At 49.0% G+C, this 256,249-nt stretch overlaps 1 protein-coding gene across 1 annotated transcript; it reads right to left on the reverse strand.

The window, feature by feature from the left end:
- Nucleotides 1-14,930: 14,930 nt before the first annotated feature.
- ASTN1 (astrotactin 1) lies at nucleotides 14,931-238,853 on the reverse strand. The gene is given in 27 exon segments (XM_030573045.1): nucleotides 14,931-16,607; nucleotides 20,599-20,782; nucleotides 22,396-22,496; nucleotides 24,341-24,476; nucleotides 26,199-26,259; nucleotides 26,261-26,351; nucleotides 28,069-28,202; nucleotides 28,866-29,134; nucleotides 57,296-57,484; nucleotides 57,739-57,843; nucleotides 63,357-63,484; nucleotides 64,406-64,600; nucleotides 66,203-66,369; nucleotides 71,538-71,688; nucleotides 72,542-72,679; nucleotides 85,018-85,092; nucleotides 128,939-129,026; nucleotides 141,078-141,245; nucleotides 141,824-141,973; nucleotides 147,031-147,061; nucleotides 147,063-147,141; nucleotides 147,653-147,722; nucleotides 147,725-147,755; nucleotides 147,757-147,797; nucleotides 149,110-149,503; nucleotides 158,396-158,583; nucleotides 238,278-238,853. Coding segments are annotated over 27 exon segments (3,891 nt in total). The 5' UTR covers nucleotides 238,570-238,853; the 3' UTR covers nucleotides 14,931-16,372.
- Nucleotides 238,854-256,249: the final 17,396 nt, after the last annotated feature.

The following is a 256,249-nucleotide window of genomic DNA, read 5'->3' on the forward strand; positions in this document are numbered from 1 at the left end:
TGGCGATCCCTGAGGCGACTGTTCTAGCTGCCGAATCAGCGGCATCTAGCGAGGCCTGGAGGGAGGTTCGAGCCACTTTTTTCCCCTCCTCAAGGAGAGCCGAGAACTCCTGGCGGGAATCCTGCGGGACTAGTTCGATAAACTTCCCAACCGACTCCCATGTGTTATAATTGTATCTACTCAGGAGGGCTTGCTGATTCACCACTCTGAGCTGGAAGGCCCCCACAGAGTAGATCTTCCTTCCCAACAAGTCCATGCGCCTGGCTTCCCTCGATTTAGGCGCAGGGGCTTGTTGACCATGGCGCTTTCGCTCGTTAACGGATTCAACCACTAACGAACAAGGGGGAGGGTGTACATACAGGTACTCGTACCCCCTGGATGGGACCATATATTTGCGCTCGACCCCTTTGGCTGTAGGTGGAATGGAAGCCGGGGTTTGCCAGATTGTATCCGCTCGAGCCTGTATGGTACGAATAAAGGGGAGGGCAACCCTTGTCGGGGCCTCCGCTGACAGAATGGTGACCACTGGGTCTTCCACCTCAGGAACTTCCTCCACGGGCAAGTTTATATTAAGAGCGACCCGGCGAAGGGGGTCCTGGTGTGAGCGGAGATCAATTGGTGGCGGTCCAGATGTTGACGTCCCCACTACTGCCTCGTCTGGTGATGAAGAGGAGGAGACCCCAGGGACCACTGGGTCCTGAAGCGAGTCGTGGTCCTGTGGGACGTCCTGGGGTGGGTCTTGCACATCCGAGCCCAGCGCTGGGAGATGTTCTGCATCCTCTGGAGGGGGTCTGCTCACTGTGGCCTCTGGCACCCTATGTTCAGAGGGCCTCAAGCGTGGCGGTGGATGTGGGGCACCTTGGCTTTGATGGTAAGCCCAAGGAGTCCAAAAGGACCACTGCTGAGGTCCTGCTGGTTGTCCGAGTCCCCGTACGACGCCGATCCGGCATGAGAGGAGACTAATGGTGGACGAGATGGCCATGGCGGTGCGGAGACCGCGAAGTGATGGTGCCTGCGTCCTCTGGAACCGTCCCTACACGGTGCCGGGGAGCGGTGCCACGACCCTCTACGGTGCCGAGATTGCGACCGGGACCTGCGACCAGCTCAGTGCCGGGAGGTCGACCGGTGCCGGGAGCCGTACTGTCGAGAGCGGCTGCGAGAAGCCCAGTGCCGTGAGTGATGACGGGACCTGGAATGGTGCCGGTAGTGTCCGGTCAGCGACTGGGACCTCGAGCGGTACTGCGAGTACGACCGGTACCGTGACGGGGAGCGGTACCGGGACTGCGAGCGGCCGCGTGATTGAGAATGATGGCGGGACCGTGAGCGTCTACAGGACCTGGATCGGGACCGAGAGTGACGAAGTCCCATGGTACCGGGCGAGGAAGGTCTTACAAGTGCCGGCTTGCCTGTGGATTGGAGGACCCGCACCGATGATGCCGGGGGTCGAGGCAGCTCAGGCTCCATTAGCGCGATCAGGTCCCGTGCCGCGGAGAACGCCTCCGGAGTGGAGGGCATGACAAGCTCAACCGCGGCCCACGCCGGGGAGCTGGTATGCACTGGACTCGACGGCTCGTCTGGGGCCGGAGTCAACGGTGCAGCAGAAGTTGACGTCGCGGCAGATGGCAGTGCCGGGCAGTCCGGTCTGGCTAAGCACTCTGACTGTGGTGCGGGCACGGCCGCCGCAGGAGGCTTGCACTTCTTGCTCATAGGTGACTTCAAGCGGTGCTGGGTAGAAGCCGGTGCCGGAGAAGGCCGGTGACTCGGAGTCTTCCCTGAGGTCTGCTCCGGTGCCGATGAAGCAGCTGATCTCGGTGCCGGTGTCGGTGCTGGTGCCTAGGAGTGGGGAGTCAGCACTGCCTCCATCAGCAGCTGCCTAAGGCGAACGTCCCGCTCTTTTTTGGTTCGGGGCTTAAAGGCCTTACAAATCCAGCACTTGTCTGTCAGATGGGCCTCGCCCAAGCACTTAAGGCAGGCTTCTTGCAGGTCACCAGTGGGCATCGGCCAATGACAGACTGCACACGGCTTGAAGCCTGGTGAGCCGGGCATGGGCCCGGCACCGGGGTGGGGGAAGGGGCTAATCCCCAATCCCGTCAAACTATTTACACTACACAAACTGAACTACTAAATACACTAACTACAATTAAACGAACTATATACAATAAGAAAGATGAGTGAATAGCTAGGGAGGTGGAGGACAGCATGCTGCGCTCCACAGTTCCAACGTCCGACACGGGTGGTAAGAAGGAACTGAGGAGCGGCGGGCCGGCAGGGGTATATAACCGGCGCCATAGCGGCGCCACTCCAGGGGGCGCCCTGCCGGCCCACTGAGTGTTGCTAGGGTAAAAGTCTCCGACGAACGTGCACACGGCGCGCGCACACCTACTGAAATGGATATGAGCAAGCACTCGAAGAAGAATAAATGGATTCTCCCCAGGAGCAAATTAGGCCCCATGATGCTAAGTGCATTAGAAATAGTCTTGTCACAAAATTGAACTTTGGGGCAAGGCCTGTGTTTTATATTATGTCTGTACAATACCTTGAGCCTTTGGCTGCACCTGCAATACAAATATTAAAAGCCATGTTTAGGCCCTCCATCCATAAAGCTTAAAAGCAGTAAAATGAGAAGTTAAGAGGAAAGACCTGTGCGTTCCTTTTCACAGTGCCTCCAGCCCGACTCATTATGCCCTCAATGCACCATAAGGCTTTCATGTCTATCTCTACCGGGTACCAAAAGTACTGTGAAACCCAGTTTATTCACTTTCTCTACATCACTCATGATTTTATATACCCCTATTATATCCCCCCAGCCCCACTTCGTCTCCTCTTTTCCAAGCTGAAAACTCCTAGCCTCTTTAATCTCTCCTCATATGGGACCCATTCCAAACCCCTAATCATTTTAGTTGCCCTCTTCTGAACCTTTTCTAATGCCAGTATATCTTTTTTTGAGATGCAGAGATCACATCTGTATGCAGTATTCAAGGTGTGAGCGTACCATGGATTTATAAGGGCAATAAGATATTTTCCATCTTATTCTCTATCCCTTTTTTTAATAATTCCTAACATCCTGTTTGCTTTTTTGACTGTCGCTGCTCACTGCGTGGTCGTCTTCAGAGAACTATACATGATGACTCCAAGATCTCTTTCCTGATTAGTCGTAGCTAAGTTAGCCCCCATCATATTGTATGTATAGTAGGGGTTATTTTTTCCAATGTGCATTACTTAACATTTATCCACATTCAATTTCATTTGCCATTTTGTTGCCCAATCACTTAGTTTTGTGACAAATGCATAGTGACTTAAGCATCTGCTGAAGGCCAGGAAAAGCACCTCAGCATGCTCTGAATTGTTTTGCTAAATCTGGGCTTGCAAAAATCTGAAATCAGCCTATATGAAATTCAGCAGATTGTGAAAACAATGTACCCTTTTGACGCCCTTGTTAAATCCTGGTATAAAACTAATACTAACAGGCATTTATCCAACGCCAATGAGTGCCTAAATCACACACCGTTAAACTGTGGCGAGGAAGCACACCTGTTGTGTGTGTCTACTGGAGAATGGTACCCCAATCCCACTAGCTTGCACATCTTTCTCATGTAGCACGTGTGGTACAGCCGACACCTCTAAATTATTAGTGTTGCCAGAGCTTTTAAAATCTTTTTTAAAATTTATTTATTTATTTTTGCTATCTTCTTGTTTGACTATGTGCTACAGTCAGCAAGCAAACCCGACCACCTCTTGTGCAGCAGCAGGATGTTTTGGTCTTGCAGTGAGTGCTTCAGCAGGGGCAGGGAGCATGGTTGAAAAGCCATTTTCATTGACTGGCACTTTTTTAAACGACGTGAAAACATTTCTGCTCATTTTGTCAGCCCTTATTTTTGTTTTGTTTTAATGCAAAACCTGAAGTTTGGGTCTAAGGCTCAAAGCCTAAGAGATGTTTGGACACCTAACACCCAGCGATTTCACTTGAGGATCACCCCTTTGGATCTGGGGTTATTTGGCACTATCCTTTGACCTGTTTAGAGCTTTGTGGTTATTAACCAGAACTGCAAGTTCACACTGAGACCCACTCACCATCCTACACACTCATCACCTGTGTTTGCAGTTTTGTTTCATTTGCCCTGGCCTAGCCTAAACTATGGTGCAGCAGTAGCTTTCACTGCCATCTCCAACAGAAACCTTAAAGTCTTATGCACCCCCCATCTTCAGCAAATACTCAAATGCCAAACGTTAAATGATCTCAGCAGCATTATGGTAGAATACCAGCCCACGTGCACTGAGTATGTGACAGGCAGCTGTGCTGAGCTGTCGATAGCATTGATACAGAATAGTGTTCAGGTTTTCTGTTATAGTGCGAGTTTAACGAAGGAAAAGTTATTTAGTTGTTCCCATAAAATAAGAACTAGTGGCCACCAAATGAAATTAATGGGCATCAGGTTTAAAACAAATAAAAGGAAATTCTTCTTCATGCAGCGCAGAGTCAACCTGTGGAAATCCTTTCCTGACAAGGCTGTGAAGGCCAAAACTATAACAGCGTTTAAAAGAGAACTAGAGAAATTCATGGAGGTTAAGTCCATCAATGGCTATTAGCCAGGATGGGTAAGGAATGGTGTCCCTAGTCCTTGTTTGTCAGAGAGTGGAGATGGATGGCAGGAGAGAGATCACTTGATCATTACCTGTTAGGTTCACTCCCTCTGGGGCACCTGGCATGGCCACTGTTGGCAGACAGGATACTGGGCTGGATGGACCTTTGGTATGACATTATGGCTGTTCTTATGTTCTTACATGCATTGCTGAATGAGGACCCGGGTACTGCATTCTGAGGAAGTCTGTGCTCTAGGGTGGAGCGTGATTGGAGGTGAGTCAGTGTAGTTACCCATTATTCCCTTTCCCCCACTGTGGAGCCACTCAATAGAGGGAACCGCTGCAAAGCTATTCTCCACAACATGGTCTCACTTGTAGAGGCATCTGTGAAGCACTGGACCTCAAAGTAGTACCCTGTAACACCCATATTCATCATTTGTATATGGTTGTGATATGTCATACAAAGCATGCCAAATAAGATACTCCTTGTTCGGTCAAGATATGTATATTGTTAGTGTGTATGCTCTTATGAGATTTTGCTATGTGGTTGTTATTGAAATACGTGAGTTTGGGACCTGCCCACTTCTAGCTTTCCAGTGACTAAGGGGGTGACCCACACCCAGGCTGGCATTAAACAGATTCATATCAGTTGGGGAATTGTAAACAAGCGATTTACAATTCTGTAAGACACTGGCACTCAACCTTTCCAGACTACTGTACCCCTTTCAGGAGTCTGATTTGTCTCGCATACCCCCAAGATTCACCTCACTTAAAAACTTATTTGCTTACAAATTCAGACATAAAGTGTCACAGCACATTATTACTGAAAAAAAATTGCTTCCTTTAAAGCCCTGTGTGGATTCAAAATGTGTACCTGCATCCAAGCTGCCAAAAATGGTCCATGGATAGCTGAACGTGTGGATATAGATCATAGAATATCAGGGTTGGATGGGACCTCAGGAGGTCATCTAGTCCAACCCCCTCATCAAACCAGGACCAATCCCTAGACAGATTTTTGCCCCAGATTCCTAAGTAGCCCCCACTCAAGGATTGAACGCACAACCCTAGGGCTTAGCAGGTTAATGCTCAAACCACTGAGCTATCCCTCCCCCAATCTGGGGGTACAAAGTGGATATCTGTGGCTTTGCAGGACTCTGCTTATGTTATCATTTTTACTATTATTATAAGATCATTTGGAATATAACTGTTGTACTTACATTTCAGTGTATAGTGTATAAAGTGGTATAAACAAGTCATAGTATGAAATTTTAGTTTGTCCTTTGTTAGTGCTTTTTCTGTAGCCTGTTGTAAAACTTGGCAAATATCTAGATGCCCTGTGGAAGACCTCTGCATACCCCCAGGGGTACACATACTCTGGTTGAGAACCACTGCTTTAAGAGACAGTTGTGTAACCCTTCTGCCCCTCTGAGTTGGCAGCAACAAGGGCCGGGTTCAGTATCCAGGGGTTCCGTTTCAGTAACACAATGCATAACCGGCTCGAGCCCCCACCCAGTGATCTGGGACACTCACATACCACACCCCCCTGGGCGCCTCTAGGAGGCAATACTTCCCCTCTCGCAAGCACGGAGTCTGAGTGTAGCAAAACCTTTTTAATAAAGGAAGGAATTAATGCGGCATCCCATTGGAGAAACACCACAAACAGGGTTATAACACAAACCATAAACAAAAACCCACCTCCAAGTACTTTTGGCACTGTCCTTTTTCCCCTTAGGGTTTTAAGTCCAATCACCCCAAAGGCCAACAACCCAAAAGTCTCTGGTCAATGCCACCCCAGAGTTCGAGAGTTTATCTGTAGAGGTCCCTCCCCCCAGCCTGGGTAGAAAGGGGCACCTTACGTGGTCCTGGGCCAACTGCCCTGCCTCTCCGTGGGTTCTGCTTCCGCCTTCTCCACGAACTGCTCCGCTTTACCAGCCGCTCCACGCTGCTCCTCCAGCCGTCCTCAGAAACTGCTCCGCTCCACCAGCTGCTCTGCTCCATGAGCTGCTCCGGTTCTCTCTGCAAACTGCTCAGCTCCGCTCGCTCTGTGGGCCGCTCCACCTGTCCCACAGCTACTCCGCTCTGTCAGCCACTCTGCTGCCACCAGCCATCCCCACAAACTGCTCCACTCCACCAGCAGCTCTGTTCCACAGTATAGCTTTGGGCTCCCCACTAGTTAGCACCATACTCAGTGCTCTCAGCTCAGTGATTTTAACTTTTTAGTGATTTTCAGCTCTTAGTGATTCCTGCTCATAGTAGGGGAGCCCCAGTGCTAGTGCACCATTAGCCCAAAGTGATTTCAGCTCAGTAACCTGTATTTAAATTCTTGAGGGAATAAAAAAAATCATCTCTGACATTCCACAGTGGAGAGAGGAGGGGGTACAACTGGTGCTTCTGGCTCCACAAGGAGACTGCCCCACCAGGCACAAATACCTGTCCCCAGCCTCTCTCTATTCTCTGGGTTTTGGAACCCATGTCCCATGTCTAGCCAGTACCGCCCAACTGAGGGTGAGCAATTTGTCACCAAGCAGTCCCACAGCTTGGGAGTCTGGGATAGGGTAGGCGTGCCTATGCAAATACACTCTCTGAAATTCTTTCCACCAGATGTCAGGGTAGAGCTTATCCTGACTCTGCTTACATCTGCACAAGTGTCACATTGCGCAAGCGATTCAGCAAGGCCCACCAGGACATGTCTGGGCCAGTATCTTTCCAGGGAAAATGGCTTGAGAGTATAAAATAGGGGGCCGTGGCATCATGAAATCACCTCTCTCCTCCCCTACTTATGCTGAAGGCAACAAGAATGCTGAGCAGACAAGGCCCTTGAACGGAGGAGATTGGTCCCAGGCTGGGAAAGAAATTCAGCCTGTGTATTAAGAACTGTAATTGGCCTACAACATCCATTGTGGTGAGAAACTATTTGATTCAACTCTTTCTTAGACTAAAAGTTTAGTATTTAGAATTTGTGTTTACTTTTTATTTTCTTATGTAACTAGCACTAACCTTTATACCTACGCTTATAAGCTATTGTTCTATAGTTAATGAACTTATCATACTGTTTTATCCTTACCAGTGAGTTTGTCTAAACTGCTTGGAGCACCTGCTCAGATTACAAAGGCTGGTGCATGTCCACTTTCCTTTGGTGATGTGTCGAACTAATTAATAAGCTTGGTCAATTAATGAGATGGTCTTGAGCAGTGTAAGACGGTGTAGGGGTGCAAGGCTGGGGACTTAAGCGATTTGTTGGTGTTACTATGTATAATTCAGGAGTGGCTTGGAATGCATTTTCAAGTTAGCTGGGTGTGCCTCTGCATGCTGATGTCTGAGTGATAGCAGTGCCTGGAGGGGTTTACTGCTTGTCCCTGACAAAGTAATGTGAAAGACAGCCCAGGCTGCAGAGTTAAGGGGAGACAGTGGTCCCACAGTTCCAGGTTATACCCCAGGGATTCTGTCACAGCATCTCAACCCATTTTCCCTACACTCACTTCATGGCACATGGGCCCCTCTTAGCTGTGGAGGTGCGGGCAAGATTTGTCCCAAGCGAGCTGTTGCCAAGCATGTCTAGGGCTGTTCTAGGAGAAAGGCAGTCCAGCGGTGCCCACCCCCACCTTGGCCAAATGGCTGTGGATGAGTAAAATGAGCGTAGCCATAACTGCTATGACTCAATGGATCTGCTAATTTAAATACTAGCAAAGGGTCCTCTAAGGAAATCTGTCCACCCCCCACTGAAGGAGTAACAATAGCAGCCTCACCCCTGCTTAGCACTACTGACAAACACTGCAAATTCCTCCAATAGGCAAATACATTTCATTTACACTGCAGGGGAGCAGGGATGAATGTATGCAACTGCCCTTTTTGCTTTGTGATTTACAGCTGTTAATACATGATTGCTTACTAATTAGTGATAGTGAGTGTCTTGTGATTAGTCTCTGCTCAGGGCAAGTCTACACTACAAAACTAAATCGCTCTGTTATGTCAACTTACAGCTACTGCAGTAATTAAACTGCTTCTGCATGTCCACCCTATGACCCTTGTATCGGCAGTGCTTACACCAATTTAATTGTCAGGGGCATTGTGGGATAGTATGTGAAAGGCAACAACAGTCGAGTAGTGTAGACCAGGCCTTAGAGAAGCAGTGAATGGCTGGCCATTGGATAGGAATTCCATTGCAGGTTCAATGCAAACTCCTGGCAGACTGAGGTGGTGGATGCATGGTGCTGAGAAAACCCTCAGTCCTGCAGCTAGCAGAAATGCTCTCCTATAATGCAAGGAATTTTACACTTAAAGAGTAGGTCATACCTAAGAGTGCTACTACTGTATTTAACCTACGTATCCTGAAGAGTCTGCTTCACTTGTCCTTTGGGTGATTTTTCCATCACATGCCCCTAAAAGCTTTGCTCTTTTGAAGGTGGTGTTGGGAGGGAGGGGAGAGAGAATATAGGTGAGATGACCTCCTGAGGTCCCTTCCAGTTCTAAGATTATGAGGTATCTGGAACTGGTGGTATGGGCCTACTGTGTGTAAACCTTGCCAAGCGTGGTCCATAGCGGAATAGCATGTGCAATCCAGTGCCAGCTGCATGCTCCCCCACCACCCCCATTTCAAGCACACGGATCATCTCTACTCCCATACGTAATTGTATGGGCCACCTCTCCCCATGGTTTATTGTACAATATCCCTGCGGCAGCAACAGTAATCCCTTACATGGAACATTAGCACAAGGAAGGTATTTTATTTTAATGCAATTGAGCACTTGGAAAAAAGGTGGGACAGCCCCATGGGGTATGATCCTGTGATCATTGCAGTTAATGGGCACTTAGACCCCATTTTTAGACTTCATTGGGATTACCTGAGCTCGCATCTAATCCTGTAAGTGCCTAAACTCACTTGGTGCCTACGTTTTTAGAGTAAAAACTCCCTTGGTGCCTATGTTTCTGCCTCAGAGCATGTGTGCTGCCACCTCATTCTTGGCATTTGGATGCCTGTCTCCCCTCCAGCCACCTGTTAAGCCCCAGACCAATTCTCAAACCAGGAGGGAGAGAGGCAGCCAAATAGCTACCAGGTGTGTGGGGCCCAAGCCACTGCCTACTGGAGCAGATCCCATTCAAACTCTGACTGGTGGCAGTAGGGGTCCTGCCCACCGCATGACTTTTAGCCCAGTGCTATCACATTCAGCTCGGACACAGCCGACCCAGGTTCACTTCTCCCCTCTGCTTATTGGAGAAGGGAGATTTGAACAGGAGTCTCCGGATGATACATAATGAAAGACTGATTAGAGTAGGGGGACTGGCCCCTGCATCTACCACCGCCCAAGTGGGTACTTAAACCACTAGACTACAGCATCATTCTCCTTTGGGCCTGATGACTCCAAGTATTTATCCCAAGGAGCACAACATCAAAAGGAAAGATGGAGGGAGCTCCACATCACAATACCCTATTGCCCATTGGTTAGACCCTCTCCTGAGCAGTAGGATTTGAGCAGGGGTTCCCCTCTCCCTGTGAGGCAGAGGGGTGAGTTGAACCTGGGTCTCCCATGTCTGTGTGCTAAGAACGGGGCTAGAAGTTATAAGGTTGGTGGTACCACCACATCCCACTCCTGCCACCATCTTGTGTGGGGTGAGGCATGTGCCTAACTCATTCTTGCAAGAAACCATAGGTTCCTAAGCCACCTGAGTCCATGTGATGGGTTCCTGGTTGTTGATCACTAGCAGAGACAGGCTCATCCCTGCAGCCCAGATTTGGGCACCAGACTCCAAGAGAGGGGCAGCACTTAGGACACAGCCCACTTGGTGGTGTCTCCCATTGGTTAGTTTAGCCAGCTCCTCACCTTGCCTGCTGGCTTCTGGGGATTGTATGCTAAGGCACCTACCTCTCCCCATTTGTTTTATAGGGAGATAGGCCCCGAGCTCAGGCTTTGTGGATCACAATGTTGTTTTGTTTTTTTTCCAGGCACCTGAAAGTTAGGCATTCAACTCTCAGAGTCTGGTGCCTGAGGCTCTTGGTGAATCCTGGACCACCTGGTTAACACCTTTGTGGTCTAGGTTGGGTACCATTGGTATGGACTGTGGCTGTGGGATAAGTAGTGTTGGCTATTTCCAGAGGAAGAAAACTGACTTCAGACCTTTAAGGAAGGCTAGGTCAGAAGCAATAGTTTGAGCACTTGGTCAAAGCAGGAGAACGCTGGGGCATAACCCTACAATAGCAATGCAAGGAGGCAAGCTAGACCCAGGAAGTGTAACATAGGGCTATTGTAATTATGCATAATGGTCTGTGAAGCAAGGATTTAAATGACTTTCCCTGATGTGTGTAATAAATAGGATGCATTTCCTTATTATAAACCTGACAGTCACCAATGCTAGTTTACAGTTTTCCAGGTTGGGAAATCACACACCCTCCAGAACCATTTGCACACTTGTATCACATGCCCAGGGCAAATTCACAGCTGATGCAAATTGGCAGTGATGTTGACAGAGCTCTAGTGTTTTACACCATCTGAGAGGCTAGTGACCAATTCTTTACCCACACACATACTGTTCCTTTTTCATGCTGTGCCAGGAATTCACCTAGAATTCAACGACTGCCGGGCAAATGGGTAGCTAAATCTGTGTGCGCTGCAGTGACTTTGCCTTGATGGGAGCTATTGGGCTTGCTTTGTTTATTGAGTGGTTAAGGAGTTGCTTAATCTGGCGGACAGCCGGGCTCATGGCAACTTGTGTGAGGCAGGAATGGAGTTCAAAGGCAAGGAAGTTACAGTCTGAACACTTCATCTAGTGCCAAAAGTGACATCAATCGGACCAAAACTATAAACAAACATTCCAATTTGCCAAACCCACAACTTACTAACAGTCTGTTTAATAGTCACTTAAATTTTCATCTGGATTTTTACAGTGTTACAATTATTTTTTTTAAATAATACTGTAATTCCTCATGGTTTTGCCATGTCCCCCTCAACTTTCAATCTACAGTAGTAAAACATCACAGAGTTCTAACAGAACATCAAGAAACAAGAATTGTTGTAATTAAAAAAAGACAGAAAAACAAAAACAGCCCAACCATCTTCATGTTAAATAACTGCACAACAAGTAAAAGATATTAATGCTATTACAGCACTACAGCTACAGCCAAGAAAATAACTCGGAGGTTTGTCTCAAGTGAATCAACCGCCATTAATGCAGGAGGAAAACAAGGAAGGGGGAGAGTGTAGCCACAGACAAAGAAAAGCATTCAGCTGGTTGGCAGCCTGCTCAATGCCATCTTTTAAAGGGTTAATACTTTGTTAATGCCATTTGTCATTTTCTGCACATCGATCATGGCCATTGACAAGACCCAGTTGCATCTAAGAATTTCTCCCATGAGCAAATGTGGTATGTGACTGTGGCCCAGATTCACAAAAGTATTTAGGCACCTAATGCCCAGCGATTTCAAGGGGAGCTAAGCAACTAAGTACTTTTTGTGAATCTGGAACATGGACCTGTTGGGGCCAGACTTCCAGCTGGTTTACAGCAATGGCCCAGCAGCCAGCGGTCTCCATGGAAATCAGTGAGTGATTTGGTCAGCAGGTCATGTGCAATTGCAGTGCAGCTAGACTGCAATGCAGATGCTTGTGTTTGGTGCCAGGACACTCTGATAAACAGCCAGCTCTAGTTTAAAATGTTCCATGTCTTAAAGCATCTGTTGAACTGTTAATTCAGGATTAGCTGCCATAAAGTACAACCAGGGTCATGATCCCTCCAAGGAAACCAGACCCCCTGAGAATAAAGAAACTGGCATTTAAAACCTGTGCGTTAGGGGACCTCAGCAAAAAACAGCACTGAGCCGCAGTCTGTCCTCCTCCTCCAGCTGCTCACGTCAGCTTGTGTTCTCAGTTGTGCAGGGCTGGGAAGAGAGGGACTTGTCACTGGGCTCCAAGGCCACCTTACCTTATCCTGCACCAGCAAGAGGCACTGTTGCAACCCTTGATGCATCTGCCCTGGAAGGGCAATGCATGGCAATGGTGCTAGAGAAATAATGATAGTAAGTGGGTGACACTCCTGCTTCTGTTCAGCACCACAGGCAGGCAGCAGAGTCTAGTGGGTAGGGCCCTGGACTGGGAGTTGAGCAAGCTGGGTTCTACACGTGGCTCTGCCACTGTCTTACTGTGTGCCCTTGGGCAAGCAAGTCAAGTCCCCTCTTGCCCTTTGTCTACTTAGATTGTAAGCGCCCGCTCTGCATGTGTTCAGCACCCAGCAAAACGGGGACTCTGGCTCAGCTGGAGCATCCAAGTGTTAGTGTAATATCAATAAATATGGCCCCATGTGTCCTATCCTGTATTTCAGATAATACTCATGCTGCCCCAGCACCTGGAAGCTGGGCTTACTGTGGTGTTGCAGGGTGGTACGTGATGCTCAGCAAGCAACACTCTACTGTGGGGCCAACCACAGAGGTCTGCTAGGAACCCCAACGCCTCAGTCCTTTTAGTGCTGGAGCGTAGAGGGGACACCAGGACCAGAGATACTCCTATGCTGGCCAGGGCTTGGACTGGCTAACCACATGGCAAAGCCCTAATTGTAGTCACTGTGATAGGACCAGGGGCTTCTTGGGTAGGCAGGGCTGCCTGGTGAGGGGGCTGTGATGCAAGTAGTTCAAAATGCGAAGAGCAGAAGCAATCTGGAAATCGCTGTGAAGCCCAGTCCCAAGTGGGACACCTGCCATGGTAGCTGATTTGTAAGTGCCCAGTGTCTGGCAGATGCAGGGGTTTCTTGGCAGAGTATCTCTCTCTAGGCTGACAAAGCCTCCTACACTGCTGCACCTGGGAAGTGATAAAAAGGGGATGAGGCTGCCAGAAAGGAAAAATCTCTTTTATAAAAATACCATGTGTGCAGCACTGCTTGGTGAGCAACAAACTCACTTCTGGGCCAAAGCCGTATGCGTTCAAGGGTCCTTCAGAGAAGATATTAAGCTAAGGTCTCTTTTGCCCATCCCCCGGGGGCTGCCCATGGTGAAATCCAAAGCTGTGCTGGCATTTGCTGAAACATTAAGAGGATAACCCAGGTGTCTTGGCCAAGATTCCGCCTCACTGAACCTAGCTTAACTATCCATGCTGCGTATGAATTATGGCTGAGTGCGTCAAGGTTACTGCACTCCTGGCAGCGAGCTTATCATTGCTTTGTACAGTGTCTTGAGGTCCCTTGAGTGGGATGCACTGGCCCAGAGAGGCAGGAAGACAAATAACTAAGCATGACTGTGATGCAGGCCAAGGTTAGTTTAACACCTGGGATTCTGCAAGTGGCAATGATTTTATAACAGAAACCAGCCCGCAGGTCTGGGGCAGATGCCACCTTGGAGCTGCTAAAACCTCTCCTGTTTCCCCAGCTGGGCAAGTGCATCATGGGAGGCATTTAAAGCACCAGTGAGTGTCTACTGCTGGGGATAGAAGGGTATAAAACCTCTGTGACAGAGCATGAAAAGTGCAATCTGGGATCCGTATGGATTCCATTGCTTTGTTGCATATTGTAGACTTTCTTTTGCAGGGAGACGCCATTGGCTGCATTTAGTACCTCATTACTCTTCCAAGTAATGGTTTAACTATGGTACTGGCTGCTCTTCTAGTCTCACCAGTCTAAGTCAGCTCTCCTGAGGTCAAGTTTGGCAATATGTTCTAATGCAGAGGGAGTTTTATCTTGCATCTGCCTATCTGAAAAGGGTCAGGAGACCCAACATATCTAATGTGCAGAATTCTCAGGGCATGGTAGTTGCTGATATACAAATACTGTTAGGTAACGCTGTGGGCATTAACTCCACACTAGATACAAAACAAACAGATTTGTATCCTTGGCACTTAGTGGGAGAAAAGAAGGTTGGCAGGAAAGCATAATGTGTAGGCTCAGATGGCTTCTGCCAGCGTTAAAATAATAAAAGGAGATTCTGCTTTGAAAGCTGCTATAAATATTCCATCATGGGGCCCCATGTTCATCTCACAGTTGTTCCAAATCCAAAGTTCTCAGCTGGCAAGGTCAAAGATGTTTCTCTACCTGCCACCTCTGTAGCCTCACCTCACTCTGGGATTGGAAAGTCTTTCTCCCTCTCTGATTAACGCTGGTAATAAAGATCCCTTCTGCCAATGAACTAAGCCCCGTCTCCCTCATGCTAATGGGAGTTTAAAACAGCGAAGCTGTGACTAAGTAGGAGTGAAGATCCTGACTGCCATGGCATGGATTCTTGTGCAGCAAGGGCTGTACAAACACAGCGCTCCTGTCAGTGCCCTCAGGGGTTAGCTCCTCATACCCCAGGTGCCTTCTTTTCCTTTTTCCCTGGGAGTGCTCCACCCCTGCTTTGCCCTGAGGCCACACCCCCACTCCACCCCTTTCCCCAAGGCCCCACCTTCACTCCGCCTCTTCCCACCCCCCAATCACACTCCACTCTCACCCAAGCCCCTCCCTGAGCTGCCAAGCAGGGGCAGGGAACAGCTGTGGCTGGTAGGTGCTGAGCACCCACAGAGTCGATGCCGATGCCTCATGCTGCAGTACCCTCAACGAACATGCTTGTGAGCTGTGGCAAGAAAGAGCAATCTAACTAAGAGCAGCCCTATTCTGGGGGTAGGGAGCACTCTGAAAAGAGCCAGATTAATCCCAAGTGCTCCACTGAAGTCACTTTTCAAATGCTTAACCTTTCATAAAAGAATAAGCCCAAGATGAGGTTTTTAGACAGGATCTCCCAAGGGCTGGACTGCATCTCTTCAGTAGGTAGCTAAGTGTCTGGGAAGCCGCCCGCCCCCAAATGCATTCCACACTCCAGGTGGTGTTTCACTGTCTGCTAAGTGGAGAGGGATCTGAAAATAAGGAGACAACCCCTGCTGCAAAGTGGAAACAATCCCACTGTTCCTTTCACCCTCCCTTCCCCAAATCCTACTGGTCACGCTGGGTGGCACTTTTGAAGCTGATAGTGTGCCATGGGCTGAGGTTTGGTACCAGGGTAAATGCTCCCCAAGCATCTACATGTTAGCCAGAGCTCTGCCCAAACTCATCACTGCTTAGCAGCTGTTACTTTGGCAAAGAAGGACACACATGCAGTGCAGTGAAAAGCACATTGCTACTGCCCTGTTAACCTCACTGACCACCCTGACATGCCATTTGGAGCTGACTACAAAGTGGAAGGACCTTGCAGGATCCCAGCACAGAGCCAAGATCAGGGACTCTGGAGAACGAGCAAGGAATGAAGAGGGTGGGGGTAGGGTGTTACAAGCCCTCCATACCCTGTGTTGGTTCAAAGATTATTGCTGCTGCAGTCCAGAGCTTGTGCTTTACAACTGCAGTGATTTTTCTGTTATCAGATCTAATCTCAGAGCTGGATCCTTATGGGGAAGAGCTGGATCTGACGCTGATGCCCTCTTTCTGCTTTTCCAGACCTGATGTTAATTGAGAGGCTGGGTTTATTAATTCCCTGCCTGGCTTCTGTTGTTCTGATTTTGTTCTCTTTGAGGGTCACGCTGCATGGGGAATGTGGGTGGGAGTCGTAGGCTGGAACCTTTAAAAGTGTGTCTTTCATCCTGGAGTATAAGTTCACCTACAGTCCAAGGAACCTCTTGGTAAAATGAGCAAAACAAACAAAAACTGGGTCTCACGAGACCTCCAACTAGAAGGCTATTGGCTGTGTTGACTTTAATACCGGGTAAGTCCTGCAAAGAGCAGTAGCTTCCCTCCCTGGTTTAAGCTTTGTCTTGGGAGATTTCACTGACCTCCTGCAGATCCATTTATAAAACTCCCACAAATGCTCTTTTCTCCCGCTTGCCTCTTAGGGGCCTGAGAGTGGTTCCTCAACCCCTCAGTTGTCTTTGTCTCCATAGTCATTATAGAGGACGCTTAGCGCTTGCTCTTCACAAGTCTTCTTGAGGTCCCGGCTCAGCTCCGACCAGTTAAGTCCGTACGGCTTGATCTCGCTGTAGCGGCAGGCGAGATACCTGAGCGACGTGCGTTGGAGGCTAATCTTGGGCTCCTGAAGGAGGCTGTTGCACCAGCCGCTGAGGTCCCCAAGCTGAGAGAGAATGAGGCCGGCCTTCCTGAAGAGAGGACAGAGGAGAAGCCAGAGAGGTGGTGGGACAAGAGGTAAGAGGAGGGGTGGGGAAAGGGAGAGAAGGTGTAAAGAGAGAGAAGCAGGGAACATTAAACAGACCATGAAAAGGCCCTGGAGAATGAGGATAACAGTCCTGTGTCCCCCTAAATCTCCATGTCACCTGAATGCAATGTCTCCCTGCCGAAGGGGGCAGGGCGGACCAGCGTCAATGCTGAAGATGAAAAGCGAAGCTGGCACCAAACCCACACCCAGCCACCATGCTTTTGTCCCCATCTCAGCCCCCTAGTCACTCGCAGCTTTTGTTTCTCTGAGGGTGGGGGCTAAAGTTCATGTAGGATGAGAAGGCCACCCCGCTCAATCGAGGGTGGGACCCCAGTGCCCAGAATACAACTGAGTCTATAGGACCACACATGATAAGCCGAGAATGGAGACCAAGACCGAGAGCTCTGGATGGGGGATACTGAGCAGAGAACACAGGACAGTGCCCACCGCTCCATGAAGGAGTCCGGGGAGCTGTGGGTACCACCTAAAAGAGGAAAAGTGCAGCCAGAACCTAGGCAGGACGCTGTGGAGGAACCAGAAGAGGAGCACAATCTGGTGCACTGCAGGTAGGTGTGTGCCAGGATCTCCCACTCTCCAGTAGGAGATCCTGGCTGGCAGGGGGTTGGTGAACCAGGCCAGCCTGCTGTCCCCATTCCAGAGCTGCCAACTACTATCCCTGGTGGGCTAAAAGCCAAGTGGAATCAAGACTGGCCCACCATGGTGCTCTCTTGCAAGGTGGCAGAACATCCCACCACTTGCTCCTTGCAGGCTTTAGATGATTGCTACTGACATGGGTGGTTTTAAGGCAGCTACCTGGAGGTACCAGGGTGCAGAAGCCTGTACCCAATCCCTGACAGGCCCAGACGAGCAAGGTGATGCCTCCTGGGAGGCACTGAGCAATTGGCTAGCAATGCAGGAGCTCAGCACTCCCCAGTATGCTGAGCACCATACAGCATGAGGCCCAGAGTCACTAAGGCCCAGATCCAAAGCCTACAGAAGTTGAGAGACTCCCATTAACTTCAGTGGGCTTTGAACCAGGCACTAACACCCACTGTTGGTCTGCTGGGAGGCCACTTGTCCCTCCTTGCTGGTTCTTCTCTAGAGCAGGTGGTTGGCTAACTGCACTCTGTGCGCCTTCATGGGGCGGGAGGGAATGGCCACGGTTCTAGCCCCAAACTTCTTGCTTACAAACCAGCGTTGCCGAGAAGTGACACAAGCACGTTCTGATAAAGCATGCCCAGGAACAGCATAGGAGTCAGCACCTTCCATCCTGCTGACAGCTCACTCAGGAGTCCAAGTGTCCTGGGTTTGTATCTAAGACACCCAAGGAGTACCAGGAAGTAGTCAAATGACTGGCTAAATGATGTCATCTGCAAATGATTTCTCCTGTCCTCACCAGCCTGCATGCTTCACTCTAGCAGAGGATCAACCAACAGGTCCAGCTTCTGAACTCTGTCATCACCAGAGACCTCTGCAGCTGCCTCAGTGTTCCTTTCCAACAGCATGAGCTGCAAACACTTCATCAGACATTGTCATTTCATGTCAAATGCTTGAACATTTCCAAGGGATGACGTTAACCTGCCTGCATTGTTGCTCTCTCCTCTTTGAAATTCAAACCAACCAAAGATTCAGTGCTGATCACTGCCAGCCCTGGAGACTGAATTTCTCCCCTATCCTGTACACCACGCCATCCTGGTTTACCTCCACCATGACCGAAAGGGGCTGCCTCTGGGGACGACAGGGGAGTTCTCCTCTCCACGTTCCAGTCAGCCCTTGGCCTCTCTGCTGAGAGTGCCCAAGGGGAGGATAATCAGGACCAGTTCTGGTTCTGGCTCTGTGACAAGGTCGCCTGTCTGGGGTTAGTCTAGTTCCCAGCAATCGGCTGCCCCCACAGAAGCCACCACTGGAGCGGAGTGATGTTTGGTCACTACCTCCTGGTGCTCAGTTTCAAGAAAGGAGACAGAGGAAGAGCAGCATGAAACCTGCAGGGATCAGTATGAGTATGTAAAATACCAGCCCTCCCCCAGCAGGGCCTATGCCTAAAGATGGCAATGTACATACTTCTTGGAAGGGCCACTTCTACAAGAACCTGAACCTTGAAAAGAAGCTGCAACCCCTGCCCAGAACACCTACCCACTCAGCTGCCCCCAGGCCTTGGGAACCCCATGCCACATCTTTAAATGTCTTGGGGGGGGGGCTTCTTAGTAGCTGTCTTCACCCCCATACAGCTTTGGGAGAACTGCCAGGTGATGGTGGTGTGGGGGGTGTCTTTGAATCTTTTCTGGCAGGCCAGAATGGCCCAGACCCCACACACCTGGCAGGCACAGAGAGGAAACCGCCCCAGTGCTCATCCAGGATAAGGAAGGCTTAATAGTCTTTTTAGCACTGGGGAGTTAAGGTGGCCTTGGAGGTTCCCTAGCAACTATGCACAAGAGGAGACACCCAGTAATACTTGAATGCAACCATGAGGATTACTGAGTACTGCCTGCCCCTGAAGAGTCTCATGGCTTTTGCAGCAGGACGGAGGTTCTTTCCCAGCTTCTCGGTGCTGTGTCTGTCTGTGGGCTCTGGGTCATTCGGTCCTCACCAGGAAATGTGCTGAGGATATAGGAGGCAGAGGCCCTTCCTGGGAATCTGCTGGAAAGCCACACAAGGACAGAGTGGGACCACTCAGTGCCCCCTGGCAACTAGGGAGGAGGGTGATGAGAAAAGCTTCCCAGGCCTGGGGGAGGCAGTGGGCCAAGCTGATATCCCCCACCCAAAGCCTGGCAGATGCAAGTCCTAGTCCCACTTGAAGACACCTGAAGGTAAGACGTGGGGGAGGCTGGAGCTCAGGGTGAGGGAGAAGGTGGCTGTGTGAGTGCTGTGGTTCCCAGGCCCACCTGCCTCTCCTAGACAAGGGCTGGTGGTTGTAGGTTTGTCTGGGACTTCAAGCTACCCTGATTTTGGCTGGAGTCTGAGCGTTAGTTCACCCATTCCATGATTGTGCCTGAAGGTGAAAAGCTCTGAGTCCTATTGCCTCCTGTCTGAGTTACCCCTTCCCCCTCTTCAGGCTGTCTGCAGACACAGGCTGGGAAATCACTCCGCCAAAGCACAAACTGGAAGATACTGAGACAGTTTCAGCCCAGGGCGATACTGGTTTCTACTGCTCTCACCCAGCATGCAGGACTTCTCAACAGGTGAATGGTTGCCATGGGACAAGGTGACCACAAGCAGATTCACAGATGGCCAGTGAAAGGGTGAGGGCTGGGCAGTTGGGGGATTCAATGTGAATACTTGGAGCTACTGTTCAGAGTACCCAGGAGGGGGCACAGAGAAAGGAGGTTGAGTCTCTATTGAAATGGCAACTAAAGACAGCCTTGCATTCACCTGACCACAGTGTTCTGGTGTCTGATCTCTAGCGGGTGTTCATCGTGGGATAGAAGGGGTCTGGCCCATCCCTGCACTGTCTTCTTTCTCTGAGAATCACTCACTCAAACGTAATCTCCTGGACTCAGTAGTCTCAAGGATTGGACTCTATGGTGCCTGTCAAAGTCCCTCTTCTCATGGGTTTTTTATTAATCTTCCTTCTCTGGTCTCAGGAGATCACATCAACAAGGGTTGAGTTGGCCAGAGAGGGCTGAGATAGTGGATCTCACCCTCTGTTTCTGTATCCTCTACAACCACATCTTGTGCAGCACTAGACCTAATCTGAAGTTCTCCTTCCTGGGGTGGGGCAGTGCAAATGCCACCTACTCTCCCCCACATCCAAGTCCTCCCTGTGGCACAGCAGCAATGCAGTTCGTAACTGCAGTGAGGCCTGGATCTCATTTTGGGCCTGTATGTGCCACAATAATACAATCTGCCAAATCTAACCTTCGTAATGGTAACTAAGTCTCAGGGGTGTGTTGGTCAGGCAGAGCTGCTACGCTAGCTGGCACGGCTATCAGGCTTACCTGGGTCCTAATTCATCTTCACAACGCCAGGTGAACTCCCCGAAGCTCTCGTAGTGCTGATTGTAGTGGTAGAGGACCCGGTGAAGGCTGGGTGAGCCCAGGTCCAGCAGAGTGTTGTAGGCTGTCTGCTGCTCCTTGCCACTGGTGTAGCCATTGAAGAGATTGTAGATCTTGTCTGCTATTTCTGGGTAGGATGGCAGAGAGGGCTGTCAGTGCGTTTGTCAAACAGAAAGGAAATGTAGCCTCAAACCAGGTCAGATATCAAGTAAAGAGCCCTGGGGCAAAATCCTGAACCCACTGGGGTCCAGAGCAAACTCTTACTGATGTCAATAAGGCCAGGATTTCCCCCCAGGTGTCCTGGAATTTACACTGTGTCACCAGGTCATATTCTAGAAGGAGAGATAGTGGAACATACAGGATTAGACCTGTGGTCCCTCTAGTCCAATGGCATGTCTCTGACAGTGGCCAATACCAGCTGCTGTAGAGGAAGGTGCAAGGAATCCTGCAACAGGCAGTTATGAGGTAACCCACGCCCAGGTGAAGATGCCTCCTAAACCCCATCACTAAGGCTGGCTTATGCCCTGAAGCAGGAGGGTTTCTATTCCTGTCGAAGCTTTTTTTGTACCAGCCCTATGGGGACTTTTCTAACACTTCACCATCAGCCTGAACAACCAATGGCAAGGCAAGTTTCCATCCACTCACCCTCCCACCAGCCTCGATCCTAACCTGGAGGGACTCCAGTCACAGTTCCTGCAACCCTTCACACCCTGGTCTTTCTAGTAAATCGGGCTTCCAATTGCTGCTGGCTCTGGTGCTCGGTTTTCGGGCGAGATACTACACTCTGAGAACCGTAAATGGACAATGCTGTCTACTGGGGCAGCGAATTATTGCTGTAGTAATGGGAATGGGGCCGAGATCTGATGCTTGGGAGAGGCCACCTAACTGACAGCCATCGTGTGGGAACCACTTGATTACTGCTGAGTGGGATCTGAACTGGTTTATTCAAAAGAGTAGGGCTGTCACCCCCATCACCAATCATCCCATCCCACACTCAGAACAATGCTTCCCATTATCTCCCATCCAACCAAAATGAGATGTTATTTTTAAACAAACACACTCATTCCACCTGCACAATCTAGATGTATTGACCTGACTCCCACTGCCTCTAACAAGGTTCTGTCCTGGCATGAACAACGGAGAAGCCACCGTGTGTCCTCAGGCAATAATTACATCAAGAGCCTCCAAAGTTCCCATAACCTTTGAGATCAGATGCCTGGAGCCCCAAGAGGGTGCTTCGTTCTCATCACGCTTTATCATCATTATTTACTAATGACGTGCTGTAGGTAGGCGTGGACAAAGATGACGACAAGGGCCCAGAACCTCAGATGTTTAGGTGCCTAGTTCCCATTGAGGATCTGGGCCAAAATTCCTACCCCAAGGGTCTTGCAGTCTGAACCAGACAGATAACTAGGGACAGGCTGGATATGAGAAGCTTCGACCCAGATCCAAACACCACCAGTATTTACAGGGGTATTCAGTTCTGGAGTTTCAGGTGCGCCTGTTACAAAGACGCCAAAAGCAACCAGGGCCCGGATTCCACCCAACTTCAGGGCCATTCACACCTATGGTTTGGCTTGGGCATATCTCTTCAACTAGCCCAACAAAAAAAGAGTGGGGGTTCGCCTGCTCTGTATTCTGCGTAACCATGCTCTGACAATCCACTGCAGTGAAGTCCAGCATGTCAGACCAGGGCTTTGCCGGAGGGGAGGGCACCCGCTTAAGCACTCCCACTGTTACCTTGAGCCTTCACATCATCTACCACTGGGCATGGGGTCTTGACCGTCACATCACTTGACCTGGAGCGTCTCCCCGTGTTATCAACTCCCCAAAGCGTGAACCTGGAGGAGAGGGGAGATGTTATCGCAGCACGGAGACGACAGACAGACTGGGGAATCTGGCGTTCAAACACGCAGGTGTACATGGCAGACCCCCATCAAGAGGAATGTATGCAACTAATTGCCTCGGAGATAAGGCGCTGTCCTACCCTGCATGTCACTTCACTCTGCTTGACACAGATGCCCCAAACTGGCCTGTGCTGCTTTTCAGTGCCGACCCAGTGGAAGGTGAGAGCTCAGTTCAAGAGCTTTGGCATCTCCTTTGCAGCACAGTGACCTCAAGCTTGTGCAGGCAGCTCTCCACTGGGGCTGGTACTTGAGGCACTGACAACCCTGCCAATTCACAAGAGCCCTGATGCATGATGCAGAGCAGAGCCCCGGCCAGCAGCAGGGAAGAGCCAGCTAACAGATGAAGACCCTGCTGTCTCCATCCTGATGCCATCTGAGGTGCTCACTGTGCGTAAACTCCATCTTGGGCCCTGCCTTGGAGGAGGGGACAAGGAAAGAACAGAATTACAGCAGCCTTGGTGCGACCACATCATGAGCCACCTCCATTGCAGCCAGGGCAGCATGCCCAGCCCCAGTCTGGGAGTGGGGCTGTAGGTAGGTCAGGCATCAGTCCAGGAGCTCAGTGAGCGTCTACATCCCATGTGGACTGGAGTCATACTGTGGGCCTGGCAGAAGGTGAGGCTGGACAATACCATCAAGCAGGTGTAAGAAGGGCGGGAGTTCAGGATCTTCCCAGCACTGCCACGCGTGCTCTGCATGGCTGCTGCTGGGCTTCACATCTCTGAATCTATGGATTCACGGAGCATGGCGTTGCCATCAGCAGCTGGGTCATGACTGCAAATGGGAAATAACCCTCCAGTGCAGATGAGGGGGAAACCCACATGCCGCTTTGCCTGGATTCCCCTCTCCACTGACACCCCTGGGGGATAAAAAACTGAGGGGGATGCACCCTTTGCAGCCTGTGTAGGCCCAGCTCCGGGCATACACCAGGGGCTCCTTGCCCCTCACAACCTCTCTGTGTGCCACCCTCCATCCCAATCTATTTCAGAGACTCCTTCATCCATGGGGCTCTGGGTGCCTCTCATTACCTCCTCCCTTACCAGGGTTCCCCATTCTGCCTCTGCCCATGCCAGCTGCTCTGTATGCCCCACATCCCTAATCACACCAATCACCCCCAGCCCATTTGCCAGGGGCTTTGTCTGTCCCTTCCCCCATGCGAAGGGCTGTGTTCCCTCACACTCCCCTTCCTCCACCATTATTCCTTCTGTCTGGAAGAAGAATAATTCAGGGTGTAAGCATGTTAAACCCTAGGGGAGGTAGGCACAGATGAGATGGGGTATCGTTAGGCTGGAAGACATTAACAGGTGCCATCAAACAGTTCTTTGGTCTTCAGACAACTGCAGAGGTGCATGAAGCTGTCGCTGAGCTGAACAGCTGATGGGGCCTCCATCCATTTGTCCCCATTTAGGTTTCCCCATTTTCTCCCAAATCAATAGGCTTCTGTCCCTTGAGGTCTTGAACTTTTTCCGGACTTGATCAAACACAGCATTCAAGAGTTATTGCGTCACTGACAGGAAAATGCTGTCCAGCTGAGTGGATAGCCCTGGCAAGGTTAGCCAACACAGTGGTAATGATAATTTAATATTTGTGCATCGCTCCAGGAGCACATCCAGCATGAACCAATAGGGGGGTGCTTGCCATGCAAAGGGATGGAGAATGAATGCTCCCTTCCTCCATACCCCCAAAAAAGATGAGGAGACAGCTTGGGAGTAGCCAATCAGAAGCAGCAGTGCTACTCACGAGGTCGGGCATAGCCAATTGGAGGCAGCGTCACTCACGTGTAGATGGTGTCAGGCTCCAGGCAGCGAATGATCAAGGAGATGGTGGTGGACAGCTTGTTGGGTACTTGTGCCGGCATCGCACAGGGGGATTTGGCTCCAGAGATGATGTCATCCACCAAACTCAGCACCGTCTCTAGGGAAAGAGGGAAAAAGGAGATTTTAGGCAATTATCTTCCCATGCCCAAGAACCTAAGCAGGGGACAATGGGTGAGGAGAGGCTACAATGGGTCACAAGACCGGCCAACCAAGCCCAACACCTAGTGATGGATCAGACATTTCTTGGAGGGTCAGGAGCAACGAGGAAAGGACCTTGTAACAGGCTGACTATTGGTGATTTGGAGTGGTGCATCGTACACTACCTCCCGTGTGACATTAGCCAACTGGGAGTTATGGAAGGGAAGAAAATGCATTGGTGGGAAGGGGAGGAAAAATGTTTATGTTGCTCTTTTGCCCTGCCTTGACCCTGAGCTGCAGCACATGATCAAGACTCTTAGGCCGGTGACCTCTCTGCTAGGGGGCAAGTGGACGTTCTATGGAGCTTTTTCAGTTGAGGAAAAGCCTTAGTGTCCCCATTGCAGACAGAGAAATACAAATAGCCTCCCAATCACTGAGTCTCCAGCACAAGAAGTGAGGATGGAGACTGGTGTGATTGTGAACGAAGGTCACTTGCCTGTAACCGGATGTTCTTTGAGATGCGTGGTGGGCCCTGTCTGTATTCCACACATGGGTGGGGATGCACCTGAAGCTGCAAATGCTAACAAGTGGTGTCTGTTGGCCCGCAACAGTTCTCCTCGTCCCCCAGACTGAGAGAATAAGAGCCAGTGCAGGTTGACGCCTTTCCGGTTCCTGTTCTTACCACAAATCCAGTAGGATTGGAAGCAGAGGGGAAGGAGGACGGGCAGTGGAATACAGGCAGGGACCACACATTTCAAAGACCCTCCAGTTATGGCTAAGTAATCTCCACTTCTTCTTCAAGTGCTGGTCCCTATGTGTATCCCGCGTGGGCGGTGGACAAGAGTATTCTGTCAGGAGGAGGGTGAGAAGATGCAGGCAAGACAGGTGTGTTGAAGCACTGCAGTTCCCACTGTGGCATCTGCAGTCGAGGCCCGAACTGGTGTGTTCTGTTTTGGGAATGTGTGACTGGAACTCCAGTCTGCCGCTCTGCATGTGTCTGGTAATGGTACTTCCTGCAAGGATGCTGAAGAAGCAGCATGTGCTCTGGTGGAGTGATATGTGCTCATTGGGAGCACACCATGATGCACCCAGGAATCCATTTAGAGAGTCCCTGAGAGGATATAACTCGTCCCAGTGATCTTTGCGCTATAGCAAGAAATAGCCTAGGTGATTTTCTGATAGATTTGGTTCTCTGCAGGTAGAACGCTAAGGCACATCTGAGGTGGAGGGAATGAAGTCTCCTCTCCTCAGCAGAGGCACAGGGTTTCGGGAAAAAAACAGATACATGGAGTTCAGAAATAACCTTGGGGAGGAATTTAGGGTACAGGCTTTCAGACCAATAAGAGATGGATTTCGGAATGCCGCAAGTAAGCGAAAACAGACAGCTATGACCCCAATCCAGCAAAGTATTTAAGCGTGGGCTTAAAGTTCAGCCTGGGCTTAAGTACTTTGCTGGATGGGGGCCCACACCTCACCATTGAAAGCATTCTGCTCCTGATTTCACCCTCTGCTACCAAGCCAATGCTGCAAAAGGCAGAGCTGTGATGAGAGTGTTCCTCATCCAGCCAGGAATGAACTCTAATGGCTGCCAGTGCCACCCCACCCCCAGAGCAAAGGAGGAGCCCGAGCAGAGCCCCGTTCAGGCTGCTGGAGGAGCAGCACCCTCCGTCACTGCCCTCACCAGTCTCCACTTTGGAATGATCCATCCGGTCGGTGATCTTCTCCTGACGGATGAGGTAATCGGACAATCTGCACTCCAATTGGCGTCTCTGAGTGCTCCCATTCCAACACCACCAAGGTACTGCTGGGCTCGTGCACCGTGGAGAGCCGCAGCCTGAGGAAGAGGGAAAACCAAGGTGGGTCAGGCCCTGTGAATAGGCAGCTCCCACCCGTCCCTAATGGTGTCGTTCTTTTCTTCCCAACCCTCTTCAGTGTGGGGCTGGCTCCACTCATTTCTCCCTCTGAGCTCCTGGAGACTCACTGTCCTCATGGGCTGGGTTGTGCTCTGTGCCTCCCAGGAAGCAGAGCTGTGAAGACATGATCCGTAGGGTGGGGGGCAAAGGTGACTGGTGGGAGCCTTGCATGGCTGCCTGCAGCCCAGAATAGCCAGTGCACAGAGCCCAGGGCCAGCTGCTTCCCCTCCTCATCCAGCCCATCCTGCGCCTAAGTTGCTCCTGCACTGGGGAGGAATGTTGGAGCACCAGTCAAGCCTGGTGTAGTTTTCATTTGTGCAAACGTCCCACTGATTACTGAGACCGCTCAGCCCTGCCTGGGGAAGGCAGCTGTTTTCAAGCGAGTGCTACTGTCATGGTATAATTCCCCCTCTGAACCTTAGCGTCCAAAAGATGGGGTACCAGCATGAATTCCTCTAAGCTCAATTACCAGCTTAGTACTTGTAGTGCTGCTTCAACCAGGAATTCCAGTGCCTGGTACACTCTGGTCCCCCCAAAACCTTGCCCAGGGACCCCCAAGACCCAGTCCCTCTGGATCTTAACACAAGGAAAGTAAACCCTTTCCCTCACCGTTGCCTCTCCCAGGCTTCCCCTCCCTGGGTTAACCTGGAAGATCACTGTGATTCAAACTCCTTGAATCTTAAAACAGAGAGGAAAATTGACCTTACTCCCTCCTTCACTCTCCCCCTCCCAGACTCTCCCTGAGAGAGAAAGTAATCCTAACACAGAGAGAAATTAACCTCTCTCTCCCCCTTCCCTCCTTTCTCCCCACCAATTCCCTGATGGATCCAGACCCAGTCCCCTGGGGTCTCACCAGAATAAAAAAACAATCAGGTTCTTAAACAAGAAAAGCTTTTAATTAAAGAAAGAAAAAAACAGTAAAAATTATCTTTGTAAATGTAAGATGGAATATGTTACAGGGTCTTTCGGCTATAGACACTGGGAATACCCTCCCAGCCTAAGTATACAAGTACAAATTAAAATCCTTCCAGCCAAATACACATTTGAACTCCTTCCAGCCAAATCACATTTGCAAATAAAGAAAACAAACATAAGCCTAACTCGCTTTATCTACCTAGTACTTACTATTCTGGACATATAAGAGACTGTATCAGAGAGACTGGAGAGAAACCTGATTGCATGTCTGGTCACTCTCAGAACCCAGAGAGAACAACAACCAAAAACTAACAGCACACACAAAAAACTTCCCTCCCTCAAGATTTGAAAGTATCCTGTCCCCTGATTGGTCCTCTGGTCAGGTGACAGCCAGGCTCACTGATTTTGTTAACCCTTTACAGGCAAAAGAGATATGAAGCACTTTTGTTCTATTAACTCTTACTTATCTGTTTATGACAGCTACTGAAACCTTTATGCCACACTCAATTCCCCCGCACACCAGAAGGTTATCACTAGGGTTCAGGGATCAAGGCCTTCTACAGGGTGGAGCGGGGGAAGCTCAAGCTGCCGCCGCCACCCCAGCTTCCAGCTACATGCTGGTTCTAGGCCTCTGGCTCTGGAACCTTGCACCGGAACCAAAGTCCCCTTCAAGAGGAATAATCTCTGCAGAGGAGGGGTGAAATCAGCATGGGAGAGACGTACACCGGGTGTGGGAGGGGCGCGCAGGTCGGGAGCCCATCGGTGCCAAAAGCACTCGAGTCGCACCGGCACCAGTCTTCAATGACATCTCCACTCCCGGAACACCACAGGGTGCTCATGGTGGCCTCCTGCAACAGCTGAGATAGAGAAGGAGGGTTAGGCCCAGGCAAGCAGGAACGGCACCCAACCCCCACCCTCATCACCCACTGTGCCACTGGCACCTGAAAACCTGTAACTTTCCGCTCCGCCCACAGCCCTGAGTGCACTGTCAGCAGCTGGGAGCTCTGAGACCTCCTGGCAAAGAGGGGACAGAGAGAGATGTCAAAAGGGATGGGGGCCATTCATGGGGCGAGGCAGAGGCGTTCAGCCTTCACCCATCTGCAGCTGGTTTCAAGTGGCAATTGCTGAGCCAGGCCTGGGTCTATTTACTCCCGCACATGCCAAATGGTGGCCGGTGCTCTGACCTGATAAGCTGGATGGCAGTGTGCCAAGTGCCTGGTCACTATGGTGACCTCACGCCACCCTACCAAGGCAGATGCCTATCTTTGGGACGCTCTCTGGCTGTTCCTCACCACGTGCTACACCCCTTTAAGCTGTATCTACATGCTCCACATGGCAAACATCAGGCTGGCTCAATAAAGAGAGGTGGAAAGGACAAGCAGTGATGCTGCCAGCCGGCCACGTCACACAAGGGCTGGCTGTCATTCCAGGCCTGCCAGAGCCATTCACTGCTAATAACCTCAGCTCAGCCAATCACAACTTGCCATACTCTACCCCTCTCTCAGCAACCCACTCCTCACCCTCTGGGTTTGGTTGTTGGTGACCAGCTCGTAGATGGGTGCTGCTTTGGTGACCTCCAGCAGAATTGGCTCGGCTGGCGTGTCTGGGTTCGAAGTCACATGGCAAAGTGGGCATGAGGAGGGGCAGTGGCCTCTGCTCTGGCACTCCATGCGGACCCCAGCTGCCATCCGCTTGGTGCCCGACTCGGACAGGCTGGCGATGTACTCGGGGAAGGTGAGAACCTTGGGGTCCCGCTCTCGCTCCTCAGACTCGTCAGAGGGGGAATTGCCTGTGAAATGAGAGAAAGGGGGGGTGGGTGGGGGGGAAATCAGGCTAACCCATAATGCCCTCATCTGTTCTCCCTCTACAGCCCAGGGCTCTTCCAGTACCATATATGGCCACACTTCACTTCATAATCAGGAAATACTGACTGTTGATTATACCAGGGACCGGGCATCATGACCTCTGAGAGTTCCTTTCTCTGCTCTGTCACTGGCAAGTGATTTAAACGTCTCTGTGCTTCCATTTCTGCACATCCTGGCATCTGGCTGAGGGTTTGCTTCCCTGGCTGCCCTCCATGCCACTCATGTGCAGAGCCCGACTCCCCAGGCGATCTGCAAGTGGACTGAATTCATCTGCAGTGACTGAAATCTCCAATGGAGGGAGCCTTTCTCCTGCAGATGGGGTGGGGGGGGCACAGTGAGTGTAAAGGTTTATTCTGGCTTCCACTTGGACCTGCTTTCACATCCTGAGAACGTCCTTAAAAATCCTCCTTTGGGGTGAAACCTTCCATGCTTGGTCTCAAGCCCAGGAGTAATTCTTGTTAGGTTTAAGGTAAATCCTTTTAGCCCTTTATGGGTAAGAGCAGAGTGAAAAATAAGATTTTTTTTTCAACTTAAAACATTAAAACTTTTTTTTGGAGGGGGGGCACTATAAATTCAAAGCAAGCATTTTATCAGCTCTCATTCCACCCACTAGAGGGCAGTGTAGCACAGAGTCTCCATATCATGCCTTTCACTTTAGGCTTTTATGTAAGACAATTAGGAACACCTGATCCAAAGCCCACTGAATTTAAAGAAAAATAACTTTGTATCAGTCCCCTCCTTTGGAAATTCTGGCATGAACTTCTCTGTACCTCCGTTCCCCCATCTGTAAAATGGGAGATGATGCTGACCAACCTTTGTAAAGCACTTTGGAATCTAGGAGTGGAAAACATCACAAAAGCATTATTATTATTATTATTATTATTAGGCTTGGCAGGGTTCATAGTTTCAAAGATGTTACAGCCAGAAGGAACCACTGTGATCCTACAGGAAGTCAGAGTAAATAACTGACTTCCCAGAATTCATTCATGTTTGAACCAGAGCATCTCTTTTGGGAGGAGGTCTGGGGGAAATCCAACCTTGACTGAAAAATTGCCAGTGATGGAAAAAATCTACCACAACCCTTGGTAAGCTGTTCGAGTGGCTATTACCCTAAAGGGCACCTACTTTTCAGCCTGAATTATTCTAGCTTGAACTTCCAGCCATTGGATCTCATTATACCTTTGTCTTCTAGCCTGAAGAGCCCATGATCAATTTTTTAAATTTTTATCTATTTCAGTTTTCAGAGTTGTGCAAAATTATGAGTTAAGCATTTTTTCTATTTGTATTAATTTAAATGTTCACAGTTGCAAGCAATTATGGAGGGGTTAGATAATAGTTATTTAATGACAGACATTGCGATTCAAAAAGTTACAGCTTTACAATTGTTAAAAAACACAAATTGTCAACATCAAATGTCAAAATATACAAAATAACTATCCTTCAAACAAACTCTAATACTTCCTTTGCCTATCTGTAAATTTCTATCATTGATGGAGATGTTTTTCATCGGTTTGTGTTTATATGGTGAAATCAACATTTACTGAAAAAAATCTAATCCTGCTGAGCCTAATTATTAAGTACTTAACATTGTATGCAAGTCACATTTTTATTAATAGCCAAAAAGGACCACTGCAATAGTTACAAGAATCATCTTATTTTCCTCCCCAAAAGCCTCTCTCCTTGTTCTCTCTCAGAAATCTAGTTGTGACACTTGTTGGAATGGTGGATAAAAATCACTTATTCAAAAATAAATATATAAATGAAAATCAGATATTTTTAACTTTAAATATTTTTTAAAATTGTAAATCAGATATTTAATTTAAATATCTTTTTTAAAAACAAACCTATTTAAAATTAAATTTGAAATTGACAACCTATGTTAAGGTTTAAACTTGTTATAATGTATTAAAACTATTCAAATTAACAAATAATATTAAGCAGTCTGTATTTGCTGCCGAAGTTTAAAGAAAGTCAAATCACTGAACTGGTGGCTGTCACTGGCTAAGCACCTGGAACCAGCTTGCTAAAGGGCTAAACCAGCTTTTGATAGCAGTAGCTTCTTCTGCAGAGAGAATATTTTCTTCATTTCAACTTATTCAACTGGTTCAGTTCAATGACTAATTCAGTCAAAGTTGAGAAACTGACTGGCAGTTGAAAAAATCAGGAAAGCTTGTTTTCTATATCCAAGCAATAACTAAAAACAAAGTACAAGAGAATGAGATCTACTAATTCTAAAATCTTGCAGACCATTCCTTCTCAATCATTAATTCAATCATGATCTGAAGCAGAAGGGAAAGCAGGAAGGTAGTGGAATACAGAGAGAGACCACACATCTTGAGCAGAAGGGAAAGCAGGAAGGTAGTGGAATACAGAGAGAGACCACACATCTTGAAGAACGTCCAATTATAGATAAGTAACCTCATCCTCTTCTTTGCGAGCTGGTCCCTATGTGTAGTCCAAATGTGGGTGACTGGTAAGCAGCTGTTGGGGGTGTGTGTGCAAGGATGCAGTTGACATAGATTACTGTAATGCTGCTGTTCCAAAGGCTGCATTTTCAGAGTGGCTTGAACTTCATGAAGGGATGGATGCAACTCCAAGTTGGCACCTTACAAATGTACACTAGGCAGCCACCAAAGGTATGGGAAATAGAGGAGGATGGTGTCAACGATGGCTTGCAACTCTTGAACGTCCTGTCAAAAGTGACCTTTAGCCGGTGGATGAGGTTGGGTGGCTGACGTTGAGGTGAATGGAGCTGCATACCTTGGTTTTTGCAACGTCTCATAATTACCTGGTGGTTCATATGGTCGCTAGTGGTAGAAAGGTTGTAGAAGAGGCATTGATATATATACCTCTTTATATACAAGCTATTCCGATGGTTAGGAACGATAGAAAATGTGGCAAAAGACCACCTTGGCTTAACCACGAGATCTTGCGTGACCTACAAAATAAAAAGGCGTCATATAAAAAAATGGAAACTAGGTCAGATTACAAGGACGAATATAGGCAAATAACACAGGAATGCAGAGGCAAGATTAGAAAGGCAAAGGCACAAAATGAGCTCAAACTAGCTATGGGAATAAAGGGAAACAAGAAGATTTTTTATCAATATATTAGAAGCAAGAGGAGGACCAAGGACAGGGTAGGCCCACAGCTCAGTGAGGAGGGGGAAACAGTAACGAGAGACTTGGAAATGGCAGAGATGCTTAATGACTTCTTCGTTTCAGTCTTCACTGAGAAGTCTGAAGGAATGTCTAATATAGTGAATGCTTACGGGAAGAGGGTAGGTTTAGAAGATAAAATAAAAAAAAGAGCAAGTAAAAATCACTTAGAAAAGTTAGATGCCTGCAAGTCACCAGGGCCTGATGAAATGCATCCTAGAATACTCAAGGAGTTAATAGAGGAGGTATCTGAGCCTCTAGCTATTATCTTTGGGAAACCATGGGAGACGGGGGAGATTCCAGAAGACTGGAAGGGGGCAAATATAGTGCCCATCTATAAAAAGGGAAATAAAAACAACCCAGGAAACTACAGACCAGTTAGTTTAACTTCTGTGCCAGGGAAGATAATGGAGCAGATAATTAAAGAAATCATCTGCAAACACTTGGAAGGTGGTAAGGTGATAGGGAATAGCCAGCATGGATTTGTAAAGAACAAATCGTGTCAAACTAATCTGATAGCATTCTTTGATAGGATAACGAGCCTTGTGGATAAGGGAGAAGCGGTGGATGTGATATACCTAGACTTTGGTAAGGCATTTGATACAGTCTTGCATGATATTCTTATAGATAAACTAGGAAAGTACAATTTAGATGGGGCTACTATAAGGTGGATGCATAACTGGCTAGATAACCGTACTCAGACAGTAGTTATTAATGGCTCCCAATCCTGCTGGAAAGGTATAACAAGAGGGGTTCCGCAGGGGTCTGTTTTGGGACCGGCTCTGTTCAATATCTTCATCAACGATTTAGATGTTGGCATAGAAAGTACGCTTATTCAGTTTGTGGATGATACCAAACTGGGAGGGATTGCAACTGCTTTGGAGGACAGGGTCAAAATTCAAAATGATCTGGACAAATTGGAGAAAATGGTCTGAGGTAAACAGGATGAAGTTCAATAAAGATAAATGCAAAGTGCTCCACTTAGGAAGGAACAATCAGTTTCACACATACAGAATGGGAAGAGACTGTCTAGGAAGGAGTATGGCAGAAAGAGATCTAGGGGTCATAGTGGACCACAAGCTTAATATGAGTCAACAGTGTGATACTGTTGCAAAAAAAGCAAATGTGATTCTTGGATGCATTAACAGGTGTGTTGTAAACAAGACATGAGAAGTCATTCTTCCGCTTTACTCTGTGCTGGTTAGGCCTCAACTGGAGTATTGTGTCCAGTTCTGGGCACCGCATTTCAAGAAAGATGTGAAGAAACTGGAGAGGGTCCAGAGAAGAGCAACGAGAATGATTAAAGGTCTTGAGAACATGACCTATGAAGGAAGGCTGAAGGAATTGGGTTTGTTTAGTTTGGAAAAGAGAAGACTGAGAGGGGACATGATAGCAGTTTTCAGGTATCTAAAAGGGTGTCATCAGGAGGAGAGAGAAAACTTGTTCACCTTAGCCTCCAATGATAGAACAAGAAGCAATGGGCTTAAACTGCAGCAAGGGAGATTTAGGTTGGACATTAGGAAAAAGTTCCTAACTGTCAGGGTAGTTAAACACTGGAATAGATTGCCTAGGGAAGTTGTGGAATCTCCATCTCTGGAGATATTTAAGAGTAGGTTAGATAAATGTCTATTAGGGATGGTCTAAACAGTATTGGTCCTGCCATGAGGGCAGGGGACTGGACTCGATGACCTCTCGAGGTCCCTTCCAGTCCTAGAGTCTATGATGTTTCTTCTTTGGAGCCAGAGTATAAATTCTATGGAGTGGACGGTTGACCTGGAGTCATAACTAGTGCAAAGACTTGACTGTCTTTTCAATAAAGAGATTAGCTGGGTCAAAGGGTAAATGCTTGATGTTGTTCTGAACCTTGAATCCTGAAGAGAGAAGTCATGAGTCCAGGGCAGAGGCATGGACTGATGCACATTACTTGCATGATTTTCCAGTCTCAGGTGCATGGGGTAGATGCGTGCCCACAGGTGGAACACACATAGGGACTAGCACTCGGACATCAATTCAATTCACTAACTACAGATAATACTTCCTTCCTAATACTTCACTTGGTTTTAAATACAAAATGTATTTTGATAATTACTTTTCTCTTATGTATCCAGCAGACTTAAGGTAGGTTTATTTAACCAATAACAAACTCATTTTAAATGCTGTTTTTGTGCATTTTTAATTGAAATCCAATTTCCAGCCAAATTAATCTTGACACAAATATAAAAGTAAAAAATTATGTAAATAAGCAATGTGCCATTCACCATTTTTCAACATAATAATAAGAATCTGAATGAATAAATGTGTATAGATATAGTGTACTCTCCTGGTTAGTAAAGAGTAATACCACATTTGATTAAAAGGCTGTATTTCATTGTGAATAAACATCTTTTAATGGTTACCAGCTAAAAAGTATAAATGCAAAACAAGATTAAAATTGATTTAAATCAAGGGTTCCTGCTTGTTGATTTAAATCATGATTAAAATTGCTGACTGACATCACTTTGATTTATATGAGACCGCTTTGGTGAGGGGAGCAGAATTGTTTCTTAACGCAGTGTTTTGCAGAGTTCCTATGATATCAAAGTAGCTCGAGACACTCTGAATGGTCTCTGCTTGCTACTAACCAGGTATACCTATACCTACAGTGTTGCAATATATTCAACAGCTAAAACCACCTACAGCAAAGAGACCACTAGGTGGTGCTGTGATGCCATGAATTGTTCCAGCCCTGGGAATAGCATATGACAGCAATAATTTAAAAGACCTATTTAAGATCAATGCGCAGTATAGTTCCTCCAAAATCTCCTGGATCAAACAACAGAGATGAGCTGCAGGCTGATGAGAGGCAATGGGCTCATGCCCTCGGAAGCTGGACAATCTCCACTAACGAGTGAATTAAGTGAAGTGCCTTTCTTTTCAAGGAACGTTTCTATTGAATAACACTGCACGGGGCGAAACAGCCCAATATACCCAGGGGGAAATCTGGAAATGAAACTTCTTGATTGAAAAAAAAAGGCAGCGAGCTTTTCTTGCTGCTGCTGCACTCTGAAAATATGAGGCCAGATTGCCAAAAGACCTCCGCACCCAGCAGCTCCTGCTGTCTGTGTGCGCATGTTCTCTATGTAAGCTGCTGGGTGCTGAGACGCCTGAAAATCCTACCCGGAAGGGAGATGTGTATTAGATGCTGAGCAGACATAGTAAGTGTCCCTCAAGATCAGGTACAGAGAGTCCTAATCTGGAACAGGGGACTGAGAGGAGCATGGGCTCCATCAAAGAGGTGCCCAGACAGCTCTCCCTATCACCCCAAACAGCAAGAATGTGCTGAACTAATGTACCTTCTCCAGCACCCGATCGGGCCCTCCTTCAACTCCTACTGACTTCACGGGTGGGGGTGCGCTTGGATCTGAGGAGACGATTAGGCCCTGATGCCTATTAACTCCTGTTCTTCCTGGCTTTCCCTCCCCTCCACCTCTCCTTCATGCTGGAGCCGGGAGCGAGCTGCAAAAGGATCTAGGCAGGGTTGAGAGTGGGCTAGAGCATTGCAAGGGCAGGTGGCTGCTGTTCTGGGCAATTGCAGGCACTACTAAGCCCACTGTCCTGGTTCCCTACATATACAAGGGGGTGGGTGGGTAGATGAGAAAGAGAGAGAAGGAGAAGAGATGCGACACACGAAAAGGAGAGGAAGAAAGGCTCTCCAGCCTCCTTGGCTTCCACCCAGCAAAGATAGCACCTGTGCCCAGCTTCCTGCAAAGCCAAACAAACCCTGGCAGTGTGCTTCGTAGCAGTGTGCTTCAGGATTGGCAGAGCGCATCTGGCTTCTACCTGCTGAGCATAGGCAGCAGGTTATATATGTTTGCGGTGCCCGGGCACCAGGAATATTCAGGGCTGGGAGCCCTACTCCAGCAATATTTGGAGCTGGGTCTCTCTCCCGGCCCTGCCTGGATCAGGCCCCGGCCCCCGCGGGCCTCCCCCTGCACCGCCGCATCCCTGCCTGGAGCAGGTCCCAGCCCCCGCCTGCCACCCCTCCCCCTGCGTGTCCCCCCCGCCGTGTCCCTGCCTAACAGAAATCAGTGCGCGTCTCTCCCCTGCCTGCTTGGGCTCCCGGCAGAACTGCTGTCTGCTGCCCCAGGGTCCAAGCGCCTGCCAAGCCCTACTGGCAGGGCAGGCTGCCATTACCCTGTGCTTCCGCCCTCGCCCTGAGCCTCCCCAGCGCCCCAAACCCCTCATCCCCAACCAGAGCCCTCATCCCCCCGCACCCTAATCCTCTGCCCCAGCCAGAGCCCTCATCCCCCTGCACCCTAATCCTCTACCCCAGCCCTGAGCCCCCCCGCAGCATGAACCCCTCATCCCCAGCCAGAGCCCTCATCCCCCCGCACCCTAATCCTCTGCCCCAGCCCTGAGCCCCCCGCATCATGAACCCCTCCTCAGCCCCAACCCTCATCCCCCCGCACCCTAATCCTCTGCCCCAGCCCTGAGCCCCCCGCATCATGAACCCCTCATCCTCAGCCCCACAGCCCTCACCCCACACCCCAACCCTCTGCCTTAGCCCTGAGCCCCGTTTTGCATCATGAATCCCTCATCCTCAGCCCTCACCCCTGCACTCCCTATCCCCAAACTCCCTCCCAGAGCATGCACTACCTCCCCCTTCCCACACACGCCTTCTCACCCCAAACTCCCTCCCAGAGCTTGCACCTCCACCCCTTCCTACACCCTCACCCCCAGCCCAGAGCCTGCACCCAAACTCCATCCCAAAGCCTGCACACCTCACCCCCTCCTGCACACCCACCCCTGCCCCAGCCTAGAGCCTGCACCCAACACCCAAACTCCATCCCAGAGCCTGCACCCTGCACCCCTCCTGCACCCTAATCCCCAGCCCAGGACCTGCACCCCAGACACCCCCCCAAACCCCTCCCAGAGCCTTAGGCAGGTGGGGGCGGAGTTGGGGCGGAGGGTTCTGGGCACCACCAAAATTTCTACAAACTTGCCACCCATGCTGCTGAGTGAGAACAAGACACGGAGAGAGATTGAACGAAGTATCCCAGCAGGATTCAAGATGCTCTAATCTCTGTTAGCAGTAGGGAAGAGAGTAGTGCGTGCGGAGGGCTGGCTGGGGAGCAGCTATCTGCTTGTTCTGGGACTGGATCCAGATTTTGTGTACATATATGACTCTGAACAACACCATCAGTGTAGAGAGGGTAGAGACAAGCCAGGCTTGCAACACCCAGAGCGGTGTGAGACAAGAGAGGGTTGGGACCTGACGGCTTCTGCCTACACCTTGGAGGCACCGTATGAATTTAGCACTAAAATCCAGCAAGGTCACTGGCAACAGGAGCTGGGGCTTCTTGGCAGATGTGGGACATAATGGAGGGCGCATAAAGGTCTACAGGAAGAGTCCATCTCCTCCTTTTCCCACTAGCTGGGCTTAGCAATTGGATGCCACAATACCTTTGCCTTACAAACACTCTTCTAGCTCTGTCTAAAAGCTGTTCATCCTGCTGCTGTGCTGGGAAACGTCTGTAATCTATAAACGATGCTCTCTAAAGGCATCTCACCTCTAGCTTCTTGAGCTCTTGGCCTTCCCTTCACTTCAAACAGCCACAGCGCTTCTCTCAATCCTGTCCCTTTGGGATTTTGAATTACTCACCGAGTTGCCCTTCTGCATCTCTTCCTTTCCAAAGGACATAACATCCTAGTCCAGGATAGGCAACCTATGGCATGCCCGCCGAAGGCGGCACACAAGATGATTTTCAGTGCCACTGTCATAAACAGATAGGTAAGGGTTAATGTCTCTTTCACCTGAAACACCTGACCAGAGAACCAATCAGGAAACCGGATTTTTTTAACTTTGGGTGGAGGGAATTGTGTGTCTAAGTCTTTTGTCTGTCTGCCTGCTGTCTCTGAGCTTTGGAGAAGTAGTTCTGTTTTCTAATCTTCTGTTTCTAAGTGTAAGGACAAAGAGATCAGATAGTAAGTTATATGGTTTCTTTTCTTTGGTATTTGCATGAATATAAGTGCTGGAGTGCTTTGATTTGTATTCTTTTTGAATAAGGCTGTTTATTCAATATTCTTTTAAGAAATTGCCCTGTATTGTGTTATCTGAATACAGAGAGATCATTTGTATTTTTTCTTTCTTTTTATATAAAGCTTTCTTTTAAGACCTGTTGGAGTTTTTCTTTACTTCAGGGAAATTGAGTCTGTACTCACCAGGGAATTGGTGGGAGGAAGAAATCAAGGGAGATCTGTGTGTTGGATTGCTAGCCTGACTTGGCATTCCCTCTGGGGAAATAGGAAAGTACTTTTTGTTTTCAGGATTGGGAACAGAGAGGGGGAGTCTCTCTGTGTAGTTCCACAGAGCTTGTGTCTGTGTATCTCTCCAGGAGCACCTGGAGGGGGGAAGGGAAAAAGGATTATTTCCCTTTGTTGTGAGACTCAAGGGATTTGGGTCTTGGGGTCCCCAGGGAAGGTTTTTCAGAGGGACCAGAGTGCCCCAAAACACTCTAATTTTTTGGGTGGTGGCAGCAGGTACCAGGTCCAAGCTGGTAACTAAGCTTGGAGGTTTTCATGCTAACCCCCATTTTTTGGACGCTAAGGTCCAAATCTGGGACTAAGGTTATAACATGAGTGGCAGCTGGTGGGAGATAGACAGAATCCAGAAGCCAGTAGGAATATTATATTTTTCTTTTCTCTGCTAAGGGCTTTTTAGCAGAGAGAAACAGTTTGGTTTTAAAAGGGAACCAGAGAGAATTTTTTTTTCTTTTCTGCTCTCTCTGGCAGTGTGTGCCTTGCATGTTAAGCAAGAAGTCGTTAAGGGCTATCACCAGTCTTTTGTCATGCAATAGCCCTCCCATTAGGAGGCAAGTACCAGCACTCATATGCATGCAAATAAAGTGGTTTTTCTGGTTTCCCTTCATTGAACATTAGCTAGAGAGAGAAAGGGAAAAAAGCACTGTTGCTAGGCAGACTCCAGGAGGGAACAGAGCCTGCAGTTCAGAAGATAAACACCGGAGGGCACCCCAACACAAGAAAACAGGAACCATGTCTACCAGGACAAAAATGGAGGCCGAAGACCAATTCAAAGAAGCTGAACACAGGCGAGAGATGGAAAAAACACAAACAGGAACTAGAAATAAAACAAAAAGAGATGGAGATAAAAGAAAAGGAAGAAAACATGAAACTGGCAGCCTTCCAAAGAGAACAGGCAGCCCAAGAGGCAGCACACAAAAGAAAACTAGAAGAAGATGAGGCGGCCCACCGCCGAGAAATGGAAAAACAACAAAAAGAAATGGAAAAACAACAAAAAGAGAATGAAGAGAAGGAAAAACAGAGAAAACATGAACTGGACTTGGCAAAAGCTGGGCTGCATGTGTCAGCCAACCCTAACAACCCAGCGCCAATTATTGCTCCACAGCACAGAAAATTTCCCACCTACAAGGCAGGTGATGACACCGAGGCCTTCTTGGAAAATTTTGAAAGAGCCTGTCTTGGGTACAGCATCCCCGAAGACCAGTACATGGTAGAATTAAGGCCACACCTCAGTGGACCTTTAGCAGAGGTGGCAGCTGAAATGCCTAAGCGGCAAATGAATGACTATAAACTTTTTCAAACCAAGGCCAGATACAGAATGGGGATAACCCCAGATCATGCCCGTCGGCGCTTCAGAACCCAAAAGTGGAAACCAGAGGTCTCATTTCCCAAACACGCCTACTACATTGCAAAAAACTATGAGGCCTGGCTAACAGGAAACAACATTCAAACCCTGGAAGAACTGAACCTCCTCATACAAATGGAGCAGTTCTTGGATGGTGTTCCTGAAGACATCACACGGTACATACAAGATAGAAATCCCAAAGATATCGCTGAGGCGGGGGAGATTGGAGCCAAATGGATGGAACTGGCAGAAAGCAAGAAAGCTACTGTCAAGGGGAACGATTACCCCAGGGGGCACACAGACCATAAACCCTACAACCGAGGACAGCCAAAGACCCCACATACCACCCAAGTAAAGCCACAGACAACCTACCCTTCCACCTCACCAGTCTCCAGTAACTCACCTCGGCCCAGTGACCCATCAGATGGAAGATGCTTTAAGTGTAATGAACTGGGACATATCAAGGCCAACTGTCCCAAGAACACCATGCGAGTGCAATTCATTACACCACCATCACCCCAAAGATCCCCAGGCCCAGATGCCTCTCAAATACCCTTGGAGCGAAGGGAAAATTTGAGAGTGGGCGGAAAGAAGGTTACTGCGTGGAGAGACACGGGGGCACAAGTGTCAGCTATCCACCAATCCTTCGTTGACCCCAAATTCATCAACCCAAAGGCCAAAGTTACAATTTACCCCTTCATGTCACAAGCTGTAGACTTGCCTACAGCTCAACTGCCTGTCCAGTACAAAGGCTGGTCAGGAATGTGGACTTTTGCAGTCTATGACAATTATCCTATCCCCATGCTACTGGGGGAAGACTTGGCCAACCAGGTGAGGCGGGCCAAGAGAGTGGGAATGGTTACCCGTAGCCAAACCAGGCAAGCTTCCAGATCCATTCCTGTTCCTGAGCCGTCCACAGAGGCCCCGTCTGTGTTACCAGAGACCCAGACAGAGGTAGTGGACCCGGATTCCATGCCTACCACTGAAACAGCCACAGCATCTCCAGTCCCAGGCCCGGAACTGGAACAGCAACCAGCACCAGCAAGTGCAACCACATCTTCAAACTCAACGCCAGAGGGCGCCAGCGAGCCAGAACTGGCAGAAGCAACAGACAGCCATACCAAAAGGCTCAGCCAGAGCCTGAAATACCCTCAGGTGCACAGCGGAGAGCGGTTCACCAGCAACGGAAACAACCCCATCACCTACATCGCTTCCAGAGGGACCAAGCCCAAGTCCACAGTCTGAGGAAGAACTGGTGACCCCAGCCTCAAGGGAACAGTTCCAGGCTGAGCAGAAGCAGATGACAGCCTTCAGAAGCGTGGGGCGGCACGGAGCACCCCACCGCCTCTCAGCTCTTCTAATCGATCCCGGTTGTTATAGACCAAGGACTTTTATACCAAGGAAATTCTTTCTGGTGGACACCGGGAAGAATGCAGCCGCACAAACAGTTGGTGGTTCCAACTAAGTACCGGGGGAAGCTCTTAGCTTAGCCCATGATCATCCCAGTGGCCATGCTGGGGTGAACGAACCAAGGACCGGTTGGGGAAGTCCTTCCACTGGGAGGGGATGGGCAAGGATTGTGCCAAGTATGTCCGGTCTTGTGAGGTATGCCAAAGAGTGGGTAAGCCTCAAGACAGGTCAAGGCCCCCTCTCATGCCACTCCCCATAATTGAGGTCCCATTTCAGCGAGTAGCTGTGGATATTCTGGGCCCTTTTCCAAAAAAGGACGCCAGAGGGAAAGCAGTATCGTACTGACTTTAGTGGACTTTGCTACCCGATGGCCAGAAGCAGTAGCTCTAGGCAACACCAGGGCTAACACTGTGTGCCTGGCCCTAACAGGACATCTTTGCCAGGGTAGGTTGGCCCTCCGACATCCTTACAGATTCAGGGTCTAATTCCTGGCAGGGACCATGGAAAAACTGTGGGAAACTCATGGGGTGAATCACTTGGTTGCCACCCCGTACCACCATCAAAACCAATGGCCTGTGGAAAGGTTCAATGGAACTTTGGGGGCCATGATACGAAAATTCATCAACGAATTCTCCAATAATTGGGACCTAGTGTTGCAGCAGTTGCTGTTTGCCTACAGGGCTGTACCACATCCCAGTTTAGGGTTTTCACCATTTGAACTTGTGTATGGTCACGAGGGTTAAGGGGCCATTACAGTTGGTGAAGCAGCAATGGGAGGGGTTACGCCTTCTCCAGGAACTAACATTCTGGACTTTGTAAGCAACCTACAAAGCACCCTCCGACACTCTTTAGCCCTTGCTAGAGAGAACCTAAAGGATGCTCAAGAAGAGCAAAAGGCCTGGTATGACAGACATGCCAGAGAACGTTCCTTCAAGGGTAGGAGACCAGGTTATGGTTCTTGAAGGCGCAACAGGCCATAAGATGGAAGCATCATGGGAAGGGCCATTCACGGTCCAAGAGCGCCTGGGAGCTGTAAACTACCTCATAGCATTTCCCAATTCCTCACTAAAGCCTAAAGTGTACCATGTTAATTCTCTCAAGCCTTTCTATTCCAGAGACTTACAGGTTTGTCAGTTTACAGTCCAGGAGATGATGCTGAGTGGCCTGACGGTGTCTACTACGACGGGAAAAAAGACGGTGGCGTGGAAGAGGTGAACCTCTCAACCACCCTGGAACGTCTGCAGCGGCAACAAATCAAGGAGCTGTGCACTAGCTTCGCCGCATTGTTCTCAGCCACCCCAGGACGGGACTGAAACGGGCATACCACTCCATTGATACAGGTAATGCTCACCCAATCAAAACCCCACCCTACCGGGTGTCTCCTCATGCCCAAGCTGCTATAGAACGGGAGATCCAGAACATGCTACAGTGGGTAAATCCGCCCATCTACCAGTGCATGGGCATCTCCAGTGGTTCTGGTACCCAAACCAGATGGGGAAATACGCTTTTGCGTGGACTACCGTAAGCTAAATGCTGTAACTCGTCCGGACAAACTATCCAATGCCACGTCCGATGAGCTATGGAGAAGTGGGACGTGCCCAGTTCATCTCTACAATAGACTAACCAAGGGGTACTGGCAAGTACCGCTAGATGAACCTGCCAAGGAGAGGTCAGCAATTCGTCACCCATGCGGGGGTGTAGAATTCAATGTTCCTTCCTTTCGGCCTTCGAAATGCAACCCGCCACCTTCCAGAGGCTGGTAGATGGTCTACTAGCTGGACTGGGAGAATTTGCAGTTGCCTACCTCGATGATGTGGCCATTTTTTCAGACTCCTGGCCCGAACACCTACTACACCTGGAAAAGGTCTTTGAGCGCATCAGGCAGGCAGGACTAACTGTTAAGGCCAAAAAGTGTCAAATAGGCCAAAACAGAGTGACTTACCTGGGGCACCAGGTGGGTCCGAGGAACCATAAACCCCCTACAGGCCAAGGTGGATGCTATCCAAAAGTGGCCTGTCCCAAGGTCAAAGAAACAGGTCCAATCCTTCTTAGGCTTGGCCGATACTACAGGCGATTTGTACCACACTACAGCCAAATCGCTGCCCCATTGACCGACCTGACCAAAAGACCCAGCCAAATGCCGTTAAGTGGACTGATGAGTGTCAAAAAGGCCTTTACCCAGCTTAAGGCAACGCTCATGTCTGACCCTGTACTCAGGGCCCCGGATTTTGACAAGCCATTCCTAGTAACCACAGATGCATCTGAGCGTGGTATAGGAGCAGTGCTCATGCAGGAAGCAACAGATCACAACTTCCATCCTGTCGTGTTTCTCAGCAAGAAACTGTCTGAGAGGGAAAGTCACTGGTCAGTCAGTGAAAAGGAATGCTATGCCATTGTGTACGCCCTGGAAAAGCTACGCCCATATGTTTGGGGACGGCGGTTCCAACTACAAACTGACCATGCTGCACTAAAGTGGCTTCATACTGCCAAGGGAACAACAAGAAACTTCTTCGTTGGAGTTTAGCTCTCCAAGATTTTGATTTTGAAATTCAACACATCACAGGAGCTTCTAACAAAGTTGCTGATGCACTCTCCCGTGAGAGTTTCCCAGAATCCAGTAGTTAAAAAGTGTTCTTAACATGTAAAAGTCTGTTAGTTATATACTTAGTAGTATATGTAAGGTGCATGTGTTGTATTAATCTGTTTATTTTCAGTTCTAGAAGGAAATTGCCGCCAGTGAGCTTCCCCACTGTCTGCAATTTGGGGGGCGTGTCATAAACAGATAGCTAAGGGTTAATGTCTCTTTCACCTGAAACACCTGACCAGAGAACCAATCAGGAAACCGGATTTTTCAACTTTGGGTGGAGGGAATTGTGTGTCTGAGTCTTTTGTCTGTCTGCCTGCTGTCCTCTGAGCTTTGGAGAAGTAGCTTCTACTTTTCTAATCTTCTGTTTCTAAGTGTAAGGACAAAGAGATCAGATAGTAAGTTCTATGGTTTCTTTTCTTGGTATTTGCATGAATATAAGTGCTGGAGTGCTTTGATTTGTATTCTTTTTGAATAAGGCTGTTTATTCAATATTCTTTTAAGCAATTGACCCTGTGTTGTATCATCTTAATACAGAGAGAACATTTGTATTTTTTCTTTCTTTTTATATAAAGCTTTCTTTTAAGACCTGTTGGAGTTTTTCTTACTTCAGGAAATTGAGTCTGTACTCACCAGGGAATTGGTGGGAGGAAGAAATCAAGGGGAGATCTGTGTGTTGGATTGCTAGCCTGATTTGCATTCCCTCTGGGGAAATAGGAAAGTACTTTTGTTTTCAGGATTGGGAACAGAGAGGGGAGTCTCTCTGTGTAGTTTCACAGAGCTTTGTGTCTGTGTATCTCTCCAGGAGCATCTGGGGGGGGGAAGGGAAAAGGATTATTTCCCTTTGTTGTGAGACTCAAGGGATTTGGGTCTTGGGGTCCCCAGGAAGGTTTTTCAGGGGACCAGAGTGCCCCAAAACACTCTAATTTTTTGGGTGGTGGCAGCAGTACCAGGTCCAAGCTGGTAACTAAGCTTGGAGGTTTTCATGCTAAACCCCCATATTTTGGACGCTAAGGTCCAAATCTGGGAATAAGGGTGATAACAGCCACTCACACTGCCCGGTCTGGGGTGCTCTGTATTTTAATTTAATTTTAAATGAAGCTTCTTAAACATTTAAAAAACTTTATTTACTTTACATATAGCAATAGTTTAGTTATATATTATAGAAAGAGACTGTCTAAAAACGTTAAAATGTATTACCGGCACGCAAAACCTTAAATTAGAGTAAATAAATGAAGACTCGGCACACCACTTCTGAAAGGTTGCTGACCCCTGTCCTAGTCAATACCCAAGACCCTAGAGTCCTTGACACATTCTCTTTGCAGTAGCTTCTCAAATTCTGCGATGACCTTCTCCTGATACAATAACCATGGTGGAGCACAGTATTCCACCCATAATTGGGCAGTCAACGGTCCAGATTCACATAGGACTGTCCTGATTTTGAGTAGGCCATCCAGTAACTTTGCTACCAGGACATCAAAAGTGTTCCTGAAACATCTCTAAGGATCTTTTTGACAGCATGGTATTGCAAGGTGATGATGCTGGCTTGCGAGATGGACATATTTTGTAAACTGATGGCCCCAATGCAATAGTAACAGTTACAACAGTGAAGCAGGGTGAATTTGCCCTTGGGGATGATCATGTTATTATTTATTTCCATTTAGAATAATGCAAAAGTTCCCATGCACAGGCTCTGAGCTCCCAGCCCATAACTTACAAACACTAGCTATGCAGGTCAGGAAAGTCTTCTGTTCTACCAGGAAACAAGACCATCATCAACTAGTAACTAAATAAGTGGCAACACAAAATACTGTAAAAGAGTCATTTTCTTCAGTCTGTCAGGTATGATTTTAAGGTATTTCCACCATCAAAACCAACACCAGCCTATCTAGCAGAACTGGAACATAAAGGGGTTTGGGATACAGAGCGTTTGACTCCTAAGCTGATGGTCAGAAACCACCTCAGGTCTGCAGTGCCCAGAAGTTGTTCCCCTCCAATAGCTGTTTGACAGCCTGTGTAAAAGGAATGGCGGTTTCCATCTTTGCAAGCTGAGATGGGGCCAGCCTCAGTTACCTCAGGGACAGCCTTGCCCTCCATGACTGTCACTTGTCACAACAGTTGCATCACACTGGAACAGCAGAGCTCGAGAGCAACTAACCTGTGTGCAGGAGCAGGGGCTTTCACAATGATGGCCCCACAAATATGGGGCTCATTCCTAGGAAAGATCAGGACGGCTGGATGGCAGAGTCTTGTCACCTTCAGAGCAAAAGGCAAGGCCCAGCATTTTGAGACAGCCTTCCCTCAACCTTCCCATCAACAGGAGACAAGAGAGCTCATCACCTCACAGAATGGAGCAGAATTTTCAAAAGAACTCAGCTCCTCTTTGGGCCTCAAAGTAAGTGGTTAGATCTTCAAAAGAACTCATCCCGTTGGATGCTGGGAGCTTCTGAAAATCCACCTGCCAATGGCACAGCGGGAGCTGCCAACTGCTGGGCGCTTTGGACAAGCTCACTCTTATTACGGCCTAGACGAGAGCTGAGCTCATGAAAACCTGGCTCAGCGCTCTGTGAACAGGCCCTGAATTCACAGAGAGAGAGAAGAAATTAAAAAATGGGGAACAAGAGAAGACAGGCTCTCCAGTTCAACCTGGAAGCACTGCAGAGGGTTAGCAGACGTCTCATTCCAGCCTCCTTGCTGGTTGGTTTGGGAATTAGCTCTTTCAACAGTGCACCGTCACTAGTGGTGTGTCGCCCACCATTACTCTCTTGGTCTCCGTCATCCTCACAGTCGGACCCACGTCACTACCAGACTGCGGCATCTGCTTCTGGACACTGCCCTCCAGCTGTGCCTGCTCTGCTGGCTCTCCCTCACTTCTGGGGGACTGGCAGCTTCTGGCTCTATCACTCGCCTCAATGGCTCACTGTAGTCCTCAGTCTAGCCCCTTCCTTCAAGGGCAAACTGCAGTCTGGCTTAGCCATTCTCATCGCTGGCAAACGTGGGGGAAGGGGGAGGGCCCAGGCCTGCCCGCTACTCTGGACCCCACCTCAGGGATCCTCTAGCAGCAGCCATTTACTTCCCTCCTCCAACTCTTCCTTACTACCTACTTCCCTGGGCCACTTCCCCGCAGCCCCAGCACCTTCTCTGCCCCGTTGTGTCAGGGCCCCAGTCTTGCAGTCGTCAGCCTAGAGCTTTCCCAACCACTGTTGACCCAGCCCAACACTGCTCTATTTCAGGTGCTTCTCTAAGACAGGGGTGGGCAAACTATGGCCCGGGAGCTGCATCCGGCTCTTCAGACATTTTAAACTGGCCCTTAAGCTCCCGCTAGGGACCAGGGTCCAGGGCTTTCCCCGCTCTGGTGCTCCAGCCGGGGAGTGGGGTCAGGGGCTTGTCCCACTCTGTGTGTGCTGTGGCTCCACACGGCTCCTGAAAACAGTGGCATGTCCACCCTCTGGCTCCTACACATAGGGGCAACCAGGAGGCTCCGCACACTGCCCCTGCCCCAAGCATTGCCTTTGCAGCTCCAACTGGCTGGGAACCGCTGTCCGGACGCGCCTCCGCATAGGAGCCGGAGGGGGGACATGCCACTGCTTCCGGGAGCTGCTTGAGGTAAGCACCACCTGGAGCCTGTACCTTTGACCCCCTGCTCCAAACCTGATCGTGCTTCCGCCCTCCAAATCCCTCGATCCCAGCCTAGAGCACCCTCCTGCAAGCCCAACCCCTCATCCCCAGCCCCCACCCCAAGCTAGAGCCACATGCCCTGTGCACCCCAACCTCCTGTCCCAGCCTCCTCCAGCACCTTGAACTCCTCATTCTGGCCCTTACACCCTCATCTGGAGCCCTCATCCCCTCCCACACCCCAACCCCCAATTTCATGAGCTTTCATGGCCTACCATACATTTTCCATACCCAGATGTGGCCCTCAGGTCAAAAAGTTTCCCCACCCCTACTTTAAGAGCCAGTTCTTCTCCCTTTGCCCTGCAGGGAGAGACTGCCTTCCTAGCTGCCCTACAGCCTTCTTATAAGACCCAGCCTGGCCCTGATAGGCTGCTTTCAAGCCTCCACTTGATTGGCTCCCAATAAGCCCTTCCATGATTGGCTGGGGCTCTGCTGCAGCTTCTCTGGCTTGCTTTAACCCTTTCCATGTCAGAGTGGGGCACCTGCTCCACTAAAAGCCCATACTCTTGGGGCTGTGGGGGGGTCTGACATGGATGCAGGGGCTTGGTTAGCCTCAGGAGGAGAGAAGTCTTGCATTGCTCGACGGTGATGGTTTTAGAAGCTGCCCTGATTATCTGGCTGCTGTCCCAGCCCCCTGAGCTTAAACACTGCTTCCTCCTAATACACTCAGCGTGCTGGGGGTCCCAAGCAGAGGGACATGGGGAGAAGGCAGGTGATTAATGGAACTTATTATGGACGGTGTCTCTTTGTACAGGCTGGAGTGGCATGGAGAAGGCAGCATGAGCAGTGGCTAGAGCCTCCCAGTCTGGAGAAGGTGGCATCCTTCCCCCTTCTTTCACTTGGCCCAGGAAACTCTTCAGCTCCTCTCCAACCTGTGTTTATCTCACTCTGCAGCAAGGGCCCATGCAAACCCCTATGGCCTAGAGGTGAAATCCTTTCCACAGGACATCACATTTCTTCTCAATGATCCCTAGGTGGAGCTGAGCCCTAACTGCGCCCCTAAGGCTTTTCCTGGCACCCTTGTGCTGCACCTGGGACAATGACCACAAACTAAACAACAACCATGAGGAGCAATCCAGAGAGCCGTGGCCTAGGAGCTGCCTAGTGGGGAAGCAGCCAGGAGAGTGGGGGGATAAATGGTAATAGTAATGAGGCTCTGACTTCACACACAAAGTGCTGAGGCTGCCATGCGCCATCCCCAGCTCCAACAGCGGCAGCAGCCTCTGCCACCGGCACGAACACTTGGTATTAAATTTATAACAGAAACCAATTAAAAGATAACAAGAGAACACAAGAGAACATATGCTCTAGATCGCAAGAATTTAAGTGTTTAAAAAAACCCACGACCTCCGGCTATCACAGGGGAAGTGTCAGTATTGTTTCGAAAGGCCCACAGACTATTTCAAAATGCGTCTCTCCAGCCATTAGCGACTAGCTGTCATCAGCCAGGTGATCAGTACAAATGGGGAGGGTGGGATACATGCAATGACCCAGGAATGCTCCATCTCTGGGTGGGTTGGGACAGGATCTCAAATGAGTATTTTCCTGCATGTGAAGTACATTTGCTCGCTCCCTGCAAACATCAGCAGGTGGCTTGCAGGCCTATGGATCTTTAGAATGATTCCACACCTTTTTTTTCCAGACTAGGCCAGAACTATTTTGCAGCAGGTTTCACAAGGAATACTGGCAAGTCTTTTACTACTTAGCGGACACTGCAAATGGGACCTCTAGTCCATAGGGACCTCGAGAGGTCATCAAGTCCAGTCCCCTGCCCTCATTTGGTCCTGCCATGAGGGCAGGGGACTGGACTCGATGACCTCTCGAGGTCCCTTCCAGTCCTAAAGTCTATAACTCTATGGACTGCATATGTACATAGATCCAATCAGCTCTGCAAATAGCCTCTCAGCTCTCATGTACTTTGCAATGAACTCTCTGGGCAAATAAAAAGGACATGAGACAAACCAAGGCAGAGGCGAGTAAGTCTGCAGGAGTGTAAAAACTTCCAGTCAGGTTGTGCATAGCTCTGCGGGAAAGGTGTGAGGACTCCTAATCCACCTACCATCGCCTTGCATTGGCAAGAAGTGCAATCTGGGTCCTTGCTGGCCCGGCCCAAAAGAACCAGGGACTCTAGTGTAATTGCTCAAACATTTGCACACGCACTCAGCAGGTTCTGCAGTAAGAGAGCGTGGGTCTTTGGCCCCCTCTCGTGCTTGGTCCACATAAGAGGTTAATAGATCAGCTATAACTTCTAGTTAGAAGATGTAAGCCCAGCTCCTCAAAAGTATCTAGGTGCCTAATTCCCATTGATTTCAATGAGAGCTGAGAAACAGCTGAGACATGTTTATCTTGGAATGCAAATCACCAATGCAAAGTTCTAACTGCTGCAGGTTAACTGCATATTTTGCATTTTGCCATGAGTCTGCGGGATCCAGACAGAGAGAGAAACATTTCCCTGGCCAGTGTAACCCACTGGTGAGTGTTTCTGGTCTGCATCTGTATCGATCCACAAAAGACATAAGTTGGTTACAGGCCCTGTTAGGAAGACTTGGTTCTGTAGCTCAAGCTATAGCAGCTCACATATTTTGCTCTGAAAGTCTCCAGGTTTGTCCCTGGTGTGCTGGCCGAGATAGTGGCTGTCATACAGCACTGCCAAGAGTGGCTATGCAGACACGTGTTCAGGATTTAGTAAAGCTGGTGATATTCAAATTCCCAGGCATCTTTCCTGACTATTTGGTTTGCCAGAGTCAGATGGACTGACATGGCAGTGGCTCTCTCTGTGAAACTCCAGCGCACCCAGCAGGAGAAGGCGAATAGGTGGGTAGTTCTTGAACTTCCAGGGCTCCTCCTGGCATCTACTGAGATGTCCCTTTTTTCTCCCACTTGAACAGTATGGATTTTCCCTGCTTTACTATAGCCTGGATTATTCTTTCATGTAACTGGTAGAGGATGTGGGAGGTGCTTCCGATAAAAGAGGGACCCATTAAAAACCTACCTGGCTGGCATGAGAAAGGGAACTTTGATCTGCCGGCCTGTCTCACTGTCATTTGCTTTGAACAGAGAGGCTGACAGATCCTTCCCACTTCAAAGGAAAGCGCCTTCATTTCACTTAGCTGGAGCTACCGGAATGCCCACTCCACAGGGAGCACTCGGCACGGGACAGTCATTTTCTCAGACAGGAAAAGGTAGGATTCATGTGTCATTTCTCTGCCCTCCAGCTGGCAACCACCTCACACTGGAAAATGCTGCTGTGTCCAAACTGTGTGCTGGGCCACACCAGCACCAAGCCTAAGTAAGGCTCCTGAAGTCAATGGAGAGCAGAACATGACCCTACAGACATAAGGATTAAACCGATCCCCCCATCTTAAAATGGAGGAGATGCTCCTGCATCCTTCAGCTTCAGCTGGCGAGGACCTCATGGCAAGAGATGTTGCAGTGCTGTGACACTGAGCTGCCAGGGGTTGATATTACATGGTAGCATCCCAGGGGCACTGAGGACAAGGTCAGCAGGAGGTCAGATCCACAGCTCCACTGATGTCAGTGGGGTCATGCCCATTTACATTAGCTCCTGGGGTTTAGCATGGAATCATGCATCATCATAACTCAGGATGCAGGAATTCCACTTAGGGTGGCAGGGGGATCTTTAAATCACCAATAGCAGTTAGGTGAAGGATGTTCATTGTTCAGGGCTTTGTTTTTGCTATAGCTGGAGATCATATGAAAGCAGTTCTAGTTACAGTAGAACCCCTATTTTACAAACTAACTGAGACTGAGGAGTTCATAAAACTAAAAAGATCATAATAATGAGCATCTCAAAAGGACAGGAGGTTCATTGCCTAAGTTGCAGGACGGTGCACTGCATCGCTATCTTCATGTCTTTCACACCACTGCAAAATGGCTTCCAATGCACTGAAGGCACTGGAATGTGAAGAGACTTGTTCTTCATCTCACGTGATTTGTTTTTCCCTGGCCAAGAAAAAATTATTTGTGTAATTGGTCATTCGTTAAGATTGATGCTTGTGAAATCGAGGCTCTGCTGTGTTGCTATTATTACTTCTCCCTAGGGATTATGTACTTAATTTCTCTCTCTGACCTCTACAGTACAGCTGATCTGGGCAGGAAGCAGCATGAGAGAAGGAAGAGGAAGTAGGAAGAGTTACTCAGGACTGAGTTGTTCAAAGTCAGCATTTGCTCTAGGCACAAAGCCGAGGCCTAAGTCTGATCAGGAACCTTTGGACTCCATCAACACAGACTGCACATTCACCCCAGAGGCCACTTCCCTGGAACTTCAGCCAGCAGTGTGATGCGTACAATTGGCAGTCATTACAAGGGGGGTCAGAGAAGAACCAGTGCCTACGTTAATAAGTCAGTTTGTCTCCATCTTCTACACTCAACAGAACTTACTGTTTAAACATTTTGCCAAGAAATAGGACAGTGCTAACCTCACTCAGAAACCCCTGCAAACAAAACAAGTCTGTTAAACCAAAAAGAAGAAAGGGCATTTCATTTCCCCATTGTGCTGGAAATGGACCACTTTGGGACAGCAATGCAGGAACAGGGTGAAAGCAGCAGCCACAGAGAATGGTTTGTTTCTTGCAATTTTTCAATCAATATCTTGACATTCACCAACTAAAAGCTAAGACAGAAAGTGGCAGGTGTTGGAACAGGAGAGAAGCTGAAAGGAGATATTGTACAGGAAGGAAGGAAGGAAGACTACGAGACCTGCAGAAAGGAAGAGACCATGGTGAAACGGCCCAGACTGGAGGGGAAAAAAGGAGGAAATAGAGAAAAGAAAAGTTGCGGTGCTCAGAGAGATCCTGCCACCGAACTACAGTGGACTTAATACTAAAGAGGGCAGTGTGACATTTCCCTCTGGTGTTATCTGGACCGGTGATCTGCTAGGCCTCTCCAATCCTTGACTCTGGGAGCCAGCCTTACCCTGCTTTCCTGTGAGAACCCCAACTCCTGGGCTGTTCACACACAGCCTCTGTCATGTAAACTGCCCCCAGCTACTTGCAAGCAAATGACACTAGCCAATATCTCTGGTCCCAGACACAACCCTGGGAACCTCCATCTTGCAGTTATGGGCGCTGGATGCTGCAAGCTTAGATAAGTTCATCAGTTTAACAAAGAAATTGATATGCACCAGACTTGTTCTCCCAAGGGGAGTCTCTGACACACTGCAAACCAAATGCACTGCTTCAGGTAGAATAAACAGATTTATTAACTATAAAGGTAGATTTAAGTGATTTTAAGTCACTGCATAACAAGTCATATTTGGTCAAATGAAATAAAAGCAAAACACATTCTAAGCTGATCTTAACACTTTCAATGCCTTACAAATGTAGATGCTTCTCACCACAGACTGGCTTTTCAGCTATGCTCTCCCCTTTGATCAGCGTTTCAGTCACTTGGTTGTGGTGTCTGTAGATGTAGATGGAAGAGAGAGAGCCACCATGGCAAACGTCTCTCCCTTTTATCATGTCCTTTCTTTCCTCTTGGCTTTGCCCTCCGCCTCACTTCAGAGTCAGGTGAGCATTACTTCATCGCAGTCCCAAACTGACCAAAGGAAGAGGGTGACTCCCTCGAGGGTCTAACAGATTCTTTCGTTGCTGCCTAAGCCAGTGTCCACTGTTCCTGTGAGGCTGGGCTGGGTTTGTCCAGTCCATGCCCTGATGAGGTATGAACTGCCTCTCTGTTCTTGGAGAGTTTTTGCATGGGCTTGCTTTAAATCATGAGGATATATTTTCAGGCTCATAACTAAATACCTGAAATTATAACCTAACTGTAACAATTACTATAACATCACTATAACAACCATGCTCAGTGCATCATGAGCCTTCTGAAGACACCCCACATGACAAAATTTGCATTGAATACCACACAATCATTTTATAAAGATGAACATGGGGGTGGAGGGTGTCCCCTGAGATACAGAGTGTCACAGGTGGCTTTGGGAAAACCCGTTTCAATTGTCGTATGAATCCAAGTGATCCATGCAGAGTCAGAGAGAGGTGAATTTCCCAAATCAGACCCATGCATAGAAGCCGAGTTTGCATCATGCCAGGACAGCAAGTCCCATTATTTATTTTAGAGCCAGGAGTTTGAATCTCCAAACTTAAGAGATGAAAACACTCTATTAGATTGTCTAGTTCACTTCTTGCAAGTGCACTGTTGCTCCTTGCAGTACAGGCCAGGCAGATTCCTGCTGGCTGTAAATGGCACTCCCATAACATGTAACATTCACCTGAATGGGACATAGGAATGGCCATACTGGGTCAGACCAATGGTCCATCTAGCCTGGTATCCTGTCTTCTGACAGTGGCCAGTGCCAGGTGCTTCAGAGGGAATGAACAGAACAGGCAGTCATCAAGTGATCCATCCCATGTTGTCCACTCCCAGCTTCTGGCAAAGAGAGGGCAGTGATACCATCGCTGCCCATACCGGCTAATAGCCATTGATGGACCTATCCTCCATGAACGTATCTAGTTCTTTTTTCAACCCTGTTACAGCTGTGGCCTTCAAAACATCTCCTGACAAAGAGTCCCACAGGTTGACTGTGCATTGTGTGAAGTAGTACTTCCTTTTGTTTCTTTTAAACCTGCTGCCTATTAATTTCATTGGGTGACTCCTAGATCTTGTGTTAGGTGGAGTAGTAAATAACATTCCTATACACCTTCTCCACACCAGTCAATATTTCATAGACTTCTATCATATCCCCCCCCCCGCCATTAGTCATCTCTTTTCCAAGCTGAAAAGTCTTTTTTCATCTCTACTCATAAGGAAGCTATGGCCTTCTCTGTACCTTTTCCAGTTCCAATATATCTTTTTTTAAGATGGGGCATCCAGACCTGCACACAGTATTCAAGATGTGGGCATACCAGAGATTTATATAGAGGCAATATGATATTTTCTGTCTTGTTATTTATTCCTTTCCTAATGGGGTTCCTAACATTCCGTTCATTTTTTGACTGCTGCTGCACATTGAGCAGATGTTTTCAGAGAACTATCCACAATGACTCCAAGATCTCTCTCTTTAAGAGCTAATTTAGACCCCATCATTTTGTGCATATAATTGGAATTATGTTTTCCAGCGTCCATTACTTTGCATTTATCAACACTGAATTTTGTCTGCCATTTTGTAGCCCTGTCACCCAGCTTTGAGAGATCCCTTTGTAACTCTTCGTGGTCTTTGAACTTAACTATTTTGAGTAGTTTTGTATCATCTGAAAATTTTGCCACCTCACTATTTACCCCTTTTTCAAGACCATTTATGAACATGTCGAACAGCACTGGTCCCAGTACAGACCCTGAGGGACACCCCTATTTACCTCTCTCCATTCTGAAAACTGGCCATTTGTTCCTATCCTTTGTTTCCTGTCTTTTCATCAGTTATCGATCCATGAGAGACCTTCCCTCTTATCCAGTGACTGCTGACTTTGTTTAAGAGCCTTTGGTGAGGGACCTTTTCAAAGGCTTTCTGAAAGTTTAAGTTCACTATATCCACTGGATCCTCCTTGTCCATGTGTTTGTTGACCCCCTCCAAGAATTCTAACAGATGGGTGAGGCGTGAGTTCCCTTTATAAAAACCCTATTGACTCTTCCCCAACATATCGTATTCATGTGTGTGTCCGATAATTCTGTTCTTTACTGCAGTTTCAACCAATTTGCCTGGTACTGAAATTAGGCTGATTGGCCTGTAATCGCTGGGATCGCCTCTGGAGCCTTTTTAAAGAACTGGTTTCACATTAGCTATCCTCCAGTCATCTGGTACAAAGCTGATTTAAATGACAGGTTACATACCACAGTTGTTAGTTCTGCAATTTCATATTTGAGCTCCTTCAGGACTCCTGTGAGAATACCATCTGGTTCTGGTGACTTACTACTGTTTAATTATCAATTTGTTCCAAAACATCCTCTAATGACACCTCAATCTGGGACAGTTCCTCAGATTTGTCACCTTAAAGGAATGGCTCAGGTTTGGGAATCTCCCTCAGCAAAAAATTGATTTAGTTTCTCCGCAGTGGCCTTATCATCCTTGAGTGCTCCTTTAGCACCTCAATCGTCCAGTGGCCCCAACTGATTGTCTAGTAGGCTTCCTGCTTCTGATGTACTTGACATTTTTTTTTGCTGTTAGTTTGAGAGTCTTTGGCTAGTTGCTCTTCAAATTCTTTTTTGGCTTTCCTAATTATACACTTGACTTGCCAGAGTTTATGCTCCTTTCTACTTTCCTCAATAGGATTTAACTTCCAATTTTTAAAGGATGCCTTTTTGTTTCTAACTGCTTCTTTTACTTCCTTGTTTAGCCACGGTGGCACTTTTTTGGTTCTCTTACTAGGTTTTTTTAATTTGGACAAAATTCCTTCCTACTGCACCTTTGAAAACATCAAGGCAAATCAAAGAAATCCCTTGTATTTTGACCTTAACCACCAGCAGCCACAGCAATCAGTAGAAAACATCAGCATGGACGTGTTTTCCGAAAAGTAAGATTTGATCCACAGAATACCAAGTGATCAGTACTGTATGAGGAGTGACTGCTAAAAGCAAATGCCATGCAGAACTGGATTAAAGCTACCAGAGCTCTGGGAATGTGTGGAGAATCTTGCACAATGTCACAGCTGGTTTTGCTCCCACAGTATTACACTGTTCACTGTGTGAAACAGAATGTCTGACGGAGACAGTTAATGAGAGCAAAAGAAAAATAGACACGTAGATGTCCAATTCCCATTGACTTTCAGTGGCGGGTGGGTGCTGCAGTACCCTTTGCACCATTGGAAATCTTGCCCCCACACTTGCCCCTGTACTTACACACAGCACAGTGGTGTGTGCAGTTACCCTTTCCGCCTCCCTGGTGCATACCCAGAATTTCCTGTTCGCACAGATTCACATTGTATTTTACAGGTTGAAAGCACCTGCCTTACAAAATTTAGCCTAGATTCTCTGTCTCCATGTCAAGCTTCTCTGACCAAGCTGACTAGCTTCGCCAGGGAAGAAGTAGTCCGCTACACATGCCTCCCTCAACTGTCTGATTCCTGATGACTCCTACACAGAGACCAATTCACAATTGGGTATAGCAATAAAAGAAAGCTAAGGTTCTGGGGTGGGAGTGGGGGGACACTGGAGAGGAGGAAACTCCAGACTCAAGACCCAGGTAGAAGACTGCCTATGTGGAAGAGACAAAGGTTAAAGACATACATGAGCTAAGAGTAGAATCAGGCAGGAAGGCTTGGTGGCATGAATGTATTAGCCTTTCATCTCTCTGGCGCTTGGCTTTTTATCGCCCTTAATGACCTCATCCAATCCCTACTGAAGCCAGCAGGAGTCTTTCCATTGAGTTCAGTGGCTGCAAGATTAGGGCTAAACAACAAACAAAATGAGTTGGCGTCTTAGCTTGAGCAGTTTGTTCATATCACAACACCAGCACATGATTGGCTGTAGGAGTCTACGTTGCGGGGATAGAGAACAGCCAGTATAAAGATGGGAACACACTCCTTTGGTGCAGGCACACCTGGCCTTGAAAAGGGCTCCCTTACCTTGACTCCACACAGCTGCGATCTGCGGATACGCTCTCTGGAAGGATGTGTGTGTGTTCTTGATCACTGGCTAGGCCTCTTACCTTTGCTTATGTCTTCGTACTCCAGCCAGAGCTGCCGCTGGACCTGTTTATTGGGATACCAGATGGAGCAGGATTCCTCAAAGCCATAGACTGCCTCCTGGATGTAGTGGTTGCCAAACTGGTCTAGCAGGGCCACAAAATCACCTCGGGAAGTGGCTCCATCGAGAGAGTGGAGGGCGTTGCTGAAAGCTGCAGAGGAACGGACACAGGAAGCAATGAGAAGTAGAAGGCCTGGGTGAATATGAGAAGGGGTGGAGCCAGAGCTCTCAACAAACCCCACCCCAGCAGGGCCTTACTCCCTCTTACGGCCCTGCATGGCCAAATACGGGCTGTGACAATCCAGCCTTTAGTTTTCAAGAAGAATAGGATCAAAACCTCACTCAACCCAAAGGCTATTCTACCACCGTCCTCCCCATCCTGGCTTGCAACCCAGCAGTACTTACACTGGGAGATGGTAAGCTGGTTGAGCCGGACGTGGTACATGACGGAATGCACCTTCCAGTGCTGCAGCAACGGGTATCCAGACACCTCGCTGAAATTCACCATCCCTGAGGGAGACAGGAGAGAGACCCCCTCAGCGCTAGGGAGTGGCAAAGTGCCCAGTGGGCAGTCTGCCCCACACCGGGAGTGTGGTTCAGGGAGGGGAGGGTGTGCAAGACCATCCCCAGCGCACACAGAAGGGAAATGGAGGTGCTGTGTCTTAGGGAGGGAGGCTGGGATGTCCAGAAGAGTTCCGCATGGGCCAAACTCTGCTTTCGCTGAAGTCAGTGGGGCTTTTACCACTGCCATCAATGCGAGCAGAATTAGACCAACACTGAGGCCTTCTGAAAACCCCACTTAAATACTAAACCTCCTCATCCCAGGCTCTTAGCTCGCACGTCAGCCACCAATCACGAAGTGCTTTCCAAAGGCAGGCCAATCCATTCTCCTCACTTTACAGGTGGGGAAGCTGAGCCATAGGGAGGGGAGAGGACTTGTCAAAGGCCACCTACAAGGCAGTAGCAGAGTCCCAATCTAGTGCTCTATCCTCTAGGCCACACTGCTTCCCTTAGCACAAGCCAAGCAATACATTTCCCTTACGAGCAGGTTACGCCATATTTGTATCCTCTCAGGTTGATTGCGCCTTCCTCTGAAGCATCTGGTGCTAGTTGCTGTTGGAGGTGGGATACTGGGCTGAACAGATCACTAGTCTGATGTCGTGCGGCTGTTGCTATGATCTCTTGCATTTTAAAACAGAGTGGTTCACATCCCTGCATTCAGATCGGCGCCTGCTCTTTGAAAGCTCCGAGATGCTGTGACAAGTAGTGACAAATAAATGTGTGTAATGGTCTTAGCCTCCAGTACAGACTGCTTAGCTGACTGCAACAAAGGGACAAGGCAGATTTTCTTCTGACGGCTTTGATACAGGCTAAAGTCCCCAGCTGCAAACAAACTCTCATTTTTCTTACAGGGTATAACAAGCAAGGCAGTGGCTGGGAGTTCAGATCCCAGGGTTTGGCCCAGAGTTTTGAAAGTGGTTTGGAATCCTTTTGGATGGAAGATACTTGATTAGTATTTATGTTGTAATGGGACCTAGTGCCCCCAACTGAGATCAGAGCCTCACTGATTAGGTGTTCCATGGATATATTGTAAGAGACATTACCTGCCCTGAGGAGTTCACAGGGAAAGGACTATGGTCTCTATTTTACAGATCTGGAGCGGAGGCAGAGGGAGACTGAATGAAGTGATAGCATCAGGAATTGAATCCTGCTCTCCCAACTCCCCATCTTAACCATAGGACACCGTCCCTGTTTTCTAGTCACCTGTAAGCATTGTAACTGCAAGTCATTATCATTATCAGTGTTTCCTGTGAGGGGGTACTCACTTCCTGGGCTTCGCAAACCCAGCTTGACGCTAATGCCCAAGGTAGCATCTGGCTTCTGCTGCCTGATCTGCTGTAAAGGGACAGTTCTGCCCAATTAAATCTTGCCTTCGGTGACAGAATGAGCTGGGACTGCACGGGAGGAAACAACTGGGTGGAGTAAGAGTCTAATTATGCTAAAAGATGGTTTGAGGGTCAGCGACTCTCCAGCAATTAAAAATACAACTTTAAAGGAATGTGGTTGAGTTTGTTTCCTCGCTCCATCCCCGGCTTGGCTTCTGAAGATAACAAGGCCTTTTGTGGATTTTTCCTGGAAGGCCAGTCCCAAAGGCATGTCCTGGTGTGTTCATTACTCCACTAATTAGACTTTTTTAATGAGCCATCTCCGAATGCAGCACGTTGGGCATTGCCGTATGTGCTGCCTTTAATGCACCTCGCGGCGTGATTGCCGCCGTGTTCCATGCCAGGAGGAATGGACATGGACGATAAGAAAACCAGTGGGACCCCTTAGGCTGGCAAGTACTAGATGCGGGGAAAAAGAGTGAGGCACTGGTGGCAGGGGTGAGGAGGCGGGGAACCCTTCTCTCGACTTGTTGAAGTGCTGAACCCCAGAGGCTACTAGGAAAGGCAATGGCATTTGGGGGTGCTCAGCAACTCTGAAAATCAAGCCTCACGCCTCTGCTAGATTAATTTCTCCACACAGAGGATAAATATCACCTGGACATTACCCGCCTGTCTTTTCTACATTACCCTGTGACCCCTCCACATCCAAACAGGTGCATAGCGGGCAGGGAAAGATCACGGCAACCCTTTTACATGAGAGGTGAGTTTATAAAACGTTCATTTCTTAGGTATTATTAATGGAGGTGGCTGCACTTCTCAATTGAGAAGGCAAGCTGTAAAACATGGGAAAGGAAAACGGCTGGGCTTTTTAACTCCCGGCTCGGCTGGCAACATCAAAACTCACTCGGAGTGTCCTGACTGTGTTTCATAATGTCCAGTGCTAGGAACGGGGCAGCAGCAATGGAATCAATTAAACAAGAAACATGGCTGCAGGATGATCAGCGCCCCAGCCAGAGACAGCAGGAAATAACAGGATCATGGGAGCTAAGGAAGGGGGTGCCATTTACGCCATGAAAATTATAATTTCCTGGTGGCAACAGAGTCAACTACCATTTAAAAAAAAAAAGAAAAAAAAAGAAAAAAAAAGAAAAAGGAGCTGGAAAATGTTAGCACCAATAGTAACATCTGCAATTACACATGTGCTTCAATGAGGGTCGCTGACTCTAGCTGTCCAAGGTGAGTATCTGTCTCAGTGGACCAAGAAGGAACATTGTTCCCTAATGGTGAAGATCTCCAGCTTTCAGATGGTGCTGCCAGCACAGCCCCTACTACTGGGATGCAGACTCTTTGGTACCGCCAAGACACTCCATTTTCGAGCTGTATGCTCGGGAACACTCATCCGCCAGTGAAACAATTCCATTCCTGCTAACTGCCTCTACAGTTTCATTTAACAGGCGCCGGTAAACAAATGTCAAAACATGAACACACCCTTCATATAAACTCTCACCCATTTCAATCAAGTTGAAAGATGTTCTGCCTTTCAACCAGCTCTTTCTGATCTGCGGCTGGGCTGGGCTGGGCTTCTCAAAGGAAATGCAGGGACCCAAACTCAAATGAGGCAGCTAACTTACTTAGGTGCCCTGGAAAACTCCAGCCATAGCTCTTACCTCCCAGAGGTACAGTGAGATTCCTAACTCTGGATTTCAATCCACCAATTCCTTCCAAATTCCTTGGAGTGCTCCTGGTGGGACTCATGCATGTTCCTTCAGAGCATGGATAACATGTTCAATGGTGCCCCATCCAAAACTGGAGAATAGCTAACTACCAGGGTGAGTGGTGACAGGGAACAAATGCACAATTACCTCTGGATTTGAGGTGCTGCTGCCGGGATATGTTTGGTGGCCTCCAGCTAGCACCTAATGGATGTCTGCACCCACTCAAATAAATATATTAAAACCATATGACCACGCGACATAAAGCAGAGTTGACTCATAAGACAGCACAAACTGGGATAACGTGGGGTATGGAAGGTCAGAACTGAGGGAAGGCAGCAGAGCTGGGGAGGGAGCCCAGAACTGGAAAAACAAAAGGTTCTTCTGGCCAAGGTTTAGGTGGCGTGGCAGGGCTGTGAATGCAGTTCAGGGCTGGAATAGCAGGTAGTGCAGTGGGGCAGGAGCAGGGCCGGCTCCAGCGTTTTTGCCACCCCAAGCAGCAAAAAAAACAACAAAACCATGATCGGCCGCACTTTGGCAGCAGCTCTACTGCTGCCGCTTCATTCTTCGGCGGCAATTCGGCAGCAAGTCCTTCCCTACGAGAGGGACCCGCCACCAAGTTGCCGCCAAAGAGCTGGACGTGCCGCCCCTTTCCGTTGCCTGCCCCAAGCACCTGCTTGCTGCGCTGGTGCCTGGAGCCGGCCCTGGGCAGAAGTGAGAAAGTGCCCACCGGCTGAGCAGTGGCTATGGATTTCTTATAAACGTTGTACTTCCTGAACACCCTTTCTTGGCATGTTGCATTTTCTGGTAGTTTTGAAACAGTGATAGTCAACTTTAAATCTCCAGCAACATATGGGTCACATGACAGTAGGCAGCACTTCATCTGACCATCATTTCTGGTGACTAACGTCATAAACCCAGGGCTGCCAATTTTACACACAAGACTGATCATTAGTTAAGCACCATGTGCCTGGGGAAAGAGATTCTGCTCCAAAAAGACAGGCCTCCACCCTTCCAACTAAAGAAGAATTGCCCTTGGTTATCAGGGCTTATTCTTTATAGGTTGAGGCCAGTAGTGGGTGATATAGTCACCCTACATTCCATGGGTCCAACCAGCATAGGGGACTGATGACAGATGGACCAGTCAATCCATTACACTACCCAAAAAGGATACACTATGTCCTACCACCCACTTGGTTAGCAACCTAGCTCCGTTTATTGCTTATGAAATATGAGATAATAGCACTGAGAGGGTGGTGAACAGGCAAACCAAGGAACAAACTATCCCATGTCATGGGTTCTTCCAAGGCTCTAAACAGCTGTATTGTGCAAGGAGAGTAAAGCCGCATTTTCCAAGCACTAATAAATGGCATTCCTGGGCCTTGAAATTCCTCTTACTTCAGTGCTCACTGTCACTGACAACTTGAATGCGTGGCTCTCCTCTTAAAAGTGGTTATGCAAAACTGGCCTTTCTTACTCAGCACCTCTGTCCCCTCGTGTGTATTTGGATGATGACTGGATCTGCTGACTTCAGTGAAAAATACAAGGTTTTACTGCTTTTTACCATTGTCAGCTGTGAAGAGCCAGCCCAGTTCTGGAGAATGAATTGGATTATTTTCCAGCTTGTGCCTCATCAACAGAATTGTTAACTAAGTTCCAATTACAAAACTGCTTGTGTAATGGCATGGCCTTGGTTACACATGTGTAACCACTCCGGAGCCAGCAGGGCTGAAAAGGAAAGCGCAGTTTGAGGTCAGTGGTGTAAGTGAGGGCAGTACTTGACCTGTGGGGTCTTTATTACTGTGTGGATATACAGATCAGGCAGAATGAGGCTTGACTCAGTGTTGGAGATCTATGGGACTCCCCTTGGGGAAGTGGGCTAGAACTCAAAAGACCTGGGTTCTAGTCCTGGTTTGGCCACCGAGCTCTTGGGCAGTCTGAGGAAAGTCACTTTACCTCTTTGTGACGTAGCTTCCCCAGTGTCTATTTACACTGTAAGCTCTTTGGGGCAATGTGCTTGTTGGGGGCCCTGATCCTGACTGAGACAGTAGGTGACACTTCAGTATGGACAATGGCTAACAAGTGCCTCCTAGCACTCAGGGAGCTATCCTGCCACACCAGCCAGCTGGATGGGGCCTTCGGCTAGTCAGCCAGTGATCATGTGGTGATCCCCCAGAAGGTAGCTGAGGGAAAGGGCATGTGCCAAGGGCACCCACAGGTCAGTAAGAGCAGCCAGGGCATCTGAGGTCTCCCAGGCTTGGGCCTTGTCTGACTTTTGATGGGTCGGCGAGGCCTTTCTTTGCTAAAGCCAGGCAGTGAAAGGGTCCCTCCCTTTGCCCTGTTTTCCAGGCACTAAGAACTCTCTCAGCCTTCTACAAACAGAGTCTGGGAGAAGAGGAGCCAAAGCGTAGCTGGAATCACTCACCAGTCAGAAAGCCTGGGTCGGGCGTGGGCTCAGAGATCTGCTCCTGGCACTGGTTCTCCAGCGGGACAGTGGCCACCACCAGGCCATCTGGAAGCTGCTGCTCCAAGCCCCTGGCGAAGTTGTTCTGCCTGCAAATTCCAGAGAGTTAACACTTGTGTGCGTCTGTAATTAAAGTGGCCAGATCAGCAGCCCTGGAGAACGAGGTCTAGCAATACAGGCACAGGTTTTAAGGCTGGGGGGGCCGTTTGTGCTGATCTAGCCTGCTCTCCCACACAGCACAGACCACAGCATTTCCGTGATCCCCACATCAAACCCCCAACTTCTGGCACGGTTAGAGCTTCTCTTTTACCAAGACACACAATCTTGATTAAAGACCTGACGTGACAGAAATCCACCACCTCCAATAGTTAAAAACATGCACCTTATCCACCTTGAATTTATCTAGCTTCAGGTTCCAGCCACTGGCTCTCATTATGCCTTTGTCTGCTGCATTAAAGGGCCCTCTGCTATCAGAAAGAGAACAAGCATTGCACAATTAGTGGAAGCTCAACCTCCCCATCACACACTGTATGTCAATGCACCTTTGCTTAACCTACTGTCCAGTCTCCTGTGTCTATTTAAACCCTAGCTTCCTGCAAAACACTGGCTGGTGGGTTTGTGATCTTGACCTCAAAGGTATTAGCTGTTAGGTGCCTAAAGACTTCAGAGGACCTGGGCCTTGGCAATTAAGAACTGGATTGTGACCAACAACTCACTGCAACACAGAGGAGCCATCAGATAGGATGGACTTTCAACCACAACTCAACCCGGGCTGCATTTAAAGCAGCAACTGTAAACAGAAAAGATGAACAGCAAAGCAAGCCCACGAGCCCTCAGTTAGCTCTTTTTCCTGTATCCCCCATTTCCTTGGGGAAAACCCTTTCCTGTACAGAAACAAGAGGCTATGGACCTGGGACTGTTACAGACTGTGACTTCCTAGGGGCATGACAGGTTCCAGACAAGCACAGTGATAGCGCCTGCCTGATGAAAGGTGAGGACACGGTATTCACCTGAAGGTCCCTTTCAGCACTTGTCCAGCTGCAACCTCCCTGGAGTGGTTGTTGTACCCATAGAATATTTCCCCAAACAGAGTCTGATTCATGGGCAGCTCCCGGCTCTCCCTGCAGTCACCTCCCTTTGGACAGGACTCTAAGATCAGCTGGCACGACCGCCCATCCACTCCAAGTTTGTAATCCTCAATGCACCTGCCATGGGGGGAAACAAAGCACAAGCCATTACACCTGGGGACTGAGCCAAGACATCCAGTGGTGGAGGAGGGGAGGGACCTCAACGCAAGGAAAGAAGGCCTCTCTCTACAGCCAACTGGAACAACCCCAGTGGAGCATAGGAGTCATTGAGTTATAACCACTAGTGGTGGACAGCTCCCAGAACAGATATAGTTGCCTGATCATCTTCAAAGCATGAATGGAAGACTGTTCACTCCAGTGCCTTGTTCGGTCCGGTTTTAAATGGCTCAGGTGATAGCAATTCCACTGTTCTTATTGACAGACCGTTCCATGACCCGATAGCTCACACTGTCAGGAAAATATTCCTAGTATCCAGCCTGTGCTCCATTTCCTCCCAAGCACTGGGAGCAAGCACAGAGCCGTTCTGTTTGCTTACCAAGAGGTTACAGCACAGACAATCCCAAGGGGAAATACTGTTCTGATGTCATAGCTGGTGGCGTACACTCAAACTCGCACCTGGCTGCCCTTCTGACAAAGGAATATCCAGTGCCCTGAGGACGGCGGAGGGGGTGGGGGGCAATTTCGCTAACGTACATGACCGTCTGGGAAGGAGGAGGCAGGGCGCTCTGGTGCATCTCCACAATGCGGGATCTCTTCCTCGTGTTGTGAAGCTGTCTGTGTAAGAGGTAAGACCCGCTCCCGCCCAACTTGCATGTGCATGCTGTGACGAACTGGGAAAGTTCTTAATGTTTTCTCTAAATACTGTGTTGGTGCCTCAGTGTCCCCATGGCAGTTCTTAAGTATCTGGCAGAGCAAAGGGCCAGTGCACCTAAATGCCTGACACTCTGTCTCTTAGCAACTGATGGCCTGGGCCCCTCCTCTGCAAAAGTGCCAGCTAAAGGTGTTGGAGACAAAGGGATCAGGTGACCTCCTGGCCCGGGAAAGGGGCTGAGCAGAAAGGAGGGGTTAGGGGGGGTTGTTAGTCTGGAGTTGGCTGAGGGCAGACGTGGGGGTCAGGCTCACTGACCCCCAGAATGGACCTGGCCAAGGGGTCCGGTTCGCTGTACCTACAAGCTCTGTTTTAGACCCTGTTCCTGTCATCAAATAAACCTCTGTTTTACTGGCTGGCTAAAAGTCACGTCTGACTGCGAAGTGGGGGTGAAGGACCCGGTGGCTTCCCCAGGACCCCACTGAGGCGGGCTCGCTGTGGGAAGCGCCCGGAGGGGCAAAGGATGCTGAATGCTCTAAGAAGAGACCCAGGAGGTGAAGACGTGTGAGCTTCTTGCCCTGAACAAGTCTGCTCCAAGGGAGAGGAGGCTCCCCAAAGTCCTGACTGGCTTGGTGGGGAGCAGTTCCAGAGCATCACCCGGTGACTCCGTGACACATGCACACACATATATGCATGCACACACATACAAGTGTACACATACATGCAGTTAGGCAACACTAGAAAAGCTGGGTGCCCAAGGGGCTGCATTGCATGGCTATCCCTGACCCAGCTCAAGACACCACACAGTACATTTCTTTCCTGCCCTGGGTGCTAATATGGACATGTAAGGTTCCCCCATATCCCTGCCCAACTGTCTCCTAGATGAGGATGGAATGGGCCAGGTCACTCACCCGCAGAACATGAGGATATTGTACAGAGAGGGATCTTCCAGCAGAGGCACCATCTGCTGGAGACACAGCTGCTCGCAGCCACCATTGAACCCATCCGAACAGTCCACCCCAACGTGGCGGTCATAGCAGCCGGTGCCATCCTTCATAGGGCTGAGACCTGTTGGGCACTGGCATGACAGAATGACAGAGATTAACCAGGTTCTGAATACAGGGACCAAAACGAGATTTTGCTCAGTTGTTAGCATATAGTCAGGAAACGACATCTGAAATCTGCACCTGATGTTCTCACCGACACTGGCTGTATTGCAAGAAGGCAGCATTAAGCTTACAATAACAAACCTGTTTGCAGCTCCCATCTGTGCATCACTTGCTGCCAATTTTCATCAAAAGACTCAGTTGGACGCCACACATTTGGACTGGAACAGTAGGGAGGGGGCGGCAGGTCAGGACTGAGCTGCATTGGCAGAGCTGTGTAGAGCTCTAGGATTAGAATAACAGGGGGGCTGCAGGTCAGGACCAAGCTGCATTGGCAGAGCTGTGTAGAGGCAGGACCAGGATTAGAAGGCTGGGTCAAGGCTGAGGTGCATTGACAGGGCCACATAGGGGCCCAGGACTAGAATAGCGGGGGTAGGGGGCTGCAGGCTCCATTGGCAGAGCCATGTAAAGCTCTAGGATTAGAATAGCAGGGAAGCTGCAGACTGGGACTGAGGTGCATTGGCCAAGCTATGTAGCAGCCTAGCACCGGGGATGCTGCAGGACAGGACTCAGGGGAAGAGTAGCTCCATGTGGGGTAAGAATGAAGGGAGTGGAGGAGCATGGCCTATCACGCATGAGGTGCACAAAACGAACAGGACGCATTGTGGGCTGAGCCATTCCAAGGGTTTGCAGTCTATGCACTGTAGCACTTGGGCTAATGTGACTTCGAGAAGGAGAAAGGGCTTCACCCAATGGAGAGCGCACTTGAAAGTTCTCCCCGAGCACGGAAGCCCCTTAAAGACTCCTTGAAGCAAAGAACAAAGTGCTAGAGGCCTCCCCAGCAGCACCTCCCTACACTTTTCTCCCCTCCCCCTCGCCGGGATTCTGCCAGCAAGGCACAGCAGCCACAGAGTGATGAGCTCACAGCAGGCTACCGCTTCTACATGTTTTTCCCTTCCTCTGACCCTGACTGAAGATCACACAACAGGATGTACATTGTTAGCTGACACTCATTCTGCAATCTCGAAAAAAAATGGCACCCTGCAGGCTTGCTAGACTTCCCTCCTGGCTCAATCCCTCTATCCCACATCCACCTCCCCTTTGCACCAGCTGGAGAGCTGGGATGTGAGGGCACTTCAGGCAGTTTTATGAAGCCATGTCTGGCTGTGCGAACCCAGCTGTTCTGGATGACGGCCAACAGGCAAATGGCACAACTGGGGATACAGCCCAGCACCCATCCGCCCTGCTCTCCGGCTCTGCAGCTGTTCAGCCAGATATGCTCTCAAGTGGTGTGGGGAACTGGATGCACCTGATTGATTTGACTCCTTGGTGACCAGCAAGGTCTGAGAGAAGCAGGTTAGAGAGGTAAGAGTTTTTACTGGTTTTAATTCACTACGGTCAGGTTTTGAATCAACTCGTTCTGAAGCTTGTCCAGTACAATGAAGACGCCTGTTTCTATTTCACACGGCACAACATTCTGAAAGCCCACTTGGCCTACAAGCACCTCTTGCCCCATAGAAACTATTTCCTCTCACCAGAAGTTCAGAATCACGACGCTCTCTACAGCTCCCTGAGAGGATCACCAGAATGTGGGGCAGAGGGGAACAGTCACCTGCGTGGCCACTAGATGACCTCACCATGTCTCTTCCCAGAGCAAAGTGCACTTATCTTCTGCGCAGTCTCTACCCTGCTCACTAGCATCTGTTCTGCATCTTCAGGGTGAAGGATTAAAGCTGAGAATCAGGAGACTCCTTCACTCAAGGAATGAGGCAAATGGATGTGCCCACAGTGTCTCCCGCTACTCTCTCACACCCAGAAAGTCACCACAAATTTGGGCCCTGGTTATCCTGGAAGTTGCATCCCCACCTTTCCTGTGATGAGCAGCCACCAGAGGTTGCTATCTGGCCTGGTTTCTGTGGAGAGGCCGGGTTCTAGGACATTACCATCCTGGCTTGTAGGACAGTCTGTTGAAATGCATCGTTCCTCTGCAGTAGCTGACACTGGCCACTCTGAGAGACATGGCACTGGGCTAGATGGCTCCTGGCCCAATTTAGCATGGCAATATGCCGCAGTATAATGTGTGGCACTCATGCAGAGATGTCATGATGCAGAAAGCACAGGGTTACGATGTTACTATGATAGGACAAGGCCTGATGGGTGGCAACCAAGCAGTGCAACCTGACTTCAAAAGCTAGATATGTCCAGCTTGGCTTCACAATGACTGAGGCGTGAGAGGTCTGGTACTTGCAAGGTGTAAAGGCAAAGGGTCCGATTCTGCCCCTCTCACTTAGATGGAGTTGCAATTTACGCCACAATTGGTCCCACTGATTTCATTGGGTCTGTTTGCAGAATACAGTGTTCCTCACTGGATGTGTGGTAGAATCAGACCCCAAGGAGAGGCAATGTTGCAGAGTGTGGGAAGCCGCTTTGTACAGGTAGCCCTGCCTTTGCACCCCCTGCCCCCAGTCACATACTGTATGAGCTCAACCCCCTACAGCCCCAAAGTTCCCCTTTATGTGTCACTCCTGCCTGGTTCCTTTCAGCCATCTCCAGCCTGGGCTGCTGTGCAGGGTGATTCAAGGGAATGTAACTCTAAGCAGTGAGCAAAGGGGAATGTCAGTAGAATAGCAATGAAGATGGAGCAGTTTGTGGAAGAGGTTCCCAAGGGAAGCAGTGGAAGCACCCACTGCTTGAGTTGTTTAACAAGTGGCTGGCGAGCCATAGGCAACATGCTCCCTGTGAGGTCAATGGGAGCTGCAGGGGCTCAGCACCTCTGAGAATTAAACCCCAGGGGACCTCCCATCTCTGGGATGTTCCCATGCCTCTGCTCGCTGTTTTCTTTGTCTCTTGCTCTTTGCTTTGCTAGCTCTGGCAGCCTCTCGCTCACTCTCTGCCCTGCAAGGGTTATGCTGCTGCTACCAGAAGTTTACACGGTCTTGGGGTGAGGAGAATTCCACCTCCAAAGCCCATTAGCACACCCGTCTCTGGCAGAGAGCGTCTCCTGGAGCACTGCAGGTGCGGCACGACTGGAGAAGAGCGTGAATGATGAGACATGCTCAGCAGCTTCACAGCTGGCCTCCGGAACGGGCAGATGGCTCGTTGGGAGCACACGTACAGAGGGGTGAGGGAACGGGGGAGATGGACGTTGCTGCTGCAACTCAGACAGAAAAATATGCCCCCCCCCCCCCCAGGCATGAAAACACCATATCCAGGCAGTGGGACTCGTGTAAACACAGGGGCAATAAGAACACTGGTGTGCCATGGAGAAAGGGAGGAGATGTGCAGGGCACATGGTAGGAACCCCTAGCCATTTACCCACCCCACTCCCGTCTAGAATTGGCAGCTGGCTACACACCAAGGGCTACACGGTGCAAACACAGAGCTCCTGAAAGGACCAACCTTGAGCTCCACGTACCACCAGCAGATGGAGCAGTTGGTTTCCAACCACGCACACATTGAAGGAAGGTCTCAAGACAGCCACCCACTCAACAGGGACCTTTTCCTTGTGCTATGGACAGAGATGTCCCATGCCTGTCGACAGTGGTGGGGAGGGGCAGAGTGAGGGCAGCTGGCTTCAGCAGTGTTACTGAGCATGCTCAGTCAAGTGAGCATGCTCAGTACAAGCCAAGCAGCAAATGAGGCGGTGTCTGGCTATGGCAGACACTGCAAGGTTTTGCTGCACACTGCCACTCATTGCTCCAATAGGCTCTCATGTAGGGAGTGATTTAAAATGTCTCCGTACCACTACAGCCCATCTCCTTCCATGTGGGAATCAAGGGCTGCAGTGCTTGACTCCCATGAATGATCACTGGGATGCCTAGCTCCACTGGGGATGGCCACCCACCAATCTCAGTCACAAGCCCCCCAGGGCTCTGTCTTTGTGCTCCCATGTGAAACACTCTCACTTCAAGCAGTGGTTCCCCCTGCACTTCCTCTGCTAGAGCCACACAGTGGGAAGGGGATAAATGGATGGCACAGCTCCTTAAGCTCCCATCACAGAAAGCATCTCTCTGTCCCATGCTCTGGCACAGCACCCATTGTCTCTTTCTCCTCCTTGTCCATCTTCTTTCTTTGCTGTCTATTTTTTTTCCTATTTTCCCCTTCTGTCATTTGTCTCCTTGCCTCCCTCCCACTCCCCCATCCCAGTGTGACAGCTTCTCCTCCTGTTCCCCCAGCTGTTCATCGCACGACTCATGGCTCAGTGCCATGAGAGCAGAAATCGGACTGGCTAGGCAGGCTGCTGCCCCAGCCTGCAGTCAGAGACGTGAGCTGCCCCTGCAGCAGAGACCACCAAGGAACAGGCAAGGAAGCTGGGAAGCTCTTGAAGAGCCATCCCGATTCATCTGTAACACCAGAAGCCTCCGTGCAATGGTAGCAAGGTGAATCTGGGATCATGCAATTATTCCTGAATCCCTGTGGTCTTGTGCCCCATTCCTGGACTAATCTTCCCCCACCCCAGCAATGGGACCTGCTCTCTCGGCTGGGAAACGCTGATCTAAATGGTCTGAATCATTGCAACACGTGCAGCAATTGGGACCAGCTGCTTTTCGCAAAGCCAGGCCTGCAGATGCCATCTCCCAACAGCCACGCCCTAAGAATACCAGAATGGCAATATGTGACAAGGGACAATCTGCAGCAGTCGTTACAATGGTGCCAACCGGAAGCTCCTCTTAGCTGAGACCTGGGTTAAGGAAGAGAATGACCAAGTGCCAGGACTCAGAAACATGCCTACACACCTAAGTCTATAGGACTCTGAGACTTCTACAGGGGAAGAAGGGGCGGGAACATCTATGTGTAGAGAGGGCTGATGCTCCCTAGGTAACTTTTATCCTTGTTACTTTGGTGGTGTTAGCAGAACTCATGGCTCAGAGCCTCCTCGGGACTGCCTCATTGTCTTCAGCTGCAGAACTGTGGGTAGGTAGAAGCTGGGAGAAGCTATCAACAAACAAGTTAGATGCTGTTGGTAGAGCTACAGTAAAGCTGCAATGAACCTTCTGAAAAGCAGGACCTTGTTAAGTGATATGTTTGTTTGATTCCTCCCAAGGCATTATGGGAAGCTCTTAGCTGCTCTCTCACACATTTCTTATCACATACAACAGACAAGACAAGCTCTGGGCGATGACCCCCAGGACACACGCACCACACAACCAGAGGAGTCCAATTTGCGGTCCGAGATGCAGTGGAAATTCTTGCTGCAGCCCCCATTGTCCTTGGAGCAGTCTCGAACCGGTCCAAAGGAGTCTAAGAGAACCTCCAGGCTATCAAAGGAGGAGGAAGTCATCAGTTCTTCCCTGCAAGGAGGAGACGAAAGGGACACAATACGAAATTCAGCTCCTAGAGCATAAATAAATTAACTCAATTTCAATCTAAAGTGCTAGTGAGTACATACATATTCACACATCCACCAATACACATTTCCACCTACAGTGGTGCCCAGTTGTGTGGCCCTATTTTTGTACAAAACTGTACTGATCACGAGTGCAAATTAGACTAAACACACACACATTTGTACATGGACAGTGCATGCAGTGCGCACAGTGGTAATAACTGTATGTGCAAATGCTGCCAGATGCCCACTTGATGTTGTGGAAATGTGACTCAGAGGATCCCCACCACTCAGTAGTGAGGACTCTACGTCCGTATGTAGCTGATTAGCTTTAGTCCTATAAGCTGACAATAGTAAGACTCAACAGGTACTTTCTGAATGACTTAATCTACTGGGAACAGCTGAGATGTCTTTGAAGGCCTGGCTCTAAGCAGGCTAAGGACCATGGCATGCAGAAGGTACATGGTGAATGTTGTACTAAACTCTGCCCAGGAAATGTGCACCTGAAGGGCTGCCCAGTGTACACAGTGAGATTTTCACGCAAAGCCCATTGGAGTCAGAGGAGAAACTCTTATGGGACTTCACTGGGCAGTGTGTCAGGCTCTATATCCTGATGTCCCATCTACATCCACCAGAATGAACATCCACCAGAAAGACACCAAATGCCACAGCACAGAAGGACCGTAACAATACACAAGCTGGGGTTAGCTCTATGGTTCCTTCAACTTCAGAGCCTGCCTTGTGAGTGCGATCCTCCTCCCGCAATACTGGAGTGGCCTCTGGACTCCCCATGCCTCCAGCTCCATGAACACACTCACCTGACCTCCACCGCATCCTCCATCACTGTCATGTCCGTTTTGCACTTGGCTGAGGGGTTGATGGCCAGTTCGGCAGGCGGGATCACAAAGCTCTTACTCAGTGGCAGCCACATCCCTTCCCCCAGGGTGTAGGTGAACCTGCCGGACAGGGTTAGATCAGTTCACTAGAGAAGGAAAACAGCGCCCACCTGAGTTCAAGCCCCACAGGGGGACAAGGGGAGGGGCACATGTAGGAAGCAAGGTGTGACTGCCACAGCAACTGGACAGGGAGGATGGAAGAGGGCCCATGCCTCCCGCATCCGCTGGAAGAGAATGGTGGAGAAGTCTCCCGTGAAGAGCCCCTCCATGCCCATGACCAGGTCGTTATACAGCCAAAGCATAGATAGCTCCTGAGCCAGCACATGGGAGGGAAGGAGATGCTGAGGTACTCGGATGGTTCTGGGTGTCTATTCACGGCCCCCATTCCTACAGTATCCAGCACCTCACAATCCTTAATGTATTTGTCCTCAGACCCCCCTCAGGAGCTAGGGAAGTGCTACCATCCCCACTTGGTGGGTGGGGAACTCAGGCACAAGGTTGATTAAGTGACTTGCCCCAGGTCACCTAGGAAGTCTGTGGTTGATCCAGGAATTGAACCCAGGTCTTTGCCCAACCAACTAGATCATCCGTCCTGGCCCCAAAGCCATCCTAGACGCCTTCAGTAAAGTGCTGGCTCTTCATTTTGCTACGGAGTCTGACTGTAGGACCTGCAAAGTGCAGGTGGCAGCATGGCTATAGAGGGAGAAAGGTTCCATGGGGCATGGGATGGGAGAAGGAGAAGACAAATGAGGCCATGGGTAAGAGAGGAAGACTGGCCTTGCACTTTGGGCAATGCATGGGGACACAGAGGATGTGGGACCATTTCTTGGCTCTGCAAGATTTCTTGGGTGACCCTGGTTGAACCATGTAGGCTGGGAGTTAGAGGACACTACTTCTCGCTGAAGCTAGGAGACTGGCTCCTTTGAAAACCCCAGCTTTACTCTCTCTATGTCCCAACTCCCCATTGCTACAATGGGGCTTCTTTTAACTTGGTAGGTGGTAAGTCATGTTTTCGGGGTCTGGTACGGCTGTGTTTGCATAGCACCAGGCACATGGGGGGCCTGGCCTCCCTACACTGCTGAAATGTTGAGAGCAGAGTGGGGGACAGCCAATTGTCCCCAGAGTGAGGGTGGGGAAGGGACCAGTGGCCTGCCACAGCCCTCCTCAGAGCAGGAACACACCAGCTGCAGTGCTCCCTGGAGGAGAGGCGCCACGTCAGTGGGTAGCACATGCAAAGCTATAGCCCTGCCTCCCAGCACAGCAGCCGCTGCTCCTAGGCAGATGAGTCCCTCTCTCTGACAACTTCTGCAGCCAAGGCAGTCAGAGCACAGGTAGGGAAATGAGGGATGCAGCGAGAGGTTATTCATTTATTCATTCACTCGTTTGCAAGCTCTGTGTTTGTCTGAGTGGGTGTCAGAGCAGGACCTTCCAGCGGGCTCCCTGCTCAGAGGCAGTAGAAATGGGCAGGCATGAACAAGGAATATGAACACTGGCCCCACGTGAGCAACACTTTAGTCACTGCGGTGCAAAGGGGAAGAGGTCTCTTTCCTCCCTCCCCCTCCCTGCCAGCACTCAGATGCTGCTTTCATTCACTACAGACATACCAGCCTTCTCCAAAGGAGGCGCTCTCTGACCCTGGGCTAGAAGCTCCGATCCCAGGGTCTAGGCCAAACTCCAACTGATGGGCGTCCTGGGGCAGCTTACCCCATCACTGCCCGCTGTAGGACTCGGCTTGTGACAAAGCTGGCGCTGGCCCTGTCAGAGTGGCATCCTGAGTGGCAATTTGTATGTTTCCCCAGGAGGAGGCAATAGGACTGTGCGCAGCCAATCAGGGGCCCTCATCAGGAGCCACTGAGCTAGTCATGACTCCAGCCACCACAGAGAAATAGCCTCGTCGCTTTCTTTCTTTCTCCATTGACTGATGTTAAAGGTGCTGCATTACCAGGCCTGGAAGCTGACATCCTCTGCTCTTCCCAGGTCAAGTGAAGCCATGGCAGTGCGCCCCACCTCCATCCCATGAACATGACTCCAATCTGCTCTTGCTAGATCAGCCTTTAGGCTGAGCAGCAGGTTCAGCCTGCATAGCCCATTCTGCCCATTGCCTCTCTACTGACACTGCCAGCAAGTGGCTGGGTGGAGTTAGTAGTACCTGGAAAATCAGAGGGTGGTTAACTCACCCACCAGTGGGAGATCATGGGGGAGAGCATCCGAGCTTGCTAGGTAATCAGAATTCAGGGAAGCTGCAGACCCACTGAGAATAAAAGCCAGTCTCCAGCAGGCAGGAGAATCCCACTAGCCAAGAGCAGCTCACTTGCATCAGCAGAGCACAGAGAATGCTGTAACCCCGTTCCCAGCCCCATACAGGGTGAAGCAGGGTAGGGAGAGAAGGGGACACAGCACTGTGAGCAGGAAGAGAAAGTTACTCACCTTGCACTAACTGAGGTTCTTCGAGATGTGTGTCCCTGTGTTGTCCCACAAACTTACACAGGATCGTTTTAGGGGTTAAGACAAAGATGCCACATTTATTATTAATCCGTAACTATTAGCAAATACCTTAATGCTTATACACATACACTCACACACACACACACCAAAATGTTCTGCAGCTGCTGGATAGTTACCAGTCCTGATTGCAGTTTGAGTTCGCAGCTTGGGATCGGAGCTCATGGCAGCTAACTGGCCAGGAAAGCTGAGCACGAGGAGGAGCCGGGTCTCTGTCGGGCGCGCACCAATGCTCCTTGACGTTGGTAGCAGAACGTTACCCAAAGTCTCTCATCTCACCCTTCCCTTTTTATAGGAGTTTAGTTTGGATTCAAAGTTCCTAGGTCTCGCCGTGTCACGCCGCCTCTGGGTTTGCTTGATCACCCGTCAATTGCAGGCGTGACTGTCAGCCTGGGACCTGGCTTTGATCTTCCTTCTGTTGTTTCTTTTTAGGGTGGATGCTTCTTGCTTGAGTTAGGGCTGTTGTCTAGTTCTTCAGCCGTTGGTATTTGAACTTTATCTCATCAGGACGGGCTGGTGCTGGAGGTTCATTCTATCACCCATGCATACCTCATTCACACATCTCAACTAGACTAATAAAATTACAGTATGGCTTGCAAAAATGGGGGCTGCAGCACAAGCCTTGCCTACATTGTAACAAAATAGCAAGTGTAATGAAATGGTGAACAGAAGTTACAATGGTACAGTGACTAACTCTCTCTCTTCAAGGAGAACTTAGTGTTTCCCACTCTGATCTGGGGAAGGATCTGATCCGGGGAAGGATTTGTATAATTGGTGTATGAACCCTCGGTGATAGCAGACCGAGTAATACAGAGGGAGACTTGGTGTCTCTTCCTCTGGCCCAGAGAGGGTTAAGTTGTTCCTCCAGGAGTTAAAAAGGGAAAATTGTTATTTGTAAGTCACTCCTTTAGGAATTGGAGGTTATAGTATTCTGATATTTATCAGCTCAGTTTCCTGTGTTGTACTTGGCTATGGCACACTTGTTAGGGAAAATGTTTAGGAAGACACAGTCTAAAGACATCTTTAGAGAAAAACAGGGAACGCTGTCTTCTGTCCAAGAGCCCACACCCTTTAAACAAGTACTACAGAGGTTTGGACACAGCCCGTGGACGGAAGGGGGGCTGGGAGATGTGTGTACTATTTCAGATGGTGGAGAATGCGGGCAACGATCCCACTACCTCTCACAAGTAGGCTGGCAAGGTATACAATCCTGTACAGGCCTACTCCAACTAAAAGGGATTCAGCAGCAATCTGACTTTTGTGGGATGCATGCAGGGATTTATACTCCTGCTTGGCATCCTGCCAGGAGGAGAATGCCTCCCTGCATGAAAAACTCACTCATATGGAAAAAGAGGCAGACAGATGGAAAGTGGTAGCGACAGGGGTGCAAAGCCAGTTAGACCCTCTCTGGGAGGCACTCAGGGAGGGCAAACAAAAAGAAAAGAAGTTAGAGGAACAGGTCGGGGAAAAGGAAAAAATAGAAAAAGAGAATCAAATATTGCAAGGCGTGGTAAAGAGGTTAACCATAGAACAAAGTAAAGCTCTCCCCGCTAATCACAGCCGATGCGAATCCCTTATCCAGCACCTTAAACAAAGGCTGGGATTCGCAAACCGCCAGATAGCAGCGGTAACGGCAGGACAGCGGGACTTTGATCGCCAGAGTGACGTCCCTGACTGGGAAGATGCCCCGAGGGAATCTAGCGAGGTGTGGGAAAGAGAGATATGGAGCAGCAATCCTGAGCCCCAGGGGCCGGTTGCAGCCATTAACAGAATTACTGTAACAAGAACAGACACAGATGCAGGGACTAGCACAGCTACTACAACCGTCCCCATATCAGCAGCTGATCTCCAAGCCATGGCAAAAATGCTTGGACCCCTTAACTGGGAAAATTTTTCAAATGGACTCTGCATGTGCTGCAATGGCAGGCAGAGAAGATTTAACAGTCCCTGAGCTTAAACGCTCATGACCACCTGTGCAGCACCGAATTACAGGAGTCATTGACTCGGGTAATAAGGGAAAACAGGGAGAACAATACTTTCCTATCCCTGTTTGCAAGCCTAGAGGAACAAATGGGTCGCCGACATCTAATGATACAGGCGGCTAGCATGATGCAGGAACCTAATGAAGACCCTGAAGGGTACCTATCCCGCTGGGGACTTATGCAGGACATGGCAGGCATCACCTGCCCTGAAGATGCCTAAGGAGCCCCTGCAAATAACCCTGACACTGTAGCATACGACACAGATGCCCTGAGGGACTGTGCTGCGACTCTTCTCCCTTACTATGCCAATAAGCTCAGCGTTTGGGCACCTAACCAGCCCGCGAGCATGACTGAGCTCCGAGATCTGATCAAACAAATCACCACTCATTCTGGCCCCACACTCCAAATTAAAAAAAAAAAAAAAAAAAAAAGGGCTCCCTTTGTGGCCGCGCTTGAGCAAATAACTTACTCCAATGAGAGTGGTAATATGGGAATAGGGGGCTCCCGAGGTCGCTACCGCGGACGGGGAAATCATAAGCCACGGGGACAATGTAGAACCAATGTGAATGAAATTGTTTTTAGTTAGTCACTGTACCATTGTAACTTCTGTTCACCATTTCATTACACTTGCCATTTTGCCTACACCTGTGGGTGCTCCACTCTAGGTGACGGTGCGTCCCGGTGCCGTTGATCGGAGATTTTCGGTAGCAGTGCTTGGTTGGGACACGTGCACTCAGTTGGTATCTCCCATCTTGTTGGAATCTTCCTGAGTGTGTGCACCCCACACCCTCCTCAGTTCCTTCTCTACTGTGGAGAATCATACTAGTACTCCAAAGTAGAGGGGAGGAAGGTGAGGAGTGGAGCACCCACAGAGACACACATCTCGAAGAACCTCAGTTACTGCAAGGTGAGTAACTTTCTCTTCTTCTTTGAGTGCTGTCCCTGTGGGAGCTCCACTCTAGGTGAATGTGTAGCAGTACCCACTATGGTTGGTGGGACTTTGGAGATGCGGCAGTGAGTACTGTAGATAGTACTGTATGGCCTACTATTGTGTCTGCCGTGGTATCTTGCATGAGAGCATAGCGTTTTGCAAACTTGTGTTCAGATGACCCCATAGCCACTTTGCAGATGTCAGGAATGGGAACATTGTGTAGGAAGGCAACGGATGTTGACATGGCTTGAGTGGAATGAGTTCTAATGCCTTCGGGCGGTTGAAGATTTTGAGCATGGTAACAGGATCTGATGCAGTCAGAGATCCACTTGGATAGACGTTGTTTAGAGATAGCCGTACCTTTCGATCTTTTGGTAATGGAAACAAAGAGTCGTGGGGACTTATGAAATGGTTTGGTCCTGTCTAAATAAAAGGTGATTGCTCGCCTGACGTCAAGAGTATGCAGGGTTGCCTCTTGCAGAGTCTTGTGAGGTTTGGGATAGAAAGTAGGTAAGTATATAGGTTGGTTGAGGTGGAAGGTCAATACCACCTTAGGAAGAAATTTAGGATGTGGTCTCAAAGTGACTTTGTCTTTGGAGAAGATTGTGTAGGGAGGGTGGGCCATCAGAGCGCTCATTTCACCAACTCTCCCTGCTGATGTTATGGCAACTAAGAAAGCCACCTTCATGGACATATGAAGATGAGAGGAGGTAGCCAAGGCCTCAAATGGAGGTTTCACGAGAGCATGAAGAACAAGGTTAAGATTCCATGCAGCCACTGTTGGGTAAATTTCAGGGTAGAGATTTTGCAAGCCGTGAGAAAGCGTTTTATGGTGGAGTGGGTAAAGAATGAATAACTGTCTAATAGGTCGTGGAAGGTGGTAAGTGCCGCCAGGTGCACTTTGATGGAGCTGAGCGAAAGTCCTTCCTGTTTTAGTTTCAGGAGGTAGTCTAGAATGTTAGGGAGGGTCACGTTATTGAGTGCTAAGTGATTACGTGAGCACCAGGGGGCGAAATGCTTCCACTTCTGCAGGTAGGTTTTACGAGTGGAGTCTTTCCTACTATGCAGGAGGACATATTGGACTTGCTCGGAACAGGCTAGTTCATGGGTTTCGAACCATTGGGAAACATGGTCTGGCCTGTTGGGGAGAGCCCGTGGGTGACAGGAGGATATGCAGAGTAGGTATGGATACCACATCTGTCTTGGCCAAGCCGGGGCAATAAGTATGACCCAGGCCTTGCCGTCCGCAATCTTCCAAAGAACCCTGTGTAACAGAGGCATTGGTGGAAGGCGTACAGGAGAGAGTCATTCCATGGGATGAGGAATGCATCTCCTAGGGATGCAGTCCGAGTCCCGCTCTGGAGCAAACGGAATATTTTCAATTCTGGGTCGTGGCAAAGAGATCTATTGACGAGGTGCCCCAGAGGGAGAAGAGCTGTTGGAGTACTGCGGGGGTGTGCAGTTCCCATTTGCATGTGTCAGGAAGTGCTACTGACGTGCGTCGACAATAGTGTTGTGGCAGGTTGGTTAGGCAGGAAGTGATGATTTGTATTCGATGTTCATATGCACCAATTCCATAGTTGAATGGCTTCCATGCAAGGGAATGTGATCGTGTTCTCTCTTGTCTGTTTAATGTAGTACATGCATGCTATGTTGTCTTTTAAGGCCCAAAGAGATTTTGTTCTTTATGAGGGGAACGAAAGTGAAGGCATGCTTCGCCTCACTGCTCTGAGCTCTAAGAGATTTATGCGTAGGTGCGTCTTGATGCGGACCACGGCCTTGTGCCCCTGTTGCCGACCCCTAGGTGCGATCCCCAACCGATTAGGGAAGCGTCCGTGGTGAGCATGAGGCGTTGGGGAACATTGCTGGAAGGAAATCCCTGTGCAGAGGTTTTCTGGAACTTGTTTACCCAATGCTGGGAAGCTATAACATTGGGAGGGAGGATGTTAGTAGCCCTCCCTAAGGGTGTGTCTGTGGGTTTGAAACTGGAAATGAGCCACCCTGGAGAACTCTATGTGTAGCCTGGCGTGGTGAACACGAAGGTGGTGGCTGCCATGTGACCAAGGAGCTGTAGGCAAGGTCTTGTCCTGTGTCCTGGGACGAATAGAGAGCGTGCATTTGAGCCGCGAGATAGCGAGGAATCTGTGATATGGGAGCGATATCCTGTGATATCCTGCTCTGGATTGAGTTGAGATGAGCTCCGATGAACTCAATCTGTTGTTTAGATGTCAGAGTGGATTTTTGGATGTTTATTTGGAGGCCTAGGCTGTGAAAGAGGGCGATGGCGAAATGGATAGCTTGAATGTTCGCCATAGGAGTTGCCCTTGATAAGGGCAATCGTCCAGATACGGGAACAGCATGACCCCGTGTTTGCAGAGGTGAGCCATGACCACAGCTAGAGTCTTGGGAAAAAACTCTCGGTGCTGTGGTGGGTCCGAAAGTAAGAACTCTGTATTGAAAATGGTCATGACCGATTGTGAATCGTAGGAAGCGTCTGTGAACTGGATGAATTGATATATGAAAGTAAGCATGCTGTAGGTCAAGGGCTTTGAACCAGTCCCCTTGATCCAGTGCAGGGATTATTGTGCCCAGTGTGACCATCTTGAATCTTTGTATCCTCATGAATTTGTTCAGTCGGCATAGATCTAGTATAGGCCTCCATCCTCCGGTATTTTTCTGAGTTAGAAAGTAATGGGAGTAGAAACCTGTCCTTTGATTTTGTGTCGGCACAGGTTCCACTGCACCTAGTTGTAGAAGATGCGCCACTTCTGTGCGAAGTAAGTGGTCATGAGAAGGGGTCCCTGAAGAGGGACAGGGAAGGGTAGAAGGGTAGGAGAAGTAGTCCTTATTCAAAGGGAGATCCTCCACTTTGGTCGCAGTTCTTTGGGGATGCAGATGCAGAGAGCCATGAGAATCTGCGCATAACCACAGCAGTTGCATTTGTACAGGCTGCTGTGTCTGCCTGTCTAGAGCTGCTGTAGGCCGTTCTGGAAATCAGTTGGCCCTCAGTCAGGATTGATTTGAAGTCTGCTCTCATATCCTCTGGAATGTAGGAGGCAAATTCAAAAGTTTAGTGTAATTATCAAAGTCGTAACTGGCGAGGGGAGCAGAATAGTTTGCAATCCTGAATTGTAGTGTAGAGGACATATAAACCTTGCAGCCCAAGACGTCAAGGTGTCTAAGGTCCTTGTCTTGCGGGGTGGGTCGATATTGTGACTGTTTCGTACTCTGTGCAACTGCATCCATGACAAGGGAGTTCGGTGGTGGATGAAAAAAAATAGGAAGTCAGTGTCCTTAGCAGGGACATAGTATTTACATTCAACCTTTTTGCAAGTTGGTACTAAAGATGCTGGGGTTTGCCAGAGAGTGTCAGCTGGCTCCAGGAGTGCTTCATTTATAGGTAGTGCGATTTTTGAGGGTGCAGACGGTTGAAGGATTCTGAGGAGTCTGTGTTGCATCTCCTGAACCTTTTGAAAGGGGATATCTTGACTGAGTGCCACCCTCCTGAAAAGTTCTGAATTGTTTGCAGTCGTCCATGGCCCATGGAGGCAGAGGGCCCTTCCAAGGCTCAATGGAGAGTTAAGGATATGGCATAACTTGCATACTCAGGAGGGGCGTCAGGCCACCTTAGAAGTGGATGGAGCAGGAGGACTGATGCACCAGAAGGAGGATGACTAATAGGAGGATGTTGCCAAGTGTACCACTGAGGCCAAGGCATAGAGTAGGAGAACCCAGGTGTCGCCCATGGGGGGGCAAAGTAGGGAAACTGAGGCTGGTGGCCTTGAGCCGTGACTTGAGGTGGCACAGGTGCCTGTGGAGGAGAAGCAGGAGGAGAGAACTCCGCTTGCTGCCGTAAATCAAGTTCATTGTCAGTGAAAACTAGTTCAGGTGGAGAGAGCGGCGGTTCAAAATATGAGCCCTGTGTACCTAGGAGCGGAGAGTGAGGCTCACTGTGGCACTGAACGGTCACATTGAGCGAGAAACTGTGCTCCTGCTCCCTGGGCTGAGCCGAGCTTGCTCGTCTGCTCTAGCTCATTAGCAGGAGAAGTGCAAGTGACAGTAGTGCTGCAGACTGCTTGGAGGTGCCCTGCAGGGGGTCTGCTACTGGTGCTGGGTGGAAGATAGCCTTGGTGCCAACATTCTTCTCCCTGCAGGGGAGGATTGCGCTGGTGGCATCATGGCCATTTTTGATGCCGAGGAGCATTGCGCTGCCGGCACCACAGACGTTTGCGATGCTGAGGAGAGGCGCAGTGCCCAGGAGAGGCGCGCGCTGCCGGCACCGTTGCCGTTTGCGGTGCCCAGGAGAGGCGCGCGCTGCCAGCACCACGGCTGTTTGCGATGCCCAGGAGAGGTGTGCGCTGCCGGCACCGCAGCCGTTTGCGGTGTCCAGAAGGCGCGCGCTGCCGGCACTGCAAAGTTTGCGGTGCCCAGGAAGTACGCGCTGCCGGCACCGCAGCCATTTGCGGTGCCCGGGAGGTGTGCGCTGCCGGCACAACAGCCGTTTGCGGTGCCGAGGGGACGGGAGCCACAAGGACCTTCCTGACACGGGAGGTCGGGTCCCTGCCTCTGCACTCTGTCAGAGCTGCAGCTGAGGCATTAGAAAAGCTGAGGCACCTGCCGTTGGTGCTGTCAGCACAGAGGGTAGGGATCTCCCGGGAGACCCCCTGCCCTTGTTAAAGTCTCTCCTGTGAGACTGTTCTGCTTCTTGCCTCAGCTCCAAGGAGGGTGAAGCAATGCTGCCCACCAGTTCCGATCTGGCTGGGGAGCGTGTGGGGTGGGTTTTTAACCTTTCCATCTCCGAAAGCCAGCTGTAAGGGATTTTTCCATCATCAGCATTTTGAGCAGCAGAATCCCTGTCGCGACAAGCTCTCTGACTTGAGGCTCAGCAAGGGAGGACACTTCACAGGGACTTGGGTTGTCCCCGAGGCACTTTACACAGTATGAGTGCCCATCTGTCCGAGCATGGATTCCTGACAGAAATTACACCTGTGAATCCTGAAGCTCCTGGCATTATGAATTAGCGATGGCCGAGGAGAGGTCTCAACGGGAGGGAGACCAAGCTGAGGGATTTTTTTTTTAAACTAAGTAACTAACTATGTAGCTACACTAAAGGAAGGGAAACAACATGGACGTAACTAATAATTATTTCTATGTTCTTTGTTACTGTTTTCTATAGAGACCAGGGAAGAGAAGGCAGCACTGCCCCGAGTTCCGTCTTCAGCTGAGGACGGCTGAGAAGGAACTGAGGAGGGTGTGGGTCGCACGCACTCAAGAAGAGTCCAACGAGATGGGAAATACCAACTGAGTGCATGCGTCCCAACCAGGCACTGCTACCGAAAATCTCTGATCAACAGCGCCGAGATGCACCGTCACCTAGAGTGGAGCACCCACAGGGACAGCACTCGAAGAAGAACTGGAGCTTGGTGTGTATACCATGCCTCCCCGATGCCCACGATGGAAACAAACTGCCGCACTCCATGCCTGCTCCCAGAGGCAAGCCAGCAATGCAACAGCAGAGGGAGTTGCCAAGAGCACCGTGCCCCGGATTGATGAATATTCAGGGAGTTCGGAGGCATCATGCTGGGTCCTTGGGGACCTAAGTGCTCAACTAATGAGGTCCCAGCAGTCTTGAGCACCTCTGATTCTGCTGGAGTGCACACACACGATATAACTGCCTTGCACCATCACTGCTGCTCCAAGCACACCGGCCTACAGGCTGGCTCATCAGTACACACCAGCTCAGAGTTTATAAACCTCTCTCCCCCTCTGAAGACATGCATGGGAAAGAAAGGGGGGGGGAGTGAGAGGAGGAGCCGAAAAGGAGAAATAGAGCCAATGGGTTTTTTTGAATTCCAGATGCTTTACAAATTACTGTATTATTATTCCCTTCTCACCAATGGGGAAACTGAGGCACACTGGAGGTAAATGATTTGCCAGCAGTCAGAGTGATTCCATGGCTGAGCTGGAAATAGAACCCAAGTCTCCTGCCACTCAGTCATCAGAAATGCTGCCACTTCCAAGTGCTCAGGACCTTGGCTTTCCACCTCACCCAATGCAGGAAGCTAGGCATTCCCTGCCTTCTTTGCCTCTTCCTCCTTCCTGTCTTCCCTCTCCCAACCCTGGAAGCATTCACTGATTCATTAACTCATTAATGCCTCCAGAAGGGGTTGGAGGGGGGAAGAAGCGAATGAGGCTCTCTCTGAGACCATGCAGAGCCTAGGGGCCTGGTCTGCATTAGGACACAAGCTGAGGTCTTCACCCAGTCCTCAGGCCAAATCCTGAGGCATAAGTGAGGCTCTACTCAACTTCTGTCAGAGCTTTGCCTGAGTAAAGTCTAAACCAGGTAACGGCCTCGAGGTCTGGCCCTTAGTCCGCTGTAAATGAAGAGTGGAAATGACGCGTTCCCATCAAGAGCTCCACATCACACCTCCTGTGGGCAGAGAGGGGAAACTGGGCCAAGAGAGGGGAAACTGGGAAGGTGGGAGATTGTGGGGACAGGAGAAAACACCGGTGCAACCATACAGTGAGGAAGCAGGAGGGAGAATGCACCAAAGCTGCCACCACGCAAAGAGAAGTAGGGAAAGGACAGCAAATGTGGCGGGGAATAGCACAGGACCAGCCATGCAGCTTTGCGCATGCACACACCCCCAGGATCAAAGCCCAGCTGCCTTCACAGCTAGCAGATATGTGCAGGTAGCCGGTAATAACTCGTTTCTTCCATTGTGTTAGTGCTTGTACTGAAGGAGACCCATCAACCGGTTACCCCAGGTCACCACTCAACCCAGACATGGCCAATCAGATCCCTCTGTTCGACACCTACACGAGATGTCCCGTGACCCACGGGAACTGGGAATGTATTTATTGACGGCCGATTGAGGCCCATTGTTCTGTTTGTGCCAGGGGGCACAGGGAGGGGCAGGCTGGCTGGCTGGTGGCAGGGGGCTAAGGTAACTGGGGAGGCTGGCAGGGCAGCCAAGGCTTACCTAAAGATCTTATCAGAAGGCTGCTCTCCCAGCACCAAGTCAAATCCACGCTGGAATATTGTATATGGCCACGGCCTGGAAGGAGAAAAGAAAATGGTTTGTATAGCACTACACGTACCAGGTCTGATCTCACATACACCCGTGAATATCATAAGTGACCCCACTGGAGAGTCACACCGGGTTCATGCTGGTGTGAGACCAGCGTTACACTCTCTATACATCCAGGGATTGCTTCGCTGGTCAGTGGAATGCAGTAATTTCTAGAGCTGCTGTAACACTAGGCAACAATTTAGGACAGAAAGCAGGGCCAGTGTTAGACTTGCTGCAGGGCAGAAACTAAGGAGTGGGCCCCACTCCGCTGAAGCTGAAGCCAGAGCCACCTGGCATCCCTGTGTCCCCATCCCCGAATGTTCCTCTGCACTCCTTAGGGGGGGCATGACTCTCAGATTGAAAACCTCTGCTTTCATGTGATTTATTTCCACTTTTAGTGATTAAATGACTAATATTCCCATTACAGTTACCCACAGTGACTCTGCAGAGATGATGTAACTTAGCTTCATGGCGGGCCCGTGACGTGGGACCCTGTGCCATTGCCTCGCTTGCCACCCCCCCCCACAACACCAGACCTGATAGGAAGTGAAGAAAACTAGCTCAGTTCATTGAATCTGAAGGAGAAATTCAGTGTGGCAGGAGGTAATGACCTAAACAGGGCCTGGGCCAGGACAATGGAGCAAGCACTCTCACTTCCAAATGGTGTCTGGAGATTTCTTGAATCCCTGCCCTTTGTCGCACTGCTCCCTACCACCGTCCTGGGGCATTGGTTTGGCACCAACACTCAAGGAGGGTCCCACCTACTGCATCAGCAACACAGCGTCCTGCAGGATTCTGGGTTTCCTTTGGCTGTATCCCATCCCAGTACTGACCAGTGCTGATCCTGTTCTGATGTTGCAAGCAGCACTGAGCAGGCAAACCCCTGTCCCTGCCTGGAGCCCTGCTGACTTTGTTGAATTACCTTAGCTGCCTTCTTCTTCTTGAATTTTAGCAAGCACTTACGTAAGCTTTAGCACCATGTGGCAAACTCCTGAAGAAACTTACCTCATCATATCCCCTCATAGTGTCTCCTCTGATGTCATACATGGTCGCCCCCCCAGAGGAGAGAAAGCATGTAAGCAATGGAGGAAGGTGCTCCAGTTACAGCATAAGTGGCTTTAATTGAATCTCCTGCTCAGTTTGTCAGACACGTCCGCCAACTGCACTGCGCAGCTTGTTTTCCCAGAGCCTGCAGACGTCTAGGAAAGCTTTGGGGAAAATGGAGCTGTATTCGCCTGTTTTTAGAGAGGCTGGAGGAGTGAACGTTTTTCCCACGAACGCTGTCTATGCAACTATGCAAGAAAGCCAGGTCTGAGTCTGGCCACAGGACTCAAATGCTGGGTCTGTCAAACTCTGGATAAGCCATAAAAGCAACATGAAAATCAGACAGTCCAGTAAAAAATGGTTACTTACCCCACAGTAAGTGTGGTCTTTCCCAATGCTGAGATCCCTTTGTAGGCACACATATGCCTCATGCACGTACAATCAGAATTATATGACTAGCACATGTCCTGCATCTCCTCCTGCTCCCACATAAGGGCATAAAAGGCAGAGTGGCCCTGCCTCAGTACCCTTGTAATTCAAATCCCTGGCAGGAGAGGACTCCGAAAGCAATGACGGAGGGCAGGTCGTGGTAGCCACGCTGAATACACTTCTCACAGAACCACAGTTCCTGTAGGATAAGGAACCATTCTTCTTCCATTATGTGTCAGTGGGGACGAAGCGCGAGCAGCATCCCACTTGGATGGGGGGACTGAGGAGTACCAGCTGCACTGGTCAAACAGAGATGGAGATATTGGTCTCCCAAACCTCACCTCTGACATAGTTGCTAACTCCAAGGTACAGCACTGGACAAAAGTCAGTGGGTTACTCTATGTCGCCACCCTGCAAATTTCTGACATCAGCACATTCCCGAAGCAGAAGACTGATACTAGAGCTCTGGTGGAGTGAGACTTGGTGTTCAGTAGGAGAGCCACATCAATCAGCTGGTAACATAATGAGATGCAATGGACAACACGGTGTAATATCCTCGGTGAATGGATGGCCTGATCTCTAGAATACCTGGCTATGGCTACAAATAGATGGGGAGATAGCTTCAACAGTTTGGTCATGTCAATGTAAAAAAGCAAAGCCCTGGACACATCCGGCGTGTATAGTTTCTTTTCTCCTAGAACCAGCTGTGGTTTCAGGAAAAAGACAGGCCAGCTTAACAATTGCCTCAAATGAAATTCTGCATTTATCTTAAGAATGGACTTCAGGTGAGGTCACTGTACCATCTTGCTCATATGGAATGTCATGGGGGCATTCAGCTCATAAGAATGGCCAGTGACCAGTGCCAGATGCTTCAGAAGGAAAGAACAGAACAGGGCAATTTCAAGTGATCCATCTCCCGTTGTTCAGTACCAGTTTTTGACAGGTGGAGATTTAGGGACTCCCAGGGCATGGAGTTGCATCCATGACCATCCTGGCCAATAGCCATTGATGGACCCATCCTCCTTGAACTTATCTAATTCTTTTTTTAATCCAGTTATAGTCTTGGCTTTCACAACATCCCTGGCACCAAGTTCCACAGGCTGACTCAGTGCTGTGTGAATAAGTGTTTCCTTTTGTTTGTTGTAAACCTGCAGCCTATCAATTTCATTGGGTGACCTCTGGTTCTTGTGTTATGTGAAGAGGTAAATAACACTTCTTTATTCACTTTCTTTATACTGTTCATGATTTTACAGACCTTGACCATATCCCTCTCTTAGTTGTCTCTTTTCCAAGCTGAGCAGTCCCAGTCTTGGACACCTCCATGGATTTTAACAGAGCTGAACACAAAGCCAACCTGTTTTCAGCATAATAAGTAGTTAAGGATCTTCAATATCACGGCTTAAATCAAGTTCAGACCATGCCAGAGAGCCTCTTCCATTTAGAGGAATGCATCCTCCTGGCGGACATTTGCCTGCTGTGAACCAGGATTTCCGGGACCTGTAGGGAACAGCCCTGCTGAACCAGCCAAGAGCAGTGCTTTCAGGTGCTGCAACTCCAGGCTTGGACGGAGCATTGGGCTGTAGTGCTGTGAGATCAGATGGAGGTGGCTGGAAGCTGGAGCGGAGACTGAACCAACATGTGTAACAAGTTTGTCAGACAGAACTCCCTCAGCCAACATAAAGCTACAAGACTGACGATGGCCCTGTCTCCAGATCTTGACGATCACCACTGGAAACAACAGAAAGGCATACAGCAGACCTCTGCTCCACTGAAGAGGGAAAGAATCCAATAACAATCCTGGGTTCTGTCCTGCCCTGGAGCAAAAGTCCTTAGACTTGGTGCTGTCCTTGATGGCAAAACAACTCTATTGTGAGGGGTCCACAATGGCAGGATATCAGTCCTATCACAAATCTGTGCAAGAACTATGCAGGGTTGGTCTGCTCAGGAAATCTGCCAGGTTGTCGCTGACTCCTGGTGAAGGGCCATCGCAGTTATCCCATTCTGATCACACCAGAGTTTGACAGCCTCCATGCAAAGGGGCAAGGAGTCCGGGCTCCCTTATTTGCATATGCAGTGCATGGCTGTCATGTTGGCTGTGACATTATGCATTGTCAAGTTCCAGAGGACAGGCAGGAATGCCACACAGGTAGCATGATGGCTCCGAGCTCCAGGACATTCATACCTACCTCCCTGTCATCTAGGGACTAGGCCCCTTGTGTCTGCAGATGATCCAAATGAGCTCCCCAGCCTGTCCATGACACCTACATGATCAGGGTCTTTGTTGAAGCAAGGACTGAGGAGGACACCCCTCTCCACACTTCTGAGAGATCTAACGTCCAATCCAGCTTTGCAATGACACACGAGGCACTGAAATCTTCTTGTCTATTCATCATCTTGCTGGGGGAACAAACTGACCTGAGCCAGAGTTGGAGGGACTGAAAAGTCTGGCAAGTGGCACTACATGGGTGAATGCCAATACGTTGCCTAATGCTGCAAGTCATACACACTTATACATCACACCTGCTCCACTCCTATGCCTTTGCATGAAAACTTGGAGCATGCACGACACCAAGAGACAGAGCTATTCAAACTTATCTGACCTTCCACACATCAGGTGCATGCACATCTAAAATGGGATCCACACTGATGCATATTTGAAAGAGAACACCAGTTAAAATATGTTGCCATCCATCTTAGTTGGAGAGACACTGTCAGGTCAAAAACCCCAACAGCCCCATGCAATAGTGGGCTGAGTTGACTGAGGCATCAGTATCAAGGGATTTCATAGTTTACAGCTGTGGAATGACTGCACCTGGAATACTGCATCCATTTCTGGGCAGGAAGATATTGACAAGTTGGAAGGAATTCAGAGGACAGCAGGAAAAAATAATAAGGGACAGGAGGGACTGATTAGGAGGAACAATTAAAAAGAGTTAGTCAGGTGTAGCTTGGCTAAATGACAATAAGGGAAAACATGATAGCAGCACACAGATTGAGAGCAGGTGTAACACAAGCATGAAGCAGAATTATTTAGGGTAGCTGAAGCAGCTAAAAGAAGCACACAAAAAGGGAAAATCTAGCCTGAACATAAAGAAATAGGTTCTTTTAGACTCTGAAGTAGTCTCCCAAGGGAAGCAGCAGAACTCTCACTTGGGGTATTAAAAGTGGCTTGATCAAAAATGTGCCACAAAGAGCATTCTGGCCTCGACAGAAAGATGGGCTCAAACTCCCACTTGCTTGGTAAAGAATGTGGCTTGATGCTCAAATGCTCAGGGTGGTGACATGTCACTAATGAAACATGACACCGCCACCAGTACCAAGGACAAGATGGAGTCACTGGCCAACCCACTGCTCCCAGACCTGCAAAACACTATGGATGGTTTCCAATATCACCAACCTGAACAGAGGGTGCACGGTCAACTCATACACTCATAGGTCAGAAGGGACCATTATGATCATCTAGCCTGACCTCCTGCACAATGCAGGCCACAGAATCTCACCCACCCATTCCTGCAACAAACCTCTAACCTATGTCTGAGTTACTGAAGTCCTCAAATTGTGGTTTTAAGACCTCAAGCTGCAGAGAATTCTCCAGCAACTGACCCATGCCCCATGCTGCAGAGAAAGGCGAAAAACCTTCCATCAAATCCAGCCTCTCAGTGCCCCTGCTGTACAAGATGGCTTACTCCATTTGCTGAAGCAGAATGAAGCCATGGAGGGGCTGCAATGCTTGTTTGCTTCACTGATTGTACTCTGAACTCCTGTTGCCAGGTGCTCCATGGATGCCCATCTATCTTCTCCACTTCCCACAAAATAAATCCAGCCTCCGGAACACTTGTCTCACCAGCACTGAAGAGACTCAGCAGCATGGTGGTGTGGTGGTAGATTTCTCATGGTGGTATATCTATCTTTAAGATGCTGGTAGAAGAAGCTTAAGTTGATTTTAGTGGCCTTTGAAGAGATACCAGAGTGGCCACCTGCCTTGCAACACCCCCCTCAGAACACCATCCAGTGAGAGAGGTGAACTCAAACCTGGAGAGAGATATTGATGTCTCTCTGAATGCAGCCCAGGGTGACAAAGGCAGGAAAATATTTTCCAATTGGTGCTAAATTATTGCGATGCAGAAGACAATCCTAGCAATTTTCTTGACAGGTAACTACAGCTCTATTACACAAGCACCTTAATTTCTAATCTGAAGTTATTTTAGCAACAACAAAAAATTTCTGCTTGCAAGATTGTACGTCTGCCTAGTTTCTCTACCAGGCTTCAATATGATTTTTGTCAAGTTGGCAAGAACTGGAGGATGCCATTCATCCCACAGATTGGATTGGCTCGAATAAAGCAAGCTTTAGAACTAAACACGTACATTCTTGCATGTCTCATAGACACCTTGAATATACTGCTGTCTAAAACCCTTTCAATACTCCTGCAGATGCGTTTTATTCTTGTCTCTCAGGAGTGCATCAGATGGCGAACAAAAGGGGAGATACAGCATTGTTCCATACAGACACAGGCAGGGAAATCATTATAAGAATGGCTTTTTTCCCCCCTCAGTGAATTTAGTGTGAGTGAGAGGTGCCGAATCGACAGCCTTGGAGCCTGGACTCCTCTGTTTAGCTACAGACCAGGATCAGACTGGTCAGATGCACTGCAGACTTCCCCATGCTGCACAGCCAATGGACCCTGATGATGGGGAGAACTGGAAGGCTTAGTTTATCATCAGTAAATGCTAGCAAATGTCTATTTCACCATGTCCCTCTTCCTCTCCTCCCTGCAGGGAAGAACTGATTACTTTCTCCTCCTTTGATAGCCTGGAGGTTCTCTTAGACTCCTTTGGACCTGTTTGGGGCTGCTCCAAGGACAACAGGGGCTGCAGCAAGAATTTCCACTGCAGCTTGGACCGCAAATTGGACTCCTCCAGAAATTTGTTTTGTCTGCTGTATGTGACAAGAAATGTGCGGGAGAGCAGCTAAGAGCTTCCCATAATGCCCTCGGAGGAAACCAACACATCACTGAACAAGGTGCTGCTTTTCAGAAGGTTCTGAATAAGCAGGCAAAAAGGCTGCATTACAGCTTTACTGTAGCTCTCCACACACACAAACCAACAAAAAAAATTCCCACCGATAATAATCAAAATTTACAGATAGGAAAGTACTGCTGGAGAACTTATTAGAGTTTGATTTAAGGATATTTACTTTGTATATTTTGATATGTGATGCCGACAACTTGTGTTTTAATGGTTATAAAAGCTTTCACTTCTTGAATCTCAACATCACCTCTCCTTAAATAACTATGGTCTGACATGCCCTACAATTTCTGGCAACTGAGAAAATTGAAATGGGTGCAAAAAGGAAAAGGGCTGCCAAGTGATGTTCTACCCATTCATCTTGTGCAACTGTGAAAATTTTTTTTAAATCAATGAAAACTGAAAAAAGTGCTGAAAATAAACCAATATTATCCATCAAAATTATTTTTTTAAAGAAACAGAATTCTGCCAAGCCTAAGTATGGTCAACTCAAGAAGTACAAAGGTAATTCACTGTCCAGAGGCTCATTGAGTATTTCAGTGCAGAATTTCCCAACCAAGGCTGAATAACGTGGTTGTTCATGTGACACTGGTAAATATTTTTCCAATGCCCATTGTCCAAGTAAGCAATTGTTGGAGTTTCCAGAGGGATCCTGTGGAATGGTGAACAGGGTCCACATGTCTGCAACTGGGAGGGGAGGACAAGGTCCAGGTGATCCTCTCTCACCATTAAGATGGGGCCAATCCTGCAAAAAAAAGTTTTAGCACCCTCTAGTGCAGTTAATAACTTTAAATAACTAGGCGGCCTGGGATTTTTGAAGGAGCCTATGGGGTGAGTGCTCAACTCCCGTGGAATTTGAGTGGGTTATGGGCATCATACCCCCGTAAGCGCCTGTGAAAATGTCAATCATAGTGAATACATTAATCAACAAACCATCCTTATTCTTAATTGCTCTTGGCTTTCCACGCAGCTCGTGCTGTCTCACTTGGCAACACGCCCATCAGCTCCATGCTCCCACAGACTGAGAGGGCTGTCAGGGGACATTCTACCCGCTGACATGGCATTTTATATAAGGGAGGGTCAGGGTTAAGCAAGGGCCAAGCCGGGGGCCAGATTCTCAGCCATGCCAGCATTTGGCACCGCTGAGATCAATGGAGCCACTCCCAGAAGAGTCCACGGCACAACTGAGTGCCAAATGGGCATCCTGCTCCATTACATCACTTGTAAAGCTCCTGGTGATTCAGTGGGGCAGGATCAGGGGGACTGATTACGTGGGCTGCTGTCCCTGCTCCTGCACTTGTCCCTAGTGCAGCTGTGATGCTCTTGGGTATCAAGTGGAGGAGTCCAGAGCAGGTAGTGCCTGCTCTGGGCAGCTTGCGCATTGTGTCTCTCATAGAAGGCTGCTGCTGGACACAGGAGAGCATCAAGTGGTGGCGCTGTGGCCTGGCAGAGGTCTTGGGAGGTGCTGCAGGGAAAACGCCAACTTGAAACATGAGGAGTAGAGGGAGGTGGGGGGGTTAAGGAGGACAGAGAAACCTGGCTTGGGTGCTTAGCAGCAGCTGGAGGGGCACCCCACAGGTTCTAAAGCGGAGTCCTCTTCAATGCTGCCTGGACTATGCCGCCCATGTTCAATAAGGCTCCTTTCTGGCTGGGTTTTGTTTTTCTTTTAGCTTCAGAAATAAGTAATGGAGGGGACTTCAACTCTCTGTGCCTCTCTCACCTCTTCAGTCATTGTCTTTTCCCCCCTGTTGTTTTGCTGCTTTGTTTCGTTCCCTCTTTCTCTCTCTTTTAGCGTCTCACTCTTTCTCTCTTTCATGATTGCTGCCGGCTCCTCGCTGCTATATTTTTGTTGCTCTTGGCAAGTATTTCAGTTGCACGGTCTTTAGAGCTCACAAAAGAAACAAGGGCTGATCAGAAACGGCTCAGTGTCTGATCAAACTGGATTAACTGTGCTTGAAATGACCTCATCTCTCGCTATCAATTACTTCGTTCGGATGCAAACTTGAAAGTGAGGGACTAGCAGGGCTCTGTGAAGCAGACAAAGTATGCCAGCTATTGGGCAAGCCGCTGCTTCAAAGCTCTGCCAATGCACCTCAGTTCTGTCCATCAGCACCCCCTGCAAATCCAGTCTGGACTGCCATTCACGCCTACCTATAGTTACAATGGCTCAAAATCAGGGCTTGGTGGGAATCTCCCAAACCAATTCCACTTGCAAAAAAAATCCTGGTCTCCACCCCTATGCAATGCCTGGTGCCGTAAAAGACGGTTACTCACCTTTGTAACTGTTGTTCTTCAAGATGTGTTGCTCATATCCATTCCAGTTAGGTGTGTGCGCGCCGCGTGCACGTTCGTCGGAGACTTTTTACCCTAGCAACACTCGATGGGTTGGCAGGTCACCCCCTGGAGTGGCGCCGCTATGGCGCCTGATATATACCCCTGCTGGCCCATCCGCTCCTCAGTTCCTTCTTGCCGGCTACTCCGACAGTGGGGAAGGAGGGCGGGTGTGGAATGGATATGAGCAACACATCTCGAAGAACAACAGTTACAAAGGTGAGTAATCATCTTTTCTTCTTCAAGTGCTTGCTCATATCCATTCCAGTTAGGTGATTCCCAAGCCTTACCTAGGCGGTGGGGTCGGAGCGAGACGTTGCGGAATGTAAGACTGCTGAGCTGAAGGCGGCATCGTCTCTAGACTGTTGGACCAATGCGTAGTGCAATGCAAAGGTATGGGTGGAAGACAAGGTGGCCGCGCGGCAGATGTCCTGTATGGGAACATGGGCCAAGAACGCGGCAGATGAAGCCTGAGCCCGAGTAGAGTGGGCAGTGAGATGGCCCACCTGAGCATGAGCCAAGTCATAGCAAGCCTGAATACATGACGTAACCCAAGATGCAATACGTTGGGAGGAGATTGCCATGCCCTTCATACGTTCCGCCACCGCCACGAATAGTTGAGGTGAGCGCCGGAAGGGCTTGGTCCTCTCAATGTAGAAGGTGAGAGCCCTCCGGACATCCAAAGTATGGAGCTGTTGCTCTCGTCGTGATGAATGCGGCTTTGGACAAAAGACTGGCAGAAAGATGTCCTGGTTAACGTGAAAGGTGGAGACGACCTTAGGGAGGAATGCCAGGTGCGGTCGCAGCTGTACCTTGTCCTTATGGAACACAGTATATGGAGGATCCGCAGTCAATGCACAAAGCTCTGAGACTCGTCTAGCCGAGGTGACAGCGACTAGGAAAGCTGTTTTCCAGGACAGGTACAGCAGCGAGTATGTGGCCAAAGGCTCAAAAGGGGGCCCCATGAGCCTGGTTAAGACGAGGTTCAGGTCCCAAGTAGGGGTAGGGTGTTTGACCTGTGGGTATAGCCGCTTCAATGCTTTGAGGAATCTGGAAACTATAGGGTGGGAAAAAATGGAACTGCCAGCTTCCCCCAGATAGAAGGTGGATATAGCTGCAAGATGTACTCGCAGAGAGGAGATCGCCAACCCCTGCTCTTTGAGAGACCACACGCAGTCCAAGAGAGTGGGGACTAATACAGAATGCGGAGAATGGCTGTGCTGGTCACACCAATGGCAGAAGCGCTTCCATTTTGCGAGGTATGTCGAGCGCGTGGAGGGCTTCCTGCTTCCCAACAACACCTGCTGTACTGTGGCGCAACTCCGACTGGTTTAACTAGACAGGAGCCATGCAGTCAGATGAAGGGACTGCAGATCCGGATGGTGCATCCTGCCGAAGTCTTGTGTGATCAGGTCCAGCCAAAGCGGCAGGGGAATTGGGTCTGCCAGGGACAGGTCGAGCAGCATGGTGTACCAGTGCTGCCTCGGCCAAGCCAGAGCGACCAGGATAAGGCGGGCTCTGTCCCTGTGGAGCCTGAGCAGGACTCGGCAGACGAGAGGGAACGGTGGGAATGCGTAACAGAGGTGGCCTGTCCACGGAATCAGGAACGCGTCCGACAGGGAGCCCAGGGAGCGACCCTGTAGGAAGCAGAACACCTGGCATTTCCTGTTCATTCTGGATGCAAACAGGTCTATGTGGGGAAAGCCCCACCTCCGGAAAATCGAATGGAGAACGTCCGGACGGATAGACCATTCGTGTGATAGGAAGGATCTGCTCAGGTGATCTGCGAGAGTGTTCCGTACCCCCAGGAGAAAGGAGGCCACTAGATGTATGGAGTGGGCTATGAAGAAGTCCCACAGCCGTATCGCTTCCTGACACAAAGGGGAGGACCGTGTCCCACCCTGCTTGTTGATGTAATACATGGCCGTTGTGTTGTCCGTGAACACTGCAACACAACAGCCACGTAGATGGCGCTGAAACACTTGGCATGCCAGCCGGACCACTCTCAGCTCTCGTACATTGATGTGGAGCATCAGCTCCCAGGGTGACCAAAGGCCTTGGGTGCGCAGGAGCCCTAGGTGGGCGCCCCAGCCCAGCGAGGACGCGTCCGTTGTTAGGGACAGGGAGGGCTGGGGAGGATGAAACGGCAGGCCCGCACAAACTCGGGATGACATTTTCCACCAGTCGAGGGAGCCTAGAACATCCGGCGGAACTGTCAGAATAATGTCTATGGCGTCCCTGCCCGGCCGATAGACCGAAGCAAGCCAGGTTTGCAGAGGGCGCATTCGCAGCCTGGCATGCCTTGTGACGAAAGTGCATGCAGCCATGTGCCCCAGGAAAGCAAGGCAAGTACGAGCAGAGGTGGTTGGAAAGCTCTGAAGACTTTTGATAAGGGAGACTATGGCCTGAAACTGGTGTAGGGGCAAACTGGCCATTGCAAGGTTGGAGTCCAGCATTGCCCCGATAAATTCTATCCTTTGCATAGGCACCAGGATGGACTTGTCCAAATTGATGATCAAGCCTAGACGCATAAACAGCTCCCTGATGATGGCGACATGGCTGATGACTTGTGCCTCTGAAGCCCCTCGGATAAGCCAGTCGTCGAGGTAAGGGAAGACGTGTATTTGACAACGGCGCAGGGAAGCAGCGATGACGGCCATACACTTCGTGAAGACTCGAGGGGCCGAGGAAAGACCAAAGGGAAGGACAGTAAACTGGTAGTGACCCTGATTTACCACAAAGCGCAGATACCTCCTGTGCGGGGGATAAACTGCAATGTGGAAATATGCATCCTTCATGTCAAGAGCGGCGTACCAATCTCTGGGATCCAGGGAAGGAATGATGGTTCCTAGGGATACCAAGCGGAACTTGAACTTTTTGATGAATTTGTTCAGTCCTCGCAGGTCCAGGATGGGCCGGAGGCCCCCTTTTGTCTTGGGGATTAAAAAATATCGAGAATAAAACCCTTTGCCCCTTAACTCCTCCAGTACCTCCTCTATAGCTCCGATTGAGAGGAGCTTGCAAACCTCCTGAATGAGGAGTTGCTCGTGAGAGGGGTCCCTGAAGAGGGACGAGGAGGGAGGGTGGGGGGGAAGAAATAAACTAAAGACGGTATCCAAGCTCCACCGTATATAGGACCCAATGATCTGAGGTCAACTGGGACCACGCCGGAAGGAACGGGGAAAGGCGGTTGTAAAAGTGAAGAGGATCCAGGGAGGGAATTGGTACACTGCTCTCGGGCGCACCCTCAAAAGTTTGCTTTGGGTCCCGGTGGTGGTTTCGCGGGACCGGAATTGTTGCTCCCTTGAGGTCCAGACTGACGTCTGCGGGTAGTACAACCTTGTCTTCGGGTAAGATCCGGTCTTGGCCGAGGTGGGGGGTAAGGGCGCTGAGGTTGAGAGCGGAAGGATTGTCTCTGAGTCTCGGGTGCATACATTCCCAGCGAACGCATAATAACCCGGTTGTCCTTCAGACTCTGTAGTCTGGGGTCTGTCTTTTGTGAGAATAAACCTTGTCCATCAAATGGCAAGTCTTGTATGGTGTATTGTAGCTCAGGCAGTAGGCCGGACACTTGCAACCAAGATATGCGGCGCATAGCTATGCCGGAGGCGACCATTCTGGCTGCAGAGTCGGCGGCATCTAACGAGGCTTGTAGTGAGGTTCTTGCAACCCTCTTTCCTTCCTCTAAGAGAGCTGTAAACTCCTGACGGAAGTCCTGGGGAACCAACTCGGTAAACTTTCCAACAGCCTCCCAGGTGTTGTAGCTGTAGCGGCTTAAGAGGGCCTGTTGGTTAGCCACATGGACCTGAAGGCCTCCAGCAGAGTATATTTTCCGGCCCAACAAATCCATGCGCCTGGCCTCCCTAGATTTTGGCGCGGGGGCTTGTTGGCCGGGGCGCTCCCATTCGTTGACTGATTGTACCACCAACGAGCAGGGGGCGGGGTGCACATAGAGGTACTTATACCCCTTAGAAGGCACCATGTATTTTCGTTCTACTCCCCTAGCTGTGGGTGGGATGGAAGCCGGGGACTGCCAGATGGTGCCCGCTCTGGCTTGGATTGATCTGATGAAGGGGAGGGCCACCTGGTTGGTGCTTCCACCGATAATATACTAACCACCGGGTCCTCCACCTCTGGAACTTCCTCTACGGGAAGACTGATATTCTGGGCAACAAGCTGCAGAAGATCCTGGTGTGCTCGATCAACTGGCGGGGGCCCCGATGATGATGTGCCCGCTACCGCCTCATCCGGGGAAGAGGAGGATGATAACCCTGGGATGAGTGGGTCCTGTACTGACGCCTCATCCTGGTGGACCTCCGTCTCCAGAACATCATGCTGCTCAGGTGCACGTGTAGAGTCTTCCTCCGTACCAGCGGGGGGAGGCCTGCTGACTGTGGCCTCTGGTGCATGATGCTCCAAGTGGCCGGAGCGTGCTGGGCCCATTGGTTCACCTTGGGCTTGGTGATAGGCCCAAGGTGTCCAAAAAGACCATTGAGGTGGTCCATGGTCCAGGTGGGCCTGCACATCTGAACCCCCGTAGGAGGCGCTGTCCGCATGTGAGGAGGCAGACGGGTGACGCGACGGCCATGGAGGAGCTGAAGTTGATTGGGCCAGATCCCATAGAGCTCGTCTCTGCGCGGTACTGGCGAACGGTACCGGGAATCGTGGCGGTATCGGGAGCGTGACCGGGACCTGCTACCAGCGCGGTGCCGGGAGGTCGACCGGTGCCTTATATCGTCGTGCCGGGATCGGCTGCGAGAAGTACGTCGGTGCCGGGATCTGGACTGGTGCCGAGAGTACCATGACGGTGACCGGGATCTCGAGCGGTGCCGCGAGTACAACCGGTACCGTGGAGAACAGTACCGGGACTGCAAGCGGCCCCAGGATTGGGAATGATGTCGAGGCCGAGAGTGATCGCGGGATCTAGATCAGGACCAACGGTGTTCAGTGGTGTCCGGTGAAGGTGGTCACACCATGGTGGGCTTGCCCATCGACTGAATAACCCGCACAGGCGGTGCCGGGGTTTGAGGCAGTTTGGGCTCTGTTAGAGCAATTAGGTCCTGCGCTGCAGAGAAGGTCTCCGGCGTGGAGTACACAACGAGCTCAACCACAGCACACGGTGGGGAGCTGGTAGGCACCGGACTCAACGGCTCCTGTGAAACCGGAATTAACGGTGCGGAGACAAGCAGTGCCGCGGCAGTTGACGGTGCCGGGCGGTCTGTCTTGGAGATACACTCTGACTGCGGTGTAGCTGTAGGTGCCACAGGAGCCTTGTGCTTCTTGCTCCTCGGGGAGAGGGAGTGGTGCCGGCCGGAGGGTTGGGCCAGTGAAGGGTGGTGACAAGGAGCCTTTATCGGTGCCAAGGCACTTGTTCCCGCTACCGGAGTCAGTGCCGAGGATGGAGGAGTTAAAGCTGCCTCCATCAAAAGTTGTTTCAGGCGAATGTCCCGCTCTCTCTTTGTCTGGGGCTTGAACGCCTTGCAGATTTGGCACTTGTCTGCAAGGTGGGATTCGCCTAGGTACTTTAAACAGGAGTCGTGCAGGTCTCCTGTGGGCATTGGCTGATAACAGGCCACGCAAGGCTTGAAGCCCGGTGAACTGGGCACGGGCCCCGGTACCGGGGGAGGAGAAGGGGCGAGCTCCAGATCCTCTTTAACTATATACACAACTATAAGAACTATTAACTTAAATACTAACTAGAACTACAGAAAAGAACTATATACACGATACTATACAAACGAACGAATCACTAGGGAGGTGGAGATCAGCTAAGCCGTGCTCCACTGTTCCAACGACCGACACAGGCGGTAAGAAGGAACTGAGGAGCGGATAGGCCAGCAGAGGTATATATCAGGCGCCATAGCGGCGCCACTCCAGGGGGCGACCTGCCGACCCACTGAGTGTTGCTAGGGTAAAAAGTCTCTGACGAACGTGCACGCGGCGCGCACACACCTAACTGGAATGGATATGAGCAAGCACTCGAAGAACCTGCTGTCCCACCTCAGTGCACATTTTCTACGCTCAGTTGTTCCAAGGAACGTTTTATTATTTGCAGGCACCTTTACCCTTCATTCTTTAAGTCCTGGCTTCTTCTCTCTCCTACCAGCCCAAGGGTCCGGATGGGGTGAAGGGGTTACAGCATGGACAGGGGAGTGAGTTCAAGGAACATGCTAGTGATAATGAAGCATCTGTTGTAGCTACCTGCAGGGAACCTGGAGGGAAGACTGTGGGTTTCCAGGAGGGGAGGCACCAGGCAGTCAGTCTGTTTGCAGGTGGCTAGGAATATTAAGCTGCAGTTGGATAAGCTCTGTGTTAAGCTCTGCAAATAGCTGGTTTAATAAAGAGCCTCGTCAGTTTACTCAGAATGGAGTCCTCTCAGCTGTCACCCAGTACATGGCAGGCGTAAGAGCTGAACTGTGTACATACCTCCCAACATTTCAAGTGCTAGCATGGGACACCACGCCACTGAGGTTTTACCCATCCACTCCTCTGCAAACAGAGCCAAGGGACAGCTGGGCCAAACCTGAGTGGTGCTGCAACCCCGTGAGCCACGTCACAACACCACTGGATTTGGGGGACTCCATTAAATGGGGGGGGCACAGGCCTATTTCGCCTACCCCCCCTCAGGTGTCTCTGACTGCGCGAAATGTTCCACTACAGCCAGAACAGGGGGGTTGGTGGGGTCAAAGCAGGACAATCCCATGAACCCCGGGACGCTTGGGAGGTCTACGTGTATACATCTACCTCTCCTCTAATTTTCCAATCAGATGCTAAGCACAATGAGTAGTCCAGGTACAAACTATCTCTTCCTCACTCTGTTTGGGCTGAAAAGGAAGATGCCCTATGGGAACCTTCTGAAAGTCATCCACAGAACACACCTTATTTAACTCCCCAAGATGAAGAAAGGATTTGGGGCCTGCTCTCTAGCCTGGAGTAGAAATAGAAGCTCTTTTTTTCCTCTATTTATAAGATGGAGTGCCCCATGCAGCAGAAGAGGCTCCTGCCAAAACTCACATCTCAGAAGCTGCCTTGAGGTTTTGGCACAAATTTCCCTGCTGACATGGGAGCACATGCGGCGAATTAGCACAAGTCAAAAAAAGTGGAATCTCAATTTCATGAAAACATTTCAAAATCAGTGTCCTGCAGTGTTACGATTTCAATATTTTACACAAAACGAAAACGTCCAACAGTTTCAAATCGAAAAATGTCTGAGGGGAAATAAAAAAATCTGTTGGAGTCAAAATGTCAACATTAGCCCAGAGAAGGACAGACAACAGCAGCTATTTTGAGTTGATTTCTCAGCAGGCAGGGGAAAGTGCAATATCCCGGGCCAGGCACATTTAATGAAACATAAACCCACCCCACCGAATCCACATCAAACCAAGAAAAAATACCCTCCAATGCACTACAGAAGTGCTGAGGGAAAAGGAGGAGGACGTGAAGATGGTGATGGGCAGGAAAATGGCTGCTGCTCCTCAGCAGGCTGAGGTAGCAGAGCACACGAGAGCATTCGCTGTGGTTACAGGGAGGTCAGATTTGGCTGCCTGCAGTCACTGTGAAGGAGACAGGGAGAGCTCGCAGCACAGAGTTCATGAGCCCTGTACAGCTACCTATGGAGGAGGTGGAGGTGCCAGAGGGTGCAGCGAGGGTCCAAGGAGCCATCAGCCCTGTCCCCTGTGCCACGTGTATTGAAAAGTCCAGCTGAGAAGCTCCAGTGGCAGAAGCCCCAGCCCCAAATCCCTGTTTCACCCGACTCCAAAGAGCTGATGGTCTACACTGACAACCATTTTCTTGGCTAATTAAAATGAGGGTCGTGGAGGACACAGTAACTCACCAATTCAAACTCATCCTAGTGTGATGTCCCACCCACTGAAATGCAATCTAAGGGACTCCACATGGGCCTAACCCAACATCCACTGAAGTTAACTGAGTCTTTCCATTGGCCCTTGATCTCTGAGTGCTGTACCCTGGGCCAAAGATAATTGGTAAGAAGGAACCAGCACCCAAAGTGCTGAAGCCCCCTCCTTGGTCCAGAGCTTACATCCCCAGCCAGTGGGCAGGCAGGAATGCAGTGTGCTGTGATTTGGGGAGTAGCGGCTGCACCTCAGCTAACACAAGGAAGAGAGAGGAAAGGGCGACATGAGTAAACATTTGAAAGACCAGCTTCAAGTGGGGTTCAATAGATCCACCAATTTCCCACCGGCCCCGCTGGTGCTCACAGCTCCCATTAGATCAGCCTTGTGTTTTCCTTCTAAGGGCCTCGGCCTCTGGTGCTGTTTCTAGCTTGGTTCGACCTTTTACTATCTGTGGTTTGGCTTTCTGCTTCACTTCTTTTTCTCCCCCAACCCCCTGCTATCCTTCCCAGCCAGCTCTTTAGTAAAAATGCTAACGCAGACACTTTCTCCCGGGATGCCCGTGGATCTGAAATGAGGACTTGGGGGGTGGGGGGGATGGAAGGACGAGAGAAGAGGAGGCAGCCGAGCGTTTGGTGCACAGCGGATCTGAAAGTCGGAGAAGCTTTTCATCTGGCTGTCCTTCAATCTCCACAAAGAGCCGAGGCGCGCAGCGAGGGATGGAAAGAGGCAGATTAAAAAAAAAAAGAATTTAAGCAGGGAAAGCGCTGCCCTTGTAACTTCATCCAGATGCCTACATCCCCAGCCCCTCTTCTGTTTGCAGCCTTGCCAGGGCTTCGCTTGGTTTGGAAGTTGTGTGTTGGGATGTTGGAGGAAGCAGGGGGTGAGGGGGAGGGAATGTGGACGGAAGAAAGGAAGGAGGAAAAGGATAGGGAAAGGAAGGGGAAAGGGGAAGGGGAGGTATAATGGAGGGAGGAATCAGGGAGAGGAACACGTGCATCTTGTTATGCCACTTAAGTCATTGAAACTGAGCAGTGGGAGTGTTGCAGATCCTCAGGAGGGCGGGAGAGCGAGGGGCAGGTACTGGGGCCAGGGAGTTTGAAAAGGACGGGCTGATTCTGGGAGATCTGTGGCTTTTCTCCAACCCGTGGCTTCCTGCCTCTCCCATCCCCACTGGCTCAGGTCTGTCCTTAGTCGCACCCCCTCCCGAGCCCCATCCACATCACCCTAGGGAATTCTTCATCCAGGGGAGGAGTCGTCTCCAGAGATGATGCTCAGGCATCTCAGGGTGTTCCCAGCAGGACAAGAGATGGGAAACAGCTTCACTAGCTAATGCCTCCCCCGTACCAAACAGCTGTGCCAGTCCCTCATGCTTACCCCCCCTATGGCTGCTGCTACCGCTGCTCTGGAAGCGGTTTCTAGTTGCTGTCCTGGCTCCCAGGGCCAGCCTGTGATAAATGAGATCTGCACACACAGATCTGCAGAGGGAGGCTGGGCTAGCCCGGGCACAGTGTCAAAGACACACAGCAACGGGGCCCTTCCCAAAAGAGGCATTAGATGCTTCCTGTTGAGGAACGACGGACGTGACTCCTCTGGCCACTCCTGCAACCCCCAGAAGCTCAATCCCTCCAGCGCCTAGTGCACTTCCTCTCCAGAATAACAGGGGAGACCAGGCAAGGCTCAGCAAACTCAGAGATGCCTCCCTTGCCTGCTTCTGCAGCCAGCACCATGTATTATGCCTGCCAGCCTTGTCCAGTACTGGAGCAGATGTTGTCTGCTATGCCTCCTGGCCAGGCACTAAAAGCACAAGCTGTGCCCATCTGCTTTACACAGCTCACACACCAATGACACTTGCCTGCCTCCCAGGCCTGGCTGCTGACATCTGCAGCACCTGTCTGTCTTGCCCAACACCACAGTCCACCTTGCCCACTTGCCTTGCTTAGCACTGGCATACAATGCTCCTGGTCCTGGGGAAGTTCTTCAGTAATTCTGTTTGCTGTAGCCCTCACTCCTTCTGTCCTGCACAGCCACAACAATGACAGCCAGCTGTGTGGCTCAGCCTACCAGAGCACGGATGAGAACTCTCTCTCAATCACGTCTAGTATACAAGTGTCAATCCACCTATTCCCTTTCCAATCAGAGATTTCCAGAGCAAAGTAACAGATATTAATATTAGAGGGAAAAAGTCCAAGCAGCACTCCCTGAGGAGAGAAAGGACAGATGCAGGACGGGAGAGGAGAGGACAATGACAAACAGAATTACTAGGCTGTCACTTTTCCTTCTTGTATGTCCCTCTTCTCCTGTGCTGCCTAGCAAAAGACATTACAGACTGTGGCTGTCACAAGCAATGAGCCAGCCTTATTTTATCAGGGTGCTTGGAGCATCCAGCAGTCAACAAATGTCAGCAGACAAGGACAGAGCCAACTGGTAGCATCATGTGAAAACGTGAGATGACCAGGTAGCCCCTTGCAGAAAGATAGGTTGCCATACCACCAACAGGATATGACTCAAAAATTTTGGATGTAACCAGGCTAACAGGCAAAAGTCTTCAATCCACTGTGGTTTTGTTGACCTTCTGCCCCTGCTGCAGCCCTCAAAACAAATAAACTGTTGACTTTTCTAAAGCTACCAGTGGGGAAGAGATACAAAGCAGCAGAGCTTGCTTGACAGCCAGAGAGAGACACTGTCTCAGTGGAAGGAAGATGGAGTGAGAGCACATCATAACTCAACCTAGGCAAAGCAATAGGTTTGTTACAAATTCATTCCTGGAATATACTCAGGGAGAGCTGAGGAACTGGCCTGTCTTAAAAAAGACAAACACAACTGTAGGTTAGGAGACAGAATCAGTGAATTGAGGTTCCTCTACATTGCAGAAGGGGGAGAGGAAAATAATTCCCTGCCCCGATCCCACAAGAATGCAAGTGTTCCCCAAGTTCCAGGTTCAAAGGTTCATGAGCCAGAACAGGGAAGCTTTGCTGACTGGCTGAAGGCAAACCATTCCATAGGTTAGTCCACTTACTAACAAATCACCAGAATAACATCAGAGTGCGAGATGCCGCCATGTGCCAGAGACCAGAGTAACTTGCCAAATTAAGCTACACATGTGGAAACCTCACTTTGCACTGGTGGAGTGCACCTGCATTAGTGAAGTGATGGTGGTACATATTTATTAGAACACAGACATACCCAAAGCCATTCAGATATTTCAAATCTTACTTCGATCCATGCACGGATGTCACTGCGAAAAGGTACAGAACCCAGCTGCCAGGTGGGACCGCTGACCATTATGTTACAGACCTACATAATAAACAGGAAGATGTGTGAATGTGAACAGTTAATAAATGGGCTAATTAGACCCAGATTTATCTGTGACAGACCTTAGAACTAAATCAAACCACAGTTATTGCATGAAGATGACTTGTCTTGCAAGGAGCAGGACTAATGAAAACTGTGCTTCCCAAACAAAAGTGTTGACATGCAGTGGAAGAACTGAAGTGCATCTAATTAAAAATGCATATCAAGATGTAAGACAGATTGCAAGGATAACAAACAGCAGAAAAAAGATGTGTGCTTAGGCTGAAGAACAAGGCGCAAAAGCAGATGATCAAATGGTTGTGCAGTTTACAGTATCTGCTCAACATGATGAAAAGCTATTCTTTAAAAGAACTTGATCGTGTTAAGGAGATTGGGGCAGCATTAATGGTAGACACTTCACATTGATATGGATCCCAGTGCGGCACCAAAAATGCATGCTACACTTAATATCCCATTGCTACTGAGCAATGAAGTTCAAAGCTGAACTTCATTAGATGGCAAAATTAGATGTGACTATAGACACCAACTTATTGAGTCAATGCTATGGTCATCACAATAAAAAAAAAATCAAACCAGTTAGACATATATAAATCCAAAAGATTAGAATAGGGTCCAAACGCAAGCACTTCCCTATGAGAATGATTGCGGAGGTCAAATCTAGTCTTCAAAACGCAAGCTAATTTTCAGTTTGGGATGCAAGATATGGGATCTAGCAAGCCCCACTAAGTACAGAAAGTTCAAAATTCTGTATCTTAACATCCCTTTTGGTAACTATGTACACCAAAGCACCATGGTCCCAGATCTGCAAGGATCTGTATGGAGCAGAAGCAATTGTTGATGATCAGCTGATTCGGGGTGAAAGTGAGCAACAGCACAATGATAGCCTATATTTCTGCAAAGTGCGTCAAAGAAAAGAGATTAATCTGAAAAGCAACAAATGCCAGATCGGGTTGAATGAGATTAGTAACGTAGGTCAGATATTCAGTGACAAAGGAGCTCTGTTGAACCCAAGAAAAGCGGAGGCAGTTGCACAAATGGACAGACCCAAAAATGCATCCTTGTTTAGAGATTTCAGGGGCATGTTAACATCCCTTAGCAAAATCATCCCCAAATTGTTACATGTAGTTGTGACAGGAGCACTTACTGATTATATGTATTGTGATAGCACCAAGGAGTTCCCGTCACAGACACCACTCTGCTAAGCACTGTACAGATACAGAACAGAAAGCTGGTCCTTGCCTCCAAGAACTCGTCACGCAAGTAAGGCTGCTTGAAGACAGTAGCAATGGCATGATTTGCAAGAGAAGCAAATGGAAGCTTCTGTATGTCAGGTTAACAAGACCCGGAGATCTTAGTCAACACAAGTTCATGTGTTGGCTGTCTTTCTGAAACATGATCCCATAGTAGAACATGCCTCCAAAACCACAACAGAGCGATGCTCCGCTTGAAAAAGAAGCTGTGGGTTGTGAGTTGTTTCACATTTATAACCAGACATTGGATGAGGTAGAAACTGACCATAAAGCAGTAGAAACTGACCATAAAGCACACAATAAACACAAACACACTCAAAGAACTGCAGGAACTACTGAGCAGGGCAGCACCTAGACTTCTGAAACGATCATGAAACTGCAAAAGTACTTATTAAATGTGAAGTTCAGCCCTAGTAACTTCTTAGAAAGGACATGCTTTCAAGAGCCCCTATAAACTATCAGCGGGGTGGCAGTGTTAGTCTGGATCTGTAAAAGCAGCAAAGAGTCCTGTGGCACCTTATAGACTAACAGACATATTGGAGCATGAGCTTTCGTGGGTGAATACGAAGCATCCGACGAAGTGGATATTCACCCACAAAAGCTTATGCTCCAATAAATCTGTTAGTCTTTAAGGTGCCACAGGACTCTTTGTTGCTCCTATAAACTATGAAAGCCAGGAGCTGCAGGAAGAAGAGATGGAATTAAATACCATGCAACTACCAACTTCCAAATAAAATTTGATGAGTTCAAGGAATAAACACAAAATGACACCAGTCTTACAACAGCTTGAGAGAGTAATTCTAGATGAATGGCTGATGGAAAAAGCCCAGATACTTTCAAGCATACATCTTATTGGGACTTAGAGATGAGTGGAGGGATTTTCAAATTCACCTAACTGATTTAGGGATACAAATCCCATTGAAAGACAATGGGAAATGTTGGGATTCTGCACAAAGGGCACAATGCCATAATACCACACAGTATGATGTTGGAAATACTAAGCGTAATCTACCATGTCCATTTAGGTATTGAGAGGTGTAAGACCAGAGCCCAAGAGGTTCTATTGTGACCAGGCACGAATGCTGCCATTGAAGGTATCCAAGTGTGAAATCTGCAAGAAAAGCAAGAAGCAGAACACAAACGAACCACTGAAGCTAGATAAGATTCCTGATGGCCATGGGGCTAGGGATAAGATGGTTACTCACCTTTGTAACTGTTGTTCTTCGAGGTGTGTTGCTCACATCCATTCCAGTTAGGTGTGCACGCCGCGCGTGCATGTTCGTCGGAAACTTTTTACCCTAGCAACTCCAGTGGGCCGGCAGGTCGCCCCCTGGAGTGGCGCCGCCATGGCGCTCAATATATATCCCTGCCGGCCCACCCGCTCCTCAGTTCCTTCTTGCCGGCTACTCCGACAGTGGGGAAGGAGGGCGGGTGTGGAATGGATGTGAGCAACACATCTCGAAGAACAACAGTTACAAAGGTGAGTAACCGTCTTTTCTTCTTCGAGTGATTGCTCACATCCATTCCAGTTAGGTGAATCCCAAGCCATACCCAGGCAGTGGGGTCGGAGTGAGAAGTCGCGGCATGGAGCACTGCAGATCCGAAGGCCGCATCCTTTCTTGACTGCTGGACCAGGGCGTAGTGGGAAGCAAAGGTGTGGACCGATGACCAGTTCGCTGCCCGACAGATTTCCTGGATGGGCACATGGGCAAGGAAAGCCAGCGACGACGCCTGCGCCCTGGTAGAATGCGCAGTCACACGGCCCGTAGGGACGTGGGCCAAGTCATAGCAGGTCCTGATACAGGACGTTACCCATGAGGATAACCTCTGGGAGGAGATAGGAAGCCCCTTCATGCGGTCCGCTACCGCCACGAAAAGCTGGGGGGATTTGCGGAAGGGCCTGGTCCTCTCCACTAGAACGCGAGAGCCCTACGGACATCAAGCGAGTGGAGCTGCTGCTCCCAGCCTGAGGAGTGAGGTTTCGGGAAAAAAAACGGGAGGAATATCTCTTGGCTGATGTGGAAGGACGAGACTACCTTGGGGAGAAAGGCAGGGTGTGGCCTCAGCTGCACCTTATCTTTGTGGAAGACTGTATACGGGGGGTCTACCACAAGAGCCCAGAGTTCCGACACCCGCCTAGCTGAGGTGATAGCTACTAAAAAGGCAGTCTTCCAAGAGAGATAAAGCAGGGAGCAAGTAGCTAACGGCTCAAAGGGGGGTCCCATGAGCCGAGACAACACCAAGTTAAGATCCCAGGTTGGAGTAGGGAGTCGGACGTTAGGGTATAAACGTTCCAGTCCTTTAAGGAATCTAGACACCGTCGGGTGAGAAAAAACAGAGTGACCATCCGCACCCGGGTGAAAGGTGGAGATAGCTGCTAGGTGGACTCACAACGACGATATCGCCAGACCCTGCTGTTTGAGGGACCAAATGTAGTCTAAGATATTGGCCACCGAAACTTCCATAGGGCGGAGATTTCTCTCCACGCACCAACAGGAGAAACGCTTCCACTTGGCCGAATATGTCGCTCTCGTGGAAGGCTTCCTGCTGCCCAAAAGCACCTCCCTCACCGGTGTGGAGCAGCGCAGCTCAGAGCCGGTCAGCCACGCAGGAACCACGTCGCTAGGTGCAGCGACTGCAGGTCCGGGTGACAGAGGGTCCCGCGCTCCTGGGTAATCAGGTCCGGGTGAAGGGGCAGGGGAACTGGGTCGGCTATGGCCAGGTCCAGCAGCATGGGGTACCAATGTTGCCTGGGCCACGCCGGGGCTACCATGATCACGCGAGCCCTGTCCCTGCGCACCTTCAGAAGGACCCTGTGGACCAGTGGGAACGGGGGAAACGCGTAGTACAAGTGGGTCAACCACGGAATAAGGAAGGCATCCGCTATCGACCCGGGCTCCCTGCCCTGAAAGGAGCAGAACGCCTGGCACTTCTTGTTCCCCCCGGACGCGAAGAGGTCCACACGGGGATAACCCCACCTCTGGAAGATGGAGAGGGCGACGTCCGGGCGAAGGGACCACTCGTGCGACAGGAAGGATCTGCTCAAGCGATCCGCCAGCGTGTTCCGTACTCCGGGGAGGAAGGAAGCCGTGAGGTGAATGGAGTGGGCTACACAAAAGTCCCAGAGTCGCATCGCCTCGTGACATAGGGGAGAGGATCTGGTGCAGCCTTGCTTGTTGATATAGTACATGGTCGTCGTGTTGTCGGTAAACACCGCGACACAACGACCTTGAAGCTGATGGCAGAACGTTTGACAAGCAAGGCGGACCGCTCTCAACTCCCGTATGTTGATGTGCAACCCCACCTCCTTCGTAGAAAGGCCAAATGGGAGGACTGCACACTGGAAATGAAGGGGGCCCACCACGAAACGAAGGAAACGTCTGTGGTGTGGCCAAATGGCAATGTGAAAATACGCGTCCTGCATGTCGAGGGCGGCGTACCAGTCTCCCAGATCCAGGGATGGGATAATGGTCCCCAGGGATACCATGCGGAACTTCAACTTCACCAGGTACTTGTTGAGCTCTCGCAAGTCGAGGATAGGCCTGAGTCCTCCCTTGGCCTTGGGGATCAGAAAGTAACGGGAATAAAACCCCTTGCCTTTCTCGTTTTCCGGAACCGCCTCTATAGCTCCTTTGCTGAGGAGCGTCTGTACTTCCTGCCAAAGGAATTGCTCGTGAGAGGGGTCCCTGAAGAGGGACGAGGAAGGGGGGCGGGAAGGAGGAAATGATACAAACTGCAGGCGGTATCCCGTCTGCACCGCGCGTAAGACCCAGCGGTCCGATGTTATTTGGGTCCACGCCAGGAGGAAAAACGAAAGGCGGTTGGAAAACGGGGGGGAGGATCCATGGGGGAAACTGTTACTGCACCCTCGGGCGCACCTTCAAAATGAAGGCTTGGGTCCAGGCGGGGGCTTAGAGGAGCCTTGGTTCTGCCCCCTTGGTTCCCCGAATGCCTGCGCCTTCCATTCCTGCCACGGCGCCTATTAAGGTCCTGCCGTTGGCGGAACTGGGAATATGGCCTGCGCTGCTGTTGTTGCTGTGGCCGGAAGGGTCTGCGTTGCGTTCCCGGTGTGTGCATCCTGAGGGAGCGCATAATGACCCGATTGTCCTTCAGACTCTTAAATCTGGGGTCTGTCTTTTCGGAAAACAGGCCCTGGCCTTCGAATGGGAGGTCCTGGATGGTATGTTGGAGCTCCGGAGGAAAGCCAGAGACCTGTAGCCAGGAGATGCGGCGCATCGTTACCCCCGACGCGAGGGTGCGGGCAGCTGAGTCTGCAGCGTCCAAAGAAGCTTGCAAAGATGTACGTGCAACCTTCTTGCCCTCATCTAAGATGGCTGCAAATTCCTGGCAGGCGTCTTGCGGCAGCAGCTCTTTAAATTTGTCTGCTGCCACCCAGGAGTTGAAAGCGTACCTGCTGAGCAGGGCTTGCTGGTTCGAAACCCTGAGCTGCAGCGCCCCAGCCGAGTATACTTTACGTCCAAGGAGGTCCATTCGCCTGGCCTCCCTGGATTTGGGGGCTGGAGCTTCCTGCCCATGACGCTCTCTGTCATTTACCGATTGTACCACCAGGGAACACGGTGTCGGGTGTATATGGAGGTACTCATAGCCTTTAGAGGGGGCCATGTACTTCCTCTCGACGCCCCTCGCCGTAGGGGGGATGGAGGCCGGTGACTGCCAGATGGTATTGGCGTTGGCCTGGATGGTCCTTATGAAGGGTAGGGCGACCCTGGTGGGAGCATCCGATGAGAGGATGGTAACAATCGGATCCTCTATGTCCGAGACCTCCTCGGCTTGTAGGCTCAGATTCTGAGCTACTCGCCTGAGGAGGTCTTGGTGCGCCCTGAGATCCAGCGGGGGGGGGGGCTACTGGAGGAGGTACCAGCCACCGCTTCATCAGGGGAGGAGGATGAGGAGACCCCCGGCAAGAGAGTGTCTAATGGGGGGTCTCCCTCGGCCCTCGCCTCTGTCTCAGGAGCCAGAGCGGAGTCTTGCTGCTTGGACCCTTCTTCCCCATCCGGGGAGGGAGGGGGGCGAGACAACGAGGCCGCCAGCACCCTGTGCTCCGCCGTCGCAGGCCTAGCAGGAAGCTGCTGGGGCCCCTGGGCTTGATGGTATGCCCAGGGTGTCCAAAACCCCCACTGCTGCGGGCCTTGGTCGTGTTGTGGCGGGTCGTGAAAGAGCGCCGCCTGCCGGTCGGTGCCCAGCGCATACCCGCTGTCCGTTTGTGAGGAGACCGACGGCTGTCTAGAAGGCCACGGCGGGGCCGACCCTGGCTGGTAAGGGTCTGCGCGGGTCGGCAGGGACGATCTTCTCGGTGCCGGGGATCGGTACCGGGAGTCATAGCGGTGCCGGGATCGGGACCGGGACCGGGTTCTGTCTCGGTGCCGGGATCTGGACCGGTACCGGCCGCCGCTTCGGTGCCGGGATCGGGACCGGGACCTGCCACCAGCTCGGTGCCGGGAGGTCGACCGGTGCGGCGAGTGACGGCGGGACTGGCTCCTGGAGTCACGGTGCCAGTATCGCCGGCTGGAGTCCGACCGCGACCGCCTTGAGGTCGACCGGTGCCGCGAGTGCGACCAGTACCGCCGAGGAGAGCGGTGCCGGGACTGCGAGCGGCGATGAGATCTCGACCTGCCGTGACGTCGGGACCTGGACCGCGAGCGCGAGTCCCGAGACGGTGCCGACATCATGGGCTTGCCTCTAGACGCAACCCGCACCGGAGGTACCGGGGGTGGCAGCTGAGTAGGCTCAGTCAAGGCAATGAGGTCTCAACTCCAGATCTCATGGGGGAGCTTGGCGGCACCGGACTCGACGGACCCGCCGGGCCCGGAGTCGACGGTGCCGGCGGCGCCGCGGCCGATGTTGAGGCCAGGCGCTCCAGTCGGGTCTGCCTGGCCAGAGTAGCAGACTTCGACAGTCTTGGTTCTGCCCCCGGTGCCGGAGAAGGTCGGTGCCGGGGAGTCTTTTCGGTGCCGGTGCGATCCGGTGCCGGCGCCAAGATCATGGCCTGCGAAGCCGCCGGGTCAAGTGCAGCCTCCATAAGGAGAGTCCGGAGTCTTTGATCTCTCTCCTTTTTTGTCCTTGGCTTAAAAGCCTTGCAGTTGCGGCACTTGTCCGTTCTGTGCGATTCCCCCAGGCACTTCAGGCACGCGTCGTGGGGGTCGCTGGTAGGCATAGGCTTCTTGCAGGCCGCACACTGCTTGAAGCCCGGCAAACCAGGCATGAGCCCGGTGCCGGGTGCCGGGAAGGGCTAAAGCCCCCGGCAAACAACTATTTACACTTAATTACTACTATCTATACTTAACAATCTAACTAACAACTATAACAATAACGAGAGATAACGAGAGATAACAAGGAGAGCTAGGGACGTGGAGGACAGCTATGCCGCGCTCCACAGTTCCAACGACCGACACGGCGGTAAGAAGGAACTGAGGAGCGGGTGGGCCGGCAGGGATATATATTGAGCGCCATGGCGGCGCCACTCCAGGGGGCGACCTGCCGGCCCACTGGAGTTGCTAGGGTAAAAAGTTTCCGACGAACGTGCACGCGCGGCGCGCACACCTAACTGGAATGGATGTGAGCAATCACTCGAAGAAGAAGGTGCAGATCTATGTGAATTAAACAGGACAGAGTCCCACTCACTAGCAGACTACTCGTCTTTTTTAAAGAATTGAGCTGTTGCACAACACATCGAGTAGGCACATAACACCACACCGTAAAGTGCAATTTGCTCACCATGGGATTCCAGAGCCTTGGAGCACCCATGGAAAAAAAATAGTGGGTGCTGAGCACCCACTAGTGGGCCCCTGCCCCCCCCATGCCTCCCGCCACTGGTGGGCCCCGCTGATCAGCTCCTCGCCCTCCCCGCAAGCGCCTTCTGCCCACCAAGGATCAGCTGTTCAGCAGTGTGCAGGAGGCACTGGGGAGAAGGGAAAGGAGGGAGCAGGAAGTGGCAGAGCAGGGTGATGTCGGAGGGGGACTTCCTTCAGATGCCAGGGAGTGGAAGGGGCAGGACTAGCCCCTTGCAGCTGCTGGGACACTGCTCTGCAGAGTGGTGGTCTGGTGGCTGCCTGAGAGAGCCTGGCTGGGTAGGCGGCTTCTGCTCCCCACCTTGGCTCAGGTGCTGGGGACCAGGGACAAGCAAGTCAGAGACCCCCTCCCCCCCAAGCATGTTTCCAGCTCACTCAGTCACGGTCCCTGGCAACTGAGCTCAGGCAGGGAGCAGAAGCCACCTCCCCAGCCATGGGGGCCAGGTGCAGCAGAAGGACAGAGGAGCAGGTAATGAGGAGCAGGGAGGGCATAGTGGCCCCAGCCTGATTGGGGGTTGTCCACGGGGGACATGTGACCTCCCCTTTTGATTGTGCCCCGCCAGTATTGGGAAGTACCAGTTGACTATGGGGCGCCCTTGGGGGGAGGGGCAGAACAGGGTGGGAAGAGGCAGGGCTGGGGGGAGGCTTGGGGGAAGGAGCGGAGAGGTGTCAGGGCCTGAGAAGGAGCAGGGATCAAGCAACCCGCAGAAATCAGGAAGTCGGTGCCTATGTCCTGATGGGTTCGCTACGCATAACAGACCACTCAGTTATTCTCTTTGATGCGTTAGTTCAAGCACATCATGTCAAACCTTTTGCATGTACAGGGGCAGCAAAAAGCGAAAACAGCAAGACACTTGGCAAATAAAAGCCCTGGGAATTCATCCACAGTTAGCACTATTGCAACACTCCTCACAATACTTCATTAGTATCACCCGTTCGGAGAGTGATGGACAGAAGGCTCTTCTGGGTGTTCCAGGGAGATGGAGCTGAATCTCAGGAACAACTTTTAGTCCGCAATGGGAGGGGCTGATTCTGAGCGCGTTTCAGTTCAGTGCCTCAGAGACAAAAGCTTGGTAGGGAGGATGAAATTTGCCGGCTGGCTCTCAGTAGAATTCTCTCCTCTCAAAGAACAGAGCTCTGAACTGGCTTTGGGATCTCTCCAGCAACAGATTTTTCCTTTCTACCCTTCCTTTTCCCTGCATCATCCATAGTTTTATCCAGTTACCAGATTTCTTCATCTTTTCTTTCCTCTTATGTACAGCAGCACTTAAGGCAAGAAGACGTCAGTGAAATGACAGAAGTAGAATTGAGAATGGGGCTTGAGGTTTCAGTCCTACTTCCAGGCCAGAAGGCAAAAGAAAAAGAGAAAGCAAATGGATGTTTTATACACACGCGTGGCACGTGCCCTGATGGACTGATTGTTGGCTCTTTGCTTCTCATAAGTGGAGCCATCACACGGCTGGTCACTGCTGTTGTGAGAAGAAAGCTGGATGGCAATAGACTTTTACCAATGTGGTGCAGAATCTTGTTAATATATATTCTCATATATAAGTCACTTGGTGTACTGGCATGGAAGACGTCTACCACCAATGTCTAGGTGTTTTTCAGTGGCTCGCAGGGTGAGGCTGGGTGTATGGGAGAGCTCGAGTTTTGACCGATGTGTTAAGGATCAAATTTTAAGAATGGGTCCTTGCCAGAAGGTTGTCTCCTTGGTATAAGTGGATGGGAAGCTTCCACTTTGAGTAATTACAGTGCCTCACCTGGAAGAGTGGCTGACCATGTGCTATTTGCACCACTAGATCTCAGCAAAATCTAAACCAGGGTCATGTACCCAGCAAAGAACAAGCTCCCCCTTAGGAGGGTCTAGAGTGAATCCCTTCCTGTTTTCCACATTAAACACCACATCTCTATTTAGCCACATTCCCTTCCCCGTACTCCTGCAACTGCTCTGCCTTCAGTTTAATTGCTAAATTGGTTTTAAAATGAAAGAATCAGAGACAAGTTTGGAGATAGCTTTGGCAGCCCTCTCCCTGGGCCCTAGTTCAAAGGAATCTCTGCTCAGAGCCAGGGAAGAGAACAGCAGACTTAATACACTCTCTTTGCAATCCTCTGGCATGTAATGGCACAGCAGGGGTTGCTGGGAAACGAAGTCTTTGATGATCTTCTCTTCCCGCTGCGAAGACTAATGACTTTAAAGCAGGAACCCTGTCAAGGATGGGGCTTCCATGGAAAATCTTACAGCAGTGTAATTAGACAAGAGGAGCAAAGGTTTGCTAACTTACCAAAAAAAACAAAAAGCCCCTCCCCTAAAAAATCTCAACTACACTTCTAGGGCAAACAATTATTAAAGAGGGTCTCCGGCAGAGCTGCCAAGGAGAAATTCCTGCAAGTCTGGAGCAGCCAGTGTTTCAGAGCTTTGTGCTCTGCATTTCCAACAGCTCAGTGCAATGTCCTTGCAGACAGGAGAGTGGACTCAGGAAACCAGGCTTCTCTTCCTGGCTCTGCCACTACCCTGCTGACCCTGGGCAAGTCACTTCACCTCTTTGTGTTCTGTTACCCCTCCCACCCTTTATTCACTTCGTCTATTTTGGAAGGTCTGCCAGGCAGGACTGCACGGTGTCTATCACAACAAGGCTACTGGAACACAAATAATTAATAACGTCATGAAAAGTTATTGGTCTCTCTGCTTTAAGCTGCCCCATACTTAAAATGATTTATATTAAATTCAGGACCAATTAAGGGAGATTATAAAGTCTGCCTGGGAATTTACTGCTGCCCTCAGAAGAAGGGAGGGAGGGGAAAAGAGAACCACACTGAAAACTGAACCCTGTCTCTCACTTTCAGAGGTGTCTCATCAGCACATGAGTGCCTGGCATTAGGGTGTGGATTATGCACCTCGGAAGAAAGCTAACTTGAGTCAAACAAGATGAGAAATGGGCCAAACTTTGGAAATGGAAAATTGTAACCCAACTGGAAATTGTTAGATTCAAGCTTCTTCGTGCCCAAAATGAGCCAGTAACAGTCAGCGTCTATCTACCCAACCTGAAGTAATTCAGTTTGCCTCAGGCTATTTCAAACCGAATCCAAGCCAGTTTGCTTCAGTTCTGACTCTGTCATATTCAAATCGCTTGGTTCTGGATTTGTTTGGGAGAACTCTGGGATTCCTGCCTAGCTTTGAGCTCCAGGATCCTTTCACCTGGACCCCACTCAACAGGCCCCTTTGTCACCTGCAGCACCTCTGTTAGAATAAAAAGAAGCAGCATGATGCCGGAAGGGAAGGGAAATCCCAACCAGACAGTTCCAGGAGGAGGGCGTGTGAAGGTAATAGTGTCTCTCCAGGACAGTGACAAGCCACAGTGAGGAAGCGGGAGGAGGGGGGCTAATGGGAGGATAATCACATTTGCAGGTGGAACGACAATGACAAGGTCTGAGCATGGAAAGCGCAATCTGAAGGAGGAGGGGAGGGGAAGGGATGACAGAACACACAGCTTCTTTGGCAGACCCTGCCCAGAGGCTTTGTGAGCAGCTACAGTTCTCTGGGGATTTATCCACGGCTCCAAGGGAGATGGATAAGTAGGTACAATGAGGTGGAAGTGAGCCAAGGGGAATGGACGGTGAAACCTAGCCAGCTGGTAATGACAGGCGGAGCATCTTGTCCCCGCTATACTGCTAATTTGAATCCAATCCAGCTCAGTAACAGTCCAAAGTCGCTCTCCTCAAAGGGCTGCTTGGTGGCCCATGTGGGATTGGTTTGGTGGCCCTAGCCCAATTTCCCAGTCTGTGTGTCACAAACGTCACAGCTGCAACAGATGGTATCAGGCCTTCTCAGTGGCAGCCCCCTTGGAGCAGCACAAAGCAGGAAGTCTCCAGTGGCAGCTGGACAGTGGTGCTCAGTGAGAGGCAGCGGTGGGATTCCTGCCTGATAGGACATCCAGTGCTATGTCTGTCATTACAGGGAGGCTGTAAGGGATGCCGTGTCCCCTCTTAACTGCCAGCCTACCCAGGCATCTTGGCCCAGGCTCCCAGCCCTGGCACTTATCCACAGCCTGCAGCTGTCTGCTGTCTGTCTCTCTCATCAGCACCCAGCTCGGACCGGCAGACTTGGCCCTATCCCACATCCCAATGAGCCAGACCATGGATCAAGAAATCCCTAGGCAGAAGAGACAAGACAGATGGGGGGAGCTCGATGAGGGGGCAAGGCACCTCCAGGTGTGAGGGGGCTGGAGGGGGGAGGAACCCCAATTGGAGAAAGGTGTAAGGAGACACCTCCCAAAGATGTACATTGTGTTAAGGAGACACACACACATCCCATTAGGCAGAGGAGGGAAAAGGAAAAATGGTAGGAGGAAGACAGAGGGATGGGAGAGCTCCCACAGGAAGGAGAGTGAAAACCCAAAGGGAGACAATTCACATGGAGAGAGTCTGATGTTGGGGGGAGCTGCACACAGGAAGAGGGAGAAGAAGAAAGGGGTGGAGAAGAATTGGTAGGGGAAGTAGAAGTGGGTGGCAACCTGGGCAGCAGTGACCATGAGATGGTTGAGTTCAGGATCCTTACAAAAGGAAGAAAGGAGAGTAGCAAAATATAGACCTGGGACTTCAGAAAAGCAGACTGACTCCCTCAGGAAACTGATGGTCAGGATCCCCTGGGAGGCTAATATGAGGGGGAAAGGAGTCCAGAAAAGCTGGCCATATTTTAAAGGAGCCTTATTGAGAGCACTGGAACAAACCATCCCAATGTGCAGAAAGAATAGCAAAATATGGCAGGCGATCAGCTTGGCTTAACAGTGAAATCTTCAGCGAGCTTAAACACAAAAAGGAAGCTTACAGGAAGTGGAAACTTGGTCAGGCTGCAGGGGAGGGGGAACAGCAGGGGAGGGTTCAGGGGCTAGCCTCCCCAGCCAAGAGCTCAGATGCCGGGCAGGACGGTCCCGCGGGCCGTACTTTGCCCACCTATGGTCCACAGTGACCTAGACAAATTGGTGGATTGGGCCAAAAAAAATCTGATGAGGTTCAATAAGGACAAGTGCAGAGTCCTGCACTTAGGATGGAAGAATCCCATGCACTGCTACAGGCTGGGGACTGACTGGCTAAGTATCAGTTCTGCAGAAAAGGACCTGGGGATTACAGTGGATGAGAAGCTGGACATGAGTCAGCAGTGTGCCCTTGTTGCCAAGAAGGTTAACGACATATTGGGCTGCATTAGTAGGAGCACTGCCAGCAAATTGAGAGAAGTGATTATTCCCCTCTATTTGGCACTGGTGAGGCCACATCTGAAGTATTGCGGCCAGTTTTGGGCCCTCCACTACAGAAAGGATGTGGACAAATTGGAGAGAGTCCAGCAGAGGGCAACAAAAATGATCAGGGGGCTGGAGCATAGGACTTACGAGGAGAGGCTGAGGGAACTGGGCTTGTTTAGTCTGCAGAAGAGAAGAGTGAGGGAGGCTTTGGTAGCAGCCTTCAACTACCGGAAGGGGGGTTCCAAAGAGGATGGAGCTATGCTGTTCTCAGCGGTGGCAGATGACAGAACAAGAAGCAATAGTCTCAGGCTGCAGTGGGAGAGGTCTAGGTTGGATATTAGGAAACATTATTTCACTAGAAGGGTGGTGAAGCACTGGAATGGGTTACCTAGGGAGGTGGTGGAATCTCCATCCTTAGAGGTTTTTAAGGCCTGGCTTGACAAAGCCCTGGCTGGGATGATTTAGCTGGTATTGGTCCCGCTTTGAGCGGGGGATTGGACTAGATCGGGGTCCCCAATGCGGTGCCCGTGGGCGGTCCTAGCCAGCGGTCGAGCATCTGCTGAAATGCCAGCCGCCACCACAGTCCTTCTGTGGGGTCCACTGGACTAGATGACCTCCTGAGATCTTTTCCAACTCTAATCTTCTATGATTCTTTGATTCAAAGACAGAGGCGGGCAAACTTTCTGGCCTGAGGACATCAGGTTTCCAAAATTGTATGGAGGGCTGGTTAGGGGAGGTTGTGCCTCCTCAAACAGCCAGGCGTGACCCTGCCAACGTCCCCTATCCGACTGTTCCTGCTTCTCACCCCTTGATGGCCCCCCTGGGATTCCTGCCCCATTCAATCCCCTTGTTCCCTGTCCCCTGACGGCCCCCCCACCAGGACTCCTGCCCCATCCACCCCCCACCCTGCTCCCTGTCCCCTGACTGCCCCTGGTTCCGCTGCCCCTGATCGCCCCCCTGCACCCCATCCAACCCCTCCTCTCATTCCTGACTGGTTCCCTGGGACCTCTGCCCCATCCAATCACCCCCTCTCCTTCCTGACTGCCCTCCTGGAACCCCTACCCCCATTCAGCCTCCCTGTTCCATGCCCTGTGACTGTCTCAACTCCTATCCACACCCTTGCCCCCCGACCATCATCTCGAACTCCCCTGCCCCCTTACCGCACTGCCTGGAGCACCGGTGGCTGCCAGCACTACAACAGCACTGCCCAGAGCACCAGGACAGGCAGCCATGCCACCAAGCAGCACAGAGCACTGGGTTAGGCCGCGGCTCCCCAGGAGCTTGCAGCCCTGCCGCCCAGAGCGTTGCACCGGCAGTGAAGTGAGATGAGGCTGAGGGGGAAAACAGGGGAAGGGCCGAGGGCTCAGGGGCCAGGCAGGAGGGTCATGCGGGCCGCATGTGGCCTGTGGGCCGTAGTTTGCCCACCTCTGTTCTAAGAGAAAATACCCAGTGGGTCAGGGTCAATGCAGGGATTGCAGGGCTGGAGAGAAGAGAGAGGGAGGTGTCAGAGTGGCTGGGCAGCTGGCTGAGCAGTAAGTGGAGGGAAGAGAGAAGTGGGCTCCAATGTCAGCAGACATTCCTGGCGCTGAACTGTTGCCAAGTCCTCTGCCCACTCCAGACGCTTTCACAAGCCATCATTCCCAGCAGATTTCGCTCTCTTTCTGTTTTGATCCCTACTTCCCAGGTTTTTAATCTCTGAATCTGACATTTGCTCTGAGCCTGTGGAATTTTTCAGGGAATCCCCGAGGTCAGAGAGAAACGCTTCTGAAAGGGAATGTAGATTTTTGGGGTGGTGGTGGAGAATTCTTGGCTTTCCATGTTCCCTCTTCAGAAGTCCCTACCAGTTCTTCTAAGACCATGCTTATCCTGGGATTTTTTGCACAAGTACAGCTACCACAGTGCAAGCATCAATGTTCGTGCACTATGCTGGCAAAGATGGGGCTTGCATCAGAACAGGATGTCTACATTAGAACCGTGCATTAATGTAACTATATTACAGTAGCTACACAGGCACAAAATTCTGCCACCATTCTACAAAGGTCCAATTTATAAATGGTTTAATGAAAGGTTCATATAAGATTCCTAGGGTTACCGACATGAGCAGCTTGGATTACAGATGATTAAAAACAGAGCAGAAGAAGGTGTTAAAATGGTGATAAAGCATGGTTATAAACAACCTATTGACCTGTTGGATTCTATAGCCATCTACAGCAGCATTTATCAACCCTTTACACACTACTTATAAATGAAATCTTAATATAATGTGTGACACACTTCCCTAGTCTAGACAAGTCCTATGGCCAGCAATGCAGACCTGTTTCAAACGGCTTGGTTTTCTGCATTGCTCCCTATCCTCTGATGTTCTGAGGCTTCATGAAGAGGCTACTACTAACCACTACTCTTCTCCTTTCATCTTCTTATGGCATGTCACCATGGAAGAGAATAGGCTAAGTCAAGACTAGATACCCTTCTAAAAGAGATACTCTAGCTCAGACAGGAGCTGTGAGCTTGACTCAGGAATTACTGGGTTAGATTCTCTGGCCCTTGTTATGCAGGAGGTCAGACTAGATGATCCTAATGTGTCCTCCTAGTCTTGCATCCATGCATAGGAACAATATGAGAAATATGGCCTAGATGCTTTTAATCATAGAATTGTAGGACTGGAAGGGATCTCGAGAGGTCATCTAGTCCAGTTCCCTACACTCACGGCAGGACTAAGTATTACCTAAACCATCTCGGAGAGGTGTTTGTCTAACCTGCTCTTAATCTCCAATGACGGACATTCCACAACCTATATTAACTAGTCGCTTAACGTTTTACACACAAAGTTTTAAACAGTTTAATACTGTATTCAGCAATGATGATTGTGAAGCTTGGTTAAGGTGGTGGAGTCAGAGGGTGGAAGAGGGAGGGATATTTCCCAGAGAATGCCTTACTGCTAAATGATGATCTAGCATTCAGCTGAGCCCTCAAGGGTAAACGTGTTATTAATGTAGCCTCACACTCTACAAGGCAGCATGAGTGGAAGGAGGGGAGACAGCATGGCAGACATAGATAAACACACACACCCTGTGTGTCGGGGGGAGAGAGAGAGATGCACATTGCCCCTTTAAGTACGCTGACACCACTCTAAATACATTGCCTTTAAAAAAATCAGGAAGTTGAGACAGCAGCTGCGGCCAGCAAGCTCTCTCTATCCTGTCTCTCTCCTCCCACCTCCCCTGCACAGCAAGCAGGAGGCTCCTGGGAACAGCTCCAAGGCAGAGGGCAGGACCAGCACATGGCAACAGGGGGAGGGACAGCTGAACTGCCTGCTGGTAGCCTGCTGGGCAGCTGCCACACAGGGAACTTAGAGCTGTGGGGAGCTGATAGGGGGCTGCCAATCCACCCTGGTTCCAAGCCCCCACCAGCTAGCTCCAATGGACTGCTCTTTCTGCAAGCAGTGGACAAAGCAGGCAGCTGCCAAAAAACGTTATAAGGGAGCATTACGCAACTTTAAACGAGTATGTTCCCTAATTGATCAGCAATGTAACAATGAAACAACGTTAACCGGGATGACTTTAAGTGAGGAGATACTGTACCTAGGCAATTTATGCCAATGCTTAACCACCCTGACAGTTAGGAAGTTTTTCCTAATGTCCAACCTAAACCTCCCTTGCTGCAATTTAAGCCCATTGCTTCTGGTCCTATCCTCAGAGGTTAAGAAGAACAATTTTTCTCCTTCCTACTTGTAACCACCTTTTATGTACTTGGAAACTGTTATGTCCCTCCTCAGTCATCTCATCTCCGGACTAAACAAACCCAGGTTTTTCGGTCTTCCCTTATAGGTCATGTTTTCTAGACCTTTAATCATTTCTGTTGCTCCTCTCTGTACTTTCTCCAATTTGTCCACATCTTTCCTGAAATATGGCACCCAGAACTGGACACAGTACTCCTTTTGAAGCCTAATCTGCGCAGGTAGAGCGGAAGAATTACTTCTTGCTTACAACATTCCTGCTAATACGTCCCAGAATGTTCCCTTTTTTTGCAAAATTGTTACACTGTTGACTCATATTTAATTTGTGATCCACTATGACCCCAGATTCCTTTCTGCAGTACTCCTTCCTAGGCAATCATTTCCCATTTTTGCATGTGTGCAACTGATTGTTCCTTCCTAAGCGGAGTATTTTTGCATTTGTCCTTATTGAATTTCATCTTGTTTTCTTCAGATCATTTCTCTAGTTTGTCCAGATCATCTTGAATTTTAATCCTATCTTCCAAAGTACTTGCAACCCCTCCCAGCTTAGTATCATCCACAAACTTTGTAAGTGTACTCTCTGTGCCATTACCTAAATCACTGATGAAGATATTGAACAAAACCAGACTCAGAAGGGATCCCACTCCATATGTCTTTCCAGCTTGACTGTGAACCTCTGATAACTACTCTCTGGGAATGGTTTTCCAACCAGTTACGCACCCACCTCATAGTAGCTCCATCTAGGTTGTATTTCTCTAGTTTGTTTATGAGAAGGTCATGCAAGGCAGTATCAAAACCCTTACTCAGGTTAAGATATACCTTATCTATCACTTCCCTCTATCCACAAGCCTCGTTACCCTGTCAAAGAAAGCTCTTAGACTGGTTTGACACAATTTGTTCTTGATAAATCCATGTTGACTGTTACTTATCACCCTATTCTCTTTTAGGTATTTTCAAATTGACTGCTTAATTATTTGTTCCATTATCTTTCTGGGTACTGAAGTTAAGCTGACTGGTCTGTAACTCCCTGGATTGTCCTTATTTCCCTTCTTATAGATTGACACTATATTTGCTCTTTTCCAGTCCTCTGGAATCTTTCCAGTCTTCCACGACTTTTCTAAGATAATCACTGATGGCTCAGATAAGAACATAAGAACGGCCATACTGAGTGAGATGAAAGGTCCACCTAGCTCGGTATCCTGTCTGCTGACAGTGGCCAATGCCAGGTGCCCCAGAGGGAATGAACAGGTAATCATCAAGTGATCCATTCTGTCACCCATTTCCAGCTTCTGGCAAACAGAGGCTAGGAACGCCATCCCAGCCTACCCTGGCTAATAGCCATTGATGAGATATCTCCTCAGTTAGCTCCCTGAGCATTCTATGATGTATTTCATCAAGCTCTGGTGACTTAATCTATCTCTATGCAGAATCCATCAAGCATTCTGGGCCCCACACAAAGCCATGCAATTATCTCCCCATGCTGGGGCATTTCAGAATAGCTTCAAAACAGGAAGGCATCGGCGTCTGAAGGTTTGTGCAAATATATGGAAATGCATGCAAATCTGCAATCCTTTAAGGCCAAAAGGATTTGGGAAGGTATGGAGATATGGAGGAGGGAGAGATTCTCAGGCAGCAATGGCAGAAAGGTACGGCAAACAAACACGACCCTGGAGATAGCTGCATGGCATCACGAGCAAACGAAAAAAGCCAGTGTGACCATTGCATGGGGAGGAGATGGCTAATAGTGAGGCACAGTGAAGGCAAGTGCAACTCCCTCTTTCTATTAAAACAGGAGGAAGAGCTAATTCTGCTGCTGAGGAGGGAGTGCTGATCCCACAGGACTACTACTCTTGTCTGGCAAGTGGGGAATCTGGAGTGGGAGGTGTAGATCCCTGGTCAGTAGCTTAACCAGGACCAGCACTGGGCAGGGAGAAAAAATGACCCAGCTGGGAGTCCCCTATTCCAGTGTTTTTCAAAGTTCGGGTCGCGACCCAGTAAGGCACTGGGTCACCTTGCTCAGCACCCAGGGACCCTAGCAGCTCAGGTCAGCACTGCCAACCGGGACGTTTAATGTCCCTTCGGGGGGTGCTGCCCAGCTAAGGCAGACTAGTGCCTACCTATTCAGACACCGCACTGCACCCTGGAAGAGGCCAGCAGCAGGTTCAGCTTCTATACAGTGGGGGCCACGGGGCTCTGCGCGCTGCCCCTGCCCCAAACACGGGCTCCGCACTCCCACTGGCTGGTTCCCAGCCAAAGGGAGCTGAGGGGGGAGTATCTGTGGGCAAGAGCCATGCTGAGCCGCTTGCGCACCACTCCCTAGGAGTTGGACCTGCTGCAGGCTGCTTCCAGGCACAGTGCTGTCCGCGGTGCCAGGACAGGTGGGAAGCCTGCCTCTGCACCTGGTTGCACCACTGACTGGGAGCCACAGGAGGTAAGTCCATGCCCCAATCCCCTGCCCCAGCCCTGAGCCCCCCCAAACTCGGAACCCCTTTCTGCACCCCAAACCCCTCATCCCCGGCCCCACCACAGAGCCTGCACCCCCAGCCCAGATCCCTGACCCCCTCCCGCACCCCAATCCCCTGCCCCAGACCTCCTCCAAACCCAGAGTCCCTCCTGCACCCAAAACCCCTCATCTTCAGCCCCACCCCGGAGCCTGCACCTCCAGCCCAGAACTCTGACCCCCTCCCGCACCCCAACCCCCCTGCCCCAGCCCAGAGCCCCCTCCCACACCCTGAGCCCCTCATTTCCGGACCCACCCCACAGCCCTCACCCCTGCACCCCAACCCTCTGTCCCAGCCCTGAGCCCTCCTCACACTCCGAACTCCTCACCACCAGCTTCGTTGGGTCACAGACATCAACTATTTTCTTCAATGGGGTCCCCAGAAAAAAAGTTTGAAAACCACTGCCCTATTCGTCTCCTCTAAAGGAAAATCCATCTCCCAGCTGGCTACTCAAGACTAGGGGAAGGACACACGTGCAGGGCCGGCTTTAGGCCTATTCCACCAATTCCCCCGAATCGGGCCTCGCACCTAAGAGGGCCCCACGCCCAGTGAGAATCCCTTCCCTGGCTAGAGGCGCCTTTTTAATTTTTACTCACCTGGCGGCACTCTGGGTCTTCAGCGGCACTTCGGCAGCGGGTCCTTCACTTGCTCTAGGTCTTCGGTGGCACTTCGGCGGTGGGTCCTTCAGTGCCACTGAAGACCTGGAGTGAGTGAAGGACCCGCCGCTGAAGTGCCGCCAAAGACTTGGAGCACCGCCCGGTGAGTACAAGCCCCACATGATTTTTTTACATTTTTTTTTAAGTCATCCCTGCTGGGGCCCCATCGAAACTGTTCGAATTGGGCCCCACACCTCCTAAAGCCGGCCCTGCATACGTGCACACACATTTAGCCAGTTAGACTTGCTTGGGGACCTGGACTCCCTTTGGATACATTTCTTCACTTGTCCCCTTTGCTCAGCCGTGTCGCCACAAGGCCACACAATGGCAACACCTCTGACAATAGTTCACACGTTTTTGGGTCTTACATAATGGTGGGTCTCTCTGGTAACAGATTCCAAGGCCAGAAGGAACCATCTGATCTGATCTTGAGTATAGCACAAGCCAGACAACTTCCCAAATAATGCCTAGAGCAGATCTTTAAAAAAAAAATCCAAGCTGGATTTAACGATTGTCAGTGATGGAGAATCCACCCCGACCCTTGGTAAATTGTTCCAATGGTTAATTACTCTGACCGTTAAAAATCTACACTTTATTTCCAGTCTGAATTTGTCTAGCTTCAACTTCCAGCCACTGGATCAGGTTAGACTTTTCTCTGAACCTTCTCTAATTTATCAATGTCCTTCTTGAATTGTGGATACCAGAACTGGACACAGTGTTCCAGCAGCACTCGCACCAGTGCCAATACAGAGGTAAAATAACCTCTGTGATCCTACTCTAGATTCACCTGTTTATGCATCCAAGGATTGCATTAGCCCTTTTGGCCCCAGCTTTGCACTGGGAGCTCATGTTCAGATGATTATCCACCAAGACAGGTTTTGAGAGTCACTGCTTCCCAGGATTCAGTCTCCTATGGGTTCCCAGGGTTCCTGATGAGTATGGCCTACATTCTTTGTTCCCAGATGCATACATTTGCATTTAGCCAATTTACAATGCATATTGTTTAAAGGCCTAACATTTTGTTTGGACAGAAAGAAAAGAACAAGATGTACAGGGCCAGAGCTTCAGCTGTTTGATTGTGATGGAGCTACATTACTGATCCACACCAACTGAGGATCTGGATCTTAGGCTCCAAAACTGGGGAGGGCAGGGGAGTTCCACTGAACATTTAGACACAAATGAACATGTCTGAAAAATTTTGACTTTTCATTGAAACCCGATTTTTTGTTTGGGTGAAAACCAAAACACTTTTGCCATTTAGCCACTAAGATCTGCAGCAAACTGTGTCTGTCCCATTCTTTTCCCCACAACACAGCAATCAGGTGCCTAATTCGACAAATTTTCAGCACACTTAAGCAGCTCTCATAATACACTGGAAATTCTGCTGTCCAGCACTGCTCTGAGATGCCCACATCAGCAACTCTGAAAATCGGGCTCCCGCCGCTCCGATGTAATGCAGTGTAGGCAATCAGCTCCATCTCGCTTTCAGCGTTACCGCTTCACTTTCTTCATGCAGCTCAGCACTGGAAGTTATTTTCCCTCAAATTCATTAGTTTGCATTTTCCCGACCTGCATCTCATTATGTTATTTCTTAGCCATGATTCTAATCTCTCTGGGTCCCTCTATATTCATTATCTCTTCCCCCTGGTGTTCAAAAAACACCTCTTGGTTTCGTAGCACCTGCCAATGGAATAAATGTGCTTTTTCATCCCCTTTTCCAGAGCGCTGGACTTAGGAGGGGAGGATGGTCTCATAGTCATGGCAGTGAAGAGGGATGCTGGAGAGCTGCCTCCCTCGGTAACCCTGGACTACTCCATGACACTGTAACAAACCCATGGTCTCCTAGGACTGCACTGAAATCCCAGTGCTGCTCAGCATGGTTCCCTAGAACTTTGCAGCAGCAAGGACAGAACTTGGAACCTCCAGGTGCACAGGGACCGGCCACTTGAGCTCAAAAGAGAATCTCCACAGTCGGTATCCCTTCTATCTTCTCCCTAGGCTGCAGCCATCCACTAGAGGGCAATGGAGTCACACACATTAAATGTTAGCGCCACCAGTAGAATCGGCCACTGTTAATTAATTGACAGGGCAAATCCCAGAGGGAGGAGATGGAGGTGCTCAGCAACTCTCTGGGTTTGGCCCAAGGCTGGCAGCGCAGAGCCTTCACCTGCTGCTCTGTTCTGATTCCATTTAGCAGAGAACAGTGGTTCCCATACTCCTAAGCAAGATTCCAACGATGCTCACTGGCCTGCCAGGATGATAGGAGGTTAGAGTATAAAGTACACTGCTGTCCTTGGATCAGATTTGTTGTTGATTATTACTGTTGATTGAAAATGTTAATTAAGTCGAGACAGAATCACCACTCTTGCAACAAGCCACTGGACACCACTCCCAAATTCTGTGCATTGCCATTCTCCTGACCCTCTTTTTGAGGTGCGTTCAGTTCCCATGACAGTACTCAAGGGTCTCACAGTTTCATAGACAAAGAATCCACTCATTGCCACAGAAATATTGTCCTGAATCTCAGCAATCATCTAATAAAACATGTTTCTAGCACTTGTGTTTGCCAGCGTAACATTCCAAATGTGAGCAGAGTGCAGAGAGATAGAACGTGGTCGGCAGATAATGGGGTTTAGAAAGGTGTTGACCAATTCTATTAATGTCACTGGGCTGTCTGATTTGATCATTTCAGTGTCAATACTGTTCACTGCCGACTGTTTGTGCAAAAATACCCAGCTAATCTGCTTCTCTCCCAACCCCCAATGGCCTCCCACCCCTTCCTAGATGCCAGCTGTGCCCTAGCCACTTGACAACTTCCACAGTGCAGCTATACGCCAGCAGCACAAAGCTCTGTTGCATGCTGAAAATTAACAGGTGGTATGAAACACACTGGTCAAGATCATCAGCTGGTCTAAACAGGCACCTGCCGAGGACTCAGCCAGTGAATGTAAAACAAAATGAACAGCAGGAGTTCTGTGCAGACTGGGTTATCCATTTTCATACTTAATTAAATATAAACCTCTCACTTTTTTAATTTACTCTATTGCAATATTTTTAGTCTGCTGCACTCCAGAACCCCAAAGCCTTTGCAACAGAGCTTAGATCCAGCTTGCTGCAGACTACACAGACCTTGACATTACTCTTCTCCAAGCCAATTTCCATTCATTCTTTCAGAAAGATGTCATGCGAGAGATACCATAGCAAATGCTTTGCTGAACCCAGATACTCTACACGACGGCCGTTGTGTTCCCACTGTCCACTAATTGTCTGACTCACTCAGAAAAACCCACCATGTTTGCCTGGCAGGTTTTGTCCTTTATAAAGCCCATCCTGCCTATTTCTGATGGTTGTTACCCTGTAAATGCACCTTCCAAGAGTCTGGACCAAAAGAAAGTAACCACGGAACATGCTGACCAAATAAGTCTCTTTATCCACCTCTAGTGGTTGGATCCCATTAAGCAGTGTACGAGTCTACTAATGCTCCCCAAACCTGCTGGTCCTTCACCTCATGCAGTAGAGACTCTTGCTTTTAGATCCAGGGGCACGTGGCTCAATACCACGACCCCCCATCTATGGGGGTTGCTCCAACAGGGAACAGTTCATAAAGTTAGTAGAATGTCTTGCTATTTGTGGTCCATCAAACTTACCCCTGGTTCGTGCCCACTCGTTCCGATGCCAGAGATGCTTGTGCACCGGGTCCTTCATGTAACCCTCATAGCAAAGGCACTCACCTAGGAATGGAGGAAGGTAAAATAAGAGAATTAATTGTACTGGCCACTGCTGGAGACAGACTACTAGACTAGATGGACCAAGGTCTGATCCTATGCTCCCAATCAACCCTGCTAATGGGAGTCTGTGGGCTCCATGAGGGCTCACATCAGGCAAGGTTATTACATCAGGAATCCCACCTCCAGGTGCCCAGAGGCTGAAGTGCACAGATTGTGTAACTGCATTAACTCCGTCCCTTCTGGAGATCTACAGGTAATGCCATGGCAGTGGCAGAGGTGAGCCCTCACACCAAATACTGTCTCCTCGTCTCCTCCCTCCAGACTTTGCTACAACTGTCAGCGGCAGCCTCTGACCCCTGGTCTAAAGGCTGGGAGCTGGTGGTTGTACAAAACCAGCAAATGCTCAGAGTAGAATTCAGAGCACAGCCAGTGACAGGGGCCACCTCACCATCACCTCCCCTGTCCTCAATGGCTTTTGGGGCATTCCCCAGGGCCATAATTAGGGAGCAGCCCTTGCACTTCCTTGAGTATGGCGAGGATAATTCTCACCATTTATTACATGGACTGTGCAAGGGGGGAAGCTCCTTTCTTCACTCTCACTCTCACCCTCCTGCACTGTGAAGCCACGTACGAATAGGCCGAATCTGGATCTTCGTTAGTTAATATTTATAAAGTGCTTTAGGTCCCAGTCCAGCACAGCTCTTAAACACACACTTAACTTTAAGGGTTTCACTGGGAATATTTAAATGCTGAAAGCTAAGGACGTGTATAAATGCTTTGCTAGAGCAGGGTCTTGTAGAAGAAAATGCTAAAAATAATTATATGTGGTATAAACTCAGTGCATCGTCATGCAACAATGTAAATATGGTGAATTTCAGCACCCAAGCATCAGGAAAATTCAAAATTAACGTTCCCAGAGCACAATTATCTTGGTCAAATTACAACAGCATAAGTACCACTGTGGTTTGGATTACTGTTTAGGCCAATGCATTTATACCTTACAAAACATATTCTATGCAGCCATGTTACAGTAGCTGTGGGAATATTTGACCAATACTTTCAAATTTAGGCATCTAAAGTTAGACACCTAAACCCATATTTAGACACCCAAATAAGCAGGCTGACTTAGAAAGGTGTTGAGCATCTACAGCAACCATTGGCTTCCAGGGGATCTGGGGCTGCTCAGTTTCTCTGAAAAACAAGTTACCATTTCCCTGTGGAATGACCTTGCTTTCATTTTAAGTAAAAATGAAGCGTATGAATGGTATCACAGTAAGGCAAAGCGCAGTTAACTTGAAATTCCATATTGCTCATGTGCTTTCCAGTATTTCTTGCCTCTGATCAGACCAGAAGGATTACAAGGACAGGCTCTATCACATGCTATTTCAGCACTCCCGCCTCCTAGATGAAATTCACCCCGTGCAGAAGTCCAGTGTGATGCCCACCATCATGGTTGTACCTGGGGTTTGAACCAGGAACCCCCAGAGCTAAAGCATGAGCTAAAAATAGCCCTGTAGCTAGAAGCTGTAGAAGATCCTATTCTCTGTGGATCAGGTGCAGAAGAGAACACACAAACACCAAACAGTGGGTTACACCAACAAAAGATCTATGCACTAGACCACTTAAGCTCTGAGGGGTGGATGAGTTTCATGCTGGCTGTCATCCCCTTCACATGACAGAACCCAGAATAGCAGAAGCCTCACCAAAAAGAGATCTCTCAGTTTGGGGCAAAGATTTTGCTTGGCTACTCTAGCTCAATCCGTTTGCAGCTTCCTGCTCTTAAAAAGCCAGCTTCCAAATTAACAGATACCCTGCGTGCAACATCACTGGAATAGGTGGGACTGTATAGGGGACAGGGCTGGGCAGCATAGGCTCCAAAGACTATAGTCCGTCAGGACAGCCTCCTGCTCTTAAAGTGCCACACGCCTTTAAAACACAGATAAAAGAACCCTGAATTTTTAAGACCCAACCCCAAGGGGGCCAATGCCTCCCTGCCCAGGAGCTGCATCTGCTGTGACAGATGGTTGTGAACACATGGAACGCTGATTCTGGAGCAAGCACAGACTCCCAGCAGGGAAGCGAGTGGTTATTACAGTAGACGATACAGACTGTGCACAGGTACACACTGGCCAGAGGGAAGAGATTGACCCAGCTTCTGCAATGACTTAAGCCCACGCAGTCCTGCCGGTGTGGTGCTGAGTGGGCAGTAGTGCCGAATGTGCCCTATGGCACAGAGAGGCAGGATCATGTGGCTGAGACACTGTACTGCAACTCAGGACACTGACTCTGCCACAGACTCTCCATGCAACCTTGGAACTGTGAAATGGGAGATCAAGCTTCTTTCTAGGATCTATTTAAACAGCAAGCCTGGTGGGGTCAAGACTGGCTCCCATTATGTGTTTGTACAGCTCCTGGCACAATGGGGCCCTGATCTCGGTTAGGACCTCTAGTCCCCGATAAGACAAAATCATCATAGAAGGAAGGTGACTTCTGCCCACAGATACTCCTGACTACAGCAGCTCAAGTGGACAGGCGAGCAGAATGTGGGCCTGTAGCGAGGCGGTGGGATACCCCACAGCTCCACTGAGGGACGAACCTTCTCTACCACCACCCCGGGCAGAGCCACTGGGTCCTGCGCCCGCCCCTCAGAGGTCATGGCGCAGACCCGGAAGTATAAAAGCTCGCCTGCAGAGCTCAGTCGAGCCCCAGCCACCACAGGGGCCAGACGTCTGCAGCCGCTGCCAGCCGGAGCTCACACCCGGCCAGTCGAGCCTGCCCCATGCTCGCTACCCAGAGGAGGACCAGCCGAGCCTGCCCCACTCCAGCTACCCCGAGGAAGGGCCGAGCCTGCCTCTTGCCAGCTACCCCGAGGGAGAGCTGAGCCTGCCTCTTGCCCGCTAACCCGAGGAGGAGCCGAGCCCACCTCTTGCCAGCTACCCCAAGGAGCAGCTGAGCCTACCATCGGCTACTTACCCAGATGAACCGATGGTGTTTGAGACCGGTGGTGACGCTACGATGACTCAGGTACCCTACGAGGGGGAGTGTGGAAGTAGCTCGGGGGCAGCCGACCCCAGTCTGGCCGCAGCAGGGCCAGAGCCAATGTCAGTGTGTTGCGGCCAGGATCCCCACTGACAGCAGTGAGCTTCTGCCACTGCTAGGGCCCCGGGCTGGGACGCAGTGGAGTGGGAGGGCCTGCGTCCCCCCTGCCACCCACTCCTTGGGTGGCAGACTCCTCATTTTCCCTGGCCTGGAGAGGCCAGGACCTCCTGCTAACTGACTATCGACTCAGCCCCTGCTGAAAGGCCTGAGTCCCAGACCGTTTGTTTGCTGCCCCGCCCTGATCTAGGGCCTGGGCTGCTACCTAACTATTACTGCTCAGCCCTGCCTGAGGGGCTGAGCACTCTGACTTCCTGTTTGCTGCCCTGCCCTGACCTAGGACCGGGCTTAAGACTCCTATTACTGCTCAGCCCTGCCTGAGGGCCTGAGCATTCTGACTCAGTGTTTGGTGCCCCGCCCTGACCTAGGGCCGGGTTTAAGAATACCACCACTGCTCTCCCCTGCCTGAGGGCCTGAGCATTCTGAGCAGTGTTTGTTGCCCGCCCTGACCGAGGACCTGGGCTGGCTTCGGTCTAGTGACTCAGCCCCGCCCTGGGGCCTGAAACCGCCTAACTGAGTGTGCATTGTTCCCTCCGACAGCAGAGCCATCGGCCGGTGAACTAGAGCGAGGCGGTGGGATACCCCACAGCCCCACTGAGGGACGAACCACGGCCAAGCTGCACTACAGGGCCGTTGTTTGGAATGGGTTACTAAGCAGGCTGTGGGTAGCATAGATGATCAGAGATCAACTCTGCAGGTGGCGGGACTGATACTGGAAAATGGAGACCTTCATCTCTACACCACTCCTGGTCAGCTAGTGCCAGAAATCTGCGCTAGCTGATGGCTCTTCAGCTGCCTACATGAAACTAGCTGGTGGTTACAATCCAGTTCCTAGCGTGCCAATACTCAACAGGTTCTACCTGGGCCCCTCTCAGAGAGGCCCAGGCATGGAGACTGCACTGCCATCCACCCTGGCCGGGAACAAGTCACAATGCCGGGGAGCTAATGTTGCCACTGCTCATCTGTTTCATGGCTAAATCGGCAGGGGGATCAGTTTGGCAGCTTGCCCCAGCACTACATCAACTCAGAACTGAAGGAAGAGATGTGGTTGGGTGGAGTGATCCTGGAACAAACCCAGGGCAGATAGCTTACAGTATCTCTGTGTATTCTCTCGGAGATTTTTACAGCAGTACTCATACCGGTCGCACACGCACAGAGCCTGCTTCCCACCCCACTCTGAGTGTATCTTAACAGTACAGGGCTTTGAGGCTGTGCAACCGGTCTCCTCAGTTCCTTCTCTCCAACGGAGGCTACCCCAACTCCAAAGTAGAGGGGAGGAAGGTGAGTAGTGGAGCACCCACAGGGACAGTCATCTCGAAGAATGTCAGTTACTGCACAGGGTGAGTAACCTCCTCTTCTTCTTCCAGTGGTGTCCTGGTGGGTGTTCCACTCCAGGTGACTGAAAAGCAGTGTACCTCAAGGAGGTAGGGACTTCGGATTTGGTAAGAATGCGGTAGATAATACAGCGCCGCCTAATCGTGTATCAGAGAGAGGGCCTTGAGTAAGGGCATAATGCTTAACAAATGCATGTTCAGATGACCAAGTGGCTGCTTTGCAAATGTCAGCCAGAGAAACTTTGCGTAGGTAAGCCACGGAGGTAGTCACAGATCTAGTGGAGTGAGTTCTGATGCTGGCAGGAGAGGTAACTTTCTTTATCTGGTAGCACAGTCGGATACACTCAGAAATCCATCCTGTAGAAAGGGGACTCCAGAGCAGAGGTTGGAGGGACTATCCAGCATAGGAGAGAGTCTTTGACTCTGAAGGGTATGGATAGAGGCTTGTTTAGAGCATGTACATTCGGTTTATAAAAAGTGGCCAACCAAGTTTGGAAGCACCTCATGTATAGTCGTGCATTTTTTACCATGAAAGTGCATGAGGCCATGTGACCTAACAGTTGTAGACAGTCTCGAGCAGTGACCTGAGGACTGTTGCCAAAGTTTCGTGGCCAGTAGCTTTATGGCATTGAAGCAGTCGGGAAGAGATGCTATGAACGTCCGGGAATTGAGGTGAGTTCCTATGAACTCCAGGTGCTGGGTAGGAGATAATGTGGATTTGGTTTCGTTTATTTGTAGGCCAAGGGAGAGGAAGCAAGTGATGGTGAGCTGCGTGAATCGAGGTGCTTCGCCGAGTGTTGTGGCTTTGAGGAGGCAATCTTCAAGGTAAGGAAATATTATGACCCCTTGTCTCCTAAGGTAGGCTGTGACTATGGCTAGGAGCTTGGAAAAAACTTAGGGGGATGGTGGATAGGCTGAAGGGTAGCACCCCATATTGAAAATGTGTTGAGCTGAGGGTAAAATGAAGGAAAAGTCTGTGGGCTGGATGTATAGTCACATGAAAATAGGCACCTTGTAGGTCAAGGGCTGAAAATCAATTGCCCTGCTCCAGCGCTGGGATTATGGCGGTGAGGGTAACCATTTTGAACTTTTGCTTTTTGATAAATGTGTTGAGCCTCCTGAGGTCGACAATCGGTCACCATTCCCCAGTTTTCTTTTCTGTTAAGAAATAATGGGAATAAAACCCTTTTCCTCTGTGTTGTTCGCAGGGCTTTGAGGCTGTGCTCCAGCTCCGCTCCAGCTCCAGGCAAAAACCTGCAGCTCCACTGCTCCAAAGCTGCTCCACGCTCCAGCTCTGGGCTCCACTCCAAAGCCCTGGTTGTTCAGGCACGAGTTCCTCTGGTCCTAATAGAAGGAGGTGTTCTGCTTCTTGGAGGAGCAGTTGCTCGTGAGAGAGGTCCCTGAAGAGGGACGGGGAGGGTAGGTGGGAGGCAAGGATATGAAAGGGATGGAAAAGCCAATTGTGACCTCAATAACCCATTTGTCGGTGGTAATGTTTTGCCATTGGTGGGAGAATGGCCATAGGCAGTGTCCAAAAATAGGGACATGGGATGTAAGCGCTGAAGTGGGAATGTTGTTTTCTATACCTTTGACCAAGGCTTCAAATCTGCTTATTAGTTGGAGGGGGTTGAGATGCTACCGAAGAATTCAGGCGGCGATGCTGGTATCTGGGTCTCTGGCATTTCTGCTGCTGCTGCTGTTGTTGCTCATGTGACCCATGGAATTGCTGGGTGCATGCGGGGTAGCGTGGGTGCTAGCAAGGTTGATATCTATATTGTCACCTTCTGGTCATAGGGGTTTGAATTGAGAGTTGCCCTTGAGTCCTTCATTGAGTGAAGTATGTCATTCATCGTGAAGGCCAAGAGTTTGTCGTCGTTGAAGGGAAGATCTTCAGTGATACTCTGGATCTCTTAAGGACAGGAGGAGGAGGAGAAGAGCCATGAACCTTGGCACATGACAACTGCTGTAGCAGTAGATCTTCCTGCAGTATTGGCTGCATGGAGGGCTGCTTGAAGAATAGTACATAACATGATTTCTCCCTCGGAAACTAGAGATGTAAATTGTTGGCTTTTTTTCTTTTGGAATGTCATCAATAAAGTCCATGAATTCATTGTACCTTCTGTGGTTATATTTTGCCAGAACGGCAGTATAATTAGCACTGCAAAATTTGTAACTTAGAAGATGCATACACTTTATGTCCGAGCAGATCTAATCCCTTACTGTCCTTGTCAGATGGGGTGGAGCGGGGAAACTGGTGCTTGGTCTTTTGGTTGACTGTGTCTACTACCAGCAAGTTTGGCACTGGGTGAGTGAAAAGGAATTCAAAGCCCTTCGAAGGGATGAGGTACTTGCAGTCCGCTCACTTACAAGTTAGTAGGCTTGCAATGGGAGTCTGCCAGTTGGCCTTAGCAGATTCCAAAAGGGCTGCGTTGATCAGTAATGCAATCCTAGAGGAAGAAGAGGGTTGCAGGATGTCCATTAACTCATGCTGCTGTTCAGGAACCTCCTCCAAGCTAATGCTTAACTCACTTGCAACTCTTCTGAAAAGATCTCGAAATTTTGAGAAGTCATCTGAAGATGATGGGGCAGGAAGCAGTAGGGTTTCATCAGGCATAACAAGTGGGTCCACTGGGTTAGAGGCAGGTCATGATGGTGCTGCCTGGACCCTTACATCAGTGGCAGGTTCGTCAGCCAGCAGTGGCAGGCCGGTGTCACACCTTGCTGTGGTGGTATAGCGAGTGTGGTCTCAAGGATAAGATGCCCATGGAGCCCAATATTGCCACTGTGGTGGGAAGGGCATGGGTGGTGTCATCCAGGGATTCACACTCCATGGGGCAGGATCCTGAGAATATGACGACGTCACTTTTCTATGACCTCTATTGATTGGGGACTGAGGATGGGAGATTTGATATGGTGAAAACTCCTCCTGCAGACCAGCTTCCTCATCACCAGAGAAAGGCTGTGCGGACCCTGACTGAGCATTTGGAGCATTAAGCAGGGGTGACTGCAGGATAAGTGACACCAGCAGGTCCCTTAACTGTGTAAACTGCCGTGCTGGAGCTCCTCTGTGAGGTGAGGGCTGTGCAAGAGGAATCTGCTGTGAAGAAAGGTTCCTCTGCCCCAGTGTCTTGAGCATTGTTTCATTTCCAGTCAGCTCAGTGGGAGACAGTGCCAGGAGAGCAAGAATAGTCTGTGGGGGATCAGGCATGTCAACATGTGTCGGCATTGCTTCTGCAGCTACAGGCAGGTTTCACACGGCACTGGAGAAGCCCGGCGCATCAAAACTGCTCAGCCAGGGAAGCGCCGAGAGGGAGGCTGTAGACCTGCCCTGAGAAGTCTTGTCCCACAAAGAACTCTTTGCGGGTGAGAGAGGGTGCTGGTTTTTTTCAGTCTTCTTGTCTTTCCTTGAGGCGGGGGGGCTGTAGCATGTAGCTGAGTCGGCGTCCGGGTCTGAAGCAGACCCTAGAGATTACTGAAGGAGGAGAAGTTTTAATCTCAGCTCCCTGTCCTTGCGTGCCCTGGATTTAAGTTTGCCGCAGTGGGCACATTTTGGGGGGATGTGTGACTTCCCCAAATCTTTTATACATTTTGAATGGCAATCTGAAAGAGGGCTGGCATCATTGCAATTAGAGCAGTGCTCAAAGCCTGGGGAGCCAGGCATGTCGGAAGCGGCTGCCTCTGACAGGAACGAAGGAAAAAAAAAATATTTTTTTGTCGTTTTAGAGAGAAAAGACAGGAAAATGTTATCGAATTACTACTGGTAACAAACTAACTGAGAGGGAAGGTATATGAACGAAGGAAGAGAAAAGTCTCTAACGAGTCTGCTGAGCTCTGTCTCAGGCCGGGGACGGTAGAGAAGGAACTGAGGAGACCGGTCTCGCACGCGTACTATTAAGGTAAACTCAGAGCGGGGGGACAGGCTCTGCGTGTGCGCGACCGGTACAAGTAGTGCTGTAAAAATCTCCAAGCAAAGGCACAGGGATGCACCAACACCTGGAGCAGAGCACCCACAGGGACACCTCTCGAAGAAGAGAGGAGAAAGTGTTCAGCTGCGGTCAATGGGCCCAGTGCCGCTGAAGTCAGCGTAAAGCCGTTTACACTCATCTGGCCCATGACAACTTTCCTGCCAAAATATTCAGGTCAGCGACCAAGGAGATGCAGATCATCTCACGTTACAGATCAAAAACTATAGTCACTCAAGTTACCCCAGTGTAAATCTGCAGCAACTCTGCTGGAGATGGTAGCAATACTCCAGATTTACACCCACATCCGGACCCTGAGATTTGAGTTTGGCCTCTAATTGCTGTAAAATGCTGTTCCATTTCTATTTGACAAGGAAAGGAAGGCATGTAAATCAGATGACACCCAACAGGGAAAACAAACAGAGAAGCATGTTTGGGAATGAACCCAGCCGAGGCACAAGGGGAAAGGAGACACATGCCAGTAATACGATTGGGATTGATCATTGCACTAGAGGGAAAGGCAAGGAACAGAGGCAATTGCAGGGACAGCAGGGAGGCCTGCTTCCCCGAGACAATGTTGGAAGCTACAAAGCCAGGTGAGCTTAGCTTTTTATGGGTAGACATCCAACAGAGTAGTGCTATGAGACAGCATGCGCGCTTGGGCAACACAGCATGCAGTAAGACAGAGGATTTAAAAAAAAGACGATGACCCTGTTGGATATTGATGCTCAGTAACGACAACAGACTCTCAGGCTCATTACTTGCAGGTAAAACGTGATGGGGGGGGGGAATTGATGTTTTCACTGCAATGAAGGTGGAAGGATGGCATCCCTCCCAGAGGAGAGCACTCTTCCAAAACCGGTGGCAAGTATAAACACCTTGGTGCACCTACAGCCTGGGCAACACTTAAAAACTTAGGTCAACACAGCTATGACACTCAGGAGTGTGAAAAATCCACAGCCCAGAGCAATGTAGCGATGCCAGCCTAACCCAAGTGTAGACACAGCTGGGTCGATGGAAGAATGTGTCCATTGACCTAGCTACCATTGCTCAGGGAGGTGAAGTTCCTGCAGCAACGGAACCTCGCCTCTGGTTCCCCACTACAGGGTTACAGCAGCATAGTTCTGGTGCCATATCTGGGCTGCTATAGCCTTCACTGTGTAGACAAGCCCCATCTCCTTGCCAGGATGATACCACTTATTGTCCCTGCTTTATGTCTCTCTGCTGCCTGCTCCTCCTTTGAAGTACATGATTTAAAGTGATGAATTCCAGTTGCAACCCAACACCAATTTCTTCATATGTACCAATTTCAGGCGTATGTGCATCCAGGATTTCAGCTCAAGTCTGTCTATATCTAAGAACTACAGAAATTATTAGGTATTTGCTCTGGACAGAGACCAGTTGTGTCTCACACTAAGTCAGCTTATAAATATCTTTGCAATTTATATCATAAGAAAGTAAGATACTGGGTCAGACCCATGGTCCATCTAGCCTAGTATCCTGTCTTCCGACAGTGGCCAATGCCAGGTGCCCCAGAGGGAATTAACAGAACAGGTAATCATCAAGTGATCCATCCCCTGTCGCCCACTCCCAGCTTCTGGCAAACAGAGGCTAGAGACATGTCCATCACAGTGTGTGGATTACATGAGTTTTTCATGATGCCTGGCATGATGACGCGTGTTATAAATGGGACGGATAGATGGCCGGATATATCCTCAGGTACTGAAATGGGCAGATCTCCGCTGAGTTCACTCCAATTCCAGGAAGTTCAATGGAGCTGACTTCCAGGCAGCGACACTGATTTACGTCAGCGGAGGATCTGGCCCATAAGCTGATAAATCAACAGCAAATCAGTGTGAAGGTGCTGAATGTCAATACATTACATCAAGGAATTAAGGACTGGATTTTGTTCAGGGCTGACCTCCCACTACTCTCATTGGCTTCAGCGGTAAAATTCCCATCAATGGGAGCAGAGTTAGACCAACACCACATGCTTGTGAAGATCTCATCCTAGAAAAGCTCCTCTGGCTCTGGTTACCCTTCCCTCTGTCCTCACTGGGCCAGGTTCCCAGTCCCTGTACTGACAAGGCATGAATGGCCTTGGTAGGTGGATTCAGCCTGAGGGAAGCCAAGCAGAGCTTCTGCAGCTGCCCCTCCTGGGGATCTGTCAGAGGCAGCAGTACAGCCTGCGGATGTGGCCCCTTCAGGAGCCCTGCTAGCAGAGGTGGCTGTGTTGATTCAGTGCCTCCCCTCATCTCCCAGATGCCCCCGGCACATCCGCAGCTGCAGGTTTTCATGTCCCGACATCAGTACACACCAGTCGCTCCCAGTGCCATTGGCAGACATAGAGAGAGGGGGCAGGAACGAGTACCACAACAGCAGAATCACAGACATGAGCCATGAAGCAGCAGCCTGGAGGAGAAGCAAACTCCAGCTCATGCCCACAAACCCACTGTGCAAGGGACAAAGCACCCACCACTAGCACACAACCAGGGCCAGGGCCCTGCTCCCCTTTGGATGCAGTTTAAACGTTCGGTAAGATTGTCTCAGGGACTGCCTTCTCTACCCATGAACCTATACTTAGTCCAGCCCGGCAGGATGGACTAGATGATCTCTTGAGGTCCCTTCCAGCCCTACGTTTCTACGATTAGACTCTTTGGCATCTGCAATGAGTACAGTGTTGGTTCCACACTGCGGGTCTCAGTATAGGCAGCCACAACTGCCCTGGGTTCCCCTGCGCAGCAGTAGTTTGGTCGGTATCCCCATATCCCTGCAGTGGCATTGTGCCTGCTGGCAGACAGTAAATGATGCGTGTTGGTTATTTCACCCCATTTTTGCAGGTGGGACCATTGCACTTCTGCCACGTCCACACCCAAATTCTTCCATGTCCTTCTTTAGATCCCCTGAGATTAGAGCTCTGCGTGACCAAATTACAGCTATAGGTGAAAGGAAATGGAGGAGGGTCAAGGGCAAGCTATAGCCCCTGAGTGACGGTTGCCATTCAATCCTTATCTCACCCTGCTGATCAATGCTGCAGTTCTTACATTTCTCCAGGGGGGGCAGCAAGACAATAGCGAGCAAAGTTTCAAAGTGTTACATGGGGCTTTAGCCATACAGCTGCCATTACGTGGCATGAAAAACTCATTTGGGGAATGCATGGATTTCTCTCAGATTGCAGTTACCCCTGGGCCTGTGCCGTCTCAACGCCTTCTTCACCAGCAATTTGGGGAAGGGGATGGAAAGAAGGGATTCTCTTTCAGTGAATAATCAATTATGGGGAGGAGGAAAAATCAGGGATCTAATTTAAATATGCAAATCACTGAACTCTTTTCTGACCTGGGCCACCCAGACCCAGAAAAATCTCTAGGTCTGTGCTAAAAACGTTAACCACAAAACAAACAGGCTAACTGGACTATGGGGCTGGCACAGGATGCTTATCACACAGGCCACCAGCCTACAAATGGCTGAGTCAGCCCGTGCAGCCAATCTCCGGACCGGCTGGTAAATCCAGGGGGCCCATCCGAACCCGGAGAGATCAGCGAGCAGGAGTCTGTGCTGCTGGTGAGGGAAGTTACCCTGGCGTCCCTGCCGATCCTGCCTACCAGTTTCTGGATCACACTGGTGTTCACACGGGTCAAGAAGTCGTCGGGCACAGAGGTCCAGTGCCCAGGGCCCGCTGGAGTTCTGTTGGGAGAACAGGACGACCTGGGCAGGGTTTAGCCAGTCGCTGGCATCCAGCTGGCTGCCCTCCAGCAGGATAAAGCGGCTCCCTGCAAGAGAAACACAAGTTGGAAGGCCTGGGACACAGAGCTCCCCTCAAACCAGTTTCAGCCCCCAAGCTTCCCACAAGCCAGTTACAGGTATCCCACAGGCCAGTTTAAATCATAACTGGAATAACCCTTCCCCACACAAGCAGCCCTGTGCTCTGGGGATGATGTCCCAGAACAGGGGCCTCCCTGGCCTTGCCCTTCCCCCTGTGGCGGCCCATGATTTCGGACGGGGTTCCCAAAGAGCAGGCTCTCCTCGGCTGTCAGCTTCATGATGAGTCCTGAGGGTTGCCAACCCTCCACGGTTGTCCTGGAGTCTCCAGGAATTAAAGATTAATCTTCAAATTAAAGATCATGTCATATGATGAAATCTCCAGGAATTCAGCCAACCAAAGTTGGCAACCCTAGTCCTGACAAAATGACGTTCGGCAGCACGATGCACTATGCACCCATCGTGACGCCAAGGGTTAGGCTGGGAAGCTCCATACCCAGCCAGATCGGCAATTTCCCTGGCCGACTCCCCCTGCCTGAGGGTCAGAGGGCAGAGCTGTGTGGGTGGAGGCGGGGGGGGGCACGCTCACCGTCGGCAATGAGGTGCTCCGGGACGTGCAGGGTGATCTTGACGATGAGCGGGCAGCTCATGTGGGATGAGCACACCAGGCTGATCACGCAGCTGGTTACACTGATCAAGGTCAGAGTGGTCTTGTTGACGGGACTTCTCGGCGAGCCCACTGGAACAGCACCGAACAAAGAGACCAACGGCAGAGACGTCAGAGCCACCGCAGCAGCCGCTTATGCTGCCGCCTCTAGAACACAATCCAAGGAGCCTCCTAGATCCCCCACTCTCACCTCCTCACCAGTCAGAGCAGAGAATGCCCTGAAGGGTTCATCTTCCCAGGGAAACCCTCTCCTCTCAACCACTCTCACTCCTTCGAGGATCAAAGGGACCACAATCCACAGAGTTTGCATTAGTCCCTGTCTTGTATTGGGTGGTGGGGGAGGGCAGCTTTGCTGATTTTAAAGTGGCTGTGCCCTGAAACTGGTTCCACAAGCAGCAAAGTTCTTGGTTATTAGCCCACACGTCTGTAAACTCAAGTTCCCACGGGTAACGAATGGCGTTCCACGGAGCGTTTAACTCCAGGCTTCCAGGCTTGGAAAGCTGGTCGATCTGTCCCTATCTCAAACATACGCTCAGAAGCAGCAGCCTCTGTCCGCCCTCATGGTGTCAGACATCCTGCAGTTTCTGACCTACTATCTCTCTGACAGTTGGTACAATGCCCTGGCAGGGGAAGAGTCAACTCTGGGCTGCTTGAAAGCTAGCACAATCAAACCTGAAGCTTTAACAGCCTGAGGCTTCACAGTTCTTAGAACCTTTCAGAGCTGTGCGAGCAGTCTTAAAGGCTGCAGGCACAGAGGGCTCAAAAGATGCCGTTTTGCTAAGAGTCACAGGACCCATGTTGCTAGAGGAACCAGCTGGCTTTGCTTCACAAAATAGAATTCTGTCTTAGGCCTGTATAGCACCTCTCACCCCAATATACTTCACAAACTACACCATATACCACTATTTCATCCTTGAAACGCAGCCACTTCTGGGAGGCGGCACAGCAGTAAGTTGGACAACCAGCACACTGCCCTACAGTGAAGGGAGGAGGTGCTTCGGGAGATCGGTCTTTCCCTCCCCCACAAATTCTTCTGGTCCAAATTCTGCTCTCATTCTCATGACCGGAAATCCAGAGCAACTCCAATGAGGTCGTTCAATGGAGCCACTTTGAATTTATACACGTCAAAGAGCAGAATTTAGCCCATTATGTTGTCATGGAGGATTGTTCTTCACTTCGTCAAACAGTGTCTGTATTTTATACTGTCTGTATTTTATTGCACATATAACAGTTCAGGTTCCTTCACAACACTGCTGTGTGCATCAATGCATTCTAAAAGACCACTAAAATGCCTTCATTTTCCAGCAAGTCAGAGATACATGGCCAAGTATTCAGTAAAAAGAAGAGAAACAGAGTACTCAGTTTGTTTTTCTTTCTGGTAATTTTCTTGGATTCAGTTCGCCATGAATAGGCACCACAAGATCATTAACATCCAAGGCTTTTATTCTCTCATCTGAAGGGACTCGCTCACTGAGAAAACTTGTGCTGAGTTCACCTGTCTCAGAAGGTCAAAGACTGAGTCAGCCTCCACGGGCTCTTTATCAAAGGGACCTGTCTCAAATGATTCCTGCTCTGAATTTAACCTGCTGCATCTTTCAATTGCTACAATCCGGTGGTGAATATGGGGAAGCTGAACAGGTACATGCCAGGGTATGGCTTCTATGCCCATCACCAAGGTATCTCATGGAAGTTTCAGTCTAGAACTTTTCCTAGGAGGAAAGAGAAATCAGTCAATTAACGGAGCCTAGACGGGGATTTGCTTGCAATGGAAGTGAAGTCTTAGGCTCATCCAATGAGTGGACTGAAAGGCTGAGTGTTCCCTTCACAAGTTCAGTTGTCCCAAGAAGAAAATAAAAGAAGAGAGAAAAGCCCTGACTTTAAAAACAGTGACATTTGCCTGTGTATTCAGCGAAAGGAAGACAAGGAGAAAATACCCATCAACAAACAGCTCTCTTGCATCCTAGACTTCAGCACATTCTCTCATCAGGAAGTTCTGGAGACCCAAACGGAGTCTCAGCCCAAAACTTGTGAATCCCGCCCATCCCCTTCTTGGCTTGTGAAACAGTCAGAGTAACTGGCACTGGTCCTCACTGAAACCGCCAACGCCCTCACGCAGAAAAGGAATTTTCCCTTCTTCCTTCAACGTGCAGTAGCCCAATCAATGCTGAAAAATCCACCTTGGACACTTCAGTCCTAGTCAACAACTGCCCAACATTAGACCTCCCATTCCTGAGCAAGCTCACAGAGAAGGTAGCAGAAGGTTGACTACTAGGTAATCTAATATTCTAGACCCAGCAAAATCTGGATTCAGGTCAGGACATGGAACTGAAGCCATTTTAGCAGCCCTGATGGAAGATCTCCTGCTGTCAATAGATAGAGGGCAGACATCCACTCTCGTCCTTCTGGGACCTCTCCGCAGCATTTGACATGTGGACCGCGAGATTCTGCTGTCCCGCCTGAGAGGTGTGGCAGGGTCCAGACTAATGTACTAGGATGCTCTGGGTCCTTCCTGTAGGAGGCACCCAGCGGAGACGTGATGGGGAACTGCTCCTTGTGATACTCTGAGCCTGAATCTTGTTAAAACCAGGGGTGTCACACCTGAGCCAGACAGTGAGATTAGTCATCAGAGGCAACTACCTGCAGGTCCTGGGATAGGCTCCATGCCATTCAACAAGGTTTCAGCCAATCCACAAGCAAGGACCCACCCAGGTGACCCCAAGGCAAGGATACAGGCTCCTAAAGGAAGCAGGTTCTCCAGTCTGCTTGATGTCACTGTCTGGCCAGAAGCATTCCCACCGCTGGTAGTTTCAACAGACTGTCCCTGCTTCAGCGATGGCTCCTGCTCTACCCATGCCTGTTTCCATGCCCCTACTCTAGCCCGCATCTGCTCCTGCTTCAGCCAGCCACCTGGAGACTCTGGCATGCCTCCACCACCAGATTCCTCTCTTGTTTAAGTTCCACCAGGAACCTGTTCTGATTTTGGCCTTTACATGCAATCACTAGGTGAACTGGTCAGATGATATGGACGCAAGTGTCGGCAATATGCAGACACACAGCTCTACTTACCCTTCGCCACACACGACCACACCGCTACCACCAATTAGCCCAATGTTTGGATGAGATCAGCTCGTAAGTGAAGAGCAGCTGGCTGAAGGATGCACCCGAGCAAGCCAGAGGTGGGAAGAGGAGAGCAGTATAAAGAGTTCACAGCCATTGTGCGGTCTCCTTTGGTTCAAAGTACACATCTACAATTGGTTAGTTCAGTCCCTAGACTTGGAGTGCTCCTGGATTCCTCGCTGATGCTAAGCAATCACACAGCAGGATCCGTGAGTAATGCTTCCTCCATTTCCAGTTGGCTAGGAGACTCCATCCCATCATGGCAGACAATAACATGCTATTCACACCTTCATTACCTATTGGCATGACTACAGCAGTGTGATATACTTGGGCAGAAGCCTGTGGCACTTTCAGGAAAACTCCACCTAGTAAGACAACCATACCGCATTCCTCAGAAACACAAGCAACACAGAAACCACGAGCACATCAAACCTGGTCCTCTACTCTCTACACTGGTTTCCCAGAAAACAGCAAGTCAAGCTCAAGGTCCCTGTCCTTATCTCCAAGGCAGTCCATGATCTGGACACAGGACAGCTAAATGATTGTCTAAAGCTCAGGGATGCCAACTGTGGTCTACAACTCTATTCCTCAGGCATGCCAGAACTCCCTGCAAGAAGGGCAAAGCATGTCTGTGTAGCAGACAGAAGTGCCTTGGGCACCAGTCTGGGACTGCGGAATGAACATCCCCAGGAACTACGGACCATCACAAAGCTCCCCACTTTCCACTCCAAGTCTTCGACCTGCCTTCTCTACAACAAACACAAAGAAACATGTATAAAAATACCCCAAAAGTAACAATCTCACCAAACCAAGAAGTGTCCACTGCACACCTCTCCCACTGGGGAGGGGATGAGAGAACAAATAACACAGACGACGTTAGTCACATGTTTGCTGCAATCTAAGAACCTATACAATAGAATGAAAGGCTGAGTGCTCATTTTAAAAGTTCAGGTGTCCCAAGGAGAGAACCGCAGGCCAGGCTGTTAGCATCACAGCGAAGGACAAAGGGTGCATTGGGGGGTGGGGAAGAGAATCTACAGTTCCTGAGCGAGAAGCTAATGGTAAGAGAAAACTGGTCCTTCATTTTAGCTAGGGACAACATGGTCGGTTAACAGTTCAGCCTCGTTTTACTTTGACATAGAAAAACATTTGGTTTTTATAATCATTTCTCTTCCTTCTTTTAAGCCAGGCACAGATGTCTCCTCTATGTTTACATACAGCCCATCGCTGGTGAGGTACAGTGTATTTATAGAATCTTTCCATCTGGTTTCCCCTTTGTGCTGTAGACGTTTTCATTAAAATAACAGCAGTAAGACACCGAACAGGCAGGCACAGGGGCTAACAAGCCAAGCTTTGAAGCCCGTTACTCATTAATATACAACAAATCCTGAGAGATGCCAGCAGCAAAATTTGAATGTATTTCATCCTCAGTTGAAAAGATCTCCCAAACAGCTCCATGGGGCCAGCAGACTGGCTGGGGACTAGTAATCAGCACTTCCTGATTTTAGTTTCATTCTCAGTTCTGACCACCATCACACCAATGGAAAATCTATGCCCATAGCCAATGTTTCATGTAGAACCTACAACAGTGCACTTTTGCGGTACACAGCCATTTGAAGAAGCCTGATGAGACAAACAGAATTCGGACGTCCCACAAGAGGATGCCCCCCGAGTCTGGGTTACATATTTGGAAGGAGATGGAACTAGAAGACTATTGGTATAGGGGGTACTGCAACCAGACAGCTGGACTAACAGCCTAATCCTAGCCTCGATGAAGGGTCAGGAAGAGCTTTTGTTACTGATTTAAGTAGGATCAGGGTTTGGCCCTGAGCACTTACCTAACTCTCCATTTCTTCTCATCTTCACATTGGATATAGCCCTGCTATGTGAAAACACCCCTAGACACAACTCAGGTCCAGCCCCTGCAGGAATATCTGCTTTGGATTCTCAACCTCCATTCTCCCCCCGCACCACCCTCCCCCGCCACCACCACCCACCACACACTCTCATACCTCTGCTGCGCCGCCTGCTCCGGGATGGGTCCCGTATAAAACGTTAGTTGGGGGTCGTTGTCAGCCTCTGTCCCAGAATCTCCTTCGGGGTTCAGAAATGCTGAGCCAGCGTAAGCTACAATCTAACAGATTGATAGAATCACTTCCAACAATTGCACGTTTCCCCCCATCAGAGCCACTGCCATCTCTCATTGGTTGTTGTTACCTGCACTGCAGAAGTGCCAGAGATCAGGACCTCTTTGCGCCAGGTGCTGTACAAATGCATACTAGGAGTCAGCTCCTGCCTGAAGAGTCTTACCATGTAAATAGACAAGGGGTGGGAGGGGAAACAGAGGCACAGACACCTGCCCAGGTGACCCAACCTCAGGATCTTTTGAGCTCTGCCCACTGCTATCACCAATGCTGGCTCTTAAGTGGTCAGAGGATGGTCCTCTGCTGTAGATGGACAACGCTCCTATTTGTACTGGTAGACTACTGCTGCCGGAAACTGGAGGACTGTGACTTTGCCTGCATGAGCCGGATGAGGTGGGAAGGCAAAATCCTCGATTCGACAAGGCCTAAGTGCCGCTGGTGAACAGAACTCCCCACTGCCTCCCCAGCCCCAGGGAGTCACAGGTACCGCCGTGCTTTGTTATTGATCCGCTTCCGCTGGCTACTGGAGGTGTGAGACAACAGGGTAGCTTGCTGGTGGTGGAGTCCACGGGGCTGGTAGCGATGATGTTATCACTTGTACTTGTTCATCAAGGACAGCTTGGCATTGTCGCTTCCTGAGCAGGAAGAATTTAAGGCAAAAACTTTCAGAGAAAAGACAAAAAAAGGAGGGAGAGAGAAAGAGAGAGAATTCATTTCTCAGGATCCAATTTCTTTCCCAGCATCTGGGTGAGAGCACTAGCAACACCTCGGATGGTGGCCCAGCCAGCGAAATTGACCAGGGTCCCTAAGGGGGACAAGGGAGCACGGGTTGAAACTGATGTTTCTTCTAGTTCAAAGGTGCATGGGCTGACAAAATTTGTTCACACCAGGCTCTGGAGAGCCCTCTCCGTTCCGACCAGCAGCATGCCACCTACTGCAGCTCCATCAGCCCTGCCAATGCATTGCTACCAGGGTGAGATCTAACAAGCAAGGAGAAACTCCTTGTCTGGCCTGTAGCGTGGAGGAAGGGAAGGAATCACTTGGGAAGAGCCAGGGATGACAAGGAGGAAGGTTAAAGCTCGCCCCATTGAGAAAAACTACCTCTTAGGCTGGGTGTTGGAGAAGTCCCAATTCATTCAGCATCATCTTGATGAGTTCTACAGGGCTCAGGTTGAGATTTTCAAAGCTGCACAAGAGATTTTCACTGCACAACGTGGCAGATTTGAAAATCTCATCCTTGGACTTCCCAGGAATACAGTTTAAATTCCACCTACACAACCTGTAGCCACTTTGCAACCTGATCAGAGGACAGCTATGTTGTCACTAGATCTTGTGATTCAAGAGAAGTTCCATTTGCATCAACGTGGTGTTGACACTGAAGACTACTGATGACAATATAAACATCAAAGTTAACTATCTCATTGATGATCATTTTTGTAAATGGACCCAGTGGTCCTGGAACTGTAGATGGAGCTTGGGGATGAGGACAGAGCTGGGACAGAATACCACCACATTTTCCCCCTTCCATCTGACCCCTTACTGAAATCTCTGTTCAGGGAGAAGGAAAGTGCAGGCACAGAGATTCTTGTGCTGGAATCAAGGCTCTGCATTTCAGGGCCACCTCTTATCTCTCCTATATCACATGCAGTGGAAGACGCGCTGCTAGATCTGGCTGCAAGGAGGCCTCAAGCCGTGACTACATGGGGGAACATTCTCACTGCTGTCCCATGCGTAAGGGAACCCCAAATGAGGTTGCCCCACATGGCTCTGGGATCAAATCAAACTTGCACAGGAAAGTGGTGCAGAGGAGTATTCTGTGTATATGTATTCCACTGTAGCCCAATTCCAGCAATACACACAGGGAGAGGACTCGGTTTCAGTACTCAGCTGAGCCCATGCAAACAGGAACAGCAAAGCACATGGAGGGTAAACCATTCGTCCCCCAACCTGGCGTAAGATCCATGCCAGACTTCTCATTGCAGCCCTGCAGCGAATCCAACGTCCTGGTGACCTGGCTGGCGAAGTCCTCGCCGCCGTTCATGCACTCGCGCTGCAGGTGGTGACGCAGGTCAGTGATGTCGTACTCATAGCCGTCCAGGATGGGGGTCTCGCGGATGCTCAGTGTGCCGCTGGAGTTGTGGCCTTGCACACGGGCGTTGCGCAGGCTCTCCCGTCCGTGACCCCCAATCAGGACCGAGGGGATGTAGTGGATTTCGTTGGCCGCCTCTGCGCTGGCACTCTTCTGGGGCTGCGGCACCCGGCGCCGCTTGCACCAACGCCGGCGGGTGTAGAGGATCATCACTAGGCACAGGATGGAGAGCAGCAGGGCAATCATGCCCCCCTAGAGAAGGGAACAGAAGCAGGGCTCAGAGCCATGGCTGGAGGCAGCAGAAATGCAGCCAGCCTCTGGAAGGCAGAGCTACACGGACAGGGAGATCAGCAGCTTCTGTTCCAGCTGGATGGCCAGTGCTGCAGGGAATGCATTGCCCAGGGGGAGTGGCAAAGGGGATTGGACGACTTTCCCCTCTCGCCCAGTAGACTGACTCCAGGCCAGGCTGAAAGTCACGCCTGCTGCTGACACTATAGTTCGAGGTCTTATACACTTAAAAGGGCAGGTGTAAAAAAAATGTAATCCTCAGCTTTCTTACAAGTCCTGCAACAAGCCCTGCAGCCACCAGAAGCTGTCACGTTTCCAAATGCAGCGTAACAGTACCATAAAAATGCCAAATTCCTTCCCCAGCAGGCAGCCCTGCAACTACAAATATCGGGTGCCGGGCTTGGGACTCTGCCCGATCGGGCCCTAGACGCTGTCCTGCTGCACGTTCCACTCAAGGATGCAGGGATGGGATCACAGGGAAATCCTGCTATGCCGCCCTCCCAAGCAACCTCAGCAGATCGCCTTTTGTTATTAGACCGGGATCTCCAAGCACTTCACAAAGGGAGGGCAAAGCAGATGGGGAAAACTGAGCCTACCTGCACTGGCAGTGCCCATTTAAAACATAGGCCAGTTCCTCAGATGGTCTAATCATCATTGCCCCATTGAATGGAGCTATGACAATATACGCCAGCTGAAGAGCTGCCCTTGGGGCCAAAATCATGCCTGGTATAATCAGGAGCAGAAACCACTGGGAGTTCCCTCCAATCGTAATTGTGCCTTCTTAGGCCAGGACAAAATTGGGCTCTATATTTCCACAGAAACCCCACTGTTCCTGGCACAGGCAATGAAGTCTGAATAATGCATGTGATAATGGAAGCCACTATGGCTTTAGTCTCCTTCAGGCATGCCAGTGTAATGGAAACAGGACTGGAGAAGATGGAAGAGGCAGAGCACCATCAGGAAATCAGTGGTGTGGGATACACCTTCCTAATAAGTAACAATCGTACACAGCAGTTCTATCGTGCAGCTCAGCCAGGCACTTTCCAGAGGTTGGTCTATCCACTGGAGAGCTGAGGAGACGGCAGCAGGAAGAGGTGCAGAAATCTGCCTACGATCACACAGTGAGGCGACAGCAGAAACAGGGATAAAACCCAAGTCTCCTGACACCCGGTCTCCTGCTCTCGCTACTAGGTAATATTTAGCACTGATTGCCTGCTTTCCAGACAGCATTTCAGAAGGGCACAGGCTTGGCCTCATTCTGCTTCACTGAAGCCAACGGTGAGGCAGGCCACCACTGAGCACTTTAGAAAATCCCACTCTATATAACTACTAGGAGTGGGGTACTTTGGTGCCCCAGAATACAGGCCTTGCCCTCCAGAGCTTGCAGTCCTGTGTGACTGTAACAGTAGCTGCCACTCAAGAGCCCTCTTGTGGCCGGGGTATCTCTGCAGCTCACGCCACACAGTCTCTCTCATCCGTTCACAGCACTTCTTAGCACCTGGTTTCTTATTAACACAACATTCCAAAACACAACAATAATCTTCCACCCAGCTTTAAGCTGCACACACTCCCTCCTCCATGAGGTCTTGCCCCTTCTCATTGTCTGGGCAGCTGGAGGAGAGGCAGGGTCTGGCCTGCCGCCTTTGCCTTCTTCCAAAGGAAAAGCAAATCTTTCAGCTGGGGCTTCTTACCCAACCCAACTCTCTTACTCAGGGACCACGGCAGGAGACCCTTGCTCCCTCTCATTTCAGTCTGGAGCTTCCCTTCTAGCTCCGTCATCACTGAAATTCCACCTGACCCTTTTTAGCCCAGGCACCTGGCCCCATCTCCTTAACTGGCTCAAGTGGGAGCACCGGCTCTGGCACAGAGGCGCTGGACCCATGTTAAACACAGGGGCCAGCCACCCTGTGGCATAGACACAGGACGTATGAGTGTAGGAAACATGGGGAGATGGGGGGGACACAGGGCCGACAGCACAAGATCATGATCCTTTCAGATATTAACACATTACACTGCCTGCCATCCCAATGAGACAACCCGCTACTTGAGCTAAAAGGGAACTCCCCTAACTACTCGTAGTAGTAGGTCCCCCCCTTTCTGTAGAGAAGGTCAATGGGAGCAGAGTTGGGACTGGTTAAAGATTTCCTCCTGGCCCCACGGGAATGGACCTTGAATTTCTGTCACTTGCCTTAGCTGTTTGGGTGAAGTAAGGAAACATGGGGCAGTAGAGTGAGCTGGAACCCTGAACTTCTAGGTTCTGCTCCCAGCTCCCTCAGATCAGTGTCTGATCTTGGGCAAACCACTTCACTTCACTGTACTTCCTTTTTCCCCCCGATATGTATAATGTGCTGACTTGGAGTGAATGAATTCCCATGTGAACTGGAAGGTATCTTTTAGACAAAACCATTTGTGGTGGGGAATAATGTGAATGTCTATTTGGGGTCCTTTGCTCTACAGCGCCATAAATTTTTGTGCAGCACCTAGAGCACTGTGTAGGTGCTTTGTAAATGCGAACAAATACATCTAATCTCATTTATCCTCAGAGATGCCAGAGTAATTGTGGAGAGGTAGGGGGGTGTTTTCTTGGCTCATTTGAAATGGAAGGAATTCTTGGCAAAAGAAAATAAAGAAAAGTCTCTGCATCACAACCCTGCATCAGCCAGGAGAGCCTGCGATCATCAAAATACGGAAAGTAGCATATAAATCACAAACCCCAAGAGCCTGGCTCCGTCTCATGGGGAGCGTCCATTCAAATGCAAGAGTAAGTTACTGAAAAAGAACCAAAACTGAAACAGTCCTTACATCATGTTGATGTATTTTAGTATTAACTCATTTGGGATTGTTGTTTTTTTTAAAGAAAACAGAATGTTCATGAAAAGAGTCCAGCTGTTGGCCCAGGGGAGTGAAATCCTGTATTTATAATCCACAGGACTGGTACAGAACAGAGAACTGATAGTGCAAACTCACCAATTCAATGGATCAATCTTAACACTGCCCAGGACAGATAAGACTGCAGTCTGTAGGTGCTGGTTAGACACTTGGCCTCAATTCAGCCAAGCCCTTCCACTTGACTTTATGCATGTGCTGAGTCCAGCCCCCTTCAACAAAACACTTCAGCCCACACTTAGTTCCCATTGACTTCAAGGGAACCTAAAACATACACTTAAAGATAAGTGCAAGCTTTAAATGTTTTGCTGAATCAGGATGGTAGGGCCAAGCGGAGCCAGCTTTGAAGCAGTTACCTGAAAGCGAGGGAAACCAATCTTCTTTATATATTTCTTTTCATGTAGTCTTTGAAAGCAGAGATCAGATTTATTGTTGGCAAATGCCCCTACTGGCAACTTTTTCAGTGCCCATGTGGGGGAGGCGATATTTTTTATTGGACCAATATATCTGTCGGTGAAAGAGATAAGCTTTTGAGCTCTCACTGAGCCCTTCCTCAAGTCATGTTTCCGGCTCGTCTGTGCACTAGCACTTAGAATCTTTGAAGACTGTCCCAGGGGCTCATAGAGAAATTAAGTGTGTGACTTAACAAAAGACTGGATTGCTATTGATATTACAATACAGCCTAGAGGGGCCAACTGAGATCGGGGTCCCATTGCACTGTGTACTGTACGCACAGCAAGTGAAGCTGTGTCTGCATGGGGCAATTTTTACTGGCAGAATTTTACCAGTTTAATCATACTGGCATAACCATAGCGACGCAATCCTGTCGGTAAATCTCCCTGTATAGACAAGGCCTTCAAGCCAGTCCCTGCCCCAAAATGCTTACAGTCTACCCACGTAAGCCAGACAAAGGGTCCATTGCTGCTGCAGCCCACAGATAAAGCTGGAGAGATATGAGCTCAATTTTGCTGACTGTGCCGGTCCTCTAAACCTTGCATGCCAAGAGCAAAAAATAAATAAATGGGATCCAGCTAGCAGCTCCATGTCCATTCTTGGCCATTTTCCCTCTCCTCCTTTTTATGCAATAAGTGATCTTGATAAAATAAAATAATAACCATCATTTGCTCCATTAGGACAAAACATTAAGGGAATTATTGAATGAGCAACAGATGAAGCAGCTGGCAGAGTTCTCTAATGGCCACTATGTGTTAACCCTCTTTCATTCTCAGGATAATGGAGAAGTACTGACCCCTCCCTTCCTTCCAAAAAGAAAAATATCTGTAGATTAAGTAGAGGAGCCGCCACTTAGAGGGCACTGCGGTTAGCTTGGATGTATCAGTCTCTCTGGGTTCCGTTTACTAGCCCCATATAGCCCTCACCATGTCACGTCATCACAAGGGTGGGCAACTGATCCCAGCAGAAGAGGCATGGTACGGTGGTGCTTAAATATGGCATCTGATTCCTGGGTGGTCAGTGTGGTTCTGAGTTACTCATTAACAAAGACATAACCGGGACTCGCATGATGACACTTTTATGCTAAACTGGCCCATAAAGCCTGCGGATCTGACCAACGGAGAATATACTGAGTGGGGGGGAGCACAGAGCTGGCATAATGGATCTATGCCACCCTCTTGCAGGCCCTGGATCTATGCCACCCCCTTGCAGGGAGCATGAGAGAGACAAGGGGGCGTAGCTGTAATCCCACTGCATGCTGGCTCTTCTCAGTTGCTGGAACTGTAATATGTTTAGTTGCATTATATCATTAGGCCACTCACTGTGTTAGAGTTCAAACAGCATGTGGTCCCTGGTAAACAAGGGAAACAAAGCTGGAACTCAAAGTTATGTGGAAGCCTGTTTGTTTATAACTGCCGTTGCAGTTGTTTCCTTAAATTAACATTTTCTCTTCAAGAAAGAGCTAACTTCATCTGACATGACATGAGCAGCCCATTGGGTTCCCTAACTTATGCCTGACAATTGGTAGAATCCTGGCTGGTTCAGAATTCAGGGAGAGAAAGATGGCATAAAGCAACATTTGCTCCTCCCCCACTTCCTGCACCAGTTGGAATTGAGAATCAGAACCCTGCACTCCTTTTCAGGTGGGTACAGGAATCCAGTTCCAGTTCCAACTCCTACCAGTGAATCCAGATTCCATTCCAGGTGGACATGGGAATCTAGTTCTAGTTTCATCTCTTTTCAGTGGCTATATCCAGATAGCAGAACAATGGTTGCTATAGAAATTTCTAAAATACGCAAAGCCTGAAAAGCCACTCAGATGCTGGCAATTTTAAAACACCCAGCCACAGGTCATAAAATCACAGAAGATTAGAGTTGGAAGAGATCTCAGGAGGTCATCTAGTCCAAACCCCTGCTCAAAGAATTCTCACAAGTGGCTCAAAGAAATGGACTCAGCTGCCCAGCACCACCACTCTTTGCAACACAGCTGAATTGAGAGGAAAAACACTCAAAATTCAGTTTTAGCACACCACATTATTCTGGTTCCTGGCACAAGACCCTTCCCTAGGGTGTAAAGATGTTTCCAGGATTAAATTAATTTGGGGGCAGGGACAAGGGGAAAATAAATATTTAATTTCACATGTTGGTGTAATCATCATCATCATCTGGCTTTCTTACTGTTCATTTGGTAATAATAATTTCCTGGGCTCTTACATTCTTCAGTTTTCCACCCCAGAATTTATTACACCCCAAATACAACGATGACCCGTAAGATGATGTAGCCTTAAGTGGTCATTAGTTAATTCAAACCACACCAGCAGGAGAAATGAAATATTTTCAAAACATGCATGGCCACTTCAGACTGGTTTTCCTGCAGAAACCCACCCAATCAAGGTCCAGCGTAGACACAAGGTTCCAAGCATTACATCATCAGAGCAAGCTCTCATTGGCTGATCCTGAGGGCGTGAACACTGTTACTAAGCAACTGCTCATCATTAGCTTTTCAAAACAAACTGTTCTAAGGTTCACTCCATACCGGATTGGGAGGTCCTGTGCCGAGTATGAGAGTCCACGTGACACTAAGCTGAGAGCCCACCAGACTCATTGCACCCGTGACCTAATTCATCCACAGGTGAGAAACTAAGACATTAGTTCCTCACTGTACTCCATCTGGTGACTTTAACAATGGCCTCAGTGTAGAGGATCTGGAATTTCCAGGCCAATTACGGACCAAATGATTCCCACAGAGAATCCCTGCAATGTGCCAGGTACTGATATACACTGTCTGGCTGTTGAACTAAAGTCTAGTTAACCAAAATATCCTGTGAAGGTAAGTCCAATTGCAATACCGAACATACACCAGGTCTGTAGTGTGTATATGTGTACAAATATACATGCATGCACACACATACACCACTCCGGGATCTTCTCATTCTCCAGCACAGAGCTCCCAATCCCAGCAAAAGATTTAAGCACTTAACTTCAAACATGTAAATAGTCCCCCTAACTGCAATGGGACTACCCCCGTGCTTAAAGTTAAGAATGTGCTTCAGTGCCTCTCTGGATCAGAACCTCGGCCTGCAGCCTGCTGCACAGGACATTCATTGAATTACTGAGATGGCAACCCACAGCCTGCTGTGTTCAAAGGCACAGACTGACTCCCCTACTGAGCTGAAGCCCCATTTGGCCCTAGATTTTAGGGATCTCCAAGACCTGTGGACACAAACGGGGCCGTGCTGCACTCCATTCCAGAGAGGCACATGAGGAAAGAGAGCAAAGTGAAGTACAGGGACAAAGCTTGATGGCTAGGAGGCGAGTCACCAGGATCTGGAGTTCCCTCCCATGTGGGGCCAGATCATCAACTGGTTTCAACTCGTTTATCTCCATTAAAGTCCACAACTTGAGTGAAAGGATGGTCCAGTGGAGAGGGCACTGGTCTGGGATTAAGGAGACCTAGGTTGAATCCCCAGATCACCCATATATTTCCTCTGCTACCAGGCTGCCTAGGAAGGCAGTGTAGTAACATGATGTACATTACTAAGGAGCCAGTGTATCCTAGTGGCTACATTGGAGTGGGACTCAAAAGACCTAGCTTCTAATCCCAGGTCTGCCACTGACTGGCTAGCTGACCTCGAGCAAGTCACATCACCGTCCTGTGCCTCAGTTTTCACAACTGACTCCTTTTGTGGAGTGCTTTGAGATTGACCAATGAAAAGTGCTACATAATAGCTAGCTATTACCACCACCTTGAGCAATCACATAATCTACCCTATCAGCTCTCCAGTTGTAAAACTGGGATAAGGATGTCGTGAATTGCTCAGATAGTACAGTGATGAGGGCCACATAAGTAACTAGGTAAACAGACCAGAGTTCCCCTGATGTACATCAGCTGAGGCTCCAGCCCCTGTGTTGGGGATAATTTTCAACAGTTAACACACGGTCTTCTCAGCAAAAATGGACTAAATGTTTCCAGTTTGATTTTGCCGTTCATTAATTTTTCTCCCCTAATCAAGCACAAAAGATGGAGGAGACACTTGGCCTCAGGCTGCAATCTGGAAGAGATATTGACATTCTCATTAGGGTAGGCTTCATTAAACAGCCTGGAGCAAGCATCAGCAGCCCATTGTCTCCAGCTAATTATCTTCTGCTGGCAAAGGAATTGGTACGATTCTTCCCATCGTTAAAAAAATAATCCACCGCACAAACACTGATCTATACTTTTTCTTTTTCCCCTTTGGCTTCCATTGAATTCTCTTTCCTGAGCTTCTGTGGGGAAGAGGACATGAAGGCATCAGAGGGGGTGGGGGACATGCAATCTGCAATGCCCTCAAGGGGCTCGCACTTGTTATATTCTAAGCCCTGTGGACTCACACATGCTAAATCAAAGCCATCAGGCTGTGGTTCCTCTGCTGGTGTCATGAAAGCAGGGGTGACAAAGCACCAGAGGGAGAAAAGTCTAAAGGGAGGGTGGGATTCCATGCTCAGGAAACAGATGTCAGGGACCACAGGCACTGTGGGGAACAAAATGGGAGGACTGTTGCATTTCTCTGATTTATGTAGGGTTTGGCCCACTGGATCAGATCACTGGTCCATACAGACAAGTCTGCTTCATACTTTGTGGTTTCAATCCTGGCTATGGCCAAGCTAAGCCCAGTGGGACTGGTGAGTGATGGCTTTTTGCCTTCTGGTTTCTGGAGCACCAGTGCAGTCCTTGGCACAAGCTAGAGCGGCCCCAGGAGCTAAGCTCATATACACCACCTGCAATGGTTTCCTATGGAGTCATCCAATTGCTTAGCATAGCTGGAGTGCAATGTGCTCTGGCCATACCGCCTCTCCCCTACTCCACCCCCTTCATAGATGGCCACACCCCTACACAGAGGGCTGCAAAGACGGACAGCACAGAGATGCTCACTTGGTCCGCCACCTCCAGGCAATCTCCATTACAACAAGGCTATTCCTTGGGTGGGTGAGTTGGGGGACAGATCCATTGACTTTGCAGCTCTTGCAGGCTCGCAGAGCGGACATGAATGAGCCAGGGAAACACCAGATAGAGCTGGCTAGGAAATTGTTTTCCCGTTCCATGAAGAGTTGAGGTATTGAAAAATGTTCCTCTCCCAAACTGGGATGAAAAGTCAAAACCTCAAAAAATTCTGCCAACTTAAAATCCAAAATATTTCTGGTTCCAGCCCCACTGAAATGTTTTGTTTCAATTTCAACCTTTCTTTCCCCCTTTTCTTTTAAACCTTTGTTTAAGTCTCAGTTTACCAAGCATGTCATTCTACCACATGCCAGGTGGCTGGGGAGTGGCAGCATCTCGATAGTCATTACTGGTAACCAGCACCACAACACACCGCATCCACCCTCCAAGGACAGCTCAGCACACAGGTATTTCATGGGAAGGGGGGAAGGAAATTTTCAAAGGCTCAACATTCCCACTGAAAGTCAATGGAGTTGGGTGCCTGTTGGGTGCCTTCCGCAGAGAATGGCACCAGCCTTTGAAGGCGAACCAGCACGTACCATGACGGAGATGTGGAGTATCCTTAGCTCCTCTTCCGCTGACTCAGTCTGGGGCTCTTCGGTGGGGTCAGCACCAGGCAGGCTGGGGGTGCCATCTTGGTGGTGGATGTGGAAGAGCAACGTGCCATTCTCCAGCCACTGCTGCCTCCAACGCACAAGGGGAATGTCTTCTGTGTTCCCCGAGATCTCTGGAAAAGGAAACAAGGCTGATGCATGAACACGGCTACAGTACAGAAAACTCACTGGAAATCCAGTCTACTTCTTTCTAGGGAATCAGTACAGTGCAAGTGACCTGCTCCTGGCTGAGTGTACGTCAAGCAGGCTGCAGATTGCAGCCATCTCTCTCATCTCAGGATCACCACCGTCTGTTTCACTGCATGCTATCAATGGCAGCTTCCCTCTTCCAAAACTGGGGTGCGCATTAGCTGCCAACTGCAGGTGGATTTACCAAGGGTAACTGCTGAGAAGCCAGTCAGTAACTGCTATCCGGGTCCATGGCAATTACCACATAAGCCCTATGACCTGACCACGGAGAATTGCAAAGGATTTAAGAGTGTGATTAAATCCCTGAACGTCAGTGGGAAGATGCAACAACAACTCATGAAGGGCTCTAAAGGCAAAATCTGGAGGTTTGTGTTACTTTTATTTTAACATAAAATGGGTCCTCCCTCCCCCCCTTTTTAATTAAATTTTGGGTGAACTCAGAACATTATTGTCCACAGAAGGGAGGATCTGATGGGAGGGGACAGACAGGGCACAACATAGGAACAGATTTTTGAAGTATTTGGGAGCTATTGATTTCAATGGGAATTAAGTGTTTAAATAACTTTTAAAACCTGGACCTTAGTCTCTTCCCCTTCTACATCAGTCTGCATGGGGTGGGGGCTCTTGGGTGTGGCGCAAACCAGTGAATGTCAGTCATTTCACCTCTTCCTTCTATCCACATACACCCAGCAAAAATGGCAGCTTATAGCGCAAAGGACATATAGCTCACCTCATTGTGGCAGCTAAAGTAACTGCTGGTCAAGATGCGCACCCCTGCCAATCCCAAGGTAAGTATCAGAGGTGCTCAAACACTCAGCTGTTCTACCTTCTAACAGAGGCTGACAAAGAGGCAAAATGGCCTAATTTTACCCACAGCTAACAGTGACTCTCCTTTACCTCCAAAAGGCTGTGACAGGAGTCAAAGGTTGTGATTTCTATTCCCTTGGGCTGCTCGTGTGTGCTTTACCTGGAGACCGTGCTTTCCGCATGCATGCAGCCATAGCAGGATGGATGAGTTTTAATTATGATTTAAATTAGCAAGCAGGAAACTACGATTAAACTCACTGATTTTAATCTTGTTTTCCATTTGTACTTTGTAATTATTTTCCAAGAGAAAGGTTCTTTTTCATTGGTTGGTAAAATCAACATGTTTTAATGTATCAGAGGGTAGCCATGTTAGTCTGGATCTGTAAAAGCAGCAAAGAATCCTGTGGGATTTTATAGACTAACAGACGTTTTGGAGCATGAGCTTTCGTGGGTGAATACCCACAGTTGCATGTGAGGAAGTGGGTATTCACCCACGAAAGCTCATGCTCCAAAACGTCTGTTAGTCTATAAGGTGCCACAGGATGTTTTAATGGTACAACCAAATATAGCCTTTGCAACCAAATGTGGTGCTTATTTTTGCTAACCAAGGGATACACTACGTCTATACACATTTACTTATGCAGGTACATAGCTTAACATGCATTTCTTATTTACTAGATAATGTTTTACTCAAGATTTGTATTAAGCTGCAGTTGGCTGGAAATCAGAATTCAAATTAAATGTGTACAAACACCAGCATTTTTAAAAAGTTTTATTTAATTATTGAAGAACAATCTTAAATGTGCTGGATACATAAGAAAAAACTATGCATCTCAAAACACATTTTGCATTTAAAAGTAACTGGTTTATTAAACGAAAGTATTAACTGCAATTAATTGACAGACTGTTTCTAGTCACCGGGGGCCAAAGTTTCAAAGGTATCCAGATACTGGTTTCAACAGTGTCTAAGCAGGTTAGTTTCCTAACTCACATAAAAATCAAGGGGAGTTAGGCACCTATATACATTTTCAGTGTCTATATACCATTCAAAATCTGGCCCCGTGTCCCTTCAAGTATTTAGAATTAGTAGCCCTCCTCTTCTCCACATTGTTTTTATTAATAGATTTGAAGAGAAAAACAAGCTTTCCCCTGCTTTTTCACTCCTAGTCGGTTTCTCAACAAAGGACCCGTTCAAATGAAGGAAAGCAGGCTCTCTGCACCTGCTAGCTAAACTGAAATCTAAAGTAATTCAGGCAAAACCTTTCCTCGACAACAGAAACTGAAAGTACTTACATTTGGAAAAATGAAAATACCAGCATTCACTCCATTGCAAAGACTGAAAATAATAGAGCTACTTGATAGTGTGTGTGACATTTATAAAGCTTGAGTTGAAAAAAAAAGTTAAAAGATGTTTTCCACTGATTCTGCATAGAATTTAAAAAGCAGCACCCTTTATCTCATTAAAATTTGAGGAGGGCTCATTGATTCGGCGCTGTTTTAATCATTTAAATGATTTTAATAGAACCTAGTAAGTTTCAGCCTTAATGAAGGTTGTCATGATTTCCAAATTTAAACGGGTAAAATAATGAAAATTTACATTTTAAAAATCCCATTTAAATAAAAACTCGATTTTTTAAATTTTGTTTAAATGAGATTTTTTCCACCCTGAGCCATAGAATTTCCTCTCGTCTCTCTTATCCTGCTTCACACAGAGCCATGCAAGGTAAAATACTCAGGAATGAGAAATTACATGCTAGGAGACTCCTCTCCATTCTGACCCAACAACTTAAGCCAGTGCGTGTCCACGTTATTGACTTGTCTTTCCCATCAAGCACATGTCAGGATTATCCTATGTGCAGGGATATCCTATGTGATCCTGCACTTGGTAAACACCTACCCCCCATAGAAAGAAAATACTTTGCTCCTTTTCAGCAAGGGTTTCCTCATCTGCGGCTGTGTGTCTCCTCCTCACATGTCCTGGGGTCTAAAAGAATAGCTCAAAGAGTTTCTCAAACCTGCTCCCAATTCCACTGCAACCGCCACGTGAAAACAGTGGGGGGGAAATGTACACTAAATTTTTCCAGTTTCTTACAAGGTTCATCCTGGATTTGGTTCCAACTTTTTGGAGTATCCAAATCAGTTTATCTGCTCAGATTAAGAAGGTTTTTAATATGCTATGGACACCACTGATCCATGCCCCACAATTCCTGTCTGGCCTTATCCAAATATTATCTTCCTTCTATTCCTTCATCCACTGCTCTGTGCAACCAGCTGCTAGTCTGGGATGAGTTGAATTCCTAAACCATGCCTCCATGTACCACTGGGAAGGGAAGAGTTGATAACAGGAGTATAGAGTACTAATAAGTATCATGGGCCAGACCCTTTGCTGGTGTTAAATGGGTGGAACTGCACCTGCTCACACCAGCTGAGGATCTGGCCCCACAAAGCCTTACAACAGGATGGCAGAGTCAAGGTGTGGTAGGAAAGCAGTCAAAAAAACCACAGAAAGGGGCAAGTGTAATTTCAAGATCAAAGTTTGAAAGATATTGATGATAGGCCTGCTCCCTGTGTGACTTTCATTAGGCCTTGGAAGTGAAGCAATTAGCACTGGTATTAACTTCTAACACCTATGTTAAAAAATAGCCTGTCTGAGTCAAGGGTTAACAACAGTAGGGAAGACCACTAATTATCCTGTGAAGCATTAGCCTGGTATCAAATGTGATCTGAGTCCTTAACATGTACAGGAACACCAGCCTCTATTCACCCCAGCTTGTCCTATAAACATAATGGCAGCAGCTGATTACTGCCCAGACCATCTGTGAAGGGAGAAACAAGAGGGGAGAGAAAGAAGGCAGGGCAAATGGAGTGGGAAGGGGAGAGAAGAAGAATGAGGAGGAGAGGAGCCAGGAGAAAGGGATGGGGAGAGGAAGATCCAAGCTGAAGTCATAGGAGCCCTTTTGATTTATACCAGCTGAGAATCCGGCTCACCTAGCTCATTATCACTCAGTTACCCTAGCGACCTCCACACACCAAATAAAATGGGATAATATTTAAAGTCTAAAATATGTATGAACAGATCACATTATCCATCGTAATGAGCAGGAGTCGTTCTAGAGAGAAAGCTAGATCCTGAGAAGAGTCCTGAGCTGAGGCTGTAAGTCCCCCAGGGACAATCCTCCTAGCACAGGGGCGGGCATATTTTTTGGCCTGAGGGCCATATCGGGTTTCGTAAATTGTATGGAGGGCCAGTTAGGGATGGGGGGTGGCCCAGCCCCCACCTCCTATCTGTCCCCCACCCCCTAGGACTTCTGCCCCATCCAACCCCCCCTATTCCCTGATGTCTCCTCTGGGACTCCTGCCTCATCCATACACCCCCGCTCCCTATCCCCTGACTGCCCCTGGACCTCCGCCGCCCCATCCAACCCCCTTCCCTCCTGACAAACCCCCTGGGACCTCCGCCCCATCCAACCACCCCTTCTTCCGGCCTCCTGACCCCCCAGAACCCGTGGCTACCCCCTGCTGCCCTATCCAACCCCCCTCCCTCCTGACAGCCCCCACCTCCAGGACTCCTGTCCCAGCCAACCACCCCTTCTTCCTATCCTCTGAATGCCTCCGGAACCCCTGCCTTTGACTGCCCCCCTGCCGACCTATCCAACCCCCCCTTCCGCCTGACTGCCTCCATTCAAGCCTGTTTTCCCCCCCGACCACCATCCACACCCCCACACCCTGACCATCACCCCAAACTCTCCTGCCCTCTGTTCAACCCCCCCCCGCTTCCTGCCCCCTTACCGCGCTGCCTGGAGCACCTTGGACAGGTAGCATTACAGCCGGGCCACGCTGCTGCCACCACCACACAGCACAGAGCACTGGGTCAAGCCAGGCTCTGCAGCTACACTGCCCCAGGAGCTCACAGCCCCGCTGCCCAGAACATTGCGCCGGCGGCGGAGCGAGCAAGCTGAGGCTGCGGGGGAAGGGGGACAGCAGAGGAGCAGCTGGGGGCTAGCCTCCCAGACCAGGCGTTCCGGGACCGGGCAAGACGGTCCTGCGGGCCGAATGTGGCCTGCGGGCCGTAGTTTACTCACCCTTGTCCTAGCATCTGAAGCCACAATGCCCTCACATCAGCTTCTGCTGCACATCCCTATGGCACTGAATGGAGAAGCCACCATACAACACTCTTGGGGCCAGCTGCAGCGGCTGCTGCATGAACAACTCCCATTAACGTCATTGGTTCGTACGAGCAAAGGCTTCGAGATCAGGCCCTTGGGGTTCCTCTATGACCCTGTGCGGAAGCAGTGTTAATGAGGCCTCTCTCGGTGGCTAAGTATTCCTTGGAGCTTGCTATTTTCTTTGGCATTCTTTTCTCCTTCTAGTTTACCCAGCAGTGAGAAGATATTTTTCTGTTGCACTGGCACACTCCTCGTCCTACTGAAGTCAAAGGGAATTTAAACATTGACCACTGTGACAGCAGAATTTGGCCCTAACCCAGGTAGGGGGCTTTCTTTGCGCATGTAACAGCAGCCTTGGAGAGATGGTGAATCTGCAGGGAAGCAGACAGAGAAGTTTTTCTGAACAGTGTTCTCTTCCTTCCCTATTTGAGCCTCCCTAGGAGATGAACAGGATTCCACAAAGTTAAGCCTGCAGCACATAATGGCTGTGAGGAGATTAGGAGCAAGGATTGTGCCATTTTGCCATGTCAGATAAAGCACGTACCTTCAAGGACCTGCCCTACTATGGGACATTAGGAAAAACTTTCTAACTCTAAGGATAGTTAAGCACTGGAACAGATTACCTAGGGAGGCTGTGGAATCCCCACCACTAGAGGTTTTTAAGAGGAGGTGAGACACATCCATCAGGGATGGTCTAGGTATAGTTAATATGACTGTAATGTTTCCACTAGTACTGCTGCAAGCCCTCCCAGGTTTCCAATCTCTGCGACTTGTTCCTTGAGGAATCACATGGTCACCTTTTCTTCTTTTACCAATTGAGGTGCTTTTAAAACAGCACTCATTTTTAAGCAAAAAAATTTAATCTGCAACTGTTTTTCCACCAACATTTTGAAAATCCAAAAAATCCAAAATAAAAAAAATTGCCCATGAGTCCTAATCAATAGATGTCTCAGATCATTCAAAGACAGATCTTGGATAAATGTTGTCATAATGCTAGTCATCGCCATAAATCTCTGTAGATTCATTTTACACTGCACAGGGAGCACTTCAGCTAGGTCTTTTATTTGCATTAGCTCAGAAATCAAAGCTGCCTTAAACTGACCTAACTTTTGAATCAAAAATTTGACTAAGTGCAATGGTCGGTGTCCCTCTCTTGCTCCGTGCCTAAATCTTTTATGTCACTTTAGGGGTCCCATCCCAGACCAAGATATCATTCATTATAACTTCAATGCACTGTAATCCTTCAAAACTCTGTATAATTAATCTTTGAAATACCATACGAGCAGAATACCAAAATGCATTAACTTCTAAATGATGCATGAGGCATCACCAACTAAAAACCTCACTCAGTTAAATTTACTTGTCAAACTGCATGTCCTGGACCTGATACCAAAATATTTTTTGCTTCTGAGATTCTACCTGCCACATATCTGTCACTGAATAATATTCATGTTTTATGCAGCATGCCTCTGTTTATATCATGTGTCAGTGCATATTCATGCTTTGTTTCTTTTTCTTTCTATGACAAGCAGAAAATTAACCCAGTCTGTAAAGTGTAAGGCTTTTTCAAAACATCCAGCTTTTCCATATTACGTTCAATGGTTTCTTTATCTTTTGGTGAAAATGGAATATTTCTTGATGGATTATTGAAATTGCAAGTTGTTGAAGGGGTCAATGAAGCTGTTGGCTGTGATGTTCTCCATCTAAACATCCTGGTCAAGATTTTCAGAAGGGCCCAGTGATTTTGAGTGCCTCAGTTTTGGGTTGACTAACTTCAAACAACATACAAGGGCAAAAGTGCCAAGCTCTTGTCCTTTGAAATCAGCCCCCTTTAAGGTATCTTGAGCTGGCCACCCCAAATCACTAAGCATTTTTTAAAATCTTGGTTAGAGAAGCGAGACTTTTGTAATCTTTTGTAAAACTTTTGTAATGAGGACTGGCTTAACCCCAGGCTCCGCCACCCAAGGGCAAGTCACCTTGTTACACCCACCCTCCAAAAATCAGGTGGATTTTCAAGGTGTCAAACTGGATACCCCCAAAAAATCACTTAAAAAATCTTGGCCTCCCATGCTGGTAACATACCTAGTCTTACTGCAGCTTCCCCGGCCCCGAACACACATGCATCACAGTAATGTCGGTGTCCTGATACAGAGCATTCTGATGGGAATCTACCTTTTCTCAACCCAGTTATGCTCTGAGAAGTCCCTCAACTTTGTCTTTCATTATCCAAAGGAGATCTTAGCCATGGAGAGTTCTCTCCTTCTCTGACTATGTTTCAAAGATCACAGCAGGAAATGTTTTGGCAATTTTTTAAACTAAAATAGACCTGCCCTAAAATCCCCCCCACCGCACCCCAAGCTGGATCCAAATACTTCCAAATTTGAGGGAAATTCTGAGCTGGATCAGAACTTGTTGGCTCAGGCCTTTTGCTAATTTAAAAGAAAAAGACCAACAGAATAGTGAGAGACGGAACTATGAAATGGACCTTTCACTTCACCAATGACCCACTATGCTTTACACTGCAAACCTTCGCAAGGGTATTTCACTTCTCTCGTTCCTATCCTCTCCTTGCCCTCTACATTTTTCTTCTCTATTTTCAGACCTCGGGAGGACTTTCCCCAATCTCCACGTTGCTGCAAGACCCCACCACACAGCAAGATTCTTTAGCCAAGGAGGGATGGCTGGAACCTCCACCAGAGCTCAACAACTCAGACTGCCCACTTGGGATACTGGAGGATGATGCCATGGGCTCCTGCTCTCCCCATCACTAGGATAGAGTATGCTGCCTCTGCATCACCCCAGACACTGCCAGCCAAGGAAATGAGAAATGGAGCCTCTCTTTTGCCTTTAAGACAGCATTTTGCTTTCCATCCCATGCTACCTGTCCCTCTTCCACTCTCAAATCATCTGAAAGGGGTGGGAACACAATGGCCACCGCTGGCTTCCTTTTACACATCAGCCAGAGATTTTCTCAGTGAGGCAAATGGCTATTTATAACCGCCAAAGGCTGACAGTCAAGGTACCGGCCAGCTATCTCAACCATCTGCCAGGCACTTAGCAAGACATCCGAGCAGATAGCAAAGGCTAAGTCAGTCAGGGATGGTGGTGGGATAGGAAGGAGGAGGGAAAATGCATTATAGAGATGAGATGGACTACACTTCAAGGGTAAACTTCAGCCCATTCCTGCAGACTAATTTGTTTAAGTGCTCATTATGATGGGGGCCAAGAGGGCAAGAGAATGAGAGATTATTTTAGCATTCACATCCTTACTGCATGCAGGATGGTTGATTGTTCGTCTACCCACAGGCAAGAATACTCTCTGCGCTAGAAGTTCGCCTTGGGCTTACCGTTTGCCCATGTGTTGGGAAAAAAAACCCTAGATTAGAGAGTAAATATGATGCTGATATCTTCTGCTCCGCACGGAAATAACTAAACAGCATGGGGAGCACATGTTCTATGAAATAACGAGGATCCAGAGGTGCATTTTAGGTACTGTACCAGTGTTTGACACCATCCAACTTCAACACACACTCCTCATTTTCAGCTAGTGGAAACATGCCACTTCTCTATCGAGAAGAGAAGCAGAATGGACAGTTGAGGAGATGTTCACTGGCCATGCTGTGACAAAGCCAGGAAGATACAGTAGCTTGGGACACTGGGATATATTTTATTATTATTATTATTGATCTTATGGTAGAAACCCAGAGTGGATAAAAATCAATGTTTTTAAAAAAAAATTGGATTTTTTTCTATTTAAATTGAATTTTTTTGATAAAATGCTTGAGGAAAAAATCCTATCTAAAGATAGTTTTAATTAAGATACATTATAGCTCAAAGATATCTCATCATGGAATAGGGATTATAAATTCTAATTCTATAGTATGACACAACATATTCATGTAATGTTTAAGAAAAATTTTGTAAATGAATTCCAATCATTCATGGACCCAATCTGATGGGGTTCCACAGGCTTCTGTACAGATTATTTAGGTTAATCTTTCTATCTACCCAATGGGACTCAGTGCTCAGTCTAGAAGATACCATCAGAGATGTTTAGTTTTGCAGTTCTCCAACCGCAGATTTGTGTCTCCAGAGGTAACATGCTTGTTAACAGCAAAAATGTTTTAAATAAATAATAATATATAAAGGTGAGAATAACAGACCTCACTCTACTGTCCCTCTGCAATTTGTGTACACAGAGTCATCCCTTACCTCTCTCTAAAAGTGCAAAGTTCAAAAAGTTCAATAAATAAAAGATTGTTGGGGGCAGAATAGATCGGACAAGGAGAAGAAGTCTGGAGATAAATGTGAGACGCGAGGGACATATGCTTGTTTTGTTAAAATATTATGTTTGCTGTTGTTTTGTTGAAGAAAAAAATCTAGAATACTTAACATTGTTGTTTTAGTGAAATAAAACAATTTAAATGTCTGTCTGGTTATGTTCTCTTCCTAATACAGCCTGGAAAGAAAATCCTCCAAATATTAACGATTAGCCTGTTGAACTGGAGATTGTTCACCTCCCAATGACTTCATAAATATCTGCTTCAATTACCTTTGGTAAATGAAATAACCAAACAGTCATTCATTTTCTGATACAGCTGTAAAACTAATCTAAAAAGTTTTCAAAATAAATCACTGTTTAAAAATGTATAGTGTGTACCTTCTAAAAATGAAACTTACATCTACCTCTGAGTTGTGAAGAATATGTATTAAGGTTGTAACCACCAACAAGAATGCACTTTTATGTAGAAAACCAAGATTAAATAGAGTGTTCCTGACTAGTGATTTAAATCTATTTGATTTACATCAAATCCACCCTGTAGAAGCCCCAGTTAAGACTGGGACCTCATCGTGCCAGGTGCTGCATAAACACAGGGTAAGAATCAGTCCCTGCCCTAACAAACTTGCAATCTAAATAGAAGAGACAGGATGGGTGAGGAAATTGAAGCAAAGAGAGGTGAAGTGAAGTGATCTTCCCCAAGGTTACACAGCAAATCAGTGGCAGAATTGGGGAGGAGAAGCAGGGCTTGTGAACAATAGGTCAGGATCTTCTATTCTCCCTGTCTTATAGTACAAGAAGAAGGGGAAGTTCAGCGGAACGGAAAGGTTCCAAATACAAAGGTGTAAAATTCAAAACTGATAAAAAGGAAATACTTTCCCTGGCCACCCACACAATTAGCTTGTGGAACTCATTGCCACAGGATACCAGTGAGGCCAAGAACTTAGCAGAAATCAATTAGGGATTAGACTTTTATATGGAAAATTAAAATATCCAGAGTTATCATAGTAAATTATTTAAAAATAACCAAAGACTTTGGGAAGAGATATAAATCTTCCTGCTTCAGCACAACAGCTGGCTCCTAAATATTAGGAGTCAGGAGGAATCTTTGCCTAAGGGCAGGTGTGACACTTTTCAGGGTTACGCAAGGCATCCAGGGTGAATCACTACCACCTACTTACAGCATGAAACAGCTTTGTCCATGCCCCCCAGGGAGAGTCTTCCCAACTCAGCCAGCCACTGGCAGCACAAGTGCTCTGCTCTGGGCCCCCTAGGCCCCATTCTCTTCCCCTGCAGGCTAGCAATTCACACACCCCACTCAAGTGCCCAGTCCCTTGTCTTCTGGACACCTGCAAATGTACACCAATCCGCTGCCTCCAGGGAAGCAGTGCAACCCGGGTTTACCTCCATTCAATGCTCTCTTTTGCACAGGCACTTAGATATGTCTACAGTACAATCAAACTGAAGTTTATTTAACAGAGCTTAATATAAAGATTCAAAATAAAGGCAAATAAAAAGGACTTGGAAACATACAGTTACAGGTAAAAGAAAAACAAAAGAACAATCCATTGCCTATACTTATAAACTAGCTACTTTCCTAACTAATGAGGCATTTCTCACCCCACAGTCAGCCCTTGCAGGGCTTGTCCAGTCAAGTCATGAGACACTCCAATTGGCAGAACGTCGCCTCCATAACAGATAACCTTTGTGCCCTCTTTCCTTCCCTGATGCAGTCTCATCTTCATTTTTGTCCAATCAAATCTGTATCTTCCTCAGACTGTGAACAACAGGGCTGGGATGACAGATGTCAATCATGTCAATCATTCCCAAATGTTGATCAAGCCAGTGCTGAGATTCGCTCCACCTCAGGTGACACCTTTCACTTTCAGGAGTTTTGGAACACAAAATTCTCCATGTTACATAAGTCGAAGAATGTTCCCCATACAAACATCCTGCAATGTTGGCACATGAGCCCCCTCAGGGAACTATAGAGAAGCTGGCCAGACACAGGTAGAATATACCTACCTGGGCATGCCTGTGTCATGGCAGGTTATCCCATAACTGCTTGCTACAGGGTTTCTTGCACTTTCTTCTAAGATAGCTAGTGCTGGCCACTGCCAGAGACAAGCTACGGGCCTAGATGGACCCATGCTCTGATCCAGACTGGCAACTCCTATGTCCCTAAGAAAACAGAGCTCCAAATTGGTTTCATTCTGAAGTTGGTAGGAGTGTATTAAAGATAATGGAGAGTGAAAAAGAAAGAGGTGGAGGGGGGAGAAAAGAGGTGGAGGGGGGGAGAAAAGAGTTGACTGTGTGCCTTTATCATTTCTCTCTCTTGGGAAGAACTTATCAAAAGGGCAGAGACCAGCAGTGTTCAAAGATTGATCAGTGTAAAGGACTTTTAGGTCTAACCAGGCTTGTTTCAGATTTACAGGAATTGAACAAAGACATAAATCTGTCATTGCCTCGTGAAAATCGAGGTAATTAAATCTGCAGGTGAACAGAATTGTCAAATTGATGATCTATATAAATCAGCAGAGTCACCGGAGGCACCAAGTTCACTGCAGATGGAAGAAGCTTCCTTGGAGAAGTATCTCCTGCCCACAATCAGCAATGGGAGGCTGCTAACATGTGGAAAGCATCACACTGGGAGAAATCCATTTCACCTTCAAGAATCAGCCCGCCGTTTTGCTCCTCACAGTCCTGATCATAGCAGCGAAGGAAGACACCGCAAACTTCAAGGAGTTTGCAGAAGGAGACAGCTGACGTGTACTCACATGGTTATGGCCTGGTTCCAAGACTCAGGCATCGAGTCCCTTCTCACTACATACTCCGGGGAGAAAGGCAAACCCTGCCTCTTCCCTTAGTGAGAATCCAGGGAACAAAAGAATGGTACTGTCACCTCCTTCTCCTCTCCTGGCTTTCCTTCCTGGAATGGGTGGGTGGAGCACTAAGATCATTCCCTTACACAAAGGCCTCTGCCTTAAGGAAAGAAATTGAGCCACTGATATCACACAGCTCCATGTCACACTAGCAAAGTGGAGAGCAGAATGAGGGACCTCAGAATGATCTGTGCCTTGAAATCAGTCCACCAAACCACACATGCTGAGTCACTTGTTCCTTCCATTGGGCTGTGACTGGACATCGGACCAGCAAACCGGAGTGTTGAGTTTGTAGCCTAAGAAAGACCTATCTCTTCACATCCTGAGATCTCTAACCCTTTGTAAGTCTTAACATCAGCCCAGCATGATAAAGTTGCTAAGCTAGTGACCTCACAGATGCATCTGCCTTGACATCACACAACTATCTGCAGCAGCTGTTGCAGAGATATCACAGAGGCCTGTGCCTTTACATCAGCCCAGCAAACCAGAGAGTCTGATCCAGGAACATCACAGAGACTCCTATCTTGACATAAGCTGAGTTTGGGCCATCTTAAGCCCAAACACTGTGGCAGAGTGGATGTGGTGGGCAAACTATCCATGCCCCAGAAGGCCGCTCCACTGAACTGCAAACCACAGGCTAACTGCACTTGCAAGACCCCAAACCACAGCTGCTGGAGCAGCTGGTCAATAGAAGGTCCCAGAATGTGGTAGCAGACAAGCTGACCACCTCACAAAGATTCCAGGAGTAGAAGGGGAGGGCAGTAGGCCACCGGGCACCCTAGGCCAGAAGACACCTAGAGGAACAGGAATCCCAGCACCTGAGGGAGGAACCATTAGAGAGTGAAGAAGCAGGTGGGTCTGGGGGTAATGCTAAAGGAGGGATATGCATGGAATAGAAGAGAATAATGAAACTTTCCAGCTACAGCATTGAAGTGTTGGCAAACTGCAGGGTGATCTCATTATCTATCTAAACTGTTCCCACTGGAAGTTTTTTTCCTTTGCAATATATCATGGAAACCTTTCCGGTGGTTTTAAGCTGTCTAAAATCTGTTTAGCAGACCAACATTTTGGCTAAATTTAACCTGCTAACATTTCTTTTATATTTTTGGCCTGTGTGTAGAGAGAGACAAAGCTTCTTCTAGGGACTGTTCCAATGCCTAATGATGCCTTACTTCAATGGGCGTAATTACCCATGGCCCAGTCCTCTCCCACAAAACTCCAGTGACTTCAGCAGGATCAGGACTGGGCCCCAGATTGCCCTCTGAGAAAGCGAGCCTCTGAAATTTCCACAGGCAAACTCTGCAGGTGGCTTCTAGGATCACACTTCTGAAGTGCCAAACACAGGCGTAGGTAGACTTTTCAGAGAGTTCTTTATTTGATTTGATCCTCTGCTGACATTTTTTTTAATTTTATTTTAATCTTTTTTATTTTTGGAAACAGGCTTTTGGAAGCCCAAACTCAACCGAGCTTGATCCATTGTAAGAAGGACCGAAAGTAGAGCATAGAGATTTAAAGAAAAACAAAGCAAAGGTTCACAGCTGGTGTCTGGTGAATTCTCCGCAATTTCTCATTATGTCCCAAGTCATCCAAATGGGAGGATATTGTTTTCATGGTTTGTTTGTAGGCAGCTTAAGCTAAAACCAGAAATAACAACCAACAGTAATAATGTCTTATATTTATATAGTGCTTCTCAGCCAGAAGGATCTCAAAGGGCTTTATAAACTTGTATTCAAATGCAAACTCCTGCCAACAGCTGATCTCATCCACACATGGTGATTATATGGCCTTCTTTCCCACTTTGAGGCCTGGTCTACACTATAAAGTCAGGTCAACGTAAACTGCCTTGTGTTGACCTAGTGGTGCACGCATCTACAGTTAAATCTGTCTCCCACCCATGCAAGCGCCCTGTTACAGTGACACAGTAACACCACTTCCCTGAGCAGTGCTGATCCCTGGTCGACATACTGAGCTTGACACAGCGCAAGTATAGACACAGAGTTACTCATGTTTACTCTAACATTCCTTCAGCAGCTGTCCTCACAATGGCAACATTGACTGCTCTATTCACAATTGTGAAAGCCACTTCCCGGGGTCATGGAAACTGGAAGCCCATCCCCATCTCTATAAAGCCCTACGAATTTTTGAAATGTCATTTCCTGATTATCCAGCTGCGCGAGCACACTTAGCAGTTCTCCACTGTTGTGTGCAACTGCCCAACTGACCGTGCTGATGACACGCTCCATCCACACGCTGGCTTGGAGTAGAAAGGAGATATTGGCTATCCTGGGCCTGTGGTGAGAAGAGTCTGTGCGAACACTGCTACGGACCAGCCATAAAAACGTGGACGTACATGAGCAGATTGCTTGGGGGATGCAGGAGAAGGGCTACGATAGCAGCAGTGCCATGGGAAAGCGAAGAACTGCATCAGGCATATCAGAAAGCCAATGTGACAAACAGTCAATCCAGTGCCAAGTGCAGACCTGCCTGCCATACATGGAGGAGACTCCATTACCACTGTAGATATCTCTGAGGAGCCTGTGTCAAAGCCTTGCACAGTGAGGAGGAGGAGAAGGAGAAGGAGGAGGATGGGGGACTTGCAACCAGGGAAGGACCAGCTATGCCACAAGCCAGGACTTGTTTGAGACTCCACCACAGTTCAGTCATTTGAGCCCGGGTGAGCCTGATGCTGGGGAGGAAACCTCGGTAAGCATGTAATAGTATTTCCTGTTACAGTGATATACTGATGGCACCTCCAAAGCAACAGGAAACAGCTATCAACTTGTCATTAATTTACTCGTACTAGAAGAGGTAGGAGTATGACGAGAGGCAGAGTTGTATGCTTTTCATCCCCCTGTACAGTTAGGCAGGGAGGCATGAGGAGCAGTTTGTTTATGTACCCAGGGATTTCCCCTGATGAAACTTCCATGGAGATCCTCTGCAATCCTCTCTTGAAGGTCTCTAGGGATTGCTGCCTTATTTCTTCTTTCACAGTAGGACACTTTCCCACACCAATCCCTAGTAACTTCGACAGGCACCACTGCAGGACACAAGCTACAAGCATACGGACCCAAGGATCTTCGGGACGCCAGCAGGAGCTGTGCACTCTGTGCCCCTCAGGAGTGAGATACCAGCTCAAATCAGCCCTGCCTGTGGAAAATAGTGCCAGCATTCAGTGTCACTTCCCTATACTCATTGTTTCAGGCAGCTGAGCAATTCCCCACTCACTTCCTTCCCCTCCTGATGAGCCGTACTCACCATGGCTGGTGCTATGAGAGGCGCCACAGCAGAAGTGTCAATAAGCATGTCTTGTTTAAAACTCCAGTGGAGCCACGGAAGGGGGTTCTGAATCTTAAGTTTCACTTTCCGGTGTGACTATCCTGACAATGGTGCCTCTGTATTTTATCCACAGCTGCTGCTGGAGCAGCCTTGAGGGGCTCTTCTTCCACGCCTGCAGCAGAACGCCTGAGCCAGAAGAGGAGAAAGAAGAGGACTTGGGATGTTCAGTGAGATCCTGCAAGCTAGTGCTGCATCAGATCATAAATACAGGGCCTGGAGGGTAAACACTGCAGACAGCCTAGAGCGTGGACAGGAGACAGGCCCAGGAGTCCCAGCAGAAAAAAGGAGAGGGAGGTAGACCAGGACATAATGGGGATTCTCCAGCAGCAAACACAGATGCTGCAGATTCTACAGGTTCAACAATCCCAGGTTCGCTTCCCTTTGCCATCCACGGAAGACTCCATTGCAGCACTTCCCTACATCCCCCTCCTCAACATTCCACATGGCATCAGGAGCCACATCTCCACCTCTACCACTCTAATCCAGGTGCCATCAAGGACAACCACAGCTTCACATACACTGACCTGTAAAAGCCATGGTTGCTTTATATATAGGAAGAGTGACGTGAATGTTCTTTCCCCTTGTTAAGTTCTGTTTCATTAATTTATTACATTTTAATGTATTTTTGCACTGGTTTTGTTACTGAATAAAATTATATTATTTGGAAAATAATTCAGCTTTATTAGTTCACAACGTATACTGCAGAGTGCCTAGCAGTTAGTTCTGAAAGCACCCCCTTATTGTACTGTACAGTGACACATAACTCATAGGCTGAGTGACACACACAGTGTAATCATCACAAACGTACTTGAGCACCACAAAATTAATAGGTGCGCTGACAGTGCTGTTCTTGATAGATGTATACCAATCACCACATGATCCCTAACAGGCTCCAAAACTGTAGGGCCAGGCTGAGCACAGTACAACACAATGCATTACTGTGGCTCACTATTAAAGTCCTCTTTCAAAGCCTCACTGATCCATACAGCAACATGTTCAATTCTTCTAATAGCCCTTGTGTCTGGCTGTTTAAACTCAGCAGACAGCTGCTCCATCCCCATCCTGCCAGCAACTTTTCCTCCTTCTGCTTCACAGATATTATGCAGGACACAGCAGCCAGCTGTAACCTTTGGCATTTTTTTCCACTGGGATCCAATCTTGTGAGTAAACAACGTCAGTGTCCCTTCAATCTACCAAAAGCGCATTCAACTGTCATCCTGCACCTGCTGAGCCAACAGCTGAATGTTTACTTACTGCTGTCAAAGCGGTAAGCGTATGGCTTAATAAGCAAGCAGTAGCTTCATCTCCCAGGATCACTAATGGCATGACAACATTGCCAATGGTAATCTACCACTCAGGAAAGGAAGTCCCTGCTCGTAGCTTTCCAAGATACAAGGTCGGGGAGGACCAATTTCTCTTGGTGGAGAGACAAGCTAAATGCAAGGTGGAACAGATTGTTTAGCATACATTTACTTAATTTACTTAATTTATTACATTTTAACCTGAGTACCTTTCCCAGACCTGAAGAAAAGCTCTGTGTGGCTGCAAAGTTGGTCTCTCTCACCAATAGAAGTTGATCCAATAAAATATATTACCTCACTCACCTTGTCTCTCTGATATCCTAGGACCGACATGGATACATCAACACTGCACATTGCTTTAAGATGAGTCTTATCTCTTAAGTGTGCAAGCGTCATGCACCTTCCTGGACCAGTCAAAGTTGAAGTCAGTGAAGTGCTGCGAAATTGACCCTTTGCACTCAGTCATTCCTGCACACTGCATCACGCATCAAAGCAAGCACTCCTGGTGAGTACAAGCAGCACCAAGACAAGAAGCCAAGTATGAACATGCACAAGTGACATAGTTACTGCAGCAGCTTTATACCGATGTAACTTGTGTTGACCAACATTTGTAGTGTAGACATGGCCCAATGTTTCTCAGAGCACAGCAATGGGTTGTCCAGTCCAGAATCCTGTCTCTAACAGGAGCCAGTGTCAGCAATCAGATATAGGCATGATTTGGCATAATCCTCCTACTTGTGCAATGCTATACCACAGGGTGCACATTTCTTCTGCCCCCAGTTGGTGATTGTGTTCCATTAGGTAGTATATGGATAAACAGTCCATCTAATTCAATCCTACCTAGTGCACCCAGAGATGTGATTCTTAGCCACACATCTCTTCTTTTAAAAAAAGAAGAAAAAAAAGAATACACATTGGGTCTGACCCAAAACCCAGTGAAGTCAACAGGAATCACCTCACTGACATCAGCAGACTTTGGAGGAGGGCCTCAGGCCTTTGCCTCTACAGTATCATCAGACAGCAAGTTCCACAGGCTGGGGACACAATCATGGCATTAGGAGCATGTGCAGACAGGAGCTGGTGGCACAGAGCCACATGCTGTCCTCACACAGACAATCCCAAGAGAGAGGATCTCTCTTTTCATGAGTTAGCACCCACGGCATTAAAGGTACATCTTCATCTCGAGGAGGGGGAAATTTTGTTCAACACAGAGCGGTGAGAGCCTGCCACCTGTGAACACTATGGCTTGTATCTGCAAATCTCAGTACAGATTTCCGGACCCTGCATATCCCAACCCCACCAGAATCACAGCTTCCTTTATTATTATTTGTATTGTCAGGGATACAGTGATTTGCCTGAGATTGCACAGGACCTGTTCAGAGACAAGAGCTAACCCCTGATCTCCTGCCTTATCTTCAAGACCATTCTTCTTTTTGGAGCTGTGACCTCCATCTCCAACGAGATCCTAACCCCCATGGCTAAACTAGCAGTAAAGTCTTATGCTACTTTCCAGCAGGAAATCCAGACCCTGCAGCCTTTCATCTCTGGGTGTGAGTCAAGCTCACCACCCCACATCAGCAGCGAGCAAAGGTTTTTGTCACCCTATGGCTGGTTAGCAGCCGGTGTGAAAGGAGTTTGGTGTTCTTAGCCCAGCTCCCTGTGGATAAATGCCACTACCATCTCCCAGGAACTAGCTGCCACCCTTATTAACAGGCTAAGCAAAACAAGGATGGATTGATTTTAATCTATACACTATGTACCCACCAATAGTCTCTGGGTATGCTGGCAATTGCTTATCAGCACCGTAAAAGATCATTAAATGTCAAAGGTCAATTTAAGGCGGAACTCCAACCAGCCCACAGGAGATACACACCCACTTATCAAGGGAAAAACTGAGGGTCAAGTCCTGCTCCCCAGTGAAGTCAAGAACAGCTTTGCCATGGATTTCAATGGGACCCACATCTGGTCCTGAGCAAACAGGTTGGTCACACAGAGTTCTACATCTGGATAACTGCTATGATGGTGCACAAAGGGAAAGGCGATGTCTCAAGTAGCCAGGCCCCAAGCTACACGGGGCTTTCTAGATTCAAAGAAACACCTTGAATTGAACCCGGAAACATACCGGTAGCCAGTACAATCTACAGAGCACAGCTGTTATGTGCTTTGTACATGGAACATCGCTGAACGTACAGGCAGCTACAGTCAAGGCTCCAAGATGTCCAAGCAGACTGTTGCAATCCATTCTAAAGGGTGGCAAAGGCCTGGAGATTGGTGGCTTGGTTTGCATCTCAGACACCTAGGCAGAATAAATTTGCCTTATGCCCGCAGACAGCCTTCTAATTCATGGCTGGTTAACAACTATTACTATTATCTATCTGCAGCATAAACCTCCTTAGCTTTCAGCAGTTTCTCCTCTAACTAGGATTCCAAAATACCTCTGCCCACAGGGAGTGCATTGTAAAGTGCAGCCTATCTACTTCCTCCCTGTCTGAGCATGTGGGGGGGAAGGGGGTGCGGGACACAGCTATTGTTACAGAACCTGAACTCCAAATCTCCATGATTGCAGCTGTTGGGAATTTTTCTTGTAACCACAGCAATGAATAACATTCTGAACTGATGGATATTTGTTTACAACCTGAACTCTCGCTCTCCACCAAGTCTACAGTCTGGGAATTAACATATTAGTGATGAGTGAACTTCTAAAGCTTCACGGATCCAGGGAAGCACTCTGCAGCTCAGACCTTTATCCAAATGATCTAAAAATTCTGCAGACTGTCAAACCAGTCTGCAGACCTTGTGAAAAGAGGATCTCGTGGATCTATAACTTATGCTTCTGGTAATACAGATACCTGAATTCACAAGCCTCAGGAAAGGTTAGGCTAGGTTTTGAGAAAAGAGTCAGGCCAGTTTTTGTTTCATCCAAACAGCCATCCTAGCTTCCACTTCCCTGTCTCAAACTTCCTTCTCTCTCTTGAAATGAAAGCAATTCAAAACACAGGCAGAGAACATCCCCAGAGCAGAAGAGAAAGAAGGAGGGTTAAATCCTCATGCCACACAGAACCAATCTTTCCCATTGCACTGAGGCAAGTGAAGGCTCTAAGCCAGCTGACAAGGAGAACAGGTAACCCAAGGAGCTGAAGCAAGAGTGAATGAAGCTAATACATTTGGATCTCTCAGACACTGCTTATCCCTCATCTTGTCTTATGGTACAAGCTCTGTGTGGCAGTTGGAAACTAACCCTGCAGTGCAGTCACTGGCTTCCTTGACATCTGCAAGACACTGCTTGCCTGTCCTTAAAAAAGGCTGCAAAACTGACTCTTTCAACACCAAAGCTCTCCAAACCTTCCTCCGGTTGTAAATCTTGAGACGAAGGATGATCTTGCAGCGAACCCACAGGACTGGCTGTGAGAGGACCTAGGCTCTGTTGGTGGCTGTGCCACTGCATTCCGACATAACCTTTGGCAAATCACTTTGCCGCTCTGTGTCTCAATTTCCCCATTTATAAATAACAGGGATAATGATCCTTCCTCACAAGGGTACGGCAAGGATCAAGTAAAGCACTTGGTGATCTTTACTTGGAAAATATGATAAAAGGGCAAAATATTACTGATCTCTGTCCACTCAGAACCTTTTGTGTGCATGTTTATACTGGCAGTACATGTGCAAAGAATATTCACCCAATGTACTTTAAGGAGGTACACAAAATTAATGGGAGGGAATACATTAAAATGATGATTTTACAAGGCTTCTTTGAGTAAAATTGGTGAAGGTTGACAAGCGACAGACTGACAGCTCTGGAGCCCACAGCCCTCTATTTATTCACTGATCAGATATTACATGGACTTTCCTTTAAGCCACTCCCAAGGACTGTCTCTAGTGAGAGATAGCACTTTTCCTCCATAAAAATCTCCAGCACTTCACAAACAAGATTGGGGTCATTAGCCCCATTTTACAGATGAGGAAACTGAGGCATAGATAGGCAAAAATGACTTGCCCGAGGTGGTGGCAGGAACAGAATTCAGGTGTCCCAGGTCCCTATGCAGTGCCCTAGCTATGGGGCCACACTACCACCCAATCTAAGAGTGTCCATCTATCTAGTTGTGTCCCGATACTAATGGGCAGGCAAGGGTAGTTTAAGGCAGTATCCTTAGGCCATTATGGACCACAGAGATTCACAAAGTAGGACCTACTAGTAGTAACTGCTGAAGTCCAACATGGAGAATATGAAGCAGGGGGGCGGCTCTGGCATGGCAAGGAGCCAAGAGCATTGTTACAAGCGAATGCAAGCTGCAATCCAGTCCTATTTATCTCAATCCACGCCTGCGTGGTGGAGCCATCTCATTCGGCCAGAGAGAATGACCTCTCTGACCCAGAGAGATGGCTCCACCAAGCAGGGGTGGATTGAGATTAAATAGGACTGGACATTCCTGAGCCTCTCTGGCTGAGAATTCGAACAAGAGAGTCAGCATTGCTGGAATAGGGTTTTGGATTTTGCCCTATCAGGACACCAACCCACTCCACATTCACTCAAACGGGTACCAAATGGTGGTAACTTTTGGCCATTGTCAGTCCAAGCTGGCTTCGTCCCAGTGACCTGGGGAGAAAAAGCACTAAACCCCTTTGCCCATGCCTTGAGCTATCTGGCCACCTGCTCAATGATTCATAATAAATCAACACCCTTGTTTCCGTACCACCTTGCTACCCAGCTGGCTCACTCACATGGCCCTCAGGTGGCGGCAGCAGCACATCTTGCAACCTAAGAATCAAGCGCAGTCCTTGTCCCACAGAGCCACCCGTTGTGTTAGCGGGTGGGGGCTGCGTAGCTGTGTCAGATGGGCACGGTGACCATGAGCCACCCACCAACACAGGGCAGGATGCCTCAGCGTGGGCAGGGAAGGGCACACTGCTGGGGGCACTTCAGTACCATCACACATGCTGCGTACCAGTAAGCTATGCCCCCACCAGATAGGCTCTCCTGCCAGGACTAAGTAGATATCGTGCCCTGCTGTTGCATGGGTGAGCTAAAAGAGGCTCCCTATGGCCTCCAACCCCACAGCACGTCTGCTCAACAGGAGGAGGACTTGATCCTAAATTGAGAGAGGTGCCACTAGAACAGCAGACTAACCAAGGTGCAACAACAGATGGCTGCTAAAGTCTGTTCCCAGCATGCCCTGGGCAATAGGGCTGTGCCAGAAAGAGGCACTGTTTGGGTGATTTGCATTTGCTTGTGCTCAAGTGTTTTCCTCTTGGCATGGGGTCTGTAGGCACATTGGCATACGGGTTTGCCGGCTGTTGGCATCTATTCGCGATCTGTGCTTCGGCTTTCACAATCAACTGACGTGTCCTGTTTTGGGTTGCAGTTCTGTGCAGAGAGCTGGGCGTGGTAAACTCCAGCTCTCCCAGAGACAAGGCCATGCCATGGCATATCTCAAGTTTGGCAGAGCTCAGCCGTGAATCTCCTTGTCCTGGAGCCAAGCTATCAAATGTCCCTGTGTCACATGCCCCATTCCACCTCCGTGCTCTGCAGAGGGAAGCTAATTGGCACTCACACGATGCCATAGTCCTCGGCAGCCCTGCAGGGCTGTCCCATTCTGCCATGCGAGGTGTGTGAGCACAGAGAATGACATCTCCAATCTGCACTGACTCCATGCGACATCATTTGAGCCATCCACCTCTCCGTCTCCCACAGGCAAAGGATCTGCTCAGGCCAAACCTTTCATCATCTCTTCATTAAGTGAGAGAATTCAGTGCTCCTGACAGCAAGGAACTGAGGGCGCTGACTATAGCCAAGAACCGTGGCTTAGTGCTTTGTCAGCTTCCCACGCACCTCTGCCAATGCACCCCACGCAGCTATCACTGTCCTCATTCCCATCATCAGCTCTGCCAATGCACCTCACTTCTCACCTGCAGCATCCTCTGCTAGCCCAACACTATGTCCCCCACCAGCTCATGTTCCTCCACCCTAACCTGCAGCATCTGCTGATCCATCTCCGCCACACCCCAGCTCTGTTGCTCACTTATATTGCAGCCCTGAGCATTAACTTCTGGCCACAGTGAATGGTGGCTTTCTGATGCAGACAAATCGTGCAGCAGATAACGGTCTATGATCCAACACGCTCGTTCTACTGGTCTTTGTAGACTCAACACTAGTTTCTCGTCTAGTGCCTCAATAGGCTGCAGATGAAGGCTCTGCCAAAGAGCCCTAACCCCACATAACCTTCCCCTTGCTTCTGAAACCAAGAGTAATGCCCCACCATCTCTGCCCATGAACAGGGGACAGGGAAGAGACTGTGGGTTGTTTTTGACATGCCTGGCCAATAGCTCAATCTTCTGTCTGTCCCAAGAGCACTCTTTGGCCCTGTCTTCACTGACCATGGAGACTCTTAAGGACTCCAATTGTTTGACACAGCAGTCGTCTGGCTCATCCTTCCAAGAGCTTAATGCAGAAGGATGGACTTCAGCAGGACTCTTTGGGAGCCCACACACAGCCCTCCTTATAGCTGTGAGCCCTCGGACTCCTGGCCCCTGTATCTCACAGCGCTCAATGCTGCTGCTCAGAAGAGAGACTTTACACTTCATTATGAGATGGAATTGGGAGGACTGGCGGAATCGATGCACTGCTGAAATGCTTATGGCCCCCCTTCCATACAGCAAAGAAAGCAAGTAGATCGAACTAGTTCTGCCAGACCTGAACCAACAACCTTATCCCATGCACCGCAGCCAACCATTAGAACCAAGCGCCTTGGGCAGCTGTTATGGATGGAAGTTGGCGTACCGGCCAACCAAGCTCAAAACCATGCCAAGCCATGGTTTGCTGCAGTGCTTTCCTCACTGCATGCAGCCAGATATCACACTGTGATCTTAAAGCTGCTGGACACAGGGAAAACCTGGGGCACTGTCTGAGACACATGCCATCTAAGGAGGACTATCTCAGATCACGGGCAGGAACAGTATCACCTCCATAGCCACCCATGCAACTATTGCAGGGCAAAGGCCTTGTACAAGACTCAGCATCCTGGAGTGACCCCTCACAGCAATAGCGGGACATTGCAGACCTTCTGTCTCAGCATTCCTATCACACTCTTTGGCCTACTCCAGATGTAGCAGTGAGTGAGTCCTCCAGCTAAGCTAATTTAAAGCATTCAGCTCTTTCCACCATAACAGAGTCCCTCTGTCCAAGTCCAAAACCAAAATCAGGAGTCTTCAGCCCCTCTGAGCTCTGCCTTCAGCCCCTTTCCTAACAGATGAGGCCCCCATAGCAAAGGCGAGTCTCACTGTCAACTCCTGGGCTCCAATCAACCTAACCATCTGGGTCAGGCCTATTCTCTTACCAAGAGCCACTGGCAGGCCATAGCCCTCAACCAGTTCCTAGCTGAAGGCCAGCTTCTTGCCTCACACTGGAGCAACCCAGTTGTTCTCCTTCCCAGTTAGCCCTCAGCCACTGGGTTTTCCTCAAGTCCCACATTCTACACAGGTGTAGCGGGGCAGAGTAGATCATTTAGCCCTTTAAGGTAGAGCTTGGCAAACTAGGTAAAGCAATTAGTGCACTGACAGAATTTAGCCCTTTCTCCTCACTGTCTAAGTGCAAACAGATCATGAGTTCCACCAATCTGTCAGCTGCTTGAAATGATGCTCTGACATTCCAGCCCGTGTTTAAACAGGTCACGCAGGGCCTGGCCTGAAGCCTACTGAAGACACTGGTAGTCTTGCTGCTGACTTCAATGAACAATTGATCAAGCATAAGGTGCATTTCTGTCCCCTGGCTGAAGGAGTGTAACTTGTACGATCAGATTTCCAGAGCAAACACTTTGGATTACATCCTCTCCAGAAATATTTCCCAAACATCTGCTTAAAGTTCACTTTCTGAGAACGTTCCTCTCATTCACTAGGATCTCAGCACAAAGGGAGGAGAGCCAGCGTAAATACACAGTCATTCAGATGGATTTGGTTGCCTTTGGGGGTTTGCTCAGCTCTAGCCCAGAGGATCTTTTCAAGGAATGAGCACAGATCATGGAGTAGCTCTGGTTTCCACAGCAGAGATTAGTTCTTAATTTACATTATGCAGTACAGAAGTTCTTCTACAAAGAGTTCTGTATCCCAGAGGTCTCTGGGGCTACCGCACAGGGCCAGGAGGATGTTTCAAAAATTCAGGGGACTCAAAGATCCTGTAAGCAGCTCCATCTGGGGAGAGCCCCTTACAATCTGCCCACACAGGGCAGTTTCTAGGGTCAGTGCTCTAGTAGAACAGTGCTCTTGATGGTAGCCGGACAAGCTGTAACCCTTATAGGTACCATGGTTTTCACACTGCCATTTGATATGTACATGGCACTGAAAGGGCTAATCAGTAAGCCAGCAGGGTGGGCAGGGCGAGGCCTTGAGAGGCTGAGTCAGGGAAGAGGAGACAAAAGAAGAGGGAATGGAAAAGAATCATACTGGGAAATGGAGAAAGAGAGAGAATTAGAGGGAGGAGAAGGCAAGGGAGATGAAGGGGCGAAGGAAAAATTAAGCATGGGGTTTTCTTGTGATGCAGTTATTTCCAGCAAAACTCTGGGGCCAGATCCTCAGCAAGTGTCAACCAGCAACTGCAGTCGAGGCCTGCCCCCAGCCACCGGGAGAAGGGTTTCCAGATGTCATGTGACCTGGTGCCAAACTGCAGCCCTTCCCCTTCCAAATTTGTTGTTGTTTTTTTAACAAGTAGCCCATGATTTGAGGTGCCAAGGGTCACCAAGGAGCCGGGCTCGCCTCCTGTTAATACTAAATGAGACACTAAGTGCCTTTTGGACAGTAATCAAAACCCCCAAGGGGAGTCACACCAGATCCAGATGCTCCTGACTTTTAAAGGGCCAGCTGCCCTTTCTTAAAAGATTTCCTTTCCTATGAATAATATATACCCTAGCAAGGATGCATGTACATCCCCATTACCAAGCATCTATTCTCAGGCACAGATTTATTTTGTTTATTTATTTGTTTTTACAATTTTTACAATTAAAAATTAAATGGACTTCTGCATTGCAGTCTCTGACTTGCGTAACACTTTCTTAATTTTAAAGATTTGGTATGTTTTTAATATAATAGTATGCAATAGAAGCACTGTCTATATTTACCTGTATCTATATCTAGAAACAGATACAGAACTAGATACAGAATGAAGGAAAAAAGTACGTAACCTTCATGTGAAATTTCTGTCTGTATTTATATCATTTGCATCATTCCAGGGAAAAGGGTAGACGTGCTTATTCTGTCAGCCAGTGCTGCAACCTGCTCTCAGTTTTCGTTTCCCGATGGGTCCTAAAGCCAGCTTTGTAATCACTACTGCAACTATGCTGAAAAAAACATGGAAAATCTAAATTATCTAGGCAATAAGTGGGAGCTGCTAGATCTGAGCTCCTACCAGATGACTTGACTGGCATATTGATGTCTCTTATTTTTTACTCCCCTCATTTGTACCTGAAGAGTTCTGAAAATAATGTTTTAAAAAACACATATGAAATAACAGCATTAGAGCAAAGCATGGATAAACACTTTAAATTACTTGTGACTCAGTCCTATCAGAGTGAAACAACCCTCCTGTAACAAGGATCTTCTCCCTAAGACCACGTGCTCCCCATCAACTCCCGTCCTCTCCTCATACCTGAGCCGCCTTCTCCCATGGAGGCCTGATCCTGCAAACACATCTATGTGCGTGTTTAGCGACCCACCACCAACAGAAGACATGTGAGTCACCCCACTGACGTCCGTCACTGCAGGGTGGTCAGGCCTGTAAGCATTCAAGGCCCCGAGTGGTAGCCAACGCCAGAGTCGGGTCATGTGATAGTAGCCAGAAGACAGCATCTTCTGCCTGATGCCTAGTCATGCAGTGAGAGAGACCTACAGGGAGGCTCTGCTGTGGTGGAGCTTGGACAGTGGGGGGCTGGGGCAGCTCCCCAGGATTCAGGTGAGCCCCTAGCAAAGAAGACTGTGGAGAACCCCCCACCAAAGGCAGGAGTTTGAGCCCGGCGCAAGGCCAAAAGACTACTAGGTACAGCTCCGAGAAAGAATGTTGTCCAGAGCCCTGCACCAAGGGCAGAAGGCATGGCTTGAGCCTAGGAGAGCCAACAGAGACTGAACAAAAATAGCAGTGAAGCCGCAGCAGCACAGGTGGCCGCATGGGCTGTACAACCCTGCACAAGGTCCTGGATATAGATTCGAGGGCTAGCCCATGCTGCTGCAACTTCATTACTACTGTTATTTGAGGTAGCTAGATCAAAGCTAGCTTGAGTATGCCTATACATCAGGGGTCGGCAACCTCTGGCAGGCGGCTCGCCAGGGTAAGCACCCTGGCAGGCCAGGCCAGTTTGTTTACCTGTCGCGTCGGCAGGTTCGGCAGACCTCGGCTCCCACTGGCCGCGGTTCGCTGTTCCAGGCCAATGGGGGCGGTGGGAAGTGCCGCAGGCCGAGGGATATACTGGCAGCAGCTTCCCGCCTCCCACATTGGCCTGGGACGGTGAACCACAGCCAGTGGGAGCCGTGGTCTGCCGAACCTGCTGATGCAACAGGTAAACAAACTGGCCCGGCCCGCCAGGGAGCTTACCCTGGCGAGCTGCCTGCCAGAAGTTGCCGACCCCTGCTATACACGCTGCAGTCACACCTCTAGTCACAGTGTAGACACACCCTAAGAAAGAGCAGAGCAATTGCTTACTACGTTCTAATCAAAGGGCCAACATTCACACTTGTACCAGTCTGTGGAAGACAATGAGGCTGCACAGGTGCAAGTGAGGACAGAATTGGTGGTGACGCCGGAAGGAACCCCAGCTTAACTCTCAGATCCCTGAATGAGGGCTAGGAAATCAGCTTTTTCTTGTGAATTCAGCCCATTTGAGCTGGAATCATTGAGAAACAAATACAGAGGCCCATGATGCTATTTTTTTCCAGGGTATAACAGCACCTTAAGAGGGAGGGAGAAATTCAGCCAATAGCTGGGGATGGTGAGCTTGCTGGTGTGGTCACTTGAACCTCCCAGTATATTTCACATGGAACCATCAGATGGTGACAGCTTTTGGTCACTAGCATTCTGGGCAACATCTGAACCAGTTATCTAGGACTGAAAAGCTCTGTAACACTCTTAACTGTATCAATAGCATTTACCCCTGGAAAACAGAGACTTCTTCAAGACATGCTTGAAGTAGATCGTCCATAATGGACATGTTTTGAGAGAAGAACCTTCAAGATTTGCTTGACTATTAACTAGTCTGCCTTAATCTAAGCAACCTGTGGCCTGTTCTGAGGTGAATTCTCCATGCATTTTCTCCTGGAGAAAGTAGTTGTTCCTCCTTTACAACTTGTTGCATTGTGCTGCTAGAGCATGACAACCACATCCTACTCCACAGCTGGCTATTAGAGGTCACTGCTAGGCCAAATTCTGACCCCAACTATACCTGCACAGACCAGCTCAAGTCAACAGCATTGTACGGGAGTAAGAAAGGGCAGCTTGGCTCAAGAGGGTCTGGCTCTACACTATTGTGTATAGTGGGTATGATTACTAATTTGACAGACTAATCAACAATGCCAGATCAGAGAATTTTGGGACCCCTGTGCACTATGGAAATTGCCTTCCCTCCCACCCCCACCATCTTCTTTAAGCAGGACAGGGCATGTGAAATACAACCTGTAAATAGGAGAAAAGATGGTTACTTACCTTTGTAACTGTTGTTCTTCGAGATGTGTTGCTCATATCCATTCCAGTTAGGTGTGTGCGCGCCGCGTGCACGTTCGTCGGAGAAACTTTTACCCTAGCAACCCAGGCGGGTCGGCTGGGCGCCCCCTGGAGTGGCGCCGCTATGGCGCCCAATATATATCTCAGCCGACCCGGCCACCCTTCAGTTCCTTGTTGCCGGCTACTCCGACAGTGGGGAAGGAGGGTGGGTTTGGAATGGATATGAGCAACACATCTCGAAGAACAACAGTTACAAAGGTAAGTTACCATCTTTTCTTCTTCGAGTGATTGCTCATATGCATTCCAGTTAGGTGATTCCCAAGCCTTACCTAGGCGGTGGGGTCGGAGCGAGATGTGGCGGTATTTAAAACTGCTACGCCGAAGGCCGCATCATCTCTTGATTGTCTGACTAGCGCATAGTGTGCGGTGAATGTGTGGACCGATGACCAGGTCGCTGCACGGCATATCTCCTGGATAGGCACGTGCGCCAGGAAGGCTGCCGACGTCGCCTGAGCTCTCGTGGAATGTGCCGTGAGGTGGCTAGAGGGGACACGAGCTAAGTCGTAGCATGCGCAAATGCATGCAGTTACCCAGGAGGAAATCCTCTGAGGGGAGATTGGTTGACCTCTCATCCGTTCTGCGATCGCCACAAACAGCTGAGGGGACTTCCGAAATGGCTTTGTTCGCTCAATGTAAAAAGCAAGTGCTCTACGTACATCTAAGGAGTGTAGCTGCTGCTCCCGCCGAGAAGAGTGTGGCTTCAGGAAGAAGATGGGGAGGAAGATATCCTGGTTGGTATGGAAGGCAGAAACAACCTTAGGGAGGAACACCGGGTGGGGTCGCAGGTGCACTTTGTCCTTATGGAAGACGGTGTAGGGTGGGTCCACTGTGAGAGCTCTCAGCTCTGAGACCCGCCTGGCCGATGTAATGGCCACCAAGAAGGCCGTCTTCCATGACAGGTACATGAGTGAGCAAGTCGCCAGTGGCTTGAATGGCGGGAGCGTGAGCCTGTTCAGGACCAAGTTAAGGTCCCAGGTAGGAGCAGGGTGGCGTACGGGGGGGGGTAGAGACGCTCCAGGCCTTTAACAAACCTGGCGACTAAGGGGTGGGAGAATACGGAGCGGTCACCCTGTCCTGGCCGAAAGGCGGATATGGCCGCTAAGTGTACCTTTAAGTAGGATGTCGCCAGGCTTGGCTGCTTAAGGTACCAGAGGTAGTCTAGGACTGTGGGAATTGGGGTCTGCGTAGGGTTCACCCCTTGAGAAGCGCACCAGCAAGAGAAACGCTTCCACTTGGCCCTGTACGTTGAGCAAGTGGAAGGCTTCCTGCTGTTAAGGAGTATATGTTGGACCGGTGCGGAGCAGCTGAGCTCCACCGTGTTCAGCCATGCAGGAGCCACGCCGTGAGGTGCAGGGCTCGTAGGTCCGGGTGACGAAGCGTGCCATGATCCTGCGTAATCAGGTCTGGGTGGAGAGGAAGGGGAATTGGGGGGTCCACAGATAGGTCCAGCAAGGCAGTGAACCAGTGCTGTCTGGGCCACGCAGGTGCGATCAGGATTAGATGCGCTTTGTCCCTGCGCAGCTTCAACAGGACCTTGTGCACCAGAGGGAACGGAGGGAAGGCATACAGGAGGTGGTGGGTCCATGGCAGGAGAAATGCGTCCGTGATCGACCCAGGAGAGAGACCTTGAAAGGAGCAAAACTCCTGGCACTTCCTGTTGGACTTGGTTGCGAAGAGGTCTATGCGGGGAAATCCCCACCTCTGGAAGATGGAATGGATGACATCCGGTCTGATCGACCATTCGTGGCAGAGGAAGGAACGGCTGAGTCTGTCCGCCAGCGTGTTCTTGACCCCTGGGAGGAAGGATGCCACCAGGTCTATCGACTAGGCTATGCAGAAGTCCCAGAGTCAAATGGCTTCCTGACATAGGGGAGACGAACGGGTTCCCCCCTGTTTGTTGATATAATACATGGCCGTTGTGTTGTCCGTGAGTACGGAAACACAACAGCCGTGTAGGTGTCGTTGAAACGCCTGGCAGGCAAGACGGACTGCCCTTAGCTCCCGGACATTTATGTGGAGTGACAGCTCTTGGGACGACCAGAGGCCCTGGGTACGCAGGTCCCCTAAGTGGGCCCCTCACCCCAGGGATGATGCATCGGTTGTTAGAGTCACCGATGGTTGCTGTGAATGGAACGGCATCCCCGCACATACTAGAGATGGGGTCAGCCACCAGTCGAGGGAGCGGAGAGGGTCGGGGGGGACCGTCACCAATACATCCAGCTGGTCCCTGCTCGGGCGGAATACGGAATGAAGCCACGTTTGGAAGGGCCTCATTCGGAGCCTGGTATGCTTTGTCACGTAAGTGCATGCGGCCATATGCCCTAGAAGTGTGAGGCAGGTGCGAGCCGAGGTGATTGGGGAGGCCTGTAAGCTCCGAATGATCACACCGATCGTCTGGAAGCGAGGTTGAGGTAAGTAGGCCCTGGCCTGAGTAGAGTCCAGGGTCGCGCCTATGAAGTCTAACCTCTGTGTGGGGACCAGGCTGGATTTCTCGGCATTGATAAGCAGGCCTAGCTGGGAGAAGAGGTCCGTAACGGCCTCGACATGTCGTTGCACCTGCGACTGGGAGGACCCTTTCAGGAGCCACTCGTCGAGGTACGGGAAGACGTGGATTTTCTGCCGACGGAGGTGGGCAGCCACAACGGCCATGCACTTGGTAAACACCCTTGGGGCTGTGGAGAGGCCGAAGGGCAGGACTGCGAACTGGAAGTGCTGATGTCTGACCGTGAAGCGGAGGTACTTCCTGTGCGGTGGAAAGATGGCGATATGGAAGTACGCGTCCTTCATGTCGAGGGCGGCATACCAGTCTCCAGGATCCAGGGATGGGATAATGGTTCCCAGGCAGATCATGCGGAACTTCAACTTGAGCATCCACTTGTTGAGTCCCCACAGGTCTAGGATGGGTCTGAGACCTCCCTTGGATTTGGGGATCAGAAAATATCGGGAGTAGAATCCCTTGCCTCTCTCGCCTAGAGGTACTCCCTCTGTAGCTCCCGCCGCAAGGAGGGAACGAACCTCCTGCAGGAGGGTTTGCTCGTGAGAGGGGTCCCTGAAGAGGGACCGGGAAGGGGGGCGGGAAGGGGGTGAGGATGCAAATTGCAGATGGTATCCGTGCTTCACTGTGCGTAGCACCCAACGGTCTGATGTTAATTGGGACCATGCCGGGAGGAAGTGGGAGAGGCAGTTGGAGAAGGTAGGGGAAGGATCCTGTCTTGAGTCTGGTATGCCGTCCCCGGGCGCACCTTCAAAAGCCAGGCTTGGGGCCCGGCTGTGCCTTGGAAGACCCTTGGTTCTGGCCTCCCTGGGAGCTGGATTGGCGTTTGCGTCCCCCCCGGCCATGCCATCTATTGAGGTCCTGCCTCTGACGGGGTGGGAAGTATGGGGGCTGTGCTTGGGGCCTGAAGGGTCTACGCTGGGTGGAAGGTGTATGCATCCCCAGCGAGCGAATGATGACTCGATTGTCCTTCAGGTTTTGTAATTTGGAGTCTGTCTTGTCCGAGAACAACCCTTTCCCGTCAAAGGGTAGGTCCTGGACTGTATATTGTAGTTCCGGGGGTAGTGTGGAGGCTTGAAGCCATGAAATGCACCTCATGGTTATTCCGGATGCCAGGGTTCTGGCTGCCGAGTCAGCCGTGTCGAGGGAGGCCTGAAGGGAGGTCCTGGCCACCTTCTTACCCTCCTCCAGGAACGCGTTAAATTCTGGGCGTGAGTCCTGGGGTAGCAGTTCGGCGAACTTACCCACCTCCGCCCATATGTTGTAGTTATAGCGCCCCAGTATGGCCTGCTGGTTGGCCACACGGAGTTGCAAGGCCCCAGCTGAGTACACCTTGCGACCCATGAGGTCCATCCGCTTAGCCTCCTTGGATTTGGGGGCCGGTGCCTGCTGGCCATGCTGTTCCCTGTCGTTGACCGACTGAGCCACTAGGGAGGAGGGTGGACATACAGGTACTCGTACCCCCGAGAGGGTACCATGTACTTCCTTTCCACTCCCTTAGCTGTCGGCGGGATGGAGGCTGGTGACTGCCACAGGTTCTCGGTGGTAGACTGGATAGTCTTTATGAATGGGAGGGCTACCCGGGTAGGAGCATCGGCTAAGAGGATGCTCACTACCGGGTCCTCAACCTCTGAGACCTCCTCCACCGGGAGATTAATATTAAGGGCCACTCTACGGAGGAGGTCCTGGTGGGCCCTGAGGTCTATAGGTGGAGGTCCCGACGCTGACGACCCAGCCACTGCCTCATCCGGTGAGGAGGAGGAGGAGGATACTCCGGGGATGAGGGTACCCTGTGTGGTCTCTTGTTCTTGGCCTGGTTCCTGCTCGTGTTGCCCCGGGGAGTCTGGAGGCGGCTGTTTGTCCAACTCAACCACGGGGGGGCGGGAAACAGTGGCCTCTGGCACTCGATGCTCTGAGGCGGTGGAACATGCTTGAGGCACGGGGGCACCCTGGGCCTGATGGTAAGCCCAGGGTGTCCAAAAGCCCCACTGTTGGGCACCCGTGTCCTGTGGGTGGGGGTCTTGGAACACTCCCAGCGGTACTTCGGGGTCCTGGTCCCGTTCGTAATAGCTACCCGCCTGGGAGGATGCCGACGTGCCCCTGGATGGCCACGGTGGAGCGGCGAAAGCCGGTGCCGAGGTACCGACCGATCTCACGCCTCTGGATAGTGGTGACCGGTGTCGGTATCAGTGTTGAGAGCGAGACCGGGACCTGCGACCGGCTCGGTGCCGGGAGGTCGACCGGGATCACGAGTGCCGTTGTCTAGATCTGCTCCTGGAGGTGCGGTGCCCACCGCGGTGCCGTGAGCTGGAGCGGTGTCGGGAGTACCGAGTTGACGCTCGGGACGTCGACCGGCACCGGGAGCCTGACCGGTGCTGAGAGTGTGACCGGTACCTGGGTGATCGGTGCCAGGAGCCTGACCGGTGCCGAGGCGATCGGTGCTGGGAGTCCAACCGGTGCCAGGATCGGGATCGACGTTGCAAGCCTGAGTGGCGCCTCGATGCCGAGCGTCCGCGGGACCGCGATCTGGAGCGGTGCCGGTCTGCTACACTGACCGAAGCTGGTCTGGTCAGGGTCGGTTTGCCCATAGGGCATAGTACCCGCACCGGCGGTGCCGGGGGTAAGGGCATCGGTGCCTCGGTGATGGCGATTAGCTCTCTTGCCGCGGCAAACGTCTCTGGGGTAGAGGGTGAAGCGAGCTCTACCACGGTGTGTACCGGGGAGCTGCCAGGTGCCGGACTCGATGGCCCTCGCGGGGTCGGAGTCAACGGTACCGGCTTCGGCGGTGCCGCGGCAGGTATCGGTGCCGGGCGATCCGCCTTCTGCGCAGGATCTGATTGTGGGGCGGCTGGTGGCGAGATGATCTGTGCCTTCGCCGCCTTTGGCCTCAGGGAGAGGGAGCGGCTCTGGGCCGGTTTCGGTGCCGGCTTCTTGGTGGTAGCACACGGTGCCGCGGTGCCCTTGCTCACCGGCTGACTTGCGCTCGGTGCCGAGGGCGAAGGTGTCAGGGCCGCTTCCATGAGGAGCTGTCTTAATCTAATGTCAGGCTCCTTCTTGGTCCTCGGCTTAAAGATCGAGCACTTGGCTGATAAGTGCGACTCCCCGAGGCACTTCAAGCAGGAGTCATGGGGGTCTCCAACTGGCATGGGCTTGTGATAAGCCGAGCACTGCTTGAAGCCCGATGAGCCGGGCATGGGCTCCGGCTCCCGGTGCGGAGGAGGGGGGGGGTACCCCCGATCCCCTCACTACAACGAATAACTACACTAACAACACTAGATAACTGACTAACTAACAACTATATATCTATATATGTACAATAACAACTATAACCACTATATACAACGAAAGCGAAATGAGCTGCTAGGGAGTGTGGAGGTCAGCGAAGCCGCGCTCCACAGTTCCAACGACCGACACGGGCAGTAAGAAGGAACTGAAGGGTGGCCGGGTCGGCTGGGATATATATTGGGCGCCATAGCGGCGCCACTCCAGGGGGCGCCCAGCCGACCCGCCTGGGTTGCTAGGGTAAAAGTTTCTCCGACGAACGTGCACGCAGTGCGCACACACCTAACTGGAATGCATATGAGCAATCACTCGAAGAAGAACATCTCCATTCATTATTAGAGCTAGAGCTTTCTCAGCAGAAATCACAGAAGCACCACAGATACTGAAAAGGTGTTGTGTTCTCATGCCAACTTTTACAGAACAGTACAGTATTTCCAGTATTGCTGATTTGGGCTGGCTGAGGTAAATTTTGGGGTGGGGGAGGGTGTACATGGATTAATCTAGGCCTGCCAATCAACATGCAAAGGGCCAAGAGTAGGCCAAAGTTAAAACACAACTGAAGAACCTACAGCAATGTGTGAAGAGGTAGTTTAGCAGATCACATGTTGTCTATAGCCTCAGCGAGATTACCAGTAGGAGAGGGTGCAGCAGTGCAAAAGAGGTTTAAAATCAGTGAAGATCCTCCATAAAGTAGGACAGGACAGAGGCACTGGATCGGGTTTGGTCTTTATGGGCCCCAGTGGATGTTCTGAAAACCTTAGATGCATTTTATTTATTATGATTTTACCTATATGACATCCTAATGCTGAGTGGCGCTAATGGTTGGCACAAGGTACGTCTGGGATCCAATGGCAATCACAGACCTTGTTAAAACCAGAGAGTGGGCCAAGCTTTCCAGCTCAAAAGGAGTAATCAAGCCCCTTTATGTAGTAAAAACGTGAAGACAACGGTAGTAACTGCCCAACGCAACAGTCCTCATGGCAGGCCAGCGCTAACCCAGGGAGATTAACAGGAATTTTCCTGGCTGCAAACAGGCAGGTCTGAATGTTGGTTACTGGCCGGGTGTCTTGGAGGCAGAGAAAGCCAGCAGAGCCTTGAGTGTGATCCTGAAAGGAACCACAACGACAAGCCTTCTTCGGGACAGCTCAATGGAGTTTCAGACATGAGGATTTCTAAACAAGCAAACTGCCTTGCTCCTACTGTGTACAGGGAAACGGGACTGGGTGTACGTTTTCAGTTAACAGGATTACAGTGAGAATATACCTGATGCGGATTGTGTTCTCTTTTCCTAATGAAAAAAACCCTGCAAGGCCCCAAACTTTGGCTCATCACTTGGTCCTAAGGGGCACTGTTACTAATAACCATACATCAGCAGCGTATTATCGCCTAGGCCAACAAGGCCTAGGTCTAGGGCGGCAAATTTGCTCATGCCCCCTCCCCAACTCCGCCCCTTCCCCAAATCCCCAGCCCGCCTCCTCCCCTAGGTGTGCCGCGCTTCCCTCCTTCCACCTCCCTCCCAGGCTTGCCACACGAAAGTGCTGGGAGGGAGGGAGAACCAAGCAGCGGCGCACTCGGAGGAGGCGGAGCAGAGGTGAGTTGGGGCCGCAGGCTCGTGGAGTAACCTGGGGGGGGTGGGCCCGGGAACTGCTCCCCACCCCAGCTCATCTCCTCTCCACCACTGCCATCTCCCGAATGTGCTGCAACTCCCCTTCTCCCTGCTCCCTCCCAGGCTTGCCGCGCGAAAGCGCTGGAAGGGAGGTAGGGAGAAGCAAGTAGTGGCGCACTCGGGGGATAGCGGAGGTTTGGAAAAATCCTATCCCCTGGCTTGCTAAATTGCCCCAAGCCAAATTTGCAAAGAGAAAACTGAACCCTCAAATTAAAAACAAAAAATAAATGAAATGACAAAAATGTTTTTAAAATTACCAAGAAAACCAGAATTTGCCAGAAAATCAAAATGTTTTTACAAAAATTTCCATTAAAAAGGTCAAATTTCACTAACAAAATTTCAAATGAAAAATTTTGACTGGCTCCAGTTATCAGCCCTTCCCTTCCATCAATCAGCACCCAAAAGATTTTAAAAGGGGCACTAAGGGACAGAAAACTGCCTTATTAGAGGATGTTCCCACCATCCGTGTATCTCCTACAGATGGAACTAACTGAGCTGCATGGCTAATCAATATGCATTAGCTGTGCCGAGGTCACCTCCAATTAGGAGTGCTTTACCAAAGAGGAATAGTAGTATACTACAGCAGCAAAACACTGCTAGCATGGACTCAGTTTATACCAGCAAAACCATTTTTCTGGTATAAGTTATTCTACCTCACGCCCCGCCCTCTGAGCGAAACAAGCTGTACCAGTTAAAGCACAGCTTTGATGTGATAACTGCATCTACGCTACGGACTTCTGTTGGAACAGCATTGTTAGTCAGGGATTACCCCTCTTCATGCCCCTGACCAACCCAGCTGCGCCAGCCAAAGTGTACAGTGGAAACCTGCCCTGAGTTTTGGCAGATCTCAGGACAGGTATTCAAAAGCCAGCACAGAAAACCTAAACGGTTGCGTGTTCTTGTTCTTTATTACAATCATAAGATGGTAGTTTTAATTTTTCTCTCCACAAAACGAAGAAAATTGCCATGCAGTGAGAAATCATCAATAATTTATTCATACTGTTATTAACACTAAGAAGTGTTTTATTGGACTTTGTGTGTTTATACTGTAACTTCCAAGTCAATCTGAAAAGCTGTCAGGAACATATGATGCTTATAATATATTCACCGTGTACATTCACAAGGCAAACAATATCTTTGTGTCAATAAATTATTTCAATAACTTAAATAAGAATTTCAGCACCAAACTCCTACTGCTTAATGACTCTTACACTCTGCCCATCTTATAATTTTTTCATTCTTACCATCTCATTTCTCCCTACATGTCTTTTACTGTTTCCTTTTCTCCTGTGCCTCTGTATTTTAGCTGCTGCTTTATATTCTCTTTTATTAATCCTAATATAGCCCATGCCCACAGTACCTTTCATCCAAAGGCATTTAGGCATCTTTCCCTCAGCAATGCCATGCAGCTGCAGCTGGGGTTGAATGCAGCAACCATTTAACAACGGAGAACAACACTATGCACCTATTTAGGGCAGGAAATTAGGACAAATACTGTATCCAAATAAAACTCTAGGATAGGATAGGGAGAAGGTAATTACTCAAACTGTAATTTGGTCAGGACAGCTGGACACTTGTACAAAAGATTCCATGAGATCTTTGGCAATTACAAGAGGCTACACAAACAGCTTTCTGCATTGCTCTCAAGATGGCACATTATGCTATGCTACAGAATCAATTCAGAAAAGGAAGCAGCGCCACCTACTGAAACACCAATAGCACTTCCTGCAACATCTGGATTTTCCTTGGGCACCTTCCATCAAAGCGCTTCCCTGGGCCATGCTCAACTGCCAAGAGCACAACTGCAGCCCATGCTAGCACAATCCATCATATCAGTAATGTTTCATTTGTTTTCCTCTCCGCTAAAACCCTGCCAAACTTCCTTTCCTTCGCACCCTGACACTTTTCCAGTGAACAGGCAAGTGTATTATTGCACTGGGTTTCTAATGGCACAGTAGCTAACATTCACCCCCTTTTGTTTACCTTTCCCCTATCCCTCCATTGCACTGCTTCTGCGGTCAGTGCGGACAGATGCTGCTGCATAGCCAGCAGGGGGTGAATACATGTAATTATGTGCGTCACGCCAAAAAGAGATTTTCTAAAATTTCCCAGTCAAATGTGCATTTTAAACTGAGTTGAAAAGTGAACTGATGAGTTATGAACAAACAAAAAAAAAATCAGTCCTTTATGGCCAGATTCTTTATCCTTTACTCACACTGAGTAAATACCTTCCTGCCCAACTAATCCCATTGACCCATAGGGTTATCAGCAGCATTAGAACTTTTTAGACTTTGGATTTGATCTGACTTTAAACAGACTGACAAGATCCATTTAATGAATTCATCCCTAAATGTCTCTTTAAATGTTTATGATGAACTCCCTCCTCCAAGAACAGCAGGACTGCACCTGAACTATTATTCAGAGCACAGCAGCAGCTACAGGTGCCACTGTGGTAGACATTGTACATGCACATAGTAAGAGACTGTCCTTGTCCTGAATAGCTGGAGCAGGGCAGTCCGCAGATCCATTACAATGGCTCTCTCGCAGCTCCTTGGAGACAGATACCAGAACTCTCAATCACAGCAGGCTGGGAGCAGCCACTCCTTTGACATCTTCACCAGTTTGAGATACTTCCAACGCTCCTTTGTAGAGTTCAGTGCTTTCAACTCGAATTCACAGATTAAATAGATGAAAATTCCCATGAACTCTTCCTACTGCTGAGCAACTTCAAATTCAATCCCAGTCACCAGAGAATATTATATATAACCATGGCCTCAAAGAGTAAAAAATGACCAGGTGGCCCCTTCACTTCTCCCTTTGTATGTTGCAAATTATCCCCCAGGCCAGGAGGATTCCATGATTCCAAATAAATGTTTACAAATATTTGAGGGGAAAAGAGGGCTTCTACCTTAGAAAGCTTTGGAAATACACTGATTTAGCCATCTAATAATTGAAGCCTCAGCAGTGGGTTTTCTGTTGTTTTGTTTTTCCCCCTTTCTTCTTATTTCTGATCAATGTTACAGACCAGGAAAAGAGAGAGGTCTCCTGAACTGGATATTGCATTCAATGTTGAGTTTTTGAGCTCTCTTGAAATCAAGAGTGCCAGACGTTAAGGGCAGAAACAAGAGAATAATAATGTCTTGCAATTAGGTTTATTTTTTGAATAAAGGCTGCGTTAATTGTTAGCGCAGCTTTGCCCTCTTGAGAGGTGCAGGATGGCTGCGCTCCAATAAGACCCTAATCTCTGAAAAAGCTCCTCACTGAAGTGATTGCAACCTTTAGAGAGAGAAATTCTAAGGGCACTCCTGACAAGGGATCAAAATCATGCCTAGTCAAGGCATTTAATACAAGATTTAGGTCCCAAGAGGGAGTTCTCCTCATTAGAGAAGAACTGAGAAACGAGGCAACTCTAATGAGATGTCTTAGGCTGGGATGAGCTGGAAATGTTTACAACTGCTTGGATTTTAGAGGTTGTAGTCCATATTAAGACTTTACTATAAGAACTCAAAAAATATACATATATTTTGCCCTTGCCTTGACTGGATCCATCCATGCTAATGACTTAACACTATGTTTTGTATATAGACCAGGTCCTTGATGCCATTTGTGGAATAATTTCAAGGCTAAAAGCATATTGTAAACACATGAACATATTCTATTTTAACTGGTAGCTTTCAAGTATCATGTAGCTTAATGTAATTTCTCTGAGTCTATGTGCAGAATTTTGGTCCTTGAGAATAGATCTTTCTTGTAGAAGAGGAAGCACTAAGTGGAGATGGCCACCCGAATTGCATACGACCCAGGACTTCCTCGGACAGTGTGAGGTCACCTAGCTCACTTCTGGGGTTTTTTTAAGCTGTGTTGGAGAACATGGTGAACAGAAAAACAGCGCACAATTGTAGCTATGGTCGATTAATCTCTTCATCTGGAAGAGAACTTCAGTACCTTCCTTGAATCCCGGATGCAAATAATCCATTGACGGGAAGGCAACTCTGGGTACAACTCACCACTCAAAAACCTTGGGCTATAGACTCCAGTCTACCCTTTTCCTTCTTAATCAAACTGCTGTGGTGTTTATTTCCTCTTAATTAATATTGTTTGATAAGATCTATCTATTTTCTCTTCTTCTTTGCCCAGAAACAGAGAAGATTAGATGCTTGCAGTACGTCCTTCCTTGCTAATAAAAGTCACTGCTGAAGTCATGTAAGACATTACTGATATATTGGCCTACTGGAAATAAAGTTATAGTTCTTCAGATATATCTGTTTGCTTTGAGCTTGAGCCGTTTGGTATTATGTTGGAAGTTTGTTCTTCCATTGATCTTGGATGAAACTGTTCCTTGAAGAGCTTCCCTGCTCTTGGAGCTGACATAGCTTTTCTTCACTAACCCTTTCCAATTCTAACATACCACAAGGAAGAGCCAAGATAATAGGTCCTGGAAAATGATAAATTTCTGAGGAGAAATTAAGAAGCTCCTAGATAGGACACATGTGGAACCTCCCTTTCAGCAGGATGTTGCTGCAGGAGACAAATGTTCTGACCAATGTGCTTGGAGAATGAATGACACCATTCCATGTGGCCACTGGCTTCTGAATCCTATCTTCTGACAGAAATAACCTTCTGTGAAGGCCGATATCTATGGCTCCTCCCAAAAGTATGAAAGACTGTGGAGTCATTCGGCTCCTGGTGCTGGTGACGAATCCATGTTATTCTGGAATCTGGGATGCTTGATGGCTGCTTCATGGACCTATTCCAGGAAATTTATTCTGTGGAGAGGTGACCCCTGTGGTAAAAATCTGCAGTGTCCTTCCCTGATGCCTTTTACCTTCTTTCTCAATTTCTTAGGTTGTTGGGGGCAGGGGGAAAAGAGGAAATAACATCTCAGGACTGAGACACTGAGTGTGCCCTGACCTTACAGGCTTTTCCATCCTTATTGGCCAGGAGGAGAGGGGTTGCCATGTCCTGAGATAACAGGATATCTCTGACAAGGGAATCTGCAAGGAGGAGAACCACACCCTGCTGCTGGACTATAGAAACAAGTGAAACACTTGAGAAGTTCATCTTTTCAGATGATCCCTACATGAGCTCCTTGAACTTCAGACACTCCATAAACCACTGCACTCAAGGGAGGGACAGGAGAAGTTTTCACATGAAGCAGCCATTTTGTCTCCGTGAATCCCACTGAGAGCAAGGCAAGGTTCCATAAGGGCAGAGTCACACCTCGACAAAGAAGTTGCTGCTTTGTCACATACGTGTTTGCAAAGCCCAACGAGCTGCAACAACTAACTCATGCTAAAAACATTGCGGGGGGGGATATTGTTTGTAGCTTGAAGTAGATTTGAGTACAACAGGGAACTGTTGTAGCTTCAAAGAAAGCTAGAGAGACTGCAGCATTCACATAAACAAGAGCTATTGGAAAGAAACTTCCCTTTCATCTCTCACCTGGCAGGAATTGTTTTTCAAGTGAGGTAGGGGAAAGAAGAGGGGGGGAAAGGGATATTCCTAGATCACATGAAAGATGCTTTGGACAACCTGACCTTGAGGCCTGGTCCACACTACACAGTTAAATCGATTTAAACAGCGTTAAATCGATTTAACTCTGTACCCGTCCACACTACAAGGCATTTTAAATCGATTTTAAGGGCTCTTAACATCGATTTCTGTACTCCTCCCCAACGAGAGGAGTAACTCTAAAATCGATATTACTATATCGATTTAGGGTTAGTGTGGACAGAAATCGAAGTTATTGGTCTCATTCCTTTAATGTAGCTACCCAGAGCGCTCCGGAAATCGATGGTAACCTAGGACCATGGATGCACACCACCGAATTAATGTGCCCTAGTGTGGACGCATAAAATCGATTTTATAATATCGGTTTTATAAAACCGGTTTTAGTAATTTTGATTTTATGCTGCAGTGTAGACGTAGCCTGAGACAACTTTGTGAGACTATGTCTATACTAGCACTTTTGTCCTTGAGAGGTGTGAAAAAAACACCCCTGACTGAGTTCTCTGCCACTACACAGGAGCTACATATATAGGAGCTATATATATAGTAGCTACACAGGAGATCTTACAGCAGTACAGCTGTGCCGCTGTAAGGTCTATAGTGTAGACATAGCCTGAGAGAGACAGAAAAGGAGATCTGATCTGTGTGACCATGGAAATAATGTTTTCCCATCCTACCTGATTTAATCAGCACTGTTTTGACACAACTGAAAGGAACATAAATGCCTACCATTAATGGAAGGGAGTTGTCATAAACAGATAGCTAAGGGTTGTCTCTTTCACGTATAAAGGTTTAACAAACAGTGACCTGCAAACACCTGACCAGAGGACCAATCAGGAGACAAGATACTTTCAAATCTCGTGGAGGGAAGCCTTTGTTTGTGGGTTTTGGGCTTGGCTTTGTTCTCTCTAGGTCCTGGATGGGGCTAGAGGTGCAACCAGGTTTCTGCCAATCTCCCTGCTACAGTCTCTTATCTATTCAGAATTGTAAGTAAGAAAAGGCGGTCATAGTCTTTTAATTTGTTTTTTTTTCCATTTGCATATGTGTACTTGCTGGAAGTAGCTTAAATTGTGTTTCTGCTGGAGAAAGTTTCTTTCTATTGTTTATAAGTTGAAAGACCCTGTAACAGTTTACCATCTAAATTGCAGAGATAAACCTTTTATTTTTTTCTTTCTTTTTTTATTAAAAGTTTTGCTTTTAAGACCTGTCTGATTTTTTTCTCCTAGTTAAGGCTCAAAGGACTTGAGTCTGTGTACTCACCAGAGAATTGGTGGGAGAAAGGAAAGGGAGGAGGGAAGAAAAGCCTGCTCTCGGCGTTTATCTGTGTATCTCTCTCCGGGGAAGAAGGGAGGGGAACTGGTGAGTCAAGGATTTGAATTACGGTGATGTCCTAGGGTACCCAGGGCGGGAAAGATCTGGGAGGAGGTAAAGAGGGGGAAGGGAATGGTTTATTTCCCTTTGTTGTGAGACTCAAGGAATCTGGGTCTTCGGGGTCCCCAGGGAAGGGTTTGGGGACACTAGAGTCTATCAGGCGCTCTACTTAAGTCCTGATTGGTGGCAGCCTATCAGATCTAAGCTGGTAATTAAGCTTAGGGGAATTCATGCTAGTACCCATATTTTGGACGCTAAGATCCAGATTTGGGAATTATACTATGACAGGAGTAAACACCAAAGTGGTGGTACCAAGAGGGCAGAACTGGGACTAATCAAATTAAAGGTAGATCATCCTGCAGCAGAACCTTGGGACTCACCCACATTACAAGTGTACCTAGAGTTGGGTTCCCAAGCAAGCCTGGATACAATCCACAGCCAACATTTCATCTCCACAACAAATTGCTGTTGTGTGGTGATCAAGTCAGCAAACAACTGTTGTATGTGCATCCCCTAAACTCTTTGCATTTATAGTGTGGATGGGCCCTAAAACTTCATTAGACAGAGCACTGGAATGTCTACAGCAGCTAATAATTCTGCCCTCGCAGAGGATGAACTAGGGAACCTAACAGGGCTCCTTCTCTGTGCTAGTTTCAATTTCTGTGAATTAAGGGCTACTGCTCCCTTCTATGGAAACACAAAAGATCTCCCGGGATTCCTTCCCTTTCTCCTAATGGCCCGGGGCCTTTTAACCATGAATGAGAGAAACCCCCCTACCCCAGCCTGGCCCTGCCAACTATAAGAGAGCAATATTGCCTCTTATTTACACATCCCTCGTACAGCTCCGACAGCTCTACCATTCCCTGTAATGCCTTCCTTCTCCCTTTTAAAAGCCTGCATTTGTCATTCCTTACCTTCCACCTCTTTTTTCTCTCTCCCCTTTTTCTTGTACCCATTATTCCTGCCCCCTGCCCATTCTCCACCTTTCCAGCCCACTGGTCTTTCTCTTTCACTTCCATTTCTGAGAGGTGCCCAGCTAACTTGTGCCTGGCTCCAAACTGAAACTGACGCATCATGTGACCAAGCTGAAGCCCCCCAGCAGATGGCTGGGGCAGGATCCCCTCTTCCTGATGCCCTGGCTGTCAGTTACCTGACAGCAGCTTTCTGCATTTCAGGAGGCAAAGGGACAAGTACAGAGGTGATACAAAGAGTGGTGTAACCTTACAACATACCTGCATCCTTGTGAGACGAAGAACGGGAGTCTGGTATTAAGAAGCTAGACATTAAAGAAAGGCTGGCCTACTTTTCTTACATCCTCTTGGAATTTGTTACCTTTGCTATCCACTTCTCTTCTAGCTCCTAAATCTCTAAGTAACACCAGGCTGGACTCCCGTAAGATTTGATGGGACAAATTCAGAGGTGATCTGTAAGTTAATCAGTAAGAGGCTGTGAGCCTAAATCTAAAGGAGTCTGAAGCATAAGGGTCAAATGCTATTGGAACAGATTCACTGTTGCTAGAAACCTGTCTACAGAACCTGAGCATTCACTCCCTGACCTCTGAAAATCCTCCATTAACAGAAAAGCTAAATGGGGAAAATGAACTGATTACAGATAAGACAGCACAATAAAAGGCACAAATTTGAGGGTATTTTCACACCATCTGTGTGTGTGAAACGGTGGTTTGGACATCCAGAAATTGACTATTCAACCAATCTTTAAATCCTAAACATTCGAAGTTTTTATGAGTCAATGTGAATTACCAAAAAAGGTCGTTTGCTGAAAAACCTGAAACTGCTGTGACTGGGGCTTTTTTTGCTAAGCAAATCATATGAGTGAAAATAGGTCCCTTTATAAATTAAAACTCCAGTTTTCACATTTTTAATCTCACAATGTGAAATTTCATTCGAATGGACCAAAACATGGGAGAGTTAAATCATTTTGCCTATTTCAGTGCAAAACCAGTCATTTCACAAAAAAAGCAAGATGTAAGAAGGTCATGATGTTACCCAAAAACAAAAGTTACTAATATTCTGGAGAAAGTTCATGAACGTTCCCCCCCTCCTTCCAAGGTTTTGATAAGGTTACCCATCAACACGGCCTCTGACCTTCTGCACACCAGTCATATCACCTAGGGGACTTGTCATAAACAGATAGTAGGAGTTAATAGAACAGAAGTACTTTATATCTCTTTTGCCTGTAAAGGGTTAACAAGTTCAGTAAGCCTGGCTGTCACCTGACCAGAGGACCAATTAGAGGACAAGATACTTTCAAATCTTGAGGGAGGGAAGTTTTTGTGTGTGCTGTTAGATTTTGGTTGTTGTTCACTCTGGGGGCTCAGAGGGACCAGACGTCCAACCAGGTTTCTCTCCAATCTCTCCGATACAGGCTCTTATAAGTTCAGAATAGTGAGTACTAAGTAGATAAAGCGAGTTAGGCTTATCTTTGTTTTCTTTATTTGCAAATGTGTATTTGGTTGGAAGGAGTTCAAATGTGTATTTGGCTGTAAGGAGTTCAAATTTATATTTTGCTGAAAGGATTTTAATTTGTACTTGAATACTTAGGCTGGGAGAGTATTCCCAGTCTCTATAGCTGAAAGACCCTGTACCTATTCCATTTTAAATTTGCAAAGATAATTTTAACTGTTTTTCTTTCTTTAATTAAAAGATTTTCTTGTTTAAGAACCTGATTTTTTTTTTATTCTGGTGAGACCCCAGGGGACTGGGTCTGGATTCACCAGCGAATTGGTGGGGAGAAAGGAGGGAAGGGGGAGAGAGAGGCTAATTTCTCTCTGTATTAGGATTACTGTCTCTCTCAGGGAGAATGTGGGAGGGGAAGAGAGAAAGAGGGGGGAAGGTGCACTTTCCTCTCTGTTTTAAGATTCAAGAAGTTTGAATCACAGTGATCTTCCAGGGTAACCCAGGGAGGGGAAGCCTGGGAGATGCAACGGTGAAGGAAAGGGTTTACTTTTCTTGTGTTAAGATCCAGAGGGTCTGGGTCTTGGGGGTCCCCAGGCAAGGGGACCAGAGTGTACCAGACACTGGAATTCCTGGTTGGTGGCAGCGCTACAGGTTCTAAGCTGGTAATTGAGCTTAGAGGAATTCATGCTGGTACCCCATCTTTTGGATGCAAAGGTTCAGATTGGGAAATATACCATGAGGGAACTAGAGAGCCTTTGGTCAGATTTTCAAGGGTTCCAAAAGTGAGCTGCTCCTATTAAAACAAAAAACCCAAGGAAAATCCTCACCCAACCCACTTCCAATTGAGCACAATGACGAGCTGTTGCAGGCTGAGCACATGTGAAAATCTGGCCTCAGTTAAGGATGCTGAGCCCTTCTGAAAACTCTGGCCGCATGGATAAGGGAATCGACATCAGAACCGAGAGCCCTTGCTCTGAAGGAGCAGCTTAGGCTAGAGATTTGGCCTGACTACAGCCATCGGTGTATCTACACTGGACACACCACTGGTTGGAACCAGGGTGCAGCTAAGGTATAAACGTCACTGACTCCCGTTTCCTTCGCTTGCCATGAAATGAGGTTTGGGGTTATTTTTAAAAAGTTTAAGGTTTCCATTTGGTTCTAGACAGACAACCCTGGAGACTGAAACAACTAATACCAATTCAGTCAGGGGTGACATGCACACCTATCCAACAGGACCTGGACTGAGCCCATCCAACAGCTCTCAGAGAGCAGCAGCTTCTAGCCTCTGTTGACGTAGACTGGATTTGAACCAGGGACCTATGGTGGAGAAGTTCCACCATTCAGCACTGGTTCACTGGGTCACCCAGACCCACTAGCTCTTGTACGTATTTACCCCTGGGACAAACACAACAGAGTAGAGCAATGCCTGCTTCCCCACACTGAAGTCACACTTGTGCCATGATGTTCCTCTCCAATTGTCACAGAGAAGGTCAGACTTCAGGCAGAAGCAGCAGATGGACTCTTCTAAACCCAGGCCAATCAGGAGCTTGTATTCATGCAAATGTTCCAAGTAATTAAAGTGAAGAAGACAGACTGTGAGAGTCTCCCTCCTAACAGGTGGGTCAGTGTGAGGAATCTTGAGAGAGATGCCACTGGGTATGACAAAGTGTGACAGCTATAACCTTGGTGCTAAGCATTGTTTAGCAGACGGATGGAATTAATACACTAAGACGCACTAGGAAGGGAAAGACCTATCAGCTTGAACAAAGCAAGCCTGCAAGTCAGCATGCCCAAAGTGCCACCCCATCCTAGTATGCACTTGGCTCCATGGAATACCTGGGATGAACCTTAGTTCAGTTCTTTCAAAGTCATTGGGTCAGATCTTCCATGGTGCTGAGCACCTGCCATTCCCATTGAGGTTAACGGGAGCTGAGGTTGTTCAGTACATCTTAAGATTTGAGGCTCACTGTAGAACACAAAGGGGATCCTAACTGGGCATTGCCGAGAGGCTAAGACAGAGGATGGAAGAGACAAGCTCACACCGCCTCATGAATCTGAAGTAGCCAAGCACAGCCAGCGTCAGACAACAGGCTGGACAAGAGGGCTCCGCCCCTTGGTGTGGCTCAGAGCAGCTAATTCTGATTAAGACCTGAGATTCTCTTGTACATTCAGATATGGAGAGGAGCTGCTAAAGCAGTTGTCTCCAAACTGTGATCCACAGACCACCAATGGCAGCAAAGCACTTGCTAGTGATCTGCAGGGAGCTGAGTGGTCACATGATGCTGGATCCTTCTTTATCTTCAGCTGCTACAGTGCATTGAAAGAAACTAATTATAACTGAAATATTTCCCTAATGTTACTTTTCCATGCAACCAATTGCTGTAGTTATCCAGTGGTACAGAATCACAGAAATGCAGGGCTGGATAGGACCTCAAGAGGTCATCTAGTCCATTCCCCAGCAATGAGGCAGGACCAAGTACACTTAGACCATCCCTAGCAGGCGTTTGTCTAAAAACCTCCAAGGATGGGGATCCTACAACATCCCTAGGTAATCTGTTCCAGTGCTTAACTATCATAAAAATTACAATGTTATTCCTTTCAGAATGGTAGCCATGTTAGTCTGTATCAGCAAAAAGAACAGGAGAACTTGTGGCACCTTAGAGACTAACAAATTTATTTGAGCATAAGCATTCGTGGGCTAAAACCCACTTCATCGGATGCATGCAGTGGAAAATACAGTAGGAAGATATATATACACAGAGGACATGAAAAAATAGATATTGCCATACTCACTATAATGAGAGTAATCAGTTAAGGTGGGCTATAATCAGCAGGAGAAAAAAAACTTTTGTAGTGATAATCAGGATGGCCCATTTCCAACAGTTGCCAAGAAGGTGTGAGTAACAGTGGGGGGAGGGAATTAGCATGGGGAAATAGGTTGTACTTTGTGTAATGACCCATCCACTCCCAGTCTTCGTTCAAGCCTAATTTAATGGTGTCTAGTTTGCAAATTAATTTCAATTCTGCAGTTTCTAGTTGGAGTCTGTTTCTGAAATTTTTTTTTTTTGGAGTATTGCCACTTTCACTATCCTCTTTATGACTGGTAGACTTACGTCCCCACTCAGTCTTCTCTTCTCTAGACTAAACATGCCCAATTCTTTCAATCTTTCTTCATAAATCCTATTTTCTTAGCTTCTTATTTTTTGTGCTCTCCTCTGCACTCTCTCCAGTTCGTCCACATCTTTCTTAAAGTGCAGCAGCCAGAACTGGACACAATACTTCAGCTGAGGCCTCACCAGAGTCAAGCAGAGTGGAGCAATTACCTCCTGTATCTTACAGACGACACTCCTGTATGTTCTGCAGTGGGAGGGGAGATGCCAATGCTCCATGGGCATAAGCCAACCTCTGTCTACTCGGAGTTAGAAGAAAACTTCCCTTAGGGCAAATTACCTATTGCAAGATTCTTTCTCTGAAATGCCAAAGGTGCTGGTCACTGACAGGACACTGCTCTAGGTGGACCAGAGGTCTGAAGCATCCATGGGTCTGATCCAGGATGGCAATCTCTGTGTCCACAAAACAATGTACCTATTAAGATGTGCCCCACGCTACAGATAACTGTGAACCCTCCGTAGCCGAAGCCCCAACAGCCATGTGCTAACACTGTCGATGGTTGGGTTTTTCTGTGTTTTTGTTTGGAGACATCATAACATGAAACATGATCCCCTTCCACTTTCTGGGTCAGCAGTCTCACCTCCTGAGCCCTGCTGTCACTGTCTGGCAACCTGGAAGCTGGTTACTACGGGAACATGCTACTGGAGAAGGAATCAAGTTTAATGTACAGCCTTTCCCTGAGTCAAATAGCAAGAAAGGTTTAGTTTTTGTAAATGACTGAAGGCAGCGGAGGAGGGGAGATTGGTGCGTGAATACCCCTGAGAGCACACTTTGGGAAGAGTTTAGCCTTACAGCGTGGGAGACCTGGGGGACCCACAGACCCTCTGCCTAATGCCCCCTTCCCATTCTAAATTTAATGTAGGGCCATGAGGTTTGCAGTCTTCCGAGAGCTTGGACTAGCACTCCGCTAGCTGTGCCTAGGGTTAGGTGGAGCTAGCAGAGTGAAAACCAGTGCACTTCCTCTGGCTTGCTCTGGGGAAAGACCAGTCTGCCAAGCCTCTTCTCTGTATGGGGGAGTGATGAGACAATGCTTTCTCCCCCTTCCCCTCCTTGGCCACGGCAGGGGACAGCAGCCACAGAAAAGTGGATAGAGAGGGATGGCTGCAGGGATGGGGACTCCAGGAAGACACTCAACATAGCCACCCCAGAATCCTCACGCCAGCTGTTCAAGGTGTTCTGACCGCGGACCATGTGTTCTGAGCTATCGTTTGTGTTGATACAGCAGGGCTGGGCAACCTAGCAACACCTACACCACATAGATCCAAGCTCGTTGATGTCAGTGGGAGTTTTCCCATGGTCTAGCTGGGTCGATCCCTTTCTCTGTTCCGCATCCCTACCTCCCACCCTTATGCTTAATCTCCACTGATGGCGACGTCTCCTCCTGCCCGAGACAGAAGGGCTGGATTAGCCCATGGAGGTGATTTAAACACAAACAGGTGTCAAAACAAGTTCTGCAAAATCCCTCCACTGTATTCCCATGAGCAGCTCCAGAGACTGAAACGCCTCACGCATTCTCCATCTCCCAGCACTGCAGTTAGCAGGTTACTTGCGTGTTTCACTATTCTACCTGCTCAGAGAAAATGGGAGCAGACAGGCAGAGCAGAAGGATCTGCAAGGACTGTCTATACACCCACATACCAAACACACAGCTGGCACATCTAATTTTAGGCCTAGCAGCCTTGGCAATCTCCCAACCCCCTTTAAACCAATAGAAATAGCAAAACTGAGCTCTGACATTGAGCCTCTGACCTTAAGTCATTTCTAATATTGCAGGGATCTCTGAATATTGAGGGTTCAGATTTTCTAAAGAGCGGCTTTCCTTCTGCAGGAACAATTTGTGCCCATAATGTTGCACCCACCCTGAATTTGAGGCCATCTATCGGGATTTATTGTAAGAGGCAAAAGTATTCAGAGTCACACCGAATTTATTTTGCAGGCACAAAATTACTAGCTCAAGCAGCCAACAATTGCACCCACAAATGGCAGGCAGAGCCTTTGCCCAAAATTTAGGCCTGGATGGTTAGAGAGAGATGGTCTGAGCACAGACCTAAAATCTAGGCATCCTTCCATCTGAAATCAGGTTCTGACACCAGTTCATCACTGAAACCTTCTGTGCCACATCTTCTCTAGCTGTAAAATGGGCTTGAAAATGAACCCTTGCCTCACACAGCTGCTGTGAAGATTAGCTAATGTCCAGAAAGTATTTCATTCAAATATGAAACACAGGGTGGAAACAGCAAATACAGTATTATTCTTGCATATTAGATTTGCAAGCACGCGTCAGGGGGTTGGATACAGGACTCATGAGGTGAGACTCTATGGCATGTGTTATGCAGGAGCTCAGACCAGATGAACACACTGCTCCCTTTTGGCCCTAAAAATCTATGAAATATTTCATGGACTCCTATCAATTAGACCCAGAAAAGACCTATTAGTTCATCCTGCTATCCCCCCTGGGGCCAATGCAAGATTGCTCCCTAAGCACATTCTTCACAGCTTTACCTCGTTATCTTTGAAACTATGCAAGCCACAAGGCCCTCCACCTCATCCTCTGGGACACTCCACCATACCATCCATCCTAGCATTTCTCCTCCTCTTCCATTTGCCTTTGCTCCACTCTACCAGAGAGGGCTGCAAAGACAATTGGCAGAGAAGACAAAACCCGTACCAAGGCTGGTGCGATTGGTGGAGCAGAGAGTGTGAGGGGTCAGAGATTAGGCAAGGACTGCATGATGAAGGGCCTTGATAGCAATAGCAAGAAGTCTGCCCTTCCACATCAGATGCAATGTGGAACCAGTGCCAATGATTTGGACAGCAGCACTTTGGATGCACTGGAGGGGGCAAAGTTAGCAACAATAAATGTTGTGGAAGTCTATTAATCTACTTCGGAAGGATAAAGACATGAGCTGACCCTAACAGAATCCAAACTTGAGGCTCAAGAAAACCTAGAAGCCAGGGCTCAAGAAACACACCCACTCACTTCTCATTGCTGAATGAGGTCTCAGGCAGGAATCTGGGTTATTTAAACAAAACAGAAGTGTTGAGTCCATGTGTTCTGAAGAAAGCACTGCGTCAGGTGCTATTCAGGTGACTCATGGCCAGATCCTCAGCTGGTGTAAATGTAGCTGTGCCAATTTACACCAGCTGAGAATCTGGTTCCCTAAGTCTGTACACAAACAGCTTGAAACATGGAGAGACTCAAATTTCCCCACTTCATCTCGGTTGCCTGTGAAGTTTGACAGCCTGCCTGTCACTCTCAGGTCCTGCCTACTCTACAATCAGGGGACCCAGATATGACTGTTCTAGTTCCAGCACAGCTGTCAGGGGTGTACAGCAGATGAGATTTAACCATGCATGTCTCACAGCTTAGGTCTTGGGTAGTCCAAGATCTAAGCTGCTGTGTAGACAGGAGCCACCTTTAACCATTCCGAAGCCATTAGCCACTTTTGGCCTTTGAGGTGTCGCAAGCTGGGCACTGCAAAACGGAGGCACCCAAAAATCACTTGGCACCTGTGAAAATTTAGACTGACAGCTTTTAACGGGGTTCCCCATGCGATTACAGCTGTAACGTAACCAGGGCCTCATTGCCACTGAGATTTACTTCATTTGCCTAGAGCTTCCACAAATTTCAACTATTCCCCTACCCTAAAACTTGCCCACGGTTTGATAACTTGATGCGGGTTAGGCAACTGGCATGCTAAGCCCACTGCCAATAACAAAGCCAATACTGTCTCATTGTTTCCTTGTACTCCCCCCGTCTGTCTGTCTGCCTCCATCTGTTGTCTCTTGTTTTACACTAAGAGTGTCAGATCTTTGGGGCAGGGACAGCATCCACCATACCAGGGCCCTGCTCCTAGGTGCGATGGTAATTCAAGTAATTAATTGTAATAACCAAGTAGCAAGTCAGATACATCTTCTGGCAAGTGACCGGCTGTGTGATTTGTCAAGGACTGATCTACTTATTTCCAACCTGATGCTTAGGCTGCTATGCCATTCCCTCTGGTAGTGATGCCTTTATGTAGAGTCACTCAGCCGGTTTTCAGTCCACGTGACAGTGCCCAGATCAAAGCTTACTTCAATTAATTTCTCTAATAAGATTTTGTGAGCCATTATTTCAGGAGCTTTTCTGTAGTCCAGAATTCCATTAGTCGTGCTCATTTAGTAATTCAATCCATCAAAAAAAAATCAAGTTACTCTGACATAATTCAGCTCTGTCAGTTTCAAGTTACATAAAGATTTCTTCTCAATATTTGTTCCATTATTTTGCTATCATGTAACTACACCTTTTTGCAGGTACAACAAAGTTAGCACAAAAGCTATGCCATGGTCTCGCCGGTAAGGCACTGGGCCAACAGAGAGCTGGGGTCAATTTCATATGTGCCACAGACTCTCTCCCTTTGGGACCTTCGGCATGCCACGTAACATGGGGCTTTCAAAAGCACTCAGCATGACCTTTTGAAGGCAACAGAAGCAGAGTTAGGCCCACATGCCGCACTTTGGAAAAATCCCCCCTTCATTACTGTGTGACACTTCACCATCTGTAAAATGATCCTTCCTTTCTCCCTCCCTCCGTCTGCTTTGTCTATGTAGGCTATAAAAACTCTTTGGGGTAGGGAGAGGCTCTTATCTTAAGTCTATACAGCACCTGGAACAATGTGGACAGGATCCTGGTTGGGGCCTCTAAGTACTATACAAATAATTAAACAGTAATAAAAAAGAGTGACTTTCCACTCAGGCCAGCTTCCTCCAGATGTTGCTCCATGCAGAGGACAACTGCCTTTTGGTCCACTAGGATAAAGTGCTGTCCACAGACCCTTAAACTACGTCTACACTGCAATGTAAGCATAGGGTTCGAACTAGCCCTCTTCTGTCTACACACAAATCTCATTAATCCAGGGCTCACACCCAGGGTCACAGGACCTCGTGGGGTGGCGGGTTTGAGCCTGACTCAAGCCAGGACCCAGGGTGCGAGACCTATTGCTTTGCAGTATAGACACATCCCCAGTAAACTCATGCTCTGGGAGCCCACCAGAAGTATCTCACAATGTCAGAGGCCAACTTTCTTTGTCCTCTGGACATTCAAGTTCCGTGGACAGTCAAGTTTTCCCACACTGAACCATGAACAAAGAGCTAGAGTGGCCACATTTTGGGAGGGTGCTAGGAAGTCTAGGTTATGGTTACAAATGAGTGTAGATGTTCAAGCCCTAAGTTAACAAACCCAAGGTCCACTAAGTGGAGTTCTACTAACCCGGGGCTTACACTGCAGTGTAGACATACTCCTATGTCCCAGTAACGTGCAGGATGCATGTATGCATGAGGCCAAATTCAGATATGGTGTATGTGAATGTAACTCCATCAAATTCAGTGAATAAACAAATCTACAGGAGCATCTGGTCATCTTTTCACAGATCCAGGATGAGTTAAGAAGAGAGTTTCCAATGTAATTCCCATCACATCTGTGGCTTTAGCATTATCCATTGTACTTTTCTACATGTGGTCAATCTTCACACGCTATACAAAACATCCAGGGGCAAAACTCAACCATGGAGTGTTCAACTCCAGAAAAGTCAATAGAAATGCACCAATTTGCACCAGGGCTGAATTTGGCCTGTGGAGTCTAGTTTTAAGTTGATTGCTCCAAGTGCAGTACTATGCCTATATATTAGCATTCAGAGGAAAACAAACTGCTGAACTGGTAGCACAGCTTTCTGGGACAGTGCTGTGCTTCTGGTCCTGCAGAAAGAAATACAGAGTCCCCTAGGAGCACTGGTCCTGAAAGAGGCCTCATGACATGCTCAGGGCTAGAGACTTCATTGTCCTGCACTTTGCACCGTAATCTGCACCTTGCAAAGTCAGTGTAAATCACTCCTGGGTCAGAATGGCAACATCTTAGGGTATGTCTACACTACCCGCCGGATCGGCGGGTAGTAATCAATCTATCAGGGACAGATTTATCATGCCTCGTCTAAACACAATAAAATCAATCCACGAATCGATGCCCATACTCCACCTCAGCAGAAGGAGTAAGCAGCGGTGACGGAGGAGCCACAGCAGTCGACTCACCGTTGTGAAGATGGCCAGGTAAGTCCAACTAAGATACTTCAGCTTCAGTTACGCTATTCGCGTAGCTGAAGTTGCGTATCTTAGATCAATACCCTCCCCCCAGCGTAGACCAGCCCTTAGGGTATGCCTACACTCTGAGCTGGGAGGTGTAATTCCCAGCTCAAGCAGATAACCCTATGCTAGCGCCAATCGTGGCAGCATGCTAGGAAAAGACCGTAGCTTCCACGGCACGAACGGAGAGATGGGCTAGATGCCCTGGGCACATGCCTAGCATCTCTGACAGGACCGTACTCAGGCCAGCCAGCACCTTCCGCTGCTCATGTCACTGCAGCTACACTCTGTCTCTAGCGCACTCACTCAATCAGAGCTAGTGCAGGGACGACTCCTCACGCTGGAAGTCACACCGCAGCTTGACAGGCAGACGTACCCACCATGCACTCAGCTGGCACCATTGTTGGGACACTGCAAGGTGCAGGGCCATGGCGAAGGGGAAACGGCACTGCCTCATGCTGAGCAATGCTGTCTCAGGTTTCCTTGTGCTCCCCCAGTGGTGTGTCTGTACCACCCAATCAGTGCTCTAATCTCAAGGGGACGTGAGAGGAGGGATGGGCGGGGCCCCTTACTATTTTAGGCGCTACCCCAATTCTGACATATTCAAAGGTGCCAGGGGGCAATGTTTCAGCCACCTTTGCTTCTCCCTATGCAACCAGCAGCAGGGCCAGGACCTGCAGGGAGAACAGCAGCAGGTGAAAAGGGGAGCTGTGGCACCAAGAGGGGACAGTCCGAAGAGAAAAGGGGAGACTGCTAGAGTGAGCCAGAGCTGCTCCACGGGGAAGGTTGCCCTCGGCTACTTCACTGGGCCACTTTAAAATGGATCGGGAGTGAGAGAAGGCTGGGCTGGGGAAGCGCCACCTCCCCCCGGCCGTCGACAGAGCGTGCCGAGTTAAAGAAGGTGACAGGGGAGGTAGAGTGGAAGGGGGATGCAAATGTGAGGCGACGTGTGTCACGTCTCGCCGCCTCCCGAAGAAGTGGAGCGCTATGCAGCCTGAAAGGAGACCCGGAGAGTGTAAATGCCTTCGCGTCCTGTCAGGTTGATTAGCAGCAAGGAGCAGGGCCAACGGGTTTGTAAAACGACAGCCTAGCGAGCCAGGCAATCGCGGGGGAGCCGGAGCTGTCCTCCCCAAGCCACTGCACCAAGTGCTTCCCGGAAACTCAATCCCTCCCTTCCAATACGGACTCTCAGTGTGCAGAGAGGAAGGGTGAGGAGAACAGCCCCAGCTGCTGCAATGCGTGGGGGGAAGGAGTGCCACTCCAACGGGAACTACGAGGGAGGGGAGAGGAGACAGGGAACTTCTGCAGCTTCCCAACTAGGCCTTTGGAAAAAGCAGCACTTGCCCTTGGAGAAGTCATCTCAGGTTTTACGGCAAGCCCAGGACACATGGGGCAGGACTTTGCTAGTCAGTGCCATGTACCTACTCATAGAGGCTAAAATTCACCCCAGTGCAGAGGTCAACACAGCAACGAGCCCCATTTCAACCCTATTTTGAGATCTGAAGAGGGACTAAGGTTGTGCCCAGACCTGGTGCTGCCCATGAGGTGAATTTCAGTCTCAGTGAAGGCATGACTGAGAGCACTGACAGCGTGAAGTCTCAGTACCCCGAGCAACACAGCTCCGAGGGACCTGAGACGTAATCGCCGAGAGGATAACAAGAAGTAGCTGCCTCCTCCCCTGCGTTTCACAAGAACAGACCCAAACAAGCAGGTGAACAAGCGGCACCAGCACAAACAGCAACCAGGCAAAATGGGCTCAGACAACAAAGCAGCCACAGGACAAGATGGGAGGGGACTACAGAACGCAAACCACAAAACAGACACTACCTCACAGATCAGGCAGAGAGGGCTGGAACGGATCCCCACTTCTACTGTTTCAGCTGCCATCGGCATCCCCTGCCCAGTGTGGGAGGCCTCCAGAGCAAAGGTGGAGCACATGCCACCAATCTCCTGAGAACTCGAGCAGGGCCCAGGGCATCAGACTCTGGACACTGGCTTTGCAAGTGGCAATTTAACCTTGGAATGGGGAGTTACTCAATGCTGTTTGGGTTGTTTTTCCAGATGCCACTTCCCCAGATGCCATTTTTAGCCCAGGAATACAACCAAACTGCCCCAAAGATCCCTCTGCAACCAACAGTCACCTGTCGTGGAGAGGATATTCCCAACCCTCCTCACATTGCCCAGACCCAAATCCCACTCCAAAAACGGACTGAGCTCACAGTACTGGAGAGAACAATTGGAGTTCTTATTTGTAACAATCAAAGAAACTGCTCAATGCAGAATTCAAACTCTGTTCTGAATCTCAATTCCCCAACAACACCGACTGGTCATACAGGGCAGCCTGCAGTATGTGAAATGAGGAATTGTCTCAGTTGGAGTTCCTAATGGACTGTGTCCCACATCACTTAAGCTACCACAGTTCATGTTAATCACAGCAGTGGTTTTCACTGTGTGGGAATATTTCCACTAGGAACTTGACAGAGATCTTCCAATCCGAGTCCCCTTGTAGGCAGTCTCATCAGGTTGCACCAGTTCAAAGTGGCATCAGATCCTGTCAGACCAACAGATGCAAAACCTGCAGACATATCTCCACTGCTATAGTGATCCCCTCCCACAACATAACTTTCAAGATCCATGGTCCTACACCTGTCTCTCACAACACGAGTTGTACCTCATCCAGTGCGCTAAACGTCCCCATTGCAACTACATGGGGTAAACCAGACAATCACTATGCTCTTAAATGAACTCACACAGGAAAATCCTATACAAAAACACTATCACCTGGTGGTGAACACTTTTCACACAGCGATCACTCTGTGTCTGACCTCTCAGTCCTCCTCCTCAAAGGAAACCTGCACAATACTTTCAAAAGACAAGCCTGGGAGCTTAAACTCATAACTCTGCTAGACACTAAAAATCACAGTCTTAATGAAGACACTGAATGTATGGCTTATTACAACAATCTGTAACCCATTAACTTCTCCTTTTGTCCTAGGACTGCAGAGGTGTTAGTAGGCCACTTTGCTTTGAATGGTCCCTTAAAATGTGTGTTAACTACTTATGCTAAACGATCTGATCTTGTATTTAGCTGTAACACTCTGAGTACCTTTCCCGGACCTGCAGAAGAGTTCTGTGTAGCCTGAAAGCTTGTCTCTTTCACCAACAGAAGTTGGCCCAATAAAAAGATATTACCTCACCCACCTTATCTCTCCAGTATTCTGGGACCAACGTGACTACACCACCATTGCATACCAACCTTCTTGTGATATACACACAGCCTACATTATAGAATTACTTCGGCATAACCATGTCATTCAGGAGTATGAATAATTCACACCCCTGAGCGACGCAGTTATACCGACCTAAGCACTGGTGCAGACAGCACCGTGTCAGCGGGAGAGCTGTCTCCTGTTGGTTGAGCGCATCAGCCCACTGATGCACTTTTTTAAGTGTAGACTTGCCCTGAGTCCAATTTTCACCATTACTGAATGCCCTGTTTCAGGCGTGTGGGGTATAGGAATATGAACAGGAGTACATAAGAGCACGTTTGTGCATGCACACTTGCACATGAGGGCATGTGTATGCATGAGACAGTGGGTCACATTTTCGGCTACTGAAAATCAGTGACCAACTAGCCTGCAGAACCCATGGCCAGACAAACCACTGAGGCCCAGAGCTTCGCAGAATTCCAAAAATGATCAGAGGTTGTGGGTGATATTTTCCAAGGTACCAACGGCCTTGATTTCCAGTGGGAGATGCATGCCTGGTTATCATTTGTGCCTGTCAAAAATTCCCCCGTCGCAGATAATTAGAACATCTAAAGTTATACTGAAGAGGATAAAAACAACATGCCAAGGGAATGTACACCCTCCTGATTTAGGGTGTGAACCTGCCACTTACTGATGGGAGGTAGGAAAGACTTTCCTTTAAGGGCAGTGTGACACTGCTGCTCATATTTTTCATAGTAATATTATGGTAGCGTCATAATCATAATCAGGGGGTAGGCGTGTTAGTCTATACCCACAAAAACAATGAGCAGTCCTGTGGCACCTTAAAGACTAACAGATTTATTTGGGCATAAGCTTTCGTGGAAAAAAACCCATTTCTTCAGATGCATGGAGTGAAAATACATGCTTTAAGGTGCCACCGGACTCCTTATAATCATAATGTATTTTATGCAAGACAGGTCATGTGAGATATCATTGGAAAGGTTACGATTCACTGAATAGGATTATCCTATTTGTATGCATGTATCATATCTGTATCTAAAGTTAGGAATATTGACTATACAACTGTACTACAAAAGTGTGTGCACCTAGGGAATGCCCACCAGACAGAATGCAATCAGGCTAGCTGGGAACAAGTCAATGGACCATTAGAGACAACAATAGGTCTTTGAAGATGCTAATCTCCCACTTTTCTGAGAAGCTTTCCTGGGATGCTATAAACAGCCTCTGACTCATGGCTACTTTGACACTGCAAGGGCATGTGATCAAGTCACCAGGCACTGGACTCCAATGATCGAATACCAGTATTTTTCCACTGGAGTGGGGTGGGGGAGGGAACCACACTGGAAAACAAAGGATTCCCACCATATGTAAAACCTATTTAAGGCAGGGGAGTGATATAATCAGAGTTCGTTCTTCACTGAATCCCCACTCAGGATTACTGCTGAAAACATCTAAGAAACAAAGACAAAGGGGAGGCAAAAGGACTGAACCCAGCTAGAGGGTATCCGGCCTGTGAAAGAAATACCTTGAGTTTTAAGATGCAAGCAAGAGCAGCTTGCCTTCAAGAACCTCTGCAACCTGCCTAAAACAACATTTAGTGTGAGAATTTGCTAGTTATAACCAGGTTCTTTAGTATATTAAGCTTAGCTTGCGTGTTTGTTTCCTTTGCTAGGTAATCTGCTTTGATCTATTTGCTATCCCTTATAATCACTTAAAAATCCATCTTTTGTATATAATAAAATTGTTTTTTTCTAAAACTAGTTCGTGAAATTCATATGGGGGGGGGAAGCTGTGCATGTCTTCCTCCACATTGAGGGAGGGGGTGAATTTCAACGAACTTACACTATATAGTTCTCTGTGCTGTGCAAGACAGTGTAATTTTGGGTTTGCGCTCCAGAGGGGGGTGCGCACTTGAGTATCTGGGCAGATCCTTAGCTGAACCCTTCCCATGCAGGGGCTAGTCAGAAAGCCTGTTCGCATGTTACAACAACTGGTTGTGTGCCTACCTGTGTGTGTGTGCTGGTAAAGTGCAGTCTGAAGCCTGAGGGAGGACTGGACTGCCTTGCCTCACTAGAACAGTGTAAAGGGAAACCAGGTTGGTGGGACAGGCGGGCTCAGTGGTACCCCAGTTCCAAGTGGCACCCCGGGGGAAGCCATCACAGGCAATTTATTCCATAATTGTCCATTACTCTGAAGCATACGGTAGTGGCTACCATCTGGGACAGGAAGTTGGACTAGAACTACCACTGGTCTGGTCTGTGGTAGCAAGTCTTAAATTCCTATGCAGCGTGCACGTGTAATTGTGCAAATGTACTCACGGGAGGGTACATGACAGCACGCATGTTTGTGTGTGCGTGTATTCGTGGATCATGCATTGCAGAGCCCGTGCGCGCATCCAAGAGACACTAGATGTGTACGTGTGGCTGCAGGCATGCACGTTTATTCAGGAGGGAGAGTGTGTCAGTGATGGCTCTGTGTGCTCTTGCCTGAGATAGAGAGAGGGATGGGGACTGCATGACACAAGACCCCGTGAGATGAGAACTCACTCTGTTCTTAACAATGGGAGCTACAGGAAAATAAATGAACGATGAGTCTGCACAGCACCACCCCACCCAAAGCCCCGATCGGCTTAGAAAGAACCTAACCTGCAGCAAGTGGCTAGCCTGGGGAGACAGGGATGTGTGGCACAGCCCCCTTCCTGCCACAGTCAATCAGCATCACTTCTGGTGTGTGTGTGGGGGGGAGGTTTGACATCCCTCACCATTCCCAGTTCGGCAGCAAAGGTACTCTACACCGTGGCAGCATGGAGAGACGCAGGGTGCAGACACGTGGCTGATCCCAGGGCTCATCCTGCAGGAGCAAGAGAGAAAAGGGACAGCATATTCCCCTTCCATCCTACCTCCCCGCATCACTGAGATCTTCAAACGCTCGGGGTATGTGCATGACCGGAGCGCACGGCCCCCCAGGAGCCAGGATCTGTGTGCCACTCAGGAGGACGTCTGCTGGTGAGCGAGGAGTGAAGAGAACAGGCTGGAAAGGAACTCCCGGGCGGTTGCCTGACCACAGTGCCTCAGAGGAGCACCGTGAAGTAGTCCCTCCACACTGGTGCCCCTTGAAGCACCATTTTAAATGGATGGGAGGTCTCTACTCAGAGTTCAGCACTGGAATAGTAGGGAATGCTGCAGGTTAGGGCTGAAACCTGGGCAGAGCTGTGAGAGAGCCTGGGATAGCCATAGCTCTGGGCTGAGGTGCAGCACTAAAAGCTGCACACTGCCACGTAGCCCAAGGAGGCACAGATTCTGCAGCAGCACAGCAGCAAACTACCAGCCACCAGAGAATGGATACATATCGGGGATAATATAAGCAGTAAACACACATAACCCTACTTGCCTGCCCTTATGCCCTCGGGGGCAGAGAAACAGAAACACTTGCTTCTGCAATTCCCCAGCAATAAAACCCTGCTGCTGACTGGCTTTGTCCCACCCTGCAGTTACATGGCCAGGGTAAAGGGAAGCTGCACTGTGAGACTCTTCCAGTGGCACCTGGCCCTGGGGCTGCCAAGCCAGAGCCTGCAATAGAAATCCCTCCATTTCACAGGCACTACATTCACTCCTTTGCCAAAAAAGCTGCAAAGGAAGCCATTGACATACCTAAGGGCTCCACCACAGAACAAGCATCCTTCTGCCCAGCAGGAGAGAAAAATAACAAGAAACCAGCCAGAATACAGCCACCACCACCCAGGGCCTCTTGCCCTCTTCATCCAGCAACCACCATCTCTCACACGAACGATGTGGCATTCAGCAATTTCTGGCTTTGGAGTATTTTCCAATTGCACTTTATCAGTACATTTGAGGCCATATTCTGCTTCTTCGCTAAGGGAGAGGCCGGAGGGGAAGGTTGCGCTTGCTGTTACAGCACAAGATTGATGTTTAGGGGAACTGGGCTTGAGTCTTGGCTTTGCTTCTCAGGCCAGTCACAACCTCCAGCTTTCCCTTAGCTCAGTTTCTGAGTGTCCAACTTGAGATGCCTTAAGAGGGGCTGATTTTCAGAATGTGCTGAGGACCCATACTCTGAAAATCAGGTCCCTTTAGGATCTCTTGCCCTGGGATACCCAAATCACAAGGCCCTTCTGAAAATCTTAGCCTGTTCATCTGTTGCCCATCTGTAAAGGAGGGGCAATAGCCCTTCCTATATCTGGTTTAACCTACTGTAAGCTCTTTGGGGCAGGGACTGCCTCCCATTCTGCGTGCATGTACAGCACCAAACACAATGGGGTCTTGAGCTTGGCGAGGGGCTCTAGGTGCTACTGTAATAGAAACAGTGAAGAAGAATTGCATTGTTAGAGCCTATGGTAGTTCAACTGACCCCATGTAGCTTGTAATCCATCATGTTTAATGTAAATTTTGAATACTGCTACTCTGAATTCACAGCAGCCTAGTAAGGAGCAGGATTTGGGCCACATGGTAGCAGCACTGAGAACAAATTCGAAGGGGTCTTTCATCCGGGAACTTTCAAAGGGGAGGTCTCCTGGGTAGATGTTAAAGTTCCCATAAGAATAGGAAGTTGCATTTGGGTTAACAATGAATCCTAGACGTAAAATCCTAGTGTAGACAAGACCTTAAGCAGCAGCTTCCTCTGACAAGGTCATCCAAAGGGATCCAAAATGTATCTCTGTGTATATGTGCGTGCGTAATGTGTGTGGATTTATTTTCCTGCCTGCTGTCACTTCAACGGATGTTCCGGGGCCAGGTTAATCTGCCCTGTCACCTTCCCACACCGACACTGTGGATCTGCAGACAGCCCCTGTTGTCTCTGTCAGCTGCACTCAGCTCAGCGTTGTGCTGCCAGCAGGGTTTCACCACCCCGTGGTGCCGGGTTCAAAGGGGCCAGGCCCCCAGGTAGGGTGCACAGGCTTGGAGATACAGCTAACGAGGGAGCCCAGTTCGTTAGGGCAGTCAGTCAAAGTCGGGGATAATTAAAATCAGGGGTTAGTGGCACCAAAATGCACAGAGGAGCTGAGAGTCGAGCCGCTGCTAAAGCGTTTCACACCGTGAGGCAAAACAAGACAAAGTTGTTGTCATTAACTTAGGCTGGTGCAGTCCCTTTCTGAGCTGGCTCTGGTGGGTGGTTCGAACCCCCGGCCAAGGATCAGACACTCTGGTTTCCTACCACTGCTTGCCATGCTGGACTCCAAATCTGGGGTTATGAGAAACAGCTTATTGTCGCTTCAATTACTTCATTCCATACAGGCTAAAACCCTACTGTTGTGCAGCGCCCACAAGTGGGCAGAAGGCAGTGATACACACGGTCACACCTCCCGATGCCCCCTTCCGGCAGCATCCCCACAGCCATTCTCTACCCTGTCCCTCGGCACAGCTCGAGTGCTGTTAATCCTTATCACTTCCAGAGCACACTGGTCGGAATCAAGAGGCAAGTGCCCAATGGAGCATACAGCAGTCATCCGGTCTCACAATCTCCGTTACTTTTAGTGACCAGAATGCACTGGGGGTGGTGGGGTGCGTGGCAGGAAGTACCACCCCCAAGTGCACAGCTCCATGGTTCTTGAGGCAGCCTTGCTGGTCTGCATGACCCACAATGAGAAGGTTAGTGCCTGCAACTTCTCAGTCCATCATTAAGCTGATTATCTTAACAGAGTGTTAAAGTCAAAGCCCAGGAGTGACAGCTACAATACTAACCACTTTCAGTGACATTCCAAAGGACAGCTGGGGCAGGACTGGAGTCTGAAGACCCCGAGAACCAACACACATACTGAAGTTCAGCCACCTTCAGCAAAAAAACCACCCCAAACTATTCATACGCACAAGTCTTCAAATCTGCCAACCTTCCAACCTTTCCCACCAGAATATGAACAAAATCACTCTACAAACACTGACTGAATTCAGCCTCTCAGTGACCTGGTGGATCAGGGAAGGAGAAAGTCCATTTTACGGACAGGAAGCTGAAGCACTGAAGATTAGAGGACTTGCTGAAGGTCACAAAGGAAGTCAGCTGCAGAGCTGAGAATAGCTCAAGCATCCTGTCTGCCACTCCTCTACATTTACCATGACAGCACTGAACCGAGTGTAACACCTGCCTCCAAAGGGCAGAAAGCAGGCTGAAGACATAAGATGTTCAGATCTGGTGGCCAGGCAGATGATGCTTTACTCCTACATCTGAGAAATCCTCACTATCACCCTCCTAGCTATATGCAATACAGGGTATCTGGAGCTAAGGATGCTGCCAGGAGATGGGCCCAAACCAAAACCCCGGACCCAAACACACTTGAACTTTGGAAAAGTTCCACAGCCTGCTCCACAGCTGGCATAAACTGGCACCAGTCCATTAATGTCAAAAGAAACTATGCCAGTTTACATCAGTGAAGGACCTGGGTCCCAAGGCCACTCAGAGGTGATGAGTGATTTGGAGGGAGAGCATCTCAATTTCTGGTTGCCCAACTTGAGACGGCTTAGATGAGTCTGGTTTCCAGGAAGCGATAAGCATCCCTGCTCTGAAAATTAGGCCTAATTTCTGCAGGTGTGTCAGCTGGCGGCTGTCAGCTGACTTGGGCTCGGGCTGCGGGGCTGTAAAAGTGTGGTATAGACATTTGGGCTCAGGCTGGAGCCCAGGCTCTGGGATCCGATGAGGGTGGAGGGTGCCAGAAGTCGGGCTCCAGCCTGAGTAAAATGTCTACATTGTAATTTGATAACCCAAGCGCAGCGAGCCTGAGTCAGCAGACACAGGCCAGCCACAGGTGTTAATTGCAGTGTAGACTCCTAGTCCCTTGGCTTAAATGTACAGCCAAACTTAATAGCAATGGGTCCTGAGCTAATCACAATAAAACACATCAGGTTGCAATGGAGAGGGTTGAAGGACTAGTACGCGGGAAGCAGCACAACCAACCTTCACTAAAGTCAACCACGCCTGTAGGCCGCTGAATTATTTAAAGGGATTTAAGACAGCAGGCTCCTGTCTGCCCCTGCACAGGAGGGGTGGTGGCTGCCAGGGAACGAGGAGGGGTAATAAATAAGTGGGGATAAACTCCAGAAATGCCAGACTGGTTCTCCCAAAAAGCCTAACACTGCAACAGCCTTGGTTAGAAATAAAACAAGGCAAGAAGGCAACCAGACGCCAGGGAAGACATTACAGGGATTAATAATGAAGAAGTTTAAATGGGTGGAAGACAAGATTCCCTCTGCAATTTCATGCAAAATTAATTTAATTACAGGGCCCAGGATCCTGAAAACTGATTCTGCTGCAGCCATATTGGGGCGGGCGGGGGGGAAGGCAGAGATGACTACCTTCTCTCTCCTCTCCCAGCCCACCGATGGGGCTAAGCATACGGGAAGCCGGTGGTCTCCAGCCAGAGTCACTGACTAGCAAAGTTAGATGCTATCAAAAGGTTCCCAAACTCACTGACTGAGACGCAGAAGTCGTTTATCTCCTCTCCCTACTCCACCCTCCCCTGGCCGGCACTGGGTGATTGCCCATCCCCACTGCTCCTCCTTCTCCCACTCTGCCCAGTCTCCCCACTGCTACCCCCTACCAGCTGGTGCCACCGTTGGCCTCCTTTCCACCCTCTCCACATAACAGTTCCTTCCCATCCCCTGAACCACTGCTGCCCCCTCCTCCTGCAGCCCCCACTGCCGCTCCCACCTCCACTCCCAACTCCTTTCCCCACTGCTACCCCTTCCCTCTACTCCCAACCCCTTCCTCTCGCACTCCCCAATGGCACCACCACTCCCAACCCCCTCCCCGCCACACCCTTCATACCAGTGCTTCCCCCATTTCAGCCACAGCCCTCAGCTCCCATTCTGGCCCCCTCCATCCCCAGCAGGAGGAGCACCTCCACCCCAGCCACCAACCAGTGGCCAGAATGCATGGCTGCTCCATCTCAACCCTGAGTGCTGCACTTCATTTTTGCACAGAGAGTAGCGCACATCACACTGCCATTATTAATAGTGATTTACTAAGCTACATCCATGTGCTCAGGGCCTGCACAGCCCCTGAGAAGGGCGCAGACACAGCCCAAAGAGCTTCAGTCTAAATACATGTACTGTCTTAGGAGACTGGGGTGCGTGTCCCTGGCAGAGTGCGCTCAGAAAGCAGGGGCATTCCAGCAAGGGCAAATGGAAGTCTCCAAACAGCCCAGCTCAGAATGGGATGAGCCGAACCCCCAGATCCAAAACATCCCCACACTTCGAAGGAGTCAGGATCCAAATCTCTAGGCAGAGGCTGTTCCACACACATCACAGCCCTAGTCTGCTTTCCCCGACCGCACACAAAGAGGGAAATCAATCATTCCAACCCCACTGATCATCAAAGGAGCAAGAGCGCCCCCAGTGCCTCTTCTGCGTTCTTCCACCTAAAGCAGCTTCCAGTGGGGTCTCGCCAACTTGCTTTAGACAACTGGGACTGTGCCCAGGCACTCACAAACACAGAGAGCTGTAACTATGGAGATGCTGGAAATGCAGCTGACGCTGGAGAGCCACGGAAACGACCACGCAGGAAAATGACACTGACGCTGGCTGGGAAGCTCCTTCAGTCATTAAGCTTTCTGGCGAGGCCAGCTGGAAATTCAGCTCCATAAATACTTCCTCTCCCACACCAACAAACAGCCTCCTTGCTGGTTCACCGCCCCCTATATTCCCATGCCTGGATTCCAGTTTCCCAGTGCAATATGGGGTGCCTCACTTCCTACAGGATGCCTAACCCCATGGAGTCTCAACCAAGACTGGGATCTCCAGCTGCTGCTGCATTGCAAAGGCGAGGCCTGGATGAATTGGCGACAGTGGGCACTGAACCTGCAACCTCCTGATCTTAAAGGACAAGCTTCTGTTACCTGAGGGAAAAAAGCCAACTCTGTTGGCCAAAGCTGTGGCAGGCTCTTCAATCTCTACCTGTGGTCCAGCCACCCCTGAGGGGGACAGACCACCACACCCACTAAGAATGGGTTATACAAATAATATATTGCTATGATGAGGTGTGTATTACAATAGCATTTCCATTCACCACACAAGATCAGGGCCCCACTGTGCTATATGCTGTACATACATAGTAAGAGACTCCCTGTGAGTTCCTCAGGACAGAGGTTATGTCTGCACGAGAGCTGGATGTGTCACTTCCACCTCAAGGAGACATACCTGCGCTACCTCGGATTGAGCTAGTGAGCAAAACCAGCAGCAAACAGCAGGAGGAGATAGCTACCGGAGTACATACCTAGGAGCTCAGACAGGCTCATTCGCAGCACGGCCAGCCCCTCCCGCTGTTCGTGCTGCCACAGCTACACTGCACACTAGTTTAATCGGAGCTAGAGCTAGTGTGTGTGTTGATGTACACATAGTCTAAACAGATAAGCCCAACAAAAGTTAGGAAATAAAAAGAACTCTCCCCATTTATCGATGGGAAACTGAGGCACAGACAGACTAACGATTTGCTCATGTTTACAGAAGAAATGTGTCGCACAGCCAGGAACTGAGCACAGGACCCCTTAATCCTAGCCCACAACACTCCTTCAAAACGGTTTTCAAACGCTGCCTAAAACATTTATATTATAGTTTGAAACGTTCACCAAGATTGTGGGTGCCGGAGCTGGCTCCTATCACAGCTCATAATAGCCCAGCTTAGCAGCCTTGCACACTTGGGCTACGTGGTCATCTAGACCGTTCCTGTGATGTACACTTCTAAATGCATCTTTTATTGCACAGACAGCTAGAGGGTGGTAACAGCGCCCAGAATAAATCGGGGGAAGGAACAGCTGTCAACAAGACTGAGTGACACTTTCCCATGCTCTGGCTGCAGAATGGATTTTGACTGAACTGTAACAAACACACCCAACCATTCACTCGCCACTATTATTATTACTTCTATTACAGTGGCTCTGAGGCCCTAACAGAACTCAGACTCCCGCCGAGCTGGGTGCTGGGTGCATACAGTAAGAGAGTGCTTGCCCCCAAAAGCTTCCCACCTACATAGAGAAGAGTTAAAAGAGGGCAAGAAAGGAAATATCATCACCTCCATTTTACAGACAGCAATTCGAGGCACAGAGACTGAGTGCTTGCCCAAGTCAAACAGGGAGTCTGGGGCATAGCTGGGAAATGAACTCAGAGCTTCCAAATCCTAGTCTAATGCAGCAACCACACAGCTATCCTCTTCCTGCAGGGTCTACATCATCCCAGGATGAACAGAACAATAGGGTGGAGCAGCGTCACACGTGTTAATTAAGTGACCTTCAAAGTTCTGTAGGACATAGCAAGTCACGCAGCTCACTCGGTTCTGCAGACTGACCTGGTGTGGTGCACCGAACGCAGGCTAGGAGTCCAGGAGGCTGTTCAGGCATCGCTTTATAGTCTCCACCTCTAACATCATTCATTAACTCACACGGTTAAGCAGTGAGCTAGGTTCTAAATGTCCCTGGTGTCACTGTCAGAGCTGCACTGACTACTTCCACTCACCATATTTATTTATAAGCCTGGATGGGTAGGACCCTCTCACCACACAGCTGAGCATGCACAATTTCTGGCTCTTCTCCGGAATGCTGTGGCCGCCCTCCCAGTTCTTTCTCACAAAAAGGCCCCTCTCTCCTCTGTTAAATATCCAAGACTTTTCTATTCTTTTGTTGCAAACTCATCAGTTTCAAAGGCAGTTTGGCTTTCAAGTTCTTGGGCTTGTTTGAACCTGAAGCTCAAAGCTAACCTCAAGGGCTGTGAATCCAGGCAGATGAGAATCTCACACACACACACACCACCACCACCACCACCAGCTGTCACCTGAACCCCAGCAAATCAACTCTGAAAAATTTCACACACACATCAACTCAGGACAGCCTTCATCTGAAAAACCACAGTCTCCTCCCCAAGATCAAGCTAGTAAACAGAATTATTCTACAAGAGCAATTTATGTTCCAGTAAAATACAGTAAAGCGCATACACATATATATATGTACACACATATGCCCTCTCTCTGCTGGTTCATAACAAGGCTACACAAAATTCAGTTTTTTAATAATTTTGATGGATAATATCAATGTTTATTTTAAGCTTTTTTTTTTAAGATTTACTCAATATTTACCTGTTTTATTTTCCCAGTTGCACAAAATTATCGGGGAGCCAGTCAATTATTTAATGAGAGTAAATGCTGAGATTCAAAAAGTTAAAGCTTTATAAACTCTTTAAACATAAATTGTCAAAATATACAAAGTAAATATCCTGTAATCAACAAATCCTACCTGGTTGTACTACTCAATTGCTAGTCCATTTGTAACAAGCCTAACTCAAAAGTCTAAGTCACTGGATTTTGAGACTGAATTCTCAAGCAGCATTTTTCCTACTTTGCCTATCTGTAAATTTTGGTTATTATTGATGAAAATATTTTCTATCAGTTTGTTTGTCTAGGATGAAATCAACGTTTACCAACATGCACCATAAAAGTCAAATCCTTCCAAGTCTCTTCACAACATACATCCCTCTGGTTTCAATCTGTCAAATTTCTTCAACATTAAATTTTCTAAAACAAAACATAACCCTCCAGATACACCAAAGCTCATTGTTAAGTATAAGGCAGAACACATGGGATCACAAATATTCATGTCAATGGTGTTACCCTCTGACCACTGCCCAAATAGACTTTAAGACCAGAAGGGGCCATCGTGGTCATTTAATCTGACCTCCTGTACATCACACGCCACAGAACCCCACCTACCCACTCCTGTAATAGACCCCAAACCTCTGACTGAGTTACTGAACTCCTCAAATCATGGTTTAAAGACTTCAAGTTACTGAGAATCGACCATTTACTCTAGTTCAAACTAGCAAGTGACTCGTGCTCCATGATGCAGGGGAAGGTGAAAACCTCTCAGGGTCTCTGCCAGTCTGACCAGAGGGGAGAAGGGGGGACACGACTCCTTCCAACTCCAAATATGGCAATCAGTTAGACTGAGGTGGCCAACCTGAGCCTGAGAAGGAGCCAGAATTTACCAATGTCCATTGCCAAAGAGCCACACTAACATGTCAGCAGCCCCCCCGTCAGCTCCTCCCCGCCCCCAGTGTCTCCCACCCACCAGCAGCACCACCCTTCAGCACCTAACCCTCCATCCCTGCACCTCCTGCCTGCCACAATCAGCTGTTTTGTGGTGTGCAGGAAGCTCAGGGCGGGGGAGCAGAATGAGGAGGAACAAGGCATGGCAGACTCAGGGGAAGAGGCCTTGGGGGAAGGAGTGGAGTGGGGCAGAGCCAGGGGTTGAGCAGTGAGCACCCCACAGCACACTGGAAAGCTGGTGCCTGTAACTCCATCCACGGAGTCGGTGCCTACGCAAGGAGCCGCATATTAACCTGTGAAGAGCCACATGTGGCTCCAGAGTCACAGGTTGGCCACCCTTGAGTTAGACCCTGAACATGTGAGCGAGACCCACCAGCCAGACACCTGGGCAAGAATTCACTGTAGTAACTCAGAGACCTCCCCATCTAGTGCCCCATCTCCAGCTGTTAGAGATATTTGCTACTAGCAATTACAGATGGGCCATGCCATTGTAAGCAGTCTCATCACACCATCCTCTCCACAAACTTATCAAGCTTAGTTTTGAAGCCAGGTAGGTTGTTTGCCTCCGCTGCTCCCCTTGGAAGGTTGTTCCAAAACTTCACTCCTCTGATGTTTAGAAACCATACAATTTCAAGCCTAAACTTGTTGATGGCCAGTTTATATCCATTTGTTCTTGTGCCAACACAGGCCCTTAACTTAAATAACTCCTCTCACTCCCTAATGTTTATCCCTCTGATGTATTTATAGAGAGCAATCAATCTCCCCTCAGCCTTCGTCTGGTTAGGCTAAACAAGCCAAGCTCTTTGAGTCTCCTTTCATAAGGAGGTTTTCCATTCCTCTGGTCATCCTACTAGCCCTTCTCTGCACCTGTCCCAGTTTGAATTTATCTTTCTGAAACATGGGGGACTAGACTTGTACACAATACTCCAGATGATGTCTCATCCGTGCCTTGTATAATGGCAATAACTCTTCCCTATCTCTACTGGAAATATCTCGCCTGATGCATCCTAGGATTGAATTAACCTTTTTCATGGCCACACCCACTGGCAGCTCATAGTCATCCTGTGATCAACCAATACACCCAGGTCTTTCTTCTCCTCTGTCACTTCCAAATGATACATCCCCCAGCTTATAGAAGACATTCTTCTTGTTAGTTCCCGTGATAAATGAAGGGGGAGGAGGGTAGCTCCCTTTTATGGATACCCAGCCAGCCAGTTAGCTATGAAGTCCCTCTTGGTGGTTGCTTGCTTTACCAGTAAAGGGTTAAAAAGTCCCACAAGTAAAGGAGTGGGCACCTGCCTAAAAGAGCCAATGTGAAGGCAAAAACTATTTAAATTTGTGAAAAAAGCTTTCCCTTCGGGTTCTGTGTTGTTCTCCAGAGAGAGGGAAACATAGCAAAGTCAGGGCTATGACTGTGCTGTAAAAAGCTTTTTGTCAGGTATGGAAATATCAAATTATACCTAGAACAACCCAAATAATGTAAGCAGATTAGGAAATGTCTAGAAAGACAAGATTAGCTTTATTTCTTTTATTTTCTGTAAGGCTTGTGGACTCCTCTGTGCTAACCCCAGATGCTTTTGTTTGCTTGTAATCTTTAAGCTGAACCCCCAAGAAAGCTATTTTAGGTGCTTAATTTTTGGAATTGCTCTTTTAAAATCTAACAAAAGCCTAAGTTCCAGATGTATTTTCTTTCTTTTTTGTTTTTAATAAAATTTACCCTTTTTAAGAACAGGATTGAATTTTTGGTGTCCTGAGAGGTTTGTGCATACATTGTTTAATTAGCTGGTGGCAACAGCTAATTTCTTTTGTTTCCTTTCTCAGCTCTCCCCCGAGGGGGTGTGTGAAAGGGCTTGAGGGTACCCCACAGAGAGCAATTCCCAAGTGTGCCTTCCTGGGATCCGAAAAAGGGGTTTGCATTTGGATGGTGGTAGCATTTACCAAGCCAAGGACAGAGAAAAGCTGTAACCTTGGCAGTTTACTACCAGCCTGGAGTGGCCAGTATTCATTTTTAAAATCCTTGCGGGCCCCTACCTTCTGTACTTGAAGTGCCAGAGTGGGGAATCAGCCTTGACAGTTCCTAAGTACATGGCCGTGCATTTTTAAATTTCATGCCATTTCTATTACTCCACTTTTCAAGGTTGTCCAGATCTTCTTGTATGATAGTCCGGTCCTCTTCAATACTGGCAATCCCTCCAAACTTTGTGTCATCTGCAAATTTTATTAGCACACTCCCATTTTGTGTGTCAAGGTCCTGAATGAAAATGTTAAATAAGATTGGTCCCCAGACCGATCCCTGAGGAACTCCACTAGTAACCTCCCTCCAGCCTCACAGTTCATCCTTCAGTATGACCCGTTGTGACTCTAATCTAAAGCATAGGATAATGGATTACTCATACAGTGTCCCCTGAAGGTCACCAAACCAAGGTGGGCAGTGAGTTAACACCAAAAGAATGCTGCCCTTGCCCTCCCAAGAGAGGACTGTTATGATCATCCAAGGCACTGATATTAACAGCACAGTACAACAAGAGAGAGGCCATCTGTGAAACACTCATGACCTAAGCCCCTGAAGGCTGTATGGGTCAGAACCAACACCCAGCACAGAGCACAGGAGTAATGTGTTCTCTGCACCAAGCCTAGTTTAATAAACAGGCCAGCTCGGTCTGCACTAGCCACAAAGCCCAGATGGCTTTGAGGGGGATCCCTGTGTGAAGCATGTTGCAGTGACCCCGCCTTGAGGTGACACAGGCATAGCTTACTGCCCTGATGTTCAAATAAGGCTGCAATATCCTTACCAAGCACAGCTAGTATAAAGCACTCCAGGCAACTGCTATACCCCAGGAATCTAGGAACAGCCAGGGAGCCAGCAAGATCCCCAGGATTGTGTAGCTTATAGTTATAGGTATTTGCTAGGTGAGGCACAGGTAGAAGGCCTCAAGACCTGTAAGACAACAGCTTAGCCAAACTAATTAAGGCATAAGGCCCCAAAAGCCTTAGCATAAGTAGTTCACCAAGAGTCACCCTACCGAAGGGTTTCTCAACTTGTGAGTCAGGACCCAAAACTGGGTTGCCAGCATGTTTCAAAGGATTGCATAGCAGCTCCTGTCCCACAGGGCTGGCTGGGCTCACCTCCCTGTTCCAGGCACTGAAACCTCTGGGGTCCCAGCATCACTCAGGTTTGGCCCAGCTGCCATGACGATGGGAGTCCAGGTAGACCAGATTTCAGTGAGTAGAACTGCGACCCCATGAGCCAGGTCACAGCTCCGCTCACACACATTTGGTCCAGTTGTGGGGACAGGGCCTATCCTGAGTGACACTGCAACCCCAGAGGTTGTAACGTCCAGAACGGAGAGCCAAGCCCAGCCAGTCCCACAGCAGAGGAGCTGCAGGAGCCACCTCTGTGGGGTGCGCGTCGGGCAGGACCCCAATCTGGACCCAAGCCACCCCGGAGCCTCCTCCCCCAGACTATTTACTGGGTCGTGACAGGCCATAAACATTTACAAATGGGTCCTGAGCCCAAAAAAGGTGGAGAACCACTGCCCCAGAGCATAAGATAATCAAAGACAGTTGCTACAACAACTAAACTGCTGGTCGGTAATCACAAGATGCTAGTTTATAGCAGCTGACTGACCACAAGAATGCCATGGTAACTAACTGACATATATACCAATAAGCTTGAGGCAAAAGGATTAATAGCCTATGGGAGAAAGCATCCCAACATTGGTAGGGCGAGGACACACAAATAAGGAAAAGGACTGAAACACCAACTGAATAGCGTTAGACATGGTAGCATAAGCGTAACACATTATAAAAGTTACATTCCAGCCTGTGTGCTTAGAGAGAAAGAGATGTAGCTCTTGGAGATGCCAGGATGACAACCACTGGTGATGGTGATGTTGGCAAGGCAGAAGATAACTAACTCGTCAGGTTGTTTTGCTAGGGATGGTGTAAGTATATGGATGCTCAGCCCATTCTGTATCATCTCTACCTGCCTTACTGGGATGGAGTATTTGTGAATTTGCTAACTCTATTAATAAAATTATTATAAATATATTGAGAGTCTTGCAACTGTGCGCATCAGGGCTCCCAACTGAACAGTAATTCTGATAATACTGGGCCTGATTTCTGCATGCAGAATTCATGTCCCCCCCAGATTTCTTTGCTTCCTAGCAGAAAAATGACTTTCTAAAAGGGAAGCAAAGGGAAGCTACAAGACCAGTAACACACCTCTCCCCAGCAGTACAAGCGCATCGTTTCAGGCACCTGGAGTAGCTGATGGAGAGGTAAATCACTGGTTCTTAGCACAGTGACTATCTACTGGTCCACACTGCCTCTAATATTGCCTCTCACTCTGCTTCTTCCCGGCAATCTTCCACCCACACACAAGGGAGATTCAAAAGAGTGATAACTGTACATAGACAGGGTCAGTGTCAAGAGATGATTTTCTTCTTGAGCAAGTACTAGCCGATCCATCCTCTGGAAGAAGTTGGCATCAATCGGGCATTGACAATCCACTCCAACAGCCGCCCCAGCATCTATTGCCCTGTTGACTTTGGTCACCAGACAAGAGAGACATGGATAAAATCACGTGTTCTAACATACAGAGTGTAAAGCACACCAGGGAACACCAGCAACTGACACTCAAGCAGAGATTTGGGGCCTGATCCTCAATTGGTGCAAGTTAGCATACTGACATCAAAGGACCAACAGCCACTTACGTCAGCTGAGATTCTGTCCCTCTGTATCTGTCCCCTCAAGAAACAACTTCACTGCACCTGGGGCAGCCAGCTCTGTCTGGATCAATGTGGTCTCACCAGCAAACAATGCCTCACAGTAAGAAACATCTGACTGTTGTTGGCTTCATCCAAGCCCCATTCATCATATTATTCCCTACCCTGAACAGTTCCAATGACAGGGATTTCAGGATGATTGTGGCAAAAGCCCCCAGGCTTCATATGTCATACGTTGCAGTCATTCCAGTTTTGAGCATGAACCCAGCCTCCAGTGATGCAGCCAACTCCTGTACTGCTTCACTGCTCACAAGATTATCTTCACACTATTGTGCATGTGGTACCAAAGGTTAATATTTCTTCCCCTTCTGATTACTGGTGCAAGACCAGGGCTTGGAGAAGTCCATGGCTCCTAAAGTCCTTCTGTCCTCCGAAGTGTTCCTAACCCTAGAGTCCATGACATACTTGACCTTAAAATCACATCAATCTGATTACCATCTTCCTTCCCCACCCACTTCAACATGATCTTAGCAGCCAGCCTCTAAGAGTTCAGCATGTTTGAAAGCTTGGATGGGGTCAGCCACCCCTGGGTCTAGAAGTGCATTTTTGGCACTTGGCAGAAGATAGAATAAGGCATGTAGCAGAGCTCAGGCTAGTGTCATGTTCAATCCTGGTACATTACAAGAAGAGCTGTCAATATTCCAGTAGGAGAGAGTGAAAGCTCATGTAAACACAACCCAATAAGTCACATTACCAGGGAGATACCACTCTTCCCACATCACACTCATGACCCCGAATAGAAATGTTTCAAGTGAAGAATGGTGCCATCACCATTTAGCTGCCCAGTCTACTCAACCAAGGCGAGATTTACTAATCCTAACCCATGATTCAGAAAGGTCTCAATTTTAAGGCCTGAAGACACCACTGTGATCATCCAGTGGAACCTCATGCATACACAGGCCATTGAGTTTCACCCAGTTCTTGCTGTTAACTCCTGAGCACAAATCTACAGTAGATAGACCCTTGCAAACACTATCTTCTCAGGCCCTTTTCTGCCACTTACTGATACCCTAGAAGGGAACTGGTGGGAATGGAGGGTAGCCTACCCCCAAGAAACTTAGGCCAGAATGTTCAAAAGTAGGCCTTGATTTTGAGGGACACCATTTTGGGGTAATTAATTTGAGACAGCTGAAAGGAGGCTGATTTTCCAAGGGCCGAGCCTTGACACTCCCCTATGAAGCCACCAGGAGGCAACATTGCCATTACTCAATAATGGGTGTGGGGATGATTTATTGAGCACTGCTGACGTGCTCAGCACTGTACAGACACAGCAGAAAACACAGAGCTTATAGTCTAAAACAAACACAGGGCAGCATAGAGCAGTGTCTATGAAGCAACCCATGCCTGGATGGGCCAAACTGCTGGAGGGGCCGGAATTACATTAGGATGATCTCCTCCTTCCAGACAAGAGGCATTGCAGCATGGAAGAGGAAACTACATCAAGAAAAAGCTTCTTCTGGCCTCTGCCTTCAAGGCCCTTCACCATTGAGCCCCATCCCAACTTTCAAATCTAAGGCCAGCGCCTCACCGCATCGCACCATTGCCTTCTAACCCAACGCTCAACATCTGGGGATCTGATTTCTTAGGGCAACGCTGACCCCTCCCTCCCAAATCACTCTGCCAATGCCAGCCTCAACTGCCCACTCGCTTGATTTCCTCACAGGCGCCCCCACGCTTTCTCTCATGCCTCCCACCACACATGGGAACGAATGCCCTGCAGGCCACAGTTCGCAAAGCCTCCCCCTTACTCTCTTCAATCCCTCCTTAAAACCTACCTCTGCCTGGATGCCTTGGCAAGGCCAGTGACTACCTGTGGCTATTGAGACCCCTGGGAGTCCTGTCATAGGCAGACGCACCTCTCTCTTCTGTTACTTTGCTCTCCCAGCCCTGTTCAATCATCTGCCATCTATTGTCAGAATTGGAGTTTGCAAGTTCTTTTGGGCAGTGACTGCATATCCAGAGCCTTGTCCAGCAGGGCCCTGATCCCTGACGGGAGTCCTTCAGGCCTACAGTAAACAAACACCAAGGCAGAATGGCTACACATCAACCTATTTGTGTGGCTCCTGTTTTCACAAAGGCTCCTAGGTCCTGGAACTGAAGTGGTTTCCATCAAATACAGGGTTTACAGTTTGGTTCGGTGGCTCTCAGCACCTCCACTATATAAATTGTTCCAGAGCCCCTGCAGAGGCTTGGCATATGCACTAAACACCCTGCAGGACTACGGTCGATTTCAAGATTCCTCCAGACACACACACACACCCTCCCAGGATAGAGAATGGCAGATCCCGATGAACCTGCGTGTCGGTATGTGTGAACAGGAAGCCAGAGGAGGAGCCATAAGGTGCTGACAACAACTGCCCATAGCAATTACCCGTGACGTAACCCCACTGAAGCCCACTGAGTTACACCAAGGGTGGACATGGCCTCATGTGATTTCTTGCCCAGCTAGCACAGGCGGTGGCTGCTGCTGCAAGTTGCCATAGCAACCCCAGTAGGCCTTTCTGCAGCCAGCAGCAGCATTGCACTGAGATGCCCAGTGCACAGCCGCTGGTTTATGTGCTTGGGCCGTGCGCACAGAATCCTGCATGGGAGATGCCAGCCTATAGGAAAGGCTTTTGGGTGTTGAAACGGGGGTGGGGTGACCACATTCCCATTTGACATCCCACTCTCCCAGGCTTCCTTTGAGGCACCGTGCATCCAGGATTTCCAGCACAATGCACTGGGCATGCTCACCGTGTGCATGACACAGATCCAGCCTCCCCTAGCCCCTGGCACACACATTCCATGGCTCCAAAAGCATCACCTGCATAGTAACGCATCTTTACAAAGGCACCATTGAGCAACCTCAGCTGCCTAATACTGTATTCAGAAACATTATACAAAGCAGGAATTACCCCGGCGCTTCCATTTCAGCACCAGATGGGCCAGAACCCCACTGAGTGCTGTGGGGCCACACTGCGTCCCCACATATCAGGTATCTCCCCAGACCTCAAGGATTAGGGACTGCCAGTCAAATTCATCCCAATCCCATCATCAAAGAATACTGCAACCAGTGTCAAATCTACAGGAATGTATTCTTCTGCCCACCAACCCCTCCCACCCATTCCCTTCCCCCTACATGGCTTCAGCAGCTGGGCTGGAGGGAGGAGTTCTGCATGCAAGAAATGAATCTCCTGGGAGTGGTGAGAAAGATTGTAATGAGAAGGACACAGCCAAGCTGGATCAATATACTAATCCTGCAGGCAGCATGTGTGTGGCCATATTTTTTCTGGACTGGGGAAGGCTATTAATGAGGATAGAGAACTGTGGAGTGGCAGATAAAGCATATGAAAAAATGTATGTCCATGCACCTCTGTTTTGGAAGATGATAGATACATGGGGGAGAGGCGACACACGCCATGCTGTAGCATTGTTGGACAAGTGAACTTGGCATAAGGAAGGGGAACTGTGGGTGGCTGCTTGGACACAGGCGTCAGAAAGATGATGCCGCTGTTTTGCAGACTAGGTGTATTTTGCATGCAGGAGGCAAGGTGCAAGTGGAAACATGTGATGAAGCTGATGCTGAAGTTTGATGGATGGGTGAGTTTTGCAGGCAGGAGGCCAGAGGCATGTTGATGTTTGGAGTCTGATGCCTGTAACGAAGATGATACCATAGTTGTACTGGGTGGGCGAGTTTTACATGCAGGAAGTGATGGGAGTAGGGCATTCTGGAGGGGTTTCATAAAGCGAATGAAACAGATTACATGGACAAGCAAATTTGGCCTGGCATGCAGGAAGCAAAGTGTAAGTGGTTGTATTAGCATGGCAGGAAACACATATAGGACACACAAAGCCAAGGCCTAAGTCATATCTTCCACCAGCATAAATCAGGAGTAAATCCATTTGAGTCAATGGAGAGACAGGTTATACACCAGTGTATAAACAAGACCAGCATTAGGCCCCTGGAAATCAACAGATATTGACAGATGAATTCCGCTTATAGTAGGTAAAGCGCATAGAACTCTTCGGCCAGAGCATGGACATGAACTAGAGAGCATGCAGCTGTGTGGGTGGATATGGGAGTCTTGCATGAGGGCTGCACATGTGCATACATGGTATTTGGGTGCAAAGAAGACACAGAGAAAAAAGCCTTGATGGGAAATGAGGTGCCTGTGGATATTTTTCCACCATGTTACAAGAGGAATAAATCTGGTTAGTTGAATATATAATAGAAACCACTATGACCTGAATGTAGCTACCTGGAGGAAGAGGAGTGCTATTCAGAGGGCACACTGGCCTGCATGGTACAATGTGGAGGAGCAGCAGTGTGGGTGAAGCTTTTGGCTGAACTAATATGTATGACACATGCAAGAGGTCACATGGATGTGGCCATCCAGGGGTGCAGGCTGGATGCATGGCTGCATGCCAGAAGGGATGTCCATGTGAGGCTGCAAGATGCATGGCTGCTGGATACAAGAGGATATGCATGTGGCTATGGGGCTGCAGCCTGCCGGCCAGGGGTGCATGGCTGTTTTATGCAGGATAGACCATGCATGTGGCCCTCTGAGGGCACAGGATACATGTGAGCTACGCATGTGGCTCTTTGGGGGTGCAGCCTGCTGTCCAGACCAGGTGCATGGCTGCTGCATGCAGGAGGGACCATGCATGTGGCCATGTGGGGGTGCCTGGCTGCTGTGTGCAGGAGGGGCCATACATGTGGCCCTCTGGGGGTGTGGGGTGCATGGCTACTGCATACAACAGGGGCCCTGCCTGTCACTATCTGGGGGTGCAGAGAGTGCATGGCTGCTGCATGCAGGAGGGGCCCTGCCTGTCACTATCTGGGGGTGCAGAGAGTGCAAGGCTGCTGCAAGCAGGAGGGGCCCTGCCTGTCACTATCTGGGGGTGCAGAGAGTGCATGGCTGCTGCATGCAGGAGGGGCCCTGCCTGTCACTATCTGGGGGTGCAGAGAGTGCATGGCTGCTGCATGCAGGAGGGGCCCTGCCTGTCACTATCTGGGGGGCTGCTGGCAGCCCCAGGACTCACCCAGCACAAAGAAGGGCAGCTCCGTGTTCTCCAGATCATCCACCACCACCATCTCCCCGGGGAAGTCGTTGCGCACGGAGAAGAGCAGCTTGGGCTCCGAGGCCGAGGGGCTGTGCATGATGCTCAGGTCGTTCTCCCGCAAGAAGGGCAGCGCCGACACCGTGATGCTCTTGAGCTTGCACTCCAGCTCCTTGGACGGGTCCCCGTCCGCCTCCGCGGGCCCGGCAGCAGCAGCCCGGAGCCAGCAGCAGCAGCAGCAGGCAAGCAGGGCGCAGAGCCGGGCTAAAGCCATCTTGAGCCCGATCCGCCTTCCCTCCCTTCCCAGCGCTGAGAGGGGGCGGGGGGAAGAGCCCTGCTCGGCGGGGCTGAGATGCAGCTTGCAGGGCAAGGCTCCGGCTCGGATGCACCCCCCCGCCGCTGGGTTCCTTTGTTCGCAGGCTGCATGCACGGGGAGGAGTGCGGTGGATTTCACAGAAGCAGCTGTGCCTCCGAGCCGGCTGCCAGCGCTGCTGCCTGTCTCCTCCTGTGCATCCTCTCCCCAGCGCTCGCTCGCTCACGCTCTGCAATGTTGGCGGTTGCTTTCATCCCTTCCTCCCCCCCCCGCCCCATTACACTTTGCAAATGCAAAGATCTGACCCCCACTCCTGCACTCTCCAGAGGGGGCAACCGAGCAGTGCCTTAAAGCACAGTCTGAGAGCGGAGGCTTTTGATCTTGGATTACGATTTCCAGTGCAAAAATTTCCAGCGTCTCCTGTTCTTACCTCTGCTTTTCTCTCACCCTCCCCTAATTTGCTAGGTCACCTGCACACACACCCAAAAGTGCGGCTCCAGGTTGGTTTCTGGTTGAGGGGTATAAAAATGTTTGAAACCATAAAAAGAAATGTGGTGGCAGTTTCACTGAAGCAGGGCAGGAGACTGGCAGAGTGCACGCCAAGCATGGGAAGTTTCTGCCCATCTCCAGATCATTGCAATTCACCTTTCAAAAGGAATATTGCCAGCTGCCTTACCCGCCTGCAACCACTTTGCAATCAGCAGAGTCAGGCAGGGCAATGCAGAGTTTGGCTCAACGTGGTGTGAAAGAATCATATGGGTGAAATAAGTCAACCCCAGCCATGCCAAGGGTAGAATGCCATAATAAGTTGTTAACTAATCTTTACAAAAGCTCTGTAAAGCATTTCGGGACCGATCCAACTCTCACTAAAATCAATGGACAGATTCCATTCCCTTCAATGGAAAGTGGAGCAGGCCCTTATTTCCTCTAGAGCTTGGGATTTTAGCAATCAGCTGTTAAAAGAATACTCTTAAGCAAGGGATATTTTTGGTGTGCAACTGCATTTTGTAGTGCGTGTATTCAAACTACAGGCATCCAAATAGATATTCCCTGATGCCTTAAGCAGCATACCTCTCAAAGTCGACTGTCCCTCATTACATCTTTACCTGGTAGCCATTCGTCATCTGAGAACCAGGGTAACATTTTCAAAAGCACCTCCATGACTAAAACCCATTGTTAAAAGTGACTTATGCCCAGATCCTCAAAAGTATTTACGGCATCTAACTGCCATCAATTTCAAGAACTGAGACACCTAAACACTTTTGAGGACCTGGGCCATTGGCTATTAGGGCCAGATTTTTAAAAGTATGTAGGCACCTTAAAATAGGCACCTAGTGGGATTTTCAGAGACATCTAAGCTGGTTAGGCACTTAATTATGCAGGAGGTCAGAGTAGATGATCACAGTGGTCCCTTCTGGCCTTGAAATCTATGGAAGTTGGGAGCCTAAATACCTCTGAGGACCTAAGCCTAAATCACTTTTGAAAATGGGGCTTAGCTTCTATATCACTTAGGAGCATTTGAAACTGATCAGATCTAGTGGCCAGTATCCTCTGCTTGTAAACAATTGACATCACAAAGAATCAGAAAAGGAAGTTACTAGCAATGCTATGTTTGAACATTTCCTTAGATGGGCGGAGGGAGTGTAAAGGGATACTGCCACCTCAAAGTCTGATCAGTTTTTAAAAATGAGTTCACCGTAGTTTCAGAAGCTTCACCTGCTTCCAAGTCTCCAACATCGGTGGTTTCAGCACTTTGGAAACTCCAGATAGTACCAGTTGCTGCCACCCATCTCTTCAGCAGCACCAGTTACTGCAAGCACATCAAACCTGTCCTCTGCTCTCTACACTGGCTTCCCAGAGAATAGTGAGTCAAGCTCAAGGTCTTAGTGGTTAATTTTTGATTATGTGTATTACTGTAGGATGTCAGAGCCTCATGGCCCAGGACCTCATTATGCTATGTGCTGTACAAACGGAACAAAAAGACAGTCCCCGCCTCCAAAGAACTCACTGTCTAGGTACTTTATCTTGCAGGTGCTCAGTGGCTTGGGCCCATCATATCTAAAAGAGCCTAAAGCTCCAGGATGAAGAGAGCTCCACTCCTCTGACACCAGGGAACTCTCTACCTCTAAAGTAAAGTTCAGCTGTGCAGGAGACAGGTCTTTCTTGGGGGCTGGTCTGAGACCCTGGAAGGAATGCCCCCAGCAGTTACAGACCATCTCAGACCTCCTCACCATCCGTTCCTAGCGCAAGTCTCACTTCTTCAACCTGCCTCCTCCGGTATAATCACAGAGCAGTCAGTGTATGCTTAAAAAGAATGAACCACATATGACAGATGTTAGTCATGGCGCTTCACGCCCAGCTGGAAGGTGCTCAGATACAATGGTGATGAACAGAGCTTAATTTGCTATGAAAGAGGTTCTGGGGCTTAAGCAATTAGGTGCTGTGCTCAAGCAATTGTATTACTTTCATAACTGAGGCAGCAAGCCCAGAGGTGCCGGGCTCAGCCCTGACACAAATTAAGCACTGGTGATGAGGGCGGTATAAGAAGAGAAGAGAAAGCTCTGCCCTCGCGTAGACTGGGCTCCAAAAAGTTTGCCAGTGTTTTTAAAACTTTGCCATCTAATCCTGCTCAGAGCAGATCTACCCAGTTTGAAACACTTGGAGCTGCCAGTGCCTGCCCTTAACTAGTTTTCCCACAGCTGCTATCTACAGTGGAGCTAAACTTGCAGTAGCAAAGGTGGGTAACTTTAGGAAGAAGATCCCAGACAATGTCAAACTTCTGCCAAGCACACAAAGTGAAAAATTGAATATAACATTCTTCTCTAATCTCATTCATTATTTATAATAATCCTCCCCATAACAATACAGCAGCGGGAAAAAGATTTCCAGAGAGAAATGTGATGTTAGGTACCATCAACCCTAAAAAAACCTGGGCTCAAAGGCAAAACTCACATTGCCTTCAGTGGGACTAGCTTTTCACCCCCACATCTTGGTCTGAAATTGATTGATATCAAAGCTAGTCACATGTTTTGGTTTTAATTCTGATGAAATTTCAAAATAATAATAAAAAAATAAACAGGGACATTGCTGATGAATTTTTTTGCAACATTCCACCCACCCTTTGTTTTTCAACTGGCAATAAAGTAGTCAATTCTTTTTTTTATTGTTCAAAATTTTTAATTTTGAAAAAAGGAAATATTTTGGAAAAATTGTTGTGATTTTTCTCCTCTTTTTTGGAACTAGCTCTAGTAGAAACAACATCTGCCCTGACTAGTATGAGATTGGAGAGGGGGGAAATTCTATTTTTTTCAATTTCTTATTGCCCATTTGATTGTGTTTTGTGCATAGTCACCTTCCCTGTTTCCGCTCTATATTCCGTTATGTCTTGATCCTGCAAAGTCTTACACGCCTGCTTAACATGAACCAGGTGAGTTGTCCCATCCCATTGACTGGAATGTAAATGAAGTAAGGCCTGGTTTACACTTGAAAGATATAATTATGTTGGCTAGGACTGTGATTTGATTTTTTATTTTTGGTAGCAAAATCATACAAGCTCTAGTATAGAGGCATTTATTCTGGTATAAAGGCATCTTATGCCCATATGGTTATTCCCTTTCCCACATGGGACTAGTATGCCGGTATAAATTAAGTTTATACTGATGTAACTGCATCCACACGAGGGGATTCCTATCACTTTAACTGTGCTGGTAGAGTTAAAATAGTACAACTTTCTTGTGTAGACAAGGCCGAAGTATATGAGTGCTTGTAGGATCAAGACCAAAGATTCCTCCATTGTTTGTGTGGTTCTTCCACACAGCAAGAAGAATAGAAAACCATTCTTTAAAAAGAGGAATGTCATTCTAAAACCACAAAAATTGGCAGGCGGTTGAGGGGGACATGTGGCCTATGAAATTGCATTGAACTCACATTTTAAAATGGATTAAATTTAAAGTTGGTGGCCTCCCATTAATATGTAACAACATAGCTAATGACTAGATCAGTACCCTTTGTATAATGACATGAATAATAAATACAAATGAATAAAACAATGAACATAACCACAAATCCTGCATCCGTTATGCCTGTGTAACTCCCAAAGCTGACTACTAGAAACTTTAGACATTTGGCATCTGCCTTGCCAACCTCATTAATCATTTAAGTGAAATCAACGGTATATATTTACAAGGATTAAGTTTTCAAACAATAACCGAAACAAGCCTTTGCATCTGTAACTTTTGTGCATGTGATGCTAACACAACCATAACTGGATGGGGTTAAAGAATTGTAATTCGAAAAATTTAGCCTATTGTCTTAATCATAGGTTCCAAGGCAAGCTGGGACCCCTGTGATCATCTAGTATGGCCTCCTGTATAACACAGGCCAGAGGACTTCCCCAAAATGATTCCTAGGGCAGATCTTTTCGAAACCATCCAATCTTAATTTAAAATTTGTCAGTGATGGAGAATCCACCACCACAGTCCTTGGTAAATTGTTCTGATGGTTAATTAGCCTCACTGTTAAAATGTTACACCTTATTTCCAGTTGAGATTGTTCAGTGATGTTGTTGATTGCTCTTGTTTGACGTGGCCTATTTATTTATCTAGCAGCTAGGAAGTTAGTGGGGGTTACTAAGGGGTAAATAAGAGCACAGTATGGGGAGGAATAGCTCAGTGGCTCGAGCATTGGCCTGCTAAATCCAGGGTAGTGAGTTAAATTCTTAAGGAGGCCACTTAGGGATCTGGGGCAAAAATCTGTCTGGAGATTGATCTTGCTTTGAGGGGAGGATTGGATTAGATGCCCTCCTGAGGTCCCTTCCAACCCTGATATTCTATGATATTGAAGGAACCAGATCCTCAGCTGGCATAAATTGCTAGGGCTCCCCAGGGAGCAATTTACCCTAGCTGGATCTATGACAATTTCCCCCCAGCTGAGGCTAAGACCCAGAGCAATTATGTTTAAGTACTGACGAGCAAGCAACAGAGAGTCCTGTGGCACCTTATAGACTAACAGACGTATTGGAGCATGAGCTTTCATGGGTGAATACCCACTTCGTCAGACTCATGCTCCAATACGTCTGTTAGTCTATAAGGTGCCACAGGACTCTTTGTCGCTATTTACAGATCCAGACTAACACGGCCACCCCTCTGATACAAGAGCACGCCAGTTTGGTTTGTTCATAGCAACAGGAGAATGTTGTGTGCAATTCTGGTCTCCAGTGTTTCAGAAAGATGAATTTAAACTGGAACAAGTGCAGAGAAGGGCTACGAGGATGATCTGAGGAATGGAAAATCTGCCTTATGAGAGCAGACTCAAAGAGCTTGGCTAGTTTAGCTGAATCAAAAGAAGGCTGAGGGGAGAGATGATTGCTGTCTAAAAATACATCAGAGGGACAAATACCAGGGAGGGAAGAGGAGTTATTTAAGTAAAATGCCAGTGGTCATTGTTATAACCTTATTCCCAGATTTGGACCTTAGCGTCCAAAATATGGGGGTTAGCATGAAAGCCTCCAAGCTTAGTTACCAGCTTGGACCTGGTACTTGCTGCCACCACCCAAAAAATTAGAGTGTTTTGGGGCACTCTGGTCCCCCTGAAACACCTTCCCTGGGGACCCCAAGACCCAAATCCCTTGAGTCTCACAACAAAGGGAAATAATCCTGTTTCCCTTCCCCCTCCAGGTGCTCCTGGAGAGATACACAGACACAAGCTCTGTGAAACTACACAGAGTGATTCCCCCTCTCCGTTCCCCCGTCCTGGGAACAAAAAGGACTTTCCTATTCCCCAGAGGGAATGCAAAATCAGGCTAGCCAATTCAACACACACAGACCTCCCCTGATTTCTTCCTCCCACCAATTCCCTGGTGAGTACAGACTCAATTTCCCCGAAGTAAAGAAAAACTCCAACAGGTCTTAAAAGAAAGCTTTATATAAAAAAGAAAGAAAAAATACCAATGTTCTCTCTGTATTAAGGTGATACAACACAGGGTCAATTGCTTAAAAGAATATTGAATAAACAGCCTTATTCAAAAAGAATACAAATCAAAGCACTCCAGCACTTACATTCATGCAAATACCAAAGAAAAGAAACCATATAACTTACTATCTGATCTCTTTGTCCTTACACTTAGAAACAGAAGATTAGAAAACAGAGCTACTTCTCCAAAGCTCAGAGACAGCAGGCAGACAGACACAAAAGACTCAGACACACAATTCCCTCCACCCAAAGTTGAAAAAAAATCCGGTTTCCTGATTGGTTCTCTGGTCAGGTGTTTCAGGTGAAAGAGACATTAACCCTTAGCTATCTGTTTATGACACGCCCCCCAAATTGCAGACAGTGGGGAAGCTCACTGGCGGCAATTTCCTTCTAGAACTTGAAAATAAACAGATCAATACAACACATGCACCTTTACATATACTACTAAGTATATAACTAACAGACTTTTACATGTTAAGAACACTTTTTAACTACTGGATTCTGGGAAACTCTCACGGGAGAGTGCATCAGCAACTTTGTTAGAAGCTCCTGTGATGTGTTGAATGTCAAAATCAAAATCTTGGAGAGCTAAACTCCAACGAAGAAGTTTCTTGTTGTTCCCCTTGGCAGTATGAAGCCACTTTAGTGCAGCATGGTCAGTTTGTAGTTGGAACCGCCGTCCCCAAACATATGGGCGTAGCTTTTCCAGGGCGTACACAATGGCATAGCATTCCTTTTCACTGACTGACCAGTGACTTTCCCTCTCAGACAGTTTCTTGCTGAGGAACACGACAGGATGGAAGTTGTGATCTGTTGCTTCCTGCATGAGCACTGCTCCTATACCACGCTCAGATGCATCCGTGGTTACTAGGAATGGCTTGTCAAAGTCCGGGGCCCTGAGCACAGGGTCAGACATGAGCATCGCCTTAAGTTGGGTAAAGGCCTTTTGACACTCATCAGTCCACTTAACTGCATTTGGCTGGGTCTTTTTGGTCAGGTCGGTCAATGGGGCAGCGATTTGGCTGTAGTGTGGTACAAATCGCCTGTAGTATCCGGCCAAGCCTAAGAAGGATTGGACTTGCTTTTTGGACCGTGGGACAGGCCACTTTTGGATAGCATCCACCTTGGCCTGTAGAGGGTTTATGGTTCCTCGACCCACCTGGTGCCCCAGGTAAGTCACTCTGTTTTGGCCTATTTGACACTTTTTGGCCTTAACAGTTAGTCCTGCCTGCCTGATGCGCTCAAAGACCTTTTCCAGGTGGAGTAGGTGTTCGGGCCAGGAGTCGGAAAAAATGGCCACATCATCGAGGTAGGCAACTGCAAATTCTCCCAGTCCAGCTAGTAGACCATCTACCAGCCTCTGGAAGGTGGCGGGTGCATTTCGAAGGCCGAAAGGAAGGACATTGAATTCATACACCCCCGCATGGGTGACGAATGCTGACCTCTCCTTGGCAGGTTCATCTAGCGGTACTTGCCAGTACCCCTTGGTTAAGTCTATTGTAGAGATGAACTGGGCACGTCCCAACTTCTCCAATAGCTCATCAGTGCGTGGCATTGGATAGTTGTCCGGACGAGTTACCGCATTTAGCTTACGGTAGTCCACGCAAAAGCGTATTTCCCCATCTGGTTTGGGTACTAGAACCACTGGAGATGCCCATGCACTGGTAGATGAGCGGATTATACCCATCTGTATCATGTTCTGGATCTCCCGTTCTATAGCAGCTTGGGCATGAGGAGACACTCGGTAGGGTGGGGTTCTGATTGGGTGAGCATTACCTGTATCAATGGAGTGGTATGCCCGTTCAGTCCGTCCTGGGGTGGCTGAGAACAATGGGGCGAAGCTAGTGCACAGCTCCTTGATTTGTTGCCGCTGCAGACGTTCCAGGGTGGTTGAGAGGTTCACCTCTTCCACGCCACCGTCTTTTTTCCCGTCGTAGTAGACACCGTCAGGCCACTCAGCATCATCTCCCTGGACTGTAAACTGACAAACCTGTAAGTCTCTGGAATAGAAAGGCTTGAGAGAATTAACATGGTACACTTTAGGCTTTAGTGGGGAATTGGGAAATGCTATGAGATAGTTTACAGTTCCCAGGCGCTCTTTGACCGTGAATGGCCCTTCCCATGATGCTTCCATCTTATGGGCCTGTTGCGCCTTCAAGACCATAACCTGGTCTCCTACCTTGAAGGAACGTTCTCTGGCATGTTTGTCATACCAGGCCTTTTGCTCTTTCTGAGCATCCTTTAGGTTCTCTCTAGCAAGGGCTAAAGAGTGTTGGAGGGTGCTTTGTAGGTTGCTTACAAAGTCCAGAATGTTAGTTCCTGGAGAAGGCGTAAACCCCTCCCATTGCTGCTTCACCAACTGTAATGGCCCCTTAACCTCGTGACCATACACAAGTTCAAATGGTGAAAACCCTAAACTGGGATGTGTTACAGCCCTGTAGGCAAACAGCAACTGCTGCAACACTAGGTCCCAATTATTGGAGAATTCGTTGATGAATTTTCTTATCATGGCCCCCAAAGTTCCATTGAACCTTTCCACCAGGCCATTGGTTTGATGGTGGTACGGGGTGGCAACCAAGTGATTCACCCCATGAGTTTCCCACAGTTTTTCCATGGTCCCTGCCAGGAAATTAGACCCTGAATCTGTAAGGATGTCAGAGGGCCAACCTACCCTGGCAAAGATGTCTGTTAGGGCCAGGCACACAGTGTTAGCCCTGGTGTTGCCTAGAGCTACTGCTTCTGGCCATCGGGTAGCAAAGTCCACTAAAGTCAGTACGTACTGTTTTCCTCTGGGCGTCTTTTTTGGGAAAGGGCCCAGAATATCCACAGCTACTCGCTGAAAGGGGACCTCAATTATGGGGAGTGGCTGGAGAGGGGCCTTGACCTGATCTTGAGGCTTACCCACTCTTTGGCATACCTCACAAGACCGGACATACTTGGCAACATCCTTGCCCATCCCCTCCCAGTGGAAGGACTTCCCCAACCGGTCCTTGGTTCTGTTCACCCCAGCATGGTCACTGGGATGATCATGGGCTAAGCTTAAGAGCTTCCCCCGGTACTTATTTGGAACCACCAACTGTTTTTGCGGCTGCCATTCTTCCCGGTGTCCACCAGAAAGAATTTCCTTGTATAAAAGTCCTTGGTCTATAACAAACCGGGATCGATTAGAAGAGCTGAGAGGCGGTGGGGTGCTCCGTGCCGCCGCCCAAGCTTTCTGAAGGCTGTCATCTGCTTCCTGCTCAGCCTGGAACTGTTCCCTTGAGGCTGGGGTCACCAGTTCTTTCTCAGACTGTGGACTTGGGCTTGGTCCCTCTGGAAGCGATGTAGGTGATGGGGTTGTTTCCGTTGCTGGTGAACCGCTCTCCGCTGGTGCACCTGAGGGTATTTCAGGCTCTGGCTGAGCCTTTTGGGTATGGCTGTCTGTTGCTTCTGCCAGTTCTGGCTCGCTGGCGCCCTCTGGCGTTGAGTTTGAAGATGTGGTTGCACTTGCTGGTGCTGATTGCTGTTCCAGTTCCGGGCCTGGGACTGGAGATGCTGTGGCTGTTTCAGTGGTAGGCATGGAATCCGGGTCCACTACCTCTGTCTGGGTCTCTGGTAACACAGACGGGGCGTCTGTGGATGGCTCAGGAACAGGAATGGGTCTGGAAGCTTGCCTGGTTTGGCTACGTGTAACCATTCCCACTCTCTTGGCCCGCCTCACCTGGTTGGCCAAGTCTTCCCCCAGTAGCATGGGGATAGGATAATTGTCATAGACTGCAAAAGTCCACATTCCTGACCAGCCTTTGTACTGGACAGGCAGTTGAGCTGTAGGCAAGTCTACAGCTTGTGACATGAAGGGGTAAATTGTAACTTTGGCCTTTGGGTTGATGAATTTGGGGTCAACGAAGGATTGGTGGATAGCTGACACTTGTGCCCCCGTGTCTCTCCACGCAGTAACCTTCTTTCCGCCCACTCTCAAATTTTCCCTTCGCTCCAAGGGTATTTGAGAGGCATCTGGGCCTGGGGATCTTTGGTGTGATGGTGGTGTAATGAATTGCACTCGCATGGTGTTCTTTGGACAGTTGGCCTTGATATGTCCCAGTTCATTACACTTAAAGCATCTTCCATCTGATGGGTCACTGGGCCGAGGTGAGTTACTGGAGACTGGTGAGGTTGAAGGGTAGGGTATCTGTGGCTTTACTTGGGTGGTATGTGGGGTCTTTGGCTGTCCTCGGTTGTAGGGTTTATGGTCTGTGTGCCCCCTGGGGTAATCGTTCCCCTTGACAGTAGCTTTCTTGCTTTCTGCCAGTTCCATCCATTTGGCTCCAATCTCCCCCGCCTCAGCGATATCTTTGGGATTTCTATCTTGTATGTACCGTGTGATGTCTTCAGGAACACCATCCAAGAACTGCTCCATTTGTATGAGGAGGTTCAGTTCTTCCAAGGTTTGAATGTTGTTTCCTGTTAGCCAGGCCTCATAGTTTTTTGCAATGTAGTAGGCGTGTTTGGGAAATGACACCTCTGGTTTCCATTTTTGGGTTCTGAAGCGCCGACGGGCATGATCTGGGGTTATCCCCATCCTGTATCTGGCCTTGGTTTGAAAAAGTTTATAGTCGTTCATTTGCAGCTTAGGCATTTCAGCTGCCACCTCTGCTAAAGGTCCACTGAGTTGTGGCCTTAATTCTACCATGTACTGGTCTTCGGGGATGCTGTACCCAAGACAAGCTCTTTCAAAATTTTCCAAGAAGGCCTCGGTGTCATCACCTGCCTTGTAGGTGGGAAATTTCCTGTGCTGTGGAGCAATAATTGGCGCCGGGTTGTTAGGGTTGGCTGGCACATGCAGCCCAGCTTTTGCCAAATCCAGTTCATGTTTTCTCTGTTTTTCCTTCTCTTCATTTTCTTTTTCCATTTGTTTTTGTTGTTTTTCCATGTCTCGGCGGTGGGCCGCCTCTTCTTCTTCTTGCTTCCTTCTGTGGGCCAACTCATCTTCTGCTTGTTTCCTTCGGTAGGCTACCTCTTCTTCTTCTAGTTTTCTTTTGTGTGCTGCCTCTTGGGCTGCCTGTTCTCTTTGGAAGGCTGCCTGTTCTCTTTGGTAGGCGGCCTCTCTGATCTGTTCTTCTCTTTCTTTCATTTCCATTTGTCGCCTGTGTTCAGCGTCTTTGAATTGCTCTTCGGCCTCAATTTTTGCCTTAGAAGTCATGATTCCTGTTTTCTTGTGTTGGGGTGCCCTCCGGTGTTTCTCTTCTGAACTGCAGGCTCTCTGTTGCCTCCTGAAGTCTGCCTAGCAACAGTGCTTTTTTCCTTTTCTCTCTCTAGCTAATGTTCAATGAAGGGAAACCAGAAAAACCACTTTATTTGCATGCATATAAGTGCTGGTACTTGCCTCCTAATGGGAGGGCTATTGCATGACAAAAGACCCTTAACAGTTTGGTAATGGCTTCTTGCTTATTATGCAAGCCACAAACTGCCAGATAGAGCAGAAAAAAAAATTCTCTCTGGTTCCCTTTTAAAACCAATTGTTTCTCTCTGCTAAAAAGCCCTTAGCAGAGAAAAGAAAAATATAATATTCCTACTGGCTTCTGGATTCTGTCTATCTCCCAACCGCTGCCACTCATGTTATAACCTTATTCCCAGATTTGGACCTTAGCGTCCAAAATATGGGGGTTAGCATGAAAGCCTCCAAGCTTAGTTACCAGCTTGGACCTGGTACTTGCTGCCACCACCCAAAAAATTAGAGTGTTTTGGGGCACTCTGGTCCCCCTGAAACACCTTCCCTGGGGACCCCAAGACCCAAATCCCTTGAGTCTCACAACAAAGGGAAATAATCCTGTTTCCCTTCCCCCTCCAGGTGCTCCTGGAGAGATACACAGACACAAGCTCTGTGAAACTACACAGAGTGATTCCCCCTCTCCGTTCCCCCGTCCTGGGAACAAAAAGGACTTTCCTATTCCCCAGAGGGAATGCAAAATCAGGCTAGCCAATTCAACACACACAGACCTCCCCTGATTTCTTCCTCCCACCAATTCCCTGGTGAGTACAGACTCAATTTCCCCGAAGTAAAGAAAAACTCCAACAGGTCTTAAAAGAAAGCTTTATATAAAAAAGAAAGAAAAAATACCAATGTTCTCTCTGTATTAAGGTGATACAACACAGGGTCAATTGCTTAAAAGAATATTGAATAAACAGCCTTATTCAAAAAGAATACAAATCAAAGCACTCCAGCACTTACATTCATGCAAATACCAAAGAAAAGAAACCATATAACTTACTATCTGATCTCTTTGTCCTTACACTTAGAAACAGAAGATTAGAAAACAGACTTACTTCTCCAAAGCTCAGAGACAGCAGGCAGACAGACACAAAAGACTCAGACACACAATTCCCTCCACCCAAAGTTGAAAAAAAATCCGGTTTCCTGATTGGTTCTCTGGTCAGGTGTTTCAGGTGAAAGAGACATTAACCCTTAGCTATCTGTTTATGACAGTCATCAATAAGTTTAGGCTTCAGATTAGATGGTTTCTAACCATCAGAGGAATGAAGTTCTGGAACAACCTTCCAAGGGGAGCAGTGGGGCAAAAAAACTAACTGGCTTCAAGACTGAGCTTGATAAGCATATGGAGAGGATGGTATGATGAGACTGCTTACAATGGCTTGGCCAATCTGTGACTGCTAGCAGCAAATATCCCCACTGGCCAGTGATGGGGCACTAGATGAGGAGGGCTCTGAGTGACTACAGTGAATTCTTTCCCAGGTGTGTGGCTGGTGGGTCTTGCCATCATGCTCAGGGTCTAACTGATCGCCATATTTGGGGTAGGGAAGGAATTTTCCCACCAATCAGATGGGCAGAGACCCTGGGGTATTTTTTACCTTTCTCCGCAGTATGGGGCATGGGTCACTTGATGGTTTGAACTAGAGTAATGGTGGATTCTCTGTAATTTGAAGTCTTTCAATCATGGTTTGAGAACTTCAGTAACTCAGCCAGAGGTTCTGGGTCTATTAGAGGAGTGGGTGGATGAGGTTCTGTGGCCTGCAATGTGCAGGAAGTTAAACTAGATGATCACAGGGGTCCCTTCTGGCCTTAAAGTCTGTGAGACTGACAGCCGGAATTGTTTCTTTGGGAGCATATGTGTCTCCATTACCATAGTTTTGCGAACCAATTCGCTACTCATGTGGCACAATGTATTCTCCAGGGAGCTTCTAAAGCAATTCTTGCCATCAAGATGCTGCACCACAAGTAAAAGCTGTCAAATAAATAGCCGTGTCTCTGTCCCCAAGGTGCTTCTCCATTAGAAACTAAACCAGTCGCAGGACAGAACAAGCATGTTGTGACCTCTGGTCATTCTGGCTGGAAGATCTCTGTACACAATAATGATAATTTGTTCTTATGTTTACATTTCATTGAGAGATCTTAAAGTCTTAACAGGGTAAGGTGAGTAGTGTTATCAGATGGGGAGACTGAGGCATGGAGCGGGGACATGATTTGCCCACGTTCACACAGTAGGCCAGTGGCACAGCCAGAAATAGAAATCAAGTCTCCTGAGTCCCAGGCCAATGTCCTACTCATTGATACATGACGACTCCCCTCAGTGTGGAGATACCACCAATAAGGTAATCCAGGTAGGGAGACTTTACTAAAGAAGGAGGCAAAGAAGGGGACATGGGAGATGGGAGCCAGGAGATTGCTCCAATAAGAAACGTTATGAAAGAAGGTGTGAAGCCAGGACCAATTGAAGGACACCCAAGAAGAAGGATGTTCACTCATCTCATATGATTTAAAATTTCCTGTTCTATTATTTTCCTTGTGTCCCTCTGTCAATATCCCACAGTCATGGCATGCTGAACAGGATGAATAGTTGGTCTTGACATTATCCTGTGACTCGTTATTTGTAGCCAACCACTTAACAGGACAATGTGCAGAGCCTCTGCTCAAGAGCTCACAGTCTGGGGCCTGGTCTACACTGTGCATGGGGGGTGATTGATCTAAGATACACAACTTCAGATACGAGAATAGCGTAGCTGAAGTTGACGTATCTTAGATCAATTTAGATTGACTTACTTCGCATCTTCGTGGCACAGGATCGATGTCCACCACTCCCCCATTGGCTCTGCTTCCGCCTATCGCCCTGGTGGAGTTCTGGAGTCGACGGGGAGCGCGTTCAGGGATCGATGTATTGCGTCTAGATGAGATACATCAGTCTCCGATAGATCGATCGGTGGGTAGTGTAGACATACCCTGGGATTTTCAAAGGTGATGGAGGTGCCCAGTTCCCATTAAGGTTAATGAAGGCAATGGAGCTGCCTTCAGGCTAATAGCCAGTCACTCTCTGGAAGATGAACTAAAAGGAAAATGCTCAATTAGTGAGCAGCCACTCACCTTCTGTAGCCTGTTGTCAGCTCTGCCATGTGCTTTATTTAGCAGCCAAATGAGGGGAAACACCTGTCTGGAGTCAGTGCTATGCAACAGCAGTGAAATTAGCATTATTTAAAAGATGGCTTTGGCCACAAGCAACAATAAAGGAGCCAGCGAAATGGACAATGTTTCTTTCTAGCCTCCTTCTCCAGATACATGTACGTTATAACTCGATTTTGTCCATATAAGCGGCTGTCACGAGCGCTAGAGTGACTTTCACCTTCTTTCAGTTGGCAGATTATTGGCTCGGTTGCATTTGCTCTAAGAATGTGGGTCAAGCTTTGTCTGTTCTGTGCTATGGTTTTGCTATGAGGAAGTTGGTATAGCCTTGGGCATGCTAACAAGAAGGGATTTCATCAGATCACAGCTCAGTGAGCAGCCTTGTCTGTGGGATCCTGGGTGAGTGGATGCATTGATTCACTTCTAGGGATTTGGTAGGGTCTCCTCTCACTGGGCAGCTTGCTATACAATAGAAATAACCCATGGCTTCCAGGCAGACAATGGTGGGAAGGATCAGGGGTGAGGCGATAAGCATGCTGCCTAGAAGCATTAGACATTTGCAGCTCCATTGGCCACTGTAGCAAGAGTACAAGAAGAACCAGGAGACATTCAATTACAGGGAGAGGCGGCACATTTTACAGTGGTAAAAGGAAATACTTTGTCACAAAATTCAAACTCATCCAGTGGAACCCATTGCCACAAGATATTACTGAGACCAAAAATGAAGCAGGACTCTAAAAGGACTGTATGTTTATATGAATAACAGATTTATAATAGTAAGGATAAAAAAAACCAAGAGCCTTGAAAAGAATAGAAACTCACTGGCCCCACAGCATAAGTCAACCTCTAGCTGTTGTGGTGAAGAGGAAACTTTCCCTGGGGGCAGCATATCCAGAACTGTCTTCTGCAGCATTCTTCTTCTGAAGCAGCTGGTGTTGTCCAGTGTTGGAGAGAGGACACCGGACTAGAGGGACCAGGGGTGTGACCTGGTCCGGCAATTCCAGTGAGCAGTGGCTCATGGAATCCATTTGTTCAGCCTTTCCTAAGCAGCCCTAGATGCAAATGGGGGAGGCAATGCACACTGGCCTCATAGAAATTTGACCTGCACTGCATACGGACTCCAATTAGCTTCTGTTCCAGCCAGTATAGGTTCATATATTGTCCTCAGCACCGTAGTACCTGAGCATCTTCCAGCCATGCATTAAGCAACATGACTAACACCAGCCATGTGTGATTCATTCTCTTTCTCACCCGGAGAATTGTGCATGTGGTGGAGTGGGTTTTTAACATATACTCTGCTGTATGTTTGTTAGAGAAAGCAGGCCAAAGAAGCTCCACTTGCAGTGAGAGGCAGGGAGATTTGTAATGGCCCATAGCTTCTAGGAAATTCATTCCCAGTCACAGACTCTGCCTTCTCTGCACAGAGGAGCTTTATCCTTACGGCAGAAAGTTCCACTGGGCCTGAGCAGCAGCGTTGTTAACCCCGGTCTTTCTCCCGGGACTCAAGCTAATCGTTTAGATATTCTGGGCCCAGGCCATTGAGTGCCCTAAAGAGACAGGCCGAGGCCTTAAACTTGACTTGATATTTTATGAGAGAGCAGGGGACAGGGAGTTTTGGCTTCTTGAGGGCAAAAGGATCTGTCCCAATGTCAGTTCAGGGGCAGGAAGTGGAATGGAAGCCTGGAGAGTGGAGAGAACTGCAAACTAAGTTTCATTCAGAACATCTGGCTCCTATGAGCCTTTTGGCTAATCCCAATGTCTAATTCCCTGATATTCCCTAAATCTCTGAATCCTTCCTGTTTCCAGTCACTTCACAACATAATCTCGGAAAGTCTGCTTGCGAAATGGAACACACTCCATCCCCACCCCCTTCCTGTCAGTCCTGGGCTGTGCTTGTTCTAGGCAGGAAGGGGAGAGGGAAGGCTCCCCAGATCTGTACAAAAAGAGCATAGTCCTGTCCTCTCTGCAATGGGCCCATGCCTACCCCCACGCCCCTTGATTCTGTTCCTCTTTATCTGCCGCTGTGCTGAGGCTACCCCCAGGAAAGTTTCCATTTCTTTGCATTTCCACTGGAGAAATAAATTCCCCATGGTCAAAGTCCTGCTCTTCCTCCGTCCCTCCATCTATATTCCCCACTTCACTTTCCACCCTGCCTGTTTCCCCACCCCTCTCCCCTCGCTGAGTTCCCAGCAGCAGGATCTTTTTCACAGAAACAAGGCAGGGCTCTCTAGCTCATGCTTTGCATTTTGTTGTTTTTCAAAATACATTTAGGAGCCCAGAGCCAGCTCCAGGATTATTGCGCCGCTTCTTCTTCGGTGGCAATTCGGCGCCAAGTCCTTCACTCCCTCTCTTCCTCTTCAGCAGCACTTCGGCGGCAGCTCAAATAGGAAGAGAGAGACTGAGGGACACTCCGCCAAATTCCCACCGAAGACCCAGAGGTGCTGCCCCGATACCGAAGTGCCGCCCCTTTGTATTAGCCGCCCCAAGCACCTGCTTCCTTTGCTGGTGCCTGGAGCTGGCTCTGCAGGAGCCTGATCCTGACAAGTGCTGATTGGGTGGCCTCAGGGGTACCTGGAGCGGGATGTCCAGCAACTCTCAGGATCAGCAGGGGTGTTGGAACAATTTGTGTCATGGGGGTGCTGAGAGCCATTGAGCAAACTGTAAACCCTGTGTATGATGGAAACCACTTCAAGCCAGAGGGTGCAGCAGCATCCTCCCGCTCCAGCACCTGTAAGAATCAGCCCAATATTTGAGAAACTCAGCCCAGTTTCTTCCCCCACCCCACTTCCCCAAGCTTAATTTATTAATCTGCCGTGAGGCGGTGTGTGTATGTCCCCCTATCTGTCTGTTGCCATTTGGAATTGGGAACCGAATCTGGAGCATTAGCCTCCTTCGTTCATCTCCCCTCCCCCCCCCCCCGCTGCTCCTCGCTTCCTGTCTGCAAGGCTTTGTCTAGCTGCTGTTTCACTGCTCCCCCTGCGCCCCCCTCGGCGCCAGGCTCCTTTCCAAGGCTCAATCCCTTTCAACCGTTCAGGAGCCGGACTAGGTGGGGATGCAGCAGCCAGCCACAGCCCCCACCCTCCCCCCGGGGCCAGGCGAGCTCGCCCCCCTCTGAGCCCCAGCGCCAGGCACCTGGACACCAGTGGCTCGGATTTAAGGAGCAGCCCCGCGCCCCGTCTCCAGCTTCCCCCCAGCAGAGCCCCAGCTCAGCCCTGCAGCCCAACAGGGCTCGCTCAGCCAGTCCCTGGCCACTGGCTCTGAGGCCGGGGGGGGGGAAGGGGC

This window comes from Gopherus evgoodei, chromosome 8 (genome assembly GCF_007399415.2).
Source record: "Gopherus evgoodei ecotype Sinaloan lineage chromosome 8, rGopEvg1_v1.p, whole genome shotgun sequence".
Lineage (NCBI taxonomy): Eukaryota > Metazoa > Chordata > Testudines > Testudinidae > Gopherus > Gopherus evgoodei.